This window comes from Pantherophis guttatus, chromosome 8 (assembly GCF_059756535.1).
Source record: "Pantherophis guttatus breed Tessera chromosome 8, ASM5975653v1, whole genome shotgun sequence".
Classification (NCBI taxonomy): domain Eukaryota; kingdom Metazoa; phylum Chordata; class Lepidosauria; order Squamata; family Colubridae; genus Pantherophis; species Pantherophis guttatus.
Genome location: NC_142070.1, coordinates 38238805 through 38527162, shown reverse-complemented (window position 1 = coordinate 38527162; position 288358 = coordinate 38238805). Strand labels below are relative to the sequence as shown.

General features: G+C 37.6%; 6 protein-coding genes and 1 long non-coding RNA gene across 11 annotated transcripts; 5 read left to right on the top strand and 2 right to left on the bottom strand.

The window, feature by feature from the left end:
- Positions 1-26664: 26664 nt before the first annotated feature.
- Positions 26665-32004, bottom strand: LOC117654573 (uncharacterized). Its single transcript, XM_034401298.3, has 5 exons — positions 31764-32004; positions 30362-30520; positions 28486-28614; positions 28258-28395; positions 26665-27001 (listed from the first exon to the last, which is right to left on the bottom strand). Exons 1-5 carry the CDS (start codon positions 31764-31766, stop codon positions 26912-26914), a joined length of 519 nt encoding a protein of 172 aa, XP_034257189.1. The 5' UTR covers positions 31767-32004; the 3' UTR covers positions 26665-26911.
- A 1286-nt stretch (positions 32005-33290) lies between these two features.
- On the top strand, positions 33291-39613 carry BBS12 (Bardet-Biedl syndrome 12). Of its 2 annotated transcripts, XM_034401295.2 has the most exons (3): positions 33310-33432; positions 35699-35830; positions 36940-39613. In XM_034401295.2, the coding sequence occupies exon 3, from the start codon at positions 36953-36955 to the stop codon at positions 39113-39115; it is 2163 nt and encodes a 720-aa protein (XP_034257186.2). In that variant the 5' UTR covers positions 33310-33432; positions 35699-35830; positions 36940-36952; the 3' UTR covers positions 39116-39613. The 2 variants fall into 2 exon arrangements, with proteins under 2 accessions (XP_034257185.2, XP_034257186.2); XM_034401294.2 differs by lacking the exon at positions 35699-35830 and having other exon boundaries at positions 33291-33432.
- Positions 39614-71568: 31955 nt separating this feature from the next.
- Positions 71569-96517, top strand: FGF2 (fibroblast growth factor 2). Its single transcript, XM_034401299.3, has 3 exons — positions 71569-72610; positions 90720-90823; positions 92166-96517. The coding sequence occupies exons 1-3, from the start codon at positions 72424-72426 to the stop codon at positions 92349-92351; spliced, it is 477 nt and encodes a 158-aa protein (XP_034257190.1). The 5' UTR covers positions 71569-72423; the 3' UTR covers positions 92352-96517.
- On the bottom strand, positions 92691-109526 carry NUDT6 (nudix hydrolase 6). The gene is made up of 5 exons (XM_034401296.3): positions 109252-109526; positions 107052-107255; positions 102102-102157; positions 95644-95698; positions 92691-93224 (listed from the first exon to the last, which is right to left on the bottom strand). The coding sequence occupies exons 1-5, from the start codon at positions 109481-109483 to the stop codon at positions 92827-92829; spliced, it is 945 nt and encodes a 314-aa protein (XP_034257187.1). The 5' UTR covers positions 109484-109526; the 3' UTR covers positions 92691-92826.
- Positions 109527-113101: 3575 nt separating this feature from the next.
- Positions 113102-270807, top strand: AFG2A (AAA ATPase AFG2A). Of its 4 annotated transcripts, XM_034442841.3 has the most exons (17): positions 113102-113763; positions 116565-116689; positions 116825-116982; positions 119281-119339; positions 120148-120774; positions 121492-121621; positions 121864-121920; positions 123314-123437; positions 125000-125255; positions 136765-136919; positions 137932-138141; positions 142269-142322; positions 142779-142858; positions 152059-152185; positions 235218-235382; positions 253043-253241; positions 267442-270807. In XM_034442841.3, exons 1-16 carry the CDS (start codon positions 113631-113633, stop codon positions 253217-253219), a joined length of 2637 nt encoding a protein of 878 aa, XP_034298732.2. In that variant the 5' UTR covers positions 113102-113630; the 3' UTR covers positions 253220-253241; positions 267442-270807. The 4 variants fall into 4 exon arrangements, with proteins under 4 accessions (XP_034298732.2, XP_034298730.2, XP_087730729.1 ...); XM_034442839.3 differs by lacking the exon at positions 267442-270807 and having other exon boundaries at positions 253043-254282; XM_087874603.1 differs by lacking the exons at positions 253043-253241; positions 267442-270807 and adding an exon at positions 198683-198752 and having other exon boundaries at positions 235218-235327.
- LOC132710500 (uncharacterized) lies at positions 173125-179138 on the top strand. Its single transcript, XR_009621208.2, has 3 exons — positions 173125-173575; positions 176049-176181; positions 179104-179138. It is a non-coding gene; the product is annotated as an uncharacterized LOC132710500 (long non-coding RNA).
- SPRY1 (sprouty RTK signaling antagonist 1) lies at positions 267497-271156 on the top strand. The gene has a single exon (XM_087874605.1). The coding sequence runs from the start codon at positions 267497-267499 to the stop codon at positions 268457-268459; it is 963 nt and encodes a 320-aa protein (XP_087730731.1). The 3' UTR covers positions 268460-271156.
- Positions 271157-288358: the final 17202 nt, after the last annotated feature.

The window sequence follows — 288358 nt, the reverse complement described above, 5'->3', positions numbered from 1 at the left end:
CTTTCGACTCCCGTTCCTCACGCCCCGTCTCTGGCCGCGACTCCGCGGCTCCGCTGCTTTTCGGCTGCTCCCGGCGTTTCGGCCGCACCACCAGCTGTTCCTCCATTTCGGGTGCGTCGGGAACGGCAGCGTCCCCCGGTGCCTCCTCGTCTTGCAACGCCTCCATGGACAGCACATCCTCGGTTACGCCTTCGGCCATCGTAACGAGGCTCCGTAACCGGACTCACAGCAGGAATGAAACCAAACAAAGGAAAGGGGAGCTGCGTCTTCCTCTCGGCTTTCCCCCAGTCTGTGCTCACGAAAACACAAGCAACGCTCTCGGAGAGTCGATACAACTTGGTTTATTGTGACAAACAGCTCGTACGGAAGTCGGACTGCAAATGCAATTCAAAGACGCAGCTACCCCACGCCCCACACAGAGTTCTTTTTATAGGGATTTCTCTCATGGCAAACAGCTGCTCGGCGGTTTTCAACTTCCCGCCGCTCGTCACGCGCGCACAGCAATGTCGTCATTCATTCCGTCTTGATCCAATTACGCTTCTTGTCTTCGTAACATGTGTTACACCTCCGCGAGCCCCGATAAACACCCGTGCATTATAACGCCTAGTCGCCAGCCCGTCCCCGTCACCAACACCCGTGCAGCCCGTCTCATCCCTCCTCCTAGCAGGTAGGATGAACGTCCATGGGTCAGCGGTCTTGTGCATGATGTCGAGTGCTTCTTGACGCTCGACAGAACCGATAGCAGACATCAGAGCATTTCACCCCTGGTCAAGCATTTTAAAAACTCCTCCTGTATCTCATTTACTCATAGTTTGTTGAAGAGGTCAGCGTTGGCTAAGTTTGCACATTCTATGAAGTCATAAATCTTGTCTTACAAACCATAAGGTTCTAAGAATATACTAAGCCAAATCACTACTCCATATGCAGAAATTCAGTCATAATTCTTAATCCATGCATGCATAACACATATGTACTTACTTGTATCAATTTCTATAAACTTTATTTTAATGTATTTATGATGTATGTGAATCAAATAGTTCTGAAATAATTTTATTTTTGTACTGAATAGCCTTCTTTGGCATTTCCAGGGCAATATCCAAACATCCCTCTTGGCAAGATGGGCAGCATATAAATTTAATGATAATAAAAATAATAAAAATATTTTATTTTAAAATCAAGTCTAAACATCAGTTATAAGCACACAGAATATAACCAAAATCACTCAATAAATATTCAGATAAAGTAGACATAGATTTAAAAGTCTGAATAAACAAACATTCATTTATCTAGCAAGTGCTAGATTTGTAATGGGTGATGTCAGCAAAGGAAGTGGGCTCCCAGGGGAGGATGTCACTATTGATTTAAAGTGATACAATTCTCCGTAGTCCCCCTATGTCATTCTTTCTGAAGCCTGATATACATCTCATCTGGTAGCAACAAATGCTTTTTCTAACCTGTATCTTGGAAACATGCTGAATCAACAATTTTCATGCTTTGAAGTTTAATTCCACTCTGGAAAGCTCAGGCAATTTTACTTCACTCCGCCCATTTACTCTCCATTTCTTACTTCCCGGTTATCTTACTGTCTTACATTATAATATCTAAGTTTCCCCACCCACCATTTTTAATGTTAAGAAATGATTTTCCTATAGTTTAGTCATTATGGGTTAGATGCAGTTCATCTGTTAAAAATGATTGAGGGGAAGAACTGCTTTCAAAGAATGTGACAAAATTAGCTTGTGAAATTTCAATTACCCTGTGAAACCAGGTACATTATAATTGTGGACTGTAGATCTCAAGAGATAGTTGGAGGTTTTATTTGAGAGTTTAGCCTGTGCATATCTTGTGCTCATGAATTATCTAAGTGCCAAAGAGAAATGCCTTGGAAATAGATGATTCACCCTTTCTCCCCAAACCACTAAAAACTAAACAGGTATGATTAACTATCTCATTGTTGAAATTGTCATTGTGTTCCCTTCCTATTTGCATGATCATAAGCATTGCAATTTTGAGGTTACTATTCTGGCAATGTGGTTACATTTTACTTGAAACTGGTCTGCTGCCTTTAGGGACTTTTTTTTTCTTTTTGTCTTTTGCCTCAGTTCTCATGACATCAATGAAAGCTAAGCTGTTTTTCTTAGTAAACATTTTCCACAGAATATGCTAAGACTTTAAAAAAAAAAAAAAGACATCCTGCAGTTAAAACGAAAACATTAAAAAAATCTATTCAATATTATTTTTACATTCATGTTATTTCCTATCAGTATTTTAGATCAGATATCTGGGGCACATTTAAATGGGAACACTAATCAGTATAAACATCTGGATAAATTTGTGTGAAAGATGAAAAGATATTTTCTCCAAGGAAATACTGGTAGTTACCTTTCAAATCTGTTAAGTACATAAAAAAGAAGACATTGCAGGTTATTCAATCAATTCAGTAGTGTTGGAATATTTTCAATAAGAGTAAAAAATACAAAATTAGTGGCTTTTATATTAAATGCCACTGTCACCTGTTCAATTAGTGAACCCAAAACAAGGAAACGCTCTCAGGAGAATTGAATTTCCAAAAGTAAAACTTTTTTTAATTCTTTTTTTTTATTATTAAAGAGTTTTACAAGACAAAAAAACATTTTTACAAGAAAAACATAAACCGTTTGCCATCTTTCCATACGCGGATTGTACAATCACATTTGCAAATTAACAACCTCTTTAGAAAAAAAACCAGTTACGTAAACTCAAAGAACCTCTCCAGATTCCTTACACATATTTTCCTTTCCCTCCTCCCCCCTCCTCCCCCAACTCTCCCCCCCACCCAGACTTCCCAGAGCAAATACAGGATATAGCATTAACAAACATATATTAAAAAAAAGAGAAGAAAAAAAAAACTTTAACTCCCCTTATTCATATCTAAATATAACTATTTAAACCAATTATTATTTAAAAGTAATCGATCCAACTTCTTTCTTATCCGTTCTTCAATAATAAGCAAGTCTTCTTTCTTCCAGCATTACACAATCAGAACCCGGTTACAATTAACCATCTCATCTCCAACCCTTACATATATTAACACATTAGCAAAATATTTTAACCAATCTCAAATAAAATGTATTGTAAAAATCCTTATTTTCACTTTTTGCCCCGCAAACTTATATTAATTCTGCCTGGAAACATTCCTTGCTTAATAACTTTATACAAACTTATTCATCTTGTTCTCTACAAATCCATTACATATAATCAAATAACATCTTCACTATTTAAAGTCTATAAAAAATATTATAAAAATCTTCCCTCAACCCTTGCACCATTTCCCATAAGCTTATACAAATTCTTCAACAAAACATTCCTTGACATATAACTTTAGTATTAATATGCTTCGAGACAATGGTAAAGGTTTGGTCAGTAATCCATAACAATTCAAACATAACATCATTTAATATAACTTTTCTAGACAAATCATATCCCCAAATATAAGTAAATCATTCATTTTCAGTATAATATAACTTTTCAAAACAAATCATATCCCTAAATGCAGGTATACTCATTCATTTTCACTATTACTATCCTCCCCCAACAAAAAGATTGTAATTTTTCCATCTCCATTTTTTCCTAACTTTTTTGCGAACTTTCTTTTTCAGTCTTCTTCCTCCACCTTCATCTTGTTCTCGTCACAAAATAATTCCTCTCAGTGGACACATCTCCTTAACTGCAATTAAGAATCCATTTTTGTAAAAATTTTTGTAAAAAAATTGTAAAGTTCCACTTCGAATCTTCTTTGTTATATTAGGAATCCCAACACCTCCTGACAATTTTCCAATTGACTGTAACAAAGTCTTTGGGGAAATCTCACTCAGTGTTTCCTGATTACGCTCCTTCAAGCCTCTCAGCCTTTCCTTCTTAATTTGAGAAACATCCATTTCATTTCCCGGAGGCATATTAAACTGAATTTCTTTCACCTCTTCATTCAACAATTCACTGTTATTTAACAACTGAAATTCCAATACAATATCTTCGCTTAACTCTTTGTTTTGAACTTGAGTAAAATCCTTTTTAAAAAGTCCTTCAATTTTCTCCACTATCACAGAGGTAAATGATTTAATATTTCTTTAAAGAGATCCCCAATCAGTATTTGTGTCTTTAATGATGTTTGTAATAGTGATCCTTCAAGACTTTCAACAAAGCCAGCCATTTCTCTTTTTGTTTTTCTCCAACCACCTTGAACAATGCTGGATGTTAACAGCTTTAACGAGAGTTAAGTTTCAGTTTCACGCCCTATTAAGCACAAGCGCCATTTTCTTCCTTTCTTCAATCAACTTCCAAAAGTAATGATTTATGCATGAAATTAAGGGCTTGTTACTTGCAATTGTCTGCGTAGATAAACACCTTAAATCTCAATAAAGATTGAAGAGACGGTTGCGACGTTTCTTTCTGCTTAAAGCAGAAACACCCTGGATCTTGGAGTTTCACCGGATTTCCTGGGGAGCTCTCGCCCTCCTAGCCCCCAAAGCTATTTCAGGGGCTTTTGAGGAGCTCTACCCCCATCCGATTGCTCTCCTTTCCCTCTTCTCCCGAGGGAAAGGTTTTCCAGCCATCGGACAGCTGATTTGCACTGTCAGAACGGCTAACAAGATCACAGGGCTGGCACTCCAAAAAAGAGCATCCAGCAACGTCAGCGGTGCCGGTGGAAGTCAAAAGTAAAACTTTATTGGATACACCATGTTGGTACTGAAGAAACGAAACCAGCTCTGGTTTCCTGCACAAATGCTTGCCCAATTAAACAACCCTGCTCCTTCTCCTCCTTATATAGGTGCTCGTGTAGCACTTTATTGATTAGTTGCATGCACACCGCAGGTGCTCCCCAGTGGTGGGTTGCTCCCGATTTGCTCTGGTTCTTGTGAACTGGTAGTAACAGCAGCAGGAGGCTCCACCTACCCACCCGTACATCATCATGAACAATCTGTGCATGCACAGAAGCTTTTGCGCATGCACGCACACATGCTCCCATTGCAAACTGGTAGCGGAGGTAAGTTGAACCCACCCCTGGTACTCCCTACAGCTCAAAAAGCATCACTCAATAATTGGAAAAACCCTAAAGGATAATTGAAAGCGGTTTCCCACTCACTGCCTTCTTTTATTCTTACTCGGTAATACGCTTCTCTCAGGTCAGTTTGGTGAATACCTTTCCCTTGGCCAGAAGAGGCAATCATGCGTGAAGCGCATGCACAAGAGAACCAGTAGTAAAGCCGGTTAGAACCCACCATTGATGCCAACCCCAATATCATTACCTCTACCATTTTCGGGGTTACTATGAAACATATAGTTTCCTCATGGCTTTCTGATCTCAGGATTAATGGTTCAGTTAGACATTTGGCTGGTAGGCCCCCAGCAAGGGAGCCATTGACTTGCTCAAACTTCACAGATTGTCTCAATTTTTTAAGTCTCAGTCCAGTGGTAGGTTCCTCCCCGTTCGGCCTGGTTCGGCCGAGCTGGTAGCGGTGACGATATGACGTCACCGAACCGGTTCTCTTTGTTTGGGAGCTGGGGCCCCCCACCCCCCATCCCCCTGTGTTATTCTTACCTTTTATTTGGCCCCACCCCCAATCTATTGCTGCCTCCCGAGTCCCAGCTGATCAGCTAGAAAGAAAAAAACTGTTTAAACTCTTGCCGCAGGGCTTCAAAGGGCCGTCCTACAGCTGATCAGTGTTAAAAGGCAGTGTGGTGGTAGACCGGGGCCTCCAAAAACAAATGTGTAGACAGGGGCCTCCAAAAACAAATGGGTAGACCGGTGCTTCCAAAAACAAATGAGTAGACTGGTACAGCTCTGCAAGCAGTTAAAAGTCTGACAGACCAGTACCTCTGCTAAATCCTAAAGAATTGTCACATGACCATCAAGCCACGCCCACAAAATAAGCCACACCCACAGAACCGGTAGTAAAAAATTTTAGAACCCACCTCTGTCTCAGTCCCATCTTTTCCACAGTTCTCAGATTGACCAAGCAGTGGGGTACTGAGCAGTCTATCAGGGCCGTAAAGACACTCCTCACCGCTGAGTGAGGCATTAGCATCTCCACCTGGGCAGTCAATTGGGTGATGATTCCACTTACCATTGGATCATCATCACCCTCGCTGTCACTTTCATAGAAGACCAGGTTGGGGTTGCTGGGAGTCGGAATTCCCTCCCCCTTGCTAGAGGGGGAAGAGATCTCCATGACCTGCTATGCCACCCGCGTCTTCTCTTTTCCCCTCTTCTGTGCCTTCTTGGCCTTTGGCTGGCCTGAGCCCCTTGTTGCTGATATGGGTTGTGGGGCTAGGCAGTTGGCTGCTCGATGACCCTCTTTTCCACATTGGAAGCAGGCTCCAGGCAGGTGCAATGGGTTCTCCCTAGGGGTGGCAGGAGGGGCTGTTGATCCCTTGAGCATTGGTAAGCATCTCTCCTGGCCTCAGGGGCAACTCTCATATGCTGTGTGCTGATGGTACTCCAACAGGTCTAGCTCCACTGTGATCACCAGCTGGTACCATGCCCTGAGATTGTCTGGAATTCCTCAGGGCAGGCAATTTTGGTACAGCTCCTTATTTAGTCAGTTTCAGAAATAGTAGACTAGTATCCATCCTCTCAGCTTCCCAACTAGGCTATGAAACTCCTGAATGTATTCGGCTACTGGCCGACTCCGCCCCCTTATGGCACGGATCCTAGATTCTGCTCAGTGGACCTTGAAGTACATCCAGGAGGACATCTGCTTTCCCCAGCTTGGACGCTCCTTCATCGTGGGTGACATTACCCACTCTGCTGCCTCATCCTTTAGGTTGGACGTGATGGCATTCACACAGGCAGCTTTTTCTGGGTGCATTGCCCCATACTGCTCCAGAAGATTCCACACCTGGTTCAGGAAGTAGGCTAGTTTTTCCGCCCACCCATCAAACATGACTTTTAGAGGCAGGGGATCCTGATCATCCCAAACTAGCTGTTGGAGGGATTCTCTGGGCTTGCCCCATAGCTGCAGCAGGGGCAATGTCAGCTCCTGCTGGGGGAGCCCCAGCTCCTTGAACAATACTCTCCAGTCATTCTCTGTGGTGGAGAAAGGGAGGGGGCTACGACACTTGGCCCATCCTAAGCCCCATTCCCAGGACTGACACTGGCATTGCTCCCTGCATCTCCATTCTGGCAAATATTTCATGCAGTTGCTCCATAGATGGGCTACGGCATGCTGTTAGGAATTTCCACTCCCCTGACTCTTCCCAGTCTGCAGCCCTCCATACCTTTATTTACTCTCTTGAGTCATGGCCACTCCAGATGGAACCAAGGGGAACTCCAACTCAACTGCATTCCCCACTCTACTTGGTCATCGTGCCTTCGAATCAGGGCAAATGGATCCAGCCACAATCCCCTCCTCATGCACCGTGGTTACTCCGTCTTCTCTACTCTCTGTTGTGGCCCGCCGGTGGCTAGCAGAGCTGGCAGCAGTGTCAGACAGTGAGGAGATTGGGAAGAACTTGGGCCAGTCCTGGGGGCTGGGGAAAGCTCGGACAAGGGCTCTGCGTCAGAAGCAGAGAGGGAGATAGACAGCAGCGAGGCAGAAAAACAGCTGGAGCCTGTTCCCAGTGTGTGCATGTGCAGAGCTGCCAGAAGACAAGAACAATTAAGCAGGGTTGACTCGGGGACAAGGCCACACCTTGGAGATAATTGGCCCCTCCCATAGGACATAAAAGAGGACTGAATGGGATGTAGGCTTTTGCAGGAAGCAATTAGTTCATTTGGTTGATTCAAGATTGGAAAGTTCTGTTTGTGACTCTAATAGAATCTGTGTCAAGTTTGGCCTTGCCCTGCATTTGGAAATTGGTTCTCTGGCAGTGTCCCAAGTGAGATATGGTGTGTGTTGATAAACCTTCCTTTGAAAGACTGTTTGCCAAAGCCTTGTTGACTGGGAATGACAGTAATTCAGTTGTTTAAATAAAAGAGGTTTGGCCGGAATTAAGACTTTGCTTCATGGTTTCTAAGAAAGCCTAGGTCAGAACACTCTCACTTTGGATGGTGTTACCACTGTCTGCACTCCGGCATCCATTTGAACGACTACTGGTGGCTCCCTAGGGGGGGAGCAATCCCGGCTTCACTGTGGCATCAGCTTTTTGCTCTGTTCTGGACATTGTTAGGTCACAGCTCTCTTGGGTTTCCCCAAGTAAGCTGAGTTGAGTTAGGAGAGCAGGTTTAATGTCAACTGTCTAATTAACGAACCCAAAACAAGGAAACACTTAGAAGAATTGAATTTCCAAAAGTAATTTATTGGATACACCATGTTGGTACTGAAGAAACAAAATCAGCTCTGGTTTACTGCACAAATGCCTGCCCAGTTAAACAACCCTTCTCATTCTCCCCACTCCTGGTTGATCACATTGTCCAATTATGTTTGTTATGACAACAGTCCATCTCTTTCTCAAGCACCTACAGTAGTGAGTTTGCTGGCTCCAAGCTGTCATGATCTCTGCCTACATTCTCCACAATCCATCTCCCTCCTCCCAGTTCATTGGCAAGTTGAAAAGCAATAGGTTTGAAAGAAGCAAAGCCATTCAATCTTGATGGCCACAGCATGATTTTAAGCAATACTGAATTCCTAATTATTCCCCTCTTGTTCCCTTGCCTGTCACCTGTGAATTAATTAAGCTTAACTTGGTTTAAACTGGAAAGGCAATGGAATGGCTGCTTGGGATGTGAATGTGACTCAGGGTGCTGAGAAATTCAGTCAGAAGGAAGTTTGGAAGGCTGAAAGAATCTTATTTTATTCTTTAAAATAAGATTTTACTGAATCATACTGTATCTAGATCTGAATCAAATATGCCTCTCAGTTTTCCTTTTTGTCTCTGCCATTACCAAATGCACTCCACTTTTTCTCTTCTGAGATATACTTCCCCTTTCCTTTCTAAGGGGGAATTGGTGTGACCAGTGAAATCTGAACTAAAGGGATGAGGTGAGAATGTCTCTGCTTATTTGATAGCCTGAGTAACAGTTCATCTGAAGGCTAAGATCCTATACTATTCAGGAGCCTGTTTTCAGATCATACTATGCAATCAATCATCATAAACTATAATGATCCATCAGTTGGATTTACACAGCACACTAAACCATAAACTCAGATTAACAAAACAGTTCAGCATTCATGTAACATGCTATGTCCAAATACAATAACCACAGAATGATTTAATTTGATTCTCTGGTTTCCACATTATACTGCAATATAGAATACCCAAACTAGCCAAGCTGGTGAAAATTCAGTTTCCCTACTGTATTGCCAAAAATCTACCAAAAATGGAAGATAAGAACCCCACTATAGACAAAGGAAGAAATTTTGTCTTTAAAAAAATTAAATATTCTCAAACATTTAAAAATAAGAGAAATTTTCCAGCAAACAATCTTTCACAACTGCAAAGATTACCATTTTCTGTCTAAAATAAAAAACTGTATAAAGCAATCTTCCCATTTATTTTTTAGATTGTTGTGAATTCTGCAATTTTATTATTAACTTAAAAAATGAAATAAAATGTACACAATTGCCAAAAAGTAACTTGTCAAATGTTTTATTTTTAAGAACTGCACATACCATAGAAAACATAAATAATTGGCAAAACTTAATCATATTTCATTTTATTATGATTTAATTACAATAAAGCTATAACTTAACAAATATAATAGGAAAGAGAGATTAGGAGACATTCCATATGAACTATGATATTACACTGCTAATCAGTAATAAAGACAATAGAAGATTCTTTTCTGCTGTGGCTCCGCCCTCTGGAATATTCTCCCATTGGAGGTGAAGTCCATCCCCCACCTCCTGGTCTTCCAGAAAGGCCTAAAAAATTGGCGCTGCCACTTGGCCTGGGGTCCTGACAGGGGCCTTCAACATTGGGGTGTCCTATGGGGCAAGAATATTCTCATCCTCAGGCTGCCCATCACCTTGGTTTTTAATTTTTAACTTCTCTATTCAATTTTAACTTATATTGTAAGTTGCCCAGAATCATTATATCAGTGAGATGGGCAGCAGAAAATTGGAATTGAATGGGATACACAAAGTCATAGCAATATATGCCATACTTTTTCTAATGAATAGGTATGACCAAAGTTTTCTTTCTACATCTCTCAGTATTTACTTAGAAGAGGATACTATAAAAATAATTCTTTTTTTTTATTGAAAAGTTTTTAAAAATGTTACACATATTTTTCCCTCCCTCCCCCCCCCCTCCTGCCCCAACCCTCCCCCCGCCCGGACTTCCCAGAGCAAATACAGGGTATAGCATTTAACAAACATTAAAAAAAACATACGCTAACTATCTATAGATTTATCTCCCTCTTGCACTTTAACTCCCCTTGTTCATATCTAAATATAACTATTTAAACCAATTATTGCTTGAAAGTAATCAATCCACCTTCGTTCTTGTCCCTTCTTCAATAATAAGCAAATCTTCTTTCTTCCAGTATTACACAATCAGAGCCCAGTTACAATTAACCATCACATCTCCAACCCTTACATATATTAACACATTAACAAAATATTTTAACCAATCTCAAATAAAATATATTGTAAAAACCTTATTTTTACTTTTTACCCCATAAACTTATATTGATTCTTCCTGAAAACATTCCTTACTTAATAGCTTTGCATAAACTTATTCATCTTATTCTCTACAAATCCACTACATATAATCAAATACCATCTTCACTATTTAATATCTATTAAAAATATTGTAAAAACCTTCCCTCAACCTTTGCCCCACTTATATTTTCCTTATAACCCACAAGTTTATATTTATTCTTCAACAAAACATTCTTTAATATAACATTAATGTAATTTAAAACAAAGTATAAAGGTTTAAGTAATATCCTTCTTCTAACCCATAAACTTATATTAAATGATCCACACTGTCCATAACTTTTACATCCACAATATTTTTCTTTTAACCCATCAGCTTATATAAATTCTTCAACAAAGCATTCCTTGAAATATACTTCAAGACAAAAGTGAAAGTTTGGTCAGTGGCCCATAACAATTCAAACATAACATTACTTAATATAACTTTTCAGAACAAATCATGTCCCTAAATATAAGTAAATCATTCATTTTCACTATAATATAACTTTTCAAAACAAATCATATCCCTAAATACAGGTATAGTCATTCATTTTCACTATTACTATCCTCCCCAACAAGGAGGGTTATAATTTTTCCATCTCCATTTTTTCCTGACGTTTTTGCGAACCTTCTTCTTCAGTCTGATTCCTCCGCCTTCTTTTATTTTTATAAGTTCTTGAATTTTCAACTGAAGTTGCTGTACCTTACAATCTTGTTCTCTTCGCAAAGTAGTTCCTTTCAGTAAACACACCTCTTTAACTGCGATAGAGAGTCCATTTTTGTAAAAAAATTGTAAGTTCCACTTCGAATCCACCTTCTTATATTAAAAATCCCAACGCCTCCTGACATTTTCCAGTTGACTGTATCAAAGCCTCTGGAGAAATCTCTCTCAGTATTTCCTGGTTACGCTCCTTCAAACCTCTCAGCCTTTCCTTCTTAATTTGAAAAACATCTATTCCGTTTTCCAAAGGCACATTAAACTGGATTGTTTCTCCCACCTCTTCATTCAGCAGCTCACTATTATTTGGCATCTGAAATACCGATACAGTATCTTCACTTGTATCTTTGTTGCGAATTTGAGTAAAATCCTTCTTGAAAAACCTTTCCATTCTTTCCACTAACGCGGAGGTAAATGATTCTAAAATTTCTTTAAAGAGATCTACAGTCAGTATTTGTGTATTTACTGATGTATATAATGGTAAGCCTTCATCACTTTCAAAAAGCCAGCCATTTTTTTTTCTTCCCAATAAAACTTTCACTTTATACTTTTCCAGCAGCTAAATCAATTATTCCAATCCTTAAGTGGTACAAGTCTTTTTTTAGAAATAATTTTTAAATCCTTCTCCTTTTAAGATAAAATCCTCTTCTTTTAAACAGGGGCTTTCAACACAACATAATACTTTGTATCTAACTTTCACTTCTTCATGCCCCGTTAGAATCAAACGCCATCTTACTTTCCCTTTCTCTCATAGAAATTCAGAGGGAAGTGATAGACTTTTCGGAGTTTAAAGTTTAGTACTTGCAATTTTAGTTTCTCCTGTATTTGCTCTGCCAGCTTTCAAGTCCATAAACTTTTTAAAAATTGAGTTGCTGGGGTGGTTGCGGCGTCTAGTTCTGCTTGAAGTAGAAACATCCCGGGTCCGGAGCAATGACGGGCTTTCCGGGGAGCTCTCACCCTTTAAGCCCCAGATTTAAAAAGAAACCTGGGGCTCTTGGGGAGCTCTACCCACACCCGTCGGCTCTCTTTCCCCCTTTCTCCCAGGGGGAAAGTTTTCAAGCCGCTAGACAGCTGATTTTCACTGTTCCAATGGTTCTAATGGAATCCCGGGGCTGGCGCTCACAAAGGAGTGTCTTTCGGCGCCGGCAGAGCCACCGGAATCTATAAAAATAATTCTTTATGCTCTCATTCCTATTCCTTTCTTATGATAATTTTATGATCCAGGCAAATAATAGTAGATAATATTGGATCAAAAGACTTACTTAGACAATAAGATTTATATATAATATAATAAAAAGATAGGAAAACAATTAATAGACTGATATCTATTAGGATAGAAGAGCACAGTTCTCCCAGATGAAATGTTTTAGAACAAATTTAGAACAATTTTAGAACAAATCCAGCAGTCATGCAGTTAATTTATTCACAATTTTTAGACCATTTTACTTAAAAGATTATTTGAAGGATTTATTTCAATATGGTAAAGGTAAAATCAGCTAGAAAACAAAACAATGTTTTAAAACATTCCTATTACTGTGGAATATATTGGATTAATTGTTGCTGGAAAGGAATGGAAAAATATTTGAAATGTTTCTTTTTTAAAATTAGTATTAACCAAAAAACCCAAAATTATCTACAGATAATTTTATCCTATTAAGTTCTAAACCCACACATAGGTACATACATATATACACAAAGATAATATGGACAAATGAAATAACATTTTCAGATATGGTAGGAAAGTAAAATGATAGTATTCTGATAAATATTCTAAATGTAATTAAATAATCATATTATACAAGGAAAATTAAAAAACAAAAGTCAGCATTTTCAGTGGAAAATTAATACAATATTAGAAAATTACATTATTAACCAAATTTTAATGCAGCAAAGAAGAAATGAAAACAACTTGATAAGCATTGTTTTATTACATATGGAAACAGACAATGCTTTGAAGTCATCTGTGACATGTGGAACATTTCAGAAAGTCATCATAACATAATTTCTATTCTATTCATGATTATCTAATATTTGCTGAATGATTGATGACAGTGGAGTCTTAACTTGTCAGATTCTCTTAAAGAGAGGGTAATTTATCATGAATTCTGCTGAAAAGCTAATAGTAGGCTACAATGCAATCAGTGACTACTGCCAGTTAGACTTTGCAGACAATTTGTTAATATGCCAGTTATCCAAATTTATGCTTCAACTACTGATGCAGAAGAAGAAGTTGTTGACAGTTTTTTAAAAAAGGATGTCTTAAGTATAAAGGTAAACTTTTCCCTTGTCCAGTTGTGTCTGATTCTAGAGGGCCATCTCTGTTTCTTAGCTGAAGGAGCCAGAGTTGTCAAAAGACATTTCAGTGGTCATATGGCCACCATATGCTGAGGTGCACGGAATCCTAAGTTCAGATATTGTATTGTAACCTCAGATATGGAAAAAAATGTTTAGCTACTTATCTGGTCATTTTCTGTACACGGACTAAAGAATAGGAACAGGGCAAAAAAAAAATTCTCTTTGGGCAGCAAAATGTCTTGGTCTGGTGTTGAGGAGATTAGAAGCAAAGAAAACCTTTGCTTTTTTACTCAGTAGCCTGAGAATAAATCTGTCTTGTTTGTATCCTTTTCCATATTGGTGACCCATAGCTTTACCTATTTAAATCCATGTACAGCTCATCCATTCTGTTCCTTGTGATAATTTTTTTTCCTGCAAAGAAAAATATTGAAAGGACTGAAAAAAAAAACACAAGGAGGTTATCAGTGAAAGATAAAATTTTCTTATTTCCTACCACCCATAAAATTATGTGAATGAGCAACATGATTTCACAGTAAAAACCTTGACGGAAAGCATCTTTAATCATATTATCTGTGTATTCTAAACAGAACTAGAGATATTTTTTATAGATTATTGACTAGTTAAAAATAAAGCAAAGACTAGTAAATAAGGATAATTGAGCAATTTGCTCAATGGAGAAAAATTAAGAACTGGAATCCCTCAAAGAGCTATTTTGGGAACAAAGCTTTTTAACGTTAATTAATTATCTTGAAAAAAAAGCTGTCAACATTTTAATGTTTTTATATGAATATATATGTGTTCAATTCTGGTTATATCTCAAAAACGATATAACAGAACTGGGAAAAGTACAGAACACATTCTCTAGCTTGGAAAAAAGGCAACTGGGGATATAACGAAGCAGTATAAAGTCATGCATAGCATACAGAAAGTATTTTTATCCCTCTCTCACAACACTGAGACCAGGAATCATCCAATGATTGGAAGGAGATTTAGAATAAAGTCCTTTTCACTTTGCCTAAATAATCTGTGGAATTCATTACTACAGGATCTAGTGATGACCACTGACTTGGATGCTTTGAAAGGGCATTGGAGATATTAATGAAGGACAGGCAGTGGTGGGATTCAGCCAGTTCGCACCACTTCGGGAGAACTGGTTGTTAACTTTCTAAGCAGTTTGGCACACTGGTTGTTGGAAGAAATCATTAGGGCAGAGAACCAGTTGTTAAATTGCCTGAATCCCACCATTGAGGACAGGTGTATTAATATTACCTAGTGCCAAATTCCAGTTGCAGGGAAACAAGAGTAGAGAAGTATAACTCCCTCCTGCTCATGGTGGCTCCCAAAGCTACTATTTAATATATGAAAAACACAGTGTTAACATTTGGCCTGATCCAGGAGAGGTGTTCTTATGGTAAGCAAAGTAGTTGCCTGTATTGCTTTTTCTATACACAAAACTCTTCTTGGAGACAGCTTTTCTCAGCCCAGGTTACTTCACAAAGTTGCTGGTAGAGGATGGAGCAGTAGGTAAAAATTGGATATAAATTTAAGGAAATCCATCAATGAATCAATCAGTAAAGTTTTAAGGGGCAGGTTGAATGAAAATATACAGGCTTTAGTGAATTATTCATAATTAACTGTAATTAAACTTATTAAGAAATCCTTTTTAAAAAATTCTTAATTAGATTGTAGCCCTGATTTTAGCATTGTCAAAAGCAGGAAAATCCAGGATATTAAGTTCATTAATTAGAAAAGTAATATTTCCAATTACGTTCCTGCCAATTATGTTCAGTAGTATTTTAACTTAATTTTGTAAGCTGTTGTAGGTAACAGAGAGTAGGAAACATTTTTAAAGAAAACAAATGTGTAAAACATAGAAAGCCAGTGATATTAGTATTTAATTTTTAGTTAATTACATATATATTTCTGTTAAAAATTAGTTCAATTGATTTAATCACTTTAATTGCAGCTGCGGTATTAACCTATTGCATGTCAAACTTTTCTGTCAGAGTGTATGCAGAAAATGGCCACCTCAGAATCTCATTTGTCTGTGCCATATAAGATGTATTAAGTATGAATAAAAGTGACAATAAGAGCATTCATTCTAATTTCTCAAATGCAAAGAGTTCTTACATTCAAATGAGTATGAGCAAAAATTCCAATCAGAACTTTTTATCCAGTGAATTCCCCTGAACTTACCAAGATTTTCTTCTGAATAAAAACATAGAGAATCAAGCTATTCTTGCCATTAAAACCTAATTTAATTTACTCTGAAATAATTCCATAAAGTTGAGTGGGATTTCTTACTCTGAAATAATTGGCTATAGGATTGCTATAGCCAATGCTAAATTTATACAGCAATTTCCTCTTTGATATAAAATGCAATAAAAATAATTCTAGGAGGAATTTCTGATATGAAAAGATTTAGCATATATTGATTTTCTTTCTTTGTCCATTCAAGAAAATGACAGCTGCTTTTTTATCTCCTATACCAAGCCTGGATTTTGATGTATGCCTTTTTTTTCCTTGGACATTTAAAGTCTGCTTTTATTGCTAAATATCTAATTGTGGTTAGTGATTAGCATGGCCTTCTTTACCGGTAGCCCTTCAGTTATGACTGGTCAATAGCAACCGTTCAAATTACAACAGACCCCCTCAAAAGTATTTATGATCCATTCCTGAAATTATGTCCACTGCAGCATCCCTGCGTTTGTTCGCACTTGCTACCTACTGCAGATTTGCTGTGTGTGTCCCCTGCCTATTCCATCCTGTCCCGCTGGGTCCTCACAGGCACTGGTCCTGCTTTGCCATCCCAGCTGTGCCACTTCCTTCTCCCTAACCTCTTGTCACTGATTGCTCACTTACCTTTCAAAGCTCAGGAGGTTGGGGTAGGGAAGGAGGACAGGCCGCTCTGTTGCTGGGCCATGTGGCAGAATCCCACAAGTAGACATCTTTTTCTGAACAAATAATAATGTTTAGTGAGAAAGTTCTCCTTCCCTCACTAAACACTAGCCTTAGTTCCCCCAGCATTAGCAAAATCCTCACCCTATTAGCATTGATGATGTTTCTTAGTTTGGATAATGAAACTTCCACAAGAAAACAAACAAATTCAGAGAGCACCAAGGAGCCCTCAAAGAGGAGCATATTACCGTATTTTTCAGTCTATAAAACACTCTGGACAGTGGTGGGATTCAAGTAATTTAACAACCGGTTCTCTGCCCTAATGATTTCTTCCAACAACCAATTTTCCAAACTGCTCAGAAAGTTAACAACCGGTTCTCCTGAAGTGGTGCGAACTGGCTGAATTCCATCACTGGCTCTGGACCATAAGACGCACATTAGCTTTAGAGGAGGAAAACAAGAAAAAAAAAATCTGCCTCTGCCTCCCAGCATCCATCCAGTATTCATCTGGCTAGCATCCTGGCAGCAAACAGCAAACAGTCTGGTCAGCTTCAGCATGTTATTGCAGCCCCAGTACATGGCTTGTCAGGGCTCCACTCCATTGCACCCACCACCGGTCAACTGAGCGACAGCTGGATCCCGGCCTCCTGTAGCCCTGCTGATCAATGGGCTGGCTGACCGGAAACGCTGCTATTGTTGCCTCCTCCATGTCTGCTGCCTCCGCCATGAACGCTGGAGCCTTTGCTGCCAAGCAGCTGATTGGCGGTTGGATCAGCCTCCCAGAATACTGCTGATCAGCTGTTCTAGGTGGCAGGGATTGCTGCCATCACTGATTGCTGCCACCGACTATCCCCACCAGCTAGACAGCTGATCGGCAGTATTCCGGGAGGCTGACCCAACCACTAGTCAGCTGCTCGGCAGCAAAGGCTCCAGTGTTCCCTGGTGGCACTAATCCCCTCCCCCCACCGCAATATTCACTTTATAAGATGCAGACATTTCCACCCACTTTCGGGGGGGGGGAGTCCGTCTTATAGACCGAAAAATAGGGTAATTTATGCTAACTCAATTGTGCTTTTTTCATAAAGATTTAATTGATATTTGAAAGTTTCAGAAGTCTTTGTCCAGTTTTGCAATGAAGAGTACTTGCAAATAAATTAGTGAGAGACCAAGATAATGATTTCTGCCACCACGAGTACATGAAATGGAACAAACTAAATTTCTAAATTTTAAGCATAACATAGCATATTTTGGGTAACCGCATAGGGTCTGCCAGGAGACAATATTTATATTTTGTTGGCTAATAACTAAAAACTGATCATAATTTGAGTCTCATGTGGTATTTTTTGTGGTTATAATCAATTCAATAATGTATTAATTTCATAGTCTTGTTTGTTGAAGTTTGATATTTGACTGGGTTTTGGCTATAAAAATAATAAAGAGCTATATTGCTTTGCTGCCAGTTTTTGGGATAAGATGGTGCTGTATGAAGGAGCACAAAGTATTTGATGAGTGAATTTATTTTCCATTATTAGATTTTTGGTAATTTTATGAAATTCTAGACGTCTCCTATTGTTTATTTTTTTCTTTATATTTCAATATTTGTATTATTTTTGTATAATTTTGCATTTTATGAACTGATTCATAATTTCATCCTTCTTTTCCTTTGAATCTTTCTGTTTTATAATATTTGATTTGTACAAAATACTGGTCAATGACCAAAAAAGGGACTTTTTTGTTTTGCTTTATCAAAGTATGGTTAAGATTAAACAAAAAGGAAAAAAAATAAAGAGCAATTTTGACAGAAATAAAGAATTGTTTTGGAAATGGAGGTAAACAAAGACCTTCTGCAGAATGAAGGGTATTAAGAATAAAAGTGATGATTTGGGGTGGGGGGAATGAAATTGAAACAAGGGAATACTAGAAGGGGCATTTTTAAAGATTATAGGAATGATACCATTATGTCCAACAGTAGATTAAAATAAATCCCATTGTTGTCAATGTCCATGAAAAAAAAAAGTCCTAAATGCTGAACCTGGGAAAAAAGATCTGCGCATGTAATTAGTGCAAAAATGGAGAAATATTTGTGGATGTGGTTTGCTTATAGTGACAACTTGTAGGACATATGAGACGTCAATGTCTGTGCTTGGTAATTGGAAGAATACCACATCCACATTTATTCCATTTGCAAAGTGAAAGGTAATAGCAATGTATGAAAAAAATAGAAGTGATTAATTTGTTAAATACACCTGAACAAATGCTGACAGTGAAAATTAGATTGTTTGATGCAGCAAGGACTATCAATCTGAAAAAAAAAGTATCAAAAGACTAAGACAACTGTGTTTGACAGAAAAAGTAAATGATTATATATTATACAGAACCAGTATGATGTAACGATTAAGGTGCTGGTTTACAAACCAGGAGATTATGTGTTCTAGTCCTTTCATAGGCATGAAAACAGTTTGGGAGGCTTTGGGCCAGTAACAATCAGCTCAACTCAGGGGTGAAATGCTCCCAGTTCGGACTGGATCACCCGATCGGGTAGCGATGGAGGCGGGTGGTTCGGAAAACCGGTAGCAAAAATCCCTGCCCCCCCCCTGCCCAGCTGAGCCGCACAATCATCAGAGGCTTTTTTTTTTAATTTTTAAAAGCATTTTTTCTACAACCTCTTTGGCCGAAAAAATGCTTTTAAAAGTAAAAAAAAAAGCCTCTGATGATCGTGCGGCTCAGCTGGGATCGTCAGAGGCTTTTAAAAGCATTTTTTCTACAACCTCTTCAAGAGGTTGTAGAAAAAATGTTTTTAAAAGGAAAAAAAGCCTCTGCCGATCAGGCAACTCAGCTGGGATCGTCCGAGGCTTTTAAAAGCATTTTTTTACAACTTCTTCAGCTGAAGAGGTTGTAGAAAAAATGATTTTAAAAGTAAAAAAAAAAAGTTGGCCACGCCCACTCAATCATATTACTCCCCCCCCACCAAGCCATGCCCACAGAACCGGTAGTAACAAATTTTCACTACTGGCTCAACTCACCTTAGAGTTATTGTTGTGGAGAAAATAGGAAAAAAGAGTATTAGGTATGTTTGCAGCCTTGAGTTGCTAATGAGGCAGGATAAAAGTAAATGGCAACAAAGAAAAGCAAGTAGATAAATGTGTATTTTTAGCATGTTAATTGTTGAAAACCTGTTAAGAAATGTGAAGATATGCAAATTCTGGAATTACAGTGATGAATAGTATGCAGTTTGTTAAAAGGAATCCATCTTTGTCAAAGGATGTGAAAACAATTGTGTAAGAGTGCATTTCTGTCTGTATTCTCATATAAACTGAGCATGTCAAGAGAAATGAAGCAGTTGAAGACAGTGAGAAAGTTTAGATGAGCATGTTGGCAATTCAAGAAAAGACGTAATAAAAATGAATGGATACTGAATAAACGTGAAGGCAAAAGATAGGACTAGTATGAAAAAACTTTGTTGCGGTGGTTTGCACATTTAGGGAATGATCAAATGAGATCAAAATCATTTGACAAGAAAATAAATGGAGAAGACATTGTCAGATGTTACTCATGAACTCAAATGGTGAGAACAAAAACAATACATAGGAAATAATATAGGAGAATAATTTTTAAGGGTAGAAAGATATGGAAAGGCATGGTGAATGGAATTGTTATAAACAAAGTTGGTATCCTTTTTCCTTATTGCTTGCCTTCTACTTCTGTTACTTTCTATTTCATATTGTTTTTGTTCATTTTGTATTTCATAGCTTAATTTTAACAGGAGACTGGGGAATACACACACACACACACACACACACTGTACATAGAATAAAACAGATAAGCTTTGTGTTTTGAATGATAAAGCTGATAATTTTATGGTGTAAATGTAAATAAAGATTTAGAAAAATAATCCAGAGTTGCACATAAAGTAACTTTTAATCAAGGTCAGTTTCGCTATGAATTGCGAAATGGAACTTTAAAAAATGTTCTGTATTGTTACTGTAAACCTGAAGAAAAAAATGTAGGTGGGAATCATCTTTCTGAAGTTATCCTTTAATCTTATGTGACAGCACTATATTAGCAGAAATCCCCTTTCGTCTTGGGCAGAGTCCTTATCTTATACTATGCTTCCTTCCCTGGAGAATCTGATTATTATGACTCCACATCATGTGTTCCGATGCACGATCTTCTTCATATTTTCATCTCTACTTATCTAATTTCCAGTCTCCCCCAGATGGGTCTAATTTATGGAAATCTGGATCATGATTTTAGTACTTTGATGGCCATTTCAAGAAGAGAAAATCGGTGTCTGCCTTAATGATTAGAAACAAAATAGTAGAGAGAAACATAAAAGTTAAAATAGTTTAGTCTTTGTTAAACATACAAACATAGACATAGGCAGCCAAAAAAATTACAGATTCATTGGACATTATGAATACAGCACACAGATCACATCGAATGGAATAAATGATTCATACGAACTTAGTTCTGAGTTTGTTTTCTGCACAGTAAGCACTGTCAACATCTATTATACGATTTGGAAATCAAAAACACATTAACTGAATCACCAAATTGCAGATCCCATCTATTTTCGATATCACTATTGCATTATTATTGCCAACTATTTGGTTAGGCTGCCAGATTAATTTCTTTTAATATTACATTGATATCTTCATTGATTAGAATTTCTGAACTTCTTAAGGGAGGATTTGGACTCCCAGATTAGGAACTTTACCATCAAGCGGTGGCTGTAACATGGCTTAAGGATTGGATAACTCTTAAAAATAAAAGGGTACTAACAATAGAAGGCCAAGACCTACAGTTGGGCTGGCACGCGTTCATCTGGGAGGGAAAAAATAAATTTCATACGTATTTTCAGAGACATCAGGTAAGAGATGCCTTGTTAGACGTGTGGGGGAAAATCAAGAGAAATCCTTACACAAAAATCCTGAGATGGCTATCGACCATGGAAGCAATGATTTATCCCAACGTATTAGACTGGAATAAGGTAGTGACATACAAAGAGCTATTGGATTGGCAACGAAAACTTAAATCTAACCAAGATCTAAAATCTCAAGGGATAGAAATAGATTGGTGGCCATATTTACAAATTCAAACAAGATATAAAAAAGATTTAGAAAATTTCGGCTTCCAAAGAGAACGACAAGAATTGGATAAAATATTATTAGGGACAGAGGAAAAAACGATAACCAAAACTTACAATTGTTTTTTAAAATTTAAAATGGAGAAGGAAACAGTGGAAGAAACTATGATAATTTGGGCCAAAAACTTTGAATATAACACCGAATTGGAACATTGGGAAAAATTATGGGAGAAAAATTATAAATTAACAATGTTGGCAACTTACAAGGAAAACATGTACAAAATATTTTATCGTTGGCATCTACTCCTGGCAAGGCTGGCCAAAATGTTCCTCAATAAATCAGCAAACTGTTGGGAGATATAACCATGAAGAAGGGACTTTCTATCACATGTGGTGGACATGTCCAAAAGCTAAGAGGTATTGGATGAAAATTAAAAAATGGTTAGAAGAAATTACAGAACAAAAAATCGAGATGAAACCAGAACTGTTCTTTTTGGGTATCATAAAAAGAAACATAAGTAAAAAGATTCAATACATCATACTCCACATTATAAAGCAGCCAGAATTACATTTGCCCAAAACTGGAAACAGGAAAACACGCCATCAAACACAATGATAATAAAAAAGGTGCTCGATTGTGCAGAAATGGATAAATTAACCATGGAACTAAAAGATAGAGAGGAAACAGAGTACTATAAGATATGGAACATGTGGTATAAATGGCTAGAAACTAGATGTAAAATTAATGCATAGAATATACATAGAAATGTTAAAATGTAAACTATATATATGTATTAATATGATAAAGGGACTATGTAAATACATATAAGTATACTTAATTTACAAAATGTATATATGTATTTAGATATATGAATATAAAAAAACCTACATATATGTACAAAACAATAGGCCATAAATGGAAAATATTAACTAAAATTGATACCGATAACTGAAAGTTGTAAAAGTGGAAATGTGATTTTAAAACTAAAAAAGGTTGAATAAAGATTATATTTAAAAAAAAATAGAATTTCTGAACTTCTGAAGTGTCAAGATTTATGAATGGGTTACTAAACATCTGTTATCTGGTAGTATAGCATTCTTTCTGACTTTTCAATAGAAGAATTGGTATGAAGCAGTTTCTTGGGCATATGCGTCTGTTATGTTAAAGGACAAATTTAGGGACATAACAGCATGTTTGAAATGCAGGAAAAAGATCAAAGTCACCCTTTGATGTTTGCCATTATGTATTAATTTTGGTAATCTGTAAAAAGATTAACAGTTATTTGTAGAAATAAAGACCTTGGATAATAAATGTATTGAATTATATTAACATCTAACATAAAAACAAATCCGAAATGTGAACATGCCTCCTACAAAGATGTTTACTTTTTTTTATCCAAGTTGAAAGACAATACAAACATTTCAAAAATTCGAATGCTGTAATAATTTTGCATATACACATTTCTGTATGGCATGGCATGCAAGTCCCAGAAGTGGCTTAAATCAAATTGAGAGAACTAAGCAAAATTTGGCATCAAATATAGCAAGTGAAACGTGGATATAAATCAGAGGTCTTCAAACTTGGCAGCTTTAAGACTTGTGGACTTCAATTCCCAGAATTCTAGCATAGCTGGCTAGAGAATTCTGGGAATTGAAGTCCACAAGTCTTAAAGCTGCCAAGTTTGGGGACCCCTGATATAAATGGTCAGAATGGTGGGATTCTTTAAAATTCTTTTCATATTAAAACATTGTACTATCTTATTCATTATAGCGACCACAGTAGTTTTTCATTGTTACGCAAGAACCAAAATCAAGGAAAGCAGCTCTCTAGCAATAGTGAGATCCTAGTAAGAAAATGCAATGGCAATCCTTCAAAAACTAAATTTTGCCGCTCAATTATCTGTTAATAGGGTGAAAAACACAATGAAAAAATAGTCAAAGGATACATGCTAAATTCAGTTTTTGACTGAATTTCAACGAAACGTGTTTTCCACTGTTTGGCAGATAATTGTTTAGCTCTGTTTTTTGGTGTTGAAAATTTTCTATAGCAATTTTCTTCTAATAGATAAAGCAATTTGAGGTGGATTTGACAGGAAATTTGTAGGGAAAAAAAGTGAAAGTTTAAGTAAAGACTCTGCCATGTGGCTTAATATCAGCCTTTCTCCTGCCAGTTTAAGATACAAAAACTAATCAGTTGGGAGACTTCTAGTCTTTTTTCTCTTAATATCTGGTACAGTTTGACCATTAAACTGGTGAGTACAAACTTGAATACCAAAATGTCTTTTTATATATTTTCCTTAAAACTAACTCCACAATTGTTAAAACTTTACTATTTCTCCCTTTTTGAAAACAAAGCTGAAATAGACCTACGAGACTATTCAGAGATATAAAGCAGTTTGGAAAATCTTTTATAACTGAGGGTAAAGAAAACACAACTCTTATTTCAGGGTGCCATATGGATAATGCTTCAAGAGAAGAACTTTTATTATTAGCATTATAGAAATATGAGACACATTGTAGGTCTTAATTTAATATTCTTTAACTACACAGCTAACAAGATCTTGAATGAAGTAGTGTAGCACTATGCTATAGATGCCTCAAGAGAAAAAATGTTATTGGCTTTTCTAACTAACATAAGGAACTTGGAGGCTTCTGATATCCTAAGAACCAGTTTGGTAAATAATATGATTTAGACTCCAAACCTCTTACCATCTCTGTTGCTCTTTTCTTCACTCTTTCTAGGGCCTCAGCATCTCTTGTGTATCATGGTGACCAGAACTGGACACGGTATTTCAAGTGTGGCCTCATTAGTGCAGTATAAAGTGGTATCACTTCCTGTGATCTTGATGCTACTCCTTTGTTGATGCAGGATAGAACTGCATTGGCTTTTTAGCAGCTGCAGCAACTGATGGCTCAAACCCAAGTGGTCATCAACTAAGACAGCAAGATCCCTTTCCACAGTTACTGCTATTGAGCCAGGTACCGCCTATTCTATACTTCTGCATTTGGATTTCTTGCTTAAGTATTAAGACCTTACTTTTCTCACCACTGAATTGCATTTTGTTGGATAGAGCCCAGTGTTCAAGTCTGCCAAGCGCCTTCTGAATCTTATCTTCCAAAATGTTAACGATTTCCGCACAGCTTGGTGTTATCTGCAAATTTGATGAGCACCCCTTCTATTCCTTCATCTAGATCATTTATGAAGATGTTGAAGAGCAGTGAGCCCAAGACAGAACCATGAGATACTCCACTGCATGCTTCCTTCCATGTAGTTCTGATGAGGACTACACGCTGAATGCATTTGGTCACCCAACTGCAAACCCATCTGGTAGTGATCCAGTCTATCCCACACTGTCCTGTCTTACCAACAAGTAGGCTATGATTTACATCTGTGATGGTGAACCTATGGCACGCATGCCGGAAGTGGCACGCAGAGCCATCTCTCCGGGCACGCGAGCCACCGCCCGTTGCTTTCCCGGTTTCCGGCACATGTATGCGCACCAGTCAGCTGGTCTTCGCGCACATGCATGCCAGAAACCGGAAGACCAGGTGGCCAGTGCACATGCCAGAAACTGGACAATTTTCCCGGCACATGTATGCGCACCAGGCGGCTGCTCTTCTGGTTTCTGGCGTGCGCATGCGTACCAGCCAGCTGTCTTCGTGCACGCATGCCAAAAACTGGAAGATCAGGTGGCCAGTACGCGTGCACGTGAAACCAGATCATCATCTGCTCCTCCAGTCTCTGGCACACGCTCAAGCTCCCGTTTCGGCACTCAGTGCCGAAAAGGTTCACCAGCACTGATCTACATTATCAAATGCTTTACTGAAATCTAAGTTTACTATATCCACAGCATTTGCCTGATCCACTAATTTAGTCACTTTATCAGCAGACATTATAAGGTGGGTTAAAAGCAGATCATGCCGAACATGAGCATGCTGGCTTCTAGTAATCATCTTGTTCATTTCTAGAATGGGCATAAGTCCACTGTTTACCTTTTCCATGATTTTCTCAAGTATTGATGACAAGCAGATTGATCTGTAGTTTTCTGGATCCAGTTTTTTCCTCTTTTTGAAGACTTCTGAAAGTGTTGCTAAGAAAACTGGTGGCCTGGTGGCTCAGCAGACTAAAAGCATTGTGATTAACACCAGTTGTCTGCAATTACTGTAAGTTCGAATCTCACCAGGCTCAAGGATGACTCAACCTTCCATCATTTCTAAGGTAGGTTAAATAAGGACCCAGTTTGTGGGGGCAATAAGCTGACTTTGTATAAATATACAGAAGTATGAAGGCTATTGCTTAACGCATTGTAAGCCACCCTGAGTCTCCGGAGAAGGGCGGCATATAAATCAAATTAAAAACAAAACAAAATTGCAGGGACTTGTTCAAGCAGTCACCAGGAGTCAACACTGACTTAAAGGGGGTTCAAACTCAGACAAAGACAGACAGACCCAGAGACCTAGACACTCACACAGATGTCCTATTCACCTAATGTTTCTTAATTTCCCCTCGCTATTCTTTTTCATAAAATTAGACTTCTGACTTCGATGCTTATAGCAATACAGAGCAAAAAAATTACTACAGGTAGTCTTCAATTTATGACAATTGAGCTTAAAAATTCTGTTTTTACATGAGACATTTGTTAAGTGAGTTTTACCCCATTTTACAATATTTTTGCCACAATTGTTAAGTGAATCACTGCAGTTGATAAATTAGTGCTGTGGTTAAGTGAAATCTGGCTTCCCCATTGATTTTGCTGATCAAAAGATCACAAAAGGTGATCACATGACCCTGGGACACTGCAACCATCATAAGTATGAACTAGTTGCCAAGAATCTTAATTTTGATCACATGATCATAGGGCTGCTACAAAGATTGTAAGTGTGAAAAATGGTCACAAGTCACTTTTTTTAGTGCCATTGTAACTTTGGTTACTAAATGAAATGATGTAAATCGAGGACTACCTATAGCTTAGTCATTATTTAAACCTTTTGTGACCAGGTAAAGCAAATTTGTATTTAACTGTATGTGCCAAATATGATGCAATGCATGCATATTAACGTATAACTTTATTCTAAAAAATAGTTTTATTATCATCTCCCTTAAATTCAGAAAATAACCCTGTTTTCTTAGGTGCAACAAGCTTTCTAGCATGTATGAATCATAACTTCATCACAATGATATAAACAATAAGTTTCTGATTTTAAAAATCCATTCTAATCAGATACCGTTTTGGTACATTATAAAACAGTAAACATATTTATAATTTTCAAATCATTTTTAAAGGTAAAGAACCATTAATATAGATTGGTCTTCTTCATGATTCTCAAGAATTCTTCCTCATTTATTTCTCCATCTCCATCACGATCAGCTTCATCTATCATTTCCTGGGAAGCAAGGAGAGGAGAGAACCACTGAAGATTAAGCACTGTTCGAGAAGCATCTGACACCACTTTCATGGAATACATCCTCAGTGTTAACTTATAACTTTTATAATGTTTAAACTTCAAATATTATAGGAGTTATATATACTGTAAGAAGTTATAGTTATATGTAAAGTTCTATGTAAGATCAAATTTATAAGTAATCGTATCTCTTAAACGTATAAAAATGGCACCACCCTTCAACCAATGACAGAGAGATTAGGCTTGAAAAAAATCCCCTGGTCTGTAGAAATACTCATATGGTTCAGGAAAAAAAGGAGAGGGGACAAATACAGGCTATTTTTCACAGAATATATACAATGACCTTGTGATGTTGAATACCAGGCAGGGGAAAAGAAACAAAATGGTCCAGATGGATTCTATATTCTGTAACAGTGTATCACCACTAAATGCACACTGAACATGCTCATTTTGTATAAGGCTTTTTATTATTCTATAAGCTCTGATAAACTGGAAAAGTTTAACTACATTTAAGCAGGTTATAAGCTTCTGTAATTCTTAAAATATTAAAAACCTATTAAAATAATTTTATCAGCTCTTTAATGAGGTGCCCCTACTTAATTTCAGACCCAGAACCAACAAAATGTGGGTTAGAAACAGTGTATCAAAAAGATATCAAGAAGATTCCACCTCTACCCCATCCTATGCATTAGTTCCTTTTATCCACTTTTATTATTAAATTCAATGTTTTAATTTAATGCCCAATGTTTTAATGTTTTTAATCCTTTAAGTGTTTTATTCTGGTATTTATGGCATTATAACCTACCCAGAGTTGCTTGATAGTAAGATAAATGGCATATAAGTTTAATAAATAAATATAAAACTGATTTAGATCCTTTTAATTATTTTATCTCTTTGTTTTGCTTTTATTCACTTTTTAAATTCTGATCATGTATTGAATTGTCTTCCACTTTGTAAACTGAAGCATTAAAAATAATAAAATTTCTGTAAAAAATATCACAAATTGTATATTAGCAGCTAAATCAGACCTTAAAGTGAAGTGTACTGAAAAAGTAAATAAAACAGACTCAATAGTTTAACCACACAGGAAAACAACACCAGAAAGACCAATCAGTAAAAATGAATCAAAGCCTGAAGAGAAGATAAACTTTTATTAGAAACCAATAAAGAGCAGGAATTACAACTCTTAGGTGACATGATATGAGTGTCCAATATGCTATGCAAAACTGAACAGTTACCTGCAGTTCTTCATCTGTTAAATTTTCTCCAAGTTCCTTGGAAACCCGCTTTAGGTTTTTAAAGGAAATCTTGCCTGTACCATCATCATCAAAAAGTCGGAAAGCTTTCAGAATTTCTTCTTTAGAATCTTTTTCATTCTTACAAAAACAAAGGTAAAATAGTAAAATAAAACAAAAACACCCCCAAGCATCCTACATCTCTCTATAATGACAGTAAAATCATGTTACCATTTTTGTGGTCATCATTGCTAAAAAGTCTTCAAAGTTTATGGTGCTGCTTCCATCTTTCCCAGTGTCTGCTATCATCTTTTTAATTTCTTCTTTCTTTGGCTCAAAACCAAGAGCACGCATTGCAACCTGCAATATAAAAGCTAATAACTTGTACATGTCCAATACATACTTGAAAATTACCTACAAACTTTTCTGCCTAAAAGAGTTGCTCCTGATTAAAGAAATGTTAGTCCCATAGTTGTCCCAGGTATGCTATAGGTTCTTAATGTGGTGTGCTCCACCAAACTGAGTTCCACCAGACATAGAGATCTCTGCAAAGCTTTATTTCGTACAGAATAATGTATTCATTTATTTATTTGTTAACTTTATTTGTTGCCTATTTTGCTTACTCTAGGCTACTCTAAACATCTTAATGTAGATTCCAACTCAAGCATGTCATCTATTTCTTTTATACAGTTTTTACAAAGTACGTCCCATTAAAGGAATATACAGCCATAAATAATTAAGTCTTAGATCTTTTACTGCTTTTACTCCTCCAGTCTCACTGTAGGGGTTAATAGGGATCTGTAATTAGCTTGTTTTCTGTTTTATCCATGGAAATTGTCCTATTGTTCTTACATTTCATATCCTGTTGGTTTAACAATTTCCATGAAATTTCATTTCCATATATTTTTATTATCTAACTCTAATTTACAATTTGCTGTTGTTTCCTTGAGACTGCTGTCTCCCTTTCTCTTTCTCTCCAATAAGATAGCTGCATAAAGGCTGGAAAAACATCCTGTGCTAAATGTTATCAACAAGTATGTGTTTCTGTTCATAAAACAATAGGTTAAAGATGTCTGCTAATGAAAGTAGTGGTTTGGAGCCTTGTCCCAGGAGGGACTTCTATTTTCTCATCTATAGCAGACGTTTTTTTCTAAGCACATGCTTACCATTTGCTGTTTTATAAAGAGATCTATGTTCCAACATGCACCACCAGATTAAGGTTAAAAACTGTTAATCTCCGAAACAACAATACATATTACTCCTGAATGTATTTGTACCTGGTAGACCTCAAGTTTCAAATCAGAAACAAGAATTGATCCATAAAGCATAAATGTATGGTATGCTCCCTCCACAAGAGGCCATCTTCGGACCCAACTGTTTTTGACAACTACTGACCAATCTTCATCCTTCCCTTTTTGGGAAGATTGTTAGTTTGCAACTGATTAAAACCCTGGAAGAAACACATTATCTAGACCCATTTCAGTTACATTTCAGGCTGGGATTTAGTACTGAGACAGCCTTTGTTGATAACTTTTGGCGGATAGTGCATCCATCCTGATCTAGAAGCTTTCAATACTACTGACCACAGTATCCTTCTGAGCTGACTCTTTGGGTTGGGGATTGAGGGCACCATTTTATGGCAATTCTCTTCCTTTTTTCCAAGGCCTGTTCCAGTTGGTGCTAGTTGATTGGGAGATTGTCCCCTGGACTCCTCTGTGAGATGTTGTAGGCTTCCTCTATCTCCTCCTTTTCAATATCTACATGAAACCACTGTGTGAAATTATCTGACCATTTGGGGTTTGGTATCATTAGTTTTTTACTGAAGTACTGTACTACGGTACCTATATTTTGCACTATTTTCTTATTACAATTAACACAAAATTTATTTAAGCAATGAAACAGCAAAGTTAAATAAGGCAACCTGTAAATTGGGCTTCCATGGGCATGACGAGCAGATCTGGCAAAGTTGGATTTTGCAAGCTAGTCCTGAGGTAGTCTTTAATAGACCACTTTGGGTAATATCATAGGGTTGTAAGACTATATTGCAGCATAAAAAAATCCAAATAAAACCAAATTATTAAAGAAGACAAGGAAAATTAATATATACCTTCAGTTCTTTGACATCAATGCTACCGCACCCCTCAGTATCAAACAAATCAAAAGCTTCTCTGATCTCCTGCTTCTGATCTTCAGAAAGCTCATGTTTTAACCCACCACTTTTCCGACGATGGGGGCCACTCAAACCTGGTTTTTTGAATCCAGATGCCTTCAATAAACACAAGTTAAAATAGTATTTAAAATGTTTATTTCATTAAACTTATTTTCCACATTGCCAAACAAGCCAACAGTAAACAGCCCAACCAAAGACCTCTAAGGCCACCTTCCCCAACACTAACAGGGCAAGCCACTAGAATATAAACTGACACCAAACCCCTCTCTTTACCAGCACTGATGATATTACCTAGTTTGGGTAATGAAAGAAAACAATCAAGCTCATAGAGTACCAAGGACCCCTCATTTCAACCCTGAGCTATAAATATTCTCCTTTATTGGTACATGTTGCTTTCAAGTGTATATGTTCACTATATGTGGTACTTATATTGTTCATTTGTACTGCACTTAGATATAAGCAGATATCAAAAATACTAGTTGGTAGAAAACATAAAATTTTCCTCCTTAAAACCATATTTCAATTACATGTACTTTATCTGTCTACACGTCTACACAGAGGGGTAATTTGGATGCTCTCTCAAGGGGAACAACCAGAAATACTTTAAGGATGGAAATAAACTTCAAAAACTCGCAATTTTTAGTAAGACTGGGAAGCTGGAGTCATACATGGCACTAAGCCATGTTTACTTTTGAGTGTGTTGTGAAAATATGTCTCTTTTATAAACTATGATTTTCAGTCTGCTGAAGTTTATTCAGCAAGTTATGGCTGAAAACCACGCATGCAGTGCCTTACTACAAGTATTAACACTGCAAAGAGGAAACAAAACCCACTGTATTACTACATTAAATATTATTTAAATCGCCCCATGGTTCCTCGTGAAGCATTTCTTGATTTACGGTTGTTGGGCTAACTTTCTACACGGTACTTAGGACTCGGGTATATTCACTGGCCAAAAAAGGCACCAGTTTTCTGCACACTCATCCAGGAATAAATAAGAAAACTTTTTTCTCCCTCCCAGCAGAACTCCAGAAGATTGAGATACAATACTTTTTTTTTTTTTAATCTGATCGGTTTTTACTTTGCTCGGGTTCTAAAAATATCCCCTAGTAAAATAGGGCATAGATTTTACTACAGCCAATCAGGCTGGATTTGGCGCGAAAAGTAATCCGAAAGCCACCGGTTCAGGACGAATTGCAACCGTGATCCCTAGAGATTTAATGACGCTGTAACTTAATTCAGTTAACTAGATCCAGAGAGGGAAATGCGTGAGAACGGCTACAAAAAGATGATCAGATATTTATTTCCTTTACCAAAACCTGAGGAAAGAAACACTCACCATTATCTTACAGAAGTTGGGCTCACTTGTTCAAGAAACCACACAAACCAAACCACCTGCAAAAACCGATTACGTTCCGCCTCTAACGTGCCCGGATTGTCCAATGGCAGAAAAGATTCCCGCGAAATCTCTCCTCTCTTCGTTACACCAAGGCCAATCCAGAAACGCGAGTGACGGCCGGGCTTTGTGACGCCATTTAGAGCTCTCGTTGCAGTTTCCGCTGGATACAACAATAAACGAGGCGGCGTCCTAGTAACCAGACCCGCTCCCGAAGACGCGAAGAGCTTGAGCGTTGGTTTCCCTGGGCAGCTGCTGGTTGACAAGTTATTTTGCAATAAACCGAGTGGTGGCAGGGTGGGTTCAATCTGTGCTGAGATTATTGCGGTAGGGTGACCCAGAATAAGGCGTTGGCTTTTGACCACTACACGACTTTTGGCTTTTGACCACTTTCATTAACGAAACAGCTTGGCTAGATGGCTCAGTGGCTAAGACACCGAGCTTGTCGGTCAGAAAGGTCGGCGGTTCGAATGCATAGTATAGGTCTCCTGGGTGAGCAGGGGGTTGGACTAGATGACCTCCAAGATCCCTTCCAACTCTGTTACTGTTACTGGTCCAGTAGGAACACCCTCAAGTTTCTTGGTGTCTAGCCATTTACTTGTCACAGAAGCAAGCAGTGAAGATAAATGTTATCAAGGTCTCAACAGGATCAGAACGATAGCATTGGAAACTATTGCGATTTATTTCCTATTTATTTATTGCGACTTATTTCCAAAAGTGTTTTGGCTCAAGCCTTTCATAAAATCCTTCGGAATCATTGCTTAGAGTTGTAAAGCCTCTTGTTTATTTTTATTTTTTTAATTTTTTACAGTTTTCTATAAGGATCGTATTAAGCTGAAGGACTATCGGAAATAATAAAAAAGCTCAAGCAAATATCTGAACGGAAAGCAAAGAGTTGGCAAATAATGATCGACATGAATGAGTTTCTAGATGAAATAACAGACAAAGGAAGCAAAAGTATATCTTTAAGAGGATCACAGGATAAAAGCGATTCGTGAACTTCCTGTCGGTTGTTGATAGTTCACATAATTTACGATTTTCAATGAGCTTTAATAACTGACCTGAATATATCAATGCTTTTTTTGAAGCAAATATTAAAAGTACACAAAATATTAAAACTAACATTTAAAATGTTACAAAAACATTACACCTTTTTTTGAGCTCGTGAGCAGAATGCATTTAAGAAAAATATTGTAGACTTCAAAAGTAATTTTCAAAACAATAGGAAAGAGCAGTGCAACCTAATACAGTCATTAGGATCCTTACTCAAAATCCACTCCCTGCTTTTATTTAGTTCTTTGCAACTTAAGCTCCAGTCGAATTATATTAATGCTTATCATCCAGTTGGAAAAGCTTCCCGTGGTCTCAACAGACTTTATATTTCGCTCGCTTTCTTTTCGCTGAAGTAAGGGCAGACTACGGGCAAAAAGCTTCAGATGCTACTGAGCATGCTCAGCAGAAGACATTTCCGTCCGGGGCAGCAGCGATTGCTCGGAATGTAACCTCCTTTGCAAAGAGACGCAAGGCTGGGCCCCTTATGGGAGAAAGATTAGTAGTTTCTCTCGTTCAAACCGCGGATTCTAACTTTCACAAGGGAGCTAAAGCTGAGCAGGTAATTGCTTTGTTAAAGCCGATTCAGTTCGCGGGAGATATTTGGCGCGCTCCTTTGGAAAGCCTCCATCCCAATTCTGCCCAACTCATCCCCCACTTTACTGGGCGAAGGATGCGGGGGGACGGACGGTGTCATGTAGGGCGGAGTCCGAGGAGCGGCAGATGTTGCTGATTGACACTCGCGCTTCTGGTGACACGAGAGGCATCTGCCTCGACCGCTTCTCTGCTTCCCCAGAGCAGGGCTCTCCAACCTTGGCAACTTTAAGCCTGGCGGACTTCAACTCCCAGAATTCCCCAGCCAGCAAAGCTGATTGAGGAATTCTGGGAGTTGAAGTGCGCCAGGTTTAAAGTTGCCAAGGTTGGAGACCCGTGCCCCAGAGGGCTGGGTTGGGAATAAGAAAATGAGCCTCCTCTATTTTCCCCCTTATATTACCCTGAATCTGGAAAGACAAAATACAAGGATTGGGAGCGGGTCTGGATGCGGTCCAAATCAGTGGTGAAATCCAAATTTTTTTACTACCTGTTCTGTGGGTGTGGCTTTGGTGTGATGTGGCTTGGTGGGTGTGGCAGGGGAAGGATATTGCAAAATCGCCATTCCCTCCCCATTCCTGGGGGAAGGATATCGCAAAATCGCCATTCCCACCCCACTCGGGCCAGCCAGAGGTGGTATTTGCCGGTTCTCCAAACTACTCGAAATTTCCACTACCAGTTCTCCAGAACCTGTCAGAACCTGCTCGATTTCACCCCTGATCCAAATCCTTCCCTTGTCGCAAGATGGTTGGGCAAGGCAGAGCAGACGGGGCGGAATAGCTGCTGTTCGGGGATTTCTCGCTTGCCGCACAGAGAAACGGGCAACCAACCCGAAGGTCTTACTGAGCTCTTCGGTTGGCAGGGGGAAGGTTGTGTGTGTATGTCTGTATCGGGTGACGGTGGTGGACGGGACAGTATTAAGCAGCTAACAAGAGTGTTGCGGCTCTTCATGCCGCCTTCGGTCCAGTTCTACTAGTCTCATCTGGGTGAGCAAGAGGGTGAAGAGCTCTTCCAGGTGGCAACCAGCAGCTACTTGTCCCTCGGGCAGGAAGGGAAACCAACTGAAGAAATCCTTTTCCAGATTTCGGCCTCTTCCTTCCCCTTCCTGGGCTATGGTGATGACCAGCTGTTCTGTCTGAATAGCTGCTGACAAGGTCTTAAAAGAAGTAGTAGATTTCCCTGCTTCTGAAGCCCTTTGCCTGCCCAGGGGGAAGCAAGCTTGCTTTCCTTTTTCTGTGAAGGACTTTCCTTTTGAGGAGGGGTGGGACAGGCACAATTTGTGTTAAAGAGGAACCAGATAAAACTATAGTCGGTTTCACCTTGGTGGGGGAAAAAGTCCTTCCACTGCTGGGGCTTTTTTCTATATATATAGAAAAGGAGTTGGGCAGAATATATATAAAGTTTGCCCTTTCATACCAGTGGATCATTCGACCAGTGAAACAAATGCCATTTTCTCATCCACTGGTCAAATAAGCAAAAGCCTAATCCAAGGTTCTGAAGGAATTTTTCCCCCCAGATGAATCCTGAAATGTTTCCTACTGTGTCAGCAGAAAGAATTTTAGCAAGTGAAAATAGTACCCTGCTGACCTCCCTGAGGACTTTTATACCAGAGCTCTGCACACTTCAGGGCCTACTTTAGACCTGTTTGATATCATGTTGCCCATTTCGGAGTGCTGAGTTTGTTGGTGACTCTGCTTTATTATATTTGTAATCACAGCATAGCTAGTTTCCTGTGAATAATTGGGTTCTGTGGACCTTAGTGATATCATTTCCCTTGGTAGGAAGTCTTGCCTGGCTAGGGAATTCTGGGAATTGAAATCCACACATTTTAACATTATTGATACAGCGTTCCAGAAAGTATAGCATCTGGTCTCTTCCTTATTTAGAACTTCCCTGAAGAAGTCAGCATAGCAGTATGCAGCCATGGTCCCATCTGATTTGTTGGGAAAAGCACTTGGTTACAAAATTACCAATATGCTGATATATCATCATCAGAATTCAAATTTGAAATGCAATTGAGGAATGACAGCCAAAGTCTCTGAAATATTTCAGTGTGGTCCTTTACATACTTTACAATCAATCCTAACTTTTGGAACTCCTCCTATAATGACCATCAGAGTTTATTCTGCCAGCATAAGATATGAAATACAATAAAATACATGTACAAAACAAGACTGAGGTGTGTTATCAATTTGTTCTCTTTTGCATGAAGTGGAGATGAGCCTTTTTTCTTGCAGGACTATTGGCAGGTAGGAGATAGTGACAATGGAGGATGATTTTGTCTTGGTCAGGTAGGAGAAAGGAGAGTAAGCACAGCTCATCTCAGGATGTTTTTTTCATTTATGGCCTGCTGCACTGAAGATAATTAGGTAATGTTTACATTATTTTCTAAAGGATTGAAGAGGAGGGGTAGAAATTCAGATGATGTGGATGAGCCCAAGTGGTGATGGGAAGGTTTTACAGTTGTGCAACGTTGACATAAACCCTTCCAATCTAGGCACTTCTGCATCTTTGCAACAGCTGACTATACTCTTGTACAGCTTTATTATGTGAATTATTATATTCCAGTTATTCAGCTCTCTCCAATATAAAGTTTATCTTCTAGTATGCTATAATGCATAAAACTTTATTCCTGTTCACTGACAATGAAATCATTTACCCAACACTTCGAATCATACAGTTACTACAATGGATTTGTCCAACACACTGAGCCACAAACTAGTTGATTATAGTGTGTTGTGGGAACACAGCCTAAATATTGTTTCTTGTATATTCCTTGAGAAGTTTTGTTGGTTCTAAAAAGAGCAATGCAATTTCATTATTTTTATTAAGACAACAGTTGGTTCCATAAACAATTGCATTGATGTTTCTGTTTTAAAAAGTTGTTTAGAGACAAGACTGATATAAGTAGCCCAGCAAATCTAGATTATGAGCAAAGAAAGTTGCCAAGAAAAAATTGCTAGAAGAAATAACCAGTTTTGTACTATATATTTTTCTTTTCTTCCTTCTGTATTTATGCATACATCTAAGAACTTTTTAAGATAATAAAGAAGTTGATTAGTTTAAAGATACGTCCAAAGCATTTATTAGCACATGCAATAGATATGACCATAGCATAATTCTAATTTTTGGAAGCTCTATAAACTTATTCTGTTCATCTGTCAGAAGAATGGGAGAAAAAGAGACTGCAGATTCCAGAGTAAACTTTGATTTTAGTACAAAGAGAATCTGCCTGTATGCCTAGTCAGAGCAAATCTAGAAATCACAGCAGTTTTTTTTTTATTTGCTTGAATTAATTGTAACACTATGCACATATAAATAGTTTTTTAAAAAAATGACAGTATTCTGGAAATAGAATTTAATTTCTGTCTGAACTGGGTGCAGCTCTATCTCTGAGAGAATGTTAGTAGTGTCCAAAGGGTAACATAAAAGCCAAAACAAATAAGGCACAAGCAACAAATATGTGTTTCATTTGCAGCTGTCCTGGGAACATGGCTTTCAGAAACGTGAACAGAAAGAGACATATTGGTCTGCAACATCTTTCAGCTTTGGCTTCCACTGGACGGACACTTTTAGGACCCATGAAATTGTCCAAATTTATAGTTGATGAAAGTATTCCTGGTGGTATGTTAATTTGCTCTCCACTGAGACTTCTTGAGAACATGGATTTAAGTAGTGCTGTGGGGCAGCTTCTTAATGAAGCCATCCAAGCACAGAACAAAGATTTTAAAACAGGGATGACCACTTTGCTCTTTCTTGTTGGTGCATGGAGCAATGCTGTACTTGAGTGCCTTCAACATGATGTTCCACTCTCACTCATAGTAGCTATAATGTCTGAAAGTCTGGATTCTTGCATTGAACAAGTGCAGTGTATTACGTTATCACTACACAACATACAGCAAAAGCTAAAGGATATTCCTGTAGAATGTGAAGGCATGAGCCTTATCAATAGTAACTCTAGCTTCTCTGGAAAACAGTTTACAGACATTAAAAAAACAGTTAGTAAGTCTGGGACTAGTATTTTAAATCTACTTAAAAATGAACTATCAGAAGAAAAATCAGAAGATCATATGATCCAGCAAACAAATGATATCAATCCAGTCATACCCCTCACCAACAGTATGAAATGTTTACTATCTGAGTCAATGAACAGCAATTTTGTTTTCAGTGTTTGCAAGACAATGATTCAGAAAAACTCTGATTTGCATAATTGTCATTTTGATGCCTTGACTTACAACAGAAGATCAAAATTAACCCACAGTCGATACTTTAGCAATGTAAATAAATGTCAATCACCACAACAAACAATACATCTGGATGAATGTCCAAAACCTTTTGACAGTTATTTGGGACAACTAGCATTCTCTCTTAGCCATGGAAATGAATCTGCCACAAAAATGATACAGGACATTCTCAGATGCCAGCTTCCAGGTGCCAATCAAAAAACTGATACCTGTCCGTTCCAATTTGATATTTCAGAAATTGTGACATGCTGTTTATCAGGAATATCTGAAAGTCATTCGTGTGTTCACCCTGGCTATATCACGCTTGTATGTCCAGCAAAAGCTGCTGCTGTGAAGCAATTTCAGGATATGCTTATTCGTGTTATTCTTATAGATGGTGACCTAACTGAAACTTATCACCATTTAGGGTTTAATAGATTAGAGAATATGAGCATGTTTTCAGAAAATGTGTCTCATTCAAAGGAAAGCCCAAGCTTATGGGTTGATTCTATAATGGACATTCTGATTCAGTCTAATATTAATTTAATTTTGGTACAAGGTGACACATGTGAAATTCTAGAAGAAAAATGTCTCCTACATAAAATAGTGATAATTAATCATGTGGACCATAATGTGTTGAGAGCTTTTAGTAATATTATGAGAGCTGAGATAGTGACTTACATCAATCAAGTGAATGAGGATTGTATTGTCAAAGGCATTTGCGTGAATCTCTATGGAACTCTGGAATTAAATTTGGTGGAGGTCAGTGGCCAAATCCCACTTGCTTTAACAGCAGAAGGACTTCGATTGGTAACAGTTGTGCTCTGTTGCCCTTTTATGTCAAAGATGCAAGCTATGGAAGATCAGTTTTGGACCTGCGTGTACCGTCTGCATCATGCACTTCTTGATCAGGCTGTTTTTCCAGGAGGTGGTGCAGTTGAGCTCCTATGCCTCAGTTTTCTTGAAAAACTAGAAGAAGCAACCCCAAACTCTACAGGCCAATTTCATTTTGCCTCTTCCTGGTTTGCAAAATCCTCAGAACAATATAAATCTTTGGTGCTTAGTGTTTTGGCAAGTGGTTGGCGCCAGTACTTGTTTGCTGTCATGGGTAATGCCGCAAACTGTGCATCAGAGTTTGAAACCCACACTGTCATACAGCAGCATCTCAGAAGAGCAGCTCTGCATGGTTCACCATCAGCCTACATCCTGGAGGAATATAGTAAGGGAAAGATAGGAGTAAGCATTGGACATTCTGATATAGGTGGAAAGGCTTTGAAAGTGTGTGACAATATTACTGCTAAGATAGAAGCTTGGCGCAGAGCTCTAGAATTGGTGCTCTTGGTCCTTCAGACGGATGCTGAAATTATTGCAGGCCCAAAGAAGGATGAATTGTTGAAATCACAAGACTCATGTGACTTCCTATTTTTATAGGATTCTGTGTTGCTGTTAACAGATAATTAACAGTATTAATTAGCTATTAATAGTATTTGTGGGCAAAGTCAGGAGCAAAAAATATCTCTGAAAACACACTCTAGAATTATGGAGCCTTTGTTTCATAAAACAAAGTTCACCCTCAGGGAATGAATCCCTGAAAGACTCATTTCCGTTATTTCAATATAAATTATAACTCTGGTTTCCTTAACTGGCAGTGATGTAATCTGGTGAAAATTTAATTGCAGCTGCAACCCCTCTTCTAAGTGGGACTTAAACCCCATTAATTCTGTGAAAAATTTGTCTTTCATCAAATAGAAATATTAAAGAGCTCAATAGTATAGAAAAGGTACTTTTAAAGGCAATGTTTGTATCAACATGTTCATTAATTTTTTTTAAACAAATGCTTATTGAGCATTTACGTTTACAATGTAAAACAAGTTTTTAAAAATGGTTGTTACGTATATGTGTAAGCAATAAATTAGCTCTGCAAAATAATATTTTAAATATCAGAAACTATACTTTATTTTTCTGTTCCGCTTTGACTTAAAATAATTAAGAGTATTGCTGTTCTTAAAATAAAATCTATATGTATACATAATCTCTTGTACAGACCCAATTTCAAGTCTTAGAGAAACCTGCAGTATAATGAGGCAGACTTACACAACCTGAGCTATTACTATTCAACTTCTGAGTCTAGGTGATTTTTTTTCTCATAAGGCTCCTAGTGTGCTCACTGTAGGACACTGTGATGGTATCTAAATGACAGCAAGATCAACAAGAGATGTGAAAGCATACCTTCCCCCCAACACCTGACAATTTTAGAAAGAAAAAAAAGGGGGGGGATAGATATTCTCCATTCTCCCCCATTTCCCCTCTGGATTTTATGTACATTTTTCTTTCTTTTGTGGATTTAGACTCTGCTGCCCATGGCTGATCAGATAGCATGAGATTCTTCAAAAAAAAATCTAGTAAGAGACTGGTTTGTATAGATCAAGAAGCCCCTGGTTCAAATCTGCATTGTCTTAATGAATTGTCTTTAGATAAAATGTACTCTCCTTCAATCCTAAAGTCCAGCAATATATATAGAATATTGTGATGGGATTATTGTAAGAGTTCTAAAATATATTTTAAAGTTTCTTGAATACCTAGATAATATATTAAAACACTACAAATTATAATGTGATAATGGCCCTATTAATTTCAGTGGGATGCATTAGACCAGGGGCCCTCAAACTATGGCCGGGGGCCGATACGGCCCTCTGAAGCCATTAATCTGGCCTACGCAGGACCACGAGGCTGCCCTGCCCACATCACCCCGCCTATCCACTGGCCCCCACCCGCCTTCAGGAGGCCGGGGGAGGCCAAAAACAGGATGTTTGGAGGCCAAAAATGGGCCCGTTTTTGGGCGGCAGAGAGGTACTAGAAGCCAGGGAGGCCAAAAATAGGATGCGCGGAGGCCTCTGGAGGCCAAAAACAGGCCTGTTTTTTGCCTCCCCTGCCTCCAGAGAGAGGGAGACACACACACACAAACAGAAGTCCCTCATACACACCCCAAGGCAGCCACATCCCTTCACTATCCTGCTTTCCACCCTCAGGAGCATAACAAAGTTTAATTTGTGTGTATTGTTTGGACTGCTAAATTGGCCACGTCCACCTGGTCACATGACCACCTAGCCACACCTACCCAGCTGGTCTGGCCCCCGAACCGTCTGAGGAACCATGAATTGGTCCCCTGTTTAAAAAGTTTGAGGACCCCTACATTAGACCATTAGAGAATTATCCAGATGTTTTGACTGTTATTGATAATAATCCTAATGATCTATGTAAGATTTTTAGGGCAACACATTCAGACCCTCCGTTGAAACTTTCCCTTCCTTTCTTCCTTGTGAAACCTTCTTTTTCCCATATCTTCTCTAAATCTCTTAACAGAGGCCTTCAAAAGAAGATCATCAGAGGCCTTCAGGGGAAGAAAAACCACTATTTATCTACTGATCAAACACTGCATACTCCAGTGTAAAAAGAATTGACTGTTCTTTTTAGCCAGCAGATGGCAATCTACACTGCTATTTACTACAACCTTAAATACAATTAACCTTAAACATTTTAATTAAAAGCAACATGATTTTGTTGCACAAAGAACTGTATTCAGGTAGTCTGTGTTCATACAGTATGAGAAAGGTCAGTTAGAGAATCAAATAAAAGCTATATTTACACATCATCAGGGAAGAAGGGCTATTCTATCAGCTTGCCCCAGGTGCTTGATGTGGACCCAGTGAGTTTTCAGAAGGAAGTTGGGATTATTCCTGAAGCTCTGTTACATAGCTTGAAATTAGCATGCAACTTGGATCTTATATTGAGTCATATCTGTGCAGACACTTTCAGTTTGTGAATCCTGCAATGTCCACTCTTTTATGGAAGAACTCTCAGAGATGAAATAGCACGAGATTCCTAGTGCACTGCTGGAGAAAGAGGGCATCCAACTGAACATAGCTGACAACCTTCATTAGGACATACCTTGCAATAATAAAAGTGATGAAGAGAAAATACTTCTTTACTCTTAGTGTGTCCACCAGGGCTGTGGAGTCGGGAGATAAATGTTCCAACTCCGACTCCTCAGTTTTTTTTACTTCCGACTCCGACTCCAGGTACCCAAAATTTACTCCGACTCCTCGACTCCGACTCCGACTCCACAGCACTGGTGTCCACATATATTTGCTTATTTATTTAATAAATGTATAGCCCACCCATCTCATATACTGTACATCATTCCGGGCAATTTATAACATAGCCAGCTGGCAGCCCTGTTCCTGATAACCAGGTCCCTCTTTGGTAAAAAGGGTTCATGGAAATCCTTGTGAATATTACTGAGGCATCTGTCAGATAAAAATCACACATTCAAAATATCTTGAAGTCCGGCTGGGCAGGTCTTATGAATGTGACTGGAGCATGTTCAGTTCATGTTTCAGCCACTTGGTCCTAAGGAAGGGGTCCGGTCCTTGCAGCTGTGAGCTCTGCCACCTGTGTTTTGGACCCATGTTTCTCCTGGGTTATCAAAGCCTCCTGAGAGATGGCATAAGATTGGATCCAAGTGGTGTTTAATGCCTCTGCAGAAGTGGATGGTTCTCTCTGCTTTGAAGAAGGCAGTATTTCACTTCAAGAAGCCATTTTTGAACCTAACTTTCTTAAACAACTTTTGTCCAATGTCCTACACTTCCCTTTTTAGGAAGGTTGTTGATATGGTGGTAAGTGCTCAGCTTCAAAGAGCCCCGGAAGAAGATATTTTTCAGTTGGAATTCAGAGTTACAGTAGTGAGAAGATACTTATATTATGGAGTATAGGAAGTTAGGACCCACCCCTCTCCTAGAAGAATGAAATATTCTAGGAAATATTAAAAAGGCAGCATATTATATTTCCCTGGATGAGAAATGGAGAAACATGGTTTTTTTTAAGGCAGGAAGCAGACTCACTCTTAATAGCTCCCACCCTCCTCAATAGCCCACAGCAGATGTCAGCACTTAAGAGATAGCGATGGCTAGGTCTATTCAGAAGCAAATACCCTCACCCAAGATCCAACAAAGGTACGATTATCCCTCAGCCATAATCAGAATTTCCCAAAGCCCCTTCATTACATCACCAGCAAGATTCAACCAAGCCTGGGACTCAAGACAACCTACAAAGTTACCCCTGCATGGCCCCATGGGAGCTGACAACCAATCAGAATACATTTCTTTCACAGGAACAGGAAGCAAGTTCAGAGCCCAAGAGACAGATAAATTTCTCTCTCTCTCTCTCTCTCTCTCTCTCTCTCTCTCTCTCTCTCTCTCTCTCTCTCTCTCTCTCTCTCTCTCTCTCTCTCTCCCATGTGCTCGATTGCCCATGTGGTCCTGTCCACCATTAAACCATCTTTTCAAACAACTTCCATGTTTCCAGGGTCTTCCTCCCCACTTGGAATGGAACCCAGATGAACATTTCTTCCAACAGGAGTGTGGGAAAGACATTTTGAGACTGGATGAAGCTGTCAGGATCAGATAAAAGACAGCAAAACCTCAGCTGGACAGAAGGAAGGGCAACAAACTCAGACACTCTTTCACTCTTTCTGAGATTGGTTGAGCTCCCTCAGTGCACCCTCCCCCAACACAATACAACTCACAGTGAAGACAGAAAATCCCTAACCCAATAAATCATTAACAAAACACCCAGTCCTATTGCACCAGTGTGAACATGTTACACATTGCGCCAGCCCTGCAGTCCATCATACTATGTAGTTATGATGTTATTTCTCATTCAAGAGTCTAACAGCCCATGGATAAAAACTGTTCTTCAGCCTGTTTATGCAGCTGGCTATACTTCTATATCTCCTTCCCGATGGTAAGAGGGTAAAGAAGTGATGACCAGGGTGAGAGTCATCTCTGAGAATTTTCCTCACTCTTCTAAGGCAGCGAGCCCTAGCGATCTCATCTAGTGGTATCAGTGGATGGCCCACAATGTTTTTTGCTGTGCTCTATAATGTTTTTCTATCCACGGCTGTCAGACTGGCATGCCATACCGTGAAGCAATAAGTGAGGACGCTTTCTATTGTAGACTGGTAAAAGGAGGTCATTAGTTGCTGTTCCACCCTGTTTTTATGCAAGACCCTAAGGAAATGGAGTCTCTGTTGGCCTTCCTGGCCACCTGGATCGTGTTGTTTTTTCAGGTGAGGTCTTTGCTGAGATGGACTCCCAGGAATTTAAAGTAGGAAACTCTCTCTACACAGTCCCTCCCCCGATGTAAAGTGGGGCAGGTTCCTCTCTCTTCCTCCGGAAGTCCAACACCATCTCCTTGGTCTTGTTGATGTTCAGATGCAGGTTGTTTTTTAAGCACCACGTGGATAGTTTTTGAACCTCCCCACTATACGTTGTTTCGTCTCCACCTGTAATAAGACCCAGTATGGTAGTGTTATCTGCAAACTTAATGATCACTCATAGTATAAGCTTCTCATAGTGAAAGTACAAACAGGACCTATACAAGGCTTCTATGTGATGTGTTCCTTGAAGTAAACAAGTAAAGAGGAGAAAAGTGTAGTTTGATATTTATGTTTGCAAGCTATTGCCCAGCTTTATTTTTACTTTTTCACACCATTTCTGGAACACAGCAAATTACTTTTACGCAAAAATAGAACTGCACAATTATTTTCACTCTAAGTTTCTTTAGGAAAACCACGTTCTGAGTTCTATCCACATTCTGAATTCTTCCTATCCACATTAAATGATATAAAAAATTTGGACTATTGTGCCATACAATACATTTTAACTTTTTGTTTGAATCATTGTGGTTTCTTGAAAAAAGTCATAATTACTGGGTCCGTGCATTGCAATAGATAAAAAATCTTCACAAACCACAATAGCTGGATTAAAACCACAAACTAAAATCAAGAAATCATATGGTTTTGCACTATGCATAAATAATTTTTCCAGCTTCCTTTTTGCCTGCTTCCATTTCCTATATGTCATGTGCATCTCAACACAGCTTTTTATTAATTTTATAGTATATATGAAATGCTTTTTTGTTTGAACTTTCAGATCTGTTTTAATTAGCATCGTACATAAGATAGTTTTATTTCCTAGTCTTTATTAATCTTCAGCCAAAACAAGCATGCCTCAGAATAAGAGTTGGAAGGGATTTTGGAGGTGTTCTAGTCCCACCCCCTGATCAAGCAGGAAATCCTATACTATTTCAGACAAATGGTTGCCCAATATCTTCTTAAACAACCTCCAGCGTTGTAGCACCCACAACTTCTGGAGGCAAATCGTTCCACTGATTAATTGTTTTAACTGTCAGGAAATTAGTTCTAGGTTGGTTCTCTCTTTGATTGGTTTCTTTCCATTGTTTCTTGTCCTGCATTCAGGTGCTTTGGAAAATAGATTGACCCCCTCTTCTTTGTGGCAGCCCCTTAGATATTGCAACAGTGCTATCATGTCATCTCTAGTCCTTCTTTTCATTAAACTAGCCGTACTCAATTCCTGCAACTGTTCTTCATATGTTTCAGCTTCCAATCCCCTAATTGTCTTTGTTCCTCTTCTCTGCACTCCTTCAAGAGTCTCAAATCTTTTTTTTATTGTGGCGACCAAAACTGGATGCAATATTCCAAGTGTGATCTTACCAAGTCATTATAAAAAGGTATTAACACTTTGCATGATCTTAATTCTATACCTATACCCTGTAACCCTAACTCTCTACTGGGATTTTATTGTTTGCATTAATATTTGCATTTTAGACGTCTATACACATGAGATTAGTTTTGGGACGCAGATCTTGCACATAGCCAAGGCACAATATTTTCTTCTCCTCTTTCAACCAAATTGTTGATACACATATCCCAACATAAAGTGGAAGGGCAGGAGAGTACTTTTTGGCTGCAAATCCAAAGCTTGGGGGAGGAATATGGATGTGGGAAGCAGGCAGGTTGTTCTCTGCTCTGGCCTTGAAGGAAAGGAGAGAAATAGTTAGAGATCTGAAAGTAAGCAGATTACCTGGGAGGATGACCATGAAAGAATGCCTGAAAGAGAGTAGAGAGATTGTTGAAAAATTTAACTAAGGGGAAGACTGGAAATAGCTGCATGCTATTTTCCATGAGAAATAGAAAGGTCAGCAGGAAGAACTGTATGTGGTAGGAGGTAAGCGGATCTCTGGGATTAAAGTTTAGGAGGATGCAACTCAAAGCCAAGAAAATCTTCAGGGAACTGTGCAAAGACCTGCCTGGGTGTGAGAAGACAGGAATTGGAAAAGAGAGAAGGTGCTGAACTATGAATCAGAAATCCCTAGGAAACCAACAGGAGACAAGGAGAAATACTCCTACTAAAATTTGGATTAAGGATTGCAATTTGTGAAAATTGGGAATTAGTCATGTCCAACTAAATGGAGAAATGACCTGGAACATAATTCCTGCTCTTGGAAATAATATAATATAATATAAAAGTTCGAGGCCAGCATTTACAATCAAATTACATTTTTTAGATATGCAAATCAGCTTCATGGATTCTGATGTTTGAAGGTGATTGCTAACTATTTCAAGAGATTTGCTTCTGAATCTTGTAGCAGAAGTTGATTATTTTGTGGGTTACCTTAAGACTTAAGGCTTACCTTAAGGCTATTGCTTAACAACTGTAAGCCGCCCTGAGTCTCCGGAGAAGGGCGGCATATAAATCAAATTAAAAAAAAAAAGACTTCTCATTTAAACCACATTCCTTTGTTCCTTGCCTGATGGTAAAACTATGTTTTCTGGACCTTTTAGAAAGCCAGCAGGGTTGGGGCTAATCTGATGTCTTGGAAGATGTTGTTCAAAAGGTTCTCTTCCTGAACCTCATCAGACAAGACTCCCTAGCTGTCAGGACCCAGAGCATGCATCTCCTGCTGGATCTGATGGGATGGGTAGATTTGATTGGAGAGAGGTAGTCCCTCAAATAATCTGGTCCCATGCCATGAAGAATTTTAGCAATCACCAGCACCTTGAATTGAACCCGAAAGTAAAGGGGCAACCAATGCAATCCCATCCAATACAAAAGATGGAATGTCCCCAGAAACAGTGGGCATCCAAAGGTACTCAGTGTTGCATAGATTGAACTGAAGTCAGGTGTTTCTCATACAACCTTCCACAGCCTCCAGACATCAAGACAAGACTTCCATGGCATCATTTATTTGGTTTAGAGCAGTGTTTCCCAAACTTGACCCTTTGAAGATGTATGGACTTCAACTCCCAGAATTCCTCAACCAGGCATACTGGTTGGGGAATTCTGGGAATTGAAGTCCATGCATCTTAAAATAGCCAAGTTTGGGAAACACTGGTTTAGAGTGGAGATGTAAAGCTAGGTACCATCAGCATACTAATGGTATCTTCTTCATGTGATTCAGTTGATAAGTCATGTCCAACTTTTATGACCATAGCATGCTACCGCCCCATCTTCCACTGTCCTCCTGAGTCTGCCCAAACTCATTCTCATTACATCAATGACACTATCTAACCATCTCGTCCTCTCCTTTTGCCTTTAATCTTTCCCAACATCAGAGTCTTTTCCAACGAGACAACCTCTCTTCTCATTAGGTGGTCAAAGTATTTGAGATTGAGAGTCAGGGTTGATTTCCTTTAGGATTGACTGATATGACCTCCTTGAAATCCAAGGGACTCTCAAGAATCTTCTCCAGCAATGGTATCTTACCCTGTACCATTGGATAATCTCACCAATGGCTTTATATAGATGTTAAACAGAGTGGAAAAAGTACCTAAGATGTGGCATCTTGCAAAACAGGGACACCCCCCCCGCCCCATCAACATCAATGAATGAATGAATAGTCCCTGCAGGGCAGAAGAAAATTAGACACCCACTCTCAACCCCCCCAAACTGATCAAGAATGATACCATGCTTGTTTATACAGTTTTGACTGTATAAATAAAGTAGCTTTGTATAAACATATTTTTATCTTAATCATTAACATATAATATGTCGATATTTATTAAATATTGAATAATATTTGATGCTTATTTTTGTTTTGTTCTTTTTGTATTATAAGTGTTGGGGTCAGGGTTAACTCTTGGTAAACTAAATGTTTCCTTTTCCCCTGTCTATTACATAAAAGGATTTTACATTTATTCTGGAGTTTTCTTTCTCTACAAAACAAAGTTTTAGTTTCAGAAGCCTTTGGATTCTAAAACATGATTATAGCTGCTGTAGCTGCTGTTTAGCTGTTGCAGTTAATGTAGGGTTTTAATATGGTTTTATTTAAATTGTTGTTTTAGTTTTGCTGCTTTATTGTGGTTTTATGCAGACTTATATTTAATTATATTTAATACTCTTGTGTTTTGTGGTAAGCTGAGAGTTTGCAGTAGAAGCCACATGGCAAAATTAAAATAAATAAAAATATTAAATGAATAACATATAAAAAGATACAAATGTTACTATCAAATTTATAAGTGGGCAAAAGTTTTATATCATCCTTTTCTCAATTATTTTATTGATCACCTTTCTCTGAGCCTTTTCAATTTATGAGAAACATTTTACTATCTCCATTACAAACAAACAAACAAACAAACAAACATCTTTTTTCCCCAAGATTTCAAAACGCTAATGAGAAATGCCTTATCTTGCATAGCCTAGTATATTCTGAAAATGTTAGATGAAAGTTAATTGCTAGCCAACATTTTAATAAATTTAAAGCTGCCTTTGGAGAGATGGAAGGCATACTATATATGGAGCAATGTCACACAAGAATGGGAATGAATTTGGGCAGGGAAATTTTTTATTTATAGAAATAATAAAAGTGAGATATAAATAAATGTGTTTATTAAATTATTTTCATAAACTACAGTAAAGAATCAGGGAGTGATGAACAAGCTGAAACTTCATGAGCTGAAACTGGTTTAAAATCATGTATGAGACACCAAGATGTACCGTATTTTTCGGCGTATAAGACGACCCCCGACTTTTCCTGTTAAAATATAGGGTTTGGGCTATGCTCGCCGTATAGGACTACCCCTCTTCCAACGCACACCAAATAAAAATTAAAAAACATCAACTGGCTCACCCACAATGTAAAAGCAGCTGTGCTAGACCCAAAATGGCCCCTGCAACAAGCAGGAACCTCACACAGCCACAAAAAGCCCAAAAACCCAACTTTCACACTTTACACATACAAAATTCCACATACAGCTTTGTGAGATTTTGTGTGTTTGTGTAGTTAGATTTGAAACACTACAGAAACACACTAAATCTCAGAAAGCTGCACAAATATTATTTTATTTTATTTTATTTTTATTTTTATATGAAAGCTAAATTTAAAACTTCCTAAACTTTAAATGGCTAGGTCTAAAGAAGAACAACTAAAAAAAACCCCCAATTAATTATTTTTTTTAAAGCTCCCAAAGGGGGAAAAAACTTACCCAATAGAACAGGGGTCTCCAACCTTGGCAACTTTAACTTGTAGACTTCAACTCCCAGAATTCCTCAGACAGCTTTGCTTTGCTGGCTGAGGAATTCTGGGAATTGAAGCCCACAACTCCCTGCCTACTTGATTGCAGGCAGGGATTTGCTTGCTGATGGAATGGATTCAGGCAAGCGAACCAAGGCAAGTGTTACGACTAGCAGCTAAGGTAAGCAAGCTGGAAGGGGAAAGCTTTTTTCCTTTTACATGGCTCTGGCGATCCCAGCTGAGTTGCCTGATTAGCAGGCAACTCAGCTGGGATGGTCAGAGCTTGGCTCGTCAGAGCCATTTAAGGCTCATCAGAGCCTTTTGGGCTGGTCTGCCTGGTTACAGGAGAACGACACCTGGCATATAAGACGACCCCCAACTTTTGAGAAGATTTTCATGTGTTAAAAAGTCGTCTTATACGCCGGAAAATACGGTATATGTCCACATACATTGATAAATCTGATGTCCATTTAGAAATATTCTAATTCTACAAACATAGCCTAGGAAAAAAAACTTCTATAAATCCTAGAGTACTGTGTATATATGAGTTCTCAACTCATATTTAATGCTTATTCCTGTGGATTTTGTATTCTGCTCAGTGTGTTTTTAAGTGTTGTTCCAGAAGATAATTGGGCAAATGTACAGGATTTCTTTTCCATAGGCACACATGCAGGCACAAACATACCCCTCTTTAATGTTTTAAAAGAACTTTCTTTCTTTCTTTCCTTCCTTTTTTCTTTCCTTCTTTCTTTTCTTTCTTCCTTCCTTCCCTCCCTCCCTCCCCCTCCCTCTTTCCTCTCCTTTCCTTCCATTCCCACCCCTTCCTTTCTGCTTCCCTTCCCCTCCTTTCCCCTCCCTCTCTCTGTCTTCTCTTCTTTGGCAACAACTGGGCAATCCATCAAAGGCTGAAAGGTCAGCCAAAATACAAAGTTGAAATGCTAATTTCAAAGTAAGTGTGGTGCAATTTTTCCAAGAGCAGTCATGTTAATTAAATGTGCTCCAAGTTCATCTGAAATAATTTAATGTACTCTACAGATGTCACATATTATTCATCTTCCAAAAGCATTTCTTTAAAAGAAAGCTTTAGCTGGAGAAGAGTTAATCAAACATAATTTCAGTGTAAGTTCACCTATATGTTTGCTTGCTTTGATATATGGAGAAAAATATTTCATTTTTCAATTAATAATCTTAATTTTAATATTGCTTGTTGATACTTTATAATTTGCATTCAGAAGTTCTAGATATTTCAGCATATATAAATGAGGTTCTAAAATGGTGCTGAGGCAACTCTGTTCTGAAATTGCAGCAGTTTATAGTTCCTCCACCTCATCTCGGCTATAATATCAGGGCCAATTGTTGACTTTAAGACAGGCAATGAAAGATAATGTTTTCATTCCCCTTGAAAATTCAACTTTATAACACCTTTAATGGCTTTGGATAGGCCTCTATTACATCTCACTGATTTTAGAATCTCTTTCGCATTCTCCAGGTATTTTGGACAACACATTTCTCCTCTGTGAATCTAGTCTTTAATCTTTTATTTAATGCACTCATGGCAGAGTCTTCTGAGCTTTCCTTCACTAACTCAGTTATCCTTTGAGAATGATGTCTCCATCCCTTTCTGTTCATTTAATTAATTCCCTAGCATCCTGGTTTTCTAGTTGGAATTTCTTGTAGAAAGTCTAGACAGATAAGTTCTTTTATGTTTTTCCTGGGGTGTCATTAGTTGTCCTTTCCCAATACAGTTCTGAGTCAGAGCTCAGAGGATCTATTCCAGGTCTCAAATTCCCATACCATGCATTAGATTATGTTAGCTGGGGGATGAGAAAGTTTGCTGATTTCCTTTGCCTCCTAACTTTCTCCTATCTTTTTCTTCAGAACATATTCTAGTAGAAGCACTGAGATGAAGGAAGGCAATTCTACCTCTTTATTCTTTCCCATCTGGAATGTTGCTACAAATATTAGGAATATCCTGGGGAATGCACTTTATCTATTATTAAAATGGGGATACTACATCTCCAGGCAGGGATGCGGTGGCTCAGTGGCTAAGATGCTGAGCCTGTTGATTGAAAGGTCGGCAGTTCAACAGTTCGAATCCCTAGTGCCGTGTAATGGTGTGAGCTCCTGTTACTTGTCCCAGCTTCTGCCAACCTCGCAGTTTGAAAGCACGTAAAAAAATGCAAGTAGAAAAATAGGGACCACCTTTGGTGGGAAGGTAATAGTGTTCCGTGCGCCTTTGGTGTTTAGTCATGCCGGCCACATGACCACGGAGATGTCTTTGGACACCACTGGCTCTTCGGCTTTGAAACGGAGATGAGCACCACCCCCTAAAGTCGGGAATGATTAGCACATATGTGCGAGGGGAATCTTTACCTTTACATCTCCAGGCAAGATGCTTACCTTTACACAACTAGTTTTCTTCCTCATATCCATTAATGATGACATAAAATACAACTAGAAGATATAACAGAAAGATACAACCGAAAGCTTAGCTTCATTTTTGTCTCAATTATTTGAAATGAACATCAATTTAATGTGGATATTATGTGGATCATATATTTGAAATAAACATTAGAAATTGCTGAAATGTAGTTAGCTCTATGAAACTAGACAGGATTACTTCTGCTAGTCAGTATTACTTCTTCTTACTTCAGGTAACCTAACATTTAAAAAAATTGTTCATGTGGTTTTTCTGCTTTCGCATAAATATTATTCAGTTTGCTATTTTCAACATATTTTGATTGACAAGTTGGTCGTTTTGGAAAAGCTCATCTCTCTGTTAAAATGAGTTGTTTACTTTCCAAATAGAAAACCCAACACAATGAATAACAAATACTAGTAGAAAAATAATACTGTTTATTATTCAATGAACTTTGGAAGTTTCATTTTAAAGATCATCTTGAAATCTGATCTTTTGCTGATTGAAGACATACAAAAATGTAACCTTCCCTAGCACAGCCTTCTAGGAAAAATGCACCCAAATATCCATAGGTATAGTTGATTGTTAAGAGAAAGAATAACAAAATGATATATGACATGTGTATAATAAAGTCCTCATTTTATAGCATAAAACAAGCATTTGGGGAATGGGACTGTTTAAGTTTTCAATGAAATATTAAAAAGCAGACTCTCAATCTATTGATGCAATGTTGAGGACTGCTTCATTGTATTACAAATTGTTTCATCGCATGGAGGGCTGTACAAAATGGAAAAGACTCAAAGTATTTCTCATGTTTGTTAGAATCCACCTCCACATAAAGAGAACCTTTCCTTTAATTATCAGCCTTACTTCTTAAAATGGAGATGGCATTCTCCTAAAGATCACAGAGTTCTAGGAATGGTTTCTTGAGTTTGATGAAGAGCTATAGCTGGAAGAAGAATGAATAACTACAAGATTTCTTCTATACATCTTAGTCTAAGTGGGACTTTGGATCCGGTGACTAATATTTTCTCCTATTCAATTAAATCACAATATTTAAGGCTGGAGGAGCATCTGTCAAGGTTCTTATCCAGATGTTACTTTTTAAAGTTCAAATAAAAAACCCCCAATGTTTCAGGCTTTATTTAGAAGGAAGATGATACTATCTTGTATTGAATCAGAATTTTGGAAGTCCTCCAAAAGCCAAAGACATTATATCATCTAGTGTAATAAAAATCTGCAGAATAATGTTCCATTTCATTCATTACTGGCTTGTTTCCTAAAGTTAACAGAAAATTCAGTATCTATTCAGAAGCTTATTATGTTAAGCTGATGCTTAACATTTTTCCGGGCACCAGCATGGCTTTCATTGTATTTTATGTATCTGGAAAATATAAGGATTTTAGCTACCCAGTGCTGAATCTCCCAGAGACAGATGATATTCTACAACATCAGGAATGTTTTATATTTTGGTGCTTAGTCTCCTGCAATGTGAGGTAATACTGCCCAGTTTGGCTCAACTGACTGGGTATCTAGTGCAGGGGTCCCCAACTCCCAGCAGTGGTTCACTACTGAGCCTTGAACCTTTCAGAACCAGGCCACGGAAATGATGGGTGAGCACATAGGTTCACGCATCCCCACTTGCGTGAACAGCCGGTAACTGCATGTACATGAGCTTCATTTGTGTGAGCGCTAGGCACATGTGCCCGCCACTCATGCAAATGGAGCTGCGCATGCCCACTGTGCGCACAGGACCATCCCCTCTCCCACTCCCCAATCCTCAAAGCTGAAAAGGTTGGGGAACTCTGATCTAGCACACTTCTGGAAACTTTCTGAATTACTGTTCCCTTCGCTACTATAAAAACTACCATATTTTTCGGAGTATTAAATGCTCCGGATTATAAAATGCACCTATCTTTTTTGCTGAGGAAAACAAGAAAAAGATATCTGCCTCTGCCTCCCAGCAATTTTGCCTCATTGCAGCAAACAGCAAATAGCCTGCTTTACTTTCGTTTTCGTTTTCAGCATAGCTTGATTAGCATAAGAAAAAAAAAATCTGCTCCCAGATTTTTACCAAAATTTACCTCCTTGCAGCAAGTAGCAGAGGCCCACAAAAAAGAGCTGAGAGCAAAACAGCTGAGAGTTGGGAGGCCAATCCAATGGACAATCAACTTGTACTTAGTAGGCTGTGCTGAAGCTGAAACGAGCTGTTTCTTCTGGCTGCTTGCTGCAAGGAGGTAAACTGCTGGGAGGCAGAGGCCAAAGGATGGGGGCCAGTGGGTGGGCGGGGCTACATTCGGTGTAGAAGACACAACTAAATCTTCACCCCCTTTTAGAATATAGTATTTATGTATGTATGTATGTATGTATGTATGTATGTATGTATGTATGTATGTATTCATTCATTCATTCATTCATTCATTCATTCATTCATTCATTTATAAAAATTGTTGCCCACCCATTTTACCCATATATAAAATACATCTATGTTAAAACAAGAGTAAATTAAAACCAAGATTAAAATCAAGGACACTTGGGGAAGGCGGGGGCGGAATGGGGAGAGGTGGGATCTGTTGTTACTTCATCAACCACCTCCACTGTGCTGTTTCCCCATTAAGGCCTCAGGCCAGCTGGCAGAATCAGGTCTTTAGGCCCTTACAAAAGGATAGGAGGGTTGAGGCCAACTTCACATCAGGGAGGCAAGATGTTCCAGAGGGCAGTACCAGTAGCAGAGAAATATTTAATTCTATAGTATTTAATTCTGTTTTCTACCAGGTCATTTCCCTATGAAAATTCTGAATTGGTTCAAAAACAGGCTTCTGTGATGCCTGACATTAGCAGTGCTCATCTAGTGAGATATCTGATATAGGAGCTCAGCAGTGGCTGTTCGGCTCCCCCTCACAAGAATTGCTCAAATGTTATTTTATTTTGGAAAGTATGACCTGGCAAAGGGATACATAATGAAATAAGAATACAGATGAAGTTGAGGGAGTGCAAGCGATTTATCATTTTTTTTCCTTTTTAATTAATAAAGGCCTTTTTTATGTGAAGCGTGATTTTATTATTTATTTTATATAATAAATAATATATTTATATTATTTATAAGATCTCTAGTAGCTTAATTTCTGCCTTTATGAATAGAGAACAGTTTGCTAGATAGATTAGCTAAAACTGTACTGTATTGATGAGAAAGGGAAAGAGTGTTTCATAGCGGAAGTAGTATTTTGGCAGTTCTATAAGTGGAATATTTCCCGTTAAAATACTGCCTTGAATAATATTTTAATTTTCTGGCTGTAGTACACAAAAACAATCAAAGTAAGGCTGAAAAAAATTGATTTTGTGTTAGATGAATTCAGTAACCTCATGCTTATCATTTGGCTGTCTGGTTGCTAGCTAAGTACTTATTCAGCTGAACAGAAACATTATGCCAGAGCGATCTCTTGATGATCTTTTTATAATTTGCTCTTTCTCTCTAAAATGTCTTCCTAATTCTTTGCAAGGAGAGAAACAGCTATAGTACAGCCCAAGGCATTTTCTGCTGTTTGGAGCAATATAGCAAATGATGCCACCCATTCATTCAAAAATCAGGAGGAATTCTGTGCACGTCATCAGATAATTTTATAGTAAATGGAAGATAATCCCCGAAATACCCTTTTCCATCCCCGGCAGTAAAAATATAATAACAGTCTTTTGCTGCCTTACACAATACCCAACATTTACGAGGCAGCTGTTTTATTCTGCATAATCAGAGAGTCAACCTAACTTTAAACATCTGTTTGGAGGAAAGATAATGGATAAGGCAGGTCAGCATATCAGTCATTAACTAAGAAAGCCTGAAGGAAGGAAATATCAAGAAAAAGATGGCGAGCAGAATACAAAATTCAGGGAGATGCAACAATTTTCTGTACTGATGGACATCAACTTATGACCACAATTGGGACTGAAATTTCAATTGCTAAGCAAATCACTCACTAGCAAGCCATCACATGGCCAGCCATTTTTACTGTAAACATTAAATGAATCATACAGGAGTTAAGTGTTTCATGCAGTAATTACCGTAAGTGATTCTGGTTCTCCCAATTGACTTTGCTTGCTAGAAGCCAGCTGGAAGTTGCAATTGCGATCGTGTGACTACATGATATTGCAACCATCACAAATGTGACCCATTTGCCAAGCATCCAAATAGTGATCACATGACCGTGGGGATTGGTGCAATGGTCATAACTGTGAGGATGGGTTGTAAGTCAATTTTTCTGCGGCTATCGTAACTTTGAACTATTGTTAGATCGTCATAAGTATCTGAAAATTGCTGCTGGAGTCTTTTTTAGGTACTTTCAAATCGATTTTAACTCCTGTTGACTACAGTTTTCTAATTATTTTTTCAGATTTGCTTTGCAAAATAGACTCTTAGTTTCCATCCTAATGCCTTTAGCCCCTACACCAAATTGAGTCTCTAGGACAGGGGTGTCAAACTCGTGGAGTCACATGACATATCACACCTTTTTTCCCTTCGCTAAACTGGAATGGGCATGGCCAGTGTGTGATGCATCTGGCCTGCAGGTCGCGAGTTTGACATCCCTATTCTAGGATCAATAATATACACCCTAAAATATGTTAAATTATGTACAGTGCCATTTCATATAACTTTTCAGTAGATATACACCTAGCAAAGACATTTTCCCAGTTTTCTTACCAATCTTTCCACAATAGAGGTTTGTAAACAATTGCTTATGGCTGAACATTAGCCTAGTCATTGTGGCTTATTCAATAAAATATGTCTTTAAAAACCTGATGATTAGTATAATAAGGGAACTATCTCACATTAACAGTTGCAAAGCATCAGTTTGGAGATAGATTTCCTCAAGAGATTACAGAAGAGAAAAGCTCAGATAAAATTTCTGAAAGTGGTGAAAAAAGAATAAACTAAATATGAAATACATTTAAATGATAGGAAATCCAGATTTAAAAATACTGAAGTTCCTGGAAAGAGGGAAATTCCAGGTTAAAATGACTAAGAAATTCTTGATCATAGAACCAAGTCTAAATTAAGAAATCAAAAAAGTACATGCTCATGAAGCAGACATGTTTTTAAAATGAGTTTTTAATTAGGTTGGTTGATTTTTTTTTTTTTTAAAGTAAAAACTATTCTCGACTTTTCTCATCTCTGCAGGATTATGGAACTGGATAATGGTTCAGCCACATATTTAGCAACTGTAGAAGTACAGTACAGATATCTCAGTATTTTTTCTCAGTGTTTTTTGGAACAGAAGACACAAAAGTCATCAGTAGTGCTATTAGCCAGAAACATTTTTAAGTGCTGCCCTACAGTTTTACTATTCTTAAAGGGATAATTTTGTTCCCAAGGCACTTCAAGATTTTCATTTGAAGATTTTTTCTCTTCTTTATGGAGCTCACCCATGGATGCAAGATATAACAGATGTGTTGGAGATAATACAATATTTTTAAGAGCCGTTATGGGCATTCCTTAATATGCATAGTTTGTTCTATGTTTAGAAACTGGTTCTTTTCCAGTAGTATGTAATGCCAGGGCATTCATTCTTTTTCTAAATGGGTTACATTGGACTACTTACCTCTGCTTGTTACTGTGAGACTCTTTCCATATTTCATGGTTGTAAACTGGAAATAATAAAATTATGATAAGATGCTTTACTATTTGAACCATATTTTAAAGAGAAAAATATATATGAACATAAGCCCTTTTCCTATGCTCTTATGTCATTAAATGCCCAAATTTATTATCATAGGCTCAGGAGAATCATACTCCCATCAATTTGGACCAGGGGTGGGCTGATGGGGGTTCGGGAGAACCTCTAGCTAAGATTCTGTGCAGTTCAGAGAACCCTCAAATCCCACTTCTGGCTGGCGCCACCCACCCCTTCCCTTCCAGGAGTCCCCACGTCACCCATTTTGGATGCAGGTAAGTGCAGGGCACACATGGAGGCTCGGGGAGGGCAAAAAATGGGCCTACTGGAAGGGCTACTCCAGAGGGCCTCCGGAGCCTGGGGAGGCCATTTTCACCCTCCCGGAGGCTCGAGGAAAGCATCCGGACCCCAGGGAGGGCAAAAACACCGCCCCCCCACCATGGTTCAGGAAGCCAACTAGGCCATGCCCACCATGGCCATACCCACCCAACAACTGGGCAGAGAACCCCTTGCTAAAATTTTTGAAGCCCATCTCTAATTTGGACATACATTTTTGGGGGGACAACATAGGAGCAAATTACTATCTTTACATGTTGTTGCTAACTAAGATTTTTTTTCCTCCAAGGTCCATTTAAATGCATATCCCTCATCATAGTTAGACAAGAATTTTAAAGGCCAAATCTTTAAAGTTATCTGTCCCCAGAATAGTCTATTATGTTTGATGGTCAAACATCAGCAGTTGACCATAGGAAATATTTTATGATATTTTGTATTATGTCATAAAATGCTTTATGATAATTTTTACATCCTGATTAATTATTATTTTTTTTTGCCAAATTCCAATTACACAGGAATCCTGAGTCCTGGATTTTGGGCACATTCTGTAATTTAGCTCATTTTAACCTTGGTTAAAAATGTTTTGTTCTATGATGCAGCATTTGGCCCACTTAAAGGTTGCAGACATTAGTAGAGTTTTAGTAGTAGTACATAGACAGATAGATATTGGATTATAGTTATATGTCTTCATAATTTGTGAAGAACTTTGGCATACAGACTTTGCCCACTTCATAAGCCTATCTGTGAATGTTCTAATTTCATGTGTTTTTCTTTCTTATAATGTGCTTGAGACAATAAAAAAAGCAAGTGCAGACCAGCTTAAACATCCATGAGGAAAAAACCCTTCAAGATTGATTGAGACAAAACAGCCTAGATGAAAACTTAGAAATATGATATACTACTTCATAGTAGTATGAAGTAGTAGTACTTCATAAAAAAATCAAGACCTGTACTTTTTGAGAGCTACTTGGTGTATATCAGGTTAGATACTGGAAGATCGGGAGTTCTAATCCTTCCTTAGGCATAAAACCATGTACAGTATCTACCATTTTGATATTTTCATTGTACGTTATGTGGCTGATTTTTTGCATATTGTCATTAGTTTGGTCTGCTTTATATTTAATTTTAGTCCCATTCTTTTCTCTACACATTTTGACTTTTAATAATAGAACTTGCAGATCCTTTGCATTTTCAACACAATTAAAGGCTTTTCTATAATCTTTGACTCACATAATGCTTTTGGGGAGGGTTTAATGTTCTCAATTATTTAGTATACATAGGTAAGTAATAACATTTCATGCTCCTTGGCCTTTTCCAACACCTTTATAAATTCTGGCATCTCTGTTTACAGGTAAGGCTTTAATCTGCATTGGAGGATCCTATTATATATTTCTCAACAATAGCCAATTATAGGATTGAAATCCTTATATCTAGATGTCATCCAGGCTCGGGAAGTTGATGTGTATCCAAGGCCAGCCAAATAATTTTGCCATTTGACACAAAACAACCCAAAAACAAAGATAATTCTTTCCCCATTCTGATAATGGGTGATTCCCACCACTCCATTTCTTTCCACTTATGACTGTATGACTGTAATTTTCTTGCTTGTATCCTTACAATTTATATTGATATTGTTTCCTGATTGCTTATTTGTACCCTATGACTATCATTAAGTGTTGTACCTTATGATTCTTGATGAACGTATCTTTTCTTTTATGTACAGTGAGAGCATATGCACCAAGACAAATTCCTTGTGTGTCCAATCACACTTGGCCAATAAAAATTTGTATTTATTCTATTCTAAAACAAAAAAGCCCATCTCAGTACTCTTAATCTACTTCCTGAGACAACTGTCTCACTCTGTTGATAAGGATGAACATCATATCATTTATCAAAAGCTGAAGCAATAACTTCAACACTATTTAAATAGGACCCCATTTTTATATTGTACATGCATTGAAATCTGTAAACTAAAAACATATTCCAGATCTTTTCTATATTGTCCCAATGTCTCTTTTTTCCAAGGCTATCAACTTTTCTATAAATGGAATGCTGGTTATTTTATAACCAAAGTAAATTGGATAAAGGCACAATAGTTAACCTTGGGACCCAGTACAAAATCATTTTCTCTGTAAAACAAAAGAGCAGCTTACAATTCATGAAAGGGTGTATGGAATGGTTTTTCCATTAAAAGATAAAAAATGTTAGGATCCAAGCCAACAAGTAAGGAAAGTAGAAATACATGAGCAGTTGGATAGTACGTAACCTCCAGAAATGCAGTTAGTGCAGAATGCAGGAACCAAATTTATCTCTAGTATGTTTTTTAACACTGCCATTTCAGAGGTCTTACATCAACATCATTAGCTTCTATTTTTTTTCTCTCAGTTTAAAGTGCTGTTGTTTCATTCAGATTATCTTCTGAAGACTTGTTTTATAAATTTCCATAAAAGTAATTCAGATATGAGAATGTGAGATAAAGCCTTTTTTGTGGCAACATGCTCCCAAAGACTATAGGATAAGCTGCATCTCTAGTGCTATTTAGACAGACAATATACATACCTTCCCTATTTTTAAAAGTATGATTAAAGTGTTTTCATATTTTTTTGTTACATGGATTATGTATGTTTATGAGCATAGAAGGATATTCTGCTTGTATGTTTCATCTTGTGCCAAATTCTTTGCTTTCAGATGTCATCTTTTTTCCACCTGACTGCCTCTGTTTCTGACAAATTTGTACTTTCAGTAAACAATAAATCAAAAGGCTTTTATATTTAAAGCGGATAGCTTTTGAGAGATTATAAAAACATATGTTTCAGGAAAAAAACCTGTGTTTCAATTACTGTTTCCATAAGACTGTCAAGCGTTAGTAGTATATGTAGAGGTTAGAGATGAATTATAAGTATTGGCATCCCTTAATGTTCCTTTCTGAAAATTGTCAGATGTCAATTTTCTGAGAATGTGCTGAGGATCCCAAACAAATTTTAAGAGCAACTGAAATCTCAGAAGACATCTCAGAGAATGTTGCCAATCATATGACCACAACATCTGCGGGACGGACTTACCCACCTGGCTTCCTGGAGACAAGAACAAAATTTTGTCTGTATTGAGACAATATGGTCTATTTAGCCTACCATGAATCTTCAGATTTTTGATCCTAACTTCTGGTTTCCCCTTTGTTCTTGATTGCTCTCATATCAGTTTAAGAGCTGTGGTGGCGCAATGGTTAGACTGCAGTATTGCAGGCTAATTCTGCTGACTGCCGACTGCCAGCAGCGTGGCAGTTCGATTCTCACTGGCGTAAGGCTGACAGCCTTCCATCCTTCCAAGGTCAGTAAAATGAGGACCCAGATTTTTGGGGGCAATATACTGATTCTGTAAACTACTTAGTGAGAGCTGTAAAATACAATGGAGCAGCATTTATATCTAAGTGCTACTGCTATTATATTAAGGGTCTTATCCTGATGAAATATAACTGAGTCAAGAATACAAACTGAGTGACAATTCAAATAGCTTTTAAATGCAACAGAATTAAATGGCTACAGCATTTTGGACATGCTTCCTCTCTGAAGTAACTTAGAATTGTATTTTAGTCACTTCATCCTGACAGTGATGCCAACTGCAAACGTTTTGGTTCAGACTTTTCCACTCCTCAGGCTTTTGCCATTATTATTCACTATCCCTACGTTAGCTAGGCTGCAAAAGGCCATATGTTTTGGGGATTGTGGAAGTGTGCTTTCAATTAGTCCACATGTCTCTAATCCAAGCATAACATTAAAGCATATAATAAAAGAGTAGTACTCATTCAGCCATAGTATAAAAATAAGAAATGAAAACAAATACACATTCGAAGTTCAGTTTGACTACTGAACAGTGTGAATGCGTCTTTTAAAAGCAAATTCTGTCCACTCTGATTGGCATTCTTTACAAGTTCATACCATAAAACTAATCTGTGATTATAGCATATTACTCTGACATGTTTTATATTAAAGTGGTATGTATGCATGTGCATTTGGCAGTTGCACCCAAAAATCATTCAATTTTCTATGTAAATTTAAGGGACTGCCTGGACTGCACAGATCCTTATGAAAGAGTAATATGGGAAAATATTGAGAGAAAGATGCAATGCCTTAGTTTACAAACTGATGGCTAGAAGAGAGGAACATTTTAGGCCACATGGAACCCCAGGAGCCTGGGGTAAAGGCCCCCATATCCCCACAAGAGTTGCTACCAAAGTCTTAATGAGACATGAGGAAAAGTGTTATCCATATCCATATTATATTATCCATTATAATATCCCTATTATATTACATTTTTGTTTTCGCCATATCCAATTCATTGGGATCTAGTTCATTCGAGGCTAGTAAGGCACTCAGTACTCCAAGTTATAACCTGGATCAGTTTTGGGAGTGAATTTGGAAGACTTATAAAAGTCAGATTTGAATCATTCTTATCAGGGACCTCCTTAGATGACCTTTGGCCAGGAATCTAAGCCTAATGTATTTTGCAGGAAGGAGCTCTTCATTGTTTGGATCTTTTTAATGTTTGGAACTATACATTTGCTTTCTTGCGTAACTGCTGGTTTAGATTTAACTCTTTCCCCAAAATCCTACTGCACATTGATGTTAGTGTGCTTTCATTGACATTGGTTATAAACAGAATAACAGAGTTGAAAGGGGCCTATCTTCCAATAAAAGAGTAAGAAGCAAGCTATCTGGACACATGTGGAGTGCTTCAGATTGGAGGCAGGAAATCCTATGTCATTTCAGACAAATGGTTGCCCAATCTCTTCTTTAAAACTTTCAGTGTTGGAGCATTCACAACTTCTGGAGGCCAGTTGTTCCACTGATTAATTGTTTTAACTGTCGGGAAATCTCTCCTTAGTTCTAGATTGGTTCTCTCCTTGATTAATTTCCTTCCATTGTTTCTTGTCCTGCCTTCAGGTGCTTTGGAGAATAGCTGATTGCTGATTCCCTCTTCTTTGTGGCAACCCGTTAAATATTGGCACACTGCTGTCATGTCACCCCTAGTTCTTCTTTTCATTAAACTGGATATACTCAATTCCAGCAACTGTTCTTTATATGTTTTAGCCTCCAGTCCCCTAATCATCTTTGCCTGCTATCCTTTTTAGAAGTATTGAGACTAAAGGGTGCAATTCTCTGTACACTTTCTTGGGAATAAGGTGCATTGAATTTTCTTTTATACTTATTTATGGGTCAAGTGGCAAGAACAATAACAAGAAGTGTGGCACAGTAAGTGAGCATCTTCCATTACTTCTGTTGCTTTATCTTCTCATTGGGGTCAACTACTAAAACAATCTCTTTTTCTAAATGAGTTATATGTTTACCTATTTTGAATTACAAGATGATATATATAAAGATCTCTAAAAAGAAACACACGAGTTATATGTAACCGTGATCACACTTGAAGATAATGGTAGGAAATGATACATTTAACTTTAACTTCACATTAAAAACATACCCCATTTCCTTTTCCTTTATCTAAATTATCTTGTTAATCATTAGCCGCTCTTTAGCCAAATTCTATGTGTAGAAATTGGCCGCAAATGTATGACATTTACAAATACCAAGTTCATTTTTCTTGGGAATAACTACTTAAGAAAAGTCCAGCACCACCCACTAATGTCTTATCAAAAAAGGAAAAATATTCTCCTGTTTTTTGAATAAGACATGACCTCAGCAAACTAGATTTGACCCAGCACTCAATAGAGTTGTATAGCTGGTTAAATGATTAAAAGATTAACTTCATGTGACTGGAATGGAAGTGCTCTATAAAACAAGAATGAGCCAGATTGTTGTTGGGTAGTGACTCTTTAACAAACAGAAACCCACCCAAGTAGTATAAATGACTAATTTTTTTCCCTGAATTCTTTCACACCCTATACATATGTAATAAAGTAGGGAATAAGGGACTTGTCTATTAGCTGGAATAAACGAGAAAGAAAAATACAGCGAGGTGAGAAAGTATTTTTTTAGTTTGAGGACCAACTTGAACTAATCAATAAAATCAGTGATCTGTCTAATTATTATTAAAATATTATTAATTATTTTATTTATAATTATTACTAACATTTTCAATGTTTTAAGGAAGCCATCCTCAAGGGATTTTGGAACAAGCCAATTAGTTAGCCAAATCAATATAAATAGCTAACTGCTTAATTTCATATCTGTTGACCGAAAATATTTTCAGCTCCGTTAACTTTAAATCTCAAAGTAAATACTATCCTCAAAATCTGAGTAGTATCCCTCTGCTTTCCTACAATGTACATAATTCTAATTTTTAATCATTAACTGAATGGTGAGCAAACTTAATGGTAATTAAATCTAATTTAAATTTAAATCAAAATTTGTTTCCATCTCCATTCTCTTTCTCTCGCAGTCAAATTCTTGTCAAATAATAACCCTGGGTTCAAAGAGTATCCTGATCTCTAGACATAGAGATCTAACACTGAGGAGAAATATTGATGTTTCAAGAGTGTATTATATGCATTTATATTATGTGAAATTCAGAAACGGGAGGAAGACTATGCATTCCAGTACTTAAATGTACAAGAAAAATGAGTTCATATCTATTTAAAAGGGTGTCCAGATTTTTTCCAGCAAGAAATCTGTTCTCAGCTATTGTTTATGCTTCAATAACTGGAATGTTAGTGCTGTGGGACGTTTCCCCTCCACTACTGAGTTAAAGTCCTATACACCCAATCTAGAATCAGCAGAAAACAATGCTTGCATGAAATTTCTTGTTCCCATTGCCAATTCCTATTTTCCTCTGGCATATTGCTTCTGAATCACTGTTGCAAAGCAAATGGTTTTCATATCTTCATCATCAGGTGGGGAACACATCCGTCAGTCTTGGCACTGCAGTCAGGAGGTGGAGGGTCTGGGTTGAACACTTTGCCAGGCTGTTCTTGTTTATTTTGGGTATCCTTCTTCATAAATTCTACTCTACCACAACATACATTGAGTAGAATAAAAAAAAATGCAAAGAGGTATCACAAATGGAGTTGAGTTTCTATAAGTGGATCTTGGGAAGAAGACTTTCAATTATTTATTTATTTATTTATTTATTTATTTATTTATTTATTTATTTATTTATTATTTATTAATTTAATTTGTATACCGCCCTTCTCCCAGAAGGGACTCATGTGATGAGGTAAGATTTCCTTACCTACTTTCTTATACAATCAAAGAAATGCTGATTTCCAGTATTATATTCAAGAGACAAGGAAAGGATAGGGGAAGTTAGTCCCATTGTTTCGCTGTTATCATTATTTCACCTTTCACAAAACTGTTAAATTCTAGCAGCTAGAGTGGACTATTCCTATGTAATCTGACGGATTGTCCACTCAGTGGGGACCTGGGTTGGTGTAATTGCAGAGATGTTATAGAAGCTAGGATATAACAAAAGTGGTGGTTGTGCAAAGACAAAGCAGAAACCTATACCAAGACTAGATACAGTGAATCTTCAATTTAAACGGGATCTCGTTTTGCAAACTTAGAAAACAGTAGAGCAAATTTCTGTCTGGATAGTTGCAAATCTATTTTGTTTAAGTAATCATAATTACTTACGGTTGAATGAGAGAATTAAGTGTAGGTTAATATTATCTTAATTCTATTACAATTGTTGTGATTTATATCATTTGCATAATGATGACATAATAGAAGTGATAGTGATGCTTAAATTTTTTGCATAATGGGGCAATACTATATCATACTTACTCACATAGAAAGTGTTCTGTACTTAGGAAATGATGAAACAATGACTACCAAGAATTTAAATGGGTTTTTATACCTTTACAACTTAATTCTTTTAGCTATTGAAGATTGGCTGGAGAATCAGACAAGTTATATTTGAGAAATTGCAGGCATACTTGGCACAAAACTGACATGATGAAATAAGGTTCAACATTCCCCTCCAAGAAATAAACATTTTGTCCAGTACATCAATCTCAAAAAACACAATCAACCATACTTACCTATTTGAGGACTGCATATGCCTTCCCATCAACAGCACCTAGTTCTTCATAGTATTGTTATGTGGATGTGATAACTATACTGATTGAATGACCAAGTCAGAAACTAAAAGATGATATTTTCCAGAACTTAATAGTAACACATTGCAAGATTTATTGTCCATTACACAGATTACATAGGGTGCATGAAATAGAGTTGAGAAGATTGGTAACAATATACAGATGTCTTCTTGGACTATAATAGTTGAAGCAACAAATATACATTTATTTCTCTCTAAATTACTACCTTACTATAGACTTCTAAAGATTTCCTTGTAATAGGCACCTATGTTTAGACCATATTTTGCAGGAAATTATTATTGCCGTCATCTAAAACATAGACATACAGCAGCTGTGCTCTGTAATGGAGATGGTGATACCAACATTCTAGCTTCAGATGCTGGCTGCAAACCCAGTTATTCTTCTGGGTCTTCTTGAGTATGAGATGTAATGTATAGTTGGTCTATTTCAAGTTGTGAGAACAGCTTATCTTCATTATGTTAAAGTGTTGGGTAACTACCGGTAGCTGTTTCTCAGTTACTGTGGATGCAGGTCTTCTGTCCATATATCTTCTGTCATATATCCCCTCTCATTAGATCTGCTCTTGTAGTAACATTCCATCAATTCCAGGTTCTCTTGACTTATCCATGTATCGTATGTGTATAGGTTTGTGCATATGCATACATATTTGTGTGTATAGGAGACATTGGTTGGATCCTGGGGTAGGAAACTTTGGATCCTAGGATGTGGGGATAGGAGAGACCAGTTGGTAGGCTGGATCCTGAGTTGGACAGTTTGGATCATAAATTGACCATAAAGAGAGGAGAACAAAAATTGATGGCAGGGAGGAAGAAGTGGAGAGTTGGAAGGGAAAGGGAGAGATTAGTAGGATGGTTCATTGACATGAAGAAGAGAAAGAAGTCTTTGTAGAAGGGGAATGAGAGCTGTTGAGACCCTACCCAATAATCTTCACACACACAAAAAGATACACAGACACATGCACATGCATAGACACATATACTCCCAGACAGTTTAACCTTTTTTATTCTTGTCCATAGAGTGATTTAAAGCACCAGATTGATAGAAAGACAGGGTATTGTAGATAAACATATGGAACACTGAAGCACAAAAAGCTCTAAAAATAAGTATTAACATTAATAAGTATTAAACAAATGCTAAGAAGTTTTTCACAGAAAGCTTTGCTTTTTTCTTTTGTTCAGACAGGACAATAAAAATTCATTGTTAGAAAGGCTTTAGGAAAACAAATGGTACAATAAGCTGTAATTATGTAGTTTTTTTGTTTGTTGAGATGTACTCACTGGCTCTTGCTTTGAAAGTCTCTTGGAACATTACTTAAGTACTGAGCACTTAGAATCCCTTGTTGGGCCTCATGCTGTGAATTTATGGCAATAGTTGTAGAATGAAGTGAAAGCAAAGTAGAAAGCAGTTAATTTTTATGTCTGTGTTCTTTGGGGAAAACAGAACTATCAAGAATGGAGAACATTCTCTTCGTGTGACACGTGTTATTTAAACATAGTGCTGATTAATATTTCACTTTAGGAAATGTGAGTTCAGCCCATCATTGTTAATTCAACTGTTAAAAGTTGTTATTCATTAACTATGTGTTTTTTTAAGCTAAGGAAGTTTTATGCACTTAGGCATCATTTAAAAAGAGAAAAAGTATCATTATATTATCATCATATGATAATAAATTTACCAGAGATTTGATCACCGCTAAAGTCTGCAATGATCATATTTCATTTCTACATAGCTTAGAATGTTCTTGTAATGCTGTGATTTTTTTAAAAAAAAGTCATGTAAATTTCTGATTAATTAGAAATGTGCACTACTTAAAATGCAGAATTCTTTGAACTTATGACCCATTGGGGTACTTGATTGAGAAAAGAACTAAATTTAAGAATAAAGTCAGAAAAAAGATAGATCCTGTGAGCAGCTGCCCAGCTACAGATGTGATATTTTATAATACAGGGTGATGACACACAAGCTGCCCTTGGAAATCATATGCTGTAACATCCAGTCAATGTTGCAAGTCCACATGTTTTTAGGGTTACACTATATTGTTGCCAGATTTACATCATAACTTTTATAACACATACTGTTTTGTAGTCCCCAAACTGACAAGAAATTACTTTTAATCCAATTTTGCTTATATTTTTTAAATCTACCAAATCATAAATAATGTTTCTTGCTAATACATTAAAAAGCTCTGTATTTTCCAGTGTAAAACTATAATTAATAGTCTTTGGCAAAATAATAATAACTTTATTGTAGCGTTCTTATTGCATCCCTTGAGTGCCCTAATGTCTATTTTGTTTATAAAACTTGCAATTTATTTTTACAGTATAAACGAATTCATAACATCTTCAAGTCTACATCACAATGTCAGTTTGTGTTATCTGTAGGAAAAATGTTTCATTTCCAAAAGTGATGTTTTCAGAAAGAACATTTTCTGCTTTAAAGGACACAAATACATAGTGTGTTTTCAGTTAGTAAAGTTTTTTCAGATGAAAAAAATTATCTGGTTTCCATATGTACATCACTCAATCCATCTCCTAATTAAAATATTTACATTCAAGTCAAGCCACACAATAATTCTCTGAGTTTTAGGCACATTTAGTTTTAATATAATCCTGGGTTTGACCTAATCAACAGGAGACTCCATTGTTCCAGGATCATAACATTTCCTAATCATTCCAGTTGTGTTCCAGGACAGAGTTAATTTCTTGCAAATAAACATGATTGCACATCTGATTCCTGCCCATTTCATAGGAACATATGCCAAATTAGTTATTTGTTTAGCACTTAGGGAGTTGATTGAATCATTTTTGCTCAGCGTGAAATTGGCACAGCACCTGTGATTGCCCAGCAGGCTCCCCATCATTGAAAGGTGAGTCTAAGTTGAATGAATGAGGCAAGGTGTGAATTTTGGCAGTATCACATTCAGGATGGGGCCATTAAGACAAATGAGTCTATTACTGCACTGTGATTTTAAAAGAAGCTTTTCTGCACTGTTGTCAATGTTTCCAGTTTCTTTAGAACTGTTTCAGAAAGTTACCAATAATGAATTCCTGTATATGTTTGACTATTGATGTTTGTATTCAGGTAGTCTTTGACTTACAACAGTTCATTTAGTGACCATTCAAAGTTAGAACAGCACTGAAAAAAGTGACATGATTTTTTTTTTAATTTTTTTTTAATTTCATTTATATGCCGCCTTTCTCCGGAGACTCAGGGCGGCTTACAATGTGTTAAGCAATAGCCTTCATACTTTTGTATATTTATACAAAGTCAGCTTATTGCCCCCACAATCCGAGTCCTCATTTTACCTACCTTAGAAAGGATGGAAGGTTGAGTCAACCTTGAGCCTGGTGAGATTTGAACTTGCAGTAATTGCAGGCAGCTGATGTTAATAACAGTGCTTTAGTCTGCTGCGCCACCAGGGCTCACATGACCATTGCAGCCCCCCATGGACACCTGGTCAAAATTCAGATGCCTGGCAACTGACGCATATTTATGATGGTTGCAGTGTCCCGGGATCATGCGATCACCTTTTGCCACCTTCTGACAAGCAAAATCAGTGGGGAAGCCAGATTCACTTAACGGTTACTAACTTAACAACTGCAGTGATTCAGTTAACAATGGTGGCAAGAAAGGGGAAAGTATGGGGGAAATCAGGAGATTCAGGCAGTTCAAATGAGTAGAAAGATTTACTGCAAGCTTAAGCTGTCTACAAGAATCTGAACTACTAATGGTCAAAGGAAATAAGCAGGAGTTAAAAAGGAATTCAAGGTGGGCTGGGCCTAGATTTCTTGTGGGCATGCAAGGACTCATGACTGATGATACATTTGACCCCTCCCTCGGGCTCAGCCTCGTCATCTACAAAAGGTTGTAAAATGGAGCAAAACTCACTTAACGTTTCTCTTAGTAACAGGAATTTTGGGCTCAATTGTGGTCGTAAGTCAAGGACCACCTGCATACATCTGAAATATAAATAGCATCATAAGCAGATCACTCTGCTCTATCATCTAACAGAAATGAATTCTGGCACATTTCAGTTGCCAGATTGTTTTGTAATATGGGTACAGTTATAGAAAGAATGTAACTTAATCTCATTGAAATAGTTGAATCACAAGATGCTTACAAAAATGCAACAAGGTTTTCCTATGTGTAAATTTATAATATTCAATGATGCTTACTTCAAATAGTTTATAGAATACTGCAGTCATACATCATTAATTTAAAAAGAGGACAAGACCTTATGGGATTCCAAGCATCATGCTCTTTGATGGAAAGAGATGTTTTCTAGAGGTCTAACATTTTTTGTTCTGTGGCTGGTTCTTCTTTACTATTATATGGTAACCAAGCCATTCGTATTCTTAGCTATAAACATATATAGTGTCCAGGTCCTAGGTGGATTGAAGCCAACTGATGCCCTAAGCATAGGCCATTGTGGTGCCCCTGGGAAAATGAGACTCTCACTTCATGAGAGAGAAATAAATATAGTATTTGATAACAACTTCAAACCTCTCTTTTAAATGTTAATTATTCACCATGCCAAAGAAAATGTTTTCAACAGTGCACACTAAAGTCAAATACAGCAAATAAAGGCAAAACAACCCTGAAGTCAGGTGTGGTAATGAAAGAGTTAATGGTATGATTGGGGAAAAACTGTATGGTTTTTCCCCCTAACCTTGCTGTCCCAAGTGTTTATTTCACTTATGGTTAGTGTAGGAATGGCCCAAGTAGAAATTCATTCTGATCTAGGATCATAATGATTTTTTAATGCCTCCTCTCTTCCCAGATCTCAATGGGATTTAACATTCCAACTGACCAGAACATTTCTTCTGAAAATTTCCCAACAAGTAAAATTCAATGGTCAGCATATATTGGCCAAACATTTATTTTGTTGCCAAATTTTACTTAAGGCATACTGATCAAGAAATCTAGAGCTTTGCAGTGTAGTCAGGTTACAGGTAACTTTTCCAGTCTGGTGAGCATCAATTATAGTTTTGGGGAGGTCCGCAGACTCCTTTGTTTGAGTCATGATACAATTCCAGATAACTGCCTTGTGAAGATAAGATGTTGATAGTGAAAGCCTTGCATTCTGTTCTTCAAAGAGGATCTCTCACTTGATTATTCTCTCATGGACTGAAATACCTGATTCAAATTTCACCTTCAAATGAACTGACAATCCTAGAAATTCACATACCTTTGTCACAGAAAATATTGGTTTGGATCAGTGGTGAAATCCATTTTTTTTTCTACTGGTTCTGTGGGCGTGGCTTGGTGGGCGTGTTGTGGCTTGGTGTGCATGGCAGAGGAAGGATACTCTAAAATCTCCATTCCCACCCCACTCCAGAGGAAGGATACTTCAAAATCTCCATTCCCATCCCACTCCTGGGGGAAGGATATTGCAAAATCTCTATTCCCACTCCACTCCAGGGGAAAGATATTGCAAAATTTCCATTCCCTCCCCACTCTGGGGCCAACCAGACGTGGTATTTGCCAATTCTCCGAACTGCTCAAAAGTTCCACTACTGGTTCTCCAGAACCTGTCAGAACCTGCTAGATTTCACCCCTGGTTTGGATCATTTTCCTCAATAAATCAACAAGTAGTGTGATATTTTTGACTCATTTGTTTAATTGGGTTTTCTTTGTCTAGTTTTAAGACTTGTGTGGAAAAGAGGTAAGAGTTTTAGTCACATTTATGCAGAAACATTGACAATTCAAAAAATTTTGCTGTCTTTTAAGCAGCAATTAACACTTGGGACTCTTAAGTTTTATTCTCTTGAATAGAAAGTATTGATCCAACTAATTGTAGTTTTGATTGCAAGTACGTGGTATAAACATGTCTGGGATCAGAACGCCTGCCTCCATTGTCTCCCCATAAAAACAAACAAACAAACAAACAAATCCTTGAAACTTCTCTTAGGGAAATGGGCACCTCAGGTCCCTTAGTGCTACACAATCACCTCGATGTTTCAAAAGAGTTTTGGTTTTGGCATCGTTAGGCAAGGAAACGCCGCCACCTGGAAACGTTCCCATCGGTTGTCACGAAAGAACCGCGAATTCTCCCCTTGGGAGGATAATTCCCGGGGCCTCTAGATTAGCCCGAGGCTCCGCTTACGGTGGGGCAGCAGTGACCGATCGCGCAGAAGCAACTGCCAAACTCGGGATTTGTACAAGCGGCCCAAAAAGGGCCCCGGAGCGGAGAGGAGCGGAGCGAGCGCTGGGCAGGGTAAGGGTTACACGAAGGGATGCGAAGGAGGCGGGAAGGAACGAACCTCTTCGCTTCTCCATCCTTGCCAGTTTCCAGCAGCGGAGCCAGGGCGAGCCATTCTCTCGTGCCGGGGACAGGCAGAGAGCCACGCAGGGAAGCACCGAGGGGAAGGTGCGTGTGTGGTGTGGGGAGGAGAGCAGGAAGGAGGAGGGGCCGGGGGCGGCCGAGGGGGGCAACAAACAAGTAAATAATAGCGCGGACTGAGCGGGCCTGCTGAGGCAATCACAGGCGTAGCGACTCCCTCCTTGGCTTCTTGCATTGGGCGACACAGCAGGCGGCGAAGCCTTCAGCCGGCCGGGCTCTGCCGACCGCCTGGCTAAAAGAACTGACTGAACGTCCAGCTCGGAGCTGCGGAGCGACGTGAAGAAGCTTGGGAAGGAGAACGAAAGCGGGGGAAAGCGGACCCCCCGTTCTCCTCCCCCCCGCTCCCCGCCTTTCCTCCCCGTGCGGGGGAACGCTCCCTTTCAGGCAGGCGCTCCGCGGGGCAGCCGTCGAGAGGCGATACTGGGGGGCCGCGGCAGAGGGAGCCGCGGCAGAGGGAGCCGTCGAGGCGCGGGCAGAAGTGGCGGAAGGGCGTCCAGAAGGGAGCCCTCGGCTGTGGCGCCGGGCCCGGCGGGGATGGCGGCTACGGGGAGCATCACCACCTTTCCCGACGACGGCGGCGGTGGCGGCGGCAGCGGTGGCCCCTTCCCGCCTGGACACTTTAAGGACCCCAAACGGCTGTACTGTAAAAACGGAGGCTTCTTCCTGAGAATTAACCCCGATGGCCGGGTGGACGGAGTCCGGGAGAAGAGCGACCCGCACAGTGAGTAGCACCTCAGGCTTCCCCTCCCACCGCCTTGCCCGTCCCCAGATTCCTTGGAGGGGGATCGCGCGGACTTCCCCCCCCCCCAAGATGAAGTCTCTCTCTCTCTCTCTCTCTCTCTCTCTCAAGATGAAGATGAAGTTTTCTCTCTCTCTCAAGATGAAGTTTTCTCTCTCTCTCTAGATCAGTGGTTCTCAACCTTCCTAATGCGACCCTTTAATACAGTTCCTCATGTTGTGGTGACCCCCAACCATAAAATTATTCCTAAAACCATTGAAAATAGGTGTTTTCCGATGGTCTTAGGTGACCCCTGTGAAAGGATCGACCCACAGGTTGAGAACCACTGCTCTAGATGATGTTCTCTCTCTCTCTCTCAAGATGAAGTTTCTCTCTCTCTCTCTCTCTCTCTCTCTCTCTCTCTCTCTCAAGATGACGAAGTTTTTTTCTCTCTCTCTAGATGATGTTCTCTCTGTCTCTCTGAAGATGATATTCTCTCTCTCTAGATGATGTTCTCTCTCTCTAGAGAGTTTCTCTCTCTCTCTAGATGATGTTCTCTCTCTCTAAAGTTTCTCTCTCTCTAGATAATATTCTCTCTCTCTCTCTCAAGATGACAAAGTTTTTTTCTCTCTCTAGATGATGTTCTCTGTCTCTCTGAAGATGATATTCTCTCTCTAGATGATCTCTCTCTCTCTGAAGTTTCTCTCTCTCTAGATGAAGATGAAGTTTCTCTCTCTCTCAAGATGAAGTTTTTTTCTCTCTAGATGTTCTCTCTGAAGATGATGTTCTCTCTCTCTTTCTAGATGATGTTCTCTCTCTCTGAAATTTCTCTCTCTCTAGATGAAGATGAAGTTTCTCTTTCTCTCTCTCTCTAGATGATGTTCTCTCTCTGAAGTTTTTCTCTCTCTCTAGATGAAGATGAAGTTTCTTTTTCTCTCTCTCTAGATGATGTTCTCTCTCTCTCTCTAGATGATGTTCTCTCTCTGAAGTTTTTCTCTCTCTCTAGATGAAGATGAAGTCTCTTTCTCTGAAGTTTTTTTCTCTCTGTAGATGAAGATGAAGTCTCTCTCTCTCTCTCTCTCTCTCGAGAGAGAGAGAGAGAGAGAGAGAGAGAGAGAGAGAGAGAGAGAATGTGTTAATTGAGCGGTGGAAGGATTTGCAAGTCCCTCCCTGTACTCGAGCTTCGGACTAGCTGCCTGTCGTTTCCAAAGTGCTTTTCCAAAAGGCAACTGGACCGCTTTTTCCTTGAGGAAGAAGAACAAAATGTTTTGTTTCTCATCCAAGAAACTTCGTTAGTTGTGATGGGGGGGGAGATGGAAGGTTCTGACCCCCATGGCAATGGTGAGGTGGGATTGTATTTCTTTGCAGTCCTCTGGTTCCTTAGCACTCTCTGTGACAGTCCGTCCAGTCTCAACTGTCAGTACCTATCCTTCCATCTCCACCACAATCACAACTGATGAAGTTTCTTGGATGAGAAACAAAACGTTCTTCTTCCTCGAGGAAAAAAAAAAGTCCAGTTGCTTTTTGAAAAGACACTTTTGAGACAACTATGAAATGGATGACCAAGAATGGATGACCGGATATTTAGCTGTCTGTTGGTAATATTTTCAATTATTTATTTGGTTTTTATCCTGTTGCAATATTTATGTCTCCGAATTTTATCTAAGACTGGTCTGAGCCTTAACAGCCGATCCAAAATCAACTCCTTTCATGGCAAACGATGCCTCCTTGATTAAAAATAAGGCATTGTAAATAAGTATTTAATCACATTTTTAGTATATTTGGGCACAGAAGCTACCGCCTTTTCAGTTTGCTCCTATCTGCAGCACAATCCTTTATAGGTCTACCCAGGGGTAAGTTTAGGTCTACCCACATTTAGAAGCCAGCAGGATTATAGCCTAAATCAATTTGATCCTTTCCTTTATCCAGGGAGAATTGCCTATGGGAAATTTAGCTGTTGCATATTTCTGTGTGTGGCTTTATCATTTATTTTATAAATAATAAACTTGTATGCAGTACTGTACAGACTGTGTAAATTCATAAAGAGGTGCAGCTTTTGCCATTCACAAGTATGCCACTTTGTCCAAACAGAATGCAGTGGCTCCCAATGCCTGCTATCGTAGCATCTTCCTCACATTTCCATTTTCATCTGTGCACAATGAGAGTTTATTTATTTATTTATTTTATTAATTCAATTTGTATGCCACCCCTCTCCGAAGACTCAGGGCGGCTCACAATGCATTTAAAATCATTATAAAAAACATTTAAGAATTAAAAACATTAAAAACATTAAAACTCATTCGCACCATTCATGGCCGGATCTTGCTGGATTGCTCTCGCCAGAGCAAGATCAACGGCCCAGGCCTGCCAGAAAAGCCAGGTCTTCACCGCTTTTTGGAAGGCCAATAGGGTGGGGATGGTCTGCACCTCAGGAAGTAACTGGTTCCAGAGAGCTGGGGCAGCCACAGAGAAGGCCCTCCCCCGCGGGCCCGCCAGCCGGCATTGCTTAGCTGATGGGACCCGGAGGAGACCAACTCTGTGGGATCTTACCGGTCGTTGGGAGTTATGTGGTAGAAGGTGGTCTTGAAGATACCCTGGCCCTGAGCCATGTAGGGCTTTAAAGGTAATAACCAACACCTTGAATTGTGACCGGAGACCAATAGGGAGCCAGTGCAGCTCACGGAGAATTGGTGTAATGTGGGTGTACCTAGGTGCACCCACGACAGCTCGCGCGGCTGCGTTCTGGACCAACTGTAGTCTCCGAACATTTTTCAAGGGTAGCCCATGTAGAGCGAGTTTTAATAATCTAACCATGAGGTGACAAGGGCATGAGTGACCGTGAGGAGAGCCTCTCGATCCAAGTAGGGTCGCAATTGGTGCACCAGGCGAACCTGTGCAAAGGTCCCCTTACCCACAGCTGTCAGATGTTGCTCTAATCTTAGCTGTGAGTGTAAGAGGACACCTAAATTGCGAACCCATTTTGAGGGGGACAATTTCTCCCCCCCCAGAACCAAGGATGGACAGTCAACATAGTCTTTAGGAGGCAATACCCACAGCCACTCGGTCTTGTCTGAGCCTGTTGACTCCCATCCAGACCCTCACAGCCTCCAGGCACCAGCCCATCACATCCACAGCATCACTGAATTGACGCGGGGTAGAGATATACAGCTGGGTATCATCAGCGTATTGCTGATACCTCACCCCTTATCATCGGATGATCTCACCCAGCGGCTTTATGTAGATGTTAAATAGGAGGGGAGAGAGGACTGAGCCCTGAGGCACCCCACAAACGAGGGGCCTAGGGGTCGACCTCTGTCCTCCTACCAACATCGACTCAGAGAGATAGGAGGAGAATCACCGTAACACGGTGCCTCCCACTCCCAGCTCCCTTAGTTGAGTTTGACATGGTGCTCTAAACAGTAATTAAAGTTCAGTTTTGGTTTAGTGCCTTGTGTAGGGCTACCAGATATATGAACAAACAAAAGAGGACATGAACAATTGGCAAGGAAAACAAATGAGAAAAGAAGGGTACTCTGTTTAACTTTCTGGTCATCTGTGACAACAAGTATAGCCAACCCCCCCCTTGCAAAAATGAATTCACAAGTATATATGAAATTACTTTTTCCAACATCAGTAAGACTGGTTTTTCCATCACAGTATTTATCCAACAAATCTTTATTTTCAGGAACATTTGCTACAGATAATATAATTGCTGATGACTCATTTTTCAAATTTCACCATAGAAATGTATGATGAGTCATGTGATCTACATACTATAGTGATCATAGATTTGAAGGGGCTGGTGCTGGTTTCTGGAAATAAATATCATATACAGTGTATCACAGAAGTGAGTACACCCCCTCACATTTTGTAAATATTTAAGTATATCTTTTCATGTGACAACACTGAAAAAATGGCACTTGGCTACAATGTAAAGTAGTGAGTATACAGCTTGTATAACAGTATAAATGTGCTGTTTCCTCAAAATAACGCAACACACAGCCATTAATGTCTAAACTGGTGGCAACCCCCCTAAGTGATAATGTCCAAATGGGGCCTAAATAGCCATTTTCCCTCCCTGATGTCATGTGACTCGTTAATGGTACAAGGTCTCAGGTGTGAAGGGGGAGCAGGTGTGTTAAAGTTGGTGTTATCACTCTCATTCTCCCGTACTGGTCACTGGAAGTTCAACATGGCAATGAACTCTGAGGATCTGAAAAACCAAATTGTTGCTCTACATAAAGATGGCCTAGGCTATAAGAAGATTGCCAAGATCCTGAAACTGAACTGCAGCACGGTGGCCAAGACCATATAGCGGTTTAACAGGACAGGTTCCACTCAGAACAGGCCTTACCCTGGTCGAGTTTGGCTTTGGGAAATAGATGTATGAGTGCTGCCCAGCATTGCTGCAGAAGTTGAAGGGGGTGGGGGGGGGGTCAGCCTGTCAGTGTTCAGACCATATGCTGCATGCTGCATCAAATTGGTCTGCAGGGCTGCTGTCCCAGAAGGAAGCCTCTTCTAAAGAAAGCCTGCAAGCTGTTTGCTGCAAACAAGCAGACTAAGGACATGGATTTCTGGAACTATGTCTTGTGATCTGATGAGACCAAGATAAACTTATTCGGTTCAGATAGTGTCAAGCGTGTGTGGCAGCAACCAGGTAAGTACAAAGACAAGTGTGTCTTGCCTACAGTCAGGCATGGTGGTGGGAATATCATGGTCTGGGGCTGCATGAGTGCTGCTGGCAATGGGGAGCTACAGTTCATTGAGGGACCATGAATGCCAACATGTACTGTGACATACTGAAGCAGAGCATGAGCCTCTTCCTTTGGAGACTGGGCCACAGGGCAGTATTCCAACATGATAAAGACCCCAAACACACTTCCAAAATGACCACTGCCTTGCTAAAGAAGCTGAGGGTAAAGGTGATGGACTGGCCAAGCATGTCTCCAGACCTAAACCCTATTGAGCATCTGTGGGGCATCCTGAAACGGAAGTTGGAGGTGTGCAAGGTCTCTAACATCCACCAGCTCCATGATATGGAGGAGTAGAAAAGGACTCCAGTGGCAACCTATGAAGCTCTGGTGAACTCTATGCCCACGAGGGTTAAGGCAGTGCTGGAAAATAATGGTGGCCACACAAAATATTGACACTTTGGGCCCCAATTGAACATTATCACTTAGGGATGTACTCACTTTTGTTGCCAGCATGTATGGGAAAAAAAATCCAAATTAATTAAGAAAGATAGTCAGAATACATTGTTCCTAACTAGTAGCACTAGGAATCCTGTCTCAGCATTCCACACCTACACTATTTAGTGCTGTAGGTTTTTACTGCTATTCTAAGATCATGAGTGGGCTAAAATACCAGAACCATGTTTGCTGTATATTCTACCTCTATAATGGATACCATTTCCTTATTATTACTAAATCCTGACTCTGCCCCCACGTTGCACATATCACATTCCCTATATTTGTAGACTCCAAATGTACTTCCTCATATTGCTTAACGTCATTCAGCCAACCACATTCTCCAGTTCTGATCCTTGTTGCTTGAATCATTTTTTATATTACTATATCTCCTTAGACCCCATTTTTTTCAGGATGATGCTTACTTGTCAGAGGTTCACTCTGACAAGTAAGGTGATTCAAGAACCAAAGATTCAGTACAGATGAGCTATGACAGTTCACTTAGTGACTGTTTGAAGCTTTCCCCCACAAGTAATTACGACAAAGTCTCAAAATTACGAATGTTGTATTGTTCACCCTTATAAGCAACTACAGAGGCACTACAATATTCACCCTATTTCCCCCCTCTCGTTCCCCATAACTGCATCCCTCTACCATCCTGCCATGCCGGATGTACTTATCTTGCAAAGATCTGTCTCTGCCATGGTTTATTTGCCTGAGGGAGAGGAGATTTCCCTTCCAGTGTCCAGTTGACTTGCAAATGCTTTTCGCACTGAGAGTGAAATGTTCTGGGGGCCGTGATCTCGTGTGACTTCAGGCACCAATTTTCTGCATAAGCAGACAGGCTCCTGAGGTCACGCGAGAGCAAAGCCCCCAGAACCTTTCACTCTTGGTGTGAAAAGTATTTGCAAGCCGTCTGATAGCCTGGAAGCAACACAATTTGCTTCCAGTGTCTATTGGCTTGCAAATGCTTTTTGCGCTGAGAGTCTGTAATCTTGCATGACTTCAGGCACCCATTTGCTTTTGTGAGATCACGGACCCCAGAAGATTTCACTCTTGGTATGAAAAGCATTTGCAAGCTGACTGGATGCTGGAAGTGAAATTGTCCTGCTCTCCTCTCCCTCAAAGGCAAAGAAACCATGGCAGAGAAGAGACAGATCTTTGAAGGTAAGTAAATCTGGCATGGCAGGATGGGAGGGGATAGCATGAGTTATCTCAGTAGGTCGGGGAGGCCTTGGGTGGCTTGTTCCATTACTAGGCCCCCACGGCCTTCCCCACCCTGAGATACCTCATGCACTTGATCCGTGCATTTGATTAGCAATGAGTGGGCAAAAGCAGGGAGTGATGTTCAAGTTACATGATTCACTCCTATGAATCCTCGAGTTATGAATGTAATTGGCAGGCTCCATTACATTTGTAACTGGAGGATTACCTGTACTTCAGTACTTCATATTGTATTCTCCTGTAGCACCTGCAGCTATAATTGTGCCCTTTATTTCATGTACATTTGCTGCAGCCTGACTGTTGCATTGGTTCCAACTATATTAGTTTTCTACTTGATCTTTTCTATGTAGAAAAGTGCTACATTCTGTTTTTTTCAACTCTATTCCTCATATGACAAAATCTTTTTATACAATCTGTTTTGCTATACAATAGCTCTTGTTTTTGCTATTCATAGATACTTCTCTTTTTTATTGTTCTGTTGATTCTCAGACCTGATAAACCCAATTTCACTAAGAATGTCTGTCAGTGACTGCTGTTTTGAGCTTGTAAGCTTGTGCTTGTAACATTGGTGATAAAATTTAGCCACCATGCCCTCTGTTAGACTATTCCCCCAAATGCCTTCAATTTTCCAAGCGGGATCTTCCACAGTGATTCTTGCTAGATTTATATGCCTCTTTTCTTCACGAAGGCATACAAAATGCTTCCTTCTTGTATGCTGAGATATGATATGAAAGTAGCAGATTTTAGCTTTCTTCAGTAATAGAGTTTTCCCGCCTTGGTATTTGGAGCTTGATGGTTTTGTTAGAGCTTATCTGCTTCTCCCTGGTCCATAAAATAAGGAAAGGATTATAATATTATATGGCACTTTGTTCATAGAGAGCTTTCCCATGAGTAAGAAAATATTTAAAAGTAGTTTCACACTTGGTGGTATCGAGACCACACATTTAATGGTAGAGGATTGCTTCATTTTTACAGTAGAAAATTTTAAAAGCAACGAAGTTATCAAATAAGTTTAAATAATTTCTCAGTTCAAGCACATCAAAGAAAGTACCAAGGAAACATCAATGATTGTAATGTATTCTGGTAAATAGTCTTAAAATCTGATTATCATGGCTTTACCCAACAGGATTTCAAGGGTTGTAAAATCTCTTGAATTTGGAACTAAATGATAAGGAAAGCTTAATCTATCTAGCTATAAAAGGCATACTTTTAAGAAATAGAATCTGGCCACTGGGTGAATGTCATAACATGATAACCATTTAGGAACTAAGTATCCATTAAGAGTGCCTAAGCCATTGAATCAGTAGACATTCTTGATTTCCAAAGGCATTCTTAAATTCCCTTTCTTCCTTGACACAGCTATGTGCTCTTTCTCTAGATATTTGAAATAAATCAGTCCAAGATCTTGCTGAGTGAGCCTTGAACATTTTTTAACTGCAATTTGTCTGGTAATACATGCTTTACAATACAAAAGAAAGATATGGCATATCTTCTTGCATTATGTGCCATGAATTTGGTGTTGACTTTGGTAACCACATAGATACTCTCCAGGAAGTTCTAGCCCTAATCTGGTATTTCAGCAGTGCATGGGTAAAACATACAATCCATCTAATTAGAACCTAGGTTTTGAATCTAATTCTAAATTTTGTTTGACTAATTAAAGAAATTAGAACATAGAGTAAAACGTATTTCCCAAATCTGTTTGTTTGATGATACATAGTAAGGATATTTTATATATACATATTTTTAAAAATAAATTGTATTAGTTTTCTATTCATTACATTTCTTAGTGCTTAATAAACATCGTGTTGTCTGGGTATTTAAATTGCTTAACAATATAGATTTCACTCTTAGTCTCCACCCTTTTTTCCAACCATTGGTAAAATAAGTTCCATGTTTGATAATATTCTGTGTCTTCTTTATGTTTGATTTTCAATGTAAGACTATCCATTTCTGCCCAATCTAATATCTTAATTATCTCTTTGTCTTGTGGCATTTCTTCATTTTTCCAATATTGTATGAACATAATCCTCACTGCTGTTAAAACATGTAATTAAAAACATACTTTTCTTATTTTTTTTTAATATCCTCCCTAATAAAAACAGTTCAGGTTTGAACAATTCAGGTTTCCCTATTATCTTTTCTATCCATTTGTGTATTTGTCCAACATTTTTTTGATTTAACACAAGTCCACCACATATGATAAAATGTGCCCATTTTTTAATTACATTTCCAACATTTGCTCGACATATTTTTAAACATTTTAGCTAACCTAGCAGGTGGTAAATGCCATCTGTAAAACATTTTATATAAATTTTCTTTATGAGAAGTTGCCATTTTTAACCTATAGTTTCTTTCCCATAAATTTTGCCATTTCTCTAGTTCTATGTTATAGCCAATTTTTTTTCCCATTGTACCATTGTATATTTTATCTGTTCATCCTCCATTTTTAAATTTAGTAAGAAGTTATATACCTTAATTAGATTTTCATCAGTGTTCAACAGTGTCTTATCAAAAGGTGTTTGTCCTTTATAAAAACCATACTTTTTCATATCTATATTTTATTTGAAATTGAGGCCACCATGATAGTATAATGCTCTGGTCTTCAAGCTCTTGCTTCAATTTTAATTTCCCTTCAGTGTCCAAAATGTCTTTATATGTCACAATTTTTTCAAATGTTACCAAATTTGGGTATGTGAAGGCTTCCATCATTGAGAAAATGGAATTTTCAAGTATATTTTAGGTTTTATTTTTCCCCATACAGATATTAGTGAATTTCTTATATAGTGATTTTGAAAGTATATATGGATTTTATTTTTCTCTTACCATAGGAAGGCGTGCCATCCTAATTGTAAGTCATGTCCTTCTAAATATAACAGTTACTGTTATATATACATATTCTTGTTGTGGATGAAAATATCTGTATCCAACAAAATTCTGTATGACTAAATATCTTAACTCAGGTGCTATATATAGAGGTTTAAATGGATATGTTCATAATGCTGAACAAATAGTTGGTGCTGTCCGATTTGGCAGTGCTGATCACATGCTTAGGAAATTATTTCTAAAGGAATACTATAATGTATATAATATAATTAAGAGCCGAGGTGGCGCAGTGGTTAGAGTGCAGTACTGCAGCTACTTCCCCTGACTGCTAGTTCAGCAGATCAGCGGATCAAATCTCACCGGCTCAAGGTTGACTCAGTCTTCCATCCTTTCGAGGTGAGTAAAATGAGGACCCAGATTGTTGGGGGCAATATGCTATTTAGTATACTGTCTTTGGTGTAAGCCACCCAGAGTCCTCGGAGAGTGGGCAGCATAGAAATATGAATAATAAATAAATGAATAAATAAATGAATAAATGAATGAATAAATAAATAAATAAATAAATAAATAAATAAATAAATAAATTAAATAAATATATATATGTTGTTATCGCTAGAAACAATGGCTTTTTGCTGTTATCATTACTGAACTGATGAGGCTTTAAGGATTTGTTTATAGATAAAGAGATGAGATATGGGAAGAAGAGATCATTTGCTGTATTTCAAAAGAAGGTGATAAGTTACTAACATTATTTATACTTATTGTGAGGGAGGCAAGTCATTTTTCTTTTTCTTTACTACATGTTTATTTTTCTTTTCTATTTTTTGTTGTTTTTGTTTTGCACCTTTTATTCTTTTATTTTTTTAATGTATTAGGTTTTATGGTTGCAATTGTAATTTTTAATAACATTGTTTTAAAAAAGAATTCATAGTTCAGGGTTTTTGTTAGCATATCACAACTTCTTCTGTTTTCTAGTCCCTTTAATGTTGTTAACATTAAGGTAATAAACACAATTTGAACTTTTTAAAAATAAAAAAAATGCAAAAAACTTGCAACCTGTTCTAGACGTCTCTATATTCTTGACTGGTTTCTACTGTTCATTTGCTCTAGTGAACACCTAGGGATAAAGATTAAAATTCTCTCAATTTTTTACTACCATTTCCTCGAAAATAAGACCCCACAGGAAAATAAGTCCTAGCATGATTTTTCAGGATGCTCGTAATATAAGCCCTACCCCCAAAATAAGCCCCAGTTAAGATTGTCAGCCAGATGGATGCATTTAGTACTATATTTCCCCCAAAATAAGACCTAACCAGAAAATAAACCCTAATGCGTCTTTTGGAGCAAAAATTAATATAAAACCCGGTCTTATTTTCAGGGAAACACAGTATAAAGGACTAAAATTCCTTTTTGTCTTTCTAGAATTTTCTATTTTCTATTCCTTTTTTGCAATCTAAGATTCTCTCATATTTTACATTACAATTGCTGGCAAAAAGAAGAGCAACAAATTAATTGTTCCAGTATAATTTTTTGTTAATATATTTTCATCATATATTTTCAGTCAGGTCACTTGTTTGTGCATCTGGGCACATTGCCTTGTTTTCTTCCATTTTCAGTACTGAAACAGGTTCGCCTAAAGTTTTTCCAGTTCTTCTTTTTTTTACTAATTCCTTCTATGAAGGAGATGGGTGGTTCAAAAAATGTCATAGCTAACTAGCTAGCTAGCTAGCTAGACGGACGGACAATAGATTCTCTTGCTCTGTGTTTTTTCTCATATTGTACTTTTGCTTCGCCTTGCTCTTCTCCTTCTTTCAACTATGTTCAAATATTTGCTTAAAAAAAAAAGAACTAGTTGTGATACTGCTGTTTCACACTTGTCTTCTGTCTCTGAACTATATCTGTAAACTCCGTATCTTTTTCCAATTCTAATTAACATTTCTAAGATTCCCCTTCTCCCAAATGAATGCTTATCCTTAGTATCTTTATCTACTTGCATTTGCATGCTTTCGAACAACTAGATGGGCAGAAGCTAGGACAAAAAAAAAAACCGAGCTCACCCTGTTGCGTGGCACTTGGGTCTTGAACCCGGGCTGATGAACTAAATGTCTTTAACCACTGAGCCATCATGCTAGCTTATGTTTCATAGCAGATGTTTATAAAGATCTTCTGACCCCGCCCCCTTCCTGAAAAACAATAGTGAGAGGACACTGTGGAAAATGGTAGGACAGTCGGATTGTGTAACAGTTTCTTTACACAAACACATACATACAGATATGTATACATGTGTTTTTGTATGTGTGTGTGTGCAAATACCATTTTAGATGCATTTTCACATCAGGAAAAATGTAAGGATGGTGCAGATGTTACAACAGAAAAGTAGTGATTTTCAAACAAAAGATATGCCAATTCCAGCAGTTTTAAAAGTTTTTAAAAGCAATAGGAATATGCAATCTCTGGGAGACCAACTATTCACATTTCCACTCTTAAAAACTCTCTAAGGTCACTAGACCCATGCCCACAGTGGCACAATGTTGAGGGCTTAGAGCTAGGTTTGTCCCATAGATCATAGGTTATGGGACACTTATGCTTTAACGAAACTAAACTTATCTTTATATATACTAGATTTTTATTGATCTAGTATTGATGTGACTTTATGTTGGCTTTAAATTACCCACCCAGCTTTAGACTTTCATTTCATGATTTACATCCATCAATATTTGTTGATGAAAAAACTTTAGGTGATGTTCACAATCCTTTATTCTCTACAATTTACACATTCTTCAATGTGTAGATCTTTTAAATTATTCAGCTCACTTATTTTAGTTTCAGTGTCTTGATAAAATTCATTTTAAATATTATTCTTTTTTTCCTGTGGGATATAATCCTATTCAGTTTCCTGAGAATAACTTCTACTGAATCCTGTATCAATCTGCATCATCAAAAGTTGTTCAATCAGCAAGGTGTTCTGTCAATTTTTCTTTCAATTTTTCATGACAGATTTGTTGTAATTATTCATTAAATCTTATGAATTAAAACTGCATCATCGGTGACTTTATATAAAGATGAGTCTTATACTGTGGAAGCAATGTAGTGTAGTGTTCCCTACACTGATTAAATAAATGTTACAGTATTTAAAAGTTTTTATATACAGTACTACAGTAATGGGGGGGGGGAGAGCATTATGAGGTGAAAGAAGAGCCAGTTATAATTGTTAATTGATAAAGTAATACAGTACTTGTAATTTGTTTCACATGTAACCTGCATCTGTATAATCACCTTGTCTTCCTTCTCTTTTATCCCAACTTAAATCCTGTATCGGTTTAATTACCCCATGCATTTGATGAAGTGAACTGTAGCTTATGAAAGGGATGTGAAATACAGGCAGTGATGTTACTGGCATTGTTTTACCTGCAGCCGAATGGGAAGTTGGAAACTTCTTTTAACATTCTTATAAATTAATTTGACTGTTATCTCATACTTAGCGAATAAATTAGCCAAAGATTAATTGTTCCTGTGAGTTGCCCTGCAGTACTTGAATGTGCAGTAATAACATTTAATTTAGATGGATTTGGCGCTGTAACTTTGCCACAGAGTATGTCATGCAGGGCCTCATGAAAGAATTTTCCTCAGAGGGCCTCTGCAAAAATGTTGGAGATGAGCCTTGAACTCTTGGCTCGGAACTGGCTTTTCCGTAGCAGAGACGGTAGTAATGCTGCTCATTGATCTAGAGACGTGTAGCCTGAGGTTTTTTCAGTGAGTACACAAGCTCCCTTCTTGTACATTGAAAATGAGAAGTGTTCTTCTGATAATTTTGCCAGTTGAAGTAAATTAAATGTACTTGAGGCAGCAAAACTCACGAAGCTCTGTATGATTTCGTCCTTCTATTTCGTAAGTTTGTTTGTTTACTTTATTTGGCTTATGCAGTGTTCTAAGCAAAGTGAAAATATTTTTATTTCATTTATTTGTTTAAAATATTTGGGACCTGAGATTATTAGGGAACTTATTGTAAAGAAAAAAAAAAGGACAGACAGGTAAAAATATTATGAATGTAGTAGGCTGGATAAAAGAACCCATTGGTTCATGCATTTATATAGAAACAATCATCAAATTATTGGCTTAAAACCAACTTTTCTTTCTTAGCTGTTCATGCAGAAATATTATTGGTTCGATTTATATGCCGCTCTTCTCCGGAGACTCAGGATGGCTTACAATGCGTTAAGCAATAGCCTTCATACTTTTGTACATACCTGCTTAGTAGGGCTTTTGGCCCCTCCTAAGCGGTGTTCTTTTTTATACAAAATCAGCTTATTGCTCCTACAAACCGGGTCCTCATTTTACCTATCTCGGAAGGATGGAAGGCTGAGCCTGGTGAGATTTGAACTTGCAGTAATTGCAGGCAGCTGGCAGCTAAGTGCTATTTAACAGCGCTTTAGTCCACTGCTCCATCAGGCTCCTTTCCTAAATATTTTAGTTGTGTGTGGGGTGAATAAGCAAATAGTGTGTAGGCCTTAGAATTCTGTTTGGATTGCTATGAACATATTGTTCCTGATTAACAGAATGATATATCCACTACCAATACATAGTTGTGACATAATATGTATATACATGGGGAGGAAAGCTCCTCAATTTTTCCATATGAATTTGTTACCAAAGGAGAAAATAAGCTGAAAAATATCTACTGTACAAACTGTAAAATTGACAAATCATTACCACTTCCTCTCTGGAAACAGAAAGTAGTAAGTCTCATACTCACCATAACCATCATTGAGCTTTTGAATTCTTAGTTTAGCCACCCCCTTAACTATTATCAATAAACCAGAAACCAAAGCACATGCACTTATGACTTTCATAAAATTTAAAATACAATCCTATGTCTTTACTTCGAAATAAATTCTACTGATTTCAGCTCCATCTACCTCATATTTACTTTTGAAATTATTATTAGTTTTTTTTAAAAAAAATCTGATATATTTGCAATTCAGTCTTAAAACATAAGATCAATGCACTTGACTTGATATGCAGGTAGTAAATTAGTCAGATAAATTGAAGGGATTCCTGTCACTAGAACTGGTGAACAGTAGAAAAAGCAGAAAGGATGAAGGATTGGAGCCAAATATAATATTTTTCCCTGTTAAGTGTAAAAATATTAATACTTGACTCTTTGGAAAAATGTTGGTCATCTCTAGTTTCTGTAGAGTATTGTTTGAAGAATATAATATATTTTTAATTCTTAGCAAAGGTAGAAATTAAGAGTATTACTTTATTGCATCTACTATTTAAATAGTGTACAGTTCAATGGAATTTTTTGTTGGTCATTTTTTGAATGATTCTTTGTTGGAGAAATTGGGGGCTACAGAATATTATTTATGCTTTTGGTGATACATAGTTGAGACCCAGTTTGGAATAGTGGTAAAAGACACCACGCTAGATCCTGAGAAACCGTGAATTCTAGTCCTGACTAAGGCACAAAATCAACCAGGTGACTCAATTTCCCTCAGGCCTAAGAAGAAGGCAATAGCAAATCACTTTCAAAAATCAAGAAACACTGCATGGACTTGTCAAAGCAATGACCGCTAATGACTTGAAGGCACTAAATAAAAAAATATAATTATTCTTTCACATTGTCCAATGCATTTTATGCAAATGACAATCTTTCAGTTTGCAAAATCCAACGATTGTTTGGTTCTTTATATTATTTCCAACACTAACAAAGGCATTTACTTTAAGGAGGTAGTCACACATTTTATATTCAGTTTTAAGGTTTAAAAATTTTAAGGTTTTAAAATTATAATGCAATTAAATCCAAGCAATGCTTATAAAATGTTGCAAGTTCTGTATGTAGAGCTATATTAGATTAAAAATGTTGTGAGAGGGATGTTCTAGCATCTACCTATATCTAATAAGGCATGGTAGAAATTAAATTCATGAATACATGGAAGTATTAATTCATTGTTTTCGCAATCAGTGGAACAATTATCCTGCTTTCCTTCTATTAATTAGTCTCAGGTTTCCAGGTAGATGTTGAAAGATGTTTTACTCATTTATTATACCTTTACTATATATGCTTGGTGGTAACAAATAAACATGGTGTTTCCAATAATAGTCGTAACTACAGATAGCAAAGCCAAACTTATAAATAGGGGACCTAATAATATATAAACTGGTATCATGAAACTGATGCTTTGTTTAACAAGAAATAGCCTTGGAATGCTAAATCTGGAATAGAAAGTATACAGTATAATATTAATCTGGAGACTACCTAATCATATTTGAGTAGCAAAAGAAATTGGTCCGCATTTCTATTTAGGGTCATTTTTAAAAAAGGTATAATATACCCCAAGGAGGAAGCTCTATTTTGCATTTCTGGGGCACATTTGGTTTGTTATTGGTATAATGTTTTTATTCCTGTAAATCCTCAATTTAATGCTCCTTAGTTTAGGAGACTTTGGATTTTAATGACTGAATGTACAGAATCCAAATTTTCTCCTAATTTCAAGCAAATCAGTTTAGACAATGTTTGCTGCTGCTGCTTATCATGGCTATTCACTCTTATTGGAAAATAAGTTTTTCTCACATACGTTTTGGAGTTTCAAGAATCCCATTTGACTTTAATAGCCTGCTAAATGAAAGGTTTACTGTAATTTCAAAGCAATCATAATTGTCTATGGTCATTAAGCATTTTTTGGTGGATCAGATGAATAGCCTGTTTATGACTAACAGCCTTCTGTATTAAATGGAAAACATTGGTTATAAAATTATTTAGACTAGTTTTGGTATATGAATGTAAAAATACATTTTTTCATCTTTAGCAATTTAAAACTTAATTTTCAATTTTGTTTTTAAAGTAAATTTTGGTAAATATGTATATGCTCATTTTCACTAGAGTAGACATACCCAGGAATTGGATATGTCTAGTCTAGTGAAAAGAAGGACTGAAGTGACATGATAGCAGTGTTCCAATGTTTGACAGATTGCCACAAAGAAAAGAGAATCAACCTATTTTCCCAAGGGACAGAAGGCAAGACAAGAAGCAATGGATAGAAACTAATCAAGGAGAGAAGCAACCTAGATCTAAGGAAAAATTTTCTGACAGTTAAAACAATTAATCAGTGGAACAACTTGCCTTCAGAAATTGTGGGTTGTCCAATACTAGGAGGTTTTTAAGAAAAGATTGGACAGCCAGTGGTTTGAAATGGTATAAGGTCTCCTGTTTGAGCAGGGGGTTGGACTAGAAGACCTCCAAGATCCCTTTCAACTCTGTTGTTCTTTTATTCATAATGAGAAAGAAAAATAGGATTATTGTGGTTAAATCGCCCACCCTCTCTCACACACAAACACTATGAAAGTCATTATGGCTGAAATCAGATTTCCTAAAATAAGTTCTAGTAGTCTATGCTATGTAAGTTCACAGCACCAGAGATGAATTAACACAAAGGAATATAGGCTAAAGCAAAATAGGGCTCATTTCCTCCTCTTGAAAACCTCATGTTCCCATTCATGTTGTTTAGAGGTTGATTTTCCCAGGTTTTGATTATCTTCCCATTACCTACACGGAAGGATCAGGGTCCCCCCCCCCCCCCGCTTTACTATTCTGTGCCTGAATGTCTTGGATTTCTCCCAATTACTTCCCTATGTTTCTAATATAAATGTGATGGCAAGAGTGAAGGTCAAATCTGGTTCTAGGCTTGTGCCTCAGTATGCATATTTTTTCAGTGAAACAGCTGAGACAGGAAGACCATTTTATTATGATTTATTCAGAATGTTCTGATAAAAAGGATTGCTCTCATTCAAAGAGGGAACCCTGAGACCCATCTTACATTCTCTTTTATAGTTAAGACATCAAAGGAAATTACAAAAGAAAAGTTGATTGGATAGGAGAAAAGCACCCCCCCCCCTTTGCATAGGAAATCAGTTACATGGAGTTAAACATGTTGCATTTAAATGAGCTGTAATGTAAGTAGGGGTGTAAAATTTAGCATGTTAATAAGAATAGGTTCATGAAGAGACAAACCAGATGTCAATTAGCTTTCTTTCTTATCCGAAGATAAAGTACAGACATTCTATTCGGTAGTGGGTTTCATATCCCAGCACTACCAGTTCACTATCGATAGTGTGCGGGCGTGCTCACTTCATGAGTGCATGGCGTTTCTGTCTATGCGCAGAGCATTTTTGATGATGTCTAGGTGGGTGGGTGGAACCGCCGCCACTACCGGTTCGCCTGAACTGGGGCAAACCAGGAGCAACCCACCACTGATCCTATTAAAACTAACATAGTCTTATCCTATCCTGACCTGGAGAGCAAAGGCAGTTTTTATTTTGCAGTTTAGGAATGTTCCAGTAACAAAACAATGACCTTTCTACATTCCAGTTTGCAATGGTTTAGTAAACCATTAACATCATTTAAGAGAGAAAAATAAGCCAAATTAAAATACCAAATAATTATGTTAGTTAGCAAGTACAATACTACCATACAAAGTCCATTTGGTACTACAAAGTCCATGTTGTGCGGCTTTCAATATTCATGCATTTTAAGCAATAAGCTTGATGATTTACTTGGGATTATTCCAAGATTTTGTGGTAGGAATATGAAATATTATTCCAAGAAAATGTGCTCTATTAGAATTTTTATTTTAGCTCATATGGGACATTCAGTTAATTTAGCAATATCTATTATGTACATTATTTGAATAATGTATCTTATTTCTACAAAAGTTAAACTCTTAATGTTTTTAGGCTTTAGGATACATATGCAAAGAAATTAATTAGATTTATTTTTCCATGTATGTATCCAGACCTTAATTTTAAGCAAACTGAAGAATAGCTTGTAGGCTGATAAATTATTGAAACATCATGATTGTCTTTTTCTTTCTGTTCAGTCAAGTTAATACTTCAAGCTGAAGAGAGAGGCGTGGTGTCAATCAAAGGTATACGTGCAAACCGTTTCCTTGCTATGAATGAAGATGGACGATTGTTAGCACTGGTAAGCGTTTGTCAATTCCTTTCGATTTTTTCCCTTCTCATAATTAAGGCTTTAGGACAGCAGCTTTAATATAAATATTATTATTTATATAATATAAATATAATTTTATATAAATATAAATATTAATTTAATATAACTTTAAATATTTAAATTTAAATATAAATTTCTAGAATATTGAAGAATGTTTTCTAAAAATGCTAAATTTTTGAAGAACTTGTGGTCTCCAAGTTTTGTCTCCAAAACTCCATAGGCTCCACTTTTGAAGTTCTTATCAACAGCATTTCTTCTGGTCTTCAACATGTTAGTTTTCACTATAATGGAGTCATGTTTGTCTGCTTTTTGGGTAAACTGATGAGGAAATTAGGTTTAACTTTGAAGGATATTCTATAGGACTCCGTAGCACTTCAGATTTGAAGGCACATGTAGTGCCTGTTTGGAACTCTTTAAACCAAAAACATATTTTCCTGATCATGCAACTGCCATGCAAACCTGGGAAAAGGACTTTAGGATTCAGGGCACTGTGAGCAGGGTTACATACATTCCTCCATGCACTCCAAAGCAACATTTTAGTTTTGATCTGAAATGCTGCAAGTTCAACTATTCCACGTGATTTATTTATACATTATATCAGAATAGGGTAACAGAAGGTCCTTCTTGTGGTTTTCATTGCCCTTGAAATAATAATGCTGATTTTCAGTGGCAAATTACTGAAGAACTGATGTTTCCTAACATTTTTGGTATAAAAGTACTCAATAATGGTTTGTTTATATGTGAAATCCTCCACATGCCAGCTCCTTCCACTTCAGTTACTTTACTATCATTCATTCTTTAGTAACTCCATCTACCTCTTTTATATTATCAATGAAATGGTTAATAATCCATTAATCAAAATTTGGAATAATTTCATTTAAATTCATAAAATGTCAATTGTCCTTAAATTTTAGGTCAGGTTAAATGCTAGTCATTTATATTCTAAAAGTTAAAACAGGATTTTAATGTGACTGACACAATGTAATACCCTGATATTCAGAAAAGTATTAATCCAAAATAAGTATTTGCAGCTATAGATTTTTCAGTTCATTACTATACTCCTACTAAAATATCATAATGATAATGATGTTAATCTTTCACATGGAAATAAGGAAACTAATTTGTAGAAAGCAGTTACTTTACACTTAAGTAGTATTTATGATATGTTTGTGTGTAAAGATGGGTAAATGAGGAAATCTGCAGTTAAAATGTTATGATTTGAACTAAACTCAACATAGATTGAACATATCTGATAAATCATTTTATTTTTTCACAAAGGCTATAAATAATACCTCCTTCTTCTTTTTTTCAGAAATATATAACAGATGAATGCTTCTTTTTTGAACGCTTAGAATCTAATAACTATAACACATATCGGTCTCGTAAATATTGTGATTGGTACATAGCACTGAAACGAACTGGTCAATACAAACCTGGACCAAAAACTGGACGAGGACAGAAAGCTATTCTTTTCCTTCCAATGTCTGCCAAAAGTTGATTTGAGTGTCACAATTCATAAAATATTGTGCAACAACAGTAGATGTTCCCTCCTCCACAAGACAAATTAATGTGATATTTTCCAATCAACTGTGTTTGCCAATTAATTTGATATCATTACAGTGTAGAACTATAAGACTGAAAACCATTTTCATTCTACGTTTATGTAAGGATGTTTGTGTATGCATACTAATGTGAGTGTGGCATGGAGACATAGTTCCACTTAAATATGTCAGTTAGTTAAGTATTTCCAGTTCCAGTTTTATAATCATTTTAATCTTATGATTTAGGAGTAGACATTCTGATTTAGGCTACTGAATGTGAAAAAAGTTTTAAAATATGCAGTCTACAGAATTTTTATTATTTAAGGATAATATCTTTTTAAAAGACATAAACATAAATATTGATTTTAATCTGGAATAAAACACACACAGACTTTGGTTTCAAATAATCTTAAATTAAAAACAGTATTAATTTTACTGCGTATCTGTCACATTTCTATAATTTTCTGGCAGCTCTCTGTGGTACAACTTATAGAAAAGACCTGTATACACAGCTGGCAATTCTCTCATTGATATATCAATTTGATCAAACCCTTCCCGATATCCATAGAGAAGTAATCTAGCTATATTGCTAGTGATTGGAGTAGTTTCTTTTGACTTGGAAAGCTCTGTTAGGTCCATCCATTCACATCTTAAGCACTCCTGCTGGCAGAAATTAATATGGAAAGAAGAAGGCTCCAGACGGCAGATTATGTACATATCTGATTTTCCAAAGGCTCCAGGTTGCCCATGCTGCTGTCGTATGCTTAGAATAGACTTGAATTCAGATGTTATACCTGTCTCTTCAAAAACTTCTCGAACTGCTGTGTTCCCTAAGAGGAAGAATGAACTTATATACGAGTTTTAACCAGAAATTATAATTTTAGGAGCTTGTAAAATATTAGATAGGTTTGAAAAAAAAAAACCTCATGCAAACAATCATTATAGAGACTTCAATTGCTGCAGAGGCAGGAGTTCCCAACTCTCGGTCCATGGATTGGCACCAGTCCGCGGCATGCCAGCAACCAGACTGAGCAACAAGCAAAGCCCCATCCACGGTTTGCAGGCAGCACACAAAACCACGCCCCTCCCAGTCTGTGGAAAAACCATGGAACCAGTCTGGTGCCCAAAAGGTTGGGAGCCGCTGCTGTAGAAAGTAAGGAAAATAACTTTGGCAGAAATATGCAGAAACCATTGTCTAGACTACTATTCTAGCCACCCTCAATGAAAGTAGTTTTAGGCTTATAGAATTTCCTGGTCTGGTCCACCTAATGAAGCTGATATCAATTATACAAGTCAAATTATGATTTACCTCTTCCCCTAATTCAGTCAATTAGGGAAGTATCTGTCTGAGCCACTTCCAAATGTTATCTCACTCTTCTAGACTTAAATGGTTCAGCCTCTTTTCTCTAGGCAACAGCTCTTGCTTATCTCTGTCACAGTCATTTTCCTTGCTCTCTACAATTATAGTGTAAAATAATTATTGAAGTCACTTTAAGAAAGATATATATATGAAATTTGAGAGCTTCTAGTAGAAAACAGTTGGTCAAAGTTAATGCATTTTAAAACGAATGCAACATTATATTGTTTAATTACTTATTAATGTATGTAACAAGCATAACTTAATTATTTTCAATTTTTATTTTCAGAGCAATGTGATTATACTGCTCTTAATAAAAAAAGAGACATTATTAGTCTTTTTGAATATTTTTGGCAATAAATATATTATTTGGCAATAATTCATTTAATTGTTATCAGATTGAATTGAGTGTTATTACTTGTGTATAAATACTGATAAAAGAGGTATCTTTAATTGACCAGGTTAATTGTCTGCCCCCTTGCTCTCCCAAGATTTGTTCTAAAGGACTGGGAGACCCTCTAGAGCAGATTTGGGAGGGTACATGGAGGAGGAGAGCAAAAAAACTAAACTTTGTGATTTTCGGTTTGAAACCACTACATTTCAATTTAGGATATGTTCTTGAGGGGAATAAGCAGTACTAGCCACAATACAACATCTATACAAGTATTAAGGGCCATAGCAAAAAATGTATATCGAGAAATATATTACTTGGGAGCAACTAGACACTGCCATTAAAACTGATGAATTTGGGCTTGTGTATATATTGCTGCAAATTTGCAGCAGCTCTGAAACATTTATCAAAGTGATGACATTATAAACATTTACAAAACAAAAAAACAGAAAATTAATTATGATTCAGCTTCCTGAATGGAGGCAATCCTTGACTTACAATAGTTCATTTATTGACCGTTCAAAGTTACAACGGCACTGAAAAATGGGATTTATGATCATTTTTCACACTTATGACCGTCATGCCCATGGTCATGTGATCAAAATTCAGATGCTTAGCAATTGACTCATATTTATGACAGCTGGTGTCCTGGGATCATGTGATCACCTTCTGCGACCTTTTGACAAGGATTTGTTATCTGGGATTTATTATCTCAAATGTTTATATTCAAAGCTTTAAAATCCCTACTGAAAAGTAGTGTTCTAAGTACTTTGAGGATACCTTTCAGCCAGTGGTGGGTTGCCCTCGGTTGGGACCGGTTTGCAAGAACCGGTAGTAAAACCCGTGGAAGTCCCCATCCACCACGCCAGATGTCATTGGCGATCTGCGCATGCGCAGAAGCAAGGCGCGCGAGTCTGTTGTGAATCAGTAGAAAAGGTAGGTAGAACCCACCTCTGCCTTCAGCAGCTATTTAATTTAAAACCTCAGATTAGTTTCTCCAGTCTGCCTTTGTATGTGGAATAAAGGTGATACATACAGATATAATTATCTTATTGGCAAAGCACGGTTTCCCTTTTCATGTGTGCCATTACTCCCATTTTTGAGGTAGCTAAATTAGCAACCATTTCAATAAGACAGTGATTATCGGTGCTATCATTAAACCACTTCTAAAAAGGCTGAATAATAAGCCATTCTACAAATTGCTGTTTGGCTCATATTTAACCAAAACATCTCTTTACCACTCAACTAATAACAGGTATCGCCATAATTTAACTGGATAACAGCCACATAAAATATGAGATAATCTATATAAATTAAGAAAATGTTTGTATTAAATAATAACAATACTAGCGATTTTGATTCAGTATTGATTACCTCAGTTACAACTTAAAGTCCTGAATCTTCATAAAAAAATTTCAAGATTCAGGACTAAGTTCTGAAATCTGTAAGTTTTGGCACCAATTTATTTATAACTGATGTAACAATTTCTATAGCTACTTACCAATGTCTTCACCTGGTTCAGACAAGCCTCCTGGAAATTTCCATGCATTTCTTGTCTTAAAAGAAATAAAAAGAACTCATTAGCTCAAGGGTCCCCAACTCCTGGTCTGTGGACCAGTACAGGGCCGCGGCATGCCAGAAACCGGGCCCTGCAAACAAGCAAACCCCACCTGTGGGATGCAAGCAGCATACGAAACCACATACCCTCTGGTCCATGGAAAAACCTCTCAACACGGGACCAGACACTGGTGCCCAAGAGGTTGGGGGCAGAGCATTAGCTATTTTCTTGCTTTTTTTTTTTTTGGTCCTTTCTGTGAGGAAGAACTAGAATTGACTAGTCCTTATTTACAAGCTTGTTTTTTCAGGTGTGATAATTAGAGACAAATGTTTATACAATATATTGCAAGAAAACATCTACTGATTCATCTAGTGATTGTCAATTTTGCTGCTCATTATCTATCCATATAATAAATATAACATTAAATAAGTTATTTAGTACTCATACTTTGTGGCCAGTGTTTAGAACAGAGCTTTGAATTTGTAAATACAATTAATTATGTATTAGATGGGAGCCCAAGTAATCTAACCTTTAAGCACGTATATTCTATTTCAGTGTATTTCCTTTTCTAAATAAAGATGTATTGATCTAATACTGTTCTATTCGGCACTGGATATAAAGTTTTCTGTTGTGTCTGTTATAATCAGTAAGAGCGGTGTATTACTTTTTTTGTTATGCATTGAAAACTAAACCAGATTCTTGTGTATCATGATTTCTTATTCTATAATTCAGATTTTTATAAAATGGAGATATCTGTCTGCTGTAATTGTTCATGAAAGATATATGCCATTTGCCAAATAAACAATGTTTTATAGCATGTCATGTATCTAAGGGTGGGAGACAGTTGTATCCTGTTATTGAGTCTTTCTTCAAAAAGTAACCTAAAACCAATCAGGATGAATCTCAGTTTGTTCAGCTAAGGTTCACTCGGCCACTTTTTCAAACTTTTCTCTTCAGCTCAACTTTAACAACAACAATAACAACAACAACAACAACAAGAAAATATCTCTGCCTAAAATACAGAAATATATACCTGTTTTTTAAAAAAATCCTGAAACAGATGTGCTATAATTATACAGTCTTAACGTTCATTTAAAAAAAACCTGGAATGAGGCGACAAAACCCAAAAACAATTGCAAAACATTCTGAATAAAATCTCTAATTAGCAATATACATTCTACCTGCTTAATCATGATCCTGCGTTTTAGAACATATGGAAGATTCATTTCAAAGATGATATCTTGACAGAATTTTCTATTCCTTTATTTTGTTGCTTCTGGGTAGAGTATTCTGTTTATTTAGTTTGAAGTAATAGTTTCCCCATTTTATACAAAATACAGGCACTTAAGCCCAGCCCCTTAGGGGAGTTAACTGTTGTTTTATCCAGTCAAGTGATATGTTCCATCTCTGATATCAGCTGACAAATCAGAAAATATCTAGCCATCAAACCTCTTTCTACATACACCTAATTGAATGAGGAAAGATCTGTCCTAACTGGTTAAAAGAGAGTAAAAGAGAGTACTGAAACATCAAGAGGTAGAAAATAATGATGAGTAGGAGTAATTTTTGATTTACAACCGGTCACTAAGCAACCATTTGAAGTTACAATGGACCTATTCAGGGGATCACTTACAACCTGGATTCAAAATTCTTACAATCATCCGCCTTCCCACCTCCCGTGAAAAAGACCGCACTTTGGGCGCTTGGCATTTACGGTCATTTGCAGCATCCCACAGTAATAGGACCATGTTTTACAATGGTTTTGGCAAAACTGGTGCATAGCAAACTATGAGTTTGATTTTTCCAGTGATCACTGGAAAAAAGGTCACAAAAAAATGGCTGACCCACTTTACAACTGTCATGATGTTGACTGTAATAGGCAGGTTCCATTAAGTTGCAACTTGAGGACCACCTATGCAGGAATATTCCCTTTCTAGAATCCAGTGAAATTATCAGGTACTTTCTAGCAGGATTTTATAAACTGTTCTGAGCAAACCTAGGGTTTTGCAAAAATTGAATGGGGCTCCATTAATGGGGGAGGCTAAGGGTATAACAACAACAACAATTTCATTAAAATACAACCAGTTCTATGTTACTACAGTTTTCTCTTAATCTGGAATTCTGAGATTTTTTTTCTTTTTCTGAGGTTCTACAGCCTGAAAAAAGTTTTAAATCCTCTACATATAGAGGTCTCTACATATAGTATATCTTAGAATAGGGCTAACCAAGAAAAAATTCTGATACAACTTGGACATTTTTTCAGCTGCAAAGGGAGAAAAATCACTAGGCTATTTTATTTTTTAAGGCCATCTGATTCTACAAGGATCCTGGGCAGCTTACAAAAAATCAAGTATGTAACTAAAAGCCAGTTTAAAACATAACAAAACTTAACTGCCCAGAGAAGAAAACAACAATAATATTAACCAAACATGACAGTGGTTCCATCAGAACCGTAACTCCAGCCTGGGAACAGAGGCGGATCTTAAGGGACTTCCGGAACACTTGGAGAGTGGGAGCTACATGTACCTCCGGGGGGATGCTATTCTGGGACAGGAAGAACAAATTTTTTAAGCTTCCAATTCACTGTGCAGGTGGATGTCCTTACTCTAACCTCTGTTCTACTTGCTTTTATAAAAACCATAGCTATTCATGTGTTGTATTAGAACAATATCACTGTTGTTGATATCAAGTAGGCCAACCTCCCTATCAGATATGTTAATCTCAAAGTTCCCAGGTAGGAGAGCTTCCATTTGGCAAAGTTAATTCAATCTAACTGGAAAACTCCACATTAAGCAAGGTTGTTCTTGGCAAGTCAACTGGTCAGTATTGCAGTCATCCCTGCCATGAAATAAACAAGTATGTTTGTGGAAAGGGGAACATTCTGGCTTGTGGAAAACAATGATGACTTCCTACAAGAGATATCCTGTTCTATCAAAAAGAATAATGAAAACTGTACTCAAGTGAAGTCTGGCTCCTCGTTCAAAAAATATTAACGAGTTCTTGACTACTGCATTTTTAAAACCATCTGACAAAATAAATATTTTGTTTCATAAGATTCTAAGGTTTTATTTTCAGCCATTGGAAACTGTTCTGTATTTTAATTGGCTTTTAATTCTGATGACATCACATAAGCAGCTCTTGAAATTCATTGACAAAGTACAGGTCGCTATTATGCAAATACAAGCTGACTTTGAATTTTCATTAGGCCACATCCTTGGAAGGCTGTAATGTTTCAAAACACATACAAAGAGAGAGACACACACATATAGACATGCAATCAGATATACACTTCTAAAACAAAAAGAAGCTTTAGCAAATTTCAAGTGAATTTTAAAGACAATAAACCCAATCCTTAGAAAGTATGACTTTCAATAAACATTTTTTATTCAGAAATGTATTTTATAGCATTTTTAAGGGATAGTCATTAATTTTATTTCTATTCAATTATTTCTTTAAGAGTAAAATGAGAAATTGAAAAATAATAATTCAAGATTGGGGAAAATATTTAGTAAATGAATACTGCATGAATTCTCCGCAGGGGATTCTTCTGTTTGGTTCTTGGGCTATAGAATACACTCAATATAGCTTTTGACAGCTGTTAACCAACTTTTTAAAATATAAACTTCTAAAAATATAAATTGAATTTATATTTTTAAAGTTATGTAACCTCTGTTTAACTTTACAGACAGAAGAGTGGCTATAAATCTGACAAGTTACAAAATCATGTAACCTAACCACAATAAAAATATGAGAATGAGTTAACACAGTTGCCATTAAGCTTCACTGAAAATGCAGAAAACATAATGGTTGCAGATTAGCACAAACAAATTATTTCAATTATCCAATCAACTGGATTTGTTTCATCCATTCCTATTATTGTTCATCGATGTAACCCCTGGAAACCATTACAAAGCAGCAGGGGATTAGAACTATTGGATGCTGAGAACTCTTCTCTCCCGTGACTAGATCATTGCGTTATCTGTTTAAAAGTTTTCTTCTTCTGAAGCCACAACAATGGAGACATTTGCCTTTGAGTTATTCGACTGGATTACGTGAATCCCAGAGTTCTAGTTTATAAAAGGTAAAGGTTCCCCTCGCACGTATGTGCTAGTCGTTCCTGACTCTAGGGGACTCTAGGGGGCGGTGCTCATCTCCATTTCAAAGCTGTCTCTGTGGTCATGTGGCTGGCATGATTAAATGCCAAAGGCGCTGTAACCTTCCCATCAAAGTTGGCCCCTATTTTTCTACTTGCATTTTTTACATGCTTTTGAACTGCTAGGTTGGCAGAAGCTGGGACAAGAAATGGGAGGTCACCCTGTTATGCGGCGCTAGGGATTTGAACAACTGAACTGCCGACCTTTCAATTGACAAGCTCAGCATCTTAGCCACTGAGCCACCCAAAATTCTGTTTCTAACATGCTACTGCTTCTCCCATCCCATCTTTTTCAATATATCTAAAATTATTGTTGATAGCAGGACATATTTTTCAAAAGTCTTTTTGGCATCTCCTAAAGGTCAAGATCAGATCATTTTGACTATTTTCTAGGTCAAATCATTTTGCTCCAACTTTACACCAATCAGAAACAACTTCCTAATTCCCATCAAAGGCTACTTAGCACACTTGTTAAACTTATGTCACCTATCAGTCATTTGAAAAGGAAAGAACCATTTTGGCCTTCTTTTTGTAAAATAAATGAGGACATGGTATAATATGTCATGTATAATTGTTCAGCTGAGATTGTATTTACCTACTTTTAAGAAGTGCTAGAGACCAGATGATTTTTATGTATGTCCTAATACAAAAAATCATAGAATTCAAAGAGAATGTACTTTCTTTTTCACATAACTGTATAGTGCTATCACAATGGGAGAATGTCAGTTTGTGACTTGTTTCCAAAAGAATGGTTTTTTTCAATTATTTCTGAGTATTGATTCTTGTAATTTTTCTGTTATAATATTTATAGTTGACTTTGATTATCTGTAATGTTTGTTCCCTTCCTATGTGCAGTGATAGTAATACTCCCATCTTCTATAATAATATTGTCCCTGCTGCATAATGCATCTTGGAAGGGCATACTTTTTTCTCACAGTGCCTTCTCAGCAAAAGCGGGCTTTGCACAAATATGTAAGTATTTTGGGGGAGGGCAACTGGTGGTTGGATTATTTGTAATGTTGTATAGACTCTAGCATTGCTATGCAGGGTTTTCTTCCCATGATTATTCTATTACCTCTAATGTTGGTTTATCATGAGTTACCACTACTTTATACTGGGTTTAACCTTGTAATAGGTATTCCCCAAAACAGCCAATGATATATTGTGTCCTTAAATAATATGTAATTCACTATGGGTTACTGCTTACACACTGGTGTCTAGTCTTGCCTGCCTTTCTGCCTCTGCTAAAACTTTTAAGAATTCTCTTCAAGTAAATTAAAATAGACACCTGGTAGCTTATTTCTAAAAATCTCAAATGTTCCCTGCTGTTTCCAAATTCCTGAAAGTAGCAAAATTGTTCTATTGTTCTTCTTATTATAAGAATTTTAATTTTTGTTTCCAGTGGAGATTATTAAAAACCTATGCAATATTATCCTGAATCTAAGAACCAAAAGTAATGGTTCTACTCTTTATTTGTTTGTTTGTTTATTTATAAAATGTTTCCTCAGAAGTGTTTCATTATGTTCAGTAACGCATCATGTTTCTATTTTATGCTTTACAGCGTATATTAACATATGGTTAAATATCAACTGCAGTCCGAAAAACAAATAATATCCCCGCATAAAACCAAATAAGCAAATGAAAGTCTTAATTAACTCAAACAGAACACAGTGATAGAGAATGCATTGACCAAAAAAGAGGCCAATAACAACTTTCAGTTAAAAAAATAACCCTCTCGGTGAAATTTAACATTCAGGAACTTTCAAAACTTAGCTTTGCCATCTAAAAATAGAACTGGCGAGGAAGTCAGCTCATTGCTATTCTAATTGATCTTGGATTTAAGAAAAGAATGAGAATTTACTTTTTCTGCCATTTTAACTGCAGATGAAAATGGAATGAAGTTTACTTTTAACCATTACTAACTTATGCTGAAAAAAAATTAATAGTGTTGCTTAACCAATATAATATGTACTCATATTAGAGGAATGGAATTAAGACATGTGCACTTAAAGTTGGTTCAAGGCTTTGCATAATCCTATCTTGGCAAAAACACATTAGTTGAGAACGTGTGTAGAGGATTATATTACATCTTGAGCTAAAATGAAAAGCACACTCCTGGATCTCAAGTCTTTTTTTTTTCTTCACTTAAAAGTTCTTGGTTAAAGCTGATTAAAAGCCTTTTGCTCAAGGAAAGGGCCTCTTAATCCAAATCAATTTAAATACATTATAAATAATGTGACATACTTACTTTATTTTTGTCTTGAACAACTAATACTCTCCCAGTGTGGGTATCTAATACAGCACCTGTGGGGAGACAGAATATTTTGTTTTATCAGAAAAATAGTAATGCCATGATTCACTTTGAAACTAATATGGAACTTCCTCTCTATCAAGACCACTGGAATAAAGTTTTAGTCTCTTGATTACATGGCCTAAAACACAAATTCCTGGCAGAGTATAAATTATTTTCACTCATATACACCTGTCATTGATTTTTCACCTTACTCCAATTTTAGAAGTTATTTCTAGCTAATTATAGATTCTATAATGTATGTTAGCAGATTATTAAGTCTATGTTATTTGAGATACAAAAGTATACAAAAAATTTTGTATACAATTTTTTGTATACAAAAGTATACAAAAAATTAATACAAGGCATAAGCATTTCCAAACAAAGGAAAAACTGAAGAATGAGACTAAAAATAACCCCCTCTTTAAGAGACTAATCAAACTTCTGTATGTGGGAGAAAATATTTTCTAAATACAACAGCAATCCGGAACAAAATTTCTGAAAGGACATTCCTTTGGAAAGTACTCACCAATTTTCTATATTCTACAATGAGTATGATTTCATCTTTCTGATATATGACTGTTATGTGCTAGTTGGTGTGGAATTCTGTTTATTAGTCAAACTGGAAGTTTGGACTAACTTTGAACTTGTCTGTTGTTATGCTAAGACTATATTTAGTCTCTTTATACGAACATACATCTCAGCTGCTAAAACCTGTCAAACCCACTGAAACAACCTTCCGGTTTATCCATGTAAGGAATAGTAATGCCACCAAAAAGAGTACAATTGCATTATCTCACATGTTGAAGCTCTAGGAAGGTATTTCAAGGGTTTGAAGCATAGGAGGTGCTCTTATCAATCCTTCCTATCCAAACATATTATAGATAAGCAGTTAAATGTGGGAATTATGAAGTTCGCACATAGTCTAGGTCAACTTCCACTCATTATTTTTAAGAAATATAGGATAAGGAATAAGGTACCAAACGACTGGAAAAGACAATGTTTTCCTATGTCCAAACAGAGACAAATTGGGGAACTAGAGAACTGCAGCTGTCTGTTCAACATTAACATGCAGAGATAATTGAAAATGATGTAGCAATTTCCAGATGTTATGAAGCAGACCTGTCAAACTGGCATCACACGTAGACCACGCCCATCCTACCTCTATAAAGGCAAAAAGTATTGTGATATGTCACGATCCCGCCTGTGACGCAATCGAGTTTGACACCCACATCATAAAGGATTTGTCCAGAACTAACTGGACTTTTCTTATTCCATTTTTCAATTCATTTCCTAAACAGCTTGTGGCAATGTGATGAACATACTGTAATCTTGATTTAATGACATATCTGGCATACTAATCTATTAAACTTTGATCCGCAGGTAATAGGTTATAGGGCATATCAGCACTATAGGGCATATTAACACATCTGGTAATTCCTCATTACCAGATGTGTTGCTCAACTCAGACTAAACTCAATAAGCAAGTTCTCAGTTGTGAAATAACTAAAATAGGGCTGTTTGTGTTACACTTGCAAAAAATAATTCATACCACATAATGACTATATAATATATAAATACACTGAAATGACTTTCCCAAGTTGATTTGAAGGGCAGCTTTCCTCAGTCTGCATTTTGGCTCTTTTGTGTTTTAGCCACCCTGACAAAAACACCTACATATGTGATTTTTGATTAAAGACATAGCAGTAGCAGACCATCTTATTTGTCTCTTGAGAAACCTATATGCAGGTCAAGAAGCAACAGTGAGAACTGACATGGAACCACCGATTGGTTCAAAATTGGGAAAGGAGTCCAACAAAGCTATATAGTGTCGCCCTGCCTATTTAACTTATATGCAGAGCACATCATGAGAAAGATGGGGCTACTTTAATGGCAGAAAGTGAAGAGGAACTAAAGAGCATCTTGATGCGGGTGAAGAAGGAGAGTGCAAAGGTTAGCTTGAAACTCAACATTAAGAAAGCTAAGATCATGGCATCCGGCCCTCTCAATTCCTGATAAATAGATGGGGAAGAAATGGAGGTAGTGACGGATTTTATTTTCCTGGGCTCCAAGATCACCGCAGATGGAGACTGCAGCCAAGAAATTAAAAGACACTTGCACCTGGGGAGGAAAGCTATGGCAAATCTAAACAGCATACTAAAAAGCAGAGACATCACCCTGTCAACAAAAGTGTGTATAGTCAAGGCTATGGTTTTCCCAGTTGCAATGTATGGCTGTGAAAGTTGGACCATAAGAAAGGCTGAGCGCCAAAGAATTGAGGCCTTTGAATTATGGTGCTGGAGAAGACTCCTGTGAGTCCCTTTGATCGCTTCCAAGGTGATCAAACCGATCAGTCCTAGAGAAAATCAACTCTGACTGCTCTTTAGAAGGCCAGATCCTGAAGATGAAACTCAAATACTTTAGCCACCTAATGAGAAGGAAGGACTCACTGGAGAAGAGCCTAAAGCTGGGCAAGATTGAGGGCAAAAGAAGAAGGGGACGACAGAGAATGAGTGGCTGGATGGAGTCACTGAAGCAGTAGGCATGAGCTTAAATGGACTCCAGACGATGGCAGAGGACAGGAAGGCCTGGAGGAACGTTGTTCACGGGGTCATGATGGGTCGGACATGACTTCACAACTAAGAACAACAAATGATTTTTGTCTGCATCATATATAATGTCCCCTTCATGTTGGTAGGAAAGTCATTTGGTGAATTCTGCCCCTTTGAGATATAAAGGAGTAGGAACCTAGAAGCAAGCGTTACTGGTTCTAGCCTTCTTGCTCTGGAATAGTTTTCCTTTAAGTTAGGATGGCCCCTTTCCTAGAGTATTGTTACTGCAAAAGAACATGACATTGCTACTTTAAGCAGCCTTCAGGACAAGGGTAGCACACCAGTGAAAGCAACATTAGAACTGGGGTACATTATCTTGGGAGACATTTTATGTTTGCATAAATTTATTGTGCATTTGAGGTGAACTAATCTAAAATGAATTGGCATAATAGAATCCGGAAAGAAATAAATAAATGAGAATTAAAATCCATCACATCTTGAGGCCTGAATCAGTGTCTTGATGCAGTACGAAGAAGGAAAAATGTTGCTAGTAACTGACTACAGAAAGGATGATTAAACAAGACATTTGTTCAGGCCTAAATGTGATATTGGAAAAAAGGAAAACTGTATTATGGTACTGCATTAATTTATTTCTGAAAAAGACATTGAAAACAAATTGGGAACCAGAAAGTTTGAGAAATTCATTAGATAAGAAGGATGGGACATTCATTTTACAAGAACTTGATTGGCAGTATGAAGAATTAGGTTTTTCCTTTTTTGTGAATGTGTATTATTTGCTCTTGTTTGGAATTTTACTATTCTTCATTGCAATATATGATTACATAGGCATTAGTACTATTAACAACATATTGTTTATATTTATATTGGAAACATGTACTTTGTTATTGTTTAAAAGGATTTGCAAGAAGATTGACCTTTTGCAAAAAAAAAAATCTTTACAGTTTTTAATGGATGAGAAAGTCACTATTGCATACTGTTTCATTTAGGCTGGGAATGATTTATACGTGTTTTTTTTAAAGGGTTTAAGCTATTCTGTAAACTGCTGGGAACCTTTGGAAGTCTGCCATGTGGAAATGACGTTAATCATTCATAAGTAAATAAACTGAATGATGAAGGCTCTTCTATTTTTTTTTTAATACCAAATACACCAGGTCATCCAAACTTTCAATTTCAACAATGTTAAGCAAGCCACTATGTCAACAGGAAATTATGAAAAAAAGGAATAGGCAATGCAATGCCTTTACAAATTTGGACTTCAAATCCCATTATGTCCAACTAGTAAAGATACGTAGAGGGCACATGATGCTCACTTTTGGACTAAAGAATTTATTATAACCAAACCATATTAGCACAATGGAACCTGAAACAAAATTTCTCATTTCCACAGTGTCTGTATATTTAAGTTTTTGTTTCAATCCCTCTCATTTTGTTTGGCAGAACTTAAAAGGGCTGACCTTTAACTAATTCATGCTTAAGTAACTAGGATTTCCAACCGGAAATTAAAATGTTATTGATAATTCATGTTGAGTTGTATCTTTCACAAAAACATGTTCAAACATGCCCTTAGAAATAAATCCAAAACATCTTTTGTTTTGCTGCCCTCTACTGACTTAGCTACATTAAAATCCAAATAGGCATATTTGTGCTTAGGAATTCAACTGTAGCAATCTTAAATTTTTGTCTTGTACGTGTAACTTCACATACCTTGCTGAAAGAAGAGAAGCAGCAGAGAACTTTCCATAATGGATGGGAGAGGCAGGATAAAAGATAAAAGGTAGATAAAAATAAAAGGTAGGATAAAAGAGCCAGTGTGGTGTAGAGGTTAAAGTGCTGGTCTAGAAACCTGGAGATTGAGTTCTAATTGGCCTTAGACATGGAAGTCAGCTGGGTAACTTTGGGTTAGTCACTCTCTCACTCCAAATTATCTTACATGATAATTTTAGTGGGGCAAATAGGAGGAAGAAATATTAAGTATGTTCATTGCCTTAAATTCCTTGTGTGTCTAATCACACTTGGCCAAAGAAAGCTATTCTATTCTATTCTGTTCTGTTCTGTTCCTATTTCTAATCCCATCCCATCCCTTTCTTCCTTATAAAAAATAATAAAGGTGGGATACAAAATATAACAAATAAAAAAAATATCCAAATTCACAGAAGTTTCCTTATGTCCAAATAAAGTAAGGAGATGGGGGAATAGTAAGCCTGCATTATATGCTTATTCTATCTGCTTATCACAAATGCTAGGGGTAATAAGATGTGGCTATCTGGTATTCTGTACTGTTAATCTTTTGTAAAAGATTATTTTTGGAGTGTGTGTGATGTTTTGTAGCGTTTACCTGCAACACCTACTTGATGAGTCGCATAAACTGGTAGTCTGCTACATCCTTCTGCTAACCAGAGAGCCAGTGTAGCCGAGTCTGATTCTGCATGGTGAAAAGTAAAGCCTTCCTCTGCAGCAGTAGCTATAAATCTGCTTTGCAGAATAGGGACATGCAGCCATACTGCTATGTGGCCTTCTGCTCGCCATTGCTTGATAGCACCTGAAGGAGAAAAATACTGCATAAGGTGTTGATAACGTCTGGCTAAACATTTTAATGTCTGCCTTTTATTTTTCTCATACTGTTTTAACAATTGAGAAAAAAAATCTACTCCAAATTTCCTCAGCCTGAGATATAATGAGGTGCAACTCCTAAGACAGAATTTGAACTCTCAGTATTTGAGTTCTAATCTAGATTTTGTTTGGTTTTTATGACCTTTACTCCCTTTGTTTTGGGGTGGAATCAGGGTGACTGAGTGGAGCTGAGCATTTACAGGCTGGATGCCCTTCCTGATGCCTACATGGAGTTCACAGCAGATTTTCTCTTTGTGCCCTGATAGAGAAACATCTGCCGCTGCCTAGGATCAAACTCTCAACCTTCTGAGTGAGAAGCAAGCCTCTTCACCTCTAGGCCACCATGCTGCTCATTTGAGTTCTAATCTAGATACCAAATAGAAAACAGCTAATTATGGAGATGAAGATTGATCTGAAATCTGCTTTTAAATGATTTAAATACTTCATGTATTCAATTATAAAGTGTATTAAATTTTAGGATTTAGATATTCTCAGTGGAAAGAGTGTATTTATCTGAAAGACACAGGATATGAAGGAGGCACCACAGGGCTATCTGATCATATCCCAGGGACATTGTTGCAGCCAGAAAAGCTCAGCAGGCATAAAGTTAGGTGTTTTAAAGTGGAATGGAAGCAGGTTTGGATCATACTCTCCTGCACAAGATTTTTGTGGTTAGCAAACATTGGAAACATAATTTACATCTTTTTTTAATGAACACATTTTTATATGTGAGAACAACACTAGCTAAAAAAAAATAACAAAATAACAAATTTTAAATTAAGGATTCTTCACTCATATTCAGTACCATTTTCAATTATATTAACGAAGTACAGCAATTAATAATCAATAATTTTTCATAACCCTGTAATATGGGAAATCCTAGTATTGCAGTGGGGTGCAAATTTGCTAAAGAGATAAATGAATATTTTAATAAAAATATTGAATATGGATGTTTAACATTACTCAACATTATTAATACTGTTAGGAGTACTTCCAAACCAGGTCTTTAAAAAAACAATGACACTATTCTGCAGTTCTGGTTTGGAAAAAAAAGGCTAGTTCAACAAAACTATTCCAAGTATAAGAAAAATGCTCTTTATAACTGGAAGAATGATTTGTGACTTCAGAACTGCTCTCAACCTGCAATGTTATACTATTTACTTAGGGTTAAAATCCCACTGAAATCACTGAAATAATTTACTGAATAAAAGTGCTTATGAATGAGAAAGAACCTTGATGAAGTTTTTATTCATAACTATTAATAACTACCGGATTATTTTGGTATTCAGAGCAGCAGCAATTTTGGTTTAATTGCATATTAAAACCTCAATTCCCTGCATCACAGCTTTTCACTAGCATGATGCGTCTGGTATATACAACCATTCTCCTATTTTGTGACTAACGATTACATCACTCCTTTAGTTCATTTCTAATGGGCAAATATCACATCGCACTTCCGCCTCTACATTTCAATCTCAGTTGTGGACACGTTGGTGTCGGTATACCTAACTGAGCGATCAAGGAGGGGAAAAAACCACCACCACCTTCTGCTTATAACGATCACGCATCATTTGGTAGACGAAATAGAAGTATTAAACCTAATCGGTTCAATGGAGTATATCTGCTAGTTTGTGCTGAGAAGTATTGCTCCCTTTTCCCGGGAAAGAAACGGCACTTGGCCACAAGATCATTCACACGTTTTGTTCCTAAAATTGTCTTCGAGGCAGTTCCTAAAATTGTCTTCAGGGGAGGGGGAGGGAGAAAAGATTCATTCTGCACGTATTCAAATACATCTATCCTGCCGTGGAAGCTGCGGAGCCCTCAGAAAAGCTGGGAGCGGAGAGACCGCACGGGGCCACTCGCCTTTGGTCCGACTGTGCTCTGTGCTCTTGTCTCCCCACAAGCTTCCAGCAAAAGGCACTTGCCCTGTAGCCAGCGCCCGAAGGCGGCTTGATCCAGGCTCTCAGGAGAGCGCAGCTGAGCCAGGTGTAAGCTCACTCCGCCGAATTTATCCCGTCGCGGCTTCAACCCTGTTTCGGCAATGCAGAGGCGTCGGTGACCGCTCACGCCGCCCCGGAGTTCGGGCCGCTGCAGGAGTCGCCAGGGCGACGAGAACAAGCGCCGGCTGCCAGAGGACCAAACAGGCCACCCAGCCATAGCGGCTGCGTGGCTGCCGCAAAGGAACGCGGAGAGAAAAGGACGTAGAGTTACTCACAGGCTGGACTTCCGTGCGGCTGCTCCAGTTGGAGAAGTTGGCTCAGTCAAGGCTTTTCTTACAGTTCCAATTTTCTTTCCACTCTGTACAGTGGAGAAGATTGTAATATACTCTGTCTGGACACGAGATGGGCAGCCCTATACATTTAATGAATACATTTCACAGTAAAATAAATTATAATATTAAACTTCGGTGTTGAGTTCCTGATCTCTGAAATCTGAGATGCATCAGATTTAGGTTCCAACATTTTCCAGTCTAGGAATTCTGGGAATTGAAGTCCAACACTTCTAGGCAGTGCCAGACTAAAAAAATGGTATTTGTTGTGGCACTAGATCTTAGATCTTAGTCTTAGTCACCTTAGTCTTAGATCTTACAATATTTTTTTACTTCCTTCAAAACTTCTATATATATATATTTATTTATATAGTGTTTGTTTATGATGGGAACATGAGGGAAGTAAACATATGGCAGTGGCCTTATAACTGGATTCCAGTTCAGCTATCCAAGAGATCACCTCTGGGATTGCTTCATATGCATCTTTTAGAGAACCAGAGAACACACATTGTGGGCAATCTTACACAATTAGAATTAGAATAACAGAGTTGGAAGGGACCTTGGAGGTCTTCTAGCCCAACCACCTGCTTAGGTAGGAAACACTATGTCATTTCAGACAAATGGTTATCCAATCTCTTCTTAAAAACTTCCAGTGTTGGAACATTTAAAACTTCTCAAGGCAAGTTATTCCACTGATTAATTGTCCTGTCAGAATTTTCCTCCTAGTTCTAGGTTGCTTCTCTCCTTGATTAGTTTTTTCACCCATTGCTTCTTGTCCTGCCTTCAAGTGCTTTGGAGAATAGCTTGACTCCCTCTTCTTTGTGGCAGCCCTGAGATATTGGAACACTGCTATCATGTCACCTCTAGTCCTTCTTTTAACCAAACTAGACATATCCAGTTCAAGCAACCATTGTTTTTATGTTTTAGCCTCCAGTCCCCTAATCATCTTTGTTGTTCTTCTCTGCGCTCTTTCTAGAGTCTCCACATCTTTTTTACACCATGGTGACCAAAACTGGATGCAGTATTCCAAGTGTGGCCTTACCAAGGCATTATAAAATGGTATTAACACTTCACGTGATCTTGATTCTATTCCTCCGTTTATGCAGCCTAGAACTGTATTGGCTTTTTTGGCAGCTGCTGCACACTGCTGGCTTGTATTTAAATGGTTGTCCACTAGGACTCCAAGATTCCTCTCACAGTTACTACTATTGAGCAAGGTACCACATATACTGTACCTGTGCATTTTGTTTTTCTTGCATAAATGTAGAACCTTACTTTTTTCACCATTGAATTTCATTTTGTTAGATAGCGCACAATGTTCAAGTCTGTCAAGATCCTTCTGTATCTTAAGCCTATCTTCTGGAGTGTTGGCTATTCTGGAGTGTTGGCTACAATATGTTTAAAAGTTTGCATATTAGCACCACACTCGCAACAAGGGGAATCTTTGCATCCCCAATGATAGTAGGACGGAGGCACATCTTCCAGTATCGCACCTAATTCTGTTCAATTTTGACCAGAGTGAAGCAGGTCAAAACCAGATGAGGGATAATAATGGTGAGGCCACAAGAAGGTACTTTAGATCAGTGGTCCCCAACCCCCGGTCCGCGGACCGGTGCCGGGCCGTGGAGTACCTGGCACCGGGCCGCGCAGCGGCCGGGGGACATGAACGCTGCAGCGCAAAGGCTCCTGGGCCGTGCGCAATGGGCCGTGCGCAAAAGCTCCTGGGCCGTGCCCCCACCCCTGCGCGCGCTCAGCGGGCCGCAGCGATAAAAAGGTTGGGGACCACTGCTTTAGATCATTCCTCTGTCCAAGCATTCTCGGGCTTAAACTGGTAGATGTTAAAGTGAATAGCTGTTTTCCAAGCTGGCCTAGGGGATTTTAATCTTGTGATGGATTGCATATTGTCCTGGTAAATAGGGAGCCTTGTTGTTCAGCATCCTTGATCCTAGCCAAATGACAGCTTGTGTTTTAATGCAGGCCAGTACGAAATTGATAAGTACTGGTAACCAGTGCACAGGAGAGGGATGCAATGTGTCAGAAATGATATGCATTGTCTGGTGGAATTGGATACCAATCATTTGGGTATGAGTGGTGTTAAGCCACACACTGGCACAATATTCAGCTGCAGAATAAACCAAAGCCAAGGCTATTGTTTGTAGGATGTTCTTCTATATATTGATATTGCCAGAATATATATCGATATTTATAGAAAATATATTGATATTGCCAGAGTCTGTATTTGAAAATAATCTATTACAAATAGGATAATCAGTTGTACTTTTAAATTTGTGCACTTTCCCTTTAACACAGACAGAATGAAAATATGTGTGGCTCAGAGTTAACTGCTGTGTCAGGTTTCGTTGTTATCTCCTTGCTGCTCTGAGCTGCAATGTTTGAAGACGTTTCATTACTTGACTCGGTAATATCATCAGTGTAATTAGGTAATGAAACGTCACCAAACAAACAGCAGCTCAGAGAGCACCAAGGACTCCACACATGACGGAAATTTTGTACTATGATGCCTGTTTTATATAATTCTAACAAACAATATAATAGCAATGAACAGACTGAAAAAAAGAAGTGAACCTAAAACAAATGCTTCAGAACTAGGGGTGAAATTCAGTAGGTTCTGACAGGTTCTGGAGAACTGGTAGCGGAAATTTGGAGTAGTTCGGAGAACCGGCAAATACCACCTCTGGCTGGCCCCAAAATGGGGTGGGAATGGAGATTTTGCAATATCCTTCCCCCAGGAGTTGGGAGGGAATGGGGATTTTTGCAGTATCCTTCCCCTGCTACACCTACCAAGCCACGCCCACAGAACTGGTAGTAAAAAATTTTGAATTTCACCACTGCTCAGAACGTTAATGAAATTTATCAGAATCGAATTCTGGGGAAATATTTGGGTTAAATTAATTTTGAGTAAATATTTAATATTGAGGCTGTGATTTAACATCCGCTAATCTGAAATTCGTTTCAGATTGAGTGTACAGCATATGATTACACTCTAAAACTTAATCTAATACTAATAAGGTTAAGATTAATTAGAAACAAATGCCACAAAGAACAGGGAAGCTAATCATTTCCTTTAATACGCTGAGTTTAAGATTTTATCACCCGCAGCTAATCTTATTTAAAGTAATATCTTCTGCCTGGGGTAGCCGAATAAACAGTTTAATCAGGAAGTGACCAAACGAAAAAAACAGCATTGCAATCATCCCCCTATTGCAGGGGTGGGCAATTATGGCCCTTTTATGACTTGTGGACTTCAACTTCCAGAATTCCTGAGCCAGCCATGTTAGCTCAGGAATTCTGGGAATTGAAGTCCACAAATCATAAAAGGGCCATAGTTGCCCACCTCTGCCCTCTTGGGCAAAATAAAGCCAAGGCTCTGTGGGACGCTGCATTTCGGAAAGACTTCCGGCATTACATTGAACATAGCCAGCTGTGGGTTATCCATAGAGATAGATTTTTCTAGAACAACATCCGTTCCCTGCTACCGAGCATCCAGTAGACTCAAAAAAAATGGAAGAGTGATATTCGGTGTAGCTTCCTAAAAAATAAAAGAAAATCACATTAGCATTCGAATTTCTTTTACGGTTGTGATCAGGAACATTTGACTTTTTAAAAACGCCTCCAGGAGACCGAGCGGCGTTTTTGAGCGCTTGAAGCTTACTTTAATAAACCGCCTAGGCCAGGGGTCTTTACTTTAATAAACCGCCTAGGCCAGGGGTCTCCAATCTTTAATAAACCGCCTAGGCCAGGGGTCTCCAATCTTGGCCGCTTTAAGACTTGTGGACTTCAACTCCCAGAAGTCCTCAGCCAGCAAAGCTGGCTGAGGACTTCTGGGAGTTGAAGTCCACAAGTCTTAAAGCGGCCAAGATTGGAGACCCCTGGCCTAGGCGGTCTTGAATCGATGATTCTCTAACTCTTTAATATCTCTTCGAGCGAATGTTGTGTTCCGGGGAAGAAGCCGGGCTCGTGGTCCAGATACGATTAAAGCGGCGCTGCCTCCGCCTTCTTCGCTGAAGTCTTGCAATGTCCTCTTCCAGCAAGAGGAAAAGCAAGAAACGGCCTCCTTGGGGTCAGGACTCGGCTCTCGACGAACGAGACGCAGCCCCAGAACCCCTCGGGTGGCTGAGTTTGTCGGTCGCAGACTTTTTGGACAAGGGTAGGCTAGGATGCTGGTAACGTGCGCGGGTTCGCGGGGATGGTTCATGCTCTCAACAAGCCTGTAAGGTAGGCTAGGTTGGGAAAGCATCGAGGAATCTTAAGCACCGTTTAAGGACGGTCCCTCTGGTTGTTGCGACAGAAACACGTGGCTCTTGCAAGATTCTTGCAGCAGTTATAGCCTCACTCCCATCACATAATAGATGTTATATCTGTGATATACGGAAATATACCGAGTAGTTCATTCCCTGAACGGAGAATGAGTTGGGGCTCAAAATTCTGGCAATCTCCATCCAAATGAAACACTTATTATATTTATATTATATTTATATTTTATTGAATTTCTATACCGCCCTACTCCCGAAGGACTCAGGGCAGTGCACAGCCATGAAATAAAACACATAGATATACAAAATTTAAAATCGAATAAAATGAATTAAATAAATTTGGCTGAATTAATCCCATAATTTAAAATACCCATATTTTAAAATACAATAAAAAATTTAAAATTTACACTTAAAAGGGAGAAGATTTAGGCGAGGCCAGCTTGATGAAATAGCAGCGTCTTCAGCTCGCGGCGGAAGGTGCGCAGGTCCTGAATCCTCCGTATCTCTGGGGGGAGCTCATTCCAGATCGTCGGTGCCCCCACAGAGAAGGCTCTCCCCCTAGGGGCCGACAGCCGACATTGTTTGGCCGACGGCACCTGGAGGAGCCCCTCTCTGTGGGAGCGTACTGGTCGGTGGGAGGCTATTGATGGTAGTAGACGGTCCCGTAAGTAACCAGGTCCTAAGCCATGGAGCGCTTTAAAGGTGGTAACCAGAACCTTGAAGCGCACCCGGAAGACCACCTGGAGCCAGTGCAGCTTGCGCGGGAGAGGTATTACATGGGAGCTCCACGTTGCTCCCATAACCACCCGCGCGGCAGAGGCTCCCAGTTGTTGTTTGCATGTTTGCGATCATCCTTTTTCTTTTGCAATGCTTAATATAAAACTGTTATTTTTTAAATCTCTGTGTTGAACGTTGCAGGTAGCTGGAACTGCATGAGATGGAATGCAATTTAATTTGTTGAGGTATAAATTTTAGGACTCATCCTCACTACCTGTTGGGAAAGCCCAAATTGCTTTGCTAGAGATCCTCAGAATGCTGTATTCAACTCATCCCCAGTTCAGTTCAGGATTTACAGTAGCTTAAAGTTGTAATTAGCTGCTCCAGTTTTAAATAGTTGTTATCATTTTTTCCAAAACAGGGCATGCCATATGAATTTTCTGTAATTTCACAGTTAATATAAATCTTAAGATGCATATGTAAATTACGTTATATTACGATGAAAAGTAAAGGAAGACTCAATCTAACCTGTATAGAAAAATAACACTGTCTGGCTGATTGTACTGTATTGTATTATAATAAATTTCAATAATTTTTTTTTTTTTTTTAAAAAGGAATGTCACAGTTGGGGGCTAGGATATGCCAAATTCCTTTTTGCCTGCTTAGGTTGTTTCAAGCATCTCTCCTACCTTTCCTTCCAGTTGTTGGGTACTACTCTGTATGGTGATTTTGACTTGAAATGCTTGGTGACAAGGTCCCTGGCTTCAACATAATATACCTGCCTTCATAATAGTGATCTTTTGGAAGACACCAGATCTGTCTTTAAAAGAGGGGAAAAGAGTTGGATTCTACACCAGTGTGCTCTTGTTGCCTAATGAATACATTATGGGTTTTCAACTGCTGGTAGCTCAAGTAAACTCATGCAGCTATACTTTTTATAGTTATTCATTTGAGGCTTGATGCAGTTCTTTTTCTTACTACTCTGCCATCTAGTGTCCTTCCATGGACCATTTTGGGTGTCTTAACTTTGCAACATTTAACCAATTTGGGATATGTTGGATTTGGAATGAAATTAACAAGAATTCTGCCACTTCTCGTTGACTACTCTAGTGTTCACAAGTTCTTTGGAGGCAGATAGAGCATTGTAATTATGTTGGTTGAGTTGTGTTACAATGAATAAACATACATCACATTTCTCATTAATTCTATTCAAAGTTAATTGCATTATAATGGCTAAGTATTTGCATGATAGCCATGGTTTGGAAGTTGTTCCTCAGTGATCCCTCAATACAGGTTGTCCTCAGCCTACAATAGTTCATTTAGTGAACTATTTGAAGTTACAATGGCACTGAAAAAAAAATGACTTATGACCATTTGACATGACATTCTCATGGTCACATGATCAAAATTCAGACGTCTGGCAACTGACTCATATTTATGAAGGTTGCAGTGTCCTGGGACCATGTGATAACCTTTTGCAACCTTCTGACAAGCAATGGGAAAGCCATATTCACTTAATAACCATGTTACTAACTTAACTGCTGTTATTCACTTAATAACTGTGGCAAGAAAGGTCATAAAATGGGACAAAAGTCACTTAATAAATGTCACACTTAGCAATGGAAATTTTGGATTCATTTACGGTCATAAGTCAAGGACTACCTGTAATGTAAAATGCAGAAATATAATGAATGGGCAGAGCCTCTTTTCGCCTTGAACTTTAATATTTTCAGGGCAGCATAAAATAGAACTTTAGTAGAACAACACAGGCAAGGTTTGTTGAACATCAGAATGTTGTTGTTCTTGCAAGAGTTAATTGAATGGTCCAAATGGTTTATGTTCTAAATCAAAGATATCATATTGCATATCATGTTCTGTTCTTATATTGACTTTAAAATAATCTGCACTTTATTCTTAAAGATTTTAGATCAACCAATGATAAGTACATGTATCATTGTATTTTTCTCTTTAATTTTAGAAGATGATAAAGTCCCCAAAATATACAGAGGATCTTTTGTGCAGTTGGCACTTAACAACATGAAGCTAGGAAATATTTGCATAGGGCGTCCAGTGCTACTTACCAGTAAAAACTCTAAGCAAGAGGTAGTTTCCTTATCAATTCTATATGTATTTGTACATGCAGGGTGTTTGTTTATGTAATGTTGTATTTTATTTTTCATGAAAGGGTTAACACTAGATGGATTATTTTATAGCTATATTTTCTATTGTTTTGGTTAGGTTTGCACAGCATGGCCTGTTGCAGGCTTCCCTGGTAAAAAAATTGGCTTAAGTGCAATTACACAGAAGAACCTGAAAGTGGTACCTGGTGATACGGTCTTTGTCCAGCCTGTGACTGGTGCTGTAATTCAGGCAGAGGAAGTGGAAGTAAAGCTGGGGTATGTTGATATCCTTGCATTTTACATTATTACCTATGTTCAGATTTCCAATTTATTGTGACTTTGAGTGAATTTTGTGATGAAAGAGTTTCATGTGATCATAATGAAATTTATTTTAAAGACCTTAGTTTTCATCATATTTAAAACTGGCATTGCATGTCAGGACATTTGCACTGCTTCATATTTGAGTTCTGGAAGAAAACATTTGTAGTGTGTGGAGAGCACAACTGTAGCACTTTAAAGCAGTTCGCCTTTTCTTAAGATCCCATGGCAGATATGAAGAGCAAGTATATTTGTGCTGTGCACCTTCTCTCTTATTCCCCAAAATATCTTTGTAACTCAAATCTGAATTGCTGAATAAATGAAGTACATTATATGTAGTGTATTTCTGTAAAGGGTAATTCCCTTCAGGAAGCTTAGATTACAAACACTTTGCTCTTAAATAGCAATAGCACTTAGATTTATATACCACTTTACAGTACTTTACAGCCCTCTCTAAGTGGTTTACAGGGTCATCTTATTGCCCCCAACATCTGAGTCCTCATTTTACCAACCTTGGAAGGATAGAAGGCTGAATCAACCTTGAGCCTGAGTCAACCTTTAGCCTGGTGACTTCTGGTTGACGTCGTGGTGGGGACGACTGGAACATAACGGAGGTCTGCTGGGCTCCGTGAAATGCAGCCGGCAACTGCTTTCCGGGAGACCCTATGGCAGAGGTCTTCAAACTTGTCAGCTTTAAGACTTGTGGACTTCAACTCCCAGAATTCTCCAGCCAGCTATGCTGGAATTCTGCGAGTTGAAGTCCACAAGTCTTAAAGCTGACAAGTTTGAAGACCTCTGCCCTATGGGTTCTAGCCGCCCTGGAGGGGTGATGGAGAAAGGAGAGGCACTTTGTTGATCACAAAATCACAATTTCCTCACTGAACTGAAGAAAGCTCTCCCGAACTGCAGCAGGGACAAAGGCCATCTTGGTCTGTCACAAGCTGGAACAACCAGGACACTAAGATCTTGTGCTGGAGCGATGCGTGGACACAGCAGTGAAACTGGGTGAGATAACTTCCAACTTTTCACCCAAAGATTTAACCCAAGTTAAAAATTTAAAAAACAATTTCCAAATAGTAAGAAAGCGGCAATTGGATTTATGAAGAAGGATTAAAGATTAAAAATTAAAGAGAAAGACTAAAGATTAAAGATTCAGATACAAAAGCAATATTTAAGGTATGTTTTAAAACACAGAAAGCCTGGAAAAAGTCAAACAACATTGTGAAAAGTGATTATTAGGAGAAATTGCTTTTCTAATCTCTATTTTCAAACCCCCTCCTCCCCCAATGGCTGACAGTTAGCTGTTTTGACTTTTACACTCTGCTGAATGCTGGAATTAGGAGCAGGAGAGCCATCTACTGGCCGAAGACGATTACTGCAACGTTTGAAATTTGAAAGTGATGAAAGGAGAGAAAGCAAACAATACCTGGAAGGCTATTTGACCTTGACTTTATTTTAGAAGGCAATTTGGAGGCTTGGAAATATCTACTGAGTTATTTGAAGATTCTTAAAGCAACTGAACTATAAATACCAAAACTTTATTGAACTGTTCATTGAAAGATGGATTTGAAAGATTTGATCCTGGATGGTTTCTTAATTTCTCTCATTGTGTAAAATCCTTGTATATTTTTTTCTCTTGTATCTTTGGTTTTCATCTTTAGATTAATCTCCCCAGATAATGCTTCCAAAATTCTCTTGAGAAATTTCTAGCCCTTAATGGCATATCCCAAGATGGAAACATTATATAAAAGTAATCTGGTTGTAGCAGGGGCTGTCTTGGTAAGAAAATAACCAGATAACCAATAAGTGAAACATCTACTGGTCTTCTTGGATTGTCAGAAAAAGAAGCATTAATATAAGAATATTGACAAAATTTGTATTGCTGATTTCAAATTGGCTGGACATTTACCCAGAACTGCTATTGTACATAATTGGTAGGTAGGTAGGTAGATAAACTTTGTGTTTAGTGCACTCCCTACTGATGTTAGCTTAACAATTTCTGTTATACAAAATATTTTTAAGGCTTGGACTTAAGATTCTATGCATTGAATTGGCAGAGACTGCATAGCAGTAGTTTCTATGAGCCCATGTAGTAATGCCAAGAACCAGTATAACAAATTTCTGCATGAGAATTGCTGTATGAAGTCACTTTTGCAGGAGCCTAATTTATTTCTTACATTGGAGTACATTTGATGTTCTTGAAATAATGATATTTATTAAACGTTAACAATGATTATTTTATTTATTTTTTCTTAGAGCTAAAGATGACTGTGTCAATACTGAAGACTTGTCCATTAGCCTCTTGAGAAACTTAGGTATGGGTTTAATTTATGATTTCTGCTTTATATTGTAGTTTTAGATATAAATTTCTGTCTCCTGTAGTCAAACGTTTTGGATTTCTGAGTTTTACAGAGATCCAATAAACCACTCTGGATTAAGAGAGTCAAGAATAGAGGAAAATACTGCATTTGAAATTTTATAACTATCCAGTTTGAAGAGGCTGCCTTTTAAAAGTGCATAGAATATTCTCTTAAGAAGGAAAGTGCTATTCCAGTGTTTCTCAACCTTGGTAGCTTGAAGATGGGTGGACTTCAACTCCCAGAATCCCCCAGCCAGTGCTGCTGGATGGGGGATTCTGGGAGTTGAAGTCCACTCATCTTCAAGCTTCCAAGGTTGAGAAACACTGTGCTATTCGAAAATAGGTTGTTCTGACCTCAAAACATGCTCACAGGTGTGCTTTGTTAAAAGTAACCTTTCTGAGCTTCTCTGTTGGATTTCTACGCCATGTAGTCTAATTTTCTGTGTATCTTAATTTGTCACAGTAAATTAATTTTGGATGCTAAAAGCAAATAGAAGAGTAAGATATGATATCCTCATTTTGATTTCAGTCCTTCTAAAGGACTGACAATTATTTTATTGTTAAAGCTTATCAAGACTATAGAAAATGCAACCTTTTTTAAAATTTGAGAACTGGCACTTAAATCACCAAGATCTTGCTTTTGTTTTGAAAATTATTATATTTCTTGATGTACTGCTATTATTAACAGATACTTTTATGCAGTAATATTTTAAACGGAGGCTATGTGAGAAATCTGATTGGTTTTCTTAATCTTCCTTTTGCAGATGGAAAGATAGTATTGCCAGGAAATTTTCTGCAAATTACTTTCTATGGCCGATCTTGTGATCTAAAGGTTACAAAGGTGAAAGGAATGGATGGTGTGTTGCTGGACATGCAACATGTTTTAAAGATACCACAGGAATTACCACTGGAGAATTCGGCCAGTAGTCGTTTCAATTTATCTATTGAGCTTGGAAAATTAGTAATAACAGACAATGAAGTATCTACCAGTACTCCATGTAAGCATGAGGATCATAACATATCCATGAATGATTCTTTAAATAGTATGGGGCATGAAGCATTGAGTCCTGATCCAGCAGAGGCACTTGATGGTGATGGGTCTAACCTTCATTCTGAATCAATCATATCACAAGACTGTGACAAAGGTTTTGCAGGTGAAGGATTACTTTTGGTTGATAAAACAGGACTGTCACAGAACTGGGAAACATTTTACTTCATATCATCAAGGACTAGGATCAGTTTCATTCAACCACAAGCCAAAAAGACAGAAGAGTGCAATCTTGAACCAAAAGTTACTTACGATTCAATAGGTGGACTCAGTAACCAGCTGAAAACTATAAAAGAAATGATTGAACTTCCTTTGAAGCAGCCTGATCTATTTAGGAAATACGGTAGGATATCTATGATATAAAAGTGTGGTATAAATTACTATTTTTCATTTGGTAACCCTGTCAACTAACGTAAGACACAGTTTAAATGCATTTGTTTTTCTTAAAATGGCAGATCTTGTACTGCTTTTAATATTTTGTTTCACCTGCCCAAGTGCTGTACAATGACTTAATTGTTTTTTTCTGTCTGTCATGTTTTGCTTAACCATTGCTTGTTAAATAAGCTGGAATGAATTAATGGCCTAAATCAGTTTTTCCCAATAGTTTTTCTGTGGTGGCATCCAAAAAATTCCTCTTAGACTTGGGCAGCTTTCTTTAAAGGTCCATATCGGAGAAAGAGTAGCAAAATCTTTCTATGTTAACTGTTTTGTGCTCATGAAAAAGCAACTCGCATGGTTTTTAAAAGCTAATAAAATTTATAAAAGTTTACACAGACCTTCTTTCAATTATTTTAAGTTAAAAGAAACAAATACACAGCAGTAGTTAAAATGGCTCTTAGTAACAAAAATTGTGCTGTTGATTGTTCGGTTCCTTACAAATACTGCCATTTGGGATGCTTCTAAAAATAATTGTGACATATTTCATATATAATACAGTATTTCATTAGTAATTTAATGTTAATATAGGAATAATTTTATTATCACGATTATGAACTTTTAACTTCATTACAATGTCCAAGAATTAAATTCAGTTCTTTGTTGTTTATGTGTGACACTGAAGGAATCCCACCTCCAAGAGGAGTGCTATTATATGGCCCTCCAGGTACAGGAAAGACATTGCTAGCCAGAGCAATTGCAAATGAGGTTGAAGCTCACTTCTGTACAGTTAATGGTCCAGAAATAATAAGCAAGTAAGTGCCCTTCATTGATTTATTTCAGCCTTGCTTTATCTAAGTTTAAATTAGCAATGTGTTTACTGTTTTTAAAATGCAGGGCCTCTTTACTACCCAGATAGGATACAGCTACATCTGTAAATGTAAATGAAGGACCGATGATGTATTTATATCACAATGTGGATACAATAATGTACCTGTATAGGAAATTGTATGACGGTCAGACTTTTGACACTGAATCATGTTTGATTTTCTTGTAGATTTTATGGAGAAAGTGAAGCCAGGCTACGACAGATATTTTCTGAAGCCTCTTTACGGTATGCTTCTATTCTTTCAAGTGAAGTTACTTCAGATGGTTTAACTTAAGGAACAGGTAACTTTTTTGCTCTAATGGCATATTTAGAGCAAATACTTTTGAGCCCTCATAAAATAGCTGCCAAGAGACACAGTTTGTCTATTTAAAAATGGCTGCTGGACTCACAAAATGTTTATTTCTTAGAAGGCAAACTACTAAGATTCATCCCTACCAACTATCTTTAGAACATGCTTTTTAGCACTTCAACTTAGCTTTGTTTTTCTTCTTAGGCAGATGGAGTTTCTTCTAAAGAAAGCACTGACTTACAGTCATCAAAAAATGAACATGCAGCTTAGTCCAGAAGCATTCTAACAATGCCAAAGGCTGGAATTTGTTTTGTTGAATGCCAGATTCCCATTTACTATTTTTAGTTAGAATAATATTTTTGTAAATATTAAGTCATGTAAGTCAACATGGCTGATGGACACCAGTAAGATATCTGTAGGCTGATTGGTGCTCATAAGGTTTGCTTATCTAGGTTGGTAAGTTGGTTGGGTGGGTGGGTGGATAGATAGATGATAGGTAGATTGGTAGGTAGGTAGATAGATAGATAGATAGATAGATAGATAGATAGATAGATAGATAGATATAAAAGCCCATACCCCAGGATAATTGGTAGAAATTTATAAATGTCAGTGTGCTATACTGTTCATAGCCATTGTATTTTGGTTTGTATTTTCATTTCATTTGCTTTCATGTTTTGAGGAAGAATTACCTCTTCTCTCTTTATTTCTATGATGGTTAAAGAGTGTGTATTTCAAATTTTGGCCTATATTTAGTGTTTGAATGCACACACTGTTTTAACATACATTCTTATTCTCTTAACTGTACCATGAAATACTGTAATTAGCTGAATATTTGAATTATTCAGTGTGATTTTTGAGTGTCATATCAGGTGGCAGCACCCAAACTCTTTGGCTGATCTTGAAAAAGTTAAGCAGAGTTGGATCTGATTAGTAATTTGATGGGAGGCTACCATGAAGTCACAGGCTAGTAAAGAGGTGTCAAACTGGCAGCCCATGGGGCGGATGCGTCATGCGCAGGCCATGCCCACCCCAGCTCCGCAAATGGGAAAAATGTCACGAATTGTCATGTGACGGCAACGTAATGTGGTGAGTTTGATACCCGTGGGCTAGTAGATGAGGTTGAAAAAAATACCCTAGAAAAAGGCAATAGTGGTTTGAAAAGTCGGACATGCCCATAGAGTCTGTAGACATTGAGTTTAATTTGAGGATGTCTTTACCTTTTCATTTTATATGCATATTTATTCTAGTATGCATATTATAAGAGGCATGCTATTATTTCCCTTTTAATTTTGTATTCCAAGAAACACGTTATTTCTCATTTTTGTTAAGGCGACCATCCATTATATTTATTGATGAAATTGATGCACTCTGTCCAAAGAGAGAAGAAGCCCAGAACGAAGTTGAAAAAAGAATTGTAGCTTCATTGTTAACCCTGATGGATGGCATTGGATCAGTAAGTCTCTTTGCCCATCCCTTCTGTGACTGTGGAACACATCTCATAACGTATACTAGGCGTTTTGCCCAAGAATGCTTTGGGGCAAAATTTATTTCTCAATGATGATTCCAGATTATGAAATAGAAGCTTATATTACATAACAGAATAGATGTGCCTCATATATTGTTCTGTCTATAGAAGGTGTCATGATGGAGCTACATTGCTTAGGTCAGGCCTGTCAAACTGGCGGCCTGCAGGCCAGACGTGTCACGTGCAGGCCACGCCTACCTCAGCTCCGCAAAGGCAAAAATGTTGCGATAAATCGCAATATGTCACGTGACGCAATTGAGTTTGAAAACCGTGTCTTAGGTGGTAGAGTCCAGAACTAGTTAATTATGTGAAGACACCGCAGTGATACATGGTTGGAAATTGTGCCATTGTGAATGGTACATCTTATTAAAATCTTAAAATTACTTAGATCCTCAGTTCAAGCCAGAAGGTAGCTTTCTCTTTAAAAGGAACAGAGGGCACCTTTAGTTGTTTTAAGCATCTGCAACACTTTGCATCTGAAGCCAACGGCTGTTTTGGAAAGGCCATGGGTACACATGCTACTCCTGTTGCCTTTTTTTTAAAAAAAAAGAAATGATCTGCTGGTAGTCATGAGATTTGCATATGAGTTAAGTAAATTGTGACACCCTTCCCCCGTGATGGCGAACCTATGGCACGCGTGCCACAGGTGGCACGCGTAGCCATATCAGTGGGCACGCGAGCTCAACTCTGGCGCACATGCGCGTGCTGGCCAGCTGATTTTCAGGCCTTCTGGGCCCACCAGAAGTTGGCAAATGGGCCTCTGTGGGAGAAAGCAGTTTTTGCCCTCCCCAGACTCCTAGAGAGGCTCTGGAACCAGGTGTGAGAGAAAAACGGGCCTACCGGGCCATTGTGTGCCAGGAGGGAGGAAGGGAGGGTCACACGTGCATGCGTGGGGGCGGGATGCATAAAATTATGGGTGTGGGCATGTGCACGCATGCCTCCCCAGCCCCCCACTCCTGGCCAGTGATGACAAAAAGGTTAGCCATCACTGCCCTACCCATACCAAAACATCTTGTCACACCATGATGTCAGGTCTTTAGCTGAAAGATATATTTTCCCAGGGTGATGTGACTTTGTGACCATCTTAGAGCACCATTTTGGCTTCTGATCCATTTGCTGCATTACCCTGATTGCTTTAATCTGTGGCAAATAAGGATAAGCTAGTAGAGAGTTTTTCCAGAATCATGTAAAATCTGTGTTAATAAAGTATCTGAGTCTGGTTTAACAAATATTTGTATAACTCTTTAGAAAACGAGATCATTGTTTTCAATAAGTTTAGTATTACCTTGAAAGGAACCAAATCTCTTTATGTGTATACTGGATTTTGGATTTAATGAGAAATTCTTGCTAATGTTTTGTGAAATGTTAACGGCTGCTTTAAAAAGATACAGTAGTCTTATCCATCTTTATCCTGATGCTTACTCTACAGTACTATTCATTTACACAATTTACAGTAAACCTGTTTTCAATAAAACTGTTTTGTCATTTAGGAAGATAATGAAGGGCAGCTCCTAGTTCTTGGAGCTACCAATCGTCCTCATGCATTAGATTCAGCCCTGCGCAGACCTGGACGTTTTGATAAAGAGATAGAAATTGGAGTTCCCAATTCTCAAGATCGACTAGACATCTTAAGGAAGGTTCTCAGTAAGACTCCTCACTCATTGTCAGCATCAGATTTGACTCAACTAGCAGACAGTGCCCATGGATATGTAGGAGCTGACCTAGCAGCATTGTGCAAAGAAGCAGGTAAGCTAAGTGTGCTTCACACTGAACATCAGTGTTATTGAGATGACTTTAGCATTTAGATGTCATTATTTACTTATAATAAATCATTATTGGTGTATATGTACTAAGGCATGGTATCTATTTATACTTTGAGTGGAATATTATTTAAATATAATTAATTAAAAAGTATATAACCACTGGAATCCTCTTAACACTTGAATGAAAATTGATCTGTGCTGCTTCTGTCCGCATTTTCAACAATTTGGGGTTAGGTTTGGGTAACTTTTTGCCAATCTTGATGCCTTCTATCACTCGTGGTGGCTGTGTCCAGAATTGAAAAAATATTGGAAAAGAAAATTGATCTGTGCTAACTGGAATGGATGTGTTCTGTTTATATGACTTGTGCCTACTGTTCAGCATTTTACTAACATGGCTCAATATAGCACGCTATAGAGAAAAATTAATGTGGAAAACTTTATTTTGGACAAAGTTTGTTCATTAAAGACTATATGAGATCAGATTAGCATAGTTTTTGTAACAGAACAGAACATTATGTCAAGCACAAGTCTGTGTTTGTATATCATTTAGTGTGAATATGCTCAGGATTTAGCTTGTTTTCTATTGTGTATAAAGTAAGCAAAATAATGTTTAAAACAGAAATGCATTAAATAATGTAATAATATTCATTCGCTTTTTAAAAAATATACATCAAGATCAGTTAAAATTTTGATGTGAATTAAATTAATTGTTCAATAAATACGATTTCTTCAGCTATAGTAAGCTGACCTCTAGTGGTAGGAGGTAAGATTTCATGCAAATACATTTAAAACAGTTTCTCATGTAAAAGAAATCTCTGAAAATCCTACATCGGAGTTAAGAGTATTTTTAAAAAGTAGGAAAATTGGGATGATTATAAGACATGGATGCTATACAGTGCAAAATAATAAATCATTAGTAAAACTGACACTAGGTAAATTATTTAAGGATAGTTTTTATGTAATGTATTTTCACATGCATCATACTCCAAGAAATAAAATCTGCACAACCTTGCATATAATTGTGCCTCTTGCCAATATATAGAAGTGGACAGTTTTAAATATTATTCCTGACTTTTTAAAATGATTACCCTTCCTTTTCATCTGTAACTTTTTAATATATGTAGCCATGATCTATAAATTGATATATGTTCCACAGAATTGATGCTTCCAAGATGCTGCCTGTTGATTTTTCATTAATTGAAATTGTCTATATTTCTGCAATAATTCTGCATAATATATTTTATAAGGAATTATGTTTGAGGGTATTGAACAGCAATTGTACAAAGTAATACCCTAAAGCCCATTGCATAGAAATGTTATTGAAAACAGAACTTGTAACTTACACTAAACACCTAATTAAATAGTTGTGCCTTTTTCCATGTCTCACTACTTCATTCATTGTCCAAATATACTTTTATGTGATTTTATTTAGAAGTCTTGCTTTAGGGTAGGGCTTCCCATGAGTGACAACCTGTCTTTATCAAACATTGGTTAAACTTTTGAGAGTCCTGAGCAGAGTCTTTTATGAAAAAAGAATGTTATGTTGTCTTCTGAAGCTTTTTAAATGGAAAGGGAAAATGGGGAAAAACTGTACTAGATTTTTATTTAATATTCACATTCAGTATGAGAACATCTACTTAAATTAACCATTTGTTTGCTAACTTGTTACCTGTAGTCAAACTTCCAAAGTATGAAGAACATAGTGTTTTCTGAGTTCAGGCATAATTGCTTGATCTAGAAATCATTTAATAAAACCTATCTATATTTTCCTAGGATTATATTGCTATTATTACTTACAGAAAATATTTACCGGTAGTCCTCAAGTTACAAATGTAATGGAGCCTGCCAATTACATTCGGAACCCGAGGATTCGTAGAAGTGAATCACATAACTTAAACGTGATCAGTCCCTGCTTTCGCCCGTGTATTTGCTAATTGAATGTGTGGGTTGTTAAGTGCACATGAGGTATCTCAGGGTAGGGAAGGCCATGGGGGGAACCTAGTGATTTCCCCAACCCACTGAGTTATCTCATGCATCCCCCTCATCCTGCCCAACCGGGTCACTTATCTTACATGGATCTCGATGATCAACAGAACTGTGTCCTCTCCAGCCTCTCTGCTGTGGTTTCACCTGGAGCAAAGGCTTGCCGAGGCCTAGACGGAGATTGCGTCCTTATAGGGTCTGGTCATTTTTGCAAAAAGCCTTTGCCGATGAGAAAGAAACCTGGGATGGCCATGTGCGTCCCTCTGGGCCTCTGTTCTCATCGGCAAAGGTCTCTTCAAGCTTAGAAGCACTGGCAGATAATCATTTCTACAATCCATTGATTGCCCATTCATTAATGAGCAAAGTTCTATAAAATATTATTAGTGCACTTCATTTTTGAAAAGTGCGTATCGTCTTTTGTTTTCCAGCCTAAGAAATGGTGTACAGCCATTTGTGTTCAAGTGGAAGAGATATTTCTGTTTATCAAAGTTGTACCATATATATGGGTTGGCATTTTGATTACTTTTATGTAGGAATTCCTATATAATTATGTATTCCAGAGAGACTGAGCCAGCCAGAATTCACTATCTACCTGCTGATTTCTGTTGCAGTGCCACCCTGATTCTTCAAAGATATCTAATTCATCATGAATCCTCACTTGAAACAAGTCTTAATAAATTCCCCTTTTCTTCTCTCTTCGTAGCTCATCCTTTTTTTCTCTGAGTACACTTCACTTTCTTAGTAATTTAAATAGTTTTCTCCTAGCAGTTTTCATTTAAAAAGAACTTTGTCTTAAATCTTGCAGTTTTACAGTTTGTTGTAGGACTGTTGGCTTTATTTAATTTTTTAATTGAAGATTATTTTTATTCTTTGTAATCTGTTCTAAGGTACTTTGGCAGGAAGATAGGTAAAAAATTATTATTAATATCATTGTCATTATTTAGTCGGGCACAATTATAGCATTCCATATCCTGCTCAATCATACCTATTAAAATATCACTTATTTAAACAGCAAATTTAAAAAATAATAGTAAAACTATAGCTGTTGAAGAAGGACAGAATATAGGGGTATTATAAGAGAATTGTAGGAATATATTTGTAAAAAAGGACTTTATAAATGGACAATTTGATTATTGATGACATAGTACTTGCATATTTTGCCTCAGTGAAAAGTTAATACTTGCACAACTTTTAGCAAAAGAATTATATTTTAATTATTAGAATTTTCTAATGCACTGTTTCATTTCATTTCACATGATTTGCAGCTGTGAGTAGTTTTAAAGTCAAGAATAATAATCCTACTGACAACTGCACTGAAAATAAAGCAAACATATGTGATAGCCCTTGTTGGAGGAAACAACTTTTTATGTTTCATTTCTTTGAAATGAAATTAATATTGTTTTCTGCTTCCTGTGCCTTGGCACAACATTGTTAGGCCAATAGGCATGTTTCAGCAAATACCGGTACTAAGCATTCACAAAGCCTGACAATTCCACATTCCTCATTCCAATAGTTTATCCAGTTGAACTTAAAATGTACAGATTCTGAAGAACCAAATTCTTATACTTGTACAAATAGGAACAATTTTATATTACTTTTGTAATTAATGTACAAACTTAAATAATATAATAAAGATCCCTTCCCATCATAAGTAGTAAACACATCTTAGATTTATCTAATAAACCTCATCATTTTTCCAAATATATCTTCATGGAGTCAACACATATTATGTATCTCCTAATTGGTGGGACCTGGGCAACAGTATGTTAGTTTGCAAGGTTGTCTCAAATAGAGATTCTCTAACTTGAAGAAAATAGTGTGAGCATTCATGGTGTAAAACTGGGAGTTGCTTGAGCATCTAGCATATTAGCCCAATTGTGCTCAAATTGTTAAGTATTGTAGAATTAATGATGATAAGCTGGTCTATTCTTTTTTTTACAGTACTAAAGATGTTATTCAAAAGCCATATATTGGAAATGGAGATCAATATTTAGGACCTTTTTTATTGAATGAAAGAGGTGTATGTGATAAAAAATATAAATTAATAAATGAATTGAAAGAAAATTATATATGTTGTATGTGAAATTTGAGAAAAGGGGAAGAAGATATGAAGTTGATATATACCTTATGAAGTAGAAAAATAAAATTATAAATTTACAAAGGTTGAACAGAAATTATGAATTGGTGATCAGAAAATGTGCAATATTCTGCATTAATGTGACCTACAGAGAAAGATATATTGTTATGGCATGAATTGATGTATGGGAATGAAATGAAAGTGCAGAAGTAACTCGGCAGTTCAGAGATCCAAGAATGAATCAGAATGGTAACTATTTGGCATGAATTAGTTTAGAAAAATATATTCTTGTTTCAAGAAGTGATTTAAGCATATGCCTGTTCATGCATACATATGAGAAAATGAGTCAAAGAGCACAGTTGAGTTGATTGTTTATAGTAAAGATGAGATAATTAATGAAAGATGTAAAGGTGATGAGAGGTTCCACCTCCTGAGATAGGATCTTATTTGGTGTTGATCATCAGAAAAAAATGGACGTGAAAGAAAAAGAAATGAGTGAAAGACACGAGTAAAACTGACTTCATAAAGAAAGGTACTAGCTCTATATGAACAAATATATTAGAAGATTAGGTAATCTCCAAACATAATGAATACAGTGAAGTGAAAATAATTATGTTAGAGAATACCAAAAAAGTATGTGGAGTTACATTGATGAAAAATTTGAAAAAAGTGCTTGGTTAAATGACAGTATGATGGAAGCTGAGAATGAGAAAAAACATCACATAGAATGATACCAAAAAAAAAAAAAAGGAAAAACCATGTTGTACAGTGCATATAGAGAGAAAAATAAAGTTGAAAACTATCCAGTCAAAGAGAGCCTGGTTGGTTAAAAGAAGCAGGGAAATGGAGAGAAATTATGATCAAAATGTTTACGGTTTGGGAAGAGTTAACTTTCAAGGAAGAATGCTTATTGAAAGTATCAAAAATCACTGTATGAGAGTCTGCTTCTGTCCATTTTGTTATATGGAAGCAAATGTAGGGTAAGTTACAAAATGAATTCAAGGAAAAGAAGTGTCTGTGATAAAACAAGAAGAAATAGGGTCTAGATAATGGATGATGAATGAAATAATGAAATACAGTACAAAATAAGTTATAATGTCTTTATTTAGAATTGATTTGATAGGATTTAAATTTAATAAATAAATATTACCACTTTTTCTCTGGTAATTACATATGCATGTGTGGTTGGGTTGGGAGTCAGTAGCAAAATCTTGTTTAGTACATACTTAGTATGAAGGACTTGTGTACATTTACACATGTACATTTACATTTCTGTGCACTTCAAAACAGTATACAGACCTGTAAATATAATAAAATAAAATACAATTAACTCATAAAATTGTGAAGAATAGAATAACTGATTAATTTGGTGAAAAAACACAAAATTAAAAACTAGGTTTCTCTTACTTGGTGCATTCCAGAAGAACTCATAGATAATGTAACCATTACAGTAATGTATTCTTTATAGATTGATTCACATAACCACTCAAGTTCAGTTTTAACTAGCTTTGATTCATTGTAGCATTACCAATTGTACAATCAATCAATCAACCAATACAAAGTTCATGAATGCAAATCACTGGATGGGGAATGTAGTATAATTAAATATACCTTCTCCTCTTTGGCAAGCTAAACAGGAAATCAGCATTAAGGACACATTTACGATGGATTTAGCCCCTGATTTTGCTCCTATCATCCAAAATCACCAGTTAAAAAGTAGACAAAAAGAAGTTCTAAAGGAGTTTTTTAAGTTTAAGTTTAAGTTTAAGTTTATTTAGATTTATATACCGCCCTACTCCCGAAGGACTCAAGGCGGTGAACAGCCAGAGATAAAACACATACAGTATAAAATTTAAAAAACAATTTAAAACATATTAAATAAATTTGGCCCATACTAATTAAAACACCCTTGTTTTTTTAAAAATAAATTAAAATTAAACAATTAAAAGGAGTTAGGCCAGCCCAGCCTGTTGAAATAAAAAGGTCTTGAGGGCATGGCGGAAAGTGCGTAAATCTGGGATCCTCCGTATCTCCGGGGGGAGCTTGTTCCAAAGGGCAGGTGCCACCACAGAGAAGGCTCTCCCCCTGGGGGCCGCCAGTCGACACTGTTTGACTGATGGTACCCTGAGGAGCCCCTCTCTGGGAGCGTACTGGCCGGTGAGAGGCTACCGGTGGCAGAAGGCGGTCTTGTAGGTACCCAGGTCCTAAGCCATGGAACGCTCTAAAGGTGGTGACCAATACCTTGAAGCGCACCCGGAAGACCACCGGGAGCCAGTACAGCTTGTGCAGGAGAGGTGTTACATGGGAACGCCATGTCGCTCCCATAATCACCTGCACGGCCGCATTCTGGACCAGTTGGAGCCTCTGGGTGCTCCTCAAGGGGAGCCCCATGTAGAGAGCATTACAGTAGTCCAGGCGGGAAGTGACGAGGGCATGAGTGACCGCGCATAAGGAGTCCCGATCCAGAAAGGGATGCAACTGGCGAATCAGGCGAACCTGATAGAAAGTCCTCCTGGCCACAGCCGTCAAATGCTCTTCTAAAGACAGCTGTGTATCCAGGAGGACACCCAAGTTGCGAGCCCTCTCCGTGGGGGCCAATGACTTGCCCCCAATAGTCAGTGATGGCACCAATTGGCTATATCGGGGTGCCGAAAACCACAGCCACTCGGTCTTGGCCGGGTTGAGCCTGAGCCTGTTTCTCCCCATCCAGATCTGTACGGCCTCCAGGCACTGGGACATCACTTCAAGGGCATCATTGGGGTGGCCTGGGGTGGAGATGTACAACTGAGTGTCATCAGCGTACTGGTGGTACTTCACCCCGAAACCACGGATGATCTCACCTAGTGGCTTCACATAAATGTTGAACAGAAGGGGCGAGAGGACCGACCTAGTGGCACCCCGCATACAAGGCGCCTCGGGGTCGACCTCTGCTCCCCTGCCAACACAGACTGTGACAGGTCAGAGAGAAAGGAGGAGAACCACTGCAACACGGTGCCCCTCACCCCCAACTCTTCCAACCAGCGCAGCATGATACCATGGTTGATGCTATCAAAAGCCGCTGAGAGATCTAATAGGAGCAGGACAGAGGAACAACCCCTGTCCTGAGCCCTCCAGAGATCATCAACCAATGTGACCAATGCCGTGCTGTACCCAGGCCTGAATCCCGACTGGAACGGATCTAGATAAACTTTTACAAAGGAAACTGTTGTATGCTGGTTGACATCCTGCAAAGCGTCTTCTCTTATGCATATTCTTTGCAGCTCTACAAATATAATTGTTAAATCCAGATTCTGTGATTGCAAGAAAGGAAAGAATAAAGCAGTCAAATAACAGTAAAAATTGCAATATTGTTATAAGGTCCTCTCAGCTTTATCACTGTGTCCCTCAGAGAGGGACTAGGCAAGCTAGTGACCCAAGACTCCTGAATTTGTACCTTCTGTTGCTATTGTATTGTAACTGAGTATTGTATTGTTAGTGTAATTGTAACCTCTATTGCAGTGGGCTAACATTTTCAGAACCGAGTGCCCAAGGCGCGCGTGTGCGTGAACCCCCAAAATGCAATGCGCACGCAGTCCCCTGCATGCGCCCCACATGTGCCCCCCCGCACATGCACACATGGGGGCCTGCATGCGGCCCACCCTGTGCCTGCGCATGTGCCCCCGCACAGCCCCCTGTGCATGGCCCACCCCCCACGCATGCGCGGCAGAGATCTGAAGGCTGGGTGGAGGCATGTGCACATGCATGGCAAAGCTGAACTGGGGCGACGGCTCGCGTGCCCACAGAGAGGGTGCTGCATGCCACCTCTGGCATGCATACCATAGGTTCGCCATCATGGCTCTGTTGTAACTGAGAGGAAAACTATGTGCAGAGCTACTTCTACATGAGCAAGGAAAGAATAAGATAAGTACTTGCAACACACAATGTGTTCTGCATAGTGGTATGTATGGGAACATTAGATTATATGTAGATATGAGAACAGGAGATAGAATGTATTCTATATATCTTTGTTTGATAGTTACCCTCCCATAAAGTTGAATTGGGATAGATCTGTCTGAGTCAGTGGAATCTGAAAATGGTCTCTTTGTTCTTCCTAAGTGATGGGCTATCCTACATAAGACCATGTTCCAGTTACAGGTTTTTTTTTGACACTTATAAACCTAAATTTTGATCTACATTACTCTACATTACTCTCCTTTAGCTAAACCATGGTACAGGTAGTCCTCGGCATACGACCACAATTGAACCCAAATTTTTTGCTCCTAAGTGAAACATTTGTTAAGTGAATTTTCTCCCATTTTACAACCTTTCTTACCACAGTAGTTAAGCAAATCACTGCAGTTATTAAGTTAGTGACATTGCTGTTAAGCGAATCTGGCTTCCCCATTGACTTTGCTCATAAGAAAGTCATAAAAAATGATCACGTGACCCAAGGCCACTTCAACTGTCATAAATATGAGTCAGTTGACAAGCACCTGAATTTTGATCATGTGACTGTGGAGATGCTGCAACGGTCATAACTGTGAAAAACTGTCATAAGCCACTTTTTTCAATGCCATTGTAACTTTGAATGGTCACTAAATGAACTGTTGTAAGTCGAGGACCAACTGTAAGCATCTAAAACAATGCTACAAATTTAATAGTATTCAAACTAATAACTATACTTTGAATACCAGCTAAGAATAGTGGTGGTACATAATTATTTTGTTTTCTAATTGTTCCTTTAACACTAAGTTGTCCTATAAACATACATTCTTGAAAACTAAGCATTCTGATTAAGTCAAATGCTGAGTCAAATTCAAAATTGTATATATAAGATATAAAACATCCAACTTTGATGAACTCTTATAAGCTATGTGGACTTTTTATATGAATGGGTATATTTCGTTTAGACCAGGGGTGGGTTTATTAATTTTTTACTTCCAGTTCTGTGGGCGTGGCTTATTTTGTGGGCGTGGGTTGGTGGGGAGTAATATGACTGGGTGGGTGTGGCCAACTTTTTTTTTTTTTTACTTTTAAAAGCATTTTTTCTACAACCTTAAGAGGTTGCAGAAAAAAATGCTTTTAGAAGCCTCTGACTATCAGGCAACTCAGCTGGGATCGCCAGAGGCTTTTAAAGGCATTTTTTTCCCCTCTTTCGCCGAACAGGTTGAAGAAAAAATGCTTTTAAAAGCCTCTGACGATCCCAGCTGAGCCGTGCAATCATCAGAGGCTTTTTTAAAAAAACTTTTAAAAGCATTTTTCGGCCGAAGACGTTGTAGAAAAAATGCTTTTAAAAGTTAAAAAAAAAAGCCTCTGATGGGGTGGGCGGGGTAAGCGAGCGGCGACCGGGCCGGGAACCCGTTCGGCGGCATGGCCAGCCAATGTTATTACCAGTTCTCTGAACTACTACAAATTTTTACTACCAGTTCTTGCGAACCGGGAGCAACCCACCACTGGTTTAGACTCTTGATTTATAAATATTTTACAATTCTTTGTTTTTATTAGGATTTTGGAAATGTTAACCACAGTAGTTAATGGTAAGGGAACATGATTATCTATTAAGGAGTTGGAAAAAAGTCCTGTCTGATATATAGGCATGTTCTTCAAGCTGTCTTTCAGTACATGAGTAAAAGCTGGGTCTTATCCAAAATGTACTCTGGCAAACTGCGTTTTTTAAACTTCCTTTGTGTTGGACACATGCCTGCTATTTTTGGAATGCAGCTTTAATCAAAGGGTGAGGTCATTGTTCAGGATTTGCTCTATCTTACAGCTAGAACACAGTTCTCACATATACAAACACATTACCAAGTTCTTCCTCCTTCTAATTTAATGAAAAAGAAGATATATTTATGTGTTTGGTAAAGTACTGACTAGAGCCATTCCTGGAAATAACATAACCACTGATTAAGGTCAAGGTCAGCGGGGACAGCAGAAATAAATGACGCTAACAAGAGGAAACGGGAAGGATTAAGGCTTTGGCTTCAATCTGTCTTTTATTATTGGGGTTATTTGTGTGTGTGTGTGTGTGTGTGTGTGTGTGTGTGTAAAACATTGCTTCATTTAAATGCTGAACTGCATAATGGTTTGGGCAAATGTGTAGTATAAATAATTCAGATTTTATTTTGAACAGTTCTAACCATCTCAGTTTTTCAACTGCTTTATTGCCCACATGGAGAATAAGGCTGAAGTTTAACTACATAGAAAGAAGCAGATTTTTCCATCTTTCTCAAATACTGTACTGATGTAAAACTAAGCTGATTGAGAAATCCCCCAAAGTAGAGTAAAGCTCTACTAAACCCCCTTTTCTCATCCTAGAATAACCTTCCAATATAGCAGAGTGTCCCAGATCTTAAGGAAGGAGTAGGTACATGTGGGCCAGAGGAGTGGGGAAGAAAGATCTAGTTAGACATGCTAAGTTTGGATCCAGCTTGGAAACAAGGAGAAGACATGCTCTATCCTGAATGGTCCTGTTTCTTTCTTTATGTGATCCCTCTTATGTATCAGATTTCATCAATAACTTCTTTTTGGATTAGAAATGGTTAAAGAACAGTGCATGAAGTGGGTTTTTTTCAATTGAATATAACAACTGTTTTAAATTGGTAACTTTGACATATTTTAATATGCTACTTTTATCACAAAAATATTGTGCAACCCTGATCACCACCACGTTTCTAGTACTTGCAGATTATGGTATAGTAACTTAATGTAAAAATGACACATTCTTTTATTTAAGAGTTTTAGAACCTTTTTCTTCATTGTCCAAAGCTGTTTCCTAAAGACTAATTTGGTGGGTTAATCTAAATAATTTGGTGAATTGGACAAGTCTAAAGAAAACAGTGAATTGGTATATTTTTCTCCTCTTTTTGGATGCCCTTTTTCTCCCAATTAGGCTTGTGGAAGAAGATGGATAATGACGATCAGAAATCTAAATCCTTTTCTTACGAAATGCTTGAAAATAGTCTCAAGGATGTTTACTTGGTATGATGGCAGACTTTTTGTAAATAATTACTAGTTTAAGCCACAAACTAGTCATTGTTTACAAGTGAACTTTCAGTGTACCAACTAGCCTCAACATAAGTCTGTCCTTAAAGATAAAGTTAGAGATTTATTGACATTTCTGACAAAATTCTAATGTATGGCAACTTTAGTTATCTTGGAAAGAGGGACTAGTGGTCGAAGAAGCTGGGTCATGGGAAATGCAATTCATTAGCATCTGGAGTATAGTAGATTGACTATTACTACTATAAATGCTAAAGCATTCATTTGTTTATGCTTGATGAAACCTAATTAAAAGAAATCTCTTACTTTCTCAGATTTTTCATTTACTACATTCAATTCAATCTTTATTACTGTCACGGATCAGCACAGCATTTACTACTTATGTATTGTTAAATATCTGTGAAATGTAATAAGAAATCCATACATTATTTTGCATTTTATGTCCTTTATACAGGAATGCATGCTTTGCGGAGAATACTTCATAATAAAGAGAATCTCCTGGATGATGATGTGTCTGTATCTGTAATTATTAATCGCAGTCATTTCCTGCAGGCAATGAATGATGTCAGGCCCAGCGCCATGAGAGAGGTGACAATTGATGTGCCCAAAGTAAGATTTCTCTAGTCAATATTTTAAGATGATTATTTGGAGGTTGGAGAATAAGAAAAAGAGTCATGCTTAAAGGCAGTCATCTGATCATAGAAGTAGATAAAGTGGTCTTTAAGTCTTTCCTCTCCATATCTTGGGAATATATTGGAACTGTAACTCCTTTAATTCCTAGTTATGCTGTCTGGATATTCTAGAGTTGAAGTTCCAACATAGCTGGAGGTCAAGAAGGCTTGCCTAGGAAAACATCCATCACGATGAAAAATAGTGAGGGGCCCAAGTGAATAGTCAGTATTAACCTTGCATATTTTCCAACATCACAAGTTTCTCACAAGGGTGGAAATATAGCACATTGTTGTACATTGATATCATTCTCTATTTTTGTGGAATGTGCAGGGATAGACTATTTTAAGACAGGCATATGGGTAGACTAGAACTATATCCACACATGGACACAAAAACTACTGTTTCAGCAAAGTCTTTCAATACATGATAAATGAATTTCATGAACACAGATTAGTTAAAGAAAAATCTTTATAGTAGATAATAATATAGCCATGCAAATGATTGACCATTGTCAATGAGAGAGTGCAAATGATTATTATACTTGTGGTAGTTTATATTTCTGTTTTTTTTTTCTTGTGCATTTCCCATGAATTAACAGCTTCTTGTTGCAACATTTGATGATCCTGAACTGAGCAGTTGTATTTATATAGCTGCCTTCTTTAACCTAAATATGGTCTACATATTTATAGGACAATAAACTTGAGAAAGATCTTCTAAAGAGATACTACATCAGTATTAGCAGAAATAAAGATTGATTAATGTATCTTATTTGGCACTGATTGTGGTGTGGGTGTTCAATAAAAAGAGATCCAAAGACAGTGTTAAAATAGATCTAATTAAGTATTAAACCCCTAGTAGCTGCTTGATAACATGGTATTTATGCTGCTGAATGAGGGAGCTACCAAAAAGCAATGAATGAATTAATTAATTAAAGTGACTTGCTTTATAGATATCCTGGGCAGACATAGGAGGGCTGGAAGATGTTAAACTGAAATTAAAGCAAGCTGTTGAATGGCCACTGAAGCATCCTGAATCTTTCATTCGAATGGGCATTCAGCCACCAAAAGGAGTACTCCTATATGGACCACCAGGATGTTCTAAAACCATGATTGCCAAGGCCTTGGCTCATGAAAGTGGTCTAAACTTCTTAGCCGTAAAGGTTAGTAATCACTGTGTTCTTAAACATGATGTTATCAAATACCCTAAAAACACTTCTCTAGTATTCTTCAATTATCAGCCTGCCAGATATGTTGAGTGTATAATGGGCATTGCAATAATTACCTTAATTTCCTGTTTATATATTTGTTTATAATGTTTATATTTTTGTTCTCAAGATTTATCAACTTAGTCTGCACTGCAAGTCTAGGGAAGAATAGTACATTTAGAAGAAGAAAAGGAAACTAGGCTACTTGCTAATTCTAGCCGTTAGTTTTTGTAAATAAAAACAATTTTGGTTATTTATTAATTTATTTCAATACTTTGTATGATGCTTATATATCAGATATGGGGCTCTAGGGCAGGGATCCCCAACCCATAGGCCATGGACCAGTAATGGTCCACAACCCATTGGGAACCGGTCCATGAAGTGAGTGAAGCTTCATCTGCGCATGTGTGGGATCCAGGTAGTGCGTGAAGCCACGGCCCCAGTCTGTGGATTTTTTCTTTTTCTTTTTTGCAGAACTTATTCCTGGTACCCAAAAGGTATGTGCCACTGCTCTAGGGGGTAAGGGATGCATATGCACACACAAAACAGAAGTTGAAATTTTCTATTGTGATTCTCTTCCTCCACCAAAGGATTCCAGTTGTATAGTTCCGTTGAAATTTTGCTGAATGGAAAAGAGTTTGGCATTTTATGTGCAGAGAGCAGTAGAGGAAAAAGCAAGAGAAAATAGTTACCGGTACATTAGTATTTTTTTGACATTTTCTACAAGAATGCTTCTCCCAAAGAGGGTTGGTTGTATCATGTATATTTTAAAAAGCCTTTTGCAGTGTGTTGCTTCGTGTGTCAGCTGTGTGGTTCTCAGAAGAGACATGTAAAACAATTAGTATTTCTAAAGGACTGTCAAGTGATCTTGAACTTTGTAGGTTTTAAAACTTGATTTATCTCAAAGCACAAATTTATGCAGATGAGGCAGAGGGGCAGCGGCTTGAAATGTATTTTAATTTTTCAAGCATGTACAATTGTGGTAAAGGCTTTGGTAGAAAATGTTCCTCGTGTCTTTCTTTTCCTCTTAAATATGAGCCATTTCAGTTAGCTTTTCTTTTTCCAATTAGCAGTACTTTCAAAATATATTCTGTTGGCAGATTATTGACTTCACTTTGGCTTTGCTAACTTCCTGTATCCTTCTTCAGATACTTTGTGGTTTATTACACTTGACATGGGCTTAAGTTTGGGTTGTCATCTGGATCATTTACAGCAAAATGCTTTCCAGTTTAAATTTGCCATTTCTTTGTCTTTATTTCTTGGCTGCAGCAGTTAAAATAGATTAATGGTTTTGGGAAGACCTGCGTCTTGACTTTATGAGTAATTATCATTACATTTCTGGAAGAAGATTGGTTAATGTTCTGAAAGGGTCTTTGGACTGTTCCTCATGAATTGTTCTTTATTAAATAAGTAACATGAAATTTATGAGATAAAATGTTTTTTTAAAAAGGATCTCATAATTAACTTTATATAGTCCTAGAGAGCATTTAGGTCAAGAAATATAACTCTTTGCTGAGTACAGAAATCCAAATTAAAGTACAGATTAATAGCATTAATTGGGATCAGAATTTCTTTTGTTAAGCAATACAGTCATAAAGTGCAAAATCATGTGATCGCATCACTTAGTGACAACAATTCTGTGAAAATATTTACAGACCCCTCTCATCCTGGGCATAAATTGTTTCAACTCCTACCCTCAAAATGATGCTATAGAGCACTGCACACCAAGACAACTACACACAAGAACAGTTTTTTCCTATCACCCATCTCCTCCCACTTAAGACTGTATGACTGTAACCTTAAGGATATAAATCCTTAAGATTTATATTGACTGTTTCCCTATGACTATCATTAAGTGTTGTACCTTATGATTCTTGACAAATGTATCTTCTTTTATGTACACCGAGAGCATATGCACCAAGACAAATTCCTTGTGTGTTCAATCACACTTGGCCAATAAAGAATTCTATTCTATGCTGACAATCGCTGTTGCTGTTGTTAAGCAAGAATTGTGTGTTGTTAAGAGAGGATTTTCTTGTGGTATCCTGCCAGCTTCCAACAAGCAAAATGAATGGGCAATGTAGCAGGTACTTTTGAATTATGGATAGCTTGCAAGCAGGCCAGCCACAGGTATGTGTTACTATGGCCTGGCAACAATACAGCAACTAAGGTATGGCGCACAAGCAACTACTATAGTATGAGCATTGCCGGGCCAGGGATGGCTTCTGCTAGGTATGGGAAGGCGTGCAAGCTGCCCTGAACTCCGTAGCCCCTTCTGATGAGGCAAATCCAGCTACTGACTGCATGATTCTTTCGTCCTGGTGGCGCAGTGGTTAGAGTGCAGTATTGCAGGCCACTTCTGCTGCCTGCCGGCAGCCTGCAATTTGGCAGTTCAAATCTCACCAGGCTTAAGGTTGACTTAGCTTTCCATCCTTCCGAGGTGGGTAAAATGAGGACCCAAATTGTTGGGGCCAATATGCTGACTCTTGTAACCCGCTTACAAAGGACTGTAAAGCACTGTAAAGCGGTATATAAGTCTAAATGCTATTGCTATTGCTATTCCTGGGGCAGTGCATGTACTTGCTGAGGCCTCAAATGAAAGACCTCATGTGACTTTAAGAAGGCTATATGCAGCCTTGGGAAGAAAGTATCATGAGGCCAGCAGCTGCTTTGTGAAGGGCCTGGCAGGATGCACCTCATCAGCAGTGGGAGGAAGAAAATGGCAAAGGTCAGTTGGGAATGGCAGGAGGTGGCGGATTAGAGGGCACCCAAAAGGGCAGAGATGGGTGTGAGATAGGTTGGTGTGGGGAAGTTGAAATGCACCCTGCAATCATAACTGTGGGTGGGTTGCCAAATGCTTGAATTTTGATCATGTGACCTCAAGTGCTGCAATGGCTAGACATAAGTACCAGCACATTGTAACTTCAAAGTTGCTAAATGAATGGTCCTTAAGTGAGGACATCTACATCCATAATTGTGGATCAATCTTTTAGGTATTTGAATACTGCTCTTATATTGGCCCCAAATAAATTTTCTTAAGGTCACATATACCCAGTTCCCTCTATCTTTCCTTACAAAATTTCTTTCCATTTTCTCTGAATCTTTCTTAAAATGTAGAACCACCTGTACTGTATTTCTTGAAGTAAGTATGACCAAAGCAGATACTGAAAATAATAACATAATGCTAATAGAACTATCATTTCCCATGATTTGGAAACTGTATTTCTATTGATGTGGCCTAAAATACAGTTTCCCTTTTTAGGAGCCAGGTTTTACTGCTGATTTATTTTCAGTTTGTTGTGAGCATAATTCCAAGCTTCTTTTCACCTGTACTATTAACAGATCAGGTATTTTTCATCCTATACCTGGTTCTTTCATCCTCTGTATTTTTCTTTATTCTAAGTGGAAAAATCAGGATGTTATATATTATGCTGATTTGAGCCTACCTTTATCAAAATCTTGATTATTTTTTAGTCCAACCAATTCATACTTTTCATCTTGTAATCATGACATTGCTTTCAACATGCATACGGTTTAATACTTGCCATTTGTTCTAGAAACTTCCTAAGTAGTGATATTTGCATGTGTACTATCAAGCCTGCAAAAGTAATGTGGGGTATCATTTTAGCTAACTAGTAGATCATATAAAAAAGACATATGTACAAGTAATTGCTTTCTTTTTCACAACCACAAACCGAAGAGTACTAATTAATATTTATATAATACATCATTATATTACTTACTGTGTTGATTGCAGAGATGGTACAATTCTTTTTCCTGAATTTAGAGTGTAAAAATAGAGTTTGGACAGGGATAGAAGAAAAAGGCCTCAAGTAATGTGTAGTAGATGGCAGGTTGAGTCCAGAAAATTAAGACTATTTAAGACTATTTAATGGAAATTCAGCAAATCCAGACTAATTTGGTTGATTGATCAGGGAACAGCATGCGTCTTCAAACATTTTTATAATAAATAAAAAACTTTCAAGTATTGTCTTCAAGCTGGTGTTTTTTTAACATTGAAAAGAAAGTATGATGTAAGGGAAACATCCTTGAAAGTTGTTTGATTTTTTCCCCCCATGCAGGGACCTGAATTGATGAACAAATATGTTGGGGAATCTGAACGTGCAGTCAGAGAGGTTAAGTATAATAAACTTAACAGTACAACAATTCATATTTACTTATAGAAGGGGTAAACTAACCATAGATTGCATGATGAGAGAGAAAAGTATGCCTACTTTACACACACATCCTCAAACAGATACAGGACAATATTGTCTGTCCGAACCATTGCTGATCCTGGTCTGGAAAATACTATACTTGACAGCTGAATCACTAGACATTTTAATCATTCAAAGTGATTCAGGCTGTCAGAGATTGTACAGGTAAAATGTTGATACTTTGCAACCAAGTGCTTTTATCAGTTGCAAGTCTGACAGATTTATCTACTGATATGGGAATGCCACCTGGTTAGACTTTATTGGATGGGTGAATTAACATTGGATGGATCCGTTAAGCCTCTGTAAGAACATAGTATACTTTTCAACAATTTAACTTTTTTTGTCATCTTAGTGCATGTTTTTTTTCTCCCTTAGATATTTAGGAAAGCCAGAGCTGTTTCACCGTCCATATTGTTTTTTGATGAACTAGATGCCTTGGCTGTAGAACGGGGGAGGTAAGAGAAATTATTTATAAAAAGCATATTTTATGGTTATATGAGACTTCCAGTTCAATGTTCTATAGCTTTCTCTGTTTTTTATTTCTGCATGAAAGCAGTATAATTTATGAATAAGAAAATGGCTTTTTAAAATCTGCTCTTGAAAGTAATAAATCGTTTAGAGTAACAGTAACTTGCAAAAGAACTTTATCCTTTCCATTAAACACCTTAGCACTTTTTTTCTTTTAAAAACAGTCACAAGGCAGCTTCTAATTTTATTATAGCAAGGATTTTTGGGGAGAACCATATTAAATGTTTTGTCTCATTCTATTTAGAATGAGAGAAGAATGAGAGAGAATGATACATGGAGTTGGTTGTTTCAGAATAACAGAGTTGGAAGGGACCTTGGAGGTCTTCTAGTTCAGCCCCATGCCTAGGCAGGAAACCCTACATCACTTTAGACAAATGGTTATCCCATCTCTTCTTAAAAACTTCCAGTGTTGGAGCATTTACAACCTCTGGAGGCAAGTTGTTCCACTGATTAATTGTTCTAACTGTCAGGAAATTTCTCCTTCGTTCTAGATTGCTTCTCTCTTTGATTAGTTTCCACCCATTGCTTCTTGTCCTGCCCTCAGGTGCTTTGGAGAGTAGCTTGACTCCCTGTTCTTTATAATGTAATGTTTCATTACATTAAGATAGATATATTCATTCTACATCTTTTCTTTCTGTTTGCTATGAGAATTATATGAACTTTAGAGAAAAATGGATCAAGTAAACCTCAGTAAAGGAGAAACCAAGCCAATTTCTGTCTGTACAGTACTTGTACTAAAGATGTGCCTTGCCTTGAATTATGATAATTAGCCATGGTAGGAAAGTCCTACAGTGAGCTTTTGTTTAATTGGATTATTGTGATTTGAATCTGTAGTTATTTATTGTGTGCTTGAACAAAGCAAAAATTGGACACAACGAAAGTTAAATTATCAGATTTGAAATTTATATTAAGTGAAACACAAGATTTAATGCCCTAACTCTAACCAAAAAAATGAAAAAGTATATTCATTGTTATCAGCATTTAAAATGTTCAGTTCTGTTAGGATGTTTTTGACTTATTATCTAACGTAGGCATAAAATGGAGAAAAAAAATGAGAACTTTTGCTAGCTGGTGTAAAAAGTGACATATGACTTTTGAAGTCATATTCCATTAAAGACATCTGTAAGTTGTGTTGTGGGGGGACCTAGAAAAGAGCAGGGCAGGATGTAAACATTTTATTGTTAAATTTGAACCATATGGGTGGTAAAATGCATAACATGCTTTTATAACAATCATCTGAAATTGAATGGTGTAGGAAACCAGATGAGGCACTAATTGGAAATGGACTGTTTTTACAGATTGATTTTCCACAGTAGGAATTTGCAAATGTATTAAAGATAGTAATGAATTGCAGCCTCCGTAGATCCACTTTCCTTTTCTATAACCAGATTTAGATTTTCAAGAAAACACCTGTTAACATTGTCGCACTATTCTCAATCATTTTGCTCTACCAGTCATATTAAACAATCCACAGATTTTTCTCCAATGATTTCTGATTTAAACTCTTGTTTATAATTTACTCGCTTGACAAGATTTAAAAGTATTTACAATATAAATTGGTAGACTGGATAAAATTGATATGCAGGACAGGAAAATGTACTCATGAAGCAGTTGCTTGCATTTTATTTGTAACTGAAGCATCAGGTATGTAATGAAATGAATAACGCTAAGATAAATCCAGCAGTTGTATATTTCTTCTTTCTTTCTTCTTGTCCCCTAATCTAAAATAAAAGTGGTCAATCTTTTGGAGACTCTAATGTAATAGGCTAATGTAATGGCTTTAACATTACTCTGATTTTTTTTTTTCTTGATTTGCCCTAAATTTATTTCACTGAATTAAAAACAGATTCATTGGTTTTAATTGATTCTCTCTGGAAATCTAGACTAGGAATACCGAACATAAGAACACAAGCATCAGGCCTCTGGTTCATTTAGTCTAACAATCTGTTCTCACAGTAGTTAACTAGGAAGCCCACTAGTCTCCCAGGAGATGGCCTTGAGATGCAGCCACATTGCCATCAAGACTAAAGCCATTGATCCCCATGACTTCTGTGAACTGGTTCAACCTTTTTTTTGTAGCTGGTAGCAAGCATACAAATTACATATTGTTTATTTTTTCTCCTGTTATCTATTCCAAGATTCAGTTTCACTGAGGGACCTCTAGGTTAGCATTGGAACCAACTCCTTTTCCCATACCCACTCTCACACCCTTTTAATCCAAACTGAATCCCCTAAACTTATTTTTAAGAAAGGAGAAAGATACTAATTATAAAATATATAATTGGATCCCAAATCTTACATGAGAACGTATTTCAGGTGTACCTAAAATAGACTCATAAGTCCTTATACCGTTGCCCTGAGTAGACTAACATGCCGAAAAAAAAAGACTTCCAAGGCTCAGGAACTATTAACATTTTGAAAGGTGTGGAAGTGTCGTAAGTGTGAAAAATGGTCATAACTCACTTTTTTCAGAGCTGTTATAACTTCAAACGACCACTAAATGGACTGTTGTAAGTCAAGGACTACCTATATACTATGACAATTGTTGATTCCTATAGTAATTCTTCATATTGGCTTGCAAGATGAAAAAGAGTGGTATTACCCTCCCCCCTTCTAGTTCACATTAAATACTTCCCTAGCAAAACATGTTTAAGAAGCATGAGGAATTAATAGGAAGAATGATATTTCTAGATGTTATTCCTCTAGGAACTGCTCCTTAAGATTGCCCATTTCTAATTTTGAAATCTTTTGATTTAGGAAAAGTGCCACAAAGCACAACAGGACAGAATTATGCAAGATTTGCACATTTTAATAAAAAAGTTTGGAGAAAATAAAATGAGAGGTTTTGTTCTGAACTGTACAAGTGGTTGTTCCAATTGTGGTTGTTCCTGCTGACTACCACAAAATCAGCCTGGCATAATATTTGTTAAAATATTTAATAAATCCCTAAGACATACGGGTATATCTGGCATATATTGTATGTGACTGGCCAATCCACAGTTCAAATGTACAACTGGTACAATCTGTACTACTGAAGAAATGGATGCCTTTCCATTTCTTTGTGGCTTCTTCTAATATTAGGTTTCCTTTCCTTAGCAGTGTTTTCCCAAACTTAATTGCAGAATAAAAGTCTCCCTTGAGATCATGTCCACATAAATGTTCCAGATGCAACTATATGCGAGAAGGAATGTTTGTTTCTAAAAAAAAATCCTTTCCTTTTCAAAGCTTCAGATCTTAACAAATTGTACAGCTGAAGAGAATTATGGGTACTTCTAATTCCTTGTTATCCTGACCATGTAAAACTTAATTCCACTGACCAGTAAAGGCTGCCAAGAGGAAATGACTTCGTAATTAAACTTGAAGGTGATGAATGAGCCTGGCTCTGTGTAAATGCTGTTCAGACAGTCTGTTTGCTGAAGTTGGGATATATATGAGCTTTGGAAATAGGATGCTGTTTATATATGTAGAATTGTGGGGAGTTTCAGCATTAGACATGTTTGTTCTTTTGTGTTTTTTATAAGCAGTTTTGAGCAGAAGCTTGGAGAGAACTCTTCTGTTAAATTCCATTCTGAAAAATCCAGCCCTTGCTGTACATTATTGGAAACCTGAAATTATATAAAGATTCTCTTTTCCATTTTAGACCAAAAGTAATATCTTTATGCTTTCTTCTGATACGATAATGTAGCACAATGAAGAAATAAAATCATGACTGATTTTGGTTGCCATCCAGTTGTTTTCCTCTTTTAGCATCCATATACAGTAGATAGATAGATTTTGTCCATAATGATCTATCCATAATGGTCTTTCAGGTCTTCCAACAGTGCTTTCCCTGCCACTGTAACTAAATCCTTTCACCTTGCTGGAGATTGTCTCTTCAACAGCTAGGTTTTTGCATAAAATTATGTAACCCAACCTATCTATTTCAGGTATAGCCACAATTAATTAGCATCTGTACTCACATATAATATGTATACATTCAACATAGGGTTTCATCCCATTACCTCAGTTCATCCCACCTGGTCAGGTGGGAAGGAGGTGTTGTGGACTCTTATCAGTCAAAGAATTCCTGAGTCCAGGAAAAGAGCCTTCTCTGCCATTGCCTCCACCTGTGGAACATGCTCCTCCCAGAGGTGAAGTAGCCCCCCACTTCTCTGGCCATAAAAACATGGTTTTGTACCATTGGTTGGGGCATGCAGATAAACATGCAACTGTGTGGTTGATAAATGCCCCTAAAACCTTCCCCCACCCTTTAATTAATTCTTAACATCTCTTGCCTCTTTTAAATTTTATATAATGTTTTTCACACTTTTAATATTGTACACTGCCCAAAGTCCCTCTGGGAGGGAGAACAGCAGTTCTTAAATATGACAAACAAACAAACAAATAAATTTAAGTTCAGATATCATTATTACTACTTGTAATATTTTCCTCTATTACTATCATAGTTTTTTAATTTCTTTTTTGCCGGAAATTCTTTAAATAAAAAATAATCTGAGGTCTGCAGGTTGGTCTATTTGATCATGTTAGATTAAATTGCAGTTGTACCATCATCTGGTGAAGTGTGGTCTTATGACACTGCTACTTAAAAGACTGGAAGATATGTTAAAATTGTGTACTCCAGAAAACTTATGTAATCTTTTAATTTCTAAATGCTCCAGGCCAAAACCACTGATCCAATGAATCCTTGATTACGTATGAAACAAAAAAAAAAACCCAGAATAGGCTGTGGATTTGAATTCTCCTAGGGTCTGTAGCAATTACCGTATTTTTCGGAGTATAAGACACACCTTTTTCCCCCCTAAAAGGGGGTGAAAATTTAGGTGCGTCTTATACACCAAATGTAGCCCCGCCTACCCACTGGCCCCCACCCACTGGCCTCTGCCTCGCAGCAGTTACCTCCTTGCAAGCAAACAGCAAGAAAAAACAGCTCCTTTCAGCTTCAGCACAGCCTAATTAGCACAAATTGATTGGATCGGCCTCCCGACTCTCAGCTGATTTGCTCTCAGCTGTTTTGCGCAGGGCTCTGATGCTTGCTGCAAGGAAGTAAATTGCTGGAGCAGATTTTTTTCCCCCTTGTGCTAATCAAGCTATGCTGAAAACAAAAATGAAAGTAAAGCAGCTGTTTGCTGTTTGCTGCAAGAAGGCAAAATTGCTCAGAGGCAGAGAGATTTCTTTTTCTTCTTTTCCTCACCAAAAAAGGTAGGTGCGTCTTAAACTCCGGTGCGTTTTATACTCCGAAAAATACAGTATGTCAGGCTGAAGATTGTTATGGCATAAAATTAACTATCTGGACATTGAATGGAAGCTGACTTAATTGTTGTCAAAAATCCAGGCATGTTTAATAAGCATTGACTGACTTAACTTGAAAATCTTGCTAGAAAATCATGGGAAAATGGAAAAAATGTGCTTCTATCTTATCCTGCAGATTAACAGTTTATGCAGAGCTCAAACATCTGAACACACATGCTGCTGACGCAGTTCTGAAGCAGCTGGTGGAGAAATCTCCGGTTATAAATGTCTGTCTGTCTGCATTTTTATAGGATATCCTGTTAAGCCATAAAGGCTTGTTTACTTGTAAGAGTCATGCTAAATATGGTGTGTAATCTGACAGCATGCCTAAAGGGAATCACGACAGCTTGGAGAACATAAAGAAATTTATTTTGATTTCAGTAAAAGTAGTAGCCTTACAAAGCCAAGGATTATAAAATAGCTCCTTGAGGCAAAGTTAATGAAACATTAGATAGAATATAATTAAAATCATGCATGTAACATAGCATTTTAGGAACTTGACCCATTAACAAGAAAAAATAAAATATTTTTATTTTACTTAGTTTAAATTTTCATGGATTTTTCTATAATCTTTGTTAATTTGACTCCAGTTGAGAATTTTGACATGTGTAAGTATCTGAATTCTAAATTCTATGTTTTTTGCTCTTTTTCCCCACATCCACCTGTTCAAAATTTTCAGCTCTATTTAACAGTTGTTCAAAAGAGCTTTTGGAGGGAATCCTTCCCTGAATTCTTATAGACCTTTTTTTTTTTTTTTGATTTTGCATCAGGTTATCCATGTAAACAGTGCCAACTGGGAAAATAACGGAACCATTCAGCTTTGGAGTTGATTACTGAATTCTCCATTTCATAAGTGTGTTAAACATGTATGGCATTTGAAAACCAGAGACATATACCCCACTGAGCTTACTTCGGAATAAAGAGTTTAAGAATCCTTTTTGATAGAATTACATTGTAAGAGTAATGCTGCATAAACTTAAACTGCAAAGCTGTACACTTTATTAATATTAGTATAAAAGATAATCTATCACAGGCACAATCTAGATCAATCTGCAATGGTAATAGGAACTAAACTATTGCCTACTTTTATTTCCTCCTAAAATTGCAACAGCTGTTTTATTATTCTACTTATGCAAGTTATTTTATAAATCTTTCAATGACTTAAGGACACTAGGTTATGGTTGGGTGAAAAGAGTTAATTTTACTGTGCCTTGATAGTATTTGCCATATCTGTGACAGTTTTCTCTAAGAAGAGCTAGGTTGGTATAATGGTTAAGGGATCAGACTAGAAACTGTGAGGCTGTGAGTTCTAATCCCACCTTAAGCACAAAGCCAGCTGGGTGACCTTGGGCTAGTCACTTTCAGCCCAAAGAAGCAGGCAGTGGCAAACCATTTCTGAAAAAAACTTTTCTAAAAAAACTTCAGGGACTTGTCCAGCCAGTTTGCAAGGATCAGACACAAGTGAATGGAAGGGTAAAAAAAGATCCAATGGAGGTGGGGGGGCTGATATAGATGATAGCCCCATTGCTCTGGGAAATATAATCAAAGCTATAGTATTGATCATGCATCAAAATATGATAACATGCTTTCCATATGTATTTATATGTGTGTATATACATCCACATCCACACATACACATGCACTCATATATATGTCTATATGTCAGTATTGTCCAAGTCTAGTGAGAAGCAGTATTTTTGAGAAATGTTTGAACAGAATAGAAAACTGACTTGCTGTTCTAGAATAGCAAATGTATGTATTCTTACATGTAAATAGGAGATCACCAGGATTGTAGCTAAACAAGGAAGAAAAAAGAAAAGCAAATCACAATAATTAAGAACATTCCCCAAACATTTCAGTATTGTTGGCAAGAACCTATATGAGATCTATGAGGTCATTAGGAGTTGGCAATTTTGACTTGGCAATTTTACTTTATGTGATATAACCATGGGTTCTAGAATTAGTTGTGCCTAAACAGTCAGGAAAGTTTGGGGTAGGTGTAACACCACAATAATTGGGCACTTAATCTAAGGAAAGCAGAAACCAGAACCCAAGTGTATGTAGTCTTCTCCATTAAATGTATTGATTTTTTCTTTCTCAAAATATTTCTTGTGAAATCTTGCACCTGAAGGAAAGGTTGAACTTTATTTTTTGGGAAAAGTTTATTAATATTCCTATTTCTATTATTAAAAGAAATTGATAAAACAAATATAATACAACTTTGTAATTTTTAACGAAGTATCAGTGCCTTGCAGATTTATTTTACCTAGTCAACTGAAAAATACTGAAAGCATTTTATTATAGCAATACCGGAAGGTGAAAGAAGACTACAGGCATTCCTGCATAGCTAAACCACTTAGCTTTTTAATCTGTGGAATGTGAACTTGCAAATGAAACTTTAGAGGTGTACTATAATTTACTATTTTGCAATAAGGAGGTCTGAGAAATAAAGCTTTAAACAAGCCATTCTATTGTTTGCAGATACTTTAGTCAGAAATGTGAGGGGTCTGGGTAAGCACACACAGACGTATATGGGATGTTTGTGAAATATCTGCAGCCCTACTGACTGGGGATTTTAGAGGACTGAAATGACTCCACCCCAGTTTCAGCCCTTGCATATTTTGGAATACATACAATTAGTCCTCAATTTTGGTAATAACAATTTCATTTTTAAAACAAATGATAGCTTTCTACTTCAGAAGTTGAAAGAACCAAAGGGTTGTCTTCATGGTATGTCAGGATTTGAAAATAAAATCAAAGTAGTGATTCAGGGAAGCGTTTTTGGCAGTTAAGGAAGCATAGTTTTCAGATGCCTAGTATGTTGTCATTTAGTTTTGAAAAAATGCTGAACTTAAAAGCTGAACAAAACATTTCTATGTTGTGATGTAGCATCCCAAGTTTGAAAAACAGTCCTAAAGCAATTTTTGCTGCAAAAACTTTCTCTTATTTTGTCTTTTGGAATAGAATAGAATAGAATAGAATGGAGCGGAGCAGAGCAGAGCAGAGCAGAGCAGAGCAGAGCAGAGCAGAGCAGAGCAGAGCAGAACAGAACAGAGCTGGAAGGGACCTTGGAGGTCTTCTAGTCCAGCCCCCTGCTCAAGCAGGAGAACCTATACTATTTCAGATGAGTGACTCTCTAGTCTCTTCTTAAAAACCTCTAGTGATGGTACGCCCATGATTTCTGAAGACAAGCTGTTCCACTGGTTAATTGTCTTCACTGTTAGGAAATTTCTCCTTAATTCCAGGTTACTTCTCTCGTTGATTAGTTTCCAACCATTGTTTCTTGTCCTGCCCTCTGGTGCTTTGTAGAATAATTTTACACCCTCTTCTTTGTAGCAGCCCCTTAAATACTGGAATACTGCTATCATGTCGTTCCTAATTCTTCTTTTCTTTAGAGTAGTCAAACCCAAATCCGTTCTTCATATGTTTTAGTTTCCAGGCCTTTGATCATCTTAGTTGCTCTTCTCTGAACTTTTTCCAAAGTCTCAACATCTTTTTTGTAGTATGGTGACCAAAATTGGTTGCAGTATTCCTGGTGTGGTCTTAATCCAGGTGTGGATTTGAAAAAAAAATTCTTTTTATTCTTGAGTCATAAAGTTTTGAGAAAAAAAGTTATCAAGATATCCCAGTATCATCAAAGTATGTGTGCGTGTGTATATATGTGTGTGCGTGTGTGTGTGTATACACATGCACACACATACACACAGATTAAAGTAATGTAAATGGGACCTTTGCTCCACAGAACTTTCAGTCTGTGAAATTAGGCATTTACAGAAATTTACAGATTTCTAGTATTAAATGCTTTAATATAAACTGCTGTGGGTTTCTTTTTTATTAGTTCTTCAAGTTCTGTGAATGTTACGAACCGTGTCTTGGCACAGTTGTTGACTGAAATGGATGGGATCGAACAGTTAAAGGATGTGACAGTTCTGGCAGCTACAAACCGGCCAGATATGATAGACAAGGTAAGTCGTGGTTGTGGCTCTTGTTACTACTTTTGTGCCAAATAATGACTTATGTTCATTTGACTTTGTTAAGATTACAGGCAGTGGAGAATTTAAATTTTGAAGCTTCTCTAAGAGTCTCTGGAGGCTGGGGACAGCAAAAAATGTCACTTTCTGTCCAACTGGAAGTTGAGAAACGGGCTGTTTCAGGCCTCCGGAGGGCCTCTGAAGGAGTGGGGAAGGCTGTTTTTGCCCTCCCTAGATGCATAGAGAGGATCTGGAGCCAGGTGAGAAAGAAAAACGGGCCTTTCACAGCCCCCCAGGCCCTCTGGAGGCAGGAAACAGCCTGTTTCCCTATTTCTGATGGGCCCAGAAGGTCCAAAAATCAGCTGGCCGGCGCACACATGCGTGCCAGAGCTGAGCTGGCATGCCCACTGATATGGCTACGCATGCGCCATAAGCTCACCATCACGGGTATAGGGTTTCCTGCCTGAGGAAGGTGTTGGACTAGAAGACCTCCAAGATCCCTTCCAACTCTGTTATTCCAATACTAATTCATCAAATTCTTACACTTCCATTCTAAAGATACAGCTTGTACAGATAACTTCAAATTATTTTCTTGAATTCTGGTTCAAGTGTGCATCAGCTAGGGGAAAAAACAAATTGTCAATCATCAAATAGCAATCTACAAAGCAGATTGTAGAGAAATTGAATAAATTGTTTGCATAAATCATTGCAGGAGATATGCAGAAGGTAATCACAGTAAATTTATCAGGCTGGTGAAAATCAAAGATGATCGTAAGGCTTTAGAACACAGGTGTCAAACTCACTGCGTCATGTTGCTGTTGCGTGATATATTGCAATGTTTTTTCCCTTTGTGGAGCTGGGGTGGGCGTGGCCTGTGCGTGACGCATCCAGCCCACTAGCTGCCAGTTTGACACTCCTGCTTTAGAAGGACCTCTTTAAACAGAGCGAATAATCAGTGACCATCAAAAAAATAAAACGTTGCATACCAGGGCTAAAGCTTTCACTTCACATATAATACTATAGAGCATGAGCTGTCTATAGCTACTTAAGAAAAGAACTTGTGGTGATAGTGGATAATTCAGTGTACAGTGTACAGCAGCTAGGGGAAAAAAATTCCATAATAAGAAAACAACCTGCTAACATTTATGGTATATCCCCATGTGGAAACTAGCATACAATACTAGTTGCTATATTTTGAAAAGATGTAATAAATAGAGTGTTTTATTTTTGGGTTCAGGAATATAGATTCATGATAGACAATGTGGTATTCTGCACATTATATATGTAATGGAATTTGCTTAGACAAGCTGGTAGCTAGCCATTTTTACAGATAATAAGACTAAAAAATAGTCATAGATATTAAGCTATCTGTAGTTTGTTAATACTGTCAGTATCTAGGGGTGTTTGCTGGGGTATCCAGAAAGAAAATGCTCCTACTTCTGGGCTACCCATGGTATGAATATAGATTGATTTGTTTCTGGCTAGGTCCAACTTAACTTTTAAATCTGGTACCTTGAATGGGGACTGGAAACATATTTTTTCACCACGGTGATTGAAGTAAGCAATTCATTCTAATTAAAAATACATCAGAGTTAAGAAAATAGTTAAAACTTGCCTTACTTAAAATAAGGGATGTATTAGGACAGTGTTTGAACATTATTAAATAGTTACTTAAAAATGATAACGATGGTGATGATATCCATTAAGTTGTGTCCAACTCTTAGGTTTATTAAATTATTAGCTTTTAATTTTGGTTGAAAGACTTTACATTAAATAGTTATGTGGCCTTACTGAATTGTCGCAGATTTGCCTCTGTGTGTTTTTATTTATTGATTTTATAGCTGACATTTATAAAGATACCTGAATTTCCAAAGGAATCTGCAGAGTATTTTTTAAATGCCAAATACAGTAAATAAATATTTCCAGGTGTGCTAAAATGTTCTTTGTTTCCAGCCCTTCATTTATCAGGAAATATTGAGAATAGCAAATCAGCCTTGAGGCTGCTGAGTTTGCTCCCTTTTACAATCCAGTTTGTGACAGTTTGAGGAGCATTGTGAGTTTTTCACTAAAGATTTATTACTTACTTGATAAAACAAGGCATAGATGAACTTGTTGTATTGCGTTTTTCACAGCTGTACTGAGACTGAGACAAATAGCCATGCTGTTATCCATAACCATATATAAATAAAATACCGAATATAACTTTGTAGCTGAGAAATTTTCAAATTGTTATAATCAAATAGTTAGGACTGTGCAAAGAATAGTTAAGTTGATGATAATTATATTTTGCTGATTATTTTTTTGCTAAACTTGCTTTTATTTGTCAAGTGTTTTTTTTTCATTTTTAAAAAATTAATCCATTCATTTTAAACAACTTGAATTTGGAACTTACGAGTATGGGATATTTTTTTTTGTTGCTGTTGGTGTAATACAAAACCCCTTTTATTTCCTTAAAAATAAGAATGTGGAATAACATTATCTGTTGAAAATTGAATTTCTTACCTAAAATATATCATACCTAAAAGCAGTGGTGAAATGCACTTACCTTCGCTACTGGTTCAGGAGTGTGAGCATGCGCAGAGGGTCAAAAACGGGACATAATGACATCCCAGCGGGTGGTGGAGCCTCCTCCGGCTGGCGCTATTGGTTCGCGTGAGCCGAATAGATCCGGCCGAATTTCACCGCTGCCTAAAAGAGTTTAAATTAATTTGCTTTAATAGATTCACATGCTTTCTGATGATATTTTTAAAAAGTCACCTAGGAGAAACGCAGTACAGGTAATCCTCTACTTATAATCATTCATTTAGAAACAATTTGAAGTTACACTGGCATTGAAAAAAGGATCTTAAAACTGGTCCCCGCAGCATCCCCATAGTCACATGATCACAATTTGGTAAATGATAACGAACATGTATTTACAATAGTTGTGGCATCCTGGAGTCATGTGGCTGCCATTTCTGAATCCCACCTGGCTTCCAATAGGTGAAATCAATGGGGAAGCTGGATTCACTTAATGACCTCATTATTGACTTAACAACTGCAGTGATTCACTTAACAACCATGGCAAAAAAGGTTGTAAAATCAGGCATGACTCACCTTCCTAAGTTACAGAAATATGATCATATGTCGAGGACTGCCTGTATTCATTTTTAATTTAATTTTAGAAACACTAAATATTTTGCTTTAATTATTATCTAATTATGTGAAACAAGCACATGTGATATTTTTGTGTTATGTATAAAGCTCATAGTTGCTTTATAAACTCAATTTTTACACAACTCCAAATAGAAACATGCAAATAGAAAGACATGCAAATAGGAGACATTACCATTAAATGAGTCTTTAAAATATCATGCTGTTTCTATTATATATATCTACAATGTAAGAATATGAAGCCCTGAATTAAATTTGAAATTGACAGCATTGAACAAAATCTTCCTTTACTTTCAAAGAAGTAGAATTCCCACCCAGGACAGACATTGTTTCGTCACAATATCAGTTTCTGAACAAACAAACAAGTGGACACACACTGGTCTTTATCTGGATTAAAGTTCACTCCTGTTCATTCATTAATGGATATTTCATAGTCTCTTCTTGCAGGTTCCGAAATATGCAGGTTATGGATAATACCTTATACTTTGCTAGATTTAAGAGAGAGCCTGATGATTTCAGGAAAAAATGAACATATCTGGAAAGATAATGTGTATCACCCTTTTTATCACTAATGCATGTTTTCTGAAAGTCTGCAGAGCAAAAATACCATTTTAGCCAACTTGCTGAAGCAGGGCTAATTCCATTACTTCACAAGCAAGTAGGTAGGCTGTGTAAGCAAAAACGGGAACAACAATATGTGTTTATCAGTCAGCATATGAGAAGCATACCACTCGGAACATTTTTACTACCCTTAATTTTTTTTTAAAAAAAAGTCCTTCGATTTCTGTCAAATCATGAGGTGCAAAGGGGCCTGTTTCCAGACTTGTTAAATAACTTAAATGCACTTTTATTTCAACCAAATGTAATGTTTACTCCAAACAAGCAATTGCCTTTCTTTTCTTTCTGTTCTCAAATTGTACGAGGATGAGAAAAAAGAAGGCCTCAATTCCTCAAATTACCTTATAGGATAGTGTGACACTATGAAAGCCAATATTGATGCTGTAGCAATTTTTCTTACTAAGAGGGCCCCATAACAACAGTTAAGGAAGTAAGTAAAAGGGATTGATATATTTGTACAGGAAGGTTTTGCCAGTATCAGTGGACCTAGTTAGATTAAGCCAGTTTATTTTTAACAGAAAATAACTGCAAGTAAAGGCATGTTTGGTTTAATGGCTTAAACTACGGTAGAATCCAAAATGTTTGTTCTGTGTTTTTCCATGTACCCCGTATTTTTATTTTAAAAAAAATCTGGGAAAGACATGTTGGGTCTGGTTTCCCATGTGCAGTATACATTTTATTAAGGTAAAACTGAGAGTAATAGTAGACTTGCTGTGAAGAAAAATCATAAATACATAAATATCCTTTTTATTTAATGGCATTGCTATTTCTTACACAATAAATACAATAGCAAGAGGCAAAATCAATTCATGTTTGCATGTATTTTGTTTTGTTGTTTGTTATTAATAAATATCATTTTATAAAGAATTAACCAGTTTAATGATTTGATCATTGGAGAGGTTCTTTTAATATCAGCAGATGGCAGTCAAGCCAAGCTTCGGTTATAATTGGTATTAGTTTATAGTGTACTATGCATATCATATAGACAGGAATTCTAAGACAGAGACAAACAAATAAGGTAAATGGCAAGGCTTGTTAAATTTCTATGTATTTATTTAGAAACAGATAGATGCATAACTTTTAAAATTACTTTGATACACAGTAGTTATAGGATATGTTGGGTGGTGAAGCTGTATATCACAGTTTTTTTGCTTGATTTTAGTCTGTTGAAGTTGAAGTTGAAGTTTTTATATTTTAAAAGTCCATTCTTCATGACAAAGAAAATACACCAATTTGTTGTAACTATAGAACAGAAGAGAGTTATTTTGTTTTTTAAGATAAATATTCAAAACAGTACAGAGTCAAAAGACTTGAATAGAATTTCTAAATCTACACTGCATTTCTGTGATAATGATAAACGTTACTACGTGGGAGAAATCTAATTAATTAAATTTCTGTTTCTTTTCTCCTGTCCTTATCACATGAAGAATGTGATTGTTCTGATGTAGATTGTGCTTATTTTGTCTCCAAATAATTGTGATTTTGGGATTTGTTTTATATTTACATTTGATTTAACAGTTTTTATTTATTTTTATTATTTTTGTTTTATTAAAATAAAGCTAAAATACAAAACTGCAATTTAAAAAAACACAAACAAACAAGACATTTAAAAAGTGCATTAAAAAAGAAAAAAAAAAAAAACTCCAAACACATAAACACATATTATCCCCCCATGTTGAATAGTGATTAATACCCTTAGTACAATATTAGTTTCCCACTCCTTGTGAAACAGACCCCCAAAATTTTTAAACTACTGTATCTATTTGTAAATTATTAATCTGTCATCTACATACTCTATTAATGACAGAATAGTTAACAAAAAGAACAATAAAAAGCAACATTAAGTTTTCAAAACCCTCTCTTAACAAACTATTATTGTAATCAACTCATAGAAAATTTACCACTGCATTTATCTATTCCAAATTATTGTAAGCATTAACAGTAAATATATCCATATTTGTTTCTTAATACCATCTCTTGTCATTTTTTCCATTAAAGTTCAGATGAAATTGATTTCCAGTTAAATGGGATAAATCCATTCCCCAATGTCCCTCAATCCTTCTAAGGAAAACCAATTTATCACTTCTCCACTGAGTCAGGTTTCTGCTGTTGTAAAAGAATGTAGGCTTGAACTTCAGGGAGGTGTATGCAATCAATTCAATTAGTTCTAAATCTGTACTGTCCATATTTTTTCCAACAGTTCTACTGCTTTCAAATCACATTCCTTTTGTGAATCTAGAGCTATATGCATCTGAATATTTTCCACAGCCATTATCATTTCATCAAACTTTTTAAAAAAGTTTTCAACTAAGGATTGCAGTTTACCAAATGGTCACATAGTATTAGAAACATTAAAAAAAGCACAAGGAATGTCCTTCCTGCATCAATTTAGGAAGTTCAGATTGCCCCAGGAGCTATTGATACAGTTTTATAAAGGAAATATTGAGTACTCCAATAATTGCCTGATTTGGTACATCAACTAAACAGGAGAGAAACAGACTCCAACAGATAATTAGAGCTGCATAAAAAACAATTACAACCAGACAGCCTTCCATTGAAGATCTATATTACATGTGTCAGAAGGAAAGCTGAGAAAATATTTATAGACCCTTCACATCCTGGTCATAAACTATTTCAACTCCTCTGCTCAGGATACTGCTGTAGAATATTGCATGTCAAAACATCTAGACATAGGGACATCTATTTCTCTTCTCTTCTCTTCTCTTCTCTTCTCTTCTCTTCTCTTCTCTTCTCTTCTCTTCTCTTCTCTATAATCTGATACATTGTTTCTCTGTATAATTTAACGATAGATAAGAGAACACAAGAAACAACACAGAAGCAAAGTGAAGAAATAGATAAAGAAGCATGAAAGATATTTTCTGGATATTTTGATTCAAAGTTAAAAGAAAAATTTTAAAAAATAAGCTCCAAATATTTTGCAAATTAATAAAATGCAGAAACTCTGTGGTGTGAGTTCAGTATAATTGCAAATCAAATGAAAGTACTTTCAGTATCCAAGAACATGCTATAATTCCTTATGGAAAAGCAAAAGTTATTCAAAATAACAACATAAACAAAAGAGAAAAAGAAAAAAAGAGCAGTTAAAGTCCAACAGACTTTAAAATAAATAAGGTTATTTATTTTTTTAAATAAATAAGCATTTTAATAAGGGTTAAAATAAATAAGCATTCAGCCATCCAGTCAGCTTTTAAAGACAAAAATCAAAGTGAAACAAAAAATTCAAAAATTCAGACATGCTTAACCAGTGATTTTCCAACTGCATCCACAGGGAAATGGAATCTTTAAGATTCCCCTTCCCAGATGGCCATCCAATGGGGTCATTCTTACATGCTCCCATTCAAATCGAGGGAGCAGCACTTCCAGAGAACCAGCTTTGGCAGCAAAATCAGTAGATTGTTGGCAGGAAAAAGAAAAATTCCTACCATTCAGAAGCCATCTTGTCTTGGGGAAGAGTCAACAGTTTTTATTTACTGTTTTGGTTTGATGTTTTTGTATATTATATTTCAATTCTTGAGTTGTCCAGAATTAATGCAACTGAAATGATTAACAACCATGGCAAAAAAAAAGTTGTAAAATTGGACACAACTCACTTAGCAATGGAAGTTCTAGTTCCATTTAAAATAGAATAACAAAGTTGGAAGGGACCTTGGAGGTTTTCTAGTCCCCTGCTCAGGCAGAAAACCCTATACCATTTCAGACAAATGGTTGTCCAATCTCTTAAAAACTTCCAGTGTTGGAGAATTCACAACTTCTGGAGGCAAGTTGTTCCACTGGTTGATTGTTCTAACTGTCAGTAAATTTCTTCTTAGTTCTAGGTTGCTTCTCTGCTTGATTAGTTTCCAACCATTGCTTCTTGTCCTGCTCTCACATGCGTTAGCGAATAGCTTGACTCCCTCTTCTTTGTGGCAGCCCCTAAGATATTGGAACACTGCTATCATATCACCCATAGTCCTTCTTTTCATTAAACTAGACATACCCAATTCCAGCAACCGTTCTTTATATGTTTTAGCCTCCAGTCCCCATATCATCTTTATTGCTCTTCTCCACACTCTTTTTACAGTCTCAACATCTTTTTTACAACATGGTGACCAAAACTGGATGTAGTATTCCAAGTGTGGCCTTACCAAGGCATTATAAAGTGGTGTTAACACTTCACGTGATCTTGATTCTCTCCCTGTGTTAATGCAGCCTAGAACTGTGTTGGCTTTTTTGGCAGCTGTAGCACACTTCTGGCTCATATTTAAGTGATTGTCCACTAGGACTCCAAATCTCTCTCACAGTTACTACTATTGAGCAAGGTACCATCTATACGCGTGATGGTGAACCTATGGCATGTGTGCCAGAAGTGGCACGTGATCCATCGCCCATTGCTCTTCCAGGTTCTGACACACCGGCCAGCTGGTCTTCATGCACACAGGAGTGCCGGAAACCAGAAGAACAGCCGCCCGGTGTGCATGTGCACACCGGGAAGATGATCTTCCAGTTTCCGGCGTGCACATGCATGCCAGCCACCTGGTCTTCTAGTTTCTGGGGCGCATGCGTGCATGAAGACCAGCTGGTCTTGCGTGGCCTCAGCCCTCCAGCCCTTGGCATCGACACATGTCTGTGGTCTGCAGTACCTGGCTGGCTTGGGCGCACAGGGCAGCGTTTGTTGGCTGGGGCTGGATGGCTGGATGCCCCATCCACTGCTCCTGCCACCGTGAAGGGCGAGGGGGCGGCAGCAGTTCTTGCACTGCCACTTCCAGCCAGGATGCTGGAGCAGCCAGGAGGAGGAGGACTTGCCATAGGGAAGGCGAGCTGCTTTAGCATTTATAAAAGCTTTAGCAATAAACTTTTACAGCTAAAGCTGCCATCTGTACCTCTATAACTGACTGATCTGGCACAACAACCAAACAAAACAGACACAGACTTCAGCGAATAGTTAAGTCTATAGAAAAAACAATTGCAACCAGCTTGCCTTCCGTTGAGGACCACACATTTATAAACTTTCCAGAAAGAATTCTAAAATCATGTATATCTTCATCTGTCCTGAAGCCACTTGGTGAGATCCATCACCATGAGTTGAGATATCATCCATATGCTGATGAAACTCATCTCTACTTCTCTATATCTGAAGATCTGAGTGATGCTCTCTCTATCCTCTCATGATGCCAGGAGGCTGTAGGGACCTGGATGCGGGACAACAGACTTTGACTGAATCCTGGCAAGTCTAAATGGCTTTGGGTGCATGAAGACTCAAGATCTGAGTTTTGTCATCCTTAGTTCTGGACAGGGTTGCATCTTAGGAGTTCTCTGGTCTCACATCTCCAGCTTGAATACTAGGTGGTGGACATGACTAGGAGAGCTTTTCCACAGTTCTGATTTATGCACTTTTCCTGGATCATGACTCCCTGCACTCAGTTATTGAAGTCCTAGTCTTCTCTGGTCTGATTTGGACTATTGTAATGCACTATTCATGGGGCTACTCTTGAAATCGATTTGGAAGCTTCAGCTGATGCAAAGTGCAGCAGCAAGAACAGTCTTTGGGTTTCTAAAATAGCCCATATTACACCTCTGCTCCACAAACTTCACTGGATACTGGTCTGCTTCTGAGTGCAGTTCAAGGTGTTAGTAATGACATTTAAAGCCCTTAATGGCATAGAGATAGACTACCTGATGAGCCTAGGACAAGCCCTTTCTACTCATACCAAGGGGCCTACTATGGATTCCATCGGTTGAAGAACTCAGATTATTGGGATCCAGAAGAAGAGCCTTCTCTGCTGCAGCGCCCACTCTTTGGAACACCCTGCCCTCTAAGCTAAGATCTGCTCCAACCCTTCAATCTTTCTGCAGGAGCCTGAAGACCGGGCTCTGCTGGTTGGCCTGGGGACCGAATGGGAGAGGTCCATACCGGAGTTGGCTGCTGAATTGATGGCAGATTCCACCTCCTCCATTTTGTACTCTGCTCTCTCCACCAATCCATCTTTTTGTTATCATATTATCATCAATATAATATGGTCAATATTAATACGATATTCCCATTGTTTTCTTTTCACTATATTGTATTGTTCTATTATTTTACTTCTATTTTATTTACACTTTTTTCATTTCTTCCTTTTCATTGTTGTAAGCCACCTAGAGTAGCTCTGTGGTGAGATAGGTGGCAGATAAATTTAATAATAAATAAAATAATAAAATCAACCCTTCCCTGAATATTGCAAATAATTGAAAAAATTATTCAGCATTAAGAATGCTGAAAAGATGTAATTTTCTTTCTTTTTAAATGGATTGAAGGGAAACTCCCCCAGCGACAGGTAGACTTGTAGTTTCAAAGGTTTTTCAATCTTAAAGAAGCAATTTAAAAAGTGAAGCTCCAAAGTAATTAAAGAGATGAGTTTTGTTTGAACATTGAATCATGAAAGACTGCATTTACTGATTAGACCATGATGGAAACCACGAATCCCAGCTGTTTACAAATGGCTACAAAAACTTTGGTCTACTCACAAAAATCAGCTTTACTCCAGAGATAAGGTCAGCAGTCTGGATCTCACATTCAGCTGCCTTTTTGGCTGTAATGTGCCACAATGTGTGGAACACATAAAAATGTAGGCATTAGTTCACTTTTCCTCAGAATAATTGTAGAGTTGTGTACCATTTTAAAAACATTTTGTACTAATTTTCTTCTAGATTGTACCTTGCTGTAAATTTGATGGATGTGATCCATAATTCTTTCTGTTGTAGCATTGTTACTGTTTCTTTAAAATTTTGCATTATACAATTTTTTATTTATTCTGTTTGTGTCCTATCAGAGTAGGACTTTGTATATGTACCCTAACAGTATTGGTTTTGTATAAAAATTTCAATTTTTGTCACAAAAGTCCTTTCCCCCCCAAAAGGCAATTCATGAGAACTGAAGAAGCTTCTTAGATGAGAAGCGAAACATCTTCAGGGAAAAACAAAGTCCAATTGCCTTTTTTAAAAACACCTTTGAGATAACCATGACCAGGATAAGTGAGAATCTCCATAGACATTTCAAATTTTGTCATTTTTCCTGATACCCCTTTTTCATTCTTAAGATCAGATTTTATTCTTCCTGCAATTTGTAAAAGAATCAGTTATCATATTTTCTAATTCTTGGTACTGTATGTATTTAATTTAATTCACTGAGTTTGAGTATACCATGTCTACATATGTGATTATGTTTGTTTTACTGTAATTCTCTCCAAGATGCAAGCATTTGAAAGAGAAGCTAATCATGAAAACTTTGGGCTAATAATATTATTAAGCTCCTGTTTTGACACAAAGCTTCTTCAGAGTAATGATGATGTAATGTGCATAGAAAGTTTTCTGATGTCTTCCCATAGCTCAAAAAAATTATATATATGAAAAGGGCAGCTTAGTCAATTAGTGGTTATTAAATAAATCCTTGCCTTAAGACTGCCTTGATTCTTATCCAGAGGTGGGATTCAGCCGGTTTGGATCAGTTTGGATGAACTGGTTGTTAAAATTCTGCCCAATTCGGCAAACCAGCTAATCCCACCACTGGCTGGCCCCTCCCCTGCCCGTTTTTCAGCTGTTTTCAGGCCGTTTTGGATGTTTAGCAGTAGTAAATAAATAGAGAGGGAAACTGAATCAAAGGCCTCAATAAAGTACAATTTCCCTCTCTATTTATTTACTACTGCTAAACATCAAAAACGGCCCGAAAAATTGCCGAAAATGGCCTGAAAATGGCCAAAAAAACAGGCCAAAAATGAAGATTTCAAATCTTCAATTACCTCTCTTGAAGCTGTATAACAATCTGGATTTGAAAGGGAAAGAGGAATTTGTAGCTTGTGTGGGCACAAACTTCAGACCTCTCAGTACCTCACATCCATTGTGCTTTTTCCTGCCCTGCTTCACAAATCTTTTAAACATTTGCTGGGAAACACTAAGTGAGCCTTCATCCGAAAGCATATTCCCCCTTCTGAATTTGGATTATTACACAACCATATGAAATAGTATAAAATCGCATTACTAAGCACAGTAACACCTGGACTATAGCAAAACCTTGTGAAAAAAATTGATATAAATTCCCATACCCTATATATAGATTACGTTGAACAAATGTAATATCTTTGGATCAATTTAAAACCAAGATATGAAAATAAGGGAAAAAAAACTTCATCAAAAACTTGAATTGCCATAATGTTGTCTTCCTAAAATCCCCTGCTTTCTTCTTTGCTCCAATTAAAATTTCTGTACTAATAAACTTTATGTCCAGTTTTAGACGTAAATTTTCTCAATTCTGAGAAAATAAGCTTGAAAGAGGGTCAAAAATCTTGGACCTTTTCCTCATATCAGTACATAAGTAATGGGGTGCGGTAGGGAAGGAATCTTAAGTATCAGTGTAAAAGTCCCTTTTTTCCAATAACAGTTTTAGGATAAATCAGATCAATAATGTCTATCCATGTATCTCTCCTGCTCAGCTTTTCCTCATTATCTGACTATTCCAGAATATAAATAAAGACAGAGGAGGACAGTTTTATGATTGGGAGAACTTCGTGTCTATTTTTAGGGTCCCATACTATAAATAAAGAGAATGGAGGACAATTCTTGTGATTGAGAGAACTTTGTGTCTATTTTTAGGGCCAGAATGATCACAGCTCAATGACAGAGCATAGATATTGCATATTCAAGCAAAGCAGAGCTGAGGAAAACTTATGTTTATTTATTTAATTTATTTTATTAGTCATATTTCTATGCCGCCCACTCTCCGAGGACTCTGGGTGGCTTACACCAAAGACAGTATACTAAATAGCATATTGCCCCCTAACAATCTGGGTCCTCATTTTACCCACCTCGGAAGGATGGAAGGCTGAGTCAACCTTGAGCTGGTGAGATTTGATCCACTAATCTGCTGAACTAGCAGTCAGCTGAAGTAGCTGCAGTACTGCACCCTAACCATTGTGCCACCTCGGCTCAATAATGTTGAGATTATTGTGAACTTCTCATAAATTATGGTCCATGAAGGTGGGAAGATTAGTGGTCCTTAGAAGCCTTTCTATATTTTTATGCATAAAACATGTTTCTATTAGAGTCTTCCTTCAAAGATATGCTGCTCAGGATAATTTGTAATATGTTTTTTTTTTTTAAAAAGGAAACCAAAGCACAGATCCCTAAAAAGGATCTTAATTTGCCCATTTTTGACAGGGTTTTTCAAACTTGCAATCCTAAAATGTGTGAAATTCCAGAATTGCCCAGACAGCATTTTGGAAGCTGAAGTCTACACATCCTAAAAGTTACCACATTTGAAAAACACTGATCTATCAGAACATCTAGCTCAGGGGTATCCAACTTTGGCAACTCTGATTCCAGTGGTGGAATTACCTGAACCAGTCTGAACCAGCTGAATCCCACCTCTGCCTTTGAGGCGAGTGGATATGAGGTGGGGCTGGGTGTGATGGGTGTCATCGAGCTGGCCACGCCCATCCAGTCACATGGCCACCGAGCCATGCCTATCCAGCCAGTCATTAGGGCAGAGAATCGGTTGTTAAATTATTTGAATCCCACCACTGTTCTTATCATATACAGATGTTGAAGATGACTAGAGTGAACCGGTTAAATAATGATTTACAAAGAGAACACAGCTAAAATAGAAATGAATTGTTATTTATTACTTCGCATTAGAAGTAAGAAATGGTATATAATTCTTTTTATCACTAGAAGCCATAGTAAAATACATACTGGAATAATCATAGTTTTATTATTCCCTGCCATTACCCAATTATCTTATAGCTGGGTTAGAATCAAAATACTAAATTTAACAAAATTATGGCATATCATAGTTTTTCAGTTCTTATATATTTATCCTCAGTACAAGCTCAGAACTCATTTTTCTTCAGTTTGTTCATTAGTAATTTACTTCTGTCCTGATACTAGGTCATATAAACTATTTAGAAGAAAAAAATATGTTAAATCTTATAGGTATTCAAATGAATCAAATGCAGTTTGTTTACTGCATACATTTCATCAAGTTATATCTAAGAATTAACATTATGTATATTAAACTAAATAGCACAGTTTACACTAAGGTTATTCAACATCTACTGGTGGCATTACCATACTTCCTGTTTTGGGTTCACAATAATAAGTTTCTGAAGAGCTCCCTTTGTGTAAATACCTTACTTACATTCTAGGCAAGTACATTCATGTCTTGAGCTAAATACAAACAGAGTGATGTATTGGGACACTTCTAAAGAAGGAAATGGTTATGCTTTGTAAATGATATCCTTAAAGTCTCATAAGAATATTTCTTGGAAATGATCATTGTATATTTGTTTTTCTCTCCTTTCATTATGTGGATTTGAAAACAGAATTAAAACCAGGGTGAGAGAATACTCTTCACTATAGCATTTACTATTTTTTCTTATGTTTTTCCTATATTTTGTAAAGAATGTAAAACCAGAAACATAACTGGATATGTAAAATGGGGTATATAAACAAATCAATTACAAATTGAATAAATTATTTAATGTAAGTTATACTCCATATAATGTTTTTGTGCTTATTTGAAGGTATGAAATATGTATTGAAAGCATGCATGATTTCCATTGTTAGTGAAACCTGAATGTGTTTGTAAATGTGCATAGAACTTTACTTTTACCTTTATTTGATTTATATACCGCCCTACTCCCGAAGGACTCAGGGCGGTGAACAGCCAACAATAAAATACATACATACAAAATTTAAAAAGCAGAAATAAAATCGAATTAAATAGTTTGGCCCAGACAGATTAAAACACCAATCAATTTAAAACAAATTTAAACTTTGAATATTAAAAATACTAAAAAATATTAAAAATTGTTTAAAAAGAGGGAGAAAGTTAGGCCAGGCCCACCTGGTGAAATAAAAAGGTCTTTAGAGTGCGGCAGAAGGTGCGCAGATCTGGGAACCTCCGTATCTCCAGGGAGAGCTCGTTCCAGATAGTAGGTGCCCCCGCAGAGAAGGCTCTCCCCCTGGGGGCCCCCAGTCAACATTGTTTGACGGCACCCAGAGGAGCCCCTCTCTATGAGAGCGTACCAACTGGTGGGAGGCTATTGGGGTAGTAAGCGGTCCCGCAAGTACCCAGGTTCTGAGCCATGGACCGCTTTAAAGGTGGAAACCAAAACCTTGAAGCGCACCTGGAAGACCACCAGGATCCAGTGCAGCTCGCGCAGGAGGGGTGTTACACGGGAACGCCATGTCGCTCCCATTACCACCCACGCGGCTGCAGTCTGCGCCAGTTGGAGCCTCCAGGTGCTCCTCAAGGGGAACCCCATGTAGAGAGCATTACAATAGTCCAAGCGGGAGGTGACGAGGGCATGAGTGACTGTGCGTAAGAAGTCCCGATCCAGAAAGGGACGCAACTGGCGAATCAGGCAAACCAGATGAACATTAGAAGTTGTTTAATCCTGAACATTTATTAAGGCGCTCTCAATTCTCTGCATTAAGTTTTTTAAATACTTCAGTCTGACAACTTAGAGGACACTTCATGACCATAGTTTAATTATAATAACTATAACAAAATTTAGGATGCAAAATAAATAATACTAAAAGGTAAAGTTTTGCCTGTCCAGTCGTGTCTGACTCTAAGGCACAGTGCTCATCTCTGTTTCTTAGCCAAGGGAGTTAGCATTGTCCAAAGACATTTTCTGTGGTCATGTGCCAGTATGGCTATATGTCAAAGGCGCACAGAATGCTGCATCTTCCCACTGAAATGGTTACCTATTAATCTACTCACATTTGCTTGCTTTTGAATTGCTAGATAGGCAGGTGCTGGGACAGGAATGGGAGCTCACCCTGTTACAGTGCCCTCATGTCTCGAACAGAGGCTATCAGCTTTCCAGCTGACAGGCTCAGTGTCTTTAACGGCTGAGCCATCGCGGCCCCAAAGTAAATAATATAGTTAATTAAAAAACTATGCATCAATTTAGTATTTATTTCAGTTATTTAATACTTTAAAAATGGATAAATGATTCTTCACTTGGAGCAAAGGATGTGAGATTTAAGACTATTTCTATGTGATGTAATAGAGTTGTCCCCAACCTTCTTTCCTTTCTTTCAACTCTTCAACAAATATTGGTCAATGCATAGGACTGCAAACTATACTAGTCTTACATTATGTCTCTGAACTCTTGAATTAAGAGTTTTAGTGTTAGATCAACATCCCTCTGGAGAGCAATTTCCAAATACTGGTGTCAAAATATTTTGGAAATATTAACATGTAGGAAAATATTTTTTATTTTAAGAGTGATTCTAATTTTGTCTTTGTTAAGCTGTGGTAGAACAGTCTATTTTGTCTTTGGGTGTCAATATATAAATTGTACTTTTTATTAGGTTTATATTTTTATTTTATTTTATTAGGCCTGTAAAAATAGTGGATTGCACTACAACATGCATCTGTGAAACTTAATTTTACAATATTTGTTATAATTAAATTTTGAGGAAGACCCAAGTTAAATATTTGAACTATGTCTTTTTGTCTTTTTAGAGAGAAAATACAAATATTTCCCTTAAAATTTATGAATATTTTTAATATAACAATGTACACTGAAGAAAAGAACAAATAACACAGATCCTCCCCCTCCCCAATCAGGTGCTGAAACTAAACTCCCTGCCTCTGCCCTCCTATCTCTATCTCTTTTAACAACTTGATTTGCTAAATTTACTAGAAATGATGACAAAATCTGTAAGTTACTTACCTTAACTCCAGGCTGAAGAGTAAAGGAAGGGAATGAAGCAAGCAAAGAAAATCTTTCTGCAGCAAAAAAACAAACAAACTAAAAAAACTCCACACAACTTGGCAAGCAGCCAGCTAGGACATCTCTAAAAGTTTTTTGCTATTCGACTGACTGCCTTTAGGACCCAGCTAGGACTCTAAAGGCAAGTCCTAGCTGATTCTTAAAGGCAGTCAGTTGAATAGCAAAAAGCTTTTCAAGGACCTCGTTTCTGTCCGGTTTGCACATGTCGTGCTTTAGTAGCTAAACTTTTTGAGCACTGATTTTTTCTTCTTCAGCTCCTTCAGGAAAAAAGCTGCAGAAAGATTTTCTTTGCTTGCTTATTGCCTTTATTCTGTTCTTCAGCCTGAAGTCAAAATAAAGTTTTTAAAAGGGATAGACATTGGAGAGTAGATGCAGGGAGTTTAGTTTTAACACCTAATGAGGGAAGGGGGAGAAAGATCAACAAGACTCTCCTTCCACACTTTTTTTTTATTTTGTTAATTGAAGAAATGTGGCTTTCTGGAATAGGGAGGAGGTTAAAGCAAGGGAGAGATTTCGGGAAGCGCGTCCCAAAGCTGCTGCCTTAGCAGGTGGGTTCTGGTTTTCCAAAGCCTAGCAAGAGCCAGGAAGAGGTTTGCATTCTCCCGATGGCCAGCTGATCAAAGAAAGCTCTGAAAGGATAAGGAACTGGTCTTGTTTTTTGCCCCAGAAAGACAGGGGCACCTTGGGTAGGAGGAAGGAGCGGCAGAAACAGGAAAGACAAGCGTGCCCAGTATTTTTCTTTCCCATTGTTTCTCCCTAGCAAGACACTCAGCTGTGTGGTGGGCACATATGAAAACCATCCAAGGGATGGGAAGCAGACCAGGGGATATCTCAGAATGGGGAAAGGCTTGGGAGGTCCGAGACAGGTGGGCTTGTGCCTGCACTAGCCCCCCTAGAATCTTCCCCATCCCTGAGCTCTGTTTAACGATCTGCACATTCGTTTAATGAATGCATTGAGGAGAACAGAATTAGCTGGTCGTTACTTGAGACATTTATCATTTGTTTTGACTTCTGACCCTAATGGGCAGGCTCCATTATGGTCTTAACTCAAGGGCTACCTGTAATAGTTATCTTATTAAAAGCCACTCCCGAAAGCAAACCCCCTGAGATTCTTTTGTCATTAGTACTTTATGTGCTTTCTCCAGTTCTTAACTCAATTGTCACTCAGATTGCATTTCACACCTGCAGCTCTACTAATATACCTTTTAAACTTGATCTTTAACTATGGCTAAATGTCATTCATTTAGAACATGACTTGAGTTCTTTTTTCACTGGGTTAGGTTTTAAGAAACTGCAATGAATTGTTTTAATGGTGTGAATAAAAATATTTGACTTGAATAAAAAATGGAGGTGCTTGGACTAATTGTTTGTTTAGAATGTAAATACTTGGGAAATAAATAGATTAGGGTAGACCAAGTATAGGATCAGTGCACTGAAAATAACAGGACTGTAACTGGGTATTTGAAGGAACAGCATGTAGATGATCTGAGACTTTCTGATTAAAAACCCACAGAATAATAACTTAATGCCTACTTTTTTCCTATTCATTCAATAGTTTCCTATCTTTTCAAAGCTGTCTTATAGTATTATATTCCTAGTTGCAGGCATCTCAGCTCAAAACAGGCCAAAATATGTATATTCATTTCATTCATTTAAGTAATGTAAGATAACATATCTTACATTACTCAGAAAAACATAAGCAATGTTGAATTAAAATGAAATGAAAATATGTTCTATAACATTTACCTTTACTTCTGTTGCTAATTATGAAAACAGTAACATGCAATTGCAAATTCTTTATCTTGTAATCACTAATTATCTTGTTAAAAGTATGGTTGGATTTATTTGAGCACAATATAAAAGTGAAATAGAAATTAGAGATATACTGTATCAGCATGCGGAACACTTTATTACTGGATGCAGTAGCACCATTTTAATTATCTTTGATATTCTTCTATTTTTTCATCATTTTTCACTCTTTCTGGCTCCCCCATACTATAAATTTATCAATCCAAGGAAAAGTCAAGTCTTCTTTATGGAGTTGTAATCACATATGACATTCATGCCCCTACATGCTTTGGAATAACTTTTGGTGTTTGTGTCTGAAGTGCTGCATACCCCTTTATAGCTTAAGGGAAAAAAAATTAAGTACTGGGGCATAAATGTATAACTGTGCATGATACAGAATAAACAAATAAAATTATTTCCCCTCATACTACAGGTATTTCTCGACTTACAACCACAAAGGAGCCCAAAATTTCTGTTGCTAAGTGAGACATTTGTTAAGTGAGTTTTGCCCCATCTTACCACCTTTCTTGTCACAGTTGTTAATCACTGCAGTTATTAAGTGTATCTGGCTTTCCCATTGACTTGGGTTGTCAGAAGGTTACAAAAAATGATCACATGACCCAGGACACTGCCACTGTCATAAATATGAGTCAGTTGTCAAGTGGCTGGATTTTAATGACGTGATCATGGGGATGCTGCAGTGGTCATAAGTGTGAAAACTGGTCAAAACCGGTCACTTTTTCAGGGCTGTTGTAATTTTGAACGATCACTAAATGGAACTGTTGTAAGTCGAGGACTACCTGTACTAAAATATTGAATGTCCACCAATGAAAAAGAATAATGGAAATGCAGGACATCTACGTAATTCATATTGAAACCAATAAAGGTGTCCTTTATGCCACCTGTAAATACTGGTATGAATTTGGAAAGATAACTAAACTTCTAGTAAGTTGCAACTGGTGTAAGAGAACCAGTAAGTAAATAAAAAACTTATACTGTAATTAATTGTGTATTACCATTCATTAATTTTTTTGCTTAATCATATTCAAAATTTTAATGGTTCAACTAAAAATGGAGTTAATTCAATGAAAACAATCCTTTAATATAACAGTTCTCTCTCTCTTTCTCTCTTTCTGTATCTGTAATGTGTGTCTATAAATTTCATTTTTAAAAGCATGAAGAAACAAAAATGTATTTTCTTGTTGATAAATAATCTTGGAAATGTCACAAATGAGGCAAAATCACCAAAAGGCCACTATTTCCCCATAAATTTCATTTGTGGATCTAGTGTGACTATACTGGCAAGGATGGTTTATGCACAGCAAGTTTATTTAAGATACTACTTAAATCATTCTTCTGTTTAAAACACTCAAGATTATATCCCAAATGTAAATTCCATTTGTAAATTTATCCCCACAATTGCAAACATTTGTTTCAGGTATTATTCATAACTAAAATGTATCACTCACATCTCTATAGTCTTTTGTTTTCTTTTGTGATTTCCTAATCATCATTTTCATCTCTGACAGAAAGAGAGAGAGAGAGAAGAAATGGCAAAATACTGTGCACATGTATTCTCTTTGCATTCAAGGAGCACAAAGAATATTTGATGCAAAGTGCTCAATTAATTGCATGTGGCATGGTTCCTTTAACTTCCTGCCAATCTTCATGACAGAAAACAATATAAATGGACTTCTTTGTGACAAGCATTTCATGGAAGTTATGCATTTTAATTGAGTCAACATTTCACATCTGTTCTATGTCATAACAACTTCCTCACAGAACTTGGGGTAATAGAGAAGGAGGAATTAACTGTCTTTTTCTTCAAGCTGCCTAAGAGAATTATGAATTGCGGGGATTTAAAAACAGATGATACAAGCAACATTTTATATCTTACAATAGTAAAATTAATAGTCTTAAGCTTCTCAATTGTTTCGTTGACACTATGAAATAAAGCTGATTGTAAGTATTGCTTTATTTCCAAAATAAGTGCCTATCAGTGCTTTATCTGTGCATTGATAGACATTTGCATATGTTTCAAAGGGAAGCTCTACGAGTAGGAATTCTCCATCTTTTGGTATTGTGTATTTATTTGGTAAAATATCTTAAAAGATATGGACTATTTATAGTCCCTTTGTTTTTAGAGGGAGGTCTCTTTCTCCAGTATTCATTTGATTATCCCACCAAATCAGTGTTGACTGTTGGTGATCAAATAGATAGAATGTCTTCAGGAAGATCTGTCCCCAATCTGGTTCTTCTAATACAGGTAGTCCTTGACTTACGACCACAATTGAGCCCAAAATGTTTGTTGCTAAGTCGATAAAGTCTGTTGCATTTGATACATGAGTTTTGCTCTATTTTATGACCCTTCTTGCCACAGTTGTTAAGTGAATCACTGCAGTTGATAAGTTAGTAACCCGGTTGTTAAGTGAATCTGGCTTCCCCATTGATTTTGCTAGTCAAAAGGTTGCAAAAGGTGATCACATGACCCTGGGATCATAAGTATAAACCAGTTGCCAAGTACCTGAACTCTCATCACATGAGCATGAGGATGCTACAAAGGTCATAAATGTGAAAAATGGTCATAAGTCTGTCAGGGAATGTAGATTTAATAGCTGTAAACTGATGGAGGGTTGTAAGCAGAGGCAATTGAAAGCTGATGCAATGGGAATGATTCAGGATCTGGCATCGCCAGTTTAAGACTCTGGTGGGGTCCACACAAGACTTCTACCCTTTTAAGAGGTGTCTATATATAGGTGACCATTAGAAGGTGTAGCTTTCTCTCGTCGTGTATCTCATTGCTCTTCTTGTGTCCATAGCTGTATGATAAAGTATCTACCACGTACATGTCTGTATATATTTAGTTGTATATAAAACCACTGTTAATTATTTAAAGGCTCTGTGTGCTGTGTTTTGCTCCTGGGTTTATCTCATAATACTAGCCACTCTGCAAAACTCTGACAGGTTATGGGCCCAGTCCAGAGAGAGGGCCAGAGTAACTAGAGAGCCTAGAGAGAAGAGAATCCCATTGTGAGCTGGCACCAGAGTAAGTGGTTTAAATTGTGGTTAGCAGGCAGTATGGCTTCCGTCGGTGTAATGGGAAGAGGTTTCCTGGTGTCTCAGCTGAATGAGACTAATTACCTCTCCTGGAATGTGAAGATGGAGATGTACCTGCGGAGGGAGAAGTTGTGGACAAATGTTACTAATCCACCAGCAGTCCTGGATGATGGGGAACAACACTTTTTTCAGTGTTGTTGTAACTGAACGGTCACTCAATGAACTGTTGTAAGTCGAGGACTACCTGTATTACAATAGAGCATCAATGTGCTGTCACTGAATCCCTTCATTTTGCTGCAGGACATTTTCTATTTCCTTCCATATTTCCCAGAATTAGCAAGAATGCTCCAGTATAGCTGCATAATATTTCCAAAATAAGATTAATTTTAGCCTGATCATTTATGCCACAAGTGAGAACTTTGGATTTGGTTTCTTGGCTGTCCATGTTATTCTCCAATACCAAAATTCTTTGACTGTAGATATAGACATATCCCAATACCTGAATATTATTATTAGATTTTTATCTAGCTTTTTAAAAATATGAACATTTCTAATATTCCTGCCTTCTATTTTCCCCACTACAACAATATTGTGTGGTGAGTTGGCTGAGAGAGAGAGAGAGTGACTAGCTCAAAGACACCCAGCCAATCTTTCATGCCTAAGGCAGGACTAGAACTCACTGTCTCCTGGTTTCTAGGCCAACATCTTAACTACTACACCAAACTGATTGCTTTCTAATACCTTTATGACTACTACACCAAATGAAAGTCTTAGTATTCATTGACTAATATTTCCTTCAGTCAGTCCTAATTGGTAGAAACAATTCATCACTTCAATATTTTCATTGTTGGTTCTAAGGCCATTACTGTATTTACTTTTATTAGTTTGGTTGCCTTTATGTTTAACCTTAATTCTATTTTTTCACTATGCTCCTTGGCTTTCATCACTATAGCTGGCATTTTCAGCTATTAGAATTGTGTTCACTGGTCACTGATAATTCTTCCTCCAGTTTTAAAATCACATCATCTTCCAATCCAGTTTCCCTCAGTATACATTTAGCATATAGGTAATGTGCATAGGCTTCTCATGAGAACAATGGGATGTTCTGGAATTCCCATTTTTCTCTGTACATTCCAAACTTAAATGGAATGGCTTCTAAATGAATGGTTGTAATTCAAAATTAATTCAAAATATATTATTATACCTGTGCTGTAAACTCTGCACAGGATTTCAGTTAGCTTTTGACTAAAATTCAAGATGATGGCTGCTTGGCAACAAAATATGTTCAGGATCATCTTCAGCCAGAATCTACCTGCTATGCTTATTTATCATGAGAAAAACTGCTGTTTGTGCTTTTCTCCCACAAGGTGCATATATGATAGAGAGGTTCATGCTATTTATGATATGAAATAACTTCCTTCTTTAATGGAAATTGGCTCCAATTGTTTGGCTTTTCTAGAAACTACCAGAGGGCATGATAATGCATGATATCTAGAATAGATAACTATTACATATCTGGTCTTATCACACTATAATTATGCAATCTTAATATGGAAGTTTTATTGTATGTAAACACCAATATTCTTGGGATTGTGACAACAAGTACAATAACCGAATAACAATATTTTGATTTATAAGAATTTATTTAGTAATTTTTGTTATTCATATTATCCGATGTGAATAATGAAACCTAACAGCCTTATTTATGAGGCTAATGAGAAGGAAGGACTCACTGGAGAAGAGCCTAATGCTGGGAACGATTGAGGGCAAAAGAAGAAGGGGATGACAGAGAATGAGGTGGCTGGATGGAGTCACTGAAGCAGTTGGTGTGAGTTTAAATGGACTACGGGGGTTGGGGATGGTAGAGGACAGGAAGGCCTGGAGGAATGTTGTCCACAGGGTTGCAATGGGGCGGGCATGAGTTCGTGACAACAACAGCCTTATTTAGTATGCTGCTTGTTTCATACATTGGGCAAACCAATGCTTGTTTGTCATTGGTTTAGTATCTTAACTAGGTCAGAAAAAGAATTACACTTTTGTTTCTTGTTTGCTAGCTAATCAAATAAGAAATTTATGATTATTTAATATGTATTTGTATTTGTCACTTTTTCTTGCCACAGGGATGACTGAATAATGAAAAATTACATCAATAAAAATTCTAAAAATTAAAAATCATGCAATATAAATTATTTACAAATGCTATATAGAGATTTTAATATTTGTACCTTTTAATTTCTTTCCTCTTATACCTTTAACTGACATAATTAATAATTTGCACCACAGTATGGTAAATCCTGTATAGCAAAGGGCTCAATGAAGATCAGGTCTCCTACTCAAAAACTAAAAGAAAAAAAAGAAGAAGAAAAGAAAAGCCGACAACCTAAATTATACCAACTTAGCTACTTTTGAAGTAGTAAATGCTGCATTATTACAAAAGCTGTCTTTGTTCTGTCATTACCCAGGATGAGGTTGTTGTTTTATAAACAGCATTCAGTACTGGGTGCCAGATGAAAGCATAGCCAAGAGATTAGATTACATTATCAAGGGAGAGACACAGGAAGATGTATTGAGAATGGATCTGCTACTAACCACCAGGTAATTATCAAGGTCCATAATTAGAAAGATGTGGCCTCTCTTTCTTATGTATGTTTTAAATGATAGATGTGATTTAAGAACAGATTCTTTACTTGAAGGGAAATTTAAAAAGTTAGTTTTTCCTGTTGGTTTTCCAGTAAAAAAAGTATAGATATTTTTTAAAAAGTTTTGAAATCATATGTTTAGAAAACAATTTCTTTGTAATGATAGATTTAATTTTAACAATCTTTTCATTTGGAATTGATAGTCATTTTTATGTACTTTAGTTTTATCAGTTGTGCTCTATGATAATTATTCCCTTTAAAATTATAAATTAATAGAAAGAGATTCCTTGGATCTCAGTGCATTACTCTCAGAAAAGTGTTACAAAGAATCTGAAGACAAGAACTATATTATGGGAATTCTTGTATTGCTTTGAACTGCATAAAAGAACAAACATATATGTCTTTTTTCCTTTTTCGTAGGCTTTTATGTGCATATTCTTTCTAGCCAGGTTTTACCTACGTAAACTAAGTTGTTCTACAGCCCTGATTCTGTGAAATCTCATTCACAAGTTTCTGGGCCTTTTTTCTGCTGACAAACTGCAACTCTGTGTTGCTCTCTGGGAGACTCAGATACCTATTTCTGCCTATTAAGGCGTCATCAGTGAGCCACACCCACTTCTCAGATATCCTCCCTGTAAAGATACAATGTGTCTTTTTTCCTTTTTCGTAGGCTTTTATGTGCATATTCTTTCTAGCCAGGTTTTACCTACGTAAAATAAGTTGTTCTACAGCCCTGGTTCTGTGAAATCTGAGGCTCACTGATGATGCCTTAATAGGCAGAAATAGCTATCTGAGTCTCCCAGAGAGCAAGACAGAGTTGCAGTTTGTCAGCAGAAAAAAGGCCCAGAAACTTGTGAATGAGATTTCACAGAACCAGGGCTGTAGAACAACTAGTTTACGTAGGTAAAACCTGGCTAGAAAGAATATGCACATAAAAGCCTACGAAAAAGAAAAAAGACACATTGTACCTTTACAGGGAGGATATCTGAGAAGTGGGTGTGGCTCACTGATGACGCCTTAATAGGCAGAAATAGCTATCTGAGTCTCCCAGAGAGCAACACAGAGTTGCAGTTTGTCAGCAGAAAAAAGGCCCAGAAACTTGTGAATGAGATTTCACAGAACCAGGGCTGTAGAACAACTTAGTTTACGTAGGTAAAACCTGGCTAGAAAGAATATGCACATATACACACACACACACACACACACACACACACACACACACACACGGTATATAGACACACACACACACACACATATGTATGCACGAGTGCGCGCGCACACACACACACACACACACACACACACACACGTACATCAAACACATTCCTAGACTATAGAGGCTATGGATATTTCTATAGCAGAAAAGTTAAAAATGGTTAAACAAAACAGAATGTCTTTTCAGTACACCAATATTTTTTAATTCTAGATTAACTAAGCATATATGTTTTGAACTAAATTTCATTTTGTTTTATAATAGTAATGTGATGTAATAGTTAGAACAGGGACTGCCAAAGTTATGCTTTATGACTTTTTTGAGACAATATAACTCCTCTTATTACCTGATTCTCTATTTAATTAATTTGTGTAACAACAATAATAGGAAGCTGGCATACTACAAAGCAGAAGTACAATTAACAGCATATTTGTTTGAAAGTAAATCCCATATAGGCCCTGTGAACGTTATTAGAAAATAAAAATAATAGGTGACTGCAGCCTTGTGCTTTATTTGGAAATAAGTTGGTTTTTTTCTAGAAAACATAGCAGTAGATAACTCTGGCTATGAGGAGAAAGGGAGAAGTGGAGGGGTGGCATCGTCCATTTATCTTCTGGTATCTACTATGGTGACTAATATGCAAATAGACAATCTCCCTGCATAGTATCCCCAATAGGAGCACCCATAACCTGTTCTCAAAGGAGCATGGTGCCTTGACTGGTTGAAATACTGGGCAGGAGGTTAGCAAGCCTCCCTTCGAGACCTGAGAGCTGCTGTGGGGTGGGGTTGAACTCTCATCTTTCACTCCAGCTCCTGCCCGGGACATGAAACAAGACCCCAACTGGGTGTCCCCAAGGCAATGGTAACACCATCAACTAATCTTTTCAACCCTGAAGCACTTTGGTACTTCTGATTCAAGTGCAAAAAAAACCCCCTCTTCTCAAGATTCTGATAGTAAAACACTAGAATCTTTAAAATTGCAGCATTGCAGTTTCATATATTATTGTTGTGGCATGAGAATTACTGGAACATAGTCTAGAAATATAATTTGATTTGATTTGATTGGGTCTTAAGTGAATTTCATTTATGGGTATACTGTGTATACATGTAAAATGACAATAAAGTTATTATTATTATTATTATTACATATCTCTTAAGTTTTGATTAGTCGTGGAAAAGTACACTAATAAAGGTACATGTTAGAAATATTCATTATACTTTATTTTCTCAATATTTTTGCCACTTGTATTATCTAATCATAATATGGGAACTGGCAGTAGCAGAAATCTGCTACTGATTATTGGTTATTCTTTATATTGGTTTAAATGTGAAGATTAAAATGTAATTGTTTTTATAACTGCTGTAAGAACATCAGAAGCCACTTCTTTTCTATCTCTTTTCTTTTTCTTTTTCTTAATTTTTTCTTCTTTTTCCTCAAATTTTTGCTTTTTCTTTACTTCCTTACTTTAAATTAGCTCATATCAATTTTATCTTTTTAAAAACTTCAATAAAAATCATATTAAAATAAAAAATATTCTTAGGTAGCTTGTCATAACTAATTCCAATACAGTATCCTGAATATAGAAAGACATAGATGTAGCTTTACACATGTGGAAATGAACCACTAAAGCCTCTTTCAGCTATTCCTTCCTCTTCTCTTTTCAGTATGATTCAGTGAGGACAAGTATCAAGCAGGCAAGTTATTATGAGTGGTAGTTAAATATTTTCACAATAGGTTGTGTTCCACTTACTACTACTAAATTAATTTCTGTTTAAGTTGAGATTATAAATGAGATTGTAAAGGGAAAGAAGATTTATGTTTAATAATGGGATAGAGAAATACATGTCAGTAGTTTTGGAAGTAGCTACCAAGCCGCTCCCACATTTTATTCTAATTGGTTTATCATTTCTTCCTTCTTAGGTAACCATATCAAAGCTTTGGTAGAAAGAAAGGCGATGGCATGGGAAAATAAAACATATAGATTTATTTAAGTGCATATTTAGGTGAGATGGAATACTAGGAGAAAGAATAGAGTTAGGAAAAATGTTGGATGTTGCTAGAGATGGGAGAAAAAAATCCAATTGCTGGAATGCTAAAAATGCTTAATGATGTTTTGTGTCTGTATCAGAGGTAGTTGCACTTTGTTTATATAGGATTATAGAAACATTGTTAGCTAGATTTATAGGTGGCTGGTGAGTTCTTAATTAGATGGAATTAAAGTGCCCATCCTGAGAAAAGGTTAATTTCAGACTTTATTAGGCCTGCCATATTGTATCTTTGTTGTTTGATTTCTGCTTATTAAGCAGGTGGCTTTTCCAACAATAGTGGCATCAAGATCAGTGGTTACAATGACTTTTCAGGATGCTTTTACAGATTCTTAAAATCCATAGAAAAACAACTTTTCTTAGAAGTGGGCATCTGCATTCACTAATGGTTAATCTTTCTATCTTTTCTTGATATGTGGAAGTGTCAAGGTATATTTAAAAATGTTAGAATTGCCAAAAATTGTTCCATTTGAACTGAGTATGATTATCCCCTCCTTAAAAGTGGGAAGTTTGTTTACCAGCTTTTCAATCAAGCATAACCGCTTGTGAACTTTTCACAGTAGTTCAGTTGAAATTAAAAGGAGTTAACCAATGAAATTGATAGAAGTGACATACAGATAGCCCTTAATTAGTGTTGACAATTGGGATAGGAATCTCCATCATTACATGGCGTGGTTGTTAAATGCAATGTCACACGACTGTACTGTTAGCAACAGTAGTTGCAGCAGTCCCAATTGCTGACAGTAAATGAGAATTATTGGAATCATTTAGTCAGGACTTAATGATTCCCATAATTTCCTGCCGGTTTCTCCATGACTTTGTGTGTGAGAAACCAGCTGCAAAGGTCAGCTGCAGTAAACATGTGATCATGTTTACTGTGGGATGCAGCAATGTTGTAATTGTGGGCCAGTTGCTGAGTGATCAAATTGCAATCCTGTAACCATGGGGGCCCTGAGACACCTAAACTGTAATGATTGGTTGTCAAGTACCATTCATTCAGCACTGAACACAATGAATCATTAAATGAGGACCACTGGTATTAAGCACAGATTTAAACTCAATGTTTATACATAACCTAGTATAATATGTACATATTGGACCAGCTAGTTTACAATATACTATTACTATATTTGTGGCAGAAGCACCTTTCAAAGCACTTCCAGGTTGAAAGGATTAGCTGGTGACATTCTCATTACCCAGGGGATGCAAAGGGGGCTCCTTTCATGTCTCTGTTATACAATATACTGATAATCCTTTTCATTAAGCAAGATGAAATCAAGTTATTTTTGGAATGAAAATGTGGCTGAAGTTCATACCATGTTAGTTCAACAGTTTCCATTCTTTTATGGAGAGTTTGTAAATATGCAAATTGAGGTTGTTGTTTTTTGTTTTGGTGCTTCAGTGGTATTATTTGCAACAGGACTTTCCTAACATTATTGAGAAGAAGTAGTAATTTCTTTGCTTAGTTAGAAGTGATGTCTTTGCTCTAAACCAGCAAATATTTGTACATAAGTTGAATATTTTGTTTCTTAGAAATGAACAGGAAATGTTGGTCTGTAATTGAAGTTTGTATTATGTCCAATATTTATTGGAAAACTGTATTGGAACTCCTTAATGATTAATATAGTACACATTTTGACAGTGGATACTCCAACTGGGTTTGAGTTTGCTTCGTATCATTAAGAAATATTAAAACATTGCTTAAAACCAACAAACATCCAGGAAAGCTTGTAATTTCTATAGTAAGCATGGGTGATAAATAGCTAGTGATGAACCGATATGAAACAATAAAGAAGTAGTGACTGTGATAATTGTTGTGTTTCCTATGTCTCAGGAAGAGGTGTGGCTGACTTTGCCTCCAGTAATACTGATGACACGGTCTGATAGACAAGTGCTATACAAAGACAGAGGAATTTATAGGCACCTGAAGGCAATACAAGCTGATGTTGAAACACATATGCAGTGTTAAACATAGTGAATTGAAATCTTACAATGGATTTGTGTCTGCAGTGGAGCTTCTCAGGATGAAATCCCACCCAAACTCCTTAGATTGGAGTAATTTATTATTTAGTCTTGTGGTACCATACTGAAGTTCACAAACATCAACAAATATTAATTAAAACTCTTAACAGCTAATTTAATATGGTTTTCTTTAAAGACTATGGCATTATTGCGGTCTGTATGTTTGCTTGTGACTTTATTTTGGGGCGTTTAATCATGTTAATATATCAGTAACATCATAGAAATATTTTTAATATTATTAAAAATAATATTAACATCATAGAAATATTTTTTTAAAAAGAATATTTTTAAAGAATTTCAACTAATTAGAGAAGAAATTGGTAAGATTCCAGTTTTGAACAAATATAGCAATCTTACATATTTCTTCTGTAATAAATAGTATGAAGATTCTGCATGTTTTAAAGGCATATACAAGAGACCACTTGAGGGAATTAATGCGAAGTAGACTTTTATACTTTATTGCTAAAAGCAAATACAATTACTTCTTCCCCTCTCGTCCCCCAAAGAGAATAGAGATAAATTTTGACTTAAAAAGTTATAAAACCCAAGAGAGTGAAGAATCATATATAATACAAATTCAGCAATATGATGATCTCATAGAGATACTAGTATGCTTTATGGCTGATATTCAAGACCTTGAGGCATTTGCTCCATGGAAGGTAGATTAGGATTCACAGTTGAACAGTTTCTAGCTACTTGTGTCAAGTTTCTTTGTTTCAACTCTGTATGTCAGTTTCTTAGGCATTTCATTCAGTTTGTATGCAGTATGTAATATTTTTCTAGTACTATAATGATCTTTAACATTCTGAATTGTAGTTTTCTTCAATCTTTGATTAAAAAGAAAATTATTATCATTTCGTTTCCTATACTTTTAACCTAGCATGATAGCTTAGATCGGGTGTCGGCAAACTGCGGCCCCAGAGCCGCATGCGGCTCTTTCACCCCTCTGCTGTGGCTCCCTGTGGCCCTGTTGCAGCAGAGGGATGAAAGAACTGTTGCCCTGTTGCCTTAGTGCGGGAGCGAAGCACTCCTGTACTTGCCTTTGCACGGCAACAGGATTCTGCCTTCGTTATGATACATTTGCTGTTGCTGCCAGCAAAGAGGGCTGGGAAAGAATGGCAGGGGTGGATCTTGTGGGGTGGGGGCCATCCCCCAAGCCTGGCCTACCTCTTCCCTTATCGGCGGGGCCAAGAGAAAGACAGGGGAGGAGTAGGGAAGCGCTCCCCTTCCCTGGCCAAGTACCGAGCACAAAAACCCACGGGGGGTGGGAGGCTGGCCTGGCAGAAGCGCCCCCATTGGCAAATTGGATGGCGGAGAGGCCTGGCCCAGCTCTTGCAGCAGCACATTCTTTGACACCTCCAAACTCAAGCTGCCACCTTTGAAATGCGCCATGCCTTTGAGGAAGCCAGCCAGCAATGGCTGAGGCCAGGGGGTGGAAAGTGGAGACGTCAGGGCTTCTCCCCCTCCTCCTCAGCAAGCCGGGCATGGAGGAGCGCAGAGAATTGCGGGCTGAGCACTGGAGGATCAGAGGGTGCGCTCTGATGTTGCCCCAATACGTGTTTCCAGCGCACGCTCCTCTGTCCTGAAGTGGGATTGAGAAGGGAGCAGGGGGAAGGGTAGGGGGCTTGGAGCAGAAACCTAGCTGGCTTTCCTTTTGGCGGGTGGGGGGAAGACCCAATAAAAATCCAATTTCCACCAATAAATGGGGAAAATAAAGGCTCGGCGGTCCAGAATCCCAAAAGGCGGTGGGTTCTGTTCGGCGGAGGTTTGGAGAGGAAATCAGTTGAAATCTGGGCTGGAGGCTATTTAGAGAGGATCTGCCTGGGTCTCTTCTTCCCTCCCCCTTAGATTCCCCCCTCCCAGCTTTCTTCCCTAGCCTGGTTTTAAAGGGAGGGGAAAGCAAGGTTGGGCAATAGTTGCTAAAAGGCTGTGAGGGGGAAGTGGATAGAGAACCCCCTCCATGATATCGACTGGCTCTTTGCCTCCCTACCCGCTTCGGAGCATTTTCTGTGGGGAAGCAAAGGGACTTGGTTGAAGGTAACGGGCATAAAACGCAGCAGCTCCAGACTGCACCAAGTTCTCAGATTGGTAGCCCCCCTCTCTCTCTGCTCCCCCAAGTCCAGAGGGGACCCCCCCCGGGTTTCCTGGTTCACATTTCTGAATCTTGTTTTTTTTCTGGGTTGGGGGAGGAGAGACGTGTGTGTGTGTGTGCGTACATTTGTTTCTGCTTGGTTCTGGGCAGAGAAAACACCACTTTTTCATTTCCAAAAGAATCCAAGGTTACTCCAGACCTATTTAGCTTCTTTTCAGAGTCCCAAATCTTGTTTTTTTTTAAACTCACTTTGGGTTGAAATAATAAGATCAGCTTTCAAGGAAAAAGACGGGGGAGAGTTTTTTTGTGGTGGAGTGGCCTCGACAGAGAAGATAGGAATATTTTTCCAGGAAGAGGAGAGGAGAGAGGGAGGGAGGGAGGGAGGGAGGGAGGGAGGAAGGAAGGAAGGAAGGAAGGAAGGAAGGAAGGAAGGTGAAAGGAGGGGGGAAGGAAGGTGAAATCAGGAGGGGGAAGGAAGAAAGGAAGGTGAAAGGAAGGAAGGAAGGTAAAATCAGAGGAGGGAGGATGGAAGGAAGGAAGGAATAAGGATGTGAAGGGGGTCATGTGACTGGGTGGGAGTGCGTGACATCGAGTTGGCCACACCCATCCAGGTTTTGTGGCTCCCGGTGTTTTGTTTTCTGTGGAAAATGGGTCCAAGTGGCTCTTTGAGTGTTTAAGGTTGCTGACCCTTGGCTTAGATCTTAACTATTTTTTCAATTCTAACTCCCCCTACATGCGCGCACTCTCTCTCTCTCTGGTCTCTCTTTCTCTTTTTAAAAGAATCCTGTTTTGAAGTTTGGAAAATCACACAGAATCATCTGAAAAATCTTTTTTTACATAATCAAATATGAAAAAGGTAAATAGAAATTCCTTTGGATAAAATTTTGATATTTTATTTATTTATTTTATTTTATTAAATTTCTATACCGCCCTTTTCCCGAAGGACTCAGGGCGGTGAACAGCCACAAGATAAAACATGGCTTCAGATGCTCGTTGACCCCTTTTTTAATATTAAATGAATTAATATTAAATTAATAAAGTATAAATGAATACTATACTGTTTTCCACTCATAACATTTATATATTGTATAAGCTTTTAACTTCAAAGCTCTTATTAGCTCTATATTTCAATAAAATATCCTGTGCATTAATAATTTTCAAGTTAGTTCTTTTTATTGGAGAAAAAAAATCTCTGAAATGGTTTAGAGTTAATTCCAAGTGATTAGGTTTTCATTTTCTTTTTGCATATCATTGTTTAAATTCTGCTGTTTTGACATGTTCTGTCCTAGAGCACTACCTGTTTACAATTCAGTACTTCCATTAGCTTAAGGCCTAACTAAGCCAATCCTGTTCAGTGTTAGTAAATGCCTTACTTTTTGACAGATATTGCAGAAATACTGTGATGGATGTGACAACTTCAGTCTTAACATGGTAGTGATGAGAGAGGATGTATGTTTGTTGGTAGCTGTACAATTCACAGATCATACACAAAAAGGTGTATATGTGGTTTCGAAAGAAAATTCAAGTAGTTTGCAGTTTTCAAGCCACTGAAAATTCAGTTGCTGGTATTCAGAAATACTGATGATTAAAGATCATAAATTTACAGTCCAGTCCAGTGTACAAAATCTACTATGATAGTGTACTGATAGATGCAAGGTTTACAACTTTAGACCCAAGACTTTATGAGATTCCCTGCAAAGCTTATAAAAAGCTTTCATGACAATAAAAAAGCTTCAGAATAACTTCCAAAGGGAAAATGTGGCTTTTATTGTAAAAAAAGAAAGAAAGAAAAAGAAAAAGAAAAGCCACTTGTGCATTGTGGAACATAAATGTTCCTCATGACTCTAAATGAAAACTCTTATGACGGAAAGTATACCATTTTCTTTCTGAATCATTGACAATTTTATCATTTTGAATCAATAGCAATTCATCTTCAATGTAAAATAATATGTTCAATCTCAAGATTTTGGATATTAAATTTATTGATGTGTAAAATAATACTGTACATGTTCCCTTTTTTTGCTCATATAAGTGAATGCAAAAGATAGTAGATATCTTTGATAGGGTTGATAGTTCAAATTTATTTTACATTTCTAGGGGTCGATGCCGTTTGATTTCTTACCTGAAATTCCTGTTATTTTTAGTCTGCTTCAGCATTTTTTGATGTGATATTTTAATTGAGTAAGCAAAGCTGTTTATTGTGACTTACATTTAGATTCCGTGTAATCTCATTGTGGTACTTATATTTCCCAGGCATGCATTTTTAGCTATAAACAAGATTGGCTGCAATTTTGGGAGTTTACTTTTAAAATTAAATATTAGCAAGTTCCAATAGGGTTCAACCATAGAACTAACCTTTTTTTAAAAATTAAGAACAAAGAAAAGCAAGTGTACAATTTTGTTGATTATTCTGTACTAGACAAAGCATCCATGATTCCCAGTGGTGATCAGTTTTTTACTATAAAAGTCTGATGGCTTTTTAACTTAAAATATTCCTGCAGTTCCAATTATGCCTTTCCTCTAGAGCAAAAGCAATTAATAGTCTAGAGAATAAGGAATGGTGGTAAGCTACCCGACAGTCATATTGAATACCCAATATAATCTCAAAATACATATCGCCAGGTTAGTCTACTTTGATAACATCCTGTCTGATTTCAAGAAATGAGTATAATCTTATACAGTATGCAAGGATATCAAAATAGTGCTAGGATTGCTGGAAATCAAACTTGAAATGGTTTGGACAATGCTCAGAATTATTAGGAGGGGAAGGATGAAATATTTCCTGCCTATGTTTGTTTCCAAAATAACTTCACATTTTCCCATGATACCTCAAGTATTCTATAAGCCTTAACTTCAGTCCTTTGGGTATTGAGGGTATTGAAGTTGAAACTTGTAGTTCCTCAAACTTTTCTTCCTTTTGAAAGAGTACAGTAGGAACTGAGCCTACTGTCTCTTTCAAACTATTAAGTCACATTTTCTCCACTCTGAATATAGAGAAACTCATTCTTACACATAGTGATTTTTGCTCCTTTCAACAAAATGTTCCTTCGTTGTGATAGATTAAACACTATTCTCTACCTTTCTTTTAGCATTTGCATATCTGAACATTTTCTCCATCCATTTTCCTAACTTTAGTAGAATTCCTAGGAAGCTTCACAAATTTACTTAATCTAATTTTTCAACATTTAAGAATAACTTGAAATGTGTTCATTCCACTTTTCTTAATCACCACGAACACATTATGATACATTAATTATTATATCCAAACTATTTACTACATTATACATTGTATCTGTAGATCTGAGAGTGATAGGCAGTTAAGAAATAGGAAGTACAAATAAATATAAATAAATAAATCTAACATTTGTTGACACTGATTTAAGTTCTCAGCCGACAGGAATTATTTGCATACCAAAGTACATGCTTACAATATTGTTGCAGTATCAGGCAAAGATACAGCATTTATGGACATGCTAAACATTTCTCATAGCCACTCCAAGTGCAAATCATTTTAATATTCCTCTAGTTTACCATCTAAATTTTATTCTTTATAATTTTTAAACTTTCTCACAGCAGTTGTGACTTCCTTTTCAATATTTTTTTTTCTTGGACACTGACATTTATAGAACAATCTTTTTATCCATTTTTTAAAATATCACTGTCTCATCTTCATTTTTGAAGCTATCCCTATTTGGTGGCAGTGAGGTTTTGTTTTTTGTTTGCTTTTATTTTTGCATGCAGATATTCCTTGCTTTATGACCATTTGTTTAGCAACTGTTTGAAGTACATAGTTCTGAAAAACGTGACTTTTGTCTGTTCTCCCACTTATGACAGTCCCAACATCCTCATGAGCATGTGATCGCAATTCTTGTGCTTGCAACCAGCCTGTATTTACAATAGTTGCAGCATCCCAGGATAATGTCATCAACGTTTGCAACCTTCCTAAAATTCTAAATTTTAATGTTGTTCAATGCCTTCTCATACTTGTAATTTAATGATTCTTCTTTTTTTCTAGTGAAGAATTTCAGTTTGAGTGATAATTGAATAATATTTGCCTCTTCTGCTTTTTCAGTATAGTATGAGAAAACAGAGTAGTCCAGTCCTACTCCCTATTCAGTGCAGGATCTGCTATAAAGTAACAGATCCTGTTTGGAGCAGGAGTTATTTCCCAACTACAGCTTCCAACCAGTTACCATAACCATGGTGATGGAAGTTGGAATTACAGGTATTCCTTGACTTATGACCATAATTGGTAGCAGAATTTCCATTGTTAAGGAAGGCAGTTGTTAAATGTGCCACGCTTGATTTTATGACTTAATTTTGATCATGTGACTGTAGAAGATGACCAGACTGAGCCTGACGGAGGAGTCAAATGCATCATCAGTCTCAAGTCTTTTCGTGCCTACAAGAGATCTAAGTTTGGAAAACTTCCAGTTGGCGCCGCGAGGAAACAGACGGGGAAATGGCGAGCTCCGCTGAGCCCTGCCAAATCCCCTCTGCTAAGCTGCCGCCGATAGGTCTGCGGACCTCCCCTGTCTTGTAGGGACAGGGGGACAAGAAGGTACGCCTTAGGTGGCCGAGAGGAACGGGCAGGTTCCTCGGGGCCGGAGGCTTCTCCTTCACGTCGGCGGCAGCGGAACGGCAGCCATGGCGGCTGCCCTGAAACTGCAGCAACCGGGAACAAGGATTATCGGTGGTAAATTAATGGGTTGTTTGCTGATGACCATGAGCTTGGTTTTTGAGGTGTTAAGCTTCAAGCCATATTTTTCAGATATTTCTTTGACTGCTGATGAGGAATTGAAGGTTTTCATGCTTACTGGCAAGCAGAACTGTGTCATTTGTTTGATATTTGTTAGGCCAGGTTATTAAACTCCCTGTTGTGTAGTATGCAGTCATATATAATTAAATTCTCATGTTTGAATAGTTGACAGTTGATTCAACTGTTTTCAATTAAATGAAAACACAGACAACATATTGAACAATGCTATAGGTTTTGAGACATATAGTATATTCAAGGGCATAAACGTTTATAAATTTGTATTTTGGTCTCTGATAATTCTGATTGTTGTATGGTCTATTTAAAAAATCTACTGTAAATAAATTTATATTTTAAAATCTAATACTCTTTCTTACACAATTTTAGGCTTATTCAGTTTATTTTCTAATATCCTAGTCATGTCCTCTATTATGTGTATTGTATTTAATGGCTGGTATATTCAATGCCTTCTAATTTTATTCAAGATGAGGATTCATTTAAACTATGTTCAACTGAACCTGAAAACTAAAGAGAAGCCCTTGTCTGTTCTTAAAGTTTTGATTATCATGTATTTCCTTCTATAAGCATCCATGGTACTTCTGTATAGTTAGGAGTTTTCATTGAATTGAAATTAATACAGTGGTTGCCAAAGAGAGGTATAGCAGGGGAGGGCAGTATAGGCTCTTATAAGAGAAAGGAGACCTCCGCATTGGTGCACATCATTTTTTCTAAGCTTGTTGGCCCTGTCCTGGCCTCAGGTGGCAGAATTGTTGGGCTCCTTAATATCTAACTCCAGGTAAACAGCAGATCTTTATGGAGTAAATCCATCGGTGCTTGGGTGTTAGACAAATATACAAACCTGTCCACAGCTGGATAGTGGGCAGGGCAAGAGGTTAGGAAGAAACCTACCTATTTTCTCAGGTTGTAATGGAGATGGGGGATGGGGGGGATGGAACAATTGTACTTTCACATTTATAAGATTCTTTTAACATAGCTTTACAATAAAGGTGAAATAACTCATCTGTCCTGCCTGGTCTACCTGGTGAGGCTGACAGTCTTGCAGCTGGTACTGGAATTTCTAGGGCTTTGGGTCTTGAGTGACTTCATTTTCCATTTTCTGAGTGATGATTCTACCATAGCTGTGAAATTCCATGGCAACTATGGCTTCATGGATAGGACATATTATAAAATAAATAATTGAGCCTGATTATTTTATACCGCCACCTAGACATTTGAAGTTTCTTCTTTGCATAAAGTTGTACTACACATAGAGAGAGTGAAATGAGGCAGATAGTTTTAGGGGAGAGCTCTGTGTGTGACACAGAGCTCACATGTTTGTTTAAATTACTAATTGAACATTTGTAGAAAAATAACAATGTGTAATGTTGATGATCATGTTATCCATTCACTCATGTCTGATTCTTGGCAATTCTGTGAGGTCTCTCCATATCTTCTGATTTTGTGTAATATTAAGTGTGATAGTATTCATATTGGCATGAATTGGAAATTGTATTTAGATATCAAAGACCTCTATAGTTAACAAGACAGATTTTATTTGCTAAGTGCATCTCTCTCCCTGCCTCCTTTGTTAAAGATTTAGTTTTTTCAAATTATATAATTCTTAGGAATGAACTACAATATTTAGGATACACTGGAATTAAAAACTGAAATAATTACTTTGTCATTTTCTCCTGCCTTTTATAGGTAGCAAGGAAATGATTATGTACAACTGCTATGCTGTGGCAATTATGAAGTTGGTTAGTAAGATCATCTGTTCTGAATGAATTTTTTTTCAGTGCATTCAGAGATTTTGGTGACACTGAAAAGTTAATGAAACTAGTTTCTGTTGTCAGGTAGCTTTAGGGTGTCCCATGAATACAGAAACCACCTTAAGCATTTTTCTTTTGCTTTCAAATCTTGATCTTAAAAATGAAGCATTTCTCCTGCAGAACAAGGACAGCATGTTGTAGCTTGTTGGAATAAAACTTGCCCACCAATGTAAAATGAGAACATTAATATTTCATGTGGGAACATGACTTGCCTTTAAACTGACAAGATCATTGCAATTTGAAAACAACATAGAAATCCAACAAGCCCCAGCAAAATTCTATTTTTAATAAACTGTGTTAAGCTTAAAAAATAGCTTTCTAAAATGCTTTTGCTACTTGGATGTTATGTTAAAAAATTAAATTAATGAACTATACCTAAGCGTTGTTATATCTTAATTTGCTATTTCCACTTGGATTACCTTTGTATTCATTGTTCTTCATTTATTCAAATTGGGATTACTTTTAAAAATATTTTGTCATCTTGTCACCTGTCATCTCAAGTTTCCGGGTTGATTGATCGATTGATTCCTTCCTTCCTTCCTTCCTTCCTTCCTTCCTTCCTTCCTTCCTTCCTTCCTTCCTTCCTTCCTTCCCTCCCTCCCTCCCTCCCTCCCTCCCTCCCTCCCTCCCTCCCTCCCTGAGAATGGAGTTGTGGGTGCTCTGTTGCTGGAGGTTTTCAAGAAAAGGTTGGATAATCATTTGTTCAGGATGGTATAAGGACAGAGTGTTGGACTAGAAGATATTCATGGTCTTTTTCAGTCCTGTGATTCTATGATAGTACTAAAGACATATTTTGATAGAATGCAGCAATACAAAGAATGAAGAATTGCAACAACTCACAATATATTCCGCATCATGATTTTTCATAATCAGAAAAAAAAGTATTTATTTATTTACAAATCTATGTTTTGTAATAAATTCGTGAAAACTAGTGGTTCTTGGTAGAATCTATGATATATTTCTGCTCTGGAGATTGTAATACAACTTCAACTAGCTGATAAATGTGGTGCAATTGATTGCAGAGCTGAAAGCATAAAAGGAATTTGCCATTAGCTATGTCAAGATTTACAAAATGAAATTTAAACTTCTGAAAAAGGCATGGTGAACTGAAGATAGTTCTGCAAAAGTAGAGTCAATAACCATGGTAAAGACCAAGAAACTGGTGAATAGGCCAGTTCCTTGAACGTCTCTGGATAAGGAGAAGACTGGAGAATTACTCTCATGTGCTCTGGATAGCTACTCCTCAGAAAGAAACTGCGGGAGAGCATGGGAGATAACAGGATCAGCCATTTTGCTTTGCAACCTTGGCAGAGCCATTTAAAGGACACTCAGTTCACAAATCTCACTTTTTAATCACTTTTGTAAACAGCTTATTAACTATTCTAAAGGTATTAGAGGCTTTGGAACATTTGATCGAATTAAAGATTAAGTGTTCTGACCCGGTTTCCAAACATGACAAAGACACTGTTTTTTAGCTAAAAGTTCCTTTTATTAGGAGCACCAGCAACCCCGGCAAAGAGTCTCTCTCTCTCTCTCAGCAGGCTAACGAAGTCTCTAAGTGCCTGTGGAAAGCTCCCTTTCCCCCTGAAATGACTCCAACACACCAGGAGTCTCTCTCACCACACTCGTAACAGAAATCCTGGAAGGTGCGCTTGCTCTTTTTCCAGCAGCGGAAACACACACACACACACACACACACACACACACACACACACACACACACAGACAGACACACACTCCAAAGGAGCACCCAACTCTCAGTGCCACCGACTCCAAGAAAAAATTCTGATACAGTTCCAGACATGATTCAAAAGTTTGGACTATCAGTGGCTGACCGACAGGGAGATGAATAGTTGTCTGCCACATGTATTCATCTCTGCCCCCTGCCTTTGATCCCTAGAGCTAGGGTGGGGCTTAGCTAGCAGCAGTAGCTCTTCTGTCCTGAGGACTGGCCCATAGCTTCCTGCTGTTCTCCTCTCCTCTGCCTTCTATGCATCCATGTGTCAGGCACAGGACCCAGCTGTTCTTCTTTCTCATCAGCCACCTCTGGACTGGGGGGCTGTTGACTCTCCATCTGGGGGCTAATGGATGGCCCAGGCTCTGTTTATGTCTCTATCTCTGATAGCTCCATTCCCTCTTCCCGATCACAGCTCTCAGATTGCCTTGATGCTGGCCCCAACTCCCACTCCGCCTCCTCATCTGATTCAGTTGCTGGAGGAGCTGGCGGCCGACAGGTCACAACACTAAGACTGTTAGTAGTAAAAGCAAGTAATATATAGTTGGTCTTTTTGATCAAGGTTAAAATAACCCATTCTGTGGTAATGTTCAGGTAGCCCTTCATGGGGGTTTTCTGACATCAAGATTGAAAAGATATGTTATGGTCTTATAGATAAGGTTTGAGATGAAGAGATATTTGTTTAACTTTACGAAAGTGAAGAGTTATTAAATCTGTTTATATGTATTGAGATAAGGGTTGGAAATCCCTCGGGAGTTGGGCGGTATAGAAATGCGATAAATTAAATTAAATTAAATTTATATATTTTTCTCTTTTCTTGTACTTTTTATTCTTTATTTCCATTCAGTTTTCTTTCTCTAAATTTAGTATGTATTAATTTTTACTATTCTAATTAATTTTTTAAAAATAAAAATTATATTTGGAAAAAATATAATTTTGCAAATTTTATATATTTACAGAATAAAATATGATGCCGTATGAACACTATTTTCTATCCATGTATTGCAGAATGCAAAATATAAAATAACTCTGGATATTTAATATTTGAACTCCAAGTCCCAAGTTCTAAAAGATAGTTGTTATACCAAGAATACAAAAAGTTCCAATCCTCCATTAAAAGCTACAGTTCTTAGAGCATGTTTTTCATAAAATAAATGAATAAAATGAAGCAGTCTATCTTTTGCCACATAGTAGTTTCTTCAATAAAGAATATCATCAAAGAACGTAGTAATATCAATACACATAAAGGAGGGTAAATGAGTAAAAATTAGCTTGAAAATTCATTTAAAATAGTCCTTTGTTTTATCAAGAACAAATATTAGGAACTTTATATAGTTGCTAAGTCAATGGTAATGTTGAAAAACAAAATGAATATTTTGGAACAAAAACTTTTTAAAAAGGCAGAAAAGTTATTATGGCCAATGTAGTACTTTAGTTTATTTTTTTCTTGGCTCTGTCAGTCTAGCTATGCATCTCCCAAAAAAACATCTTGCTTGTTTTCCTGTCAGTATTACTGGCGACAGTCAGTCTGACCTGGAAGTGAGCCGAATACAGTTGCTGTCTTCTTTAAAACCCGGAAGTATTAGTAATTCACTTCACTCTCTCAGCCAACTATGTTTATCTAGGATATGATGTATTTGTTTCATGTGATTGTATTGTTGGAAGATAATTTAGGGCATATGTAACAGTGCTGCAGTGCTGCAGTTAATTAAGTTATTATATAATGATTAGGGAAATATTACATGATGCAATTCTTCTTTGTAGAAAGAACAGGTATGCTGAATTCAGGGAAATGCTACTGGATAAGCAGAAACATGCTATGTCCTTTTTTTGCATCTGAATATTTTCTTGATTACTGTATCAAGATTATTTGCTGGCAATATAAGGCCTCTCAGATGCTGTTAGACTGCAATCTGCTCATAATTGCCATGGACCATGGTAGAAATTAAAATTTAAAGAATCAGGAACACAGAACGCTCTGTTTAACTTTGTATTATAAATGTGGAGATACCTGTTGTTGAAAACTGTAGAGAAAGATCCAAATTCAAAGTAAGGAGAAATTTCCTGACTATCAGAACTAAGCAATGGAACCTAATTCCTGGAATTGTGGCTGCTCCATGACTGAGGGTTTTCAAACAAATATTGGGCAGTCATTTGTCTGGGATAGTCTGATTATTGCTGTCCTGGACAAGAGGGTTACATCATAAGCCCTCTAAGGTTGCTTCCAATTCTGTAATTCTATCACTCTGATCACCATGAAATTATGAAGAACTATTTTAATTTTGCTTTCTGTAAGAAGGAATTATAATCATGATAATTCACAAATTATCTGGTTTATTTTAAGGAACTGTATACAAAGTAGTCCTTTATTTATACAGCTGTCCTGTATATTTTTCTGTGTTTATGTATTTTCTGTACACTGGAGTGAGTAACTATATATACCTTGCCCTATTGCGTCTAATATTCTGGTTCAAGATTTTATAATTGTGTGGTTTGTCACTTTTCTTTAACTCTAGTATCCACTTATTTTGTTTTTTAATACCAAGATGTCACACTTCTTAGAACTATCTGGTCACATTGTCAATATTCCCCTGAATCTTTTTCAACTATTTTCTTTCAGTTTCACCGTTTTGCTTTGCCTTGTCATACATCCTAACTGTTGTGTGAGTGTCCTTTCTTTTTCTATTTTATTCTTCAGCATGTAATCACAATAATCCAGGGAGAGTTTTAGAAGATCTATAGGTTTTATTGTCACTACCAAACCTTTTCCTCATTTTAAAATTAATTAGTATTTTTCATTTTGTACTGGTACTGCATATACCTAAGATAATAAGACTTAATGGAACATGGGAATGTATAAAAACCACAGCCATTTTTTTGTGTGTTTGAGCAAGGAAGTAACTTTTTGTTATTATCTTTAAAAGATAATTTTCCTTTAAGATTACAGTTCAAGTTACCTCTTTAGAATATTGTCCCAGTTCTCACAGAAAAAGAACTTGGAGTAATTTACATTATAAAATGTAGGCTGATAATCTTTAATTTACCTTGACAATAAATATTTGTTTCTAAATTTGTCAATTTTGACAGAAAATTTTCTTAGGCTAGGATTCTGAACTTCTCTGAAACCTACCTTTCCATCCACCTAACCTCTTTTCCTTTCCTCCTCAGTCTGGAATTTAAAGTTGGACAAGAGGCCCTAATTACAATTCACATCCAGAGGACACAGTATTGGATGGCAAAGCTAGGTTAAAGAAGTGAAATGAACATAACAAAGTTCTTCACATAGGAAGGAGAAATCAAATGCCCATGATTAACATCAAGGATCCCTGCTTGATAGAAGCCAAAAATAATTTGGGATATACCAGACTCAGTGATGTGTCTACAAAAAATATTTAAACAAATTTTAAAACACATCAAAATAATAATTATGGTTGATTGTACAGTCAGCTAGATGTTTAGACTGGATTTGGCATTTTTATCTACCTATCCTCCCCAAGGATCTGGAATAGACAGATGTTATTTCATGGTGTTAAAGCTATTACTGAAAGATGTAAACAGTCTCAAGTAAAGCTACCTTTTGCAATTGATTGACTTTGTCAATGCCAATGGTGTTCAAACAGTGCTTCAGATGTTTTGGGACTTTACCATTACTATTGGTCAGGGGTGAAATCTAAAAATTTTTGCTATTGGTTCTGTGGGCGTGGCTTAATTAGTGGGCGGGGCTTGGTGGTAAGGTGACTGGGTGGGCGTGGCCAAGTCAATGTCACTTCTTTGCCCTTTTTTAACCTACAGAACACAACACAACACAACTGGCTCACCCACAATGTAAAAGCAGCTGTGCTAGATTCAAAATGGCCCCGCAACAAGCAGGAACCTCACACAGGCACAAAAACCACAAAAAACAACTTTCACACTTTACACACACACAACACAACATAACATAACTGGCTCACCACAATGTAAAAGCAGCTGTGCTAGACCCAAAATGGCCCCTGCAACAAGCAGGAACCTTACATAGCCACAAAAAGCCCAAAAAACCAACTTTCACACTTTACACACACAAAATTCCACATACAGCTTTGTGAGATTTTGTGTGTTTGTGTAGTTAGAGTGAAACACTACAGAAACACACTAAATCTCAGAAAGCTGCACAAATATTATTTTATTTTATTTTATTTTATTTTATTTTTATTTTTATATAAAAGCAGCTAAATTTAAAACTTCCTAAACTTTAAATGGCTATGTCTAAAAAAAGAACAACTAAAAAAAACCCCAATTAACTATTTTTTTTAAAGCTCCCAAAGGGGAAAAAAACTTACCCAATAGAACAGGGCTCTCCAACCTTGGCAACTTTAAGACTTGTGGACTTCAACTCCCAGAATTCCTCAGCCAGCTTTGCTGGGAGTTCAAGTCTAGGCAGGAAGGCAGGCAGGCAGAAAGAGCTGCTCATCGATGAGCTTGATTGCAGGCAGGGACATTCAGTTGCTTGCTGATGCATGGATTGCGATCGTCATGCGATCAACAGCTAAGGTAAGCAAGCTGGAGGCTGGGAGAGTGGGGGGGGGGGGAGAAAAAAAGAAACTTTTTTTCTTTTACATGACGCTGGTGATCCAAGCTGAGTTGCCTGATTAGCAGGCAACTCAGCTGGGATGTCAGAGCTTGGCTGGTCAGAGCCATTTAAAAGGAAAAAAAGGCTCTGATGATCGCGTGGCTCAGCTGGGCATGGGGGGCGGGGGCAGGGATTTTTGCTACCGGTTCTCTGAACTGCCCGCCGCCATCACTACCTACTCGCCGGAGCCGGTCTGAACCGGGAGCATTTCACCCCTGCTATTGATACTATATTTGCATTCTTTGTCCATAATTTTTTAATTTGCAAATCTTAATATTTTGTGATTTTTTTTCAATTATTTTCTATTCTATAATCTAGCCATTTTGTGGGGTTTTTCCATCAATTATTGTTAAGTCGTTAAGTTGTTAAAATATGTCAGCGCAGCGATCATAAAAGGGACGTTCAGGTAGGACGACGTCCATTCCTTGCAGGTAAATGGTATTTCTTGCAAATGTTGCAGCGCACCATTGTTCCTACTTTATCATGCCATTGTTTCTAGTCAGCCTGCGTAACTTTCTTGCATGAGCTAACTCGGTTGTCCACTATTTCTTCAGCTTCCTTGCATAGGTGCCACTTGCTGTTTATTGGTGTCTTTTCAATTCTGGCTTTGTATCAGCAGTGGGTTTCCAATATTCTTACCACTGGTTTGTCCTGCACGCCTTCCATGTATGTGCCTGGCTTTCCACACATGTACTACACTCACACACGTGCTTTCCGCACATGTGCCCAGCCTCAAAAACGTGGCTAAATAGGATGGTGGGTCAGATGGGTGGCACCTTCAAGCATCTGGTGTACTTGCAACATTCATGTTCCCCTGTGCTCATTGATAAGTAGAGGCTGTCAATTTCACTGTATGGATGAAGGACATGATTCATTAACATTGCAGGTAATACTCGAGTTACGCAGTTTACTTAGTGACTTTTCAAAGTTACGCAATAACGCCCCCCCCCAAGTGTTTACAATGAAGTCCCGAACTTACGAATGTTGCAACACCACAGCAGTTGTTCACCCTTATGCAGAGGCACTGCAACATTCACCCTATTCCCCCCTCCCCACAATTGCTTCTCCCCTCCCATCCGACTGCATGGACTCACCTTGCAAAGATCTGTCTCCCCTCTGCCACGGGTTCTTTGCCTTTGAGGGAGAGGAGAGCAGTTCTGAGCATGATTTCGTGTGACTTCAGGCACCTATTCTCTGCAAAACCGGATGGGTGCCTGAAGTCGCAGGAAATCAAGCCCCCCCCAAACATTTCACTCTTCGCACAAAACGTATTTGGAAGCTGACCAGATGCTGGGAGCGAAATTGTCCTGCTCTCCTCTCCCTCAAAGTCAAAGAAACCGCGGCAGAGAGGAGACAGATCTTTTCAAGGTAACTGAGTCCAGCACAGAGGATGGGAGAGGAGAAGTATGACGTATCTTAGTGCGTCAGGGAGGCCTTAGGTGGTCTCTTTCATCACTAGGCCCCCCCATGGCTTTCCCCACCTGAGATATCTGGTGCACTTAATAACCCATGAATCACATAACAACAAATTACGTGATTCACTCCTATGAATCCTCAAGTTACGAATTGGCAGGCTCCATTACACTTGTAACACGAGGATTACCTATATTTTTCTGATCTTCCTATCCAGGACTTTTACTTCTGCTTGAGTCCAGTCCACTATTCCAGCTCTGTATCTAGTGCCTTAATGGTGCCTTAATGGTGTTAATTGTCTTAATGTTATTTCTTCCACAGAGTTTAGATTTAAGTTCTTCTTCACTCTCTTGATGTATTCACTTCTAAACTTTTTCTTGACTTCAGCGTGTTTAATGTTTTTACCTTGAAACATACATAGGTATTTGTAGTGATCTTCATGCAAACTCTTGATGTTATTTCCATAGGCCGTTTTGATCCCTTCAATTTTTATTATTTTTCCCTGTTGATGGTGAGGGTGTCACCAGTCCAAACTCCATTGCAATACTTGTGGCTGTATATATGGACAATGTTGAGCAGCAATTCTATTTCAGACAGTGTTGTTCCATACAACTTCAGATTGTTTATGAAAAGGAGGTATGATACTCTAGCAGATATTTTTGATGTTTGAATGACATGCAATGACAAACAGTAGTGATGCTAGTGAATCTCCTTAATATCATTAACTATGTCATTAACACAGCTGCCTGCAATACTGCTGGTTCGAATCTCTCCAAGGCTCAAGGTTGACTCAGCCTTCCATCCTTTCTAAGGTAGGTAAATTGAGGACCCAGTTTGTGGGGGCAATAAGCTGACTTTGTATAAATATACAAAAGGATGAAGGCTATTGCTTAACGCATTGTAAGCCGCCCTGAGTCTCCGGAGAAGGGCGGCATATAAATCAAATTTAAAATAAATAAAAAAATAAAATAAAATAATATATTCCTTTTTTAATATTAACCCTTTCCAGTCTGTTACTATTGACCAGCAACTGTGTGTTTGCCATAGTGCCATTGAATTTCGCACAAAGCTTCTGATGTTTTTACTGACATCTATTATTTCTAGGCACTTGATTTTCCAATCATATGACAGGGGTTCAAATGCATTTTTATAATCAAGCCAAACTACATTCAAGTTGGTGTTCCCTCTCCTGCAATTTTCCAAAATGATCTTGTGAAGTAGAGCCTTCCGCTGCTGTTTGGACAGTTTCCATTCTGCTCAGGTGGAAAAAGCTTGTTTTCTACTAGACGCTGTTGGACTGCATCAGCTATCACAACATTTAACCATTTGAAAGTTATTGGTAAGCAGGTAATTGGCCAATAAGCGCCTGGTGCTGCCCTTTTTTTGGATTTCTGTGTAAAATAGTTCATGCAAGATTATAAGCACTGGTGGGCTGCTGCTGGTTCGGACCGGTTCAGGCAAACTGGTAGTTCCGATGATCATGTGGCCCCACCCACCCACCCACCCCTACCCTATCCTGTCCTATATTTCCTTCTTTCTGGCTCAGCTGATTCGCGCGGCACAGCTGATTTCTGTGCCTCCGCTTTCTTACTTACCGGGCTGCCTTAGAAAGTAAGCAGCTGAGCTTCAAATTGCTGTATTATGAACACTGCGCACAAGTGCATTAGGTATGTGAGTGCGCAAAGCCCATGCATGCGCGAAGTACACGCTCATAGAAATGGTTGTTAAACCGGTTGCAGCCCATCACTGATTATAAGGCAAGCAATCTCAAACCAAACAAGGCAGTAGTGGGTTTCAAAATTTTTTACTACCGGTTCCGTGGGTGTGGCTTGGTGGGCATGGCATGGCTTGGTGGGCGTGGCATGGTGGGCGTGCAGGGGAAGGTTACTGCAAAATCCTCATTTCCTCCCGATCAACTGGGACCTGGGAGGCAGAGAATAGATGGGGGCGGGGCAAGTCAGAATTTTTACTACCAGTTCTCCGAACTACCTCAAACTTTCCGCTACCAATTCTCCAGAACTGGTCAGAACCTGCTGAAACCCACTTCTGAAACAAGGGATAGGTGGAAACTGTCCTTTCTTCCCAAGAGCAGTAGCTTGAAGCATGTTACACATTGCAGATAAAAAGAAAAGACAAAATTATTTAGACTTTGATTTCATTGTAAACTGATTTTGATACATAATTATCTCTAGAATTTTTTCATAACAGCTAAATGTGAATGTTGGTGTTTCTTTTTATGTATGATTTTGTCTGGTTTTGGTGGACTGTATGCCCCAAATAATTTTTCCAACAATATGGTTGTATATTTCTGCTATTGCTTTATTGTAGCTTAGGCTTTAGCTATTTTTAGTGGTGTGTGGTTCACTGTACATTGTTATAAATGACACCTTTGGAAAATAAGGATGTTTATACCTTTAAACCACTGTTTTAAGCCTAAAAGTGGGTTTTTACATTTCACAGTCTTAACTTTCCTTTACAAACTCTATTACACATGTTACATGTGAAGATGGGAAGCAGGTTCCCTTATTTGGTAAATGGGCTTTAAGAACCCATTAAGAATACCCTCAAAACCTAAAGAATACATTCTTAAAATAATACATTTGAGTGTCAGTGGTATGTATTTAACAGTTGTTAATTGTATTTACAAAGTAGAACTTGTTCTCTGTACTTTGTATAATCAGCATAATATTTAAAACAGAGCCAAATACGTTGCCAGACTTCTGTGGCTTCCAGGCACCTGAGAATTCTTGTTGCTTAGTATGTAAGAATGGGAGAGGTGACCAAAGTTTTTAACTGTATAAGAAGAAAAAGCAACTAGAAAAAAATATGGAATTTTGTCAAGGTTTGGAAAGCAGATGTAATATGGTGTGTGTCTTCAGTGTTCATATATTCCATTTTAGAAATCTTTTATTTTTTTTGTCTAAAAATTGATTCTAGGAATGAAAATGATGGTAGACAGAGGAAATCATTATAGCTGATTACCACCAACCTTAGTTCATATTAGCATTTTGCTCCAAAAGCACTAACCAGGTTCTCAGAAGTATGCTTTCACTAAATTTTCTGTATCATGGCTCATAACTTTTAATAGTCCTATCATCTGTAATTTTGTTGTATTTGGAGTCAAACAGAAATCTTTAATCCCCTTAGAAGATTTTTTTAAAATGTATAGCTCTATTCAATGGGTATGCTCAGGTAGAAGCTAAACTCTGTATACAGTACTGGTAGATCCAGTACCTGTATAAAGTAACTTAAACAGATTATAGTTGTCCTGAATGTCTCAACATTTAGTTCATTGTTATTGTTCTTTATACCAAAGAGAGAGATTAATTGTGTCTTTCCATAGGTATAAAGAAAAAAAAAAGAGACAAATCATTATATTTCTTTGGTGTGGCTATTCTACTGTTGTATATGTAATCTTCAACTCTTTTTTTATAAAAAGGATTAAAAATTGGTTTCATGAAGGATTGAATTTCAGTGACAAAATTGTAAATGTTTTGCAAAAGTCTTTCAGTGCAGTCTTCCTCTACCTACTAAAGGAATGGGGTTGGGTCTTGCTGGGCCAATAGCATGAAAGTACTGCAGGTTATTAGAACCGTTTGTTTTTCTTCTGTGAAATTGCAGAAGGCATGATGCCAGATGAGAAGCATTAAAATTATTATAATTCTTTTTGAAGTTTTGCCTTGAAACTTAAATTATGCTATGATGTTAATTAGCTCAGGGCTTTTTAATGATACGTGTCTATAAAATCATATGTGTTTTACCATATGTCATAATGGTATTATCTAAGAAATTTAGATTCCTGTTTCCTTGCTTTTTAGACGTAAGTGTACAAAATGTACAAAAATCCACTTGCAACTGTTAGGATTTCTTCTTATTGCAAACACTACATGAACTCACAAGAAAACATCCATACACACACACACACACACATCCACACACACACACACACACACACATTTTTCATAAAGCACTCTAGTTACAATTCAAATTCTCAAGTGTACGAATGGTGATGCAGATTTATTTTTTATTATGTATGTTGAGCAAGGAGAGATAGATAGATAGATAGATAGATAGATAGATAGATAGATAGATAGATGGATGTCCATTTTTCATAAAGCACTATAGTTACAATTCAAATTCTCAAGTGTACCAATGGTGATGCAGATTCATTTTTCACTACATATGTTAAGCAAGGAAAATATACTTTTGTCCAGTAAAATATTTGTCTGGAACTTTGAATAATGAAGTGATCTGAAATGTTTATTTTGTGGATGAAAATGTTTTCATTGAATATAGAGTTCTCTGTAAAAAAGACATCAAGATGAGGCTATCCAGTTTTGACAATATTTGAATCTACACTTTAAAAAGTATTTAATAATCTTATAAATATATTTTCAGTGTAATGCATTTTTATTCAGGGTTTAGTACATTTGCTATTAATATGCTTAGATTGCAGCTTTTGCTCTTTTAAACTCATAGGTAGTTGTGCCAAATCTATCAACTACTTTTTTGCTGGTAGGTACTTTTTTGCTGGTAGTTTTGGAAGGATGTTGCCAGTTTTATCTATACAAGAGCTGAATGCTACTGCTGAATGCTGTTTTTCATTAGTAATTTAATGCCCTCATTCTAAAAAAGTGGCTGCATATCCTTTCCAATTTTTAGGATGCTGGCCATAGAGATCTATTTTACTTTGATGAGTAATTCTTCACATACCTCTTAAAGGCTCAACACTTTTTTGCTTTGGGTGTTCATATGACTCACCACATTAATCCACACCCATTATCTCTTCCCCTCACAACAGAGTTGATACTTATGCAAAGGTAGACAAATGTTGACATCCTTCCAAAGCTACCAGCAAAAAATTCTGAACTGTGTTAACCTCAGTACATCAAAATAGAGGTTTAAATCCAAAGGTGGTTAACTTTGCACAAATGCATTCACAACATGAGTTTTCGGTTTCATGTGCCAAACTGTTTCTATGTCATTGGATTAGATTTCTTTATGAACTCTAATAATGTATCAGCGCCTTACAGAGGCAGAATTCTTTCAATTCCACAAGCATAATTTTATTAATTCAAAGAACTTGAACAATAATGTTCCATTGTAAAATTTGTTATGTTTCAAGGTAAAGTTTGATTCCAGTGGATAATGCAAGATTACAGTATCTAACTCTGACAGGGAGAATAGAATAAAATAACAGAGTTGGAAGGGACCTTGGAGGTCTTCTAGTCCAACCCCCTGCTTAGGCAGGAAGCCCTGCACCACTTCAGACAAATGGTTATCCAATCTCTTCTTAAAAACTTCCAGTCTTGGAGCATTCACAACCTCTGGAGGCAAATTGTTCCACAGATTAATTGTTCTAACTGTCAGGAAATTTCTCCTTAATTCTAAATTGCTTCTCTCCTTGATTAGTTTCCACCCATTGCTTCTTGTTCTGCCCTCAGATGCTTTGGAGGATAGCTTGACTCCCTCTTCTTTGTGGCAGCTCCTGAGATATTGGAACACTGCTATCATGTCACTCCTCGTCCTTCTTTTCATCAGACTAGACATACCCAGTTCCTGCAACCCTTCTTCATATGTTTTAGCTTCCCATCCCCTAATCATATTTGTTGCTCTTCTCCGCACTCTTTTCTAGAGTCTCAAAATCTGTTTTATATTGTGGAAAGAAAACTCAGAAAAACTCAGTGAAGAACAACATACAGCTAGTCCTTGACTTACAACTATTTGTTTAGTCACAGATCAAAGTTATAACAGCATTGAAAAAAGTGACTTATGACTGGTTTTGCACACTTATGACTGTTGCAGCATCCCTGTTTTCATGTGATCAAAATTTAACTGCTTGGCAATTGACTCATATTCATGATTGTTACAATGTCCCAGGATGATATGATTTGTTTTGCGACCTTCTGACAAGCATTGGAGAAGCCAGATGCAGTTAACAATCATGTTAGTAACTTAACAAGAGCAGTGACTCACTTAACAACTGTGGCAAGAAAGGTTGTAAAATGGGGCAAAACTCACTTAACAAATGTCTTGCTTAGCAACAGAAATTTTGGGCTCAATTGTGGTTGTAAATCGAGGACTACCTGTATACCACAGTTTAAAAGATTTCCCTCTTAAATTTTCTTTTCTTTTGTTTGGTCATAACATATTCTGTTTTTGCTTTTGCTGATCTAGATTCTATGTCTGTACTGTATGTTTCCTGCTTTGATTAAAACAATTTTGCAATAAAGCACTAAATGTTAAATTCATATTTCATATGATGATTTAACTTGAGAATGATTATAGGAACACGTTTGGATTTTGCTAAAAGCATATACAGATGCACGTAAGAGAGCCAAGCCAAGTCTCAATAGTGGAACTGGATAAGTGAATGTACAGATTTTCATGTAGACATAATCATAAATCATAATCTACGAAAAAGAAAGAAAAACAAATATTGTACCTTTACAGGGAGGATACATGAGATGAGGGTGTGGCTAACTGATGAGGCCTTATAAGGCCGAAATAGATCTATCTTAGTCTCCCAATGGGCAGCAAAGGGTCTGCTGGCTGCCAGAAGAAAAAAAAGCCCAGAAACTAGTAAATTGTGATTTCACTGAACTAGGGCTGCATAATATCTTGGTTTACGTAGGTAGAACCTGGCTAAAGAGAAATAATCATAAATTAGCGAAAATAATCATGTTACAATTATAAAGTGACATACATCTATAATGTAAAGCAGTGATGCTGAACTCAAAAAAAAATTAAATAGTAAGTCCAAATAGGAGTCACTAATTTATACAAAAGGATCTTTGAGTGACATGTATGTATAAACCACATTTATTTGTTTTCTTTTTTGTATTTTTCTTAATTTGCATTCACTTTTTATCTTTTAAAGTTATTTTTAAATTAGTTATTTTTAGTTAAAAATTATAATTAAAAAAGAAAGCATCTGTTTATTTCTTTTTTATTCCTTCGTCAACACATTAACATCAGATAAGAATAGATAAGAACAAGATGTGTGTGCGTGTGTATATATATATATATATATATATATATATATATATATATATATATATGTTTTCTTTTCTTTTCGTAGGTCTTTATGTGTATTTCTCTTTAGCCAGGTTCTTCCTACGTAAACCAAGATTTTTCTGCAGCCCTAGTTCAGTGAAATCCCTAGAAACTAGTGGATTGGGATTTCACTGAACTAGGGCTGCAGAAAAATCTTGGTTTACGTAGGAAGAACCTGGCTAACGAGAAATACATACATACATTATTATTATTATTATTATTATTATTATTATTATTATTATTATTATTATTAAATGGGATTGTTTTATTTTCATATTATATATACATTTATATCTATGTTTAGTACATACCTGCATACAAATCAGATTGGAACTAGTCAAAAGAAAGAGTACAATTTTATGTTTTAATTTTGAATAGACTCCAAATCATTACAAAACGTATCATTATAAAGATTGAAAATTAATTTAATATCCTTTGCTACCGTAGAAATTTAGCATTGTTCTCAGAAACTATTTTTGAAACTATTATCAATATTGGATATAAGATTTTGTGATAACACAGTTTTCAGTATGGATGATAAATGCTCATTTGTTATTCTTGTCTATGTAAAGGTTTAATATTCATCAAAGGTTAAAATAAGTGTTCATCAAACATTGCTAAGATTTTTACATCAAATATGCATTTCAACAAAATACCTTGGCAAGAATAAAAATCTAGAACACGAACTTCAGTACATTGTTTTTAGCACTATGTTACATTGATGTCACCAAGTTCCATTTGAATGTTACTTTTCAGTCTCAACTTCAGAAGAAATTGAAGCTCTGAATAATAAAATATTGTTTTCACACATTTTGATTCTTTCAAATCACTTTTCAAATTCAGATAGTAATTGTCTGGATATTTGAAACATACTTGCTCAAATTACATGTACCAAATGACTCTTGATAAATCTTTACATGAAGGAAAATGTCTGATCACAATTTTATTTGCTTTTTCCTAATACCAAATGCTTAAATGTTACAACCTGATTTTGACCCAGAGGTTTTTAATTTAATTTATGTAAATGCTCCTCAATGCCTATTGTACAATGAAAGCCAAATTCTGAAACCAGTTCTTATTAGTAAGTTCTGGTGACATACCTTTCATTGCTAAAAACTTTTTGATTTCATGTGAAGTTGCCAACATTCCTAGAAGACTTTATTATTTCTGTATAATATATTAAACTTTCTTGCTCACTTTCAGTTTCAAAGAATAATGAAGAAAACTTGATTCAACTGAGTATATAAAATTCACACTTTTCTCATCAAACTTCAGCACATGTTTCATTTTCACTAATTTTGAGCATCACATTTCCTGGTGTATAAGGAAATGCATGATGAAACTTACTATTGAGAGCATTTTTTTTCTGGCTTGGCCAATATATCTAGCCAATAGTTTTGAATCCATTTGTCTTCTCTGTCCCTTGCTCCATCTTCCTTCTTTCCAACTTTTTCAGTTTGCTCCAGCCCCTTTGAATTAAGAGAAAAATTCCTATATTCATACTGGCTAAGTGCCACATACATTTCAGTAGCATAGCCTACATTCTATGACATTTAAAATTTAGGAAATTGTTCTGGTTCACTGCATCTGAAAAAAAAATGCTGTTTTTAAAAATGCAATAATTAAATCAATGTGAACATTTTAAAAGTGTTTTATACCTACAAATGCTATTTATAAGCAGCGGGAAATGTTTTAATGTGTTCAGGATTCAACCTTTAAAGTATTTGGCTAGCATCCCAGTCCTTGCTCCTAAATCTGTACTCAAGTGGCCAATATTAACCTATAGTACTCTTATTTGTGGAAGACATTTAAGTATCTAGAGTATAACATGTTCAGACAGTAAGACTGGGCATCTTGCCTTAAAGGATTAAATAAGGTGTTTATAAAAGAAATCGAGAGAATATGCATTGTTCTGTCAATTCATCTTTCGGATGATCTTCTCAATTGTTTGTTTAGAGCTCTAACTTTCTGGCTGTTAAAGACATTTATTAATAATACTTAGGTTTATTCACAAGAAATGCATTACTCATAATTTTGATAATTAAGTAAATGTTCACTAACCATTGGAGGAGAAACTGGTTAAATCATGTGTGGGCATTCCGCTCAGAGAAATTTTTAATTATAGATACTTTTTCTAAAATTTTTTCTATAATTTTTCTAAATTATAGATACTTTTTCTATACGTTATTTGTGCAAATGTTGTCTATAATGAGAAGTCAGTTGGAATCTTTACCCAATGAGACATCCGCTTAGTTTCAAAGTTAGAAAAAACCATTTAGGCCATTGAATGCAAATCCTGGTTCTAGATTAACTTCCCTTCTAGAATCTCTTTGAATACATTCATTAAAGGGAAATGTTTGACATCTAAGTTAGGGGTGTCAAACTCAAGGCCCGTGGGGTGCTTAGATCTGGCCCGCGGGACCACCCTGGAAATAGCAAAGGACTGGCCTGCCTCTGCCAGTGAAAATGGAGCCTCTGCCAGCAAAAATGGAGGCTTTACTAGGCAAAACGGAGCTCGCAAGGGTTGCACGTGGCCCTCCCGAGCTCCCTTTTTGCTGGCAGAGGGTTTCAGGAGGCCATCCCAAATGAAAACAGAGCTCATAAGGGCTGCACGTGACTCTCCTGAGCTGTTTTGGCTAACAGAGGGTTGCAGGAGGCTGTCCTAGCCAAAAATGGAGCTCGGGAACCCATTTTCACTGACAGTGCTTGGGCCACAGGCGCCTCCGACATGAGTGATGTCAAGATGGCCAGTCCCACCCTAGCCCCCCAAGGTCAAACACAACCCTGATACAACCCTCAATGAAATCGGGTTCGTTACCCCTGATCTAGGTAATCAACCACAGGTGTCCTACAAGGTTCCATTTTGCTTAGAAGCTGTTCAACATCTACAGGAACCATTGCAAGACATAATCCAGAATGTTAGTACAGGTTGCCTTCAAAATCTAGAAAAGATGGAAATGCCTTTAATAAAACAGACTGAAGGTGGAACTGGATTTGCTCCACTGAAAGAGCAGATTTGCAGTACTTGATTTTCATCTGTCACTGAATAGGTGGTAACTGGTGAAGAAATAATTTTACATAATTACACCTGGTTTGCAACTGTGAGTTTCCTGAGACAGATTGATTTGATGATGATTATGCATAGCTTGGTTACATCCTATTTTGATTACTGCAGTGCTCTTGGAAAATGTCCAGAAGTTGCTATTAGTACAAAATATAGAGGTTAAGAAGTGCCAGTTGTTTACCAAGAAGAATTTAAGGCTGATACTAATAGTTATGCCAGCTGTTTTGAGCATCCAGCTGAAGAAGCTAAACAGGGTACATTTTATTAGTATCTAGGAGAAAAGACAACCAGGAAATATCAGGGCTATAGACTAGACTGAAAAACAATTGAGAAGGTAATAGAAAATATTTATTTATTTATTTATTTATTTATTTATTTATTTATTTATTTATTTATTTATTTATTTATTTTTAAATTTGTATACCGCCCTTCTCCCTGAAGACTCAGGGCGGTGAACAGCCAAGTAAAAACATAAACTACAAACATTAAAATACAATTTAAAAGATATATATAAATTTGGCCCCATGATTAAAAACAATAACAAGCAATTAAAAATATTTTAAAAAGTGTTAGGCCAGCCCGGCTTGCTGGAAAAAGAAGGTTTTAAGGGCACGGCGGAAGCCACCAAGGTCTTGGATTCTCCTTATCTCTGGGGGCAGCTGATTCCAGAGGGTAGATGCCCCCACAGAGAAGGCCCTCCCCCTGGGGGTCACCAGCCTACATTGTTTGGCTGATGCACCCCGAGGAGGCCCTCTCTGTGGGAGCGCACAGGTCAATGGGAGGCCGTCGGTAGCAGCAGGCGGTCTCGAAGATAACTAGGTCCTATGCCATGGAGGGCTTTAAAGGTGATAACCAACACCTTGAAGCGCACCGGGAAGACCACTGGGAGCCAGTGCAGCTCACGCAGGAGAGGTGTTGTATGGGAGCGCCATGCGGCTCTCGTAACTACCCACGTGGCCGCATTCTGGACCAGTTGGAGCCTCCAGGTGCTCTTCAAGGGGAGCTCCATGTAGAGAGCGTTGCAGTAGTCCAGGCGAGAGGTGACGAGGGCATGAGTGACTGTGCACAGGGAATCCCGATCAAGAAAGGGCTGCAACTGGCGGATCAGGCGAACCTGACCAAAAGCCCCCCTGGCAACAGCCATCAGATGTTCCTCCAAGGACAGCTGCGTATCCAGGAGGACTCCCAGATTGCGTGCCCTCTCCGAGGGGGCCAAAGACTCGCCCCCAATAGTCAGTGATGGAGTCAACTGACTATATCGGGATGCTGGGAACCACAGCCACTCAGTCTTGGAAGGGTTGAGCTTGAGCCTTATTGCCCCAAAAATAATAGAGATGTACTCATGCAGTAATAATAAGTAAAGTATATTTGAGGAAATCTTTGAAGTCTTACTTTATAGAAAATACCACCTTTCCTGTTATTATTCTTTCTGGCTTTTATATCTGCAGGAGATGCCCATCTCTCTGGGGTTCAGGCCTTTTCCAAAATTGCTGGTGTACCAGAAGTGCTTTTCAAAAGGCAACTGGATTTTCTTAGTTTTATCCTTGAAAATATCTTGTTTCTCATCCAAGAAGCTGCTTCAGTTCTGACCTTTCTTGAATGAGAAGCAAAACGTTTTCAAGGAAAAAAACTAAGAAAATCCAGTTGCCTTTCGAAAAGCACCAAATTGGATAACTATGACCTGGCTGATTGAGAATCTCCATAGACGTTGCTGATGTTGCGTTTGGAACCATTCTCTTTGTGTTTGGAAAATCCTTTTTTCTAAACTTTATGATTTTTCATAAATTGTATATGCAATTAAATGTGTTTTTAACATTTGTAGTTTATGGACCTCCGCCCCATCTTTTTTACACTGTTTCAAGTGCTTACCAGGGAAAAAAGGAGGAGAAAAATGAGATAAATTAATGAGCAAATAACCTGCAAAACTGCCTTTTTAAAGATTTACCAGTATTATAAATAGTTGCCTCAGTGTCTCCTTGTAGAGTATAAATTTTACACTTATATTACATCCTAAAAAAAAAGTTGAAAATATATGTCCAGTGTTTTTATATAGCATAAATATTTGGATAAATCATACTGTCCTGTTTATAAATATATTACCTGTGAGATATTCATCTGCATCCCTTTATCAAAAAAGAGAAATAAAATAGCCTAAGTATGGAAGTTTCTAGTTATTCTACAGCTATCTTACTGCAATATGACTTTCATGTCACAATTAATTGTGTCCTTGATCTGTCTTTCTTTTATCTTGTAATAGAGGAATAAATTGTAATTTGGGGGCCGGGGGTGTTAAACAATAATTTTGAAAGTGTTCTTTTATTTCTGAATGTAAGTTAGAAACTTCCTATTATCACAATGATTTTATTAAAATGGGAGTGTAAGCCGCACCCTGCTTAGATGCACCTTTAATATTTGTGGATTGATTTTCAGTTGAGACTTTATAATTTGTTGCTATATAGGCTGTTATTTCAGGTCTCAGATACATAATAAAAATAGTGAAATAGGATGTTATTTTGTTTTATAGAATATTTTATAATGTCTATTAAAGTTTTGGTAAGTAATCATAAGGAATATGTTAACCATTCCCTTTCTTTTCAAACATACTTCTAATCCTTGTCTGGAATGGATATTGTTCCCAAGTGGTGTGTTTCAACAGATTTATGGCTTATAAAGTGGAGGGAAGATGTTTCTAGACAAAAACAAAATAATTGAATTCCACAGCTGCTGATTGCTGTGTTGGTAAATGAGTGTATTCAAGAACAAGGCTGTCAGTAGTAGTTACCATATGTTACCATGTATAGGAAATACACTTTCCTTTTTTTTTTTTTTTTTTTTTAAATTTTTATTAATAATAAAAAGAAAAAACAAAACCAACATAAATACATAAAATAACATACAAAACTAACAAACATCGATTCAGTCCAATGACTGACTCTTAGAAGTTACTATAACGGTGGAGTATTTTCCATTTTTGTATTTATATTAATGTCTATAATCATCTATTTACACGGTTATATATATATATATATAATTGATTCCTTATTTACTTCTATACATTTCTATTGATTAGTCATAAACTATCTTTGTATTCCTATTTTTGCCTCCAGCCAGCCGTACCATTTTTGCCATACTAAATAATAATCAGTATCATCCTTCTCTTGTATTTCTTTTGTAAGCTTATCTAATTCTGCACATTCTGTAATTTTAGTTATTATTTTGTCTTCTGTAGGTAACTGTTCAGATTTCCAATGCTGGGCAAAGAGTATACGTGCTGCTGTGAGGATATGAATGATTAGATATTTTATTTCTTTGGTATAATTTGCTGTGATGATTCCCAATAAAAAGGTTTCCGGTCTCATTTCAAGTTTTTGTTTCGTAATTTCTTCAATCATTGTTTTAATTTGTTGCCAGTATTGTTTTGCCCTTCGGCATAGCCACCAGAGATGGTAGTATGTCCCTTTCTGTGATTTACATTTCCAACACATCGAAGATGTATTTGGGAACATCTTGGCTAAACGCGCCGGTGGGAGGTGCCATCGGTAGAACATTTTGTAAAGGTTTTCTTTGTAGGGTATGGACAGTGTCATCTTATAGTTTATCTTCCACAAATTCTCCCACTTATCCAATTCAATAGTATATCCTATGTTTTGGGCCCATGTTATCATGCTTTCTTTGACAACCTCCTCTTCCAATTTGTATTGTAGTAGGTACTTATAAATTTTGGTAATCATTTTCTCATCTGGACTTTGTAATATTTTATCCAATTCATTTGGTTCATTTTGGAATCCAAATTGTGCCCGATCCGTTTTGTATCTTGATTCTATTTGCATGTATGGCCACCAATCAATGTCTATACCCTGATTTTGTAATTCTTGTCTTGTTTGTAATTCTCCTTCACTGTTCAGTAGTTCTTTATAAGTCCTCATTTTCGCTATATCCATGGCATTGGGGTATATTTGTGCTTCCATTGTCGATAGCCATCGTGGGATCTTGGTGTAGTGTTTCCTAACCTCTTGCCATGATTTGTACAATGCTTCTCTAATGATATGTTGCTGAAAATACCCATGGTGCTTATCTTTTCCCTCCCAGAGAAAGGCATGCCATCCGCGTTGTAGATCAAAGCCTTCTAGTGATAACATTCTTTTATTCTTAAGATCTATCCAGTCCCTTATCCAGTTTAGCGACGCTGCTTTATAATATAGCTCCCAGTCTGGTAGGCCCAGGCCTCCTTTTTCTCGGGTATCTTGCATACATTTTATTTTAATTCTGGCCCTTTTCCCATTCCAAATAAATTTGTTTGTTATTTTAGTGAGGTCCTTAAAGAAATTCTTTCCTGGCCAGATTGGGACTACTTGGAAAAGGTAGAGTAATCTAGGGAGTATGTTCATTTTTATGGATGCAATTTTCCCTAGGAATGACAGTTGTAATTTATTCCACGTTTCCAGGTCTTTTCTAATTTGTTTCATTAATTTATTGTAATTGTCTTCTCTGATTGTTATTGCTTTGGCCGTAAGCCAGATTCCTAAATACTTTATTCTCTTTACAATTTGTATTCCTAATTTGTCTTCTAGTTGTATCTCTTGTACCTTTGTCAAGTTCTTTGTTAATACTTTAGTTTTTTGTTTGTTAATTTTAAGCCCTGCAACTCTTCCATATTCCTCTATCCTCGCTAAAAGTTTGGCTCCTGTTGTTTCCGGTTGCTCCATTATAAACACCACGTCATCAGCAAAGGCTTGCAATTTGTACTCCTCTTTCCGTATTCTCAAACCTTTTATTTCGGGGTCTTTCCTGACTTCATTTAATAATATTTCCAAAGAGATTATGAACAATAGTGGGGATAAGGGGCAGCCTTGTCTCACTCCTTTTTGTATATCTAGGTTTTCAGTCATATCTCCGTTGATCATAATTTTGGCCGTTTGGTGGGAATATATTTTTCTAATCATTTGTAAAAATTTAGCGCCAAAGTCCATAATTTCTAATTGCGATATGAGGAAGTTCCAGTTTAAATTATCAAAGGCCTTTTGTGCGTCTAGGAAAAGTAGGGCTGCTTGTTTATCGTTTCTTTTCTCGTAATGTTCCAGAACGTTAATAATTGTTCTTATGTTGTTTTTGATCTGTCTTCTTGGGACAAAGCCGTTCTGATCCGTATGTATGTATTTATGAATAATTGCTTTCAGTCTTTGCGTTATGACCAACATGAAGAGTTTATAATCTACATTAAGCAGTGAAATCGGCCTATAGTTTTTAATTTGTGTGGGGTCTGTGTCTTCTTTAGGGATAAGTGTAATGATGGTTTCAGTCCAGGATTTGGGAATTTCTGCCTCTAATAGTGCATCGTTGAGAACCAGGAGTAACAGTTCATCCATTGCATTTTGACAGTTCTTATAAAACTCCGTTGGTATCCCATCTGGGCCTGGGACTTAGTTGTTTTTTTGCTTTTTCCTTGCTTCCACCAGCTCAGACATCGTAATTGGTCTATTTAATGCTTCTGTATGGGACTTCTCTAATTTTACGATGTTTGTTTTACATAAGTATTCCTTAATGTCTTCCTCCCGAATCTCTTCTCCCTTGTAGAGACTTTGAAAGAAATCTTTAACTATACGTTTTTTGTCTAGATTGGTATGATATATTTGTCCTGTTTCGTCTTGCAATTGAAATATTGTTCTCCTTTCTTTTTCTTTTTTCAATTTATACGCTAACCAGCGCCCCGTTTTGTTTGCATGCTCAAAGTGTTTCTGCTTTGCTAATTTAATTTTCTGTACGATTTCTGTCTGGGTAGTCAGATTGATTCTATGTTTAGTAAGGTTTAATTTTGCTTTTATTGTTTTGTTTTGGGGGTCCTTCTGCAATTCTAATTCATATGTTCTGAGTTCTTCTAACAACTTATTCCTTGACTGATGTTTCTCTTTGTTTTTTTTTGCCATATACGCGATTGTAAGACCTCTTATATATGCTTTAATTGTGTCCCAAAGATTTTGAAGTGATGTCTGTTCTTTAGTGTTTATTTGTAGGAACATCTTAACCTCTTTTTCGATCATCTGTATATATTCCTTATCCTTTATTATTCCCGTATCCATCATCCACCTCCTTTGCTTTCGATGTCCCTTCCATATTATTCTAATGGGGTTATGATCTGCCCAGGTGTTCGCTGCTATTTCGATATCTTTTACCTCCTCTCTGAGGTCTGAAGTCATCCAGGCCATGTCGATCCTAGACCATGACTGATGTGGGTTTGAATAATATGTGTATTGTTTCGTTTGCATGTTTGCCTCTCTCCATACATCATGCAGGTGTAGTTCATTGATCATATCCTTGAAGGATTCTGGTAGAGTTTTCTTTCTGGTTTTACTTTGTTTGGTACTTCGGTAATCTTTTTCTATGTCCGTGATTGCGTTGAAGTCTCCTACCATACAGATAGCTTCGTACTCCAGGTCTTTAATTATATTGTGTAGCTTTTTGAAAAAATCATTTTGATTTACGTTGGGTGCATATATAGATATTAATAGTATTGTTTTGGATTCTGTTTGTATTTCTATTATTAAGAAACGTCCTTCTGTGTCTGCATATATTTGTTTTGTTTTTAGGTATTTCTTCACATATATTACGACTCCTCTCTTTTTTTGGTCTCCAAGCGCTGCATGTAGTCTTCCTAATCTTTGATTATCCAATAGTTTTTGATGCTGTCTTTTAATATGTACCTCTTGGAGTGTTATAATATCCATTTCTAATTTTTGAAGTTTTGTGAATGTGTGTTTTCTTTTTGCTGGTGAATTAAGTCCGTTTATGTTGATTGAGATGAGTTTTAGCTCTTTTTCCATCTCTCTTTATTTATTTATCCGTTGGTTGCAATCTTTTGTTGTTTCTAAGTATCATTTGCGTCTTTTCCCTCGCTCCCTCTCTCTCCATTCTTTCTCTTTCCAATCTTCTCCCCTCTTCTTGGTCTCTTCCTTCTTTCTCTGTCCGCCGTTCCTCTTGCCTCTTAGGACCCTCTTCTTTTCTGCTCTCTTGCTCCTCCTCCAGCGCGAAGTGTTGATCAAAGAAGTCCTGTGCTTTTCCTACGTTATCAATTCTGTATTTTTTGTCTTCCCAGGAAATTAGTAAACCCTCCGGTATTAGCCAGCGGAACTTTATTTTAAATTTATTTAATTGTGCCGTTAAGAAGTTGTAGTTCCTTCTTTGGTCCCTCGTCCTTTTTGGTATCTGTTTGAGGGTTAAGATCTCTCTTCCCTTATACATAGCTGTATCCTCTCTCATCTTCCTATAGATCTCTTCTTTTAAGGATTTTTTTGTAAATCTGATATGTATTTCCTTTGGCAGTTTATTTCTCCGGGTGTAGTTCGTGTGGACTCTATAGATTTCGTCTATTCCACTTCGAATCTCTTCCTTGTTCCTCTGGGTCACTTCAGAGAGTATCTCAGTCATGATTTCCCCTAAGTCCTCCTCCTTTTGCTCTTCTACATTCTGGAACCTTAAGTAGAAGGATGCCTTCTCCATCTCAAGATATGATACTGTGTCCTCTAGATCCTTATTTGTAGCTGCTTGGTCATATTCCATCCTCTCCATTTTCTTATTTGTATATTCTATTCTCTCCTCCACCTTACAAATCCTCTGTTCATTTTCCTCCATTTTATGTTGTATCTTTCCTATCTTCTCGTCCATGTTCTTAATATTATCCTTTATCTCTCCCACATCCATCCTTAGTTCCTCATGATTTTTCCTTGTCTCCTCATGGTTATGGGCCATAGTCTCTTGCATTTTATTCATTCCTTCCTGGATCGTCGTTAATATGGAATGAATGTTTGGCACACTAAGGGTGGGAGCTGCTTTATCCTTTTCCGTGGTTTCAGCTATTTTTTGTTGTATTGGGGAGGCCGTAAGTATCATCTGGCTTGATGGTATTTTCTTACTTAACTTAGAGATTGTTGTTGAGCTTGTAGTTGCCATTTGTATTTCTTTTAATATCTTCTCCCAGAATCTCATATACTGATTTCTATTTAGGTTGTTCTATTTCTTTTGGGATTTTTGTATGGTTAGTGGCTTTCAATAGTCCCGGTAATCCCAAGAAAATAAGCAACTAGGATAGGTTCCCCTGTCACACTATCACTATCTGTATGTAAATTTATCTATAAGTTCTATTTTCCCTTTTTCGATATTTTACAGAGATCTTCAATTCATAATAACTGTCTAGTCTGTATTACTCTCTAAGCATAGGGGTAGAATATAAGGGGGGGGAAGCGAGGGAAAAGTCTAATACTTCAGCAATTCATCAGTTAACTATCCTTATATTTGGTTATTTACAATCTTATTTAAATTAATTATTAAGTACTATTAATTAGTATTTATCAAATCAATTACCTTAATTTCAATCCTAAAATCAATTAAACTGTCTGATATAGTTTTCAAAGCTAGACATGTAGCGAGATATAATATTTAACTACCAAGATAAAATATAGCACTAAGATAAATATAGTTATATATTAAGAGTAAATATAAAATTAAATTAACAGTTATATATATAGTATATATTATATAATATATAAGATTATATAGATTTCACAAACAATACATTTAATATTAATACCTTCTATAGTTCTTAATCACTAATTTGTTATCAGCTTTTAATACAATTAATTATACTTTACAGTTGATTCTTCTTCTTCTTTTTTTCTGGATCACTCTCTTCTCTCTCTCTTCTTCCCAAATTTGTATCTTTCTTATTTCTTATTTATTGTTCAAAGTCCAAAGTTCAAAGTCCAGTATCCAATATCCAAATATTTTTAGATTGAGTGTCCAATGTCCACCAAAGCTTCAAAAAACCCCCAAGTGTCCACCTTTCAGCAGAGAGAGAAAAGGAGTAAAGGGTAGAATAATCCAAATCCCGAAGCTTAGGTCCAAACCTCTAAATCTCCAAGGTCCAAAAGTCCAAGAGTCCCAAGAAAAATATTCTCTCCAAAAGACACTGATCTCCACTTTAAACAAAGTTTTCCTGGCGCTCTCTCTTCCGATATCAAATGTTTATAAAATGTCTCATTATCGCTTCCACAAAGTCTGTCAAATTAACCCCCTTTCTCTCCTTAAATTCCGTCTCTCCTCTGTGGCTGTGTATTCGAAATCCAAAGCTTATCTGGGCTCGCTTTCTCCTCCTAAATTTCCTCCGCTTTCGCCGGCTGCTGAATTGTGCGCTGTCACTGTCAAAATGGAAGCCGTCTCCGCTTATTTCTCAGTCGCCGCTATCTAGCTTCTTAGTTGGAGTTTTAACTTCTTCCGCCTTCGAATTTCCCGTTATGGGTTGTAAATATACCTTTTGAACTTTTTTGTTTCCCGATCTTTCCACCGCAGTCTTCTTTATTTGATTTTCGCTTCCCTCTTAGTCAGCTGTCAACGTTTCTGGCCAGCCGGGTGGCTGGTTTTTCCCCGATCAGGATTAAGGGGGGTTTCCTGAACCTTCGGGGGGATTGCTGTCCTCCCCGAGGTCCTCGGAATTTCCCCTTTTTTCTATTGACCTATCCGAGGTCAATAGTGCCTAAATCGGCTCCTAGATCGGCGATGTTAGGGACTTGGAGAACGGAGAGCCGTTCCTTTCGCCCCTAACACGATGACGTCACCGCCGGAAGTCAGGAAATACACTTTCCATTGCCTAAAAGGACAAAAATTATTTTCATCACCAAAGCAGTATTAAGTAATTTTGAAAATATGTGAATCCTAAAGGTATGGATATACCATGGATGCTTACGGTAAATCTCATTTATTTCTCTTGTTTGGTTAGGTGCAAAGTTCAAATTTATTTCAAAACTCCATTATTATTCACAGCTTGCAGTTCTAGCAGTTCCGTTTGCCTTCAGCGTGTGATTAAATAGATCAGCAGTTTTGTCTATGAAATAAAATATGATATATTGCACGACAGGTGATAGTCATATATTGTGCATAGGGAGATGCAGTTTTATGAGAACCATAAGATTATAGTAACTAATGTGAGCATTTCTTCCCTCCTTCCCAACCTCTTTTTTGTTCTTACCTTGGGACTTATTTTGCTCACAGAAATTGAGAAATTACAGCTTTTGAAAATTATTCAACCTTCTGATCCGAGAAATCTTGTACAGCCAAACAAGTTTGCATACAGATGGTCAGATGATATATACAAGGATCATAGAAGGTTTTGGTTCTGCAAATATATTAATATTCAGGAGAGAGCTTGGACAGAACTACTGAATAGTAGGTGCTTGCATGGTAATTAGTGATTTCCACCCTGATCTCCCTTTCTATTACTAGCAGGCTTTAATGGCCTAAATTGTTCGTTATATTTGCAGTTACTGTATTTTAAAAAATGGAGAAGTCATCTGTGTCGTTAATATATACAAACTATTTAATTTAGTCACTTTCCCTCCCAGAAATCATACATTTTAAGAAAACCTTTCACTTGAAGAATATCCAGAGAAGAAAGCTAGGCAGTTTCAAGTAATGTCTCCTAGCACCTACTAATATAGGCAAATTATGCAATCTAGTTTACCAGTACCATTCAGTGGTGCATATCCAATTTAAGAAATGAAGATTTACAAATATAATATGCATGTATATTGCCTACATTGCTAAAGCAAACCAAACTAAACCATATTATAGCTTAGCATAAGCAAAGGAAACAATAAAAATGAGAAAGCTCCCATATCTTTCTGGCAGTTCCACATTTAAATTTCTCTTCAACCTTCCTTCCTTCCTTCCTTCCTTCCTTCCTTCCTTCCTTCCTTCCTTCCTTCCTTCCTTCCTTCCTTCCTTCCTCCCTCCCTCCCTCCCTCCCTCCCTCCCTCCCTCCCTCCCTCCTCTCTTACACCATAGGGCAGGGGTCCTCAAACTTTTTAAACGGGGCCAATTCACAGTCCCTCAGACTGTTGGGGGGCCGGACCTGTTGGGTAGATGTGGCTAGGTGGTCATGTGACTGGGTGGGCATGGCCAATTTAGCAGTCCATTAAACAATATGCACAAATTAAACTTTAATTTGTTATGTTCCTGGGGGTGGAAAGGTTAGTGAAGGGATGTGGATACCTGAGTGTGTGTGTGTGTGTGAGGAACTTCTGCTTGTGTGTGTGTGTGTGTGTGTCTCCTTCCCTCCCTCCCCCTCTTTCTCTCTGGAGGCTGGGGAGACCAAAAATGGGCCCGCTTTTGGCCTCCCGGGGCCTCCATGCGTCCTGTTTTTGGCCCGTTTAGGTAGGTGGGGGCTGGTCGGTAGGTGGGGCGATATGGGCGGGGCAGCCTTGTCCCTTGTGGGCCAGATTAATGGGTTTGGCAGGCGATATCTGGCCCGCAGGCCATAGTTTGAGGACCCCTGCCATAGGGGCTAACTTGTATTGGTAAATGTGCATACACTTACATGTCCTTTAATAAAATGTATTTTAAAGGTCTATTTGAAATCTTAAAAATTCCTGCTCTGCAGACTATCAAAGTTTTTCTGTAATTATTTAGACCTTAAATCAGAATTGGGTTTGTCAAAAAGCTGTTACAAGATGATAAAAAGTAACAGAAAAGGCCCTAAGTCAAGTAACTTGTCAGGAAATCATATTGTCCTATTCTCTCCACATCCCTTTCACTTTTGCTAAAGTGAAGCCTAAGCTTGCTTTGGGAATGCCAATTGCTAATTTGTACATTAAACCTTTGAAATAACTCTTGAGGTAAGTGAAACATCCTCCTAAAATTCCAAATATGGCCATGTCATAAAAAATTCACTCCCTTCTTTTAAAAGCAAATTGATAGCTCTGTAGTTACTTGCATCTCTAGTTAGTAACAGAAAAAGCAACGGCCACGCTTTTTCCTTCTGTTCTTATAAAACAGGAAAAAAAGAAAAAGAAAAATGAGGGAAAAATGAATCATACTAACTGCCAAGAAAGATTTCTGTCTATTTTTGAAAAACAAAAACTTGGTGATACATTTATATCCGAGTTTTAAAAATGCAGTTAGTATCTTCTCATAGCATTCTGTAGGATGAGTCTGTTGACTTAAGAAGGGGTGACTGGAGAGACAAACAATTTTAGTTTGGGAAGAGAGAAGGCTCTTTTGTTTTGGTAATGTATGCTGTTTTTAATAGAAGAGGATTTGTGACAGGAAGCTCTAACAAATTACAGTGGGTTTTTTTTTTCCCCTAAGAGAAAAAGAGACAAAGAATGATGATGAATAGTATTTATGTGTGGAAGCCTGAACTGATCCTGGAGTGTTTTAATTCAAACAATATAAAACTAAAATCAATATATACATGGCATTTTTGAGGATTTTATTTACCATTAAACAACCCATGATCCATTTGGTTATCATTACAGAGCTATTTCCTTCCTTAAACAGAAAAGTGGAATGAGCACTGATAGGCAACAATGTCATCGACAGCAGGATTGACTTCTTGCTAGCTTCCCCAGTGACTCTTTAAAAAATCTCCCTCCCTCCCTCCCTCCCTCCCTCCCTCCCTCCCTCCCTCCCTCCCCCCTTCCTTCCTTCCTTCCTTCCTTCCTTCCTTCCTTCCTTCCTTCCTTCCTTCCTTCCTTCCTCTTCTTCCCATCCCATCCCATCCCAACCTGCAGGTAGTGGCTCCCTCTCTCCCATACCTATCCTCTCGCCTTGCCTCCTTCTCCCGTTCTTCCTCCCTCTTTGTTCCTTCCTTCCTTCGTCCCTTCCTCCCACTTACAGCAGTAAGTGGTTGCTGTAACAAGGAGGAAGAGAGTGTGGGAAGGGTGAGGGAGTGTGCAAATGGCTGGTGCAGTGTGAGTGCAGAGGCACTGGGAGAGAGTGCACTATTTCTCCTGTGACTTTCTTTCCACAAGCCTCCCATAAACAAAAAAGAAAAAAAGAGGGAAGGTGGCCAGGAACATCATGCCACTTTTTTTCCAGGTTCCCTAATGACTTGTAAGAAGCTGCCAAGGACCATTGAAAATGGGGATCACATGACCGCACCTGAGCGCAATGGCCTGGTGGTGGCATTGAACCGAAACAGCCCTGCCAGCCCTGCCAGCCCTGCAGTGCTGAAGTGGCAAAGTATTTCCCAAATTACATTCCCTTGAGAACAAAGTGTCCCAAGCATTCTGTAAGTCAGCTCATTTGAGGCTCCTTTGTTGACAAAAGTTTTGCCCTCTGATCAAAGGTTGCAAAGTATTAAACAGACACAGGAGTTTTGGTAGTATGTAGATGATACAAATATATTGTTTGCTCTTTCCATATAAATGATGTAATTTTTCTCATTCAAAATCTTTCATTTCTGCAGCTATGATTTCACATATTGCTGGAGCTAGGGTAATCTTTTCTATCATGCTGTGGTTGATGTATTTCTTCCTTTTCCTTCTTTCCCCCCCCCCCTCCCTCGAGGTATAGACAAGGCAAAGACTATGCTTTTATACTGAAATTTCAGGTGGAATGAAGTGGTTATAAAAGCATCTATCAACACAGCAAGAGCTTGCCAAGCCAAGTATTTGGGTTGGAAGTCATATCTTCCCAACTGCTTGAAAACAGGAAGTATCTTTGTTAAATGATGGTGCTTTGCTACTAGGAATAAAATAATGTTTAACAATTCTTAGCAAGTATGCATTCTATAATAAACAATATTGGATGAGAATTCTAATATGCAATCATATATGTACCTGTATACTTGCATGTTGTGAATCCATTTAGCTTTTTCATTTTACTAAAATTTCGGCACTTTATATACAAGCAGTCCCTGTCAAAAGCCAGCCCAGACACATCTTATTCTTGGTGATTCCTGTAAAGCACTCAGAATCTGTCAGAAACTGCCTGCAGGATTGCAACGGCTCCTGAGTGATTAATTACCAGAAAAGTCTGGTTCCAGGTTTCATTACATATAATTGTTGCTTTCTCTCAGAGGGGTTCTTTAAACCCCCCCATCTCAAAAGTGTAAAAAACAAATTCCTGGGGTTTAGTACTTCTTTGCAAGGAAACTAGATGATTCAGTTTGTTATGTAAATGAAGTTTTTTTTTTTACAGTTTGTTATTTAGCTGTTAATAGATTCACTCCACCCAACTGAGTTCATTTGAAATACTTAAAATCATTTTTGAGAAGTCAGGAATGGATTTGTTTCAATAACTCCAAGTTGGGATTTCTTTCCTCTGTTAATTGCTGCTTATTAAAATGAAGCATCTTAGGATAATTAGCTAAGAAGGCATATTGCTTTAAAAGAAGCTGAATCCGAAGTCTCTGGAAATGTGTATCCTTATACATTGCACTGACCACTTATATCTCCATGGGGTTTTTTTGGGTGGGGGGTGCCTGTACATTTACAATTGGCACCTGCAATTTTGAAACCTAAGGATTTATACAAGTTTTTTCAGGCTTATGGGGTAGGAGAGGTGAAGATGAGATGAAATTGTAATTTCAGGTAGTGATCAATAGCATGGTTATTTCTGCAAATGTTCTTGTGATGTTTGAGTGCCTTTGGATTCCTTTAATGCAAAACAACATTCAAAAATCCTTTCAGTTGTAGAGAACTTTAGAAAAATATATTTGCATTGCTGATCCAAATTAAAGTGACTATCAAAACTTATTTTTGTTAATGGAAACGTATGCCACAATCAGATATATCTAAAGACCCACTATGCTTAGCCACCATCCTTATACTACTGTATTTTTCAGACTATAAGATGCTCCGGACTTTTAAAACACATGTAGCTTTTGGGAAGTAAAACAAGAAAAACCCTGCCTCTGCCTCTGTCTCCCAACAATTTGCCTCCTTGCAGCAAACAGCAAACAGCCTGGTCAGCTTCAGCACAGCCTGATTTAGCACTAGCAGCTGATTGGCGGTTGGATCGGCCTCCCAGAATACCGCCGATCAGCTGTTCCAGGCTGCAGGGATTGCCACCACCCGTCACTGCTGCCATCGCCGCCCATCGCCATTGCCACCTATTGCCGCCTACACGCGCCACATTTTTTGTCTCCGCGCATCCCGTTTTCGGGAGCCGAAAATGGGACTCACAGAGGCCAAAAGTGGGGCATGCAGAGGCCAAAAGTGGGGAGTGCGGAGGCGGCAATAGGTGGCAGTGATGGGTGGCGATGATGCTGATAGGCAGCAGCGATCCCCGCAGCCTGGAACAGCTGATTGGTGATATTCTGGGAGGCAGATCCAACTGCCAATCAGTTGCTCGTGCTAAATCAGGCTGTGCTGAAGCTGACCAGGCTGTTTGCTGTTTGCTGCAAGGAGCCAAACTGCTGGGAGGCAGAGGCCAAAGGGTGGGGGCTGGCGGGTAGGCAGGGCTTCAGCAACATTTGCTCTATAAGACGAACAGACATTTCCACCAACTTTTTTTTGGGGAGGAAGTGCGTCTTATAGTCCGAAAATTATGGTATATATCACGGGTGTCAAACTCGCAGAGTCACGTTGCTGTCACGTGATATTTCATGACATTTTTTCCCTTCACGGAGCTGGGGTGGGCATGACCTGCATATGATGCATCTGGCCTGTAGGCTGCCAGTTTGACATGTTTGGCAACGTTTCGGCAGAATCTCATCTGCCATCATCAGGTCTGTGCAAGGGTTCTTCAACAGCAACAGCCGTACGGCAGCTCTGATCACGCTTTGCTCGCACAGGTACGAAGCCAAAGGCTAAACCGGGTGTAGGCGTAGCCAGCATGTGACACATCCGGTCCATGAGCCGGGAGTATGACAGCCCTGATCTAAACAGTAAAGTAACTTAACTAGCATTTTTCTTTGTTACTTATGAGTAGAAAGAGAGTAATGGCAAGGACATTATTTGATCTTCTGGCCTAATATGTTTCTCAATATTGTAACAGGTAGCTGAAGTTTTTTTTTAAAATAAAGAGACAAGCAAACAAACAAATAAAATACTTTGCAATTTAATTTGGTATGCACTTACCAGATACCCAGCCTTCCCTTAATTTGTCTGGATTTTTAAATTATAAACATGTATTGTTTTATACTTTTGTGTTTATACACATAATGTGACTGAAATTGTCCCTCTTCTGCTTAAATTTATTCTTAAATGAATCCACATTAGGAAGAACCCTTCATATGTATATTTTGTAATAATCAAACAGCTGTCTGCTGACCCTGGGGTGGACAATATCATGGGGGAGCATGGTAAATAAAGCTTTTTAGATTCTTTAGCTTGCAAAATATTAATCCAGAAAATGAAAGAGTGGTAAGAGTGCCCTGCAAAAATGCACTAAATCACTGATTTCTCACATTCTTTATTTTATTATTGGGAAGAAATTGGCAAAGATGAAAATGAATATGATAGAGTTCAATAAGGCAGTTTGTAGTGTCACTGATGGAAGAGTATCAAAGTTATTATATGATATAAAAAAATTAAATGAACTATATGGTGAGAGACAAGGAAATATAATTCCAGTATGGAATTCTCAGAGATAGGAGGAACTAAAGTTTCTAGGTAAACCTTTCAGATTTTTAGAAAATAAAAAAGAGAAGAACTGTGCTATTGAAATCTACTTAAATTGGTAGCTGTAATCTTGCAAATAATAGTTCCTAGCTGTATTTTACATTTAAAGTCACATGCATGTTCATGCTTCATGTATTCACTAAGGGTAATATAGGTGTTCAGTGACACAGTTACTACAGGTAGTCCTTAACTTCATTTAGTAACCATTCAAAATTTCAACGGTACTGAAAAAAGGGACTTATGACCGTTTTTCCCAATTATGACCATTGTAGCATCCCAAGATCACATGATCAAAATTCAGGCGCTTGGCAACTGACTCATATTTATGACAGTTGCAGTGTCCTGGCATCATATAATCCCCTTTTGTGACCTTCTGACAAGCAAAGTCAATGGGGAAGCCACATTCACTTCACAACCAGGTTCCTAATTTAACAACTGCAGTTATTCACTTAACGGTGGCAAGAAAAACCAAAAAAGGGGTAGAATTCACTTAACAAATGTTTCAATAAGCAACAGAAATGTTGGGCTCAATTATGGTCGTAAATTGAGGTATATAGATTTATATACACCTGTATATAGATTTAGAACTGAAATACTGATATTTTACTATAGTTGCTAAGAGCATTTAACTGGTGTAATTTATAATATACTATTTTATTTGCTCCACTAGAATAAAAATGTTTTTAACCTTCCCAGGATATAATACTGGGGCAGCGGGATAGCTGTGTGGTTAAGACACTGGGCTTGTCAGCTGGAAATCTGACAGCACAGGCTCAAGATCCGAGCATCCTGGGGGTAAAATAGTTAGAGGAACAAAACCCATTGCAAAGTGTTTATTCTCATGAAAAAATGCATGGGAAATGTTTAGGTAAATATACCTGCCTCTAGATTAGTCCATCAGCAAATTAGCAGCAGGGGTAGGTAAAAAGGGATAAGAGGTAAACAAACAGAATATATAGGGAAACCAAATAGGATTGATTTGCCTATTTTATTCAAGAGGGACACATTAATAAGACATTTCAGCTTTTAGTGATGCGCTGCTATGCTTCTTTTTGAAAAAAAAAAGTCAAGGAACAGTAACAGATTAAATTGCATATAAGTATCTGTTTTTTAACTGAAACGCTGTGGTTTCTTGAATGTATTTAAAATCAAAATAAAAAAATTCAAAATTATTACATGTAATTTGAAGAAGCATTTTAAGCTTGAAGTAAAATGTCCTGAAGATTTAAAAAAAAACATGCATTAGTAACTTTTGAACATCTTTTAAATTCAAAATATGAAACAGTAAGAAATTTGAAAACCTGTGATAGAAAAGTGTCAATTCTACAAATTATAACCTCCTAGTTGGAACCAAGGAGAAAAAGAGTTGGTTATAGCATTTGAGCACAAATGTGGTATAATGATTAATATATTAGATTTGGACTGCGGGGTATGTGTGAGAGTCCCATTCTACTGTGGATTGGGTAACTGTGGCTAGTAACTTACCTTTAGCCCAAAATGCTTTACTCTATTATTGTTGAAAGGATAAGTTTAAGGGAGAATTTTTGTTTACTGCCTTAAATATAACAGAAGAGAGACAAAAAAATGTGAATTTTGATAGTGTTCATCAAATTGACATCCTCTGTTTTCATGCTTCCTGCAAACTGGTCAAAAGGTTGTGTTTACATAGAATTATGTGAATTGAAGTCTGAAGAGCACCAGGTTGAATTCAGATTCAGAAATCATTTTTATGTTACATTGAGACAAGCCAAATACATTCTTTTTAGATGTTTGTCCTTCCAATGAGATGTCAGATTTTATGCATTACAGAAGAAAACTATATTTAATTTATATGTTAGGTATTCATATTCATCTCATGTAAGTTGACCTTTTTGGATTCTCTTCAAAGAAATATCCTCTCCTCCTGAATTGTCAAATCTTGTTGGAACTGCAACCCATCTGTTTCTTTTCTGCTTTATTAATTTTCTGGGTAATATCCGTATAAATATTTATGCCTTGTCTGTGCCTTACAAAGTACTGCCACTTTATATTGTAGGTTCTTCCTGAACACCTGCTGTCAAATTCATCATGTCTTTTCTTGTCAGCTTGCACAACGTTTCAGGTCTTGAGCAAGTGTGATATGATAGAAATGTTGTGCAGCTTGATTCTTAAAAACAGAATTTAGATCTATTACTATTTAGATTAATTATTTCTCAACATTCACGTGCGCCTAACATTGTGCCTCATCTGTAAGATCAGATTTGCTATAATTTAGTGATTTCATAGCAATTCCAGGGACAAAATTTAGATTCGGACTATTCTTATCCATCCATAGTGCTAAGCACTATTTTGCACAAACATCACCAGTGTGATTAATTACTAAAAATACATGCATCTCTATGTTTATTTCTCTGGTGCTAATATAAACTGGTACATTTTGACAATTGAGTTTTGATAAAGGAAAATAACATTTCCAGTTTTGTCATGGAATTTCATGGCATGTAGTTTTTGGATGGGTCTCAATTGTCAGCAGGGACATTATTGATAGGAATAAAATATTTGGCTGGCTCTAGATTTAACAGGCTATATAGAAGGTTGATGGGCAAATATGATATTAAGACTCTTCTCTTCTGAAATTTAAGTGAACAGATGTAAATGAATTTAGGGCTGACCTAAAGGTATGAAATTACTGTTAAGGAGGGACTTAGGCAAAATAATACACAGTAATATATATTTCAATATAATGAAAAAGAAACTCAAAATAATCCCAACCTTGACTTTGATTAGTATATGATGGAGAAAGAAACTTGGCGGACTTCTATTATTAAATCAACAATAATAATGCAGCATTCCTGTTATCCTCACAGTGTCTGTTATTTACCTGGCCTGCCTCAAAGGGTTGACATCAGTGTATCCCAATAGAAGAGAATACATGTAACTCATTGTTGAACTCTGGAGTCCTTGGTACTCTCTGAGCTTGGTTGTTTGCTTGCAGATATTTCATTACCCAGTATTATGGATAATGCTTGTTTCCCAACTATACATTTATATATACAAATATACAACAGAGCATTTATGCTCTGCTACTGAATTGCAGGTTTTCTCACAAGTTTTTAGAGATGCTATTGCTGCTGGGGTTGGGAGGTTGGGGAATCTAAGCACACAAAATACTTCTGGAGGGATACTGGATAATACCTAAGGTGCTCAAGAATTCCAAGCAGCATCTTGATATAATTGTGATCTAACTGAACAATGAACTGGCAGTTATATCTTCCAGCTTGTTGAGACTTTAAGGAAACATTCTGATGGGCGTCTACACTGTTCTTCTTGTTTAATTTCTTTACGAAAATACGTGTGCTTTTGTTTTAAAAATAACAGGACATCTCTTAGCATGCCACATAGATTTCTTTTTCCACCTGAAAGTGCTCACAATGGCCTTTTTAAAGAAACTCAAGGAAGGGTGTTAACTTGATCAATGCTGTGCAGGAAGGAAGGCTTCTTCCTACTATTTTTCAGCCTGACTTTCACTGACATGATCAGGCTGGGAAAAGTCTTATTGGCTGAGAGCCCAGGACAACCATGCAATATCTCTAGTCAACTGGAACTCAAACTATACTGCCTAAGGGAAAAGTAGAGCATAAAAAACAATTTGGGTTACATACTGTGGCTTAAATGCATCCAGCTGAAAATATATTTAGAAAGTCTAAATCTGATGCAAGCTATTTTTTTTTAAAAAAAATGTCAATGTAATGACAATGAAAAATATTTTGTTACATAAATATTAATGATTGAAAAGGGTCTTTGTTAGCCAATAATATAGCCATATTTTGGTGTTATTCTAAGGATTAAATAACAGTTTCTATTAGGAATATGGTATATAATTGAATATGTAGAACTCAAAATTTAACTAACATTCTGTGATTTGTCCAATAAATATTAGCTTCAAAAGCCTTCTTCTGAATTGGGAAGTGTACCCTTTCTTCTCTACAGTGAATTCTCCCTATTTTTGTTTCATTTGCAATTTCAGTTGATAATTATATTTCCTAACACCTAGCTTAACTATGTTCAACCCTGTGGTATACTGGTTGAAACTTTTGTCTAGGTTGCTGCAGAATCATTGATCTATACTTTAATATTATGTTTCAACTGGTTCTTTTCTATAAGCCAACATTTTTAATCTTCTCTAGTCAAATCTCACTGGACATCTTGTCAAATATTTTGATGAGGTCTAGGTACACGGTGTCCATTACTTTTCTGTGATCAGTGAAACCAGTCAATATATCCAAAAATATCAACTTGGTTTGGCATGATTTAGCATATATTGATAAACCATTGTTAGTTCCTTGTAAGCAATGAATTCTTTTCTAAATGCTCACGGAATGACTATTTAATAGTTTTCTCAGAATGTTTGTCATTACATTGCATTGTTTCCTCTGTCAACAATACTGAACAAGTCAGGCCATGGCTACCAAAAATATTTGCCAGGCTATCTCACCTTCTCTACATAGACTGTCTGAAGCTGTATGGAAAAACACTATCTGAAATAGAAACACTGATCAACACTATCTGTATATACACCCAAGATGTTGCAATGGACTTTGGACTGAACAAATGTATCACATTATCTTACCACCAGTAGGGAGAAAATAATGAAAACTGAAGTAATCAAGATGACCTATAGGAATAACATCAAGAATATGTAAAAAGAACATTACTACAAATAGCTGGGCATCCTTCAAGCTAACAACATCAAGCATACTGAAGTCAAAAAGACGTTTTGTAATGAATATATATTATCTGAGTAAAAAATATCATAAAGCCCAATCTGTGTGAAAGAAATACCATGAAAGCAATTAACACCTCGGCAATTCCAGTCATTTTAGGCAAACATCTGGAACAGTAAATAAATAAATAAATAAATAATTTTATTTCTATACCGCCCTTCTCCCGAAGGACTCAGGGCGGTGTACAGCCAATTTAAAAACACAACACACAACAATAATTAAAAATTAAAATAATTACATAGATTTGGCCGATTTAAAACCCCAAACATTTAAAATACCCCAATTAAAATTATTAAGTTGATAGCCCTGCCTGGCGGAACAACAGGGTCTTCAGTGCGCAACGAAACACTCGGAGGTCGGAGATCTTGCGTATTTCCGGGGGCAGTTCATTCCACAGGGCTGGGGCTCCCACAGAAAAGGCCCTCCCCCTGGGTGTCGCCAGCCGACATAACTTGGCTGATGGCACCCTGAGGAGACCCTCTCTGTGGGAGCGGACTGGTCGGTGGGAGGCTATTGGTGGCAGAAGACGGTCTCGAAGGTACCCGGGTCCTATGCCATGGAGCGCTTTAAAGGTGGTAACCAACACCTTGAATCGCACCCGGAAGACCACTGGGAGCCAGTGCAGCTCGCGCAGGAGGGGTGTCACGCGGGCACAACGAGTTACGCCCATAACCACCCGCGCGGCCGCATTCTGGACCAGTTGGAGCCTCCGAGTGCTCTTCAAGGGGAGCCCCATGTAGAGAGCATTACAATAGTCCAGCCGGGAGGTGACAAGGGCATGAGTGACCGTGCGCAAGGCGTCCCGGTCCAGAAAGGGCTGCAACTGGCGGATCAGGCGAACCTGATAAAAGGCCCCCCTGGCCACGGCCGTCATATGCTCTTCTAAAGACAGCCGTGCGTCCAGGAGGACACCCAGATTGTGAGCCCTCTCTGTGGGGGGCAAAGATTCACCCCCAATAGTCAGCGATGGCACCTGCTGACTATATCGGGACGCCAGCAGCCACAGCCACTCGGTCTTGGACGGGTTGAGTCTGAGCCTGTTCCTCCCCATCCAGACCCGCACGGCCTCCAGGCAGCGAGACATCACATCAAGGGCATCGTTGGGGTGGTCTGGGGTGGAGATGTACAGCTGAGTATCATCAGCGTACAGATGACACTTCACCCCAAAACCACAGATGATCTCACCCAGTGGCTTCACATAAATGTTGAACAGAAGGGGCGAGAGGACCGACCCTTGTGGCACTCCCCATGCGAGATGCCTCGAGGTCGACCTCTGCCCCCCTGCCAACACGAACTGCGAGCGGTCGGAGAGGAAGGAGGAGAACCACCGCAGAACGGTGCCCCCTATTCCTAACCCTCTTAACCGCCGCAGCATGATACCATGGTCGATGGTATCAAAAGCCGCTGAGAGATCTAATAGGACTAGGACAGAGGAGCAACCCCTGTCCCGAGCCCTCCAGAGATCATCCACCAACGCGACCAATGCCGTTTCTGTGCTGTGCCCCTGCCTGAAGCCCGACTGGCACGGGTCTAGATAGATAGCTTCATCCAGGTGCCCGGGCAGTTGTCGTGCCACCACACTCTCAACAACCTTCGCCACAAAACGAAGGTTGGAGACCGGACGGTAGTTAGCTAATTCAGCCGGGTCCAGGGAAGGCTTCTTGAGGAGGGGCCTCACCACCGCCTCTTTCAAGGCGGCGGGAAAGGCACCCTCACTCAGAGAAGCAGTTATAATCCCCTGGAGCCAGCCTCGTGTAACCTCCCGGGAGGCCAGTACCAACCAGGAGGGACACGGGTCCAATAAACATGTGGCGGCACTAATCCTACCCAGAACCCTGTCCACATCCTCGGGAGCCACAGGATCAAACTCCTCCCAGATAATATTCTCAAGGCCTGCCCCTGTCTCCTCCCCTGGACTCATCCAATCGGAGTCCAAGCCATCCCGAATTGGAGCGACTTTATCATGCAGGAATTGCACAAAATCCTCAGCGCGGCCTTGCAAGGGATCTTCCCGCACTCCCCCCCGAAGAAGGGAGTGGGTCACCCTAAACAGGGCGGCTGGGCGGTTCTCTGCAGATGCGATAAGAGCGGAAAAATGGTTAGATTTCGCCGCTTTTATCGCCACTAGGTAGGTCTTGATATAAGACCTCACCTGTGTCCGGTCGGAATCAGATTGACTAGTCCTCCAAATGCTCTCTAGGCGTCTTTTCCGACGCTTCATCTCTCTCAGCTCCTCAGAGAACCAAGGAGCCAATTGAGATCGGCATCGGGTCAGAGGCCGCAAAGGCACGACGCGGTCCAAAGCTCCGGTGGCCGCACTCTCCCAGGCGGCCACCAGCTCTTCAGTCGAGTCGTGTGCCAGAGTCTCAGGAAACGGCCCAAGCTCCGTCAGGAACCTTTCGGGGTCCATCAGGCGCCTGGGACGGAACCATTTGGTCGGTTCCGTCTCCCTGCGGCGGGGGAAAGCGGTAGGAAAGTCCAAGTGAAGGAGCTAATGATCTGTCCATGACAAGGGTTTGATGTCTAGGTCCCCTCTACCAAGATCATTCAACCACTGACCAGAGACAAAAATCAGGTCCAGAGTGTGTCCCCCTATGTGAGTCGGGCCTTGAACTAACTGGGTCAGGTCCATGGCCGTCATGGAAGCCATGAACTCCCGAGCCACCTCTGACGCCTCACCCGCAGACGGAAGGTTGAAATCCCCCATGACAATAAGTCTGGGGGTGTCAACCGCCACCCCGGCAATGACGTCGAGTAGCTCGGGCAGGGTCGCTGCCACGTGGCAGGGAGCCAGGTACGCAGTCAGCAAACCCATCTGCACCCCACGGCCCCACTTCACAAAGAGGGACTCACATCCGGCTATCTGAGGAACAGTGGTCTCCCTCGGACAAAGACTCTCCCTAATAATCACCGCCACTCCCCCACCCCTCCCCTGGGCCCTTGGCTGATGAAATGCACAGAAACCTGGTGGGCACATTTCAACGAGGGGGACCCCCCCCTCTTGGCCCAACCAGGTCTCCGTAATACCTGCCAGGTCCGCACCCCCCTCTAAAATAAGATCACAAATGAGGGGGGCTTTATTAACAACCGACCTGGCATTACACAACATCAGCCGCGGACCCTGGGCCTGAGACTCTGCACAACCCAGGACACGAGTCGTGCATTGGGGGCCGGGGTGCGTAATTACTTGTAAACAGCGTGTGCGCACCCCCAGCACATGATATGGCCCCCTGCGCCCGTCATACCTGCCCCTCCCACTCATTGTTTCAATTACACAGCCCTTCCTATCGTCCCCCTGCTCCCCGGTTAAATTTCCTTTCACGACCCCTCTGTTGCAGCCAATCGACCCATCACCCCGCTCAGTTGCTATCTGAACCCCCCCGGGTCCACTTTTACAACCCCCTCCCTTCCTCCCGGGTCCCCTTAAAATTTTGGTTAAAAATTTAGCTAAAAAACCCCTCAACCCCCTTCTCGCACCATGCCACCTCTCAGGGTTCCAAAGCCCGTCATTAAGGTAGGCCCTCGATAGAGTGGAGGGCCAAACCTGCGAGAGGGGGGAGTCTCGCAGTGCACATAGCTCCGCCGCCGAGTACATCAAGTAAAATCAGAATGGGAAGGCAGTTTGGTAGGGTCCACAGAGTCCTAGGACAGAAGGTCTTTTTATAAGCAGCAACCCGGAATCCCCTGCTCTCTCACAGCAGCGGAAGGAGTTGGTTTATACAGTCAGCGGGAGAAAAGTTTTTCCCAGCCACCCTCTCACAGTGGTTGGCCAGATGTCCAAAGGCAAGGAATTTGATGGTATCATCCCTTCTGATAAAAGATGGTTCAAACAGCCAACTTCCCTCAGGGTCCACAAAATACTGTCCAAGTCCCCATCTGCCGGGAGTTTCGATGGAAGTAATTAATATGATTTGATTTGAAGCGGGGTACAAATAAAGCTGCCCAGTAGTTGCCCAGTAATTCCGTAGGAGGATAGATGTATACACAAGGGAGAGGAGAGGGTGAGGGGGGGGGGAAGGAAGGCTGACTCCCAGGCCGATAACAGGGCCAGAAAGGGGGGGGGAGGAGGGGGAGGAGAGGCCACCCATGGAGGCCCCATCCCAGAGCCATCCACCGGACTCTCCAACCCCAGATCTTTCCATCCCCTCGTCATTTGAGCCATATCATGCCTCCGTTGGCGACCTCCGCTTCGCCTCTCCGCCAGCATCGAATGTCCAACAACCTCCACCTCACCCTTTTTCGCAGCCATTTTTATCCAGCTAAACATCCCCTCCCAATCGCTGCGCAGCGGCTGCCATTGCCGCTGCAACTCTGCAACTCCACCGCCAGTGCCAGAACGCCCTCAGTCCACCATCGGCACCATTGGTCCTGCCACGTCGTCGCCGCTGTTCTGACAGCCGCCGACCAGCGAGCGGGGAAGAAGCCGGCATCGCTGCAGCCAATTTCCCTAATCCTCCTCACGGGGCGCCTCGCGGCGCGCCTCGCGGCGTCCTGCAGCCTCCCGCGGCGTTCTTCTTTGCCTTCCCCTCACCCAAGCATTCCGGAGGGCGAAAAAGCCCTCAACGGGTTGAGGGGAAACTCTCCCGGGCGGGGGTGGGGCTGCCGATGGTACTGACAGCCCCAGGAGACCCCGAAACCCCCAAAATGCTGCCCGTCCTGACAGCGACTCAGGCCGGCATCGCCATGTTGGAGCATGCGCAGAAGATATGTAGACGAGTCAAGTAGAACTAGAAGCCTTGGATATCAAGATCAGAAAAATGATGACAATGAACCATGCCCTTTATGCATGTGGTAACATTGACAGACTCTATTTATCAAGGAATTTGGGTAGGTGTGGAATTCACCAGGCAGCTAAAAAAATAAAAAGGACATTTGAAGAATATCTATGGACAGTGAAGAAGATGCATTGAAACTAGTATACTACAAAGGATTACTGACTATTGAAGATTGCAAACTGGCGTATAAGAAAGACCAAGTGAGGAACAGAAATGAGACATTCAAAAACGAATAGAATAGAATAGAATAGAATAGAATAGAATAGAAGAGAAGAGAAGAGAAGAGAAGAGAAGAGAAGAGAAGAGAAGAGAAGAGAAGAGAAGAGAATTTTTTTATTGGCCAAGTGTGATTGGACACACAAGGAATTTGTCTTGGTGCATATGCTCTCAGTGTACATAAAAGAAAAGATACGTTCATCAAGAATCATAAGGTACAACACTTAATGATAATCACAGGGTACAAATAAGCAATCAGGAAACAATATCAATATAAATCGTAAGGATACAAGCAACAAAATTACAGTCATACAGTCATAAGTGGAAGGAGATGGGTAGTGGGAATGATGAGAAGATTAATAGTAGTGCTACATGGTCTACCACACTACACCCACACACACCCACACACACACACACACACACACCCTAGCAGGCAAAACAGATAACAAGACCTGGCAATGGCTAAGGACAGGAAAGTTGAAGAAAGAGACAGAGGGACTAATTCTGGCTGCAGAACACCATGCCCTAAGAATAAGAGCATACAAAGCCAGAATTTAGAAGCTGGTAAGAGGCTAAAAATGCTGCCTCTGGAAAGAAGTTGAAGAAACAGTGGGCTGCCTAATTACTGCAATAAAATTGCACAAACGAATACCATACCAATAGTATGAGAAAGAAGCAATGATGATGCATTGGAATATCTGCAAAAAATGCAATTTGCCAGCAAGTAAAAACTGGTGGGACTACCAAAATAGACAAAGTGATAAAAAGGAAGAAGCTATAGAGCTCTAGGGATTTATTATAGTATTCAAACAGACAAACCCCTGCCACATAACAGCCCTTATGAATTTTATTTTGTATCATTTTGGGTTTAAGCTACACTATACGTATTACAGAAATATTTATTTTAAAGTGAAAACTACTTTTATAAGTAGTATATATAAGTATTCATTTTATTTGTTAATTTTTTCTGATCTATTAACAAGCCTTCTTTATGACTTTGTTACAATAGGCATTGATACGACCTGGTCGATTCGACAGAATTATATATGTTCCTTTGCCTGATGAAGCCACTCGCAGAGAAATCTTTAAAATTCAGTTTTGCAATATGCCAATATCTTCTGAGGTCAATTTGGATGAGCTTGTCATACAAACAGAAAAGTATTCAGGAGCAGAGGTAATATTTTTCCTAAATGAAAACTTGAAATTCATCATTATCTGTTGTGCTTTGTACTTTATTGTGTTCTTTCTTGTAATACAATGAGTTAAATGAATATTTGTGCATTCACAAATTGTTGTAAAATCTAATATCTCTTGATCATTATAACCCCAGCTTTTTCCATTCTTCAAGGAACAGCCATTTGCGTGGACGGCATTTCCATACAGCAGTTACTAAAAATATAATACGAAAATGCTGTCTATTTGCAATGCTTTGTTCTGTGGAGTTTAGTGTGTATGGTAATTTCCATAGTTTTTGCATAAATTCTTCAGTGGGGAGTGCATAACTTTAATCACTTTTTCAAACATCCAAATGTGACATTTATGTTTTCAGACTGTTGCAGGCCTATAACAGAAGGATAATCTCTTTTCAAAGAAAATCTAAATAAAAAGTATGGACTAAAGAAAAAAGCTTAAAACATTTTAAAATGTTGGTATTTTGCAAGTGTAGAATTTTTACCCTTGTTTAAACATTTCGCATACAAAAAAGTACTAAGTGTTTATTTTTATATTAATGAATATATGTTTTAAACCAGAACCTTCTGATTTAATTAATAATTATTTGGAATATTTAAATAATTGAATATTTTCAGGTTTCCAATATTTTATTTTATTTTTTTAATTAGTTCAACTTTAAATTTTACACTCTAGCTGTGATTTCCAATGTTTCCCTTAATTTGAAATGCTTTAAAGTCAAACTGATTTACAGATTTGTATTCAGTGGCTGATGTGCCATATTCGTTTTTAATTCTTTCAATACAATAGAATGCTGGAAAGAAATGTTTTTCAGTTCTGGCTTTAAATTATGTCACATTTGTGAGATAGATGGCTATAAAGATTTGATGAATAGATAAATAAATAAATAAATATCTCAGATTTACCCATAAAATATGGAATAGTTTATTTTTTTTCCTTGCTGCTGCTGCTCCATATTCATTACAAATTCATCTCTTTTGTATAAGTAGAAAATAAAATTATATGAATCCTGATAGATGTTGTATTGCTATTGTTGTCATTGGAAACTCTCTTATCCAGAAAGAATAATATAGCAACAACAGCAATAATAACTGCAGCAATAAAAGAGTGAACATAGAAACATTTCTTGGCATAATAAAGTCTTATATATTTTTAAAAGATAGGTACAAACAGTGGATTAAACTGTTTTTGTGTGCCTTCAAATCAAGGTTGACTGTCAACTGTCTGGACATATCTCTTCTGTTTTCTTGGCAATATTTCAGAATTGCCCCCTTCCAAGGGCTGAAAAAGAGTGACTGGCTCAAGGTCACCCAGCTGGCTTTGTGCCTAAGGCAAGATTAAAACTCGCTAGATTGGTGCCTTAACCACTACACCAAACTGGCTCTCAACTTTATCTTAGATCTGATGTATAAAATAAATTTATTGTTTATTTTTCAGAAATAAAAAAAACCATCTTAGCATTTGATTCCTTATTAATTAATTAATTAATTAATTAATTAATTCAATTTGCATGCTGCCCCTCTCCGAAGACTCATAATCTTGGGATTAATTATAATATTCATATTGAAGAAATTAATATTAAATTAATTCTGAGAAGGCTCCTAGCTTTATGTTAAATAATATATCATGTATTAAATGATTGTGTTAAATGATATATCATATAGTCAGCTTACCTTCCCATTTCAATCCCCCCCCCAAATCCTTAAATGAGAGAAAAAATCTATCAGATACATATGTACATCTAGAGGACCAAGTATAAATTTTCTCTCCTTTGTTAGGTAATCATTCATATGGGTGACATAGAGCATGCAAAACAATATACTGACATATCTACACTCAAGTTGCACCATTTTCATTCTTGCGTACCAGGAATGTAACTAAGCAGCACCACTATACCAAACTTCCTAAATTTTAATCTTAAAAGCATCTGACTAAAATTATCACGAACCGTTATAAACAATTTCAATAAAAGAACATTGGCAGCTTTATTATTTTTAAAAAGATGTGCAGTAGGGCTATGCATACTTTGAAAATAATTCTGAATCACTGCTTCAGATTTCATGTGAGCAGGAGCACAGCACTACATTGATTTTTGTTAAAACAGTTTGTCATTTTTATACCTTCTGTGCAAACCTGACAAAAAGTTATGGCTGATTTTAAGAGACACCTCTTTAAATTAGCATTCCATGGACAACCCCTTTCACACCAGTCTTTGACAAAAACTAGTATATTATCTACACCGAAAAGTATATATATTTATTGTTTAAACTTGTTCAGGATATATGAGGTTTCTCCTTGCTTGATTTTTGTCTGTTGCAAATTAATTTTGACATACCAGCTGAAACTGTGACCAATTTTGGCAGAAGTCTAATCACTCTGAACATGTGCCATATTTTTTCTGTATTAATCTTAGTCTGCTTTCAAGCTAGTAGTGAAGCATACTGCATGCCTAGAAGAAAGCTAAAAAAGAATTATCCACAAATTGTCTTTCAAAATTATCTGTGATAGATATTAGGTATAAACTACCGGAATTGTTAATGAGAAGACAAATAAGCATTTCCAATCCAGTGTATGGAACAATCATGTGTCCTGACTTGGAAAATATATATATAGCAGGGGTGGGTGCTCTTCTGCACAAGAACAGAAGCATTTTGGTGACGTCAGGGTCGGTGGGCGGAACCTCCCACCAGTTTTACTACCGGTTCTATAGAACCGGTGCAAACCGTAAGCAACCCACCACTGATCTATAGTAAGCTAAGTGAAAGCAACTAAAGCTCTAGTAAATAAAATAACTGTGGTTATTTGATAATCAGCACAATTTAGTATGAGAATAATTTAGTAAAACACTTTTATAGCCAGAGAATAATAGAAAAGGATGCTTATCAAAAGAAATAAAGATAAAAGAAAAATTGTAACACTTTGATTATGTTCTAATTATGTATTTGTAAATACTTAACAGAAACTTTAAATACTGTCCTATTAAGGAAAGACTATTGTCGGAAAATGCAGAAAGGGTATAGTACCCCAAAGTATCCTGAAAGTCATTTGTACTCTTTCCAATTGAATTAGGAATATTTAGATTCCGTCTTAATTGACTGATTTGCCTGATCCATTAAACATTTCAACAAGTGTCATTATATAGGTTATCACAAGGTGGCACTGGACTTAGTTTGTATTATGATGAGGTCAAGATTATTGTTCTGTTCTCATTAAAAGGAAAATCCATTTGCCATTACTATTTTCCAAGATTCCCCTCCCCCCAAGTCTGGCATGTTGGGGGGAAAATAATCTATGCTCTTGTCTAGTTTGTGGACTGTTGTATCTCATTAGCTGCTCACTACAGTAAATACTTGATATATAATGCTATTACAAGTTATTTTGCATTTTTTAAAAAGGTTATTATATAGCGATAGACCTTCAAAGAAATTAAGATGTTTTTACTTTCCTGAATGTTCCAGAATGAATATTTTAAAATCTAGTTCCTGTTCATCAATACAGTATTTCCTTTTTTCAAATTTCATAAGTGGAATTCATTTCTATCAACTACAGTTTTGATAATTAAAAATAGTAAGCCATTTGAGTGTAGTGCAAATTCAGGAAAAAATGCCTGTATATATATACATGACCATAAAGTTAAAAGCACTGTGCATATTAAATAATCATGTATGACTGAAATCTCTCCTTTTAAAAGAATTTTTACATGCTAATTTTTTTAATATGCTATCAGAATGGAAGAATGCTTGCTGATCAATAATGTAAAGAGTGAATATTATGTGTTCTAACTCTTTTTGTATTAATACTATAGAAGTATGTTTGACTAAAGTAGAAGGTAAGAGAACGACAAAAATTGACTTAAAAATGTTTTCAGAAATACAGTTCAGTGTGACCACCACAGCCATTTGGGTGAGATGGGCAGTGTATAAATTTAATAAACAAATAATAAACAAATAGCTAAAAAAAAGTTTCTTCAGCTTTGACTGTTGACTGACGAAGTGGCTTCTGAGCAGTCCCCAAATGCAAATTTATTTACTTATTTATTTGTTTATTAAATTTATATGGTACCTATCTAATTATCCAGAGCCACTGGGAAGCTTACAATGAAAAGCGTCAAATTCATTTCATCCAAAAGTTTTTAGAATAGAATAACAGAGTTGGAAGGGACCTTGGAGGTCTTCTAGTCCATCCCCCTGCTTAGGCAGGAAATCCTACACCACTTCAGACAAATGGTTATCCCATATCTTCTTAAAAACTTCCAGTGTCGGAGCATTCACAACTTCTGGAGGCAAGTTGTTCTACTGATTAATTGTTCTCTCAGAAAATTTCTCCTTAGTTCTAAGTTGCTTCTCTCCTTGATTAATTTCCACCCATTGCTTCTTGTCCTATCGTCAGGTGCTTTGGAGAATACTCCCTCTTCTTAGTAGCAGCCCCTCAGATATTGGAACACTGCTATCATGTCACCCTAGTCCTTCAGACTAAACTTACTCAGTTCCAGCAACCCTTCTTTATATGTTTTAGCTCCAGTCCCCTAATCATCTTTGTTGCTCTTCTCTGCACTCTTTCTAGAGTCTCAACATCTTTTTTACAATGTGGTGACCAAAACTGTATGCAGCATTCCAAGTGTGGCCTTACCAAGGCATTATAAAGTGATATTAACACTTCACGTGATCTTGATTCTATCCCTTTGTTTATGCAGCCTAGAACTGTGTTGGCTTTTTTGGCAGCTGCAGCACACTGCTGGTTCAAATTTAAATGATTGTCCACTAGGACTCCAAGATCCCTCTCATAGTTACTACTATTAAGCAAGGTATACTGTACCTGTGCATTTTATTTTTCTTGCCTAAATGTAGAACCTTACTTTTTTCACCATTGAATTTCATTCTGTTAGATAACGCCCAATGTTCAAGTCTGTCAAGATCCTTCTGTATCTTAAGCCTATCTTCTGGAGTGTTGGCTATTCCTGCTAGCTTAGTATCATCTGCCAATTTTATGAGTTCTTCATCTATCTCCTCGTCCAAATCATCGATGAAGATGTTGAGGAGTACTGGGCCTAAAATAGAACCTTGGGGTACCCCACTGCATACTTCCCTCCCTGTAGATGCAGTTCTATTGAGGACTACACGTTGAGTGTGGTTGGTCAGCCAAAAGTCAAAAATGTCATTGAAATGCACAAATATAATCAAGCTGTCTTGGAAACTTATTTTGAATTTATAGTTTTCTACTTCCTTAGCCAATGATGGCACACTAATAGTTTATCTAAGTATCTCCTGGAAATGTTATACTTCTTTTCCCATAATGTTGATGAAGTCAATCTTTTCCATCCAGATGACATGCACATGTGTAAATATAGACATAGAAACAGATGTGCAGACATAAATCTTTATTTCCATATACATTCTTTATATCTTGTTTCTTTAAGATGCCTCATTTGCATTTTTAATGGAGAGCAAGGACAGGGAATAGAAATCGATACTTTTTTCACCATCTTGTGGTGGTCACTGTATACATGTGTATGTACATATAAATTACATATAAAGTATGTGGGAGAGGAAACTGCATACTGTTACTTACCACCTACAAAAAAAAGAAAAGAAAAGAAAGTAGCTTTCTGCCACTCAGTTGTGCTTCCCATTGCTTTCCCCCTTCCACATAGGGCATGTCAGATTTTTCAACTTTAAATTTCCAAACATTAGGGGTGCTCCAAAGTTGTGACATGCCTTGGGGATTGTGATGATATTTTGGTTACTTTAATATAATTTAGATGTGCTTGGTAAGTAACTACACAAATATAACTTTTTAACATTTTGTTTGTTTCATTGTTCCAGTCTTCCCTAGGGCCATGCCTCTTTATTGTTCTCTTCTTGGCAATGGTTTATGGTAAAGAAAAAAACATGTTGCTTTTTAGAAGCAGTTAGGAATTTAATTCTGGAAGGAAATAGAAAGACTGAAATGGCTTTGTTTCTTCAGGTTAGTTAAAAATGTGCTCTAAGCAAACCTGTTCTAACAAATTAATGGTAGTAGTTAATCTATATTAACTATTATATTAACACCATTGAAATCAAAATATATTGATTTTGATTATGTGTCAGAGTTGTTATTGGACCTTATGACTACATAGATAGGATTTCTCCTTGAAGATCCATTCATAATTTGAACTTTTAGTTCTTCCCACTCATTGCCACTGAAACAGAGTCAATCCATCTACTATTTGTAGTGTTCTCTTTCTACCATTTTTCCTAGCATTAGTAGGATAAAATTTGAGACTGATCAGTTGCGCTTTGCGTGAGAACTCTGGGCTGGTTTGTTCCATGAGCCATCCATTTGGTTACAAATTTATTGAAGAAGATTGTTATAATTATTATTACCATCTTTGTAATCTTCATAAATTATCAGAGCATTAGAATTTTAGTTATTGGATACCAAAATGAAATAAAATGTTTAAAATATTAATTTCAACAAAGCATACATATGTAGCAAATAAACTCAGCCTAATTCCATCAGAGTTTCTTCTTAATTTTACAAATTAAGATTGCACAGTTTACAACTGCACAGATTAGCTCCAATTAAAATTTGATATCTACTACGTATATCTTAAATTATTGGTGACATATAATATGTTAAAATAACATATTGCTGTGTAGAATCCTGCATCATACAAATCTGGCTTAGGTAAACTTTTCTGCTTGCAAAACTTTTATGTGCTTGAGATTGTAGCCAGGTAAGGGAAAGGGAAAAGAAGTAGAATCAAAAACTAAAAGAGTGTGCCCAGAAAAACAACAAAATCTTAGAAAAGTCTTAGAAAGATTGGGAAGAATGTAATTGACTACCACTCAGCACAACTAGAACAGTAGAAATCATGTAATAATGTGCTGTTTCTTATATTTTTTCAATATATTTTATTGTTCATATTTTACTTTAGTTTTGATTTGAATCTAAGTGAAAGTAGTTATTAGCTGCATAATTCAATGTCACTGAAATGCTTCTGTTTTTGCAATCTAATTTAATAACCTGGAACATTGGAATTATTATTTGTCACTTCCCATTAAAAATTTTACCGATAAAAAAGTGTTACATGGATACCAACATACATATTCTACTGAGTTGTTACTTGGCATTAAGTATATTTAAATTATAACTACCTGAAGACATATTTTGTTAGGATGTTTATTCCAAACAATCCTAGTCAGGAACACATTGTGCTGCCCTACTTGCATTTCTAGTTCTGTGCCAGTTAATTGAAACTGATGTCAGATGACATCAAATTTAAATTCAACAAAGATAGAAGTAAAAATCTGGAGATTATAAAAAAAACAGGATATCCAGAAATATTTTAATTAATGTTGGATGATTTCAAGGGTCTTACTGAGTACATTGATGTATTTTGAATGTCATTTGTTTTTTATTTGCATTCTACCATTTATACGTAGAAATTTTTCATAGTGTCATGTTGGCCAAAATCACTAGCTGACCAATCAATTCTGTAAATTGCAGGGGTAAAATGATCCAAGTGCCCAAAATGTGAACACATGACCACGGGAGTGTGTGCGGCCATCATAATTCTGAAAATGGTCATACGTTTTGTTGCCAGGTCCAAGCCCAAAGATGACACAGTGAAATCCAAATAAATCCAGGGCTTTATTTGCTTATACTTAAAGAGACAAAATCTCATCAGACCTAAGCTATACTGGTAGTCCCCCATTCATTTAGTGACTGTTTGAAGTTACAAGGGCACTGAAAAAAGTCCATGGTCACTTGATCAAAATTCAGATGCTTATATTTAGGACATTTGCAGTGTCCCAGTGTCATGTGCTCACTTTTGCAACTTCTGATAAGTAAAGTCAATGGGAAAGCTAGAATCACTTAACAACTGTGTTACTAACTTAAAACTGCAGTGATTCACTTAACAACTGTGGCAAGAAATGTCATAAAATAGGACAAAACTCACAACTGTCTCGCTTACAAACAGAAATTTGGGGGTTCAATTGTGGTTGTAAATCGAGGACTACCTGTAACCTTCTAATAGATATACCCTGGGAGATTCCAGGGTGGCTTCCCTAAAACTCTTCCTCCCTCCCAAATTCCATTCCATTTATTTTGGGCTTCTGTCTGGGATGTATTGCCTCCTCTGTGGGAAATCGTGATGCTCTTGCTATAATTTCCCCTTCCTGTTCCAGCTACACATTCCATCACATTGGAAGGTCTTATATAACTTTGCAGGGTCATTAAGTGACCGGTCATAAATCAAGGACTATCTGTATCCCACCTTATAAAGCTATGTTGTCAATTCTATCTTAAATTAATATGTGTGCTTATATACCTGTCAAAGCAGAATCGCCACAAGTAAGGATGCTCCCTTATAAACTACCCTGTTTCCCCCAAAATAAGACATCCCCTGATAATAAACCCAATCGGGCTTTTGAGTGCATGCGCTAAAATAAGCCCCCCCAAATAAGCCCTCCCTGAAAATAAGACCTCCCCAAAAATATTTAAATGCATGTGCAGCCAGTCCCCACCATTTCCTCTGGTTAAGGTTAGGGAGTCAGAGCTGGAAATCAGGTAAGATGGCAAGAGGAGCCCCGTCTTGCTGTATGCGCCCCAAAATAATAAGACCTCTCTGAAAATAAGGCCAAGCGCTTATTTCAGGGTTCAAAGAAATATAAGACAGGGTCTTATTTTCGGGAAAACATGGTATTAGAGCTATGATAACAGACAGGTGTGCATTATTAGTGCAATATTCAGTAGCATTTATTCATCTTTGTCGGTTATAAATTGTAACTTTTGAAACCATAAACAGAAAATCATTGTTTATGTGTAAGATGGATAAAATATCCTTTTTCCCTTATAATTCATCAGATTTTGGAAGCAATCTGTTGCTCCTTATACTACATCTGGTACTCACTTTGTTACTCATATTCATAGCAATTTTAATCAGTGTAGAGGTTTCTGTATATGATATCTCTGCTTTCATGCATCAAGTATATATGACATTAAATGAATTTGTATGCTATTTGCAAACTTCCTATGCAGCATAAGTCAGGAGATATAACACTCTTTTATATGAAAATTACAGAAGAATGATTATATGAAATCACTCCATGATTTGGTTGAACTATCTTTTTACCTGCTTCTGAAAGATCATAAAGATGGGAGAGATCCTTAGATGAACTGTGCATTCATCTAAAAGCCTGAAATGTCTCATCGTACTTGTACATGATTCAAGGGTCAATATATTTTCTCCAGGGACCGTAAAAATAGCTACTCATAAACATGTAAATATAGAATAGAATCATACAATGAAAAACCAAATATTGCTGCAAGCTATTACCTCTTGTTTCTGTTGATGCTTGATTCTAAGTTAAGCAGAAATCTTAAAACTCCAATTTGTTACAAGGAACTGCTTCAGTATAGTACTGCTCACTAGCAATCCTATACACTATGCACTTTAGAGATTGGTTATTATGAGCAGAGAGCAAATGCTTGGAATCTTCAGTTAATTCTTCTTATGTCATTAGAATTAGAATTAAGAACTGAAATCTATATTTTCCTCACCTCATCTTGCTCCTGATTCTGTCATGAGAGATCACTTTCATTTGCAATGTCAAAAAGTTTTATTTTTACTCTATTTTTGCGGTCAATTCTGCATATAAAAACATACAAGTAGCAGAATGCAGCATTTAATGGAATTGAGTAGTTGACTTTATTTTTCAAAGTGCATGTCCTAAACTTATTACAAAGGAAAAAATGTATTTTTTTAATATCTATAGAATCAGATATCATAATATTCATAGTTTAACTCCTAGGTTTTGTGCAACTATTTTAACATTCAAACTTAAATAAATATGCAATACTAGAATTCATATCTAGTTAATGATCAATTGTTACATAACTAATTAGTGTTTGCATTTATTATAAATTAAGGTTTGAATTGATCATAGGACCAAATTTGATAAGTTAGAGAAATAGGATGATATAATTTGTATCTTTCAAAGGAAGCTGCTATTAGAATTAAGTTGCATAAAGGTTTTGACATTCTTACATTTTTTCTTCCATTTTAAATCCTTTTTCTTTAAACTTATCAACAATTTAAAAAGAATCAAATTCAGGTAACTTAAATAGATAAAATAAGATGTTGGGCAAGGGGTGGGAGGCAACAATTAAAAAAAATTTTTTTTCTCATCACCATCACCCTAATTTTATTTCATATACATTTTCCCCAGTTGCTGTTTACTTCTAGAAAAAGCGTGACATATCTGCATATCTGATCACAAATGCTGTAATTTTTGTTTATGCCTTTGAGTTGTAATTTTTGTTTATGCCTTTGACTTCTGGTAACTGTCCGGATTAGTCCCTGCAGTTTTGCTGGCAAGTTTTTTGGGAAGTGGTTTGCCATTGTCTCCTTACCAGGGCTGAAAGGGTGTGTCTGACCCAAGGTCACCCAGTGATCATTTAGACATATCCTAAATGTCAATCTTAGGTATCAACATCATGTGGGTGTGAATTACTTTTACTACAGGTAAAAATGACTGCATAGATATTCCCAATGAGCCGAAAAAATTCTGAATTATTCTTCACTAATTTATTATATGAATGGGCAGTGAAATAGGGCATTAAAGGAAATGGAAAATTAAACAATTTGCACTGATCAGAGATGGAACACTACATGAATGTATGTCAACAATGGCCATTCACACTTCCCAAACATATAATGATGGAGAGGAAATGTATGCTAAATGGAAAATAACAAGAGGAAGAAGGGCTAGGTTTTCCTAGCCATTTTCTTAAATAATCTTCTACATGGAAGGAAATACCTGGTACATTTATTATTAATAATAATAAATTTGTTCTCCCAATGAAATTTCAATTTCTAATGTTTATCTTTAATTATACTAAATATGTCCAATTGGTTTAGCCTAGTTAATCATTGGTTTATTATTACTTTAATAAAATGAAAAAATATTATATTGAATCACAAATTAAGTGTTAGGCATCTTTAAAATATAGCTGATATGTTTAACTTTTAAAGTAAAAACAGATGGCACATGCTTCTTAGATAGAAATGTTGTATTTTCAGAAAGCAATGCTTAGTTTTAATACTTTGGCTGAAGAAAATTATCCGCTTTGTAACAAAAACAGTAAAATATTGCCATGATGACTGCTAAATACCTTGTTACTATATGACTAAAGTAATCATTCAGGAGAGGTTTTTGCACTCTTATATACCCAGTTGTCCATATAGCCCTGAAAATGTCATGAGTTCATCTCACTGACATTTACTGCATAGCACACTTTCCCCCATTCAAATCACTCTTAAAACACCTTCTATATGAGTCTATAACAGTATAAAACATAAGAAATAATATACTTAAACCAGATACAATAAATACAAATGGATATTTAAATAAATCCTAAATATTTGCCAAGCTGAAACTATGTAATCTGATTGATCACTATCCTAGGGCATCTGCTTTGAAATTGTTACTTAGCCACAATGGAGACATGCATTTGCAAGTATTTATTCTAGCTATTCTTTTCATTTGATTTTCCTTAATTTAAGCCACTTTATGATTGTTTCCACTAACTTCCCAGCCTCTTAATTCTTTTAATGGCAGGTTATCTGATCTAGTATGCATGCACACAAATACACACACACACACACACAAACACAAAATACTGCATTTGTTTTAACTTGTATAAGTTTCAGGGATCTTCTTACTGATCCTTACAGGAATGTAGATCATAGTAACGTTCTAGTTGCCATAAAATTAAATAAAAAGTAACATAATTCACCCCCACCCCCACCCTCCTGGACTCAATCAACTCAATCAAGAACCGCATCGATTCATTTGGAATGATGCCCCAGTTATTAGCCTTAAATTAACCTATTCTGTCTTGGTGTTCTCTAAATCAGTTGGGACTGCAGTGGTTAAATGTAGGCACTGGTTCCAAGTAAATTGGTACAGCACAGATTTAATTCTGTTTTCAATATATGACAATTCATTAGACTACAGAAATCCAGATGACCATTAGATGGTGATCAAGAGATATAGCCAGTTGAAGGGCTGTAAGTTTTTTTGCAGCCCAAAACACATAATTAATGTATTTCATCAAGGGCCTGCTAGAGTTGAGTACTTATCTCTCTCTCAACAACCTCCATAAAAAGGAAAGCTTGGAGACTGGAAAAAAAGTTGTCTATCGCTGTTGGGTTCAAGGATAGTCTTTTGAAAGGGAATGGACCACCATTTTGTTCGAAGTAGGAAGCACTACTCACTCTTGCAAAACAGCATTGATCTTTGCTTGGATTCAATCACTTGCCTTAATCAACTAGGAAAGACACTGGTGATAGAGCTTACAACACTAAGGACTCCGTTCTCAGAACTGACAAGCTCTTCCCAAGTTAACAATCTAAGATACACCACAATCATTTACATAGGACCTTACATAAGTCAGTTACATAGGATCTGCCTAACTCATGTCCAACTTAGAGTAAAACCAAGTGACTATTTCACAGATGCCTAGAATAGTCCTCACAGCAGCCCTGCAAGGGCTCCCTCAGAAGGGACTTGCTTTCTCATAAGAGGGCCTCTGGCTGGCCATCTATGGACCTACTGAGAAATAAACTTGCTTTATCACTCTTTTTGCCACAAAGTCCTAATAAAGGATTTTACCTATGCCTGGTTAGCATTATTGTTTATCTGTCTCCAGGGATACTTTAGGCATCTTTTTGATGCTAGTTGCATCAATTCCTTGATAGGAAAGAACTGTTCATGGTCACTAATGCCTTAGTCACCATCCAACTGGACTATTGCAATGATGTTGTCCTTGAAGATCAATTGGAAGTTCTAGCTGTTCCAAAATGCATTGATACACACACAATATTGGACGCACAACAAAATACCCATGTTACACCAATGCCATGTGAGTTGGCTTGCAGTGGGAATTTCAAGATGCCATGAGACCATCTTACTTATGGGACTGCTTATACCAGATAGTTCTGCCTATCTACTAGATTTGGCAGGGTGCACATGTTCTTGATCCTACCAACAAAGCAGTGACATCTTATTGGACCCAGGAGGTGTGCCATCTGTGTAATATGGAGCAGCCTCCTCCCTGACTCAATCCTTGTTGTGAGATGGGTGGCAAACAAATGTAACAAACAAACAAATAAATAAATATTAGCCTTTGGGGAGACGATGGGTTTGGATGTTAATGGAGCTAATTTAATTTTTAAGGACCTCCACCCTACTTTTTAAAATTGGATTTGCATAAATTGTTTTATTTCTGAGACTGCCCAGAATTCCTTGGGTAGATAGGTGTCCCGAATTTGAAATATGAATGGATGGAGAAAGAGAGAATTTATTGTGCTAAATTCTGATTTGTATTTTTAATTAAGGAATATGAAGGGGTTTTTTTCCCCGACAACTTTATGCTGCTTGGGATAAGAAGAAGCATTACTTGCAACTATGAAATCTTAGTTTTTGCTTTGTATGCCTAAATGATCACAACCAGCTATTCCTTATTTTTTTTCTATACAGGAGAATGGCCTTCCAGTCCTATTAGGGTCCCATTCCCACAAGGCTTACCTCCTTATAGAGACTAGGTACTAACCAAGTAACTTCTGTAAAAGTAAGCAGGATAGTCCACAGTGGGGGGAAAAGGAACCACATTCTCCCTCATATAGTGACTTTTTAAAAATTGCTAATATATAAGCTATTCACTTCCAAATGGTTCTGGGCAGTTTTCAATATAAATTACAATGTCCACTGCAGATAGAAAGATATATTGTTTTAGTAAGTATTGTTTGTTTTCAGCATTAATGATAACTATGTATACGTCCTGATTTATAAATGATACTATGTATAAACTTTTCTTCCCAGATATTTTACACATAATTTTAGAACAATGCGTGTTTTGATAAATGAACTCCTTTTCTTAATAGGACAGTTCCTAAATCAATTCTTGGAGGCTGGTAGAATAAGGGAAAAAGTACTCAAGAAGGATGAAATAATTTTTTCTCTCTTTCCCTCCCCCTCTCCCATATTTTTTCTTTCTACATATTTCTTTCTTTTTGGAGATAAGTGTCTTACTCCAAAAAACGAATTGGCTATTGATTCTCAGTTATGCTTTTGTCCTGCTTTGAAAGGGCTAACTTACTATAGTTTTTATTTATATGCTCACTCCTAAATGGAAGAAAAGCTAATTTGTAACTCAGTCTAAGATTAGTAGAATCTGTTGAAGATTTATATAAGCAGCACATTTATAAATAGAAGAATATAATAAAATAGAAATTGGAGTTGATCTTTTTTCTGTAATTATTCAGTTTTTCATAGATAGTGAATGAGCTATAAATTATAGTTACTGTTCCTTGGTGGCCTTAATATTTTTATGCAAGTATTCCTTTTTGTCTTTGTGAGTTGGCCGTATTTATGATTTAAGCTGGCCCATGGGACTGATTTAGTAGGAGTTGCACATCAGAAAGTTAGGGAAACGGAGTAAATGCTTTTTAAAAGATTTGACTCTTGGGGTTTCCTTTTTTTCTTTTTTTAAAATCCCTTTTAGGGATCCATTTTGGAAGCTTTTCAAAGTCCTGCATGCTGAGTGGGAAAGTTGGAGTTCCCACTCCCTAATCCTGCTTTAAGAAGTGCCTAGGAGGGTGCATACCACAGGCTAGCCCTATGCTTGCAGGTAGTTGTCATCCAGGAAAGCTCCACGGTTTGCACTATTCACTATCCACCACAGGATGCCAATCTGCTCCAGGTCCCTAATCTCTTTCTCACATAGTCTCTTGTAACCATCTACAGGGAGGAGGGGATAAGTTTGAAAGAAAGGCATGGAAAAAGGAAGCACAATGTAAGACCAGCCTAGCAGGCTGCCAGTTCCCTGCACACACATTCAGCTCCAGCTGCAGCCAGACTAAATTCAATGGCTAACAGGTGTTCTTGGCAGACGATGCATTAACAAAGCTACTTAAAACAAAAATACCTAAGATTTTAACACAGAAGCTCATTGCTTTTCTTCTCTTTCTCAAGGTTCTTTAAAGTTTTTTTCCTGGTACTTCAGATGCACAAAAGCCGAAAGAGACTCAGCTTTTTGGAAGAAAGTAACTGCTGAAAATCACAAAGGGCCTGGCTCAGGTCCTTTGAATTGGCCATTCATTTTATCTTATTTATTGAATTAGCCCTTGGTCTATAAGCCTATGGTTTATGGAGTAAAATAAGCTATATCTGAGAAGGTTTTCATCTGGGAAATTACAACTGATTGAATCCTGCCTCTAACTATTAATTTTAGAATCTGAATGGTTAAAATCAACCAGAAGTCAAAATTGGTAGGAAGTCTCCTAGGACTAAGTAAAATAAATAGGCAACTCCTCATTGGTGTTTCTGACACCTCTGTTATATACTCATGACAATTGTGTTGTGACAAAAAATCTTTTAAAATATTCTATATATGAGTAGAATACCTATGGTTGAAGGAAGAACCACAAATTATGTATGAGAATCCAATATAAGATTGATGTTTCTTTAATTTTCAGTTTGTAATTTTAAATAAATTTGTAAAAAAGTTTTTGTTTTCTACAGAGTATTGTTGTTTTTTTAAAAAAATGAGTTTTTCTTTATACATTTATCAGCAGAGTTCAACATTGCACCAAAAGCTTCATAGCAAGGGGCATACTTCCCTTTCAGGAATACAGATTATGTCATGTGTTTTTAGGTTCCCTGTTACTGAGCAAAATATTTATACATGATATTACATAGTTCAGTCAAATAACCTCAAACCACTTCCGTAGGCTAGGTGATAATCCATATATGATACACAGTGATTATATATTTACTAATGCCTTTGAATTTATTAACTACCCAACTCCAATGAGCATAAAACATTAGAAATTCACTATTAAAAAATCCACCCAATTTACAAACGATTGTGTCCATTTTTAAGACAGAATACATAGCAATCACATGTAATAGCGATACAGGTATTATCGATTGACCTAGATTTATATGGTTAGGAATTTGAGCATATAGGAAAAATATTTTACTCTTTAATTATGTGTGACTACATGCAGGATATGACTAACTAAATTTAAACTAAAATATTAATTCTTCCATCCTGCCCCATTACTTTGTGACTCTGGTTTAGAATGTTATCTTGAAATTTGCATTTAAACTCTTTCTGCCATACCTTAATTTGCTAACTAATGAATTACCATAGGATTTTTAGCAGAGCTTCACAAATATGATTTCAGATGCCATCTGTAATGATCTATTTTATTTATATTTAATTAATGTTTTCAATAATAAGATTTGTTTTAATTTAAAGTTTGAATTAGGGTGCTATTCTTGTTTTTATGCTATGTACCTGAGAGAGATGGTTCTGATGCAGAATGTGCCAAATGGGGAAAATGAGGACCCAGTTTGTGGGGGCAATAAGCTGACTTTGTATAAATATACAAAAGTAGGAAGGCTATTGCTTAATGCATTGTAAGCCGCCCTGCGTCTCCGGAGAAGGGCGGCATATAAATCAATTTTTTAAAAAAAAATGTACCAGAAAACTAGTATTTTTTTCAAGAAATTGTATTTGTTTTAAAAAAACAAAAAAAAAATTGTTTTAAAAAAGAATTAAGGTGGCAGTGGTTCCCTTCCCTGATTTGACAAAATGTTACCTACAAGATAGCTGTGCACAATTTTTCTCCTGTCTTCCCTCAGTGTTCTGCATTGGGCTGTAAAGAATTCAAATGCACAGCAACAGAGCACTGATCAGAACTAACAGAAATTATTAACAGAATATTGTACTAACAGAATATTGTAGTAACATGACAAAGACATCCAAATTTTTCCCTTCTCAGAAGCCTTTACTAAACACATGCTAAATCCCCTAGAACGCTCCTAAATGATTTTGGCAGCCATTAGTCCGGCGTAGGCAATGTAACTCCTTTCAGCAAGTGAACAAACAAGGAACAAACATTGAATGGCTGACACAAATGCATTTCAGCTGGCATTTTCTTTTCCGCCCATAAGGGTGCAGTCAGTATCAATCACTGTTTTCTCTCCTACACTGAAATAATGATCACTCATTCCACCGATGTTTTTCACAGCAGTAATGTACCTTTGGAAGGAAGCTTTCATGAGGCTGCTTCCTGAACTTCCTAAAGTCACCTTGAAGATTCTAGCCTTTTCTCCATATTTTTTTCTTCTTCGATTTTTAATTATTTGACTCTTTGTTTAGTTAGTTGTTTATATTTCTTATTTCTTAACCATCTGTCTCATATTGTTTTGGAGTGTGAGAGTGTTACACAGGTAGATTTTAAACAAGAAAGTCACTATTACAAACTCGTTGTAATAGTTTCATTTTTCACATTTCTTGAACATTTAGGATTGTGTGCTGCTCAGCTTTTTAACTGAGTATCTGACATATGTTTATTTTGGATACATAAAAGTTATGGTATATGATAGCTCTGATAGCAGAGTGCATTGTTGTTCTAATCATTTGTTGAATATTATTGCAGCTGGACACTTTCTACTAATGTTCAGCAAAAGTAGGCCAAAAGCTGGTCTTTTGTTGCATTTGTGACTTTCCTGCCTTTAATTCTCAGCAAATTATTCCAACAAAATTATTTTTTAAAAAGTAATTGGTGGTTTTCTTTTTCAGATAACTGCAGTTTGTAGAGAAGCTGCTCTCCTTGCACTTCAAGAAGATATTGAAGCCAAATATATCATGAAGGAGCATTTTCAACAAGCTTTGGTCGTTGTGACTCCTAGAATCCCAGATTCCCTACAGAAATTTTATGAAGAGTATCAGCAGCGGAGCGGATTGCATTCGCTGTGAGAAAGTGATTAACATACATACAGTACTCAACTTCATTTCTAGAAAACAAGTATGGTTTTTTCAAAGAAATATGTTCTTTGAATTCAGATATTTAAAATTTTATTAATACTTTTTTGAATTAAAAACAACTAGTTTTTTAAATAAATACTAAAGGAGCTTTTGGAATAAAGAATGAAGTGTTTTGAATAAAAATAAACTTGAGAATTGTGTGAAAGCATGATTGAAACATCAAAAGCACACCGTAATAGTGCATCATCATGCCAAAAGAGGTGTGTGTACATGGAGTGGGGAGGAGTGGCTCAAAATCCTAGGCTTTCGCCTCTGATGACACCATAGTACTGGAACTTTGCCATAGCACAGGTGTCAAACTGGTGGCCCATGGGCCAGATGCATCACGTGCAGGCCATGCCCACCCCAGCTCCGCTAAGGGGAAAAACATCGTGAAACATCATGTGACATTTGACTCCCGTGCCATTGCAGCACTCATTCATTTCCTCATCATCACTATCACTAACTAAAGGTTTCATATAATCTAAATTCCCTTCCTTTTTCAGAGCTGTCATGTTCAGAGTACAAGTTGTTTTTTGGTGGTCCGTGAAATGCCTTTTCTCAAATTATATCAGTTTAAAAGTGGATTTTAACATTTCTATTATTCTCCAGTTTATAAAAATTGTTTTGGAGTTCTGTATAATTCTTTCTTCTTTTTCCCAGTATAAAAAAATTGGTATCAGTAATGAACTTATGGATCATACCTGATTTCAGATAATGTTTTAAAACCAGTTCAGAGAATTAGTTTTAAATGGCTTTCTAAACCATTTGTGTAATGTCCCTCTAATTTTTTCTGCCTTTCTAGTTCTTTCATAAGTTATTACTGTATAAGATGGCTCAACACATTGATTAAAAAACTATTTGGAAAACATTGAATATCAATCTACCATACTGGAGATGGGGTAGATAAAATCTTTGTTAATCTGTGGAACAAAATAGACATAGTCCATTTTAAGACTATTCAACTGTATTAGGGATAACAAAAACGTATGCCAAATAAAGTTGTTCATTTTTAGATGTGCATCTTGCTTCATGTCTACAGCTATTTAGTAAATGAACAGGATTCCCATGATAGTTAACTTTTCGTCAAATAATTCTAAAAAATTAATTAACTTTTGCAGAAGCTATGATAATCTGCCTTCTTGAAAGGTTTTTTCTTCCAGATTCTTGGTAGTATTTTAAAAATAATGCTTACTGCTGTTTTCACAATTATATTACTTAGCCCAAAATTTCCAGATCCCTTTTCCAGATACCCTTTTAAATATAAAAGAGATCCAATTTGGTCTGGTGATTAAAGCATTAGCCTAGTGATTGTGAGTTCTAGTTCTGCCTTAGGTATGAAAGTCAACTGAGTAACTTTGGGCCAGTCAGTCTTTTAACCCAACTCACCTTTCAGGGTTATTGTTATGGGGAAAATAGGAAGGAGAAGCAATATTAGTTATATTAGCTGCTTTGAGTTATTTATCAAAATAAAGGTGGGATATAAATAAAATAATAAATAAGTTTTATAGTTTATGTAAACTATCCAGACTTCTACCAGTGAGACAAATTTCCTATCTTGATTTCATCAAGAAAAAAAGCCCTGCAAAATTCAATTTTTGTAACTTTTTCTATTTTTTAAGTTTAAAACTGCCAAATGAATACAATACTTTGTTCATAAAAGACTTTCAAATCATCCTATGCAGTTGCCTGCAGATTTTCATATATGTTAATTTTATACATATGCAAGTTGTTAGCTTCTGTTTCAGGAATATATTGAAACATACAGTTTCATTGGGTATACTTCAAGTTTTGTATACAACTGAACGTGCAACCGAATCACCATATTTAAGTTCAGTTTGCATTTAAGATGAAAACAAGATTAAGTAGTTCTAGAAAACTTCATTTTTCTTCATAAAGTTTTGTATGCCTGCTTAATATTGCTTAACTGGGATAATTTGCATTTAAATAGCGTTGCAATATTGGAACCAGTCTAGTTAGCACAGACTGATTCTGTTTGAGGCTTTATATGTGGTTTCTGTAAAAAAAAAAGTTTTTGGTAAGGTAAAAAATATAGTAGTAACTGGTTAGGCATTTAACTACAAAGGAGTGTTTTATTTGCCCGAGAGATTAATAGTAAGCCAGAATCAGCTGGTAGTGCCAAGTGCCTTGATAACACAATTGACCACAGAATGCTTTGTTAGATTTTCCCCCCCTCCTCTCCTCTTTTCCCAGAGAAAACTGGGAGACAATGCAATTGCTGACTTAGTAGCAATGATTTTTAAGCAATTAATTATGATAAACAGTAGAGAAAATAAACATCTAGAACACAAGCATAGATAACACAAAAATAGCAAAGAAAAGGGAGTGAAGGGTGTTCAGGAGAACCTTTAATCAGAAACCAAACAATATTTAATATATCCTACTTACATCCTATTTTCCAAGATGTAACTTACCCATTCTTTACAACAAATCAGTACAGTAATAGACAAAACGTTGTAATATTAAACTTTGCATTAGCCCATAGCCCAGAACTCTAAATACTTTGATGCAACACATTGATTCCACTTTGTTGTCAGTTATTTTCTTCTGAAAAGGGTAGTTTAACATGGTAGTCTCACTAGGAGCTTTGGGCTGGCCACTTAACCAACAATAAATTGATTTGATGTTTAAGAAATAATAAATAGCTTAATGGTGTAGAAATGTCATTCCAATCTAAGATGTCAACCATTTTATTATCCCAACAGGTTTTGGAATTTCTGCTAAGTGAGGGAAACATAAAAAGTTTTAATAAAATATAAAATAAGTGTCTTATCTTGCCTTTACCACCCAATACCAAAATTTGGGAGACCAGTAATGCTTTCTGTTGTCCTTGGATGGCTGCCTTTGAACTGGCAGGCTCTTGGCTGGATGGCATAAGACTGAATGAAGAGAGTGGTCTTAGTTGGTGCACTACTTGGGCTTCAGTGAGAATCAGGTGAGGGAGGAGCAATTGTCTCTGATCTGCCTCTGATTTGGGAAGTGTGGTTTCCTAGCAGTCACAGTCTGGTGAGAGTAGGAGGAGTTGGATAGGTGTGAGTGTATGAGTGGAAGTTGCAGGAGGGAAGGCAACTGGATCAATAGGATCTGCTGAGTGCTACAGACAGAATCAGTGCAATAGCCTAAGGCAGGGGTGTCAAACTCGATTTCATTGAAAGCCACATCAGGGTTGTGTTTGACCTCGGGGGAGGCGGGTGTGTGTGGCCAGGGTGGGTGCAGCCAGCTCGACATCACTCATGTCGGGGACATCTACGGTGGCCCAGGCGGGGCTGGGGGATCCATTGTCTCCAGCGAAGGAAGTCGAGATCAGGGAGAATACCAAACCCTTGTCATCCTGAGGAGGTTCGCCATCCCTCTCAGGCCATACAGACAACCCCTGGATGGCGGCGCAGGCTATCCAGAGGCCTAGGCAGTGGAGAGCAAATAAGTTTGTTTTGCTAGCACTCTGCCAGCAAAAACAGAGCTTAGGAGGGGCGCTCCGTTTTCAGGTGCAAGAGCCTCCTGCAGCATTCTGCCAGCAAAAAAGGCTGCCGCCAGGTTGTATATCAGCACTCGGTTAGCCTGGGCCAGGCTGAGGCACTGTGGGCTGGTCTTTTGTTGTTTCCAGGGCAGCCCCGCGGGCCAGATATAAGCACCCTGCGGATAGGATCTGGCCCCTGGGCCTTGAGTTTGACACCTGGCCTAAGGACTCGCCAATCCTGGAGAAGGCTATGCAGAGTTGAAGCAATAGCGAATGAGAGGGATGGAAGACAGAAAGGAACCATTAATGGATGGATAGATGGATAAAGGGGTGTATATGGGAAGATGATGGGGTACATTTGATGCTGCTGTGTGGTCGTAGTGCTATCTTCTGGCCTTTTGTGTTCTACCTCATACCCTGGTCGCTGATGTTTGAAGGCCCAGGCTTCTCTCTGCTGCTATTGAATGCCAGGTCTACCAGCAATGCCTCCCTCATCTATAATTTGGTTATGGATGAAAGGGCAGAGTTGACATGGATTATTGAGGCTTGGACAGGTGCAAAGTAGTGGTTGCTGTCTCAGAAAAGTGCCTATCTGGTTTTTGGGTATAGAATTAGCTGAGGCCCTGGGACTGGGGTGGATCTGATCATTCAGGATTCTGGTAGTATTTAGAAATGCTGTCCCAGTTGGCTGGATGTAACTTCCTGTTTGTTAAGTTGTGCTTTAGAAGTCAGAAGGATTTGTTGCTTCTGTACCAGCCATCCTGCTGCATAGCAACCTTCCTGCCTAAATTCCTTGATTCTGTGGCCAAGGTAGCAATGGGATTTTCTCAGACTTATGAATTTAGGAGACTTTAACGTGTCTTCTGTGAAGACAGAGTCAGAAACAGCTTGGGAACTCATGGCCACCAAGGTAGGCCTGACACTGGTAATCAAGGGCATGACACATAGAAGTGCCTAACACCCAAACACCCTGAGTAAAGCTCTATCTTTAGCTGTTTCCAGAAAGCAGAAATACAATAATTCAAAATAATTCAGAACCAAATTTTCATTCAGACTTTGGATAATCTGATTACAAACTTCAGGAAAAAAATGTTTGTTTCTTTTCTTTACCTGGTAGAGGAAAGAGGAAAAAAAATGGGATAAGATTCTTTAGCATGAGGATTGGTGATAGATCAAATGTGATCTATTATATTCAGCAAGAGAGACTTCCAAAATGATTGACAGGAGCTGGACATGGCAGACTTAAACATGGTTAAGTTGTTCTTTCTATAAGATGAGGAAGAGAAGTTTGTAAGGGCATCAATACAAATATTCCTTCAGCCATTTCCTTGCTAAAATTTCACACCTGGTCACACAAATGGGGAGCTGAAAGAAGATGTTTAACTTTAGATCATGACACTAACAATGTGTCCTACCCAGACATGATTTTCCAAACTCTTTACTATTTTTTGCAGACTTTTTGTATGTTGCTTTTTTAACCTTTTACAGGCTTTATTATTTATGCTGTTTTGATATATTGTCCCTTTTTAATTTCTTTTAGCTCTTCTTTTTTCCTAGACTATTTCAAGAATTGTTATTACAAGCTATATAAATAAATACAAAGCAATCTCATTCAAAAGAGCCATCACAAAACTTGTTTGTTTAGCACATGAATTTGGGGGGAATTTGGTTGACAGACTAGACGTTAAGGGTGCCATACAATGTTAATAATAGCTTAATAAAATTTAATTGGAGATTTTACTTTTTAAAACACTTTCTATTTTGGATTGAAGAGCAAGCATAAATGCAACAAATACGTGCATCAATCCTTTGAAAAAGAAACACATGTAAATGTGTAATCTACAAATGCAGATTATAAGCAAATACTACAAATGTAGCATTAAATATTATTTTATTCCAGATTTATTAAAAAATACTACTAGACCTGTCTCTGTATCAGAATTAAGATTACAAAATTGTGGAGCACCACAAATATTACTCCTGCACATATGCATATAATGATATAGGTGAAGAGTATCATCTATCCTTTATGAACTCATTGAATGAATGTAGTACTGAAGAAAGTTAGCACCCACCCCCTCTCCTAGAAAAATGAAATATTTTAGGAAATATTAGAAAGGCAGAATATTATATTTCTCTGGATGAGAAAAGGAGAAACATATTTTAAAGACAAAGCAGCTCCCTTTCCCCCCCCCTTCAGCTCCAGGGTGATGGGATTAAGACATGGCCCTCAGGACATGATAGGATTAGCCCTCTACCCATCTAGCAACAGAACTCACCACATGGCACCTGGGGAGATTGCATCACTCAGCAAGATTCAACCAAGCATGGGACTCAAGACAACCTACAAAGTTACCCCTGCATGGCCCCATGAAAGTCTGACAACCAATCAGAATACATTTCTTACACAGGAACAGGAAGCTCCAAGGCGGGGCCCAAGAGAGGGTATAAATCTGTCTCTCCCATGTACTCATTTTTGTCCAGGATTTCAAACCATGTGGTCCTGTCCACCATTAAACCATCTTTCCAAATAGCCAACATGTTTCCAGTGTCTTTCCCCCAACTTGGAACTGAACCCAGATGGACATTTCATCCAACAATTTGGCACCCCAGATGGGACTCCAAGCTAACCTGATGGACCTTGCCTAGGTAAGCCTCCCTTGTTGGCACAGACCCATTGAGTCTGTGGGTGAGTTTTCCTGGAGCTTGGCCATTTGGAACAAAGGTTTTAAAAGGGTTTTGAGTGTTGGGCTCAAAGGCTGCTTGGAAAGAAGGCGAGTACCTCTAAATTTTAATTTTTAGTCCAGAAAAGCATGAGAAGTGTGTGTGTGAGAGTGAGGGGATCCTTCTCCCAATCACAGCTGGATCTTGCTTCCTCTGTGTTGTACCAAGAGAGCCTGGAAAGTATATGAGGTCAGGACAGAGCACAGGACCTGTTAGGGAAAGGAGAAAGAGTGTGTGGAAATTGAATGGAATAGTGAATGAGAGAGTTAAAGTTGGATAACCAGCGGGGAAGTCACTGAACAAAAGCCCTGTGAGAGGAAAGGGCTCTTACCTCTGGAAGCAAGTAGAGGTCCTTCCAGACTCTCCTGAGTCCAAAAACTGTGAGCGAGAGAAAAGCTGGTGACAGGAGGTGTCACTGTGGGGGCAGTGCAGTCCTTCCAGACACCTTTTTTAGCCTGAGAACTGCTAGGCAGGAGAATTCCTACAGGATGTGCCCATGCTCTGATAGGGAACCAGAGTCCTCCCGGATCTCTTTTTTTGATCTGAAAATTGCTGGAGGGGCGGTTGTCTCAGTAGGAGACTCAGTTCGCTGGCACCTGGCAGAGCCAAATTGAATTCCTACATCGGAGGGGAAACATGGGATGCTCTAGCTTGAGGGTCATAGTAGGCTCCCCAATGAAAGACTTGTTTGATGCCTGGGATGAAAAGAGGCAGTTACCTGTCCAGGTGGGCATGACAAAAGAAAAAAGAAAAAGGATGTGTAACAAGTGGGCTTTGCTCAGGGATGAAGCTGGAAAACCAATTTGGCTAAATAGAAAGAAAAGGAAAGGGAAATATATAAATAGGAATGTTGGGGCTTTTGTTTGTCTTTCTCTCTGTCTTCCATGCAACCATATGATATGTTTGTTAAGATTTGTCCTTTCCTAATTTAACTGAGATTTATGGTGGGAATGAACAGCCTGAGAGTTCTGTTTTCCTCTCTTTTTCCTCTTTGTTTTTGTGTGTGTGTGTGTGTGTGTGTATGTCTAAGTCTTTGTGTGCCCTCGAGGTAATTGCAACTGTTAAATGTTTCTGATCCCTAGAAATATGAATCTTAAATTATTAGAAAAGAGTTAAAAGCACTGAAAAGAAAGAAAAAGCCTTCATTCTGTTTTGTCTGGCCAGCAGAACAGGGTAAGGAGAACTTTTTTCCCCTTTCCTCTCTGTACTTTTAAGAAAAGTCCAAGTTTAAGAGGGAATGTTTTAAGTTCACTTACAGGAAAAGTTTCTGCATTTACTGTGTGTTTAAATGATTTCATTGGTCCATCCTTTTCCTGAAGCATGTGAATCCAGTTTTTCTTCCTCATCTGTGATGTCTCCATTTTGTTATAATTACTTTAACTGTTTAATAACTGTAGTACTGATGTCCCCCCCCTCAAACTCTGCCTGCAAGCTATCTACCCCCCAGTCTACCCCCCATCTCTAATTCTCCTACATGCCTTTCCTCACCCACAAAGGGGGGAGGGCCCCCTGTTCTCATGTCTTTCAGCCTTGCAGAGACAACTCTGCAACCTGTGGAAGTACAACACACAAATCCAGATGCTGCCTCCAGAGACCTTCCATTTATTTGAGCCAGAGAATTGGGTTTGGGTAGGGGTCCAGCCTCCACTAGAAAGTCATCACAGCAACCAGTGTGAAGCAGACCTTCCCAAGCGTGACTGACCACACTTATCACCAAGCCAAACCTAATGCCACCCAGCAGGCATGAAAGAGAGGACCCTGAGATTGACCAGTAAAGACTAAAGGCTGTTTTCAATCCCCAAAAGACAGCTGTAACGACTATGGAGGGAAGGTGAAAATTCATTGTAAGGTTTTTCTGTGCTTCATTCATAATCAGTTAAATGGATTCTTGGAGAGATTGCATTTGGGATTTGTGCTTGCTTGAAACCTGACTGTAAGCTCACAGTGTGATATCTAACATCTGAAAATGATTGGCATAGAAAATTGGATACTGTAAATTTCCTTCCAGAACTTTTCCCCTGGCTGCTAGACTTTCATGGTTGAAAGCTCTCCTTTTGGGAGCCACTGAAGGAATCTTTCCTCTGCTGCCTCTAGCAATGCCTTCTCCTTTGCATCAGAAAAATTAAAAGCACCCATCAAATCTCCCTGATCAGATCAATTCCTAATCTTGGGCCAGAAAAAGTGTTCAACCCACACTTTTATGGCCCAAAGGTGGGGATTGAAGAAAGTTACCACCCACCCTCCTCCTAGAAGAATGGAAGCTCCAAGGCGGGGCCCAAGAGTGGGTATAAATGTCTCTCTCCCTCTCTCTCTCCCATGTACTCATTTTTGCCCAGGACCTCAAACCATGTGGTCCTGCCCACCATTAAACTATCTTTCCAAATAGCCTTCATGTTTCCAGTGTCTTTCTCCTCACTTGGAACTGAACCCAGACGGACATTTCTTCCAACAGTACAACCGCAATTTGTATGTCTAAGAATACACAAAGTCATTACAAGCATAAAATAGTCATAAAGATTATATTCTCGGAGAGGTATTTTAAAAAATTCTGTTCCAGATTATTACTCATAATACTTGTGTTTGCAAATAATCCAAGGTAAAGCAACATCACTTCTTGTATTATTTTTTTGACGTGAAGGGAAAACATGAAGGTTGGTAAACAATCATTATAACTGGGAAGCTCAAAGACATGAATGAGTAAGAAGAAACAGTGTAGCTGCGGGGAAGAAACTCCACTCCGGGTTTTTCTGGTCGCTTTCTGAGTGACAGATTGACATCACTGGAGGCGTGAGGAAGGGTTGAGGTGGGGGCTCTGTGCTGAAATGCTGCCGTGCGGAGTTTAGCTCATTCTGAAACAGCTACGCTCGCGCACAAAAGAGCCTGCAAAGTGATAGCTGCAGCGGGCAAAGTCAAGCAACTGCCGTCTCTTCGAGCAGGCGACTTGGATTTAATTCTATTCCCGTGGGATTTAATTTAAGGGAACGGCTTCCAACCTTTGCATTCGGTAATCATGATCTGGAGGTTTTTGCAAGGCTTTCGGAAGTACCTCAGGTGTTGTGTGTGTGTGTGTGAGAGAGAGCGAGAGAGAGAGAGAGTCATTAAATGCGCGCGTCTGTAAGTGGGTGCAACCAACTTCTGCTTAAACGTTGCCGGCCGTTTAAAATAAATTGATACCAGTATTTACCAGTATTGGCATTCGTGAGTTTTTGATGGTTTAACTATCTGCAAAACTACCCTTAATAAGTAAAGCAGCTAAGTTGTTTCAAATTCAGGGACTCTTTGGGGAGGGGGGATTTAAGAATGCCAAAAAAAAAAAAAGGCAATTCGCCATTTGTTCTCCCTCCGCGAAATCCTTTTGCAACCTTTGTACCTTTTCGGGTTACACGGGTGTTCAACTCAAACATCCAACTACGTGCGTACGTGTGTGCGCGTGTGTGCACGTGAGAGTAGAGGTATAGTGACTCTAGAGCTACTCCTCCCTCTCTTCCCCCCCCCCGTGAAATTGGTGGTGCAATCATCCTGTCAACCAAGCTGCGCCAAGAAGCACATGGTAGCTTTGCTTCTTGCCTCTTCTGTTATGCCCGCGAGGATGTCTTGCGCCTCCTGGTTGCATTTTTTATTGATGTTGGATTTCCTCCCCTCCCCCAGGCATTTCCCTTGCACTTTGCCTCGCTTAAGGTTGGAGCGGAAAGCTGCGGGCCAAGGACCATGTGGTGAAAAGAAGGTTGGAGTCGAGGAAGTGGTTGGACTTATCTGCTACACGCGCGCCTGACTGGGAGGGGAAAATCTGCGCCTCCAAAGGGGGAGAAAAAAAAAAAAAAGAAAGAAAAAGCTCCAACTTGGCGGAAGACAGGAGGGAGAATCGAGCGTGCCGCAGCAAGCTTGGTTCACGAAAAGGCGGCTACTCCTTTCTGGGGTTTTTTTTTTCCCCTCTTCCCTTCCTCCCCCCCCCCTCCGAAGTCGTTCGCCGTTTAGGAGCGACCCTCTCTGGGGCTGTTGCGGATGCGGCGTGTGATGGAAAAGCCGTAGCTCGAATTTGCAAAACCAGTTCGGCCTCTTCTCCTACCGACTACCGAAGAAACCTCGTTGGGATTTGCTCTTGGGAGAGAATTTCCCGAGTAACGAGTTGCAGGGCAGGGGCGCGCAGTGTAAGCAGACACCCCTTTGAATGTTGGTGTTCGGAAGGCGAGCTGTTTGGGGGGGCCAACGAGTCGGGGTGCCTTTCGTTCGAGGACCAGGATTTTGCGAGCGCTCGGCGCGAGTCGACAGAAGGCGAAGAGAAACAAACTTGGCCTCTCGGATCCGACGACAGCTGGAGAGCAAAGGTTGGGGACGGGGGGAGCCGAGAAGGTTTTCGCCCTCTGGAATGAGTTTTCCTGCGCTTTAAGACTTCTCGGATCCTCGCACGCTACCTTATGGATCTAACTTAGCAGGGAGGTGCCTTCACGCGGATTTGCCATTCAAAAACGTAAGTTTGTGCCCGTCCCCTTTCTTGTCCTAACTTGGCTTGCAAAATGGATTCTCGCTGCCTTTTTTTGCACGTGTGGCGCTCAAGTATTCAGCAGGTGCCCTGGCATTTCCCTTTCCTAGCAGAGGAGTTTTCTGTGGGCCCAGCTTGAAGGGGGGGGGGGAGAGCCGAGGGTGGCGCTGCGGTCGCTGGAGGGCTCGTTTGGATAGATTTCCTTGGCTTAAAAAGAGGCGGCTTCGATTGTCTTCCAGCCCAGATTTGCTGGGCTCTGAACTTGTGGCTTCGGACAAGGCATTTAGGCTTGCATGTTGTTGTAAGTGGGGGCGGCTGGATCGAAGGGTTAAGACCTGCCGACCTTTGCTGCCAACTGCTTCGGTGGAGAAGTATGCCCTTTTTCGACCGTTTAGAGATGTTTGGTGCCAATGCCTGGTCTTTAAACCTCTGCTCTGATGTCCTTTGACAGCATTTGGCACAGGTGACACTGGAAGGAAATCATTTTGGATTCTTTTTCCCAGACAAGATGAGGCCGGAATAAGTGACCAGGTTGGGTCTTACTTTTACTATTACTGTTGTATTGCATGCGTGCACATATGTTTCTGGAAAGGGTTCTGCCCAGCCCTGTCAGAGTTCCCTTGTTTATTCTCAAGAGTAGAGATAGGGTTCAGAGAAGGGAGCATAACAATTGTGTATCTGTTTTGGCCACATACTGTAGGGGTAAAAGAGATTTTTTTAAAAAAGTGATTGGATTATTTTTTTTAATCACACGAATTAGAGCTCTACTCTGCTATATGCAGTTCTTCTGATGTAAAGTGTGTGGAGGACAGGTGGATGTCATAATAATCCCTACTAATTCTGTGGATTTTATGCCAAGAGCAGGGTCAAGTTTTTGCTTCAAATGGTTTACTAAGTAATCCCCAACACTGTTTTTTTCCCCTAAGAACGCAGATCTTAAAAATATGTCTTGCGTGTGCATGAACTATGTGTAGTCAATAGTGGAGGGATTTTCCCTTGCAATATGGGCGAGATTCTAGTGGGTCACTGAAGAGGCATGGAGGCTACAAGGAGGAAATGGTGTTTCAGGCAGAGATAAAAAGGCTTCCCCGCCCTCCCCCACCTTCTTAGAAATCATTGAAGGGAAAAGGGAGGGGGGAATCCCTGCATGCTCAAACTAGCACACACAAATCTTCCATATTTGCCTTGAAAGGTAGGGGAGGCTGTGCAGCTTTAAGCATTGGAAAGTCCGCCCCCCTGAGGTAATAGTAACCTTAGCCGATTCCCCTCCTCCTCTGCAAATGGGGGTGAAAAAAATCCCTTGTTTTCATTCATAACTTTTTCTTCTTCCATCCCAGCTCTGCATTCACTGCTGCCTCTTGAGCTCAGATTGCATGTGGGCAGTGCAACCACTGCCTCACCAGTCTGCTGCTTCTCCGTTTCTCTCAAGTCCACGCAAAGCAGATTTTTGTAGAGCTTGTTCACCTTCCTACCATTTTGAAGGCTAGTAATGAACTAAATCAAGAATCATGTCAGGCTTTGTCCCACAAAGCACGGGGATCCTTAAGATTTGAAATCATTAAGACTTAAAACTATAAATAAAAAACCCCCTGATTTTTAGTATTAGTTGTATGCTTATTGTTTAATAGAAAAGCAGTTGTCTGTTTTTTAAAGACTTAATCAGGCTATAGCATTCAAAACATTTTTGAAAATAAGTACTTTGCTCCAAATAATTTACTTCCAAATAAACTCCACTTTTTAAAAAAGGAACACAATTTCATTCCATCTTGCTGTTTCTTGGGCAAACTTAAGACTTTTGAATGCCACAACTGTAGAAAAAATAATCTCATTTCCAGACTTTTCTTATCCCAGTAGTATTTTTTTGATAATTTATAGAATTTTATGGAAATTTTATTTTGTGGATTATATTTGTATTTTGGCCTTTGGTATGTGTGTGGGTGTATAACAATGTGTTTCCGTAAGTATGTGGAGAGTAGGGTAGCATTTTTGCTGGAAATCAGTTACTTAATTTGTATAATTACTAAATGGTAAGCTTCCGTTTATAATTATACTACCACAGTTTCAAATGCTGTAGCCCAATTTCTGACTTCTGTTTGGCCTTTCAAAGCAGCTCACAACATGATGTATAAGATGCATACAACTTAAATGATTTTTTAAAAATAATGTAGCCTATGTTAAAGCAAAATATGTGACTTGCGATATTTAGTTCCAATTTTTTTCTCAGCTGTAAACTTTTAGCTTTTTTGTACTGAGGTTTGATGAAGAATCTTTGCACACTGAAAGTTTGTGTGAAATTTTGGCCATATTGGTCAAGTGCTGTGCAACATTATCATTTATTTTACACTTATTAACTCAGGTGAGAAATTATGGGGATATTTTTCCAAATCATGCGCTGTATCCCATTCAAAATTGTCATTGTCAGAAATTATTGTTTCTCTTTATATAGAGCACTTTCCATAAAAACCTGTGTTAATTATTGTCACAGTAGTCTCAAGAAAGCAAATACGGATTCAAATTTCCCTTTCACCTTTCTTTTAATATTCAAATCTTGTCTGCTGTATGCTTTTTTCATGACATATCACGCTCAGGACTTTTTTTTTCCCCTAGTGTCTTGTTTATCCAAAGAAATGCACGTACATTTGCAAAGATCTGATAAATGTATTGGGTTATTTGCTTATCTTCTCCTGATATCCTTTCCTTCCTCTACCTCCTTTCACACCCTGCATTAGGTGCATGAGCACTTGGAAAGATGTTGTGTAACAGGATGTGTTTACATCTGGTGTTTTGCTCTAACAAGCACTAGACTTTGAATGTATGTATGTGTATACATTATATAAATGCACACTACCCAGAAATGATTCACATACTTTTCCCATTGGTAATTGGCTTGAGGCATCATGGAATTACAACTAAAAATACTGCTATGCTGACAGTGTTTAAAATAAAGAATGGTCTTAGAATGCAGCTTTGACAAGTAAAACTGACTACCAAAAATCCAATTAAGAATTTGCATGTCTCCTTTTGTTTAGAATTTGAATGTCTTCTATCAGTCTTCCATCTGATAGAAACCTGGTGTGGCTTTGCATGTTTTATGTTGCAATTTGCTGATAATTGGTGGCATGGAGCAGAAGTAATTATACTACTTTTGCGATAGTATGTGAGGCAGTAAAGAATTGACTTTTGACTAAATGCAATGGAAACCATAATATATATGTATAGTGTCATAATATTATACTTAAAAAGGAAATGACATTACAATTTACTAAAAAGCAAAATGCTTGTTTTTTAACCACAAGAAGACTTTCAATATATTTTGTTTATGTTGTCATCTAAATTGGTATACACTTTGGTGTGTCTAACTCAGGGTAATTCCCCATCTGTCGCTATTATGATATTGGGGCAATATTGTGGCTTGTTGTAAAATGTTTCATTTCTTTTTCCCAAAACTTCTGGGAACTTATTCCTCTTTCCAATTTTCTCCCTTTCTTTTAGGATTTCAGATGCATGCCCAGTTCCTGGTGAATGCCAGAATTAGAGACCACTACCGATGGAGTCCACAGGTCAGCATGGAAACAGCAGTTCGTTAGTTGTCCATCAGCAGCTTTTTCTGGACAATCGGCAAAGGTTGGACTATGAAAGAGATATTCAGCCAACTGCCATTTTGTCACTGGACCAGATCAAGACTCTCAGGGGCAGCAATGAATACACTGAAGGTCCATCTGTGGTGAAAAAGTCTGCTCCCCGGACAGCTCCAAGACAAGAAAAACATGAAAGGACTCATGAAATCTTACCAATAAATGTGAATAATAATTATGAGCCCAGACCCAACCATCCTGGACATGTGCTACATCAACACAACTCAAGGGTTCCTGTTTTGAGCAGATCTACAAGCACTGGAAGTGCAGCTAGTTCTGGAAGCAACAGCAGTGCTTCTTCAGAGCAGGGCCTTCTATTAAGATCACCACCATCAAGGCTGGGCCCGGGTCAGAGATTTGAAAGGCCAATCAGGACGCAACCCAAACCATCATCTTTGATTGTAGATGACCTGAAGAGTCCTTTGAAAGAGGATTCTACTCAACATAAGTTCATATGTGAACAGTGTGGGAAGTGCAAATGTGGAGAATGCACAGCACCCAGGGCCTTGCCTTCTTGCTTGGCCTGCAACAGACAGTGCTTGTGCTCAGCAGAAAGCATGGTGGAATATAGCACCTGTATGTGTCTGGTCAAAGGAACCTTCTATCACTGTTCCAATGATGATGAAGGGGATTCATATGCGGATAATCCATGTTCATGCTCCCAGTCACATTGCTTGTCACGGTACCTGTGTATGGGGGCCATGGCTTTGTTTCTGCCTTGCCTGCTCTGTTACCCTCCTGCAAAAGGATGCCTAAAACTGTGCCGTGGGTGTTATGATTGGATGAATCGTCCAGGATGCCGATGCAAAAACTCCAATACAGTTTATTGTAAGCTGGAAAGTTGTCCATCAAGGGGTCAAGGCAAGCCTTCCTGATTTCTGGAGGGAAAGATTCAGTTCCTCAGACACCATCTTTCAGATAGTGGCTGACTTTTCTGTCTTCATACCCCTTTTTTCTTTCATGCCCAAGATCTTCTCTCACTTCTATTGCTTATCTCAATGAAGGGCAAATCTGAATGCATTGGTCTTTGGTAAGTGTGGCTCATGTGCTGGTGTCTTTTTTCATCTTGGCAAGTCATCTCAGGACTCTGAGTAATAGACTCCTGAAAGAAGTAATGAGGGTACTGGGTTTTTTCTGAAGTCCTTTATTCTGCAAACAACTTTCCAAAGATGCTCTTTTGTTTTGTTCTATTTTTAACTACCTTTAATGACATTCAAGTGTTTTTTTTCAACTCTTCCCATTCCTCCTTTTTAAAAAAGGCTGCACAATCCAGTTATTTCCCTTAAACAAAGTGGAAAGGAAAGAAAAGAAATATGGGTTGAAATTTAGCAAACCTAAGTCTTCTCCCTCCACTTTTTTTTTAAATTAACCACTTGCATTTTGCTTGTTCCTTGGCCACTATTTTTGTCAGTCCAGATTTTAAACATTTACCCTCATTGCCCCTATTACTGGTTTCTTCATAAGCTTCTATTGTTTTCAGATATAGATATAGCTTGCTCTTTATATATATATATATATATATATATTTACATACATATATATACAAGCCCTATCTGTCACTTTTATTTTGATACTAAAGTTGGTTTCTCCAGCTCTGAATAATACAGGTAGTAATACAATTTAAATTGTATAAGCTGCCTTTGATTTCTTAACACTTCTATTTCTGTGGTTTAAAAAGTTTAACTCGTCCTCAGCTCAGTAACTCTCCTCTCTATTGCCTTAGCCACATATTGTGGTGCTTTTTGTATATTTTATGTAAAATCACAAAGTTGAATTCTGACTATTTTTAAGACAAAGGTCTGTTAAAACTTTTTTATTGTAAAGAATATTTATTATGTAAATCTCTATTATTTTATGATATTTATTATAAAAAACTGTTCCAAAAATGTATTCCTGTCTGAATATTACAAAATATCAACATTTAATGAAAATAAGAGTGACACAAGGATGTATGTTAAACTATAATGCAGAAAATATAATAATTAAAATGTCTTGGGTTCTTTATTTGTTAATAAAACTGTTTGTTCTTAGCAGTATTAGAAGAAAGACTGTATAGTCCTTTACCACTTTTCTTGGAGATAGGCCCACTGTACTCAGTGGGACTTCACTTCTGAATAGGCTTGTATAGGATTTCATTGTAAGACCACTGCCACTTATTTCTTTTCTGAAGTTTTCATGACTGTGAAATCATTTTTAAAAAAATAATAATCAGATTTTTTCTCTGAAGTGTTTTTCAGCATTGATGTATCTTGCTCATTTGAAAACATACACACCTCAAGCTATATTTGTGCAACTATAGAGTTTTTCATAGACTATACATTGATTTTCATTCTTTTTTGTTTTTGAGAAGATAATTTTTCTAAGGTGTGAAAATGAGATACCAAACATTAATAAAAGTTTGGGAAAGAAAAATGAGAATTCCTAAGTACCTCATTTTTCAAATTATGTTCATGGTTTTTCCTCAAAAGATTAAATCTGTTTCCAGAATTAAGAATAAATGATTATTGTGGACCTATTTGGTGCATACTATATTAATAAAATATATTTAATTGAATTGATACCACTGAACCTGTTAGCTGATGTTCTTCACACTGGTTGTCTTGCATCTAAGCTGCTTACAAGGCATTTTAAAAATAACATTACCATAATGAAAGTGCTTGCTTTCTCTAAAATAACCAAGCATGCCTGTCCATATTTAGAAATCCTGTGTGTTATTTAACTACACTATGCGTGGTATAATTCAACCAGCTTAATAAAACACATTTATTTTAAAACTTCTAAATAAAAAACAAAGGCAATAATATAGTGAGCTTTGAAGCTTTCAGGTGAATCTAGTTTTTAAACTGGCTCATTATGGTTCTCTTCTAGCTTCCTAATGATTACACAGAGATTTAATAAGAATTAGCGTAACCATTTCTCTCTTAGTGGTGTTCTGAGCCCTTTGCCACAATTATGCATAAGGACATAGCATTCACTTGTATCATCTGGGACTAGTGATACCTGACATGTTTATATAAACTGCCTTCATTACTGTGCATTTTTCATGAAAATATGTTTCTGCACAATAGTTCTTTTTGGTTTGTGTCAATAAGTACACTGTTGATCATGCTCTCTTCATTCATGTGGAGGATCTGAGTAAGTTCAGCTCTTGTGATAGAAGCAAAATAGGCTCATGCAGTGTTTTTCTTTTCACTGAATTATTAAAAACATTTATGTAAAAACACTCACTGTATGTTAATCACTCAACATCAAAGCCTTCCCTTTTGTGCAAGGAAAAGTCAATTTATTGAGTACTGATATTTTATCATTTGATTTCCCTCTGTCTTGATATCTCACACTAGCACTTTAATTTAACAAAGGCAAACTCAAAGTCAAGATCAATCCATGATGAATTCCTCTGGATGTGTTTCTGTTTGCGGAAGAAGGGGTGAAGAAAAAATTACCCCACTTCAAAATCTTTGGTTTATCTAGTCTTTGCACTTTCTTTGAATATAGTAGAATATTCCAATCTTTGCATACAAACTTTTGTGCCCTGGTTTTATCAAAATATTTAATAAACAGACTTATTTCCAGTTTTCTGGTAGCTTTTTTTTTTCCAGAAGAAAACACTTTTTTCTAAGGGACTGTGATTCTAGGTGGTCTGACTATGTGTAGTGAATTTTTTAAAATTATTGCCCTGCTCTGTTGTATCTGCGAAAGGTGATGTTTCCTATAAGGTTGTTATTTTGCTACTTTTATTGCTTTATAGAACTTAACACAAAATCCCATCCTTTTCCTTCCCTTAGAAATGCACAAAGAAACACTGGCCTTGTAGTGGAGTTGCATAAGTATTGGTCTAGGAAGCATTCTGAGCATGGATAGAATTGCCATATATGCAGCTTTTTATTCAAGTACTGTAATCTCACTGTTGTAAAGTTGGCCTTAAAGTAGCCTTAATATACTAAGGCTAGCTTAAGGTCTTATACATCATCAATTAATGGGTCTTTTGATTTTGAATTGATTTGTTTCAGGGAGAAGTTACTGATTCAAGAACTGATTCTGGCTATGTATATGAAACATTAAAACGATCTGCAATATACTATGTGATGTAACCATACAGTTCGGAAAAGTGTCAAATTATATGCTAGTGGTATTGGGACATGGCATGCCATTTCCAGTTCCAAAACCACAGGCAACTACTTTGCCTGGAAAAGTAAACATGTGACATGTTCCCTATTATATCAGACTAAACGATAAGCCTATAACTTCTAAACGATAAAAAAGCTCATGTACATTATAAAGTTTGGATTTGAAGTAGATTTCTTTCAACGTGATTAAAACAGACATTGTCAACATTGACCATTCAAAATTCTAAGAGTTTGTGTGACCCTCTCCCAAGTAAAATAATGAATTCCTATGTGTTAGGGTTGGACAAGAAACAAATGCTCCACTTTTAATCATTTATTCACAGGCTTTTTAAACATTGAATTGCCATAACTAATCTGAATGTTTGCATAGATATCACGAGGAGCAAAGCCTAAGTCAGTTTTGAATGTGTTTCTGCTTTGTCAATCTATCAAAGTTTTAAAAAAAATATATACTCACCTCTAAAATTGCTCTTAACCTCCCAAAGATTCTTAACCCATAATTTGAGAAGCCTGGGATTACAGTAAATCAAAGATCTTTTAAAACATTCCAGCTTCTGGATACTAGGTGGGCATGTCTAAAGTTACTTTTTGTGAGATGTGTGGCCATATAAATAAGATGAATGGTTTTCTTGACAATATAGTGTAGGAAGTTAGCACCCACCCCTTTCCTGGAAGAGTGAAATATTTTAGGAAATATGAAAAAGGCAGAAATATGAGAAGCATATTTTACAGACAAAGCAGCTCCCACCTTCCTGCCCCCCACCCTTTGTCAATGGGCCATTAAGGCTTGGGCCAGTCTATTCTACATAACAAAGATCTACCTCCTTCAGGCAGAGCCATAGTAGGAATTGCGAAAGATAGGATTAGCCCTCTACACAATAGCAACAGAAACTAACACAATGGGACCCATCTAGACAAGGCTCACCACATGGCACCTGGGAAGATTGCATCAGCCAGCAAGACCCCCACCCCCTGGGAGTCTGACAACCAATCAGGATACTTTTTCGTGGCACCAAGAAATGCAGAGCCAGAGAGAGCATAAAAACCCGAGGATTTACTGTATCTGCCCTTTTCTGTTCAGGAACTCAAGCCATGTGATCCTGTCCACCATTAAACCATCTTTCCAAGCAGTCTCCATGTTTCCAGTGTCTGTTTTCCCCACTTGGAGCAGAACCTAGAAGGATGTTTCTTCCAACAATTGGCGACCCAGCGGGACTCCAAGCTAACCTAACCAATGGACCAGGCCCAGGTAAGCCTCCCTTGCTAGCAGCAGACCCATTGAGTCTGTGGGCATGTTTTCATGGACCTTGGCCATTTGGAACTAGGTTTTAAAGGGGTTTTGAGTTTGAGCTCAAAGGCTGCTTGGAAAGAAGGTGAGTACCTCTAAATTTTAATTTAAAGCATGGGAAAAAAGTATGGGAAATGTGTGTATGCCTGCATGTGTGTGAGTGAAGGCCCTTCTCCCAAGTACAGCTGGATCTTGCTTCCTCTGTGCATTTCCTAGCCGCAGAAAGACTAACAGTCTGGAGAGCATGGGGGTTTTGCCAGAGCACAGGACCTTCTGTTAGGGAAGGAGGAAGTGTGTGTGTGGGATTCCACCTGGAAAACAGTCTGATTTCACCTCTTTGCGTGACCTCTAGCCGCACCTCTGCCTACTGCTAGCTCCACCGAGCCATGACCGGTAGGATAGAGAAAGCAAGGTGGGGTCACCAAATGTGGAACTTTGTGTTTAAAAGGAATGGAAGTCAAGCGAAAGCCAAGCGTGTGAAAAAGGGGGGGTAATAAAATTGTGAAAGGGAAACCCGGTTCTGTCCAGCCCAGACACGGGGCGAGCGTGTGTGTGTGTAAGAGGAGGTGCCCACACCTGGCTGCAGGGGTCAGCAGGTCCTCGCGGATCCCCTTTTTGGATCCGAAAAGTTGTGGTGATTCCCTAGAGGAAGGGGCCCATACTTCGCAAGGGAATCGAAGTCCTTCCCAGAGCTTTTTCCTCTGAAAACTGAGAGCGTGCCACCCGGCTAAGTCGAAGTGATCCTTCCGGAGAAAAGGAAAGGGTCATGGGTAGCGATAGTTCGCGGGTGGCGGGGACCCCAGTAGATGAAGTGCTCGCGGCCTGGGACGCCAGGCGGGTGCCCATATTGAGGGGCATGGATAAAAGGAAATTAGGAAAATTGTGTCAAAAATGGGCTTTGCTAAGAGACAACACCGGGAGACAAATTTGGCTAAATAAAGGTACTTAAAAGAAAAGGGAAATATATAAATAGGAATGTTGGGTTTTTGTTTGTTTGTTTGTTTTGTTTGTTTGTTTGTCTCTGTCTTCTATGCAACCACGTGGTATGTTTAAGATTTGTGCCTTCCCTAATTTAACTGAGATTTATGTGGGAATGATCAGTGTGTGTGAAATCTCAGAGTTCTGTTGTCTTCTCTTTGTCTTCCTTGTTTTATGTGTGTGTGTCTTAAGTCTTTGTGCACCCTCGAGGTAATTGTAACTATAAAATGTATCTGATCTCTAGAGACAAGAATTTTAAATTGTTAGAAAAGGAAAAAAAAAAAAAAGGTTGAAGCAATGAAAATGGGGGAGAGAGAAAAAAAAGAAAGAAAGAGCCTTTGCCCTGTGTTTGTCTGGCCAACAAACACAGATTAAGGAGAGCATTTCATTTCATTTCTGTTTTTTTTCTCCTCTCTCTGTATCTTAAAGTAACAACTCAAGTTTATGAGGAAACGTTTTAAGTTTGTTTACAAGAAAAAAATCAGTCTTGCATTTACTGTATGTGTTTAAATGGGTTTACCTGTTCATCTCCTTCCTGAAGCATGTGAATCCAGTTTTTCTTATCTGTTGTGTCTCCATTTTGTTGAAACTGCATTATCTGTTTAGTAACTGCAATACTGTTGTGTTGTTTCTTTTCAAACTCTGCCTGCAAGCTATCTAACCCCCCCCCCATCTCTAATCCTGTTACATTGCCTTTCCTGGGAAGATTACCCACAAAAGGGGGGAGGGGACCCTGTTCTAATGTCTTTCAGCCCTGCACAAAGGACTCTGCAACCTGTGGAAGCAGAGCACATGGATCCAGATGCTGCCTCCAGAGGAGACCTTCCATCAGTTTGAACCAGAAATTGGGTTTGAATCCAGTCTCCACTGAAAGTCAGCACAGCAACCAGAGTGGAGCAGACCTTTCCAAGCCTGACTGACCAGCCTTACCACCAAGCATGCTACCCAGCAGACATTAAAGAAAAGACCCTGAGATGTACAAGTAAAGACCAAAAGACTCTTTTCAATTCCCAGAAGACAGCTGGAAAGACTATGGGGGAGGGTGGAAATTCATTGTAAGGTTTTCTTTCTTGTCTCATTTATATTGTAATCAGTTTATTGTAAGAATTGTATTTGAGAGTGATGGCCACAGCAAGTTATGTACACTCTAGATTTCTGTCTGGTGGAGAGGAGAAATATGTCCAAAATGTTTGTATTGTCTGTATTGTAAAAGTAGCTGCATACACATGCACACACAGAGAGACACACTATTCAGAATTAGATTGAAACTATTCCCTTCACTTACCTCCACACAAAGCTTCTCCTAGGTTGATTTTTGCTCTGTGGCACTGAAAGCCCAAGGAGTCTTATCTCCCTGCTAATTCGATGGGGGAGGGGGCAATCCCCCCTCAGGCAATTCCCTCACTTGAAGAGATAGCAGAAAAAGTGATCTCCAAAACCCAAGCCCTGACTGTGACTCACAAATGATGCTGCCCAGTTGCCCAGTAAAGGAAGATATATTGCACTGGTGGTCTCATGAGTAGAAATCCCAGGGCTCATTATGTGTAACACCAAAAAAAAAAAAAAAAAAAAAGAATCGATATTGTACACTGGCTAACCTCAATTTGGACTCACAAATCCTGGATGCAATAAAGAGCTAGGGCAGGTTCAGTAACCAACCCTTGGAAATGGACAGCCTGCAATTTAAAGGAAAATCATGGCTGTGAAAAATTTTGGGACATGTGTTTGCTTGAAACCTGACTGGAAGCTCACAGAAAGTAATACCTGAAATCTGAAATTAATTGGCATGGAAAATTGGATACTGCAAAATTCTTACCAGAAATTTTTTCCTGGCTGCTAGACCTTCATGGTTGAAAGCTTTCAAGAGCCACTGAAGGAATCCTTTTCTGTTGCCTCTATCAATGCCTCCCCTTTGCATTAGAAAAATTAAAAGCACCCATTAAGGCTCCCTGATGTGATCAATTTTAATCTTTTGCCAAGAACTTGTTTCAAAACTCACGTTTTGAAAAAAAAAAGAGTAGGGATTGTAGGAAGTTAGCACCCACCCCTTTCCTGGAAGAGTGAAATATTTTAGGAAATATGAAAAAGGCAGAAATATGAGAAGCATATTTTACAGACAAAGCAGCTCCCACCTTCCTGCCCCCCACCCTTTGTCAATGGGCCATTAAGGCTTGGGCCAGTCTATTCTACATAACAAAGATCTACCTCCTTCAGGCAGAGCCATAGTAGGAATTGCGAAAGATAGGATTAGCCCTCTACACAATAGCAACAGAAACTAACACAATGGGACCCATCTAGACAAGGCTCACCACATGGCACCTGGGAAGATTGCATCAGCCAGCAAGACCCCCACCCCCTGGGAGTCTGACAACCAATCAGGATACTTTTTCGTGGCACCAAGAAATGCAGAGCCAGAGAGAGCATAAAAACCCGAGGATTTACTGTATCTGCCCTTTTCTGTTCAGGAACTCAAGCCATGTGATCCTGTCCACCATTAAACCATCTTTCCAAGCAGTCTCCATGTTTCCAGTGTCTGTTTTCCCCACTTGGAGCAGAACCTAGAAGGATGTTTCTTCCAACAATAGAATAAGGCTTATTCTGTCTTGGTTGGGAGGATGTGGGAAAAGGATATACAGTCTATATGTTTCTGTTTTCTGGTAATCTCCCACAGTACAAATCATATGGTACCATATTTATCTTCTGATTTTAACTACATTTAGCTTGGAATTATCACTTGCTGAGGACAATACATACCGAATATGATTTATAATACCTAAAGTATATGGTTGAATTTTCAGATGGTTGAGCTGGCTGAGGAACTCTGGGAGTTGAAATCCACAAGTCTTAAAGTTGCCAAGGTTGGAGACCCATGATCTAGATATTGTTGTGCTTTTAAAATAGCAATACTACAGGCTTTAAATTGTCTCAACCATGAGAAGGATGTGCTAGAAGACACAAAGAAATGGTTTTAGACTCATTGAAAGTCAAAAGTAAGAGGTTGATGGCATCCATACTATTCAGTTTTGAAGTTTGAAATACATGCACATATAAAAATGCTGTTATCTGAAAATAGATTCTAGAAGAAGGAATCCACTGGATCCAGCCATTTTAATTCATTGTTCAACCCGTTTTAATTCATTGTTCAAGCATGGTTTTCAGGTTCCTGAAAAATCAAGCTTTAAAAAAACTATTTGCAATAATATTTATTATTTGTTGGGGTTTTTAAAATCTAAATCTGGTAATTAAAGAAAAAGTTGCAATTGGAAGATATCTTTTAAATTTTTTCGCATCTGGTTTTATATGCTGATAATGTAGGAGGTTAAGTATCCTAACAGAGTCTGCAGTACACTGACAAAACTGGTTTGATATGAGTGTTGATCATAAGCTGAAGGGTAACAAGACCTTAGCTCTAGAAAATTTCCAATACACCATTCCAAATATTCACCATTTAAGAATATTTAAATTGATCCTGGGCTCAGAATGAATGACTCGGAAGACAATGAAGTGTATCTATATTGGTAGATATATTGCTTTCAAAAGATGCTAATGTAATTTTACATTACAATTCTTTCTTTTCCAGTTAAAACCAGTTGATTGTAATATATATTGACTACAACCAATCAAGTTGGAGGAAGTAAATGTGCTACAGGATGACTTGAAAAATCAGTTAAGGCACGGATGTCAAACTCATGGCCCGTGGGCCAGATGCGTCACACGGTAGCCATGCCCACACCCTGTTTAGCGAAGGCGGAAACAGTCATGATACATCACGTGATGATGCCGTGACAACACAAGTTTGACACCCCTGAATTAAGGTCCTGTCAGAATTATTCTGCTCAGTATTATCCAACTAAATCACCTTTACTATTAATCTGATCAATAACTGAGTCAAAAGCTGAAGTTCCAAAGATGTGGTTATATTGCTCCTTTAAATCCGCAGTCATTGATTCTCCATGTTTGTTAATAATTTCCTACATCTGTCAGATATTTAAGTGGGTCATCACAATTTTCAAAAATGAGGTTTTTATTTAAATCAATTCCACATGTACTGCCTATGAAAGTCTTAGAATGGCAGCCTGGCTTCTGTGTGTCTATCAAATGGTATATATTCACATAAAGTGCGTTTATTAGCTCACTTTTAAATACATTTTAAAATTTACTTTCATTCCATAATTTTCATTATATATATTTACATGTCAAAACAGGGTCAAAGAACACTGGATTAAGGTATGATGGTATACCAGGGAAGCATAGCTATGGCAATTAAATTATATACCAAACTTTGGAAATTATAATCACTGTACTCACAAAACAAGAGCTAATCAAGTTTAGCATGCTTTATGAATGCAGCCATTCAGTGAACTAGATAAGTATGTCAAATATACTTAGGCCAGTTTTCTAGTCTGTAAATTTAAAAACCATGACACTGAATAATTTGAATGGCTAATATGTATCCCATTGTTTTGTTTTCAGTATTATGAACAATGGCATCCTGCATTAAAAGTAAAATAATACACTTTGGTATATTAGTTCTCTGAACTGTCTCATAATAAGCATTTCGAAACAATTCCTTAAGAAAACAAAACACAAACAGTTTCCCTTGTAGTACTTTTTGAATGCACCTGAAGATTGTCATAAAGGATTTTACCTATGTTCAACAATTGAGAATAAATAAGCGGAGGTATTTGGATTACTTGAGAGCAATATTGAGTGAGGGGATACAATGTTTTTAATTTACTGTGTAAGAAGTCAGTGTTTCCAAGTTTGACATTTTTTAAAAGGTGTGGTGCTGGAGAACAGTAACATATTTAATGCTGCTTTCTGGTGCACGTGTTTTTGAAACTTTCTAAATGAAAAAGCTTTTATTTCCACAAATTTATTCGGTGGTCTTTCCAACAGATCTGCATTGGATTTGTAATGGGGAATGCTTGAGCAGGAATGTAGCCTTTTGTTACTATGAATAGTTAGGGCAGATTAGCTGTGTGCCAATTTCCTGTTGCCTTTCAGAGCTGCAATCTGAACCCTATTTGCTTCTGGCTTTTGCACAATAGAAAACAATGGGTGGCTTCATTCAGGTTTCACTTCAGAACTCTTAGGAATAGGGGAAGTGGCTAAAGCCCTACTTTACAGGTAATTAACAATAGATCATGTTTGCTTCCCTCCTCCTCCACTCTTTTTTTTTTAAAGACTCTGATAAAAGCTTAAAAGGGCTTCCTATATGCCAGTTTAAAGGATTCAGGAAGTTCCTGTTGTTCCTGCCTTTGCATTAATACTTCCTACATTGTATAAGTCTTTGGAATTTGTTACACATGTATGCCTGAAAACACACATGGAAAAAAAAGCAAAGGCATAAAGCATCTTAGGAGCCTGCCTTTTTTCTTATCTCCAATCTTTTAAAAAGCTTTGGCTTATATATCAAACACAACACTTTGCAGTGTATGAATCATCTGGAAGAAAAAAACTTGTTTCAAATTTTAAGTTTAACGAATGTTCAGGCTTCCTTTTCAGGCAGTAGTCTCTCGAGGCAGCTTTCAGAATACAACAGCAAAATGATAAATAGCAAAATAATAAAGGTAGTCACAAAGAAACTCCCAGTCATGAAATATTAAAATATTTTTAAATAAAATAAAAAACATTAAAACTAGTAATCCTTTTCGGAACTGACATCCCGAGGTCAGATCAGCAGCAATGGATTGATTGATTGATTATGCCAATTCAAATCAATTTCAACACCTATTGATAGTATAGATAAATTTTCTCCATAACAATCTGTTCCCAAACCTGATCTTTTAGATCTTCCAATGACCGCCCCCCCCCACATCACCACTGTTACTGAATCCATCCACCTTGCTGCTGGTTTTTCTCTTCTTTTCTTTCCTTCCACCTTTCTTAGCATTAGAGCCTTTTTCAGAGGGCTGAGTCTTCACATAATATGTCTTCTGGCTTTTAAAATAGCCTTTAAGGTCTAGATGTTTTGGAATATCTGTGGGTGGGGTCAGAGGTGGGCGCCATATAATGTAACAATTGGTTCACCCAGCACCAAAAATGTTAGCACGCCTTCCATGCATGCGCACGGCCTTCCGCACATGCATGCGGCTTCAAAAACACGGCAATATAGGACGGGATAGTGCCAGGACGGATAGTGCCGAGCCTACCCACCCACTGGTCAGAACTACCTGTTCACCTGAACTGGTCCAAATCGGCAGCAGCCCACCTCTGGATGAGGTGGTGTGTGATGGTTTAGTGGTTAAAGATGCTAACCTTGTAAGCTGAATAGTTGACAGCCCTAGTTGAAATTCGCGTAATGTGGTGAGCTCCCGTTACTTGTCCCAGATCCAATACACCTAGTAATTCAAAAACATGCAATGTGAATAGATTAATAGGTACCACTTCACTGGGAAGGCAACAGTGTTCCATGCGCCTTTGGCGTAGAGCCATGTTGGCCATATGACCACAGAAATTGTCTTCAGACAACACTGGGTCCCTCAGCCAAGAAAAAGGAGATGAGCACCATGTCCTAAAGTTGGACACAACCAACAGGGAAACCTTGACCTTTTTTATTTTGGAAAGACTTTGGGACTGGAGACTGCAGAAATTAAAAGAGTATTTAAGAACTTGACAAATCGTTGATAGTGTTTTTACCCAAGATACTAAATTTGGTGCCAATAGCACCAAATTATATTAATCCTAGTTTACTGGTGATTAATTTGTAGTTTATGGTTCATCAACACATTCCAGCTTTTAATTTTTTACATGTTTTTTTTGTGAAAAAAGTAAAAATACAAACTGCTATGACACAGCTGGACCTGGAATCATTAGAGAGAAGGCTACAGAAAGCTTACAAGTTTGGGTTCCCATTTCACCATGTATTCTGTTGTCTGAGCCCACCAACTCTGAGGAATTGGTTCCACTGTTGAACTGCACTTAGTGTTAAGAAGTCTTTTTCTAACATTCAGTTGGAAATTGCTTTACCATAACCTAAGTCTATAATTAAATTTCTCGCACTGTGCAGCAAGATACAACATGCCTTGAACAGTTGCTTCCCATAGTTTGGAAATTACACTCTTCCGGAAGCAACTAGAAACAGCATTTGTCTTTTTTGTAGCCACATGTCAATGGTAGCTGATACTCAATTTACAATCAATATTAAAAAAACCCACCACAAAATTCTATGGGCAGAAAATATATTAATCAAGCTGCAGAAAGCAATTGAATTATGCTAGTTTGGAACAACAGATTCAAATAACAAAGTATTTTACTTTTTTGCTTATTCTATCAGGATTCTTTTTTTCCTGTGATATAGCTGATTGTTTGACCATTGTTCAGTAAAAATATTCAAAATACAGCGCACGTTTTAAGTATATGTAACATATACTTAAAATCTTTTTATATTCCACATAGAACAATTTTAATTATTTTTTTTCTTTTTACTAATTTTTGTTATTATTCAAGCATAATAAAATTCCCTTTTATCTTCTCAATTTCCTTTAAATACCCCTACATACTTTAAACATTGAATATTGCATTCAAATTAATCAAATAGCAAAGAAAATAAGCTAATTTTTTCAGGTTAAAAATCAACTAATTGGGACACAAGAGCTTTAGATTAAGGCACTGCCTGTATCAAAATGTTAGCAATTCCTTGATAGATTTAATTGTCACAAAAGTGCTATGTGAGATCCCGCCTATCTCTGTGCTAAGTGGTGTGACTAATTTCTGTCAGGTGTGATTTATTTTCTTCTTTTTTTTTTTTGCTTCATCTCTTGGGGGGAAATCTTACCTGCCAGTGTAGGGATATGTTTGATTAGTTTTAAAATTATGTTTTGGTTTGATTTTTTTTTAAATTGGTGGGTAATATTTTTTGTTTTCTCAGATGAAGGGTGTTGACTTTTAGACTTGTGCTGCTACTGCTGTGTGTTTCTATCAGTGACTCAGGCTGAAAATACATATGGTACGGCTAGAAAAAAATATGGATTGCAGCTAGCATCTTTTAACTAAAGCAGAGAATGCTGATTGGTCTATTTATTCTCAATGAATAATACTTGCATGCCTAAAAATATTTATGGAATTTTTAGAAAACATAATATGTCATTAATGCTGAGTTCTACTAGTTGTCTTCTGTGAAAACCTGAGAACTCCAACTGAATTTCAGGAATTGCAACCCAACATATCTGGAGTGAATTGGTCTGGAGATAACTGATGTTTAATATTAGGCTCAACTGAATCTATTCACTAAAATATTTTAAACAAAATGCTTTTTGATGATTTGTTAGACATGGCATCTCAATTTCCTGTTTCATAGTTTAATTCTGTTACACGGACCAAATACCCTAATCCTATACCTAGCTATGGCTTGAATCTTTTGATAGATGCCAAATCATGAAAACAGAAAGAAATGGTGATGAGATAAAATAAGATAAATAGATGTCTCAAAACTGGAAGCAGTGCAGCAGTTATAATTTTAAATTGTCCCCATTATAAATCTAGTTAAAATACCAATTGTTCTTTGCCTGGCTAGGAAAAAATAACATTCAAAAGAGATTGCCCAAGATTATAAGCATTAAAGTTCTTTTACTATAGAATGTGATTTCTCAAGAACAAATTGACATCTTTTGCAAGATGCATCTAGCCTGCTTTATATTTAAATCTGGTAGTCTGGTTCTCAATTAAATCTGAAACATATGACTACCCTTGGCATTGTTTATTTTGGAGGGCTAGCTCATAAATGCAGCAGATGTGACTTATATATAGGAATGAGCTATCATTACAAAAATAATTTAAAGAATAATTCCTAAAATGATGTTTTATAATAGAATACATTGGTTGTTTGACCAGGTTTTGTGAAGAATTGAATTGGTGTAGGAATGTCCTGGCTCACTTGTACTGCTTCTTGTTAGACTTCTGTTCATTCCTCTTTGGTAAGGGGAAATATCAGAATGTAATTTTCTTTCCCATTTTCAAATTGCCTATTTTCTTTTCATGTCCAACTAGTCCTGTGACTAAGTAGGAAAACATGCAGAGATACTATTTACAGAATACAAATAAGTTGGAAAGGACTTTGGAGATCTTTTGGAGATCCAATTCCTGTTCAAGCAGGAGACGGTATATCATTTTAAACAAATGGCAGTCCAATCTCTTTTTAAAGTCTCCAGTGACTATCTTTAAGCAGACATTGTAGGTGGGGAATCTTTTCTGGTTTAGTTATGATCCTGCAGAGTCCTTGGTGCTCTCTGAATTTGATTGTTTGCTTGATGCTGTACTTATTACCCAACTAGCTCACAGCATTGTGAGCATTGATGATGTTACTTGGTCATGTAATGAAAAATCTGTAAGGAAACAAGCTCAGAGAACATTGAAGACTCCATAGTTCAGGGTGTCATACTGGCGGCCTGCAGGCCAGAGACATCATGCGCAGGCTATGCCCACCCCAGCTCCGCGAAGGAAAAAACCTCGCAATATGTCACGTGACAGCAACATGACACCACAAGTTTGACACGCGTGCCATAGTTCAACACTAAGCCACATACAATATATTCTCATCTGCTGTGTTCTATCATTTTGTTTGCTGTTCTTTTTCTTCATATTTGAGTTCTAGATTAACTTTATGTAAATAATTTCATATTGTTCTTCTTTTAGTTTTGCCCTTTCTGATTCTTAAATCTTATCTTCTGGTGTAGGGAAGTTTATGTATGATATTTATAACATTATGTTTCATAACAGAATTTTACAACAGTTTTAAACATGACAGAATTTTACATGAGGACAAAACCAATTGATTATACCTCTTATTTCTATGTTTGTGATTACCTATATCATGAGCAAAATCGTATATTGTCTACTTCTAAACAAATGGATATTATGATTCTTTTAAAAAGTAAAAGAATTGGGAAAAGAATTGTGCTGTTTGCACAGGACTTAGCAGAATGTGTTGATTTTGTGATGTATTGCCCTGATGCCTCTTTTTCCATCATAGGTTGGTCAAAGCAATAAGGAAAGATTTGCAACAGAAAGTTGCTTAGTGATAACTTCTCAAGGTACAAGATATGGCAGCAGGCCATTATAGTTAAGTTTTGCAGTTTAAGCTTAATGTCATGTTACTAATTATGCATGATTACTATTGCTAGCAGTGTCTTCTTTCAAATATCCCATCCATAGACAGCTGCTGTATATTTAAAATGGTAAAGTATTATTTTTTCTTGTGTTGAATATACATCAAGTGATCAGGTTTCTAAGCTAACCATCTTTCTCTGACTTAATTGAAACTGTGGGGACACTATAAAACATTATTTTAATAGGATTACTTGGAGAAGATTTTGTTCATTATCCAATCAATCTCCAGGGTTTGTTGGGCAACTTATTTAAACTGCCCCATCCTTAAAATCAGCACTTTTCAAGCTAAGCCACTGAATTATATTTTTCTTTGCCATTAGCGAATTGCACTGATATTTGTAGGAGCAGTTGTAAGGAACAGTTAAATGATTCTCCTTTGGCTTTCTGATTTATTCTCTTTTTGGAACTGCCTTCTTCCTAAAGCCTCAATATTCCAGTGAATAAAAATGAGAGACTCATCTTGCCTTCAGTGTGTGATAGAACATGTCCTTCAGTCTCTTTGTTGGGAAAGTCGCCTTTTTCAATTTCTTGGTGCCTGGGAAAGTTGCTTTTAAATTACAACAAAAGTTTGAATCATTGCATGGAGTCACTGGCCCCTCTGAGGGGGCTTTCTCTGTCTTCTTAAGAACAGACCACGCACAGAGCCAGATGGTTCCCGTCTGCTGGCTTTATTCAATGCACTTCCTCCCACAGACGGGAGCCCTTTTGCCCTGCTTCCACCCCTCCTCTTTCAAGCATCCACCATGGAGCCTTTCTGTTCTGTGGCTGGAAATAATCTTTTATTGCCCAGTTGTTCGGAAGTGACCTTTTGCCCTTGATTAGATAGCACCAGGCACTATCAGCGGATTGCTTTTGAGCTGGCAGTTTCTTTTTGTCTTTTCTGATCCGGTGTCAGGGGGAACAATGCAAAGGTTTGCAAAATTTTTTAGTTCAGCTAAGGCCCCATTTGAGATAGCAAGAGGCGGAGAAAGATATTTGTATATTGTAGATCAGTCTTTGCAGACTCCGATAGCTTGTGTGTGAGGGTGTGTTAAAGAAAAGTGTATTGCAATATAAAATAATCAATTCTGGCAGGAAACTGCTTGTTAGTTTCACTTCATCTTTCACACTCTTTATTTGGGACAAGTAACAATAGAAAAAGGGGGAAAGGATAAAAAGACTTCCCATCAGTCAGTCAGTGTTGTTGTTTTTTTTATATTCTTGCTTTGTACTTTTACATACATTCACAATATAAGCCCACATTGTTGTTTTTTTAATACAACTTTGATACATACAAAACCTTTACTGGTACTTCTGTATTAGATATTAACATTGATTCAATGTATAGGACAGCCTTGGGTGATCTACTAGTAGTTGATGACACATTACTAGACACTTACAATTCATGTGTGTGTGTGTTCATATTCTATAATAACCAAAATCAAAACCAATAGAATGAAATGTTGAGGTGTAGGATTGACATTACCTTTTCACCACATATCCCTAAATTTTGTGTATTAAAAGAGTACAGCCATCCACTTATCTTTACTTTCACTGTGTAGCAACTGTTATTTTTAGATTTTAGTGGTTTATTCCCACTTTTGCAGACAATTGATTTTTTTTTTTAAAAAAAAAGCTGGAAATGTTCCTTTTGAAACTTCAGTAGTTGTTAATCAGTTTAATAAATAAATATATGACAAGTCAGTGACTGCAGTTTTAAATTTTCTTTGAATTATGAAAAATGTCATAAATATTATAATAAAATTATTTGTTACGAACATTGCATGTAGTAGGTTATACGCTCCCAAAGCTTGGTTGTGCTGTAGAAATGTCAAATTATGTATTCTTCAGCAACAAATACAGATTAAGAGAACACTGATTTAGAATAAGTGGAATTGCAATTATTCAATTATAGTTTATAACACTTAAGAGTCATCAAGATAGAAAAGCTTTTACTCTTGCTACATAATGTATAAAACTAGTATTTTCTTCATAGTTGTTTTTGTTTAGTGCAAACATAGCGAAAATTATCCAGTATGAAGCACGTTTGTAAAGCAATTTTTGTTTTAGTGTCTGCAGCATGGTGGCATGCACTTCTCTTTTAGCAGTGGCATTACATGAAATAGATAAATTTTCTTATTAAGTATATGCCCCTTTCATTAGGAAACCCCAGTTAAGCTATAAAATTTGGGAAGTAATAAAGTGTATGTAGAATATTGGTAGTCACTCTTCCTATTTTTTCTATCTTCTCTGTTTAGCTTAGTTAGAAGGTTTCAAAATTTAAGATTTAAACCTCAGCCTTTTCAAACAGAAATTTCCCAGATTATTTTTAAACATATATGCACAATAAATTCAATAACAGAACTCACAGATGATGGTAAGGCACCATAGATGATGGTAAGATTGTGTATTTGATTTTGCCATAGTGGTGTGTGTGAACCTGGTAAGTTGCATTGAGTCACTAATAATGATTAAATATACAGTACTATGTTTTAGATCATATATAGATCAAATTATTGTTGTATTAATAACACAAAAAAGGCTATTGAGTCTTTCAGTGATGAGTTGAACCATTTAGTTTATTAAGTAGTTGTATTAACATTATGAAAATATACTTTTCAGTTGTGACAAGCACCTGCATTTTTTCACTGATTCAAAATTGAGATTCTTGTTGTCCAGAATTTTTATTATTGCAATATTGAAGGCAAGATCATACTCTTCCAGACATGTGCTACAGGAAGCTGTGGTCTGCAATAATAAATACAGTATTCTTATCCTGTCTTCAAAATTGTAATAAAGATAGTGATGTGTCTGATCACATATTGAGAAGTGTCTCACCTACCAATGGATATGTGGTAGCAGTAAAAAGGAGAAGCAACAAGACAGAATATTAAAGTCTTGCAATAAAACAGATCTTAAGAGCCCCCTTTTATACAAAGTCAGACATCCCTACCCTTGGATTTCCCCTGGATTTTCAGTGAAGTCAACACCTTCACAAGATTAACATACATTAGCCATCATGTTTCAATATTTCCCTTTTTCTGTTTGCATGGCTATTAGATGCGCGTGGAAAAAATGCCATGCATATCAAAAGGTCTATTTGCATGAGAATTTCCAGTGGAAATGTCCTGTGACCTTTTCCTTGTCTGGGCTGGCTAATCCTATTTGAAATTCCTGCCGTGCTCCTATGGAAGGTCAGTGCACTTGGGAATCAAGTTGCACCTGCTGCAGGGCCTTAGTCTGCTAGCAAAAAATGAAAAAATACCATCATTTCAGAGGAAACAAGTGCAACAGATAACTTCCTGTTGAAAAGGTTTGAAGAAATAGTGGCATATTTAAAAGAAAACAGAATTAAAAAGAGCAACTTCATTCATTTTGCATGGTTACAGCAAATAATGGGAAGTATAATAATAAATTAATTTGTATCACAATTTACACCACTACTGTGTTTCCTGACATATATTGAAGTACTAATTTACATGGTGGTACTTTTTCTTTCAAACCTAAATCTCAAAACTGTTATCCTAATTACATGCTCAACACTATACTTCCTATATATATATATATATAAATTGCATTTTCTCAAATGTGTTTTTCTGTATTATTTATACTGTATATAATATAATCAACTTAATAAAAATTAAGCAGCAGTAATAACAGCAATAACAATGAAGGGAAATCAGTGGCTTTCTCTCAGACAAACCTTAAATACTTTTGAGGGACTTGATTCAATTCAAGGGGAAAGAAAAGGGGAAGGTGACTTTTGTGATTCCAGATCATAAACACGCAGATTGGGTTGGTGTTAATGAAATAGAAACCTATCTCATGAAACATTCAGAGGCAAAGCTGTTTTCCTCATGCTTCAGCTAAAAGTGTTGGTTTTTTCCCTTTGATTATGGAGAAGAGATGTACATCTAGCTTTACCAACAGGCACAAGCTACTTGTACAGTAATATTTATAGGTATATTTATAAATATTACAAATTGTTGTAAGGAAGTGAAGGAAGTGAACAACTTCAGTGTCCATTTGCTGATCAGAAGAAAAGATGAAATCCAAGAATGAATTACAGTATATGCCAGGTTTCATCAGAAATGGGGAATGAGAAACTTTTTTTCCCTGAAGAGAAAAATAGATAAAAATATTTTCCAAAATAGAGAAGAGTGTCCTTTTCCAAAGTTTGCACAACCCATGGCATATTGTCTTCTGTAAGGAACAGAAAAAAAGTTGTATAAATATCAACGAATAGAAAAATGCCTTTCCAAAGTTAGAGGAAATTCTTCCATCCTTTGCTA

What these genes read in the sequence shown, in the direction of transcription:
- FGF2 (XM_034401299.3), top strand. Translation starts at nt 72,424, where the DNA reads ATGGCGGCTACGGGGAGCATCACCACCTTTCCCGACGACGGCGGCGGT. An exon ending in GGAGAAGAGCGACCCGCACA is followed by an intron (nt 72,611 to 90,719) that starts GTGAGTAGCACC and finishes CTTTCTGTTCAG; the next exon opens with TCAAGTTAATACTTCAAGCT. An exon ending in ATGGACGATTGTTAGCACTG is followed by an intron (nt 90,824 to 92,165) that starts GTAAGCGTTTGT and finishes TCTTTTTTTCAG; the next exon opens with AAATATATAACAGATGAATG.
- NUDT6 (XM_034401296.3), bottom strand. Translation starts at nt 109,483, where the DNA reads ATGGCTGGGTGGCCTGTTTGGTCCTCTGGCAGCCGGCGCTTGTTCTCG. An exon ending in TCATCAAGTAGGTGTTGCAG is followed by an intron (nt 102,158 to 107,051) that starts GTAAACGCTACA and finishes GTCTCCCCACAG; the next exon opens with GTGCTGTATTAGATACCCAC. An exon ending in TTGTTCAAGACAAAAATAAA is followed by an intron (nt 95,699 to 102,101) that starts GTAAGTATGTCA and finishes ATTTCTTTTAAG; the next exon opens with ACAAGAAATGCATGGAAATT.
- SPRY1 (XM_087874605.1), top strand. Translation starts at nt 267,497, where the DNA reads ATGGAGTCCACAGGTCAGCATGGAAACAGCAGTTCGTTAGTTGTCCAT.
- AFG2A (XM_034442841.3), top strand. Translation starts at nt 113,631, where the DNA reads ATGTCCTCTTCCAGCAAGAGGAAAAGCAAGAAACGGCCTCCTTGGGGT. An exon ending in TTTTCTGAAGCCTCTTTACG is followed by an intron (nt 121,921 to 123,313) that starts GTATGCTTCTAT and finishes ATTTTTGTTAAG; the next exon opens with GCGACCATCCATTATATTTA. An exon ending in TTGGCTGTAGAACGGGGGAG is followed by an intron (nt 142,859 to 152,058) that starts GTAAGAGAAATT and finishes CTTTTTTATTAG; the next exon opens with TTCTTCAAGTTCTGTGAATG.
- BBS12 (XM_034401294.2), top strand. Translation starts at nt 36,953, where the DNA reads ATGGCTTTCAGAAACGTGAACAGAAAGAGACATATTGGTCTGCAACAT.
- LOC117654573 (XM_034401298.3), bottom strand. An exon ending in CAATGATGACCACAAAAATG is followed by an intron (nt 28,396 to 28,485) that starts GTAACATGATTT and finishes TGTTTTTGTAAG; the next exon opens with AATGAAAAAGATTCTAAAGA. An exon ending in TAACAGATGAAGAACTGCAG is followed by an intron (nt 27,002 to 28,257) that starts GTAACTGTTCAG and finishes CTTGCTTCCCAG; the next exon opens with GAAATGATAGATGAAGCTGA.